Source organism: Triturus cristatus, chromosome 1_2 (assembly GCF_964204655.1).
Source record: "Triturus cristatus chromosome 1_2, aTriCri1.1, whole genome shotgun sequence".
Classification (NCBI taxonomy): domain Eukaryota; kingdom Metazoa; phylum Chordata; class Amphibia; order Caudata; family Salamandridae; genus Triturus; species Triturus cristatus.
In genome coordinates this window covers 283,986,443-284,274,800 of record NC_140580.1, presented here as the reverse complement: position 1 = coordinate 284,274,800, position 288,358 = coordinate 283,986,443, and the positions used below count along the sequence as shown (strand labels likewise).

At 45.2% G+C, this 288,358-nt stretch overlaps 1 long non-coding RNA gene across 1 annotated transcript; it reads left to right on the top strand.

The window, feature by feature from the left end:
- Nucleotides 1–143,316: 143,316 nt before the first annotated feature.
- Nucleotides 143,317–288,066, top strand: LOC146867175 (uncharacterized). Its single transcript, XR_014966071.1, has 3 exons — nt 143,317–143,378; nt 153,980–154,027; nt 287,042–288,066. It is a non-coding gene; the product is annotated as an uncharacterized LOC146867175 (long non-coding RNA).
- Nucleotides 288,067–288,358: the final 292 nt, after the last annotated feature.

The window sequence follows — 288,358 nt, the reverse complement described above, 5'->3', positions numbered from 1 at the left end:
AACGGTGACGGGTCCCCTTTGGAGTGACTCTTGGTCCTTGATTTTGCCAATTTGCACTGCTCAGCTGGGTTGTACTTCTTTGGTTCAGTGTGTTTTGCTAGTACCTGTATGGGGGGCGGGCGGGGACGGGTCCCTTTCCTCCTCCGGGGTCTTTTTGTAGACTGGGGTTAGTTGGGCGACAGGCACACTGCAATTTGGGGGGGTTTTTTGGCCCGCAGGGGTGCAGGGTGGGGGGAGTTGGGTGTTGGGGGGGGTGGGGGGGAAGGAGGGGTTGTGTTGTAGTGTGGGTTTTGTTTGCAGGGCGAGGTATTGATTTTCTGCCACCTTTGGGACTTGTGCTACTTGCGGGGGGACCTCTGATCTATTGGAGGGGATGGGGGGGGACGGGTTGAAGCTGATGTCATGGAACGTCAATGGGTTGGGGGACCGTATCAAACGGGGTGTAGTTCTGCAGTATTTGCGTCGTCTGACTCCTGATGTGGTGTTTATCCAGGAGACGCATTTGGTTGGTAATGTCTGCCATGCAATGAACAGGGGGGGATACCGCCTCGTGGCTCACTCTGGTTTCACAACTGGCTCCAGGGGGGTGGGCATTCTCCTGCGATCCTCACTTCCGTTGGAGATCACGAGGGTGGTCTCAGATGACAGAGGGCGTTATGTTTGTCTGACTGGGAGGTGGGAGGGGCATCCCCTTGCCCTGGTCTCAATTTACGTCCCACCGGGCCTCCAGAACTCCACCTTCGCGGACTTGGGTCGAATGCTGCTTGAACTTCCGGATGGCCTTTTGCTTATGGGCGGGGATTTTAATTCGGTGGTTTCGGGTGACCTGGATCGTCACCCACCCAGGGCCCTCCCCGCTGCCCAGGCTTGGCTAGGTGGTCTGTTGGAGACCTTCGGCCTGGTGGATAGTTGGCGATTAATGCATCCGACCCAATGTCAATACACCTTTCACTCTGGGGCACATGGGAGTCTTTCTAGGTTAGACTATTTCCTTATGCCCGCGGCGCAGACGGATCGAATTCGAGAGGTCAGGCACCTGGCGAGGGGTATCTCCGATCATTCCCCGCTGTGGCTTCTCTTTGACACCGAGTCGCGGTCTGCAGGGCGGATCGCTCCCATTAACCCGTGGTACCTGCGAGACCCTACGACCCGCGAGAGTCTGGTTAAGGCTATGGACCAATACTTTCTTGAAAACGAGGGGTCTGTGTTGTCTGCAATGTCCCTGTGGGAAGCCTTTAAAACCGTAATCCGCGGACACGCCCTCTCCCAGATAGTGGTGGCTAAGAAGCTCAGGGGTGAGGCGGTGGTGAAGCTGGAGACTGACATCTCGGGGCTGGAGTCGGCCTTGGAGGCGGGTGTCACTCCGGACGGGCTCCATGCCCTCAGCCTGAAACAGTTTGAATACAGATCTCTTGTCACCGACGCTGCCAAAACTATGTATAGGGAGCAGCAGGGTCGGTTGTATGATGCCGGGGACAAGGCGGGAAAGCTGATTGCGTGGCTGGACAAGAAGGAGAGAGTGAATCGTGTGGTCCCGGAGTTGCGTGTCTCGGATGGAGTGTGTGTGACTGAGCCTGGTGAGATTGTGGAATGTTTTGCCGACCACCTCCGGACTGTGTACTCCCCGGTGACTGATAGGGATGAGGAAGATTCTCGCCTTCTCCTGAGGGACATTGCTTTGCCTGGCCTTTCTGCCGAGGACCGTGAGCAGCTGGACGCTCCCTTGTCGGTAGATGAAATCGCGACTGCGATTCGGTCCCTTCGCTCGGGCAAGGCCATGGGTCCCAACGGGCTGCCTGTTGAATTATATAAGTTGCGCCCGGATAAACTAGCGCCCTTCCTCCGTCGTATGTTTCAGGAGTCCCTTGAGGCCGGTTCCCTTCCGGTCGACCAGCGACTGGCCACGATAGTCGTGATCCCCAAGGAAGGTAAGCCACGGGACCGCTGTGCCTCTTACAGGCCTATCTCACTGCTAAATGCAGAGCCTAAAATCCTGGCTAAAGTCCTTGCCAATCGTTTGTTGAGCGTCATCTGCGATCTGATTCATCCTGATCAATGCGGCTTCATCCCACATCGCAACACCGCCCTCAACTTGCGGCGTCTCCATGGCGCCCTCGCCAGGGCAGAGTACCTCTCCGAACCGGCTGTGCTGGTTTCTTTAGATGCCACGATGGCCTTTGACACCATCGAGTGGCCATTCCTCTGGGCTGTCTTGACCAAATTCGGCTTTGGGGAGGGATTTCTTGGCTGGGTGAAGCTTCTCTACACGGGACCCATGGCTCAGGTGGTGGTTAATGGGCGGGTCTCTCGGCCCTTCGCTCTCGGTAGGGGTACGAGGCAGGGGTGCCCGTTGTCCCCTCTGCTCTTTGCTCTCGCCCTGGAGCCACTCGCCGCTTGGCTCCGCTGGGAGCCCTCGATCAGGGGGATCCGGTGGGCCCCGGGCTTTGAGGATCGGGTCTCGTTATATGCTGACGATATCCTCCTGTATCTTACCTCGCCGCGGCAGTCGCTTAACGTTCTCTTCGATGTTCTGACTTCCTACGGGAGAAATTCGGGTCTCACGATTAACTGGTCTAAATCCTGTGTCTATCCTATCTCCGGTGGCCCCCCTCTCCTGCCGCCTCGGCTTCCGATCCAAATATCTCTGTCCGGCTTTAAATACCTGGGGATACACATCTCGTTGGACCCGGTAGCTCGCTATGAGCACAATCTCCTGCTTCCACTTCGGCGTTTGAGGGAAGACACGGCTCGGTGGTGTAGGCTGCCCCTGTCCACACTGGGTCGGGCCGCATTGTTTAAAATGATGTCCCTTCCCAGGTTCCTCTATGCACTTCAGAACTCCTTCGACATCATTCCAGTGGCCTACTTTCGGGAAGTAGAGAGCCTGCAGAGGAGACTGGTGTGGGACGGACGGGCGCGTATCGCCCTGGCCAAACTCACTCTCCCCTGGTACGACGGGGGCATCGCGCTTCCCGACATTCGCAGGTATTATTGGGCCTCACAGCTATCAGCCATTAACCATGCCACGTACGCGCCTGGCTTGAACCCGGCGTATGAGATGGATAAATACCTGCTTCCCGGCGGTAACTATAACAGGGCGCTTTACTCCCGCTCGGCTGGACGGACCCTGACGGGCCCCACTAAGATCGCGGTACGGATTTGGAAGGCGGCCAATGTAGCCATGGGCTGGAGTGAGCGACTAACATGCGCTACTCCTTTATTTGCCTCCGACCGACTGGGAAGCCTCTGGACAACGAAGGGGTTTGACCGTTGGGACACGATTGGCATCAGTAGAGTGGCAGACTTATGGATGAAGGGCGCGGTTAAGACCTTCGCGGCGCTCCAGAGCGAATACGAACTCACGGAAAAGGAGTTCTTCCGATACGCCCAGGTTCGGCATGCCCTGCTCTCTGTCTTTGGGGAGGGGACCAAGATCCCGGCCTCTTCGCCCCTCGAGGACCGCATACTTGATGGTCATGTTCCCGACAGTACTATCTCCTTAATCTATAAAAAACTCATTAATAATCGGGCTGACCTATTGGTGCGCCTTCGGGAGACGTGGACGGGGGACGGGGTGGAATTAGACGACGAGGACTGGCAGTCCGCACTATCGTCCCCCAAGGAAGTTGCCATTCCAGCCCGTCTCCGCCTGGTCCAGTTAAAGATTCTCCACCGGGTGTACGTGACGGGCCCCCGTCTGGTCTCGATGGGATTCTCGGAAGATGGGCTCTGCAGGCGGGGGTGTGGGCTCAGTGCCACCTTTCTCCATATCCTTTGGGAGTGCCGGGAGGTGGCGGAATACTGGCGTCGGGTTCATGGGGTCATGGGACAAGTCACCGGGGTGGCGCTGCTGCCGGAGGTGCGTCGCTGTGTCTTGAATGTGTGGGAGCCCAATGATTATAACGCGGCGCAGACTCGGTGGGCGGCCCTGGGCTACATGATTGCTAAGAGGGATATAGCGCAGCTTTGGGGCTCCCAGCGGCCACCCACCGTGTCAGTATGGAAGGAAAACATGGACTGGTGTATGTTCAGGGAGAAGACTGTATATGTGGCCCGCGGTAAACCCGGGGCATGGGGTAGAATTTGGGGGCAATGGAACGTGTATCGTGGGGGTATCTGTACGCCCCCCCTAGTGGACATCGACATTGCCTCGTCCCCCTGACCCTTGATGGTTCCTTGCAACTGATTGTAATAATCGAATATAGATGTTCCTTTCCCGTTACCCCCCCCCCGCTCTTTCAGTACTCCCTCCTGTTGATAGCTAATTGAAGGTTTGGAGTAAAAGTCCCCCGGATGTAGCCTGACCCACGCTTTTTGCCCGTATGCCTCGCCTTTTGTTTTTTGTTGTTATTTATGTTAAATGTATGTCTCCTGCTTCTCTCGAGCTATCCTGAGCCATTTACGGGGCTGGGCCCCAGGTGTCGCCTACTGCTTTAACTAATGTACGATCCTTTCTGAATCTAGCGGCCGGCCCTGGTGGTTGTAGGCCCATGCGTGTAACTGATTTATTGTTTCAATAAAAAAAATTTGAAAAAAAAAAAAAAAAAAAATAATAATAATTCCTTCGGACATTTTTTATTGCGAACCTCAGATTTGGGGTTCTTACATTAACATTCAGTTGAATGCAATTGCAGCAGGTGCCCCTAGACCCAACTCATGGAGAGTGGCGGAAATTATCCCCATTTTTAAAAAGGGCTCAAGGCAAAACCCAGCCGATTATCGCCCCATATGCCTTATTAACAACACACACAAAATTTACAGTAAACAACTTTTGGCAAAACTTTAGGAATGGATTAATAGGGTTCTGTCACACCTCCAGGCAGACTTTATAGCTAACACAAGTACTGTGGCTCAGATCTTCTGTTTTCTGACCATATAATTGAAAACTATTGATATGGATCGGGGGCACAATATGTTGCATTTATTGATCTTTGTGCAGCTTTTGACCTTGTCCCCAGGGCAAAACTGAGAGCTTCTATGGAAAATTGGGGTTCCTATAGGGCTACTGCTGTTGATTAAGAATCTGTGAATAGACAATTTTGCCAGAGTTAGATGGGACCCAGGAGGGGGGGAAGACCACAGCAAATATTCCAATTAGGCATGGGATCCACCAGGGTTGCGTTCTTGCTCCCACTCTATTTTTATTGTTTATCAATGAATGTATCCCTTACTTAGTGGATTCTGTATATGACTCCCCCAAAATTGCCGGGTCTAAAGTGCTGTGTCTGCACTTTGCAGATGATACACTCCTTTTATCAAAAACAGTCCTGGGCCTAAATACTTTCTTGCAGAGGTTTAGCCAATTTTGCCAAGATCATGGCTAAAAAATAAATTACTCTAAAACCAAAAACATGGTATTTAGCCACAAGAAAGACTCTAGAAGGAATGTGGTCTTAAAGCAACTCAAAGGAGCTCTTCAACATCATCCAGCAGTTCACCAAACCCCCCAGCGAAGCAACGGACATCACACCTTCCCAGGACCTCTGCAACAAACTCGGCTCCTACTTCCACCTAAAGATCAAGGCACTCTTCGACAACTTCAGCGAACAGACTCCAGAAACCACCCTCCCCTCCAGCAATGACAGCCAGCCAGCCCACCATCACCACCTGGACACCGGTCACCACTGAAGACACCACCACGACCATGACAAGCACCCACTCAGGAGGCCCCATGGACTCCTGCCCGCCTCACATCTTCCACAGAGCTGCCACCCCCATCGCGCTCGAACTACGCTGCACCATCAATGCCATCTTCTAATCCAGCATTTTCCCCGACCAATGGAAGCGGGCTGAGGTCAAGTCCCATCTCTCTCCTTCCCTTCGCAGCCAAAGCCACTGAGAAATTTGTCAATGCACAACTGACCACCTTCATCGAAGAGAACGCCAGACTCTACTCCTTTCAGTCTGGATTCCGCAGCAACCACAGCACCGAGACCGCCCTCCTCGCCACCACCGATGACTCCCCCATGCTACTCGACCAGGGACACACCGCAGCCCTCATCCTGATAGACCTCGCCACTGCCTTTGACACAATCTCCCACTGCACTCTTGTAGCCAGAATCCATGATGCTGGCATACAAGGACTCTCCCTCAACTGGATCTGACCCTTTCTCACCAGCAGAACCCAACGGATCAGACTCCCACTCTTCCTCTCTGATCCCACAGAGTTCAACTGCGAAGTACCCCAAGGATCATAGCTCATCCCCACGCTCTTCAACATCTACATGGCCCGACTCGCCACCATCGTCAGACAGCATGGACTCAGCATAATATCCTACGCCAACGACACCCAACTCATCCTCTCATGAAGAACCCGAAGACACCAGACTCAGCTTCCAAGAAGGAATGAGAGACGTTGCAGCCTGGATGAGCGACAGCTGCCTAAAACTGAATTCGGAGAAGACAGAGGTCCTCGTCCTTGGACCCTCCCCCACTGCATGGGACAGCTCCTGGTGGCCCTCCGCTCTCGGAAACCCACCCACCCACCCCGACAGACCATGCCTGGAACTTCGGCATCATTCTAAACTCATCCCTCACCATGACTTGCCAGATCAATGGCATCGCCTCCACCTGTTTCAACTCCCTCCGCATCCTCTGCAAGACCTTCAAATCGATCCCACCCGAAGTCAGGAAAACCGTCACTCATGCACTCATTACCTGCAGACTGGACTACAGAAACACCCTCTATGCAGGAATGAACAAATCCCTGCTACAGAAACTCCAGACCATCCAAAACACCGCAGCCAGACTTGTCCTCGGCACCCCACGACATGAGCACATGACTCTACACTGCCGGGACCTCCACTGGCTCCCCGTCGAGAAGAGAGTAACCTTCAAGCTACACACCCACACCTACAAATCCCTCCACAACATCGGACCCAAATACCTCAACGAAAGAATATCTTTCCACTCACCAAAAGAAACCTCCACTCCGCCGACCATGCCCTAGCAACGATCCCGTGCATCCGGAGAACCAGAGCTGGGGGTAGAGCCTTCTCCTACGTCGCAGCCAAAGCCTGGAACGAACTCCCAGTCAACATCAGACGCTCCCCACCCTGCACACCTTCAGGAAGAACCTCAAGCCCTAGCTTTTCGGCTGACCCAGAGCTGCACCCCCGCGCCTTGGGACCCTCACGGGTGAGTATCACACTTTATAAACCCTTGATTGATTGATTGATTGATTGAAAGGGAGTCATCCTAGAAAGAGTCTCAGAATCGAATTACTTAGGAGAGGGACTAAACCATTGCAACAGATAGTCAGCCCAGGTAAAATAACGAGGACACTGATCCTGAAACACAGCACTGGGTCTATTTTTCGATTTACAAATAGAGCTTCCTCAAAACCCATTTCACTGGCATTGGAAATATACAGGGCCAAAGCTTGTGGAGCTGCCCTATATGGAACTAAACTGTGGGGTTATTGTAACCTTGACCCTCAATAGAGGTGAAAACTCTTTCCTTAGATCCTTGGTGAGACTTCCTGAAAGTGCCCCACTACTTCAGTAAAGGTTTAATCTCAATATTAGACAAATTGCAGATATATCCCACTTAAAGCTTATCTTATATTGGTTCAGGCTCTGGACACAGAGCTACTTGCCCCTTATAGAGAGTGCCTTAGGGAACTAGTCGTCCATCATTTGGCATATAGGATCCCATGGGTATCCCATCTCAAAACCTGGCTGGTCAGGCTCGGACTGTCTTACTTTTGGCTACATCCTACTGCAGTGCCAAGCAGCGTGCATGAATCTGTTAAATACTGCTTCTGGAATGTCATTCTCTGCTCCACATTTCTGCTACTTCTTTGGGTAGCCTCACAGATTTATATATGTCTTTTAAATGTAGGCCCCAATTCGAAGAATTCATGAATTGTGTTAATGTCCCATCATCAAGGTCTCTTTTTATTCAAGCGAGAGATACAAACATTAGCATCCTATACTTCCTCATGGAACACCAATGCTAACTTTACTAATCTGTGTCTCATGGGGTGCCAGTCTGTGGAGAACATAGAACATGTATTGTTTTTCTGTGGTGAGTATGCAAAACATTGTGCTCGCTGGATTATTCCTCTTTGTTGCCTTCTCGGGCTTGGTGATAGGCACAAAGCTCTGAGAGTATGTAAGACAGATACCAGGAGCTGCATTGTTTATTCGATTAGAAAGTATCTAAGCTCTATATGGTATATCAGAGAAAGAATTAGTGGGGAAAATGAATACCCAATGACTGTGTCCCTATTGCCTCAACTCCTTTTTCTGCTTATGTATTTTAAATTTAGGTAGGATTGTTGGTGTTCTTAAAGCTACCTTGTAATGCTCCCTGTAAGATAGCCACTAGAAGCTGCATTGTTGTACTCAATTGCAAATTGCCTAAGCTCAACATGGCATACAAGGGCAAGAATAGTGGGGAGAAATGTATATTGTTGGGCTGTTGCACTGTTGTTTTAATTCATATACTGCACTTCGCACTTAAAATTTATCTAGGACATTGTGTGTTCTTGTAATTACTTAATATTGTTCCTTGTGTAGATTTCCCGGCCGGCATAGCAGACGCAATTCAAGCCCATTTTTTAGGATTCCTTCGAGGTTTTTGTCATACTGGGAATTGTCCAAGTAAGAGGGCATTTGGTTGGGCTTAATTTGGCATGGATGCACGATGTCTTATTCTATCTCCAGCTATATGTACTCTGTAATAGATTATTATGGGTGCAGTATGTTTTACTCTATTTTTGTTTAAGTACACTATAATAGATTCTTTTTTAACCCACCATGTTTTATGTATCATGTATGTTTTTATATGTACTTTTATGGGTTTTTTAACAACCGAAATAAAGTTGATGACTATCATATTGCAAACATGGGCATTGCAAAATTAAAAAGTAAATCATTTTTATCAAAAATGGTAACATATGCAAGCAAATATATATTTAACGGTGGGAGCCTCTGTTCTCTTTATAAGAACCTGTCTGACATTTCCTTCATGCTAATACAGTGTAGTTATCACATCAATAAGTACATTTAATATGTTAATTTGTCAGTATAAGTGCATTACTGTCTGTGCAAATGTAGTGGCCATTTCAATAGAAATCATTTAGTAATATATTTGTGGGAATATGTGCCCCAAAATGCACCACCACCAGCGTTCTAGTGCTAAACCCTTGCCCCTTTCCTGCTGAGTGTGTGTAGGCTGTAGGTCATTTACAACACTTCTTTTTTGTGTACCCTTGGATTTTTCAAAAGCCCTGTCATTTCAGTCACACTAGACGCAACATTAATGGCAACACCCCACTCTGAAAGCCTTCAATCATGGCAGACCAGATCGAAAGGCCTTGAGCTGATGCTTGCCCAATTACTTCCATTCTCACCCTCATCCTCATGCCCAGAATCAAGGTTGCACATGTACTGTTCAGTTAAATGGGAGGTTTACATTTTCACTGCTCAGTTCTTCACATACTCCATGTTGTTGCAGCCAGCTACGGTGTACAGCACAAGCATAGTCAACATCTGGCAGCCAGAGGGGTCAGGTTTTACCATTCCTTCAGAAACTTTGAAACAATTTTAGAGCACCTTCTAAAAATAGGATGGTAATTGTAGCACATGCAGTGATTGAGTCACATGTCACTGCAATTTCTAAAGCAAAGGCTTTAGATATTGCAGCGATACATGACACGCAATGCAAACTCTGCAGCTCGCAATGCAAACTCTGCAGCTCATCCCTATGCCACAACAAGTATCTTTCTATTTTTACTTGGGGCTATAATTGGTTTGCAGGTAAGCAGCCCCTTAAACATCTTATATATTATCTGTATAACTTAAAAGTTGTACAAATCATAGGCCATATTTACAAGAGTTAACGCCACCAGGACATCACTTTTTGCGACGTTCTGGTGGTGCAAAGTCCTTTGCCTTATTTACAAAGTGGTTTTAAGCCACTGAACATGGCTCCTTGTAAATAATGCCCCTATTTATGCAGCACTTCGCGTGAAAGGGGCAGGCCATGGGTGTTGCAGTGAGCTTTCCGCCGCAACACTGATTGCTTTATGATGCTGCCCCATATTTACAAGATTTCTCCTTGTGAATTGCATTCTGCAGCGCATATGAATAGAGCAAATCGCCTGTTAAGATTGTTTAAGTGCAGGAAGGTAAAGTGTCCCTTCCTGTGCATAAACAATCCCCCCTGCAGCGCAGGCACCCTAGTAAAATGGTACTAGGGTGCCTGCACTGGCACTAGGCAGCTTCTTTTGCGCTAGTGTTAGGGGAAATGCACGGGGAGAGGATGTGGCCAAACGGCTAGAGCGGTCGACCTCAAAGCTGGGGAAACCGGTTTCGAGTCTTTGCAGGGATGCTCAATATCCCGTGATTCTGGGTAAATCACTTAATCTCCTGGTGCCTAACAAAATGAATGTGTCTGTCTGTAACTCACCTGGTGCTCATGTAAAGAACTTTGATATCTTTCGGTCAAGTGTGCGCTATATAAAACTCCAAAATATAAATGCAGGGGTGCGCTGTACTTTTGAAAATATGACGCAGCCCTGTGTTTTGAAACTGACAGAGCGCGGTGTTACCAATTTTGGCGTAACACCGCACTCTGCCGGTTTCTTGTACATAGGTCCCCATGCTGTAGATCAAGCTGCACAGATCTGCTAACTCCCTGGTCATGAGAGCAGACTAGCATCAAAGGCAAGCCTGGGATTTCTTTTCCCCAAATGTACAATACAGCACGGCAGAACGCAGCCGGAGGCCTTATGTCCTGCCATCTGTTAGCAGGCCCTGTGTTTGTGTTCTGACAAATGGTTTGTATTCATTGCTTGCAATTGGAAGGAGTGGAAGGGCCGGCTTTCTGCAGTGTTATTCAGGCTGAATCTATTTGTCAGGACATAAACACAGTCATGTAAACTGCTTTGGTGAAAGAAAGCCCAGGCCCCCTCCGTTGCCTCTGATGCCACATCACACACACAATCTACCATGGTTAAGCACATACATTGCCACAGTATCAACGGCAACATTGCAAAATGCCACAATATCAACAATAGTGTAATAGACACCTCTGATCTCAGAACAGAACAGAACAAAGCTGTATTTCAATTGTAAAGCAACAATCATAAAAAGCACAGATAAAAAACATGAATGAAGCAATTTAAAATACATCTCACATTCTTATAAGGAGTAATACAAATTAATAATGCATTTAGAAAGGGCGATCATCATAATTCTAAATAACAATACTCTTTTTCTGGTTGAGGATTTTTCAAAAAAACATGGATAACCTCCAGGCAACATGTTCATTTTCTAGAAGCTGGAGCTTCATAAAAGCAGAACGACATTGTCTCAGCCCCCATTTCCGTACAATTGGTAAGATCCAGGCCTTTCTTACCTCCTGATAAAATTTACAGACTAAAACAATGTGTATAGGTGATTGGGGCGACGAGTTGTCACATGGACAAGGTTGTAACTCACTTGCCCAATCGTTCAAAGTAGGGAAAGAGACAAGCCTATGCATTGTCCCCAGTCTGAATCTTATTAATAAAAACATATCGTAGACACCCGGTACAAAAACTAGATATGGCTGCAAGCTAAAAGTTGTAAGAACCATCTGGTGCTGCATCAAGCTGGGCTTAATTATTTCCCTTTATAGTCTTTGGCACTCCAGGTATAAGAGGGCCTCTATTCTAAGATTTTTCCTGGGAACTATAGTGATAGTGCTGGGATTGGTGAAGTATTCCGGTTTGCCCATATCTTTTGTAAAAACTTGAATAAACTTAACCCAAGGTATCCTTTGTGCACCATCCAATCTAAGACTATCCTGTAATAACTCTCTGTTGAGAGTGGTCTCATCACGCGACCAGATCCTGTGCCACAGGAGGATAGGCTCTACTTTGATAAGGTTGGATATGTGTGAGAGACCCAGTTCAGCATGAGAAACATAAGTGGAGGTATTAGAAGAAACTGATAAAACATATTTTAGAAAAGTATTTTCAACTTATTGAATTGAATTTGTGTTCGTAAAACCCCAAATCCCTGCCCCATAAGTAACAGTTGTTACGCATTTTGCTTTATATATTTTTTAAAGTTCTAAAGGTGGTTTGCGTCCCAGTTTTTTTGCAAAGCTGGCTAATGCAGACGTAGTTCTAATTAGTGCCAGGTTTTTAGCTGCAACTGCCTGGGCCCAGGTATCATTATGACTAAATAAGATGCCTAAGTAAGAAAAGCTCTTAGTGGCAGTGATCCGGTTACCCTCCACAAAAATATCCCTACACTTTTGAATCCCATGGCCGTACCTCATTATGAAGGTTTTTGAAATATTGATTCTAAGATCCAAATCCTTCATAAAGTTATAGGAATTATTTATGGTCTTTTGTAAGCCGATCTGGGTACGAGACATGATCACAGCATCATCCGCATATAACAATGCTGGAATAGGGCAATTACCTATTTGCGGGAAGTCATCGACATCTTTGAGGAGTGCCTGTCCTAGCCCATTAATATAGAGGTTAAAGAGGAAGGGGGCTAGTACGCATCCTTGCCTGACCCCCCTTCCAATCAGAAAGGAGGCAGTACGCTCTCCTCCCAATCCAAATCGCACACGTGATTTTGCTCCAATATAAAGGAGACGGATAAAATGCATGATATTTCTATCGACCCCCAGCGATAAAAAGATCTCCCAGAGCTTTGAATGCCTTACGCAGTCAAAAGCTGCTGAGAGATCTACAAAGACTAAGTGCAGGTTTCTGTTTTTAGCCCTAGTGTTATTTCCCATAAAAATAAACTCTGCTCCACAGTCCCTAAACCTCCTCGGAAACCATATTGGATAACTGATAAAATTTGATTTTCCTCAGCCCAAAGCTCTAGGCGTTCTAAAATAATACGTCCCACAACCTTGGCCATGGAGTCCAATAAAGAAATGGGCCTGTAGAAAGTTGAGTCCTGGCGGTCCCCCTTTTTAAATATGGAGACAATAGTGGATTCCACCCAAGTTGATGGAAAAGCAACCTTGCAACTAGCATTAATTATTTTGTGTAATTATTGGAACCCACAAGGTGACATTGGACTTGTACAAGTCCACGGGAATCCCATCTGGTCCAGAGGCCTTCCCGCCTGCACTTGCGGAGAGAGCCCTGCTCACTTCATCAATTCTAAAATCTAGGTTTAATAGCGGATTAATAGGTCCTGGGTTTTCTCTGCCTTGGCCGTTACTGATGCTTGTCCCATTATATATTTTAGAAAAATGTTCGTCCCATTGACCCTCTGAGATAGCTACTTCGATCGTTGGGCCCCCTGCCGGAGTCAAAAACTGTGTTTTAACCGCTTTCCAAAAGGCAGCACTATCTTTTGAGTGTGCAGCCTCTGCCTCTCATGCCTCTTTTCTAAGGGCATTCTTCCTTTCTTGGAGAGCTAATCTATAGTTCTTTCTGGCCTGTCTAATATTGGCAATGTTCCTTGGAGTATTGTGCAGCTCCTGTTTCCGGTGAGAATGTGCACGAGAACAGCTTAAGTCAAACCACCACTGGAGGGCAGACTTTTTGTCCCCTCGTTTGAACATTACATCCCGAACCATAGCTGCTACATTTTGATATGAGGACAGTATACTCTCCGGGGATGCTAATTCGTTCAGGCAGATGTCAATATCCGATCTACACCTCGTGATTAGTGTTTTATTTACTACCTCAGGATCCATCATGTTCCAGCGGAGTGCGTATCCATTTACTTTGGCAAATTTTAAGTTTGCCAGAGCCTCCTCTGTCACCTGTTTCTTTCTCCCCTGACCACTCTCTGCAAGGGTCATCGTAATACATAGAGGAAAGTGATCACTCACTGAATTTGTGTCAACTTTAAAAGTGAGTAATCTAGAGGCAAACATATTCGATAACAAGATATAATCTATTGTGGAGCAGTAGCCTCCACTATTAAAAGTCTGCAGCATCAGAACAGGTCTTGGACATAGATCATTAGCAAAGCCTAGATCTAGGTTAAACACCAGTTCATTAAAAAGTTCCCCTGCACTCTGGTGACAGAAGTGAGTATTATGTATGCCTTCTATCACATTAAAACCACATATCCTATCATCCTCGAAGGGACACAGGGCACAATTAAAGTCCCCACAGACAATAAGCATATGTTCAGAGCCCTTTACATTACACATAGTTCTTAACTCTTTAAAAAGTGTGTTAACCACCTTAGGGGCACTGTCGGGTGGAATATTGTGGAAATATGGATTTTTCTGATCAGTTATGTCCCCTATCTTGGACCCCAACGGTTTCATGTATGAATCACAAGTACATGTATGTTCCCTCCAGTTCCAGTTATGAAGACGCAAACACATGTGCGTCCACCGTCAACATGTCCTCTGTCAGATCCGCCATGAATAGGCCGGATATTCCATTCCTAAGTATGAAAGGCCACCGGCTTTATATGGTTCACTTATGCCATTTTACAGTCCAGGCAAGTAGGCCCTGATTCTGTCATCAAACTCTTCTTGCCTTCTGCCTCTGAAAGCTCCAGTCTGAGCCTGCATCTGTGACCATGAACTTTGTCTCATTCTCTGCGCGGTTCACGAAGCCTGACATCAGCCTATTCTCTGCCAAAAAAAACTGTATTTCACCTTCGAAATTATCTGCTCCGTTCCCTGCCCAATGCATTCCTGTCTAGCAGTTTAAGTAAACATTCTTCCAGCTACCGAGCAAAGGCTCGGCTTCTCTGTCTTTATGCAAGTAATTCATAGCCCTATTGCTATGGAAGATTTCCGCCCTCGCATCTAGTGTAGACACTTAGACGCTTGTACACGCACTAACAGTCAGTATAGTCAGTATAGAATAAGATTCTACTCTAAGAGACCTCTCTTTTGGATAACATAGTTCTTTAAACATAGGATGTTAGATATGATTTGGGATTAGGTTGACTTGACCCTCCAGACTTCTGTCGCCACATGTAGAGCTAAATGTCAAGTCCCCTTCACCCCCTAGTTGCACATCAATTACACATCATGCTGCTGCGCGCGCATTTCTGCTAAGTATTTCTGCTGACATTGCGAAATTCTTTCATAGAACCACCCTATTATGACATCACATCTAATGACGTCCTTTCATCACTCCCAGTTACGCCTATTTTTGCTACGCACGAATATATTATCCATACTATCAATTGTTACGCCTCTTGTATTTGCTTCACTGTAATGCCTATTGTATAAAAGTGATTGATTGTCAATAACGTATGTACTTCACTTCCTGAACCCTCGTGGTGATGGAACTTGGAGCAACCGATTATAATCGACCATTGGAATAAAGCCCATTCCGAACCTCTAATACCACGGATTCTGCCTCTTATTTACTGAGCTATTTTATTAAGTTTCTGTATCAAATTAAGTCCCGGTAATTAAATTATTTACCACATGAATGGCGCCCGAACAGGGACACTTTCTCATCTCACGCGCCGGCGGTGAGTTGCAGGCCCGGTCTCCTGCCACAGCTGGACGGACAACAACGCGTACCAGCAGGATTTCCTGTATCTCCCTCCGGTCAAGCGGGGGCGACTGAGGCTGCGATCAACACCCAGACGAGGCGGTGAGAAGTGCGAAGTATCCCGACCAGAGCCTAGCTGAGAGAGCAAGATCCGAGGTATACAGAGGCCCACCAGTTTCCGAAGTCCCGAGTCGAGTCCAGTTTCCGAGGTGTTCGAGTCGAGTTCAGTCCGGTTCAAGTTCAGTTCAGTTTCCGAGGCCTTCCGTTTCCGAGCTACCCGGTGAGTACCATTACTGGGGAGGCGTTCTGACGTGCACATAGGTTGTGCCGGTCAAGACGGATTTGGGTACACAAATCCGGTCTGCACTGTTTCAGCAGTGTATCTGTACTGTTTAGCAGTATATCTAGTATATCAAGTATATAAATTCAGAATAATTCAGTTAATGTTGAGTATTATGTTTAGTGATTAAGTTTTCCTTAGATCGTCATCATCATTGTTGCTCAGTTAAATGTTAAAAGTTAAATGTTAAATGTTTTACGTACGTTCTGCATATTGTGGTGTGAATGATTGTTCATTATCGTGTTTACTGCATTAAGTTTGTTCAAAATCAAGTATCAGATCAGTTCTCAATATGCCGCTCTTTTCGAAATTAAGACAGATCACAACAAGAAAAGGGGTACTCGAAGAAGCCGTTCCTATTCCTCCCAGGGACACTCCAGGGTACTTCATGTATCATAAACATGGCTTAGACGCTATATTATTTCTTGATTTATGGGTAGACTACACCAAGGAATTACCAGAAAGTCAGAGGTGGCCCGCAGCTGGGACCTGGGATGCAGAGTGCATCATGAAAGTAGAGGAAGAGTTATGGAAAAGGAAAGTCAGACAGTCACAGAAAGACGCCATTGAGTTATGGCGTAAAGAATCTCATAGACGTACAGAAAAAGCACTCCGACAGGAAGAGAAAAATAGAGAGAATTCAAATAAAGTCCGAGAAAATCTATTAATTGAAGAAGGTACCCGAGTGAAATCAGAACAAGTAGACAGACAAAGAAATGCCCTTATGAATGGTATGTATCCCCTTCTGGCCGAAGGATTACCTAAGGCTACTCCGGAGATACCAAAAGACTTGCCACCCCCATTGTTTCCAATAAAAGCACATCCTAAGGGACATCCTAGAACCGCAGAAGACGTTTTTCTTTCCTCATATTTAGACGACGCAGCTCCCGAGTATGCTAATTCCGCCCCACATAGACCGCCTGCCAGGGAGGTTCAACGCCAAGATCCAGTATCTGTACCTCTACAGCAACAAATCCTGACACAAGTTCCGGCAAGCACATCTGTTTCTACATCTGTTCCTACAGCTACGTCTATAGCCGTGTCCACACCTATAGTTGCTGTATCACGTTCAACGAATCCTTTCACGCCCGATACCCCAGACGGGGCTACGGGAGGTGCTACCAACATTTTTTCTACGCCACCCAGAATAAATAAACTTACCTTTCCAGAGTCAGCACATTCACGTACCCCCAAACTCATAAATGCCCGTACGCTTAAGGAACTTCTCATAGATTGTAGATATGACCCTGTGCCCGGCAAAGAGGACGAAATGACCTTGGCATCATTACGTATCAGACGAGCGGCAGTGTATTTAGGGAAGTTACCAGGAATGACTGCGCATCTAGATAATATATACCATTTTGTTCAAACAGGGCGAGATTCAGAATGTATTAACAGAGCTATGGAATACCAGAAAGTGGAGATACAGGGGGAACTGTTACGTTTCCTTATAAATTGTGTGATCAGAAATCAAGACCGACCGGGGGTAGACCCGGAAGCAATGCAAATTCTTACTAGATGGAGCCAGAATATATCAGAAGGGAGACATGATAAGCAAAATTGTATAATAGCCATGTGCCGAAAGATCCGTAAAGAAATAGAACGCCTACACGAAGAAAGATTAGCAGTAGACCAGTTCGAACAAGGCGAGGAGGAAGGATCAGGACTGCCCACAGGACAGTCAGACACCATAGCTTATGTAGGTAGAGGAAGATCTTGTAATAGTAATAGATGTCTTATTGACCCGATACGTCCGATATGTCCAGATAAAAACAGGAATTTCCAAACACCTATAATTAATATAAGGTCTAACGAGCATTCGTTCCAAGCCGCTGACAAATTACTCCGAGAACGGAGGGGTTATCATTTTCTCGATTCTATGGATGAACAAGAATTAGCCAGGTCAGCTGTCCATTGGGTTGACAGTCCCGGAAAGTATAGTGATGATACAGTAGCACGCACATTTTTGAATCTCACCCCAGATGAACAGCGTTTAGCTGGGATTTATATGATTCAACAACTCCTTATACTATATCAGAGTCAGCATTCGGATCCTGGTCCCTTGCCTGATATATTGACTGAATTACTCATGAATAGATGGAGAGGTTCAGGTACTAAATTAATTAAAGAAATACTAGAATCAAGAAAACAGTACATTCTTTTTGTATGCTCAGAACATGTCTCACTGCCCATTAAGGAAAGAACCACGTATTACATGGACAGACAGAATCCCTTACGAGAAGTACACCCAATAAAAGGCGAGGACAATGAGTTTAAACGCGTGTTTGTATATACGCCCATATCGAAAATAGAATTGTTAGAAATGAAGAAAGTGGTACCCAGTCATGACAAAGACCCAGCGGGTTTCCACCGAGAAATTAAAGACATGTTACTCATGGGAGAGTATACCTATCCCGACATTATGACAATATTAAAGGTATTAATGCCTGCTGGCATTTATGAAAAACTCAGGGAAAAAGAGTGGGAGGTAGGAGACCAAAGGATAGAATGGTCAGCATTAGAAGCAGAAGAAAAGGCCCGAACTGCAGGAGCAGGGCTTGGGGATAAAACTAAAGCACTACCAGGTTTACTAGTACAGGTACTGCCACGTTTATTAACTACGAAAAAGGAAGATTGGGGTACAATTTCAGCCTGTAAACAGAAGCAAGATGAAGACACTAGTGATTTCTATGCCCGATTTGAAAAATGTTTTGGTATAAATAGTGGCATAAAAGCAAGTAGCGAATCATACCCACATCTGTTTGTGACAAAATTAGTAGAAAATGCCTTGCCTCAAGTAAAAAACAGAGTATTAAAATTCGAGAGTACCTGGCAAGGTAACACTCCATCACAAATGTTACAAATGTTACAGTACCATCACAATAGAATTAGAGAGGAACAAGAACATGAACAAAGACGCATGAAAGACACGAAAATGAAAATGCTAGTCTCCCAGACAGTTCCAGCTGAAGGACATAAAAAGGGTACGACACATTCCGGTGATTCAACAGGACCTGTAAAAGGGACATGCAACTATTGTAAAAAGCCAGGTCATTACGTACACGATTGTCCAGTTTTGAAACATAATATCGCCATAGGTAATACAAAAGAAAGACCACGGCCACCTAGACAGGATCAGAATGAACAAGGAGCCCCGCAGCATGCACAGTCCATGCCAGCTCCACCACAGTCTATACAGTTTGTGCCTGCTGCACCAGCGCTGCCTGTTGCTGCCACACAAACGACGACAAGACAACTGTACCAGACCGCACAGTACGACTATCCTGATTATCAACGATACGCATGAACAAGCCTAGAGAGGGAAGTTGACTTACCCCTTATCGAGGTCCCTGTAGATCAAGAAGGACCTTATGTACATAGTGAATTATTAGGCCAAGACAGAAAATTTTTACTCGATACAGGGGCAAGTCGAACAACTATAAAACGTAGTGAAGTTCCAGGGGCACCCCTCTCAGGCTCACAGAATATTTCCCTTGGTTTTTCAGGAAAACCTATTGTTAATGAAGTGTCACAGCCTCTTCCACTTACGATAGGACCTTTGACCCGAACTACAGATTTATTGCTTACTAAATCATGTCCAGAAAACTTGTTAGGAATAAAAACACTGAAAGCTCTAGGAGCTATAATATGTTGTTCTCCGGAAGGAGTAAGATTGTTTTTACGTGATTTTAAAGGTCACTATGTGTCTAGAGACATGGATCCCCGACTGCAGACTTTACCTACACATCTATGGGCACAAGGCCCTACTGATGTTGGTTGCATGAATATTACACCATATCGAGTTACACTAAAGGCAGGAGTGGTACTACCACGAATGCGACAATACAAGTTACCACCAGATGCTGTAGTGGCTTTACTGCAAATCATTGACGAGCTCATTGCCCAAGGAGTGGTTGTGGAAACAGACTCCAATGTATGTAATTCACCGATAATTCCGATTCTTAAACGAACAGATCCGAAGGCCCCGCCAGTATATCGATTGGTTATTGATCTGCGCGAATTAAACAAGTGCATTGTGCCACAATTCCCTGTGGTCCCAGATATCTCGTCATTACTGACAGCTATTGATTCCGAAGCAACATTCTTTACTGTAATTGATCTCAAAAATGCCTTTTTCAGCGTCCCAATAGATCCGGAAAGCCAATATTTGTTCGGATTTAGTTTAAATGGACGTAGCTTTAAATTCTCCCGCGCACCTCAAGGATTTACAGAAAGCCCCAGCATCTATAGCCAAGCACTGAAACGAGAACTCGACAGTATCCATAAAGCATCACTGACAGTTTTACAATTTCTAGCCGAAAAGGGGCACAAGGTGTCCCCTTCTAAGCTGCAATTCTGTGTCCAGCGAGTCGTTTATCTTGGACACTCGCTGTCCAAGGAGGGAAGGCAGCTTACACCCGACCGCATTCAGTTAATAGCTAACATGCCAATACCCAAGACACAAAAGGAGGTACGGGCTTTCATAGGCCTCACTTCATATTGTAGGCAGTGGATCCCTCAGTATGCATTTCTAGCAAAACCACTCATTCAGTTGACAACACAGGAGGCAGCCACATCGACTGTTCTCCCTTGGACTCAGGAACATACACAAGCTTTTGAAAGCTTAAAGAAAGCTTTATGTCAAGCACCTGTCTTAGCAACGCCATGTTACAGTAAACAGTTTACACTTTTTGTTACAGAACGCGAAGGTACTGCCTTGTCAGTACTCACACAGGAACAAGCCGGATCACATAAACCATGTGCTTATTTTTCTAGTACATTAGATCCCGTAGCTCAGGCTTTGCCTGCGTGCCTGAAATCAGTGGCAGCAACAGCTTTAGCAATCAGACAAAGCGATGCCATAGTGTTAGGACATCCATTGACAGTTCAAGTACCACATGCAGTAGAGGTTCTTGTAAATAGAACGCAAACACAACACTTGACTATAGCGCGACTTACAGGGTACGAATTAACATTGTTTCAGCCACATATAGAAATCAGACGCTGTAACACATTGAATCCTGCCACACTTTTACCTGTAAACGGAACAGACCCACTAGCCCATGACTGTATTGAAGTTATTACAATAACGACGAAACCCAGACAAGACTTAACCGATGTCCCATTGTCAGACCCAGACCTGACGTTGTATGTAGATGGTTCATGTATGAGAACAAGTACAGGAGACTTAGTGGCCGCTTACGCAGTCACAACAGATACTGAAATCATTGAAACAAATTGTATAAATACCTTGTCAGCCCAAGCCGCAGAGCTCATCGCTCTGACCCAAGCCTGTATTCAAGCCACAAATAAAAAAGTCAACATATACACTGATTCACGTTATGCATACGGAGTTGTACATGACTTCGGCGTGCTGTGGCGAGAGAGAGGTTATTTAACTTCTCACGGTGCCCACATTCAGCACGGACCCCTCATTCATGCCTTATTAGATGCGATACATCTACCCACTGCAATATCAATCATGAAATGTAAAGCTCATACGAAAGTTACTGATATCATTTCTCAAGGCAATGATCTAGCCGACAGAACAGCTAAACAGACTGCTCAAACCCAAACATCCGACATGACAAAGACAATAGTCCAGACGCCAACACATTGTATGACGGTTAAAGATCCTACTCTTGATGTAATTGATATACAGACACATGCTACACCAGACGAAATAAAGAAATGGACTGAATCAGGAGGGATTCAAACGGATCAAGGATGGATGATGAAGGAAAAGTCTGTGTGGTTCCTTCCTGATTCAATGGTCCAAGTTATAATTAACACTGTACATAGTCCAGCACATCTAGGAGAAAAAGCTATGCTAGATAGCATTCAACACATTTGGTTCAATAAACATTTACGAGCAGCAGCTAAACAAAAGGTTCGTACCTGTATGATCTGTTGTCAGTTCAACCCAGGAAAAAGCATTCCCGTAGAACAGGGTGGATTTCAGCCTCCTGATCACCCTTTTGAAGCCCTCCAGATGGATTATATCCAGATGGAACGATGTCGAGGATTCAAATACGTTCTCGTAGTTGTTTGTGCTCTTTCCCGTTGGACGGAGGCATACCCGGTTTGAGATTACACTGCCCCGACTACTGCCAAACAGTTGGTTCGAGAATTCTTCCCACGGTACGGTTTACCACGTGTTGTCTATTCAGATAACGGCCAGCCGTTCTCATCCGAATTAATGAAACACGTTTCACTTTTGTTAGGCTATCAGTGGAAATTCCACTGTGTCCGACACCCCGAGGCAGCAGGTCTCGTAGAAAGACATAATCAGACCCTGAAAATTAGATTGTCCAAAATATGCAGAGAGAAGGGTGTCGACTGGGTAGTAGCATTACCAGTTGCACTCTTTTACACGAGAATGGTAGCACACTCTCGAACAGGGCTATCCCCGTATGAGGTGATCTTCGGCAGACCACCAAATATGTGGGGGACGCCTATACCACGCAAAATAACTGATATTGACTGTAATATGCTGACAGATTACTTGGCTTCCTTGATGTCTGCACTACAATCTTGTCGTTCACAGGTAGCTGCAGCTTTTCCTGACAACACTGAGGTGAAACCCCATGACGTAGTTCCGGGAGACCTGGTCCTGGTGAGGAACTTTGATCGAAAGACTCAGCTGGAACCTAGGTGGAAGTCGCCTCAGCTTGTATTGCTCACCACAAGGACAGCCGTGAAGATCGAAGGCAGAAAAGGCTGGATTCATTCAAGTCATATCAAGAAATTTCATGGACTACAATCAGATGTGAATACCACACCTCGTGTGTCTTCACCCATTGACTCAAAACTTCCTTTTGTTGAAAAGAATAAATCCGAACTTTATAAACTGAAACTCAGGTCCAATCAGTCAAGCAATTTGATTGTTTAAGTCCTCTCCAAGGTGAAGCGGTTGAATTGTCTCTGACATGTATCCCTTGGACCTGAATAGAGAAAACACCCGAAAAATGTTGAAACGACAGGCGTACTGTAAATCACTGCGTAGTCATTGCACAATGACGTTATTAATTTTGTTTTTCTTAAGTCTTTTAATAATTACTGCAAGTATATTGTTGCACATATATTATCCTATTTCTAGACATATTTATAATATTACTGCTGAACATTCTTTTAGTGAATTACCTCCGTTTGAGTTGTCTTATAGATTTGCGCTGCGCAATAACACGTTTATTAGTATGTTACATCATTCCCATCAAGTTAGCAATGCTACAAATTGTTGGATATGTGGTCGACTCCCTCCCTATCAGAATTATAAAGGAATTCTACCTCTCTTTCCATACCCGTTCACACACAACGGCTCCTGTGGAGCATGGTTTAGTTTAATTAATTCTCTAGATTCGAATTCTGCAGTTTATCAAGATAACTGGGTATGGGGAAATTTGAACTTAGTTTTGCTTAAGGTCTGCTACCCTAACAAGGAGGGACTTCCCCAGAGAACAGGAACTGATCTAGAAAATGAAGTGTATGGATTAGGTAATTTTACGCTTAATCTTATGATCCTAAATGTCGAATCAGAAGCTACTCCAATTTTGCCCGCTATGTCAATATTTCCAGTAAAGGGTGAACTATGTGTAAGAAAGAATGGTTCCATACATATGGGCCATAGTAGATGCACCACTGTAGTAGAATTTAGTGATCAAGGCAAGTCTACATTTAGAGCTTCTCGCCATTCCTATTTCATATGTGGTCAGACGGCATATGTACGTTTGCCTCTAGATTGGGATGGTACTTGCTATATTGGATTCCTTTTGCCACCTGTTTTTCTAGCTCCTCCTGATTATCACAGAAACACTCATTTAGTAAATAATAGAGTAAGGAGAGATCTCCCAATAGTCGATTACACTGAAACAGCATGGGAAAAATACACAGATTTCAATAAAGGTCTCTTTCTCTATATAGGTACCGTTACTAATAGTAAGCTGATACGTAGATTAACTAGAACCCTTGAAGCAGTAGTGAACGAAACTATTTCCGCCTTAGGCAATTTAACAGAAGAGCAGTCTGCTATGCGGATTGTTGTGCTTCAAAATCGTCTTGTCCTTGACGTCATCCTAGCCGATAGGGGCGGAGCCTGTAGGGTCATCGGATCAAGCTGTTGCATTTTCATACCAGAAAATTCGCCATCTGTATATAAAGCCATAACTCGCCTTCATAAGATTGTAAGCCAGATACATCAGAACCCAGGCACCTGGACTTGGTCCGGTTGGTTTTGGAGTGTATTGTCTACCTTTGGATGGAAGGTCCTATCTTTCCTAGGTATTGGCCTTCTCATACTATTCAGTTGCTGTCTATGTCTACAATGTGGACCAGCGATCTGTGGTCTGTGTGCCACATCGTGTATTCCACCACCAAGATTTCATTCGTCACGGAAGAAGAAAGAAGAACAAATGATGTTATATGAACAGATCAATGGATTGATGAAGATTGATATCTCTTAACGGGCAAGTAGGGGACAAGGAGGGAATGTGGAAATATGGATTTTTCTGATCAGTTATGTCCCCTATCTTGGACCCCAACGGTTTCATGTATGAATCACAAGTACATGTATGTTCCCTCCAGTTCCAGTTATGAAGACGCAAACACATGTGCGTCCACCGTCAACATGTCCTCTGTCAGATCCGCCATGAATAGGCCGGATATTCCATTCCTAAGTATGAAAGGCCACCGGCTTTATATGGTTCACTTATGCCATTTTACAGTCCAGGCAAGTAGGCCCTGATTCTGTCATCAAACTCTTCTTGCCTTCTGCCTCTGAAAGCTCCAGTCTGAGCCTGCATCTGTGACCATGAACTTTGTCTCATTCTCTGCGCGGCTCACGAAGCCTGACATCAGCCTATTCTCTGCCAAAAAAAACTGTATTTCACCTTCGAAATTATCTGCTCCGTTCCCTGCCCAATGCATTCCTGTCTAGCAGTTTAAGTAAACATTCTTCCAGCTACCGAGCAAAGGCTCGGCTTCTCTGTCTTTATGCAAGTAATTCATAGCCCTATTGCTATGGAAGATTTCCGCCCTCGCATCTAGTGTAGACACTTAGACGCTTGTACACGCACTAACAGTCAGTATAGTCAGTATAGAATAAGATTCTACTCTAAGAGACCTCTCTTTTGGATAACATAGTTCTTTAAACATAGGATGTTAGATATGATTTGGGATTAGGTTGACTTGACCCTCCAGACTTCTGTCGCCACATGTAGAGCTAAATGTCAAGTCCCCTTCACCCCCTAGTTGCACGTCAATTACACATCATGCTGCTGCGCGCGCATTTCTGCTAAGTATTTCTGCTGACATTGCGAAATTCTTTCATAGAACCACCCTATTATGACATCACATCTAATGACGTCCTTTCATCACTCCCAGTTACGCCTATTTTTGCTACGCACGAATATATTATCCATACTATCAATTGTTACGCCTCTTGTATTTGCTTCACTGTAATGCCTATTGTATAAAAGTGATTGATTGTCAATAACGTATGTACTTCACTTCCTGAACCCTCGTGGTGATGGAACTTGGAGCAACCGATTATAATCGACCATTGGAATAAAGCCCATTCCGAACCTCTAATACCACGGATTCTGCCTCTTATTTACTGAGCTATTTTATTAAGTTTCTGTATCAAATTAAGTCCCGGTAATTAAATTATTTACCACAATATTATTATAAAAGTTGGCCAATGTTATTGAATAGGAGGCAGTTGAATAGAGTGTTAAGAGTTGATAGTAGGGGGACACAAGCTATTTTTAGCTCATTAGTTACATATATACAAATCCCACCTTTGGCTCTGCCATGAGAACCCCCTATCGCTTGGGTGTTAAATGTTCTATAACCATTCAGATGAATGGGATCCTTCAACCATGTTTCTTGTAAACAGATAATTTCCTGTTTTAATACATATTGAGACCATAGGGGATTGCTAATCTTGGAGCGTAGACCAGCTATATTCCAAGATACAAGACTACACCCAGACTTCAAGTTATTAGTGGAGGAGCTAGGTACCCCCAAATCAGACGAATTTCCAGCAACATTATTACCCAAATGGACTACTGTAGGCCGTGAATAAAGTGGAGATTGCGGTGATATTTGATCCCAAGGCGGTGAGCCATTTGGAAAACCCTCATCCCCGGTAGTGTGCATAGTTAAAGAACCCAGGGGGAGGGTCAGTGCCGCAAGAGCAAACACATTATCGTGGGGTTCAGCCACTTTACATTGCCCAGGGGATGTAGAATTTTGCACCTCTGCTAAAGTATAAGGCCTATTTTCATAGGTTCTCACCCTGTCTCCCGGCTGCCTTACTTGCCTACCAGTAAAACTATGGTACTTCCTCGCATGTGGTTGTCAATCAATGTCGTCCAACGTGCGAAAAATGTCAAAATGATTACTGGTTGGGACAGTGTATCTGAGATGGTTACCATAGGTGGGCACCTTGTACCTAAAGACATGCCATGAGTTAGTCGATAGGGCATGAGAAAAGGGAGGGTAAAAGTACCCCAGGGTTAATATGGCTGGCTCATCTGATCTAACTGGCCCGTTACCAGCCCTTTCCAGGATTAAATGAACAAAATCCGGGGACCTAAATGATACGACAATACAATCACCTTTAAGTAGCTTCCTAGATTGACCCACCCAACCAATTCTGCGTGCTATCTTATTTTCTGAGTATAAAAGATTTATATTAATCCCAGTCCTGGCACTAAGGAAATGGAGAGATTTATTCCGTAGGGTAGACCAATGCTCACTATTACTAGCTGGCAGTGTAGGAATGTTTGCCAGTACCACAGTGTAGGGCGTTGCTTCTGGAGGTCGATGTAAATGTATAACTGAGTTCATTGTGGCCTCACAAGCGGGGGACTTTCTTCTTATCGGGTTTGAGGACGGGCCACTCCCAGGCTGTATGGGGTTTTCCCTGCTTGTGTTGTTACTTGGATTGTTACTGGATGGTCCCTGTAAGGGTAGAACATGACCTTGTGAAGCGCCACCACTAGAGGTAGAGATCAAGGGCACTACACTTCCACTCTCCTTATTACTAGGGCCTATTTTAGGCGTAACGGAGGCACCTGGGATGGGGTTTGATGGACCCTTATCAAGTAGACCCTTGTCGGGGCCACTACACCCTGGCTGATTACTAACTGCAATGACCTCTCCCCTCCTCCCCTGCATTTGCCAGTAATGATTGCAAGGGAGTTAATAGAATTATTTTCAGATTGGCTATCCTGGCTTCGATATGGGTACATTTTTGGATTATGGGATTGAGAAGAAGAGATAACATTAATTCCATTTTACGAGAAGAATCCTCATTTGATGAATTATTTGAGGGTTCCACAATGGCCCCCTTATTCATGGCCGATGTTTTGCCTTGAGTAAGCTCAATGAGAGACTGGGAGGGTTTCCGACCTGTATGTTTCCGTATGGGTTGATTTGTTTTTTGGCTACCCTGCCCTTTCCTTTTCTTAGATGGAGGCACTAGGATATGACCCTGTGCAGTCTTAGCCTTTTGACCCCTCGTTGTAACTGTCGGCCCAGGGATACTCTCACTAATTGCCGGTGGTATCAGAGCTGCTGACCCCGAACCCGTAGCAACCAGTCCATTTGGGGGGAAGAAATTTCCACGATCTCCTCAATCTCCACCTCACTCGGTGGAGGCAGAGTGAAGGGTAGGACATTGGGGGTCCAAGGATAGCCTCCTTTTAGTGAGTTCAATTTTGTGTGTTAATACAGATTCAGCCCTTTTCAGGAAGGCGTCCAAAGTCCCCACGACACCCTGACACCCTGCCCAGTTGTAAAGACAGGGCAACTTTTCAACAGTACTTTATCGTTCTGTAGTCCCAGCCGTGGATTCTCCAGCTAACCCGGTTAATAATGTAGCCCTGCCCGGCCTCCTTCGGGCTCTGACGGATGCAGACGGGCCCGCCCTTGGCCCGGGCTTTGCCCCGGTGCGGCCCGGCACGCCCGCGTGCGTCCCGCGCTGCGGGAGCTCCGGCCGGCTGTAAAACGCCACCTGGCGTGTCCAGGATCCGTCGGCGGCACTGGGACACCTGGGGAATGTGGTTTCCTTTCCCCGTTTGCTGCAGGCGTTCTCCTCGCTCGATTTCAGGCACAACAAAAGAGCTCCCAAATAAACACTGCGAAGTTAGTGTACGACGTTGTTTTGTTTCTCTGGTTCTGACTTGTGAGTGAGACAGCAGTATGCAGGGCCAGCTGTTAAGTAGAGGGCCTGTGGGCCCTGGAGTTTGATGTTGGCTGCTGCTGAAGCCCACCGAGTGAGCAATGTTCCACAGGAGTAAGAAAGGAGTCTGGCCTGCTTCGCGGCCACAGAACCGGTGCATCGGCAAGAAGAAGCCCTTGACACCTTGGAGCGCAGTGCCTGTGCAGCCCCTTCCAAACCACTACCGTTAGGCAGTCAAGCTGCAGGGACAGGAGAGTGTAACAGAGACCCTTGCAGGCCTTGTTGTGGTGCTTTCCCCCCGTTCCCCACCAACACTTCATGGGTCCCCCACTCCACTCAGCTGAAGGCTATTATCTGTGAGATATGGGACTGAGAGCCTCAGGGGCCCCTCACCGCATTTTGCAGGGGTCCCATCAAGTTGCGACAATGGAAGACAAGGGGTCACGCTTCTTCTTAAGATGCCTGGCTAATAGTTCATGACTGAGTTAAATGCATAGGGAGGGTTCAGATAGGCTTAGCTTAATGTTATGGTAAATTGTAGTGGTGCATCGAAGGATGTCTTTTTCTTCAGCTGTTTTACATGTTATCCTGAGCTGTTTATACTCAATCTGCTAGGACTATTCCCAGCTTTCAGTTCACGCAGCCGGACAGGCTGACTGTGCCTTCATTTTGTAACTAGTGTGAGTGGTGTGATGCAGTAAAGTAATAGGTGTTCTTTTTAGGTCGAGCTTCCATTGACCTGTTATATCTCTTCTGTGGGGTTTGGCAAACCCACGGATTGCCATTGGTTACTCACTTTGGCATTCAGAAATGCTGGCTTCTCATTGATGCATTTGTGTAAATGTCCCTCATTTGGTGCTTAGGTCTGTTCCTGGCGATTTCACTCAGAGAATGATTTCTTTAGCCATCACACTGTACAGAGTGTGATGGCCCCTCCTTCTTGTTTTTGTTCCTCGGCTAGTTTCATTTTGGCAGTGGCTCCAGACCTCTTCTTGTTGCACATCTGCGTGTTTAACAATCCGACCAATACCGCCATCTCAGACATGCTCGTATGAACACAGCCCCACTTGACAAAGTTCATAGCTCCAACCAACATTGTCAGAGATGAGGGAGAAGCACAGACCGATTAGGTTTGTAAAGCCCTGAGGGAGATGTCTGTGCTGCGTGAGCCGCGCCGGTCTGAAGGCAGGGGGTGGGCAACGCCTGCTCAGTGCAGACACTGGAAATTCTTTTATCAATAAAAGCCAAATTCATTAACCCCAGCTCTAACAGCAATCCTTAGATCTGATCTCTTTTCACTCTCGGCACAAACGCTTTGCCCTTAAGGTCCGGCTTCGGCAGCTGAGATCTATGCATCTGGCCTTGAGGAACGGTAAGCCCTAGGTCTCGGCCACAGGAACGGCCACAGCGATCACTCTACTCTTTTTATACACCGCACAAATTCGACACGATTTACATGTTCACCCTGCTAGTTGTATTACACAAGGTCGGATGTGTTTCTTTTTGGGGGGTTGGAGAGGGAGCAGAGGGAAATTAGGTGATCTGCCCATAATCACAGGGTGTTACGCAGGCGCTGGGACTGTGACCTGCTTCTCTGCAGCTCTGGCCTAAAGCCACATTATTTCCTATTTGAATGGGTGTGGTATTTGAACGTGAGATGACCTGCAGATGTCCACATGTGACCCCCTACCCCACCCCCCACCCCCACCCGAGTTTGGCAAAAGTCACACTGCCGTTAACCTGAGCCTGCCTGATAATAAAAACAAGCATTTGCAATGCAATAGGTCTCGCATTTACGCGAGTTTTAGCTATTAACATTGCAAATAACAATGCCTTTTATTTTTGTTTTCGTTTTTAAAACATAAATAAAAGGCATTGTCTTTTACAGTGCCAATAGCTTAAACGTGCGTGAATGTGAGTCCTATTGCATTGTAAATGCTTTTTTTTGTAGACACAGGGCATTAAATGATTTGCCCAGAATCACAGAATGTTTGAGGCTCCCGCCAGACTTGAACTTGATTACCCTACTTTAAAGTCAGCCTTAGACCGCCCCAGCAATCTGCTGCACCCATAAAAGATCCAAGAATCAGCTTTCCTTATGATGGCTGCTTAGCTGGTTTTCCAATGGCATGAACATCATTTTTAACTTGTATCTATACATACTTAAGACAGACAGCCAATGCTAGTGGAAAACTTTAAAGAGTTCTAATGCTGCGTTGTTGATCCATCATTAATAGTTAAAGTAAACCAAGTACGGATGGGAACGCTAGTTTTAACCCGTTAAGCCATGGAAGAAGTGGGAAGAACCTTGCTAAGTGGCACTAATAACTATGGACATAACTTTCAACATTGTTGGTGTGCGGAGGGCAACCAGACATTTTAGAACGAAAGGCCCAGGCAAGGCACTATGCCATCAGCGGCTGGCTTTAACGGGCGAAAGGGGGTTGCCCTACTACCATCGAGAGGAAAGAGGGAATGTACACCATGGAGCAGCTTTAAATAAAGTGCTCACTGCTTCGTGCTAATTGCAACACAGATTCTGTTGTTTTGTAAGGAAAGATTTGAGGAGCGAGAAAAGTCCTCGTGCGCATGTGCTGGTCGGGGCGAGGGCTATCGCTCGCCCATGAGGCACACACAAGGAGAGTGATGTCAGCATGATGGGAGTGTCTGGAGGGAGCAGCAATGGTTAACTTTTAAATGGGGCGCTTATACTGTGGCCCAGGCGTTTTCAGCAGAGCGCCATTGAAATAAATGGTAATGGGCAGGACTGGCCTACATCCACGAAGTGAAGTGGGTGGCAACAACTAAAGGACTCCCTTCATGTTTGTACTGCTGTTTAAGCCTCCTGATTGGATGTTGGAAGCTGGGGGAGTGGGCTGTGGAAGAGTTCGTCTACGCAGCTCCGATTTCATTTTGGGGATAATCAGAATGCAGCAGGTGTGCTGTATTCTACGTGTTCTTGTTGGTTGTTTATTATCCAGGAGGGACACTGGCTCAAAGTATGTACTGCATAGCATTACAGATTGTTGGCAGGCTGGGGTGTAAACACTTGTTTTAAGTAGGTAGTAGTAGGCCTTACATGATGTGAAGAGAAAGTTTTTGGCAGCGACCTCATGCTCAATTACTGTTTAAAAAGCTGATTTAGTGAGCTTTCGAACGACTAAGAGATATCATAGTTGTACTAGGTTGTGCATGTGTTTCCTCACAATATACTGTCTACATTTCAAAATTGGCACTTTTATAGTCAGAATAGATCTGATTGTAGCAGTCGTTGGACTCCTCTTTCCATGGATGTAGCTCTGCTACAGATGCCAATGCAATTCTAGTCTAGAGCAATGTATCAGAACCCTACCACTGTACTGAGGCATAACTATAGTGCTTAAAAACCACTGAGTCAATGCACGAACAGACGTCAAACCAGCTTAGTGCAGACATGTCGTGAACGTGCATGTTCATTCTGTTACCCGCCGCACCTGAACCACAGGACTCATTTGCTCACAGCTCATCACAGCTAATAAAGATGATTTGCACACCACAAAAACTTAACTGTTGAACATATTTAATGCAGAAGGATATGGGGTCTTTTGAAATGTGTTTAACTCTTTCAAGTCTACAGATTCACATTTGCTTTATAAACCACCTTGCTCTCAATTTTGCCTTAAATGCTCCATTTTCCCTTTCTTTTTTTCTCAAAATTATTGCAACTAGCACTTGGCCACGACTTTCACGCCCTACCACTTTCAAATGTCACCAGCCGCCACTGCCTATGCAAGTCAATGAGGAGACCTGAGACCTTTCTGTAGCCAACAAGGAGTCGAGCACTTTCCGTCCAGCGAATGCGCAGGAATTTTACATACGGAAAACCATGTGTTACCAATGGCAGGTTCAGGTATCAGATAAAATAGTTTTAGTGTGGGATACCGTCTAAAAGTGAATTATGACTGCATTTCCCCTGTTAATTACTTTGCCGCCTTCCTGCCCTCTTAGCGACGCAACACGTCTCCATCGATTTGAGTGAGTCTTAAAATAAAAAACACCATCGCATTGCTTAAACGAGGTCATGAAACCAATGCCATGGCGACACTTCAAAACAGAAGGCTTGCTCTGCACTTGCAGCTAAAAACACTTAAAGCCGTACTTTTACAAAATGCCCGTCATGGTCGACAGCAAAGGAAGAGAAAATCTGATAGATTTTAGTTTTCCTTTAGATTTATATAGCATGAACTCGACCCAAAGGTATTGGAGCACTTTACATGGGCACCAGTTACGTTATTCAAGGACACCTTCAGTTTTTTAGACACGGTAAGATTAGGCGATTTGCCTAGAATCACACAATGCTGAACCCACGCTGAGGCTCAAACCTGGTTCCCCAGAGCCAAAGTCGGCAGCTCTGGCCGTGAGGCCGCATCCTCTCCCTGAAGCAGCACGAGGCTACCGCCGTTAAACGTCTCGGACCCAGAGGCAGGCACGGGGTCACCGTAAATGAGTAAAGTGAGAGAAATATAGATTATTCTAAGCAAAAAGAGTATAGAAAAAAAGGGGGAGGGCTAGTTTCGGAAATCAGCGTTCAGTCAGCCCCCATTTTGCTTTGAATGAATTCAATAATCAAAAGCAGTTACCTTATGCATACAGTACTGCAGGACACTGAAAGGTGTTCCTCTGTGCCTCAATTAAAGGTGGGAAAATTTTCTTCGGCAGAGGAGTCCGTTGTTTACGAGTTTAATGTACCTCCAGCCAACAAATCGATGTGAAGGGCATGTTCAAAACAAGTGCCCTAATAAAATGAAAACATATAACCTTCCATTTCGTTAAAAGCATGGGACACATCCTCACGAAATGGGAGGAAATTAGCTGACATAACCACATTTTACCTAACCTGCTGCTGTAACCTTTTTGCTGACAACTGCCCCTCTTCCACGGTGGACTTAATGAACACAATTTACCGCGCTTGACCGCTGTAACATAACAAGCACGAAGCGCTGTCCCGAAAATGAAAGAGGACCGCGCTACAGTCGGAGCATGGGGATCTCTTGTCTTTATGGGGCCATGTGTTTCTAATTAGAAACACATGGCCCCATAAAGATAAGAAAGTGCTTTGCGATAGGAGCAAAGCAGATGACCCAGTCTGGCTCAGAGGCGTAAGGGCATCACCCAAAAACCCTCATTTCCAATGGTACGCCACCGTTTAGCATAAACGGTGATGCCAGCCAATGGAAATGAGGGAAGGGGCTTCAAGGCCTCTACTGAAACTCCTCGTTAACAATAAATCTCGCCGAGGCGAGTAGCGCTTTGCGCTGCAATGCTACACGAGACGTAATGAGGTAGGACAGGGGTTTAGCCTGCTGAGCGCTACGGGGATCCTAATGCTCCTTTTGAGCACAGACTACTAGCACCCGAGGCCAAGCAGCCTTTGTGTGCTGCTTCAGAACACAGTCTCACAGTCACAAGCTAGAAGTAAAGGTGGATTATTGAAAACAACGACCTGAAGTTTGCCAAAGCACCGCTTTTATCATAAATGCACTATAAAAAGGATGACAAAAAATACAAAGCAGTGCTTTAGGCAAACTTCAGAACACTGTTTTCAATGTTCCACCTTTATACCAGTGGCGTAGCAAGGGTATTGTGGGCCCCAGTGCAAGCAAAGAAAACAAGCCATCCATCCAGCAATCTAAAAGAAAATCCAGGCAGAATGTTGGTGCAGCTGGCCCCTAACAGCTTTTGGCCCGGGTGCACAGCACCTGCTGTACAACTGGTGGCTATGCCCCTGCAGTCTCCCACCTCCTATGCTTATTTCTCCTTTCTCACTCTCCCCCCTTCAGACTTTATTTCAACCCCCTTCATTCACCCCGCCTATGTTCTGCCCCTTCTCTTTTCCTGAACCCCCAATACTGTCTCTTTCTCTTTGTAGCACTCTTTCTCATCCTCTCGTTAGAGGGAGCTCATGCAATAAGCCACTTTTTTTTTAAGTGCTGGCACATTTTGCTTTGTAGTACTTGCTAAAAGCGGAATGGGGATGTGGTGGCTTCTTTTGCAGTAAAAGGTAATGTAAGTTTTCTGTTACAGAGATAAAAAGCTGTACATGGGCTCGACCTACAGAAGGCTTTGAACTGAGCGAGCTACGCTCCATCAGCTGCGTATGCATATACTAGTATGATGCTTCATACACATTAATCAGCTGAGAGGCTGCAGCTCCTCAAAAACATTCCAAGTTGTAGACTTTACATTCAGGCCCCTTATATCTTGTGACTCCGGTGCCACTACACTGGCTGCACAATTGAAACAGGCCACTCAGATTTATACCACTTTTTAAGCATGAATGCAGAGTCCCTGGACACCATGTCCATTCAAGGCAGTGTCAACTGCAGCCTGCCTTAGGCCTGAGCATGGAGCATGGAGAGGCGACTGTTCTGAGAAGTACCTGCATTACTCACCAATTCAATCCTCCTGGCAGCAGTCACTGATGAGAGAGCAGGCGAGAGAGGGCAGCCACTTTGTGGGATGGCCTCAGTCTACAATAGTGTGTGATTTTGGTGGTTCCGTGGACTCGATGAAGTATCAGGCAGGCTGTAGGAGGGAGAGCCAAAGACTCAGCAGGGTGCTCCCTGGTCGTGCAGCAAAGAAGATGATAAAGCAGAATTGCTACCCCGGCCTGGTTCCTTCCTCCACATGGACTCAGGATCTGTTCATCTGCTCAGCACAACAGAAAACACAGTCTCACTGTGTGACAATCAAACCACCAGGACAGAAGAAGTGGAATGGTGGGCATACCCCATAATTAAACGCCTCAACATACTACTCCACCACACAAAATGCCATTCCACAGAATTACACTCTACACACATAATTCCAGTACACTCAGTCCCACATAATTACTTTCTACTTGTTTCCATTACATACTATGCCACATAATTCCACTACAAAACTTCATTCCACAATTTCAGCTCATTTTACGTAACATGTGCGTAGGCAGCGCTGCACGCACCCCTCTTATGATTGCCTTCACTGTGATTAATTGACTTTACATTCAGGGCAGGGGGATGACTGAGCTGAGCCCTAAGATCAACTAGCTAAACACACTACACTGGCCACAGGCAGCCACAGCACATAATAGTTGTTAAACACTACTCCACTCTGCAGTTATTTTTACATCCGATCTAAATCTCGACATTTTTGTTTTGTTTTTTTTTTACACTGCTTCCTTTCAGCCGAGACAAACAGTGTAAAACACAGAAATAACACTTGGGGTACTGCTGTGGCTAATGGTATGCGATGAAAAAATACTGTAGGTGTGCGCTGAAGCTCTGGAAGAAAGCAGGACAGAAACATATCCTATCCTTAGCATTTGATTTTTTTAACGATGGCGAGTCTCTGAGGCCCGCTCTGAGATGAAACAGTTGCTTTGATTATCATGACGTGTGAGATGGCAGTGAGCACAGGGCTGGACCGGCGGTGCTGCCAGTTTGGAACATATGAAGCAGTAAGTTAAGTAAGGTATTCATTTATTTTTTTTAAATTAGCAGGCATCGAAAAAGCTTCACGGGTGTCACACAATTCAAGTGAATTAACATAATTTCAGCTGACTGGCCCCACAAACTAATATGTCGCCGCTTGCCTTGCCACAATGCCATAGCTGATTGTTTTTATACGTGGTGCGCAACGCTGCACCTCGCTAGTCTTTCCCAGTGTGACCATGAAATTGCCCTAGGCTTTTAAAAAGGCCTGAGCGCTGAACCCTGCACGTCATGACAGACTGCGACATCGACAGAAACTTATTATGAAACCGCAATTAATTTAGTCAGTCTCTTTCCCATTAGGAAAGGTACATACAGGTTATTATTGTGTTTCACATCGTCGTGACCAAGGCGAGTCTGAAAAACACACGCCTGTGCTTTAGGAACATGCAAAAAAAAATCATCTTTGAAAGATGCACAAACTACCTCAGTCAAGAGTATGTCTTAAATGAATTACCTCTTATATTTTTTTACACACGGTGGGCGTCTCGCCGCCTCAGAGGGCTAGTAAGGATGGAACTTGGCTGGAACCACACCTCGACTCGTCAACACTCCCTCTTGTGCAATGCTGTTAGGCATAGCACGCATCATGGAGGGAGAGAAGAAAGTACGAAAACGAATGGCCAATCACGGCATAGCTTCATAATAAAGCCATGCAGTGATTGGCCAGGTGTTCCAAGGCCCTCAACTTGGCCAGGACCACTGGGAACCAGAGGCCTAACCGCCTGTCCTGGCTAATCCAGACGCTGCTCACTCGCTGAGAGCAGTGCCAAGATTGGATCAGGCAAGTGACACCAACACTCATTATGAGTCCAGAGGGCTACAGCTTGGATCCCCCCACTCACTATGCAGAGGTGGTAAAGGCCTCTATTGTGCATGTCGGACTAGCCACAGAAGGCCAACCTGACATGGGCACTTTGAAGCATGAGTGTATCAATGACCACTCATCATGATGCAGGAACTATCATCATCTAACTTTATCATCGATCACAAAGATTTTAAAAAGTGCATCACAATCAAATACATAGATGCATACATTTACAGCCCCCAGGATGATTATAAAATGATAAAAATACATTTTATATAAAAAAGCACTAAAATACCAAGTCAGAATAAAATCATATAGAAATGTGTTTCGTTAATAAAAAACATATTATTAAATACTACATATTAAGTGTATTACACAGGGCACTTAGATTGTCTAATCCATAAAGCCAACACAAATTTTGCTAGGCTAAAAACTACTACTCTACTAGTATCTGTGCTCAAAATTCGAACCACCTCTAGATAATGTCCAGGTCCAATGAGCCTGCACAACAGAATGATCCACTTAGCCCTCAAGTTCTCATAGTACGGACAAAAAATAGCAAGTGTACTAGGGATTCAGGGCATTCTTTACAAGCTGGACATATAATATCGAAGGGTGCATAACTACTCCACTTACAACAAAACAGTTTGGTGTGGAGAGTCTTATAACTGAATTGAAGGAACAATTTCTGTGCAAGTGGAGGAACTATTTCTTTGATGGTGTCCTCAAAGAGGGGGAAGAGTTTGAAGTCTACAAACTCTCGTGTAGGAACCCATGGGGTTTGACATATCATTCACCACAATAAACTCCCAATACATGGCCTTAACCATACTCTTTGAGATCAAGCATAACTTCTCCGGACTTCTCCAATATTCCTCCATCCCCGTTTTTCACAGTAATTCCCTAAGGGAACAGAACCAGGGAATTTTATTTACCCTGGGCTGTATCATAAGATGTCTAATGGCCACCTGATAGGGAGCAAAGTCCTCAATCGTCCATAGACAGTGCCCTTCTAGTCTATCTTTTGAACAATATTTCTTTGGACCAAGTGTAGAAAAGTGGGAGTCAGTGAGGTGCTAGCTGGTAAATTAAGAAGTGATCTTATGAAACGATGGTCGGACACAGAGAGGCAATCCGTATTCTCACTCCCCCACAATTCGGGACCATACATAGCCGATCTTAGAGCTTTTGAGTTGTATATCTCTAGAGCTGGAGCCACTTTCCTAGACACCGTACTTCTGTGGATCTTGGTTATGTGGGCAGTCTGCTGAATTGAGGACAGGTGCGCTTTCTCTATATGGAAGGTCCATCACAGATTTGGGGTTAAACAAATCCCCAAATAATCAAATGCAGAGACTAGTTCAATAGTGTGCGCCCCTATATACATACGTATCTTGGATGTCTTCGAGTTACCTTTTGAGAACGCCATATACTTTGCTCTTGAATCATTTAGAGAGCAGAGAACAGGTAAGAGAGAGAGGAGAGGAGGAGCTAGGATGAGAAGAATGAAGGAGGAGAGAGAGATGAGGGAGCGATGCAGGAGTCTTGAGGCGCCAGGTCCAAAAAGGGCCTAAGACTGGTCATAATACGAGCCACAGGTAAGTATGTGGGAGTTGGGCTTAGGCACCTGCTCAATGGGATTGTGCACTGGCCACTAATAAGTAGGTCCTGGGAGGGAAAGCAGCTGGGGCCAGTGGGTTGGGCTTGTAAGAAGTGAAAAGAAGAGGTGGGAAGGTGATATGGAAGCAGCAGGTAAAGAGGGGGGTACAAATGCCCTGAAGGGGGTTACAGGGAGCATGACAAAAATGCACAAGAGAGGAAAATGAGCACAAGAGCAAAGGCACGAAGGGGGAAAAAAAGAGAAAATGCACAAAAGAGAAATGGTATAAGAGCAAAGAGTACACAGAAGAGAAAACGGCACAAAGGAGAGAAAGGGACAGAAGTGGAAATTGGACTAGCACGAGAGAGTAGAGAACAAGGACAAAGAGTGTTATGACAGAGAGAGAGAGCTTCTGAGAGAGAGAGGAGTGGAGCAGCTAGGTTGAGAAGGACAAAGGAGGCGAGAGAGAGGAGGGAGTAAGGTGGGAGACTCGAGGCAAGAACCTGTCACAGGTGAGTGGTGGCTGGGCATAGCATAGAGCAGTGCTGTGCAGTACAAGCATGGTTAGTGTATGTACTGAGTTTATGTATGCATGTAAGGAATGCTTTCCATGAGACTTTAGTGCTGTACAGTGCGTGCACAATTAAAGCATGTGCTGGGTGTATGTGTGCTTGCGAGAAGTACTATACAGGAAGGGTGAAGTGTTGTGCAGCGTCCAGAACATGAGTGGGAGTGCTCTGAGTGTGTGCATGTTTGCACACAATTCTGAAAAAAACAGTACTGAGCAATGTGCACAGAGTGATTGTGTGTGCTGGATGTATTTGCACCTGGGTTGGCACAATACACGGAGATTACATTACTGAACAGTATGTGTGCTATGAATGTACACTAAGGGCAAGTGTGCATGCACTGGTATGGGAATCCCAGGCATTCTTGGTGAAGACATGAGGTGTGGAGGAATCCCCCAGACAGATTTGTGTATTGCTGTATTCTTGTGAGCTGGGTAGAACACACTGGAGGAGAGGAGAGAGAGAGACTCTCTCCCTGTACAAAAATAGAGTGCTCTTTTATTCAGTGATAGATCACAAGGAAGGGGCCTGGACACATCTCAGGAAGGAAAGGAAGCTGATAAAGGGATCTTAATGAGAAGGGGTGGGAGCCCAGGATTACCCTTTTGATTCACATATCACAGCGGCTGACATCGAGGTGTGACCCCTAGTTACCCTCATCTGTGTTATGGGACTATCAGCTTCAGATTCTCTCTGACTGTTTCAGGCTGCCTTTCAAGAGGAAGAAGAGAGAGAAAAGTGTACACTTCAAAAGAAGCAGAACCCCAACATAAAACTTTAAAAGACCCAGACTCTAAATAACATTTGGTGTCTGGAAATGGACTCTGAGAAGGGGAGGTTGAGACCCCGAAATTGTCATTTGCCAAGAGTATAGACGAGCTGTTTGAGAAAGGGGAGCCCTGCAAGAACAGGATTGGGGGCCAAGGCCTGCTAATCTCCCTTCCGCCCGGGTAAGGGGACATCACCCAGGTAAACTAAGACCACCGGCCCTGCCTAGAGCAGCAGCAGCTCGCTGCTGGCCAAGACTAGAGTGCCCTGTGAGGAAGAGGAGAGCGCTGGTGGTATCCCTACCAACTGGACTTCCTGTGCAAGGTGTGAGTAGAATGCTGTGCACTGATCGAGTCATTGGCCATGTGCAGGAATGATTCAGTGACCCCCGAAGGCCAGGAGAGGGCTGAGTCAAGCATTGAGAGTTGTCGGCGGAGCGCCAAGCCCATACCAAGCCCATACCACCTCTTTGCGGTGATCCTGTATGCCAGAGGGAGTCACTGTGGAAGTGCCAACAAAGCTTGAAGACTGGTGTGAGCCTTAGAAGCCACCCCCTATGCCAGGGGGCACCTTTGTGGTATCAGTGATTGCACAGGAGAAGTCTACGCCTCGACAGCAAGTAGCGCAGCAACCCTATATGCCAGGAGGGGCTGCCGGTACTGAGCTTTGACAAGTTCGGGCCACCACCCAGGAAAATTGGAGCATCTGCTCCCTCAATGACACCATGGACTCCAGAGGATGGCAAGAGGACTTTGCTACATCGGTGGGATCTGGTCGAGAGCACAAAGATCAACCTCCTCACCTTCATGTGGGTAAAACTGAACTTTCTGTGCCAACAGAAGCTGGGAGCATCTCCGTTCACTGTTGAGGCTGGCAGCACTGCTCAAGAGAGAGCCTGCACTTGCTGGGTGCTGGCGCGTGTAGCTCGAGCAGCCTCACTCTGAACAGAACCAGAGCTTCCAAATGCCCACAGTCGGGGCACTCGCTGAAAACACTGAATGTTTCTGTGCTGCTGGAGGGGGTAAGACTAGAAACGGGCCTGTCAAACCCCGGGGGGCTTACGGTTGAAGGTGCTGTGGCACCATGGACTCTTTTGACTATTTTCTAAGAGTCTAAGGGGACTCTTCGGTAAAACCTATTAGTGAGAATTCCTTCGATGTAGTCACCAGTGAATGGGGAATAACCCCAACAACATTGCAAGGAAGAGGGTGGGACAGGGATTTGCCAGATAAACACTAAAGCCTCAACCTCAAGGGGATTATGTTGTCCCTTATGAATGTAGTTATTTCTTTTAATGTGTAGAGTTAGAAATAAAATACTTCTTTTCATATAAAAACTAGTATTTGACAGAATATTGATTTATTGACATTATTGAGTGCACTTTGAGTTATGAGTCAGGTTCACTAACCTGTATCTACACTTCCCCCCGGAGAAGTCTTTGACTCTTCATGCCCATCTAGCACTGAGAAGTGTAGAAGGGGTACTTGGTCCATTTGCAAAGGATCCATACTAGCTTGGGTCAGAGACATTAGGATTAAAAGGCCTCAACCACCATAGTAAGGCCCAGTAGCCCATGTGTGCCCTCTGGCCTACTCAAAGGGGTTCTGACACAAGCCCAGTACCAATACCAATTAACCAACATACTGAAGCTAAGGTGCAGCCAATAAACATTCAGGCACACATACATTATCTTGCACTACATAGATAAAGTCAGTCAGTACCAAGTAGGCATTTAAAGTGTGTCAAGGGAATGACCAGATGGAAAAAGGATAGACAGATGTCTGTATGCAAGCTTAGGTCTATGTAATCCCATTGCCTTCTGCTGAGAAAATCAGATGTTGAGATAGAAGAAGGATTTATTTTAATGCTTATCAATCATTCCCCCATCCTTAGAGGAATCCCTCCCACTGGTTGAGTGGCTGATGGCATATGCGAATCTCCATGCCCATTCAATATTTCCCACTTTGAAATGATAACTTGTTATAAAATTGTATGTGTGTGTGGGTATTTATACAGTGAAACAGGTGGGAAACAATGGAGAGCCGAATGTAATGGCATGAGCATTGCTGAAAGGATGGACATAAGGCAGAGAGAAGATGGGTAACTATCAGTGAGGTGATAGTGCTCTATGAAGAGATGAGTCTTGACATTCTTTCTGAATTTCAAGGAGGAGTAACTAATGGAAGTTCTGAGAACAGATAAGTGGTTAAGATGCTAATGGGTATGCTTAAGAGGGCTTGACGTCTGTTGTTTTCTGGTTGTTTTTTCCTGCATTTCCTTATTTCAAATTTGGCAATGTCTTTGCTCCTGGTGTGGCATTTTTTCTCAAGATGGCTAGCTTCTCCAATAGATGCTCCAGGTATTTTGTTTCTGGTGGGCTTGAAGATGCTGCACTGAGTCTTGAGGATGATTCAGCTTTCTTGGGCAAGTGTCACTCACTGGCCAGTTCCTTACAGTGGTTGCTGTGGTAACATGAACACTCAAGCATAAAGAGTGCTCAGAGACTTTGACATGTGTTTCACACTCCCTTGTTCATTAAAAATACAAAGTCTTAGGAACGTGATGTAGACCAGGGAAGAGAACAAGTGAAGTTCCTTCAGTATTGAGGTGGTGTGTTTGAATTTAATCCGGCCCCAGTTTGTAGAACGCCTTTTAGGCATGCCATTATGGGGTGGGGGAGAGTTTTGCTATCATCTACGAGGATGAGCTGGTAATGCACTGTCCAATTTCATCATTGATCTCTTTGCTATGACCTTACATATGTAGTACTTGCAGTTCAGTTACTTCATTTTTATACTAACGTATGACACGCAACATTTGCCAGACCTTCTATATCCACCAATCACTGAGGGCTCTTTTCTCAAAATTTCCAAACTGTACTGGTTAGTTAAAACCTATTTCAATCAAGATTTTCATATTTCTGGGATTCACAAATGTGTCTATGAATACTGCAGAAAGCATTCTCTGCGTTTCCACCAATATAATTGTTATAATGTGTACAAGAATGAATGAGAAAAAGTGATGTGATTTGTTTTGGTTTCACGTTTTTGTTGCTACATGAACAATGTTTTTCCCTCATTGAGAAATGTTTTTCATTACGTTCTCTACCATTGTCATTCCCACCCTGGAAACAGAATCAATACTGCACTTGAAAGGATTAAGTCTCCATGCATTTTGAGTTTGGGAACGGATTGCTCATATGTTTGAAAGAGTACAAAATATTTCCAGGGTATTACCACGCTGAAATGACTGCTCATCACCTATTAGAGGATATTACATTAGTTTACAAGACAAGATTCACCTTTTTTGGAATAGAAAAAGTGCATTTGATTTCATAGATCAATTAGGGAGGTGGCACACAATGACTATTTTTAAGTGGAAAAGATACTTAAGTGCATTAGGATACAAGACTTTTAGTATAAGTTCAGTTACTTAAACCCATTTTGGTCACTGCGTCACTTATATTTGTGCAAACATTTGGGTAATAATATGCTGGTGGGAGCACATTTGGGGCTGTTGTGACATATTGTGACATGTGACACCTTTCCTTATAATGTTGCTGTTATCTTCTAAAGAGTATTCCCAGTGATGCTGTGGGCTGGATGACGACTGGAAGTGATTGGTCTATGTGGAGCTTACCAGTAATTATGTTTTTGGACCCAGCAGGAAACTTGCACTCATGTGTATCATTTAAAAATATCATGCATATTAAGCTTTCTACCAAATAAATGTTGAAGCCAACAGAGTTTTCCAGAACTCAGATACCTACCAAAACATTATCAATCAAATTCAGTTTATAATAGTGCCTCTAGTTTAATCAACTATGAATTCGCTGTAAATTCCCAGATGCTCTGTTTGTTAAACATTTTATAAAATAATTCTTGGAGAAGGAAGATAATTATACCATGATCTAACAATGTAAATGAAAATGTATTGATTGCTTCGAACTCATACTGATATTGCAGAATTGTATTTAAAAAAATGTAAGGAGATAGATCTCACTAAAGTTGCATGTTAGAATATCAACAAAAAGATATATTCTCTGACCTAAATATAGTTACCTATAAATCCCTTCCAAATGATGATCTGTTGCAGGTAAATGTTCTATTATTAGGTCTGGAGTTAACCCTCTCCAGCCATGTTTCTGTTGTTGTGTTATTCACATTTTTTTCCTTGCCACTACAGCATACAGCATGGGACAGGCACAGCACAGTTCTGCTGCTAGCTGACTTCACTATGATTGACTTTCACAAGGTGCACAAGAAGAGACGACTAACAACACCAGTCCTATTAGTTTTGCCTGTGCTTGTTAACTCGGTGCATCCTACTTCCAGATCCTGACGTTTCTGAGATAGATCTTCAAATGGCTCCCAAGCAGCACTAGAAAAACTGTCTCTCATACCTTAGTCAGCCACAAGTTAGATTGTAGGTACATCTTCTACGTCAGGGGCACCATGCTACTCACCAGAAGACCACAAAATATCCAGAACTAGGCAGCCAGACTGATCTTCAATCTCCCACACAAAACCCACATGACACCACACCTCAGGGCTACCGAAACGCGTGCTAAATTCAAACTCATCACACACACACCAAAGGCACTACACAACTCAGGCCCCACCTCCCTGAACAGTCCCAACTCTCACTCCACATCAGAGCCTCCTCCTCTCTTCTTGAACCCTGCAAGAACCTAAACACCTGGCTTTCAGTAGCGGCCCTTGCAGGTAAGCACGGTAGGGCGAGGGTGGGGGGGGGAGTGACACGCGAAAGGATAGGGAATGTAAAATGAAAATATAAAACAACTACCTTGCGCTTGCCGCATCGCCGACTCAGCGATGTGGCGAGCGCAAGGTAAGTGGTTTTATTTATTTATTTTACATTCCCTATCCCATCGTTTGGCACTTTCACACCCCCATCCCCATGCTGTCCCGCCCCGCCCCATTGCCTTACTGCACTTACCAGCATGGGCCACTACTGCTGGCTTTTCAATTAGTTAAACCTCTATAGGCAGGGCTAGGCACACAATTCCGCTTAGTGCTAGGATACCCTCACGGGTGTTAGTCATCTTACAAATACACATAGCATAACAATGGTGCTATATAATTTGTAACAAATTTTGCTTAGGCCATATTCTGATATCATACCCTCACTACCTTGTGCACACAGACCATGCTATTGCCTTCATGTAATTTCTGGGATCATGTCCCTAAAACAAATATTCCTGGCTAGGGCCTACTTTTAAGGATGGGTTGTTATTACACTGTGTTAAAGCCTGTAGACAGGTACTTTGTTTCACAGATTACTATAGAAGGGAAAGGTTTTGGTGTTGGTGATCTACTCAAACATAGTGGGTGGATAGATGGTATGTCATTCTTATGACGCTCTTTTAGGCTAGTATTTTGCTTTATAAACCAAAATAATGTGTCACTGTTCCTAATAGAAGAAAGGGGTTGTTGGTCTGAAAAATGGAACAGGAAGTCAAGGTGACTTTTACTTGGTGCCCTTACACATCCCAAGAGATGTCATGCTTCATCATAGGGCGGTGCTCCTCGTCGGGCCGGCACTGCAATGCTCTACGGGTCCCCCAAAGGGTCGCTTTAACGGAGATCTTTTGATTGTACGCCGTATGATGAGTGTGAGGTAGTGCTTGTGAAGTAGTGAGTGAGTTGAAAAATGGCTAGAGGATATCTCTGCTGTATAAATAAAATGAATAGATTTCTCTGTCATGAAAAAAATAAAAACGGTTGTGGCTGTCGAAGGGTTATGATGGCACTAAGTAGCTATGACATACATGTGTGTAAATAAAGTTTTATACTGGTTAGATCTACATGTTTTTCGCCCTTGATGGTCTCCTTAAAATGAAGCAGTGCCACCAGTTGGACCCTTGTAGTGATCCAATCTAGAACGACAAGAGGGAAAGGGAAAAAGGGAGTACAGACAAAACAGTACATAAAAACAGTGTTAATCATGTGTCTGGTGTATTAATCCTCATACAACCAGAATGTCCCTTTTATGTGGACCGCATTTATATTTCTGGCTTCTGAGAGGTAGCCAGACACAGTCTCTGTGTTAGCTGATCAAAATAGCCATGTAGTGGCTGTGCATAATGTTAAAAGCAATGTTAGTAGAGGTAGTAAAAACAGGCATATGGGTATAAACTACCCCAAAACGTTATCAAAATTAAGCACGAGGTAAGTATATCGTAGTGATTAGTATCCATCTCGGCTCTGTAGAAAATCATGCAAAGTCTTTTGCTAGAAACCAGCGTAACGTATAACATATGTCAAGAATGCTCAGAATTTCGCAATAATGGTTAACTCTGGACAAAGGTAGGTGATCAATCGAGCAATATCATAGTGCTTCCCATTAATGGCAAGACCTTTACATAGTGAAGATTCGATCCCTAGGGGAGGGAAGAGGGACCTCTTACCTCAAATAAATAGGAGGTAGTCCCCTTGAGTCAAATGAGAGGGAGCATTTCATCACAATCTGTATCAAGGAACCTAGAGGTTCCAGTTGTGCACAGGTAGGAGCATAAAGGTATTGTGTTTTCAGACCAGGGTAGTATTTGCGGTTTTAGTGAAAGGCACATGTAGCCGCACCTGCCTATCCTCTCGAACGTCCGTTGATATTTGGGGGCAAGGTGTCTTCAAGTTTTATAGTTTGCGGTCAGTACGATCACTGCCGGTGTGGCACCGGAAGAGTGTAAGTGAATTTCTAGTGTGTCAGAGACCACCATCTTAGAGTGGTAAAAATGTATTGTGTGGCTTTTCCCCACCCACCCCTTTTTGCTATGGGAGCCTGTGTACGCGTCGGAACACGGGCTCCCACAGAGTCCGTCAGCATGCGGCTGCATCGTACTCGTTCAGTCGGACTCGCACAGCGCGATTCACTTGGAAAGCCCTTCGGATCAGAGTAGTATGGAGGGATTTCCTAATGAGATCGTAATCTGGCCCTAAATGGGGTAGTTCCTCTTGACGGGACTGATTCAAACCTATATTGTGTGGAATCAATAGTCTGACCCTCAGGATCTGAAGGGATCCGAGTGGTCAGATCATAGAACCCTCACACACCCAATAGGGTGTCATGCTTCATCATAGGGTGCTCCTCGTCAAGCCGACACTGCAATGTCTGACGTGCCTGGGGGCTCTTTATCAGTGATCTTTTGATTTGTAAACGCCGTTAGATAGATGCATGCCAGAGGACTCAAAAAGTAGGGTAGTGAAGAAACGTGTAGGATAAAAGAGTCTAAGGGAACCAAAGAAGTTTTAATGGGGTGGTTGTCCCTTGATACAATAAAAACAACAAGGGTGCTATCTTTTGGTAACTATGGACCATAATAGGTAGTATGTGAGTAATATAGTGGGGTCGACATGTATAATACCCTGTTTGCCTGTAGGGTCCATAGACCTACACTCCTCTGCCAGCCCAGAAACTTCCCTGCAAGGATAACTTTTTCTCGCAGTTTATTCGTGGACCTCTGTCTGACCCAAGGGGTACTTCTATCCTGAATTCCGGGTGGAATCAACCACACTTCATCAACGCAGGTGCAGTATTGTCTACTCTAGTGGCCACAGATGACCTGAGCAAGGGCCCAAACACTACTATGAATAGGGTAGGAGCGATTTCTAGGTCAATTGACCCTCCAGGCAAACAGAGCATGAAACATGTCGAACCCACTATATTACTATATCACAACACAAGAAGAATCCCACATCAATTTAGAAAACCTGAGTAAAGCTGAATAAATTATTTGATACCAAAATGACAAAAAAAGTAAGTATAGTGGCTAAAAGCATAAAGCCCCACTTGTGGTTATCTGGTCGTGCGAGACCAGGTGAAAGTCAAAAGCTCAGCCTGACTGCAATGAAGAAGAGGCCGGGTACAGGGACTAGGTTAATCCCACTGTAATAGTTACCTTTTAAAATCCAGCAAGAAGAGTTCCTTTTGTGGTGTATGAGGCTGCAAGAAGCAGGGAGAGGGTCGCGCGAAGAGCAAGTCAGGCATTGCAGAAGGTCAGTGCTGTAGCGTGAAGATCCTGTCGGGTGTTCCAAATGGTTGTTGCTGGAATTGCACATTGCCGGTCACTGCAGGATGTTGATGCTGTAGCATGAGGTGCAGATCTTGCATTGTTGATTGTTACTTGCAGTTGCTGTAGCATGTATTCGGGTTCACCGAAGCTCTACATTGGTGGTCTGTACGGGTGGCAAGATCTGAGTGTGAACCGGCCTGATCGCAGTCACGCGGAGCTGTAAACTTCAGGATTTCTTTTTTTCACCTAGAAGGAGCTTCATTGATGCCACACAAAGGGTGTAGGAAATGGAAGATACCTGTTAGGGATTAGGAACTCACTCAAGCAAAGGGCAAGACCGGCTCAGGCTGGTCTAGTAGCAAGTCCAGGCAGGTCCAATGCCGTAGATCCAGCTGGGCAGTTGCAGGGAGTCCTCTGGAGCTTGTTGTGTCCCTGTAACTCAGAATAGGAGTTCAGTCAGCTGAACCTTGGAGTAATTCCAGCCTGGAATGACTGGTGCAGGTCCAGCCTTCCTTCCCAGACAGCAGGGCAGGTCTCGAGCAGCAGGATAGACTTCTGGCAGCAGGGCAGTCCTTCTCCTGTAGTATCCGTAGGTCCAGAAGTGTATTGAAGAGTGGGTCTTAGGGCCCCCTTCTTATACCTAATGCCTACTTTAAAGTGGAGGAAACATTTGGTGTTTCTCTCTACAAAAGTGGCTGGAATTTCCTACCTCACCGTCCTGGTCCCAGTCTGTCTAACGGCATAATAAGCTAATATGAAGTCCTTTGTGTGTGAGCTCAGGCAGAGTCTTTGAAGAGTAAGTCTGGCAGGCTCTCCCCCTCATCAAGTGTGGATGCCCTATCCGTCCAACACCCAGACCCTCTATTGTGTGGCCGTCTGGGAGGCCTACACCTGGTAATGTTACCCATGAAACAAGATGCAAGCACCAAATGGTTAGGACAAAAAAATGCCAACTTTCTAAAAGTGGCATTTTCTGAATTGTGACTTGAAATCGGACTATAACATTAAAGAGTATTTTAAGTTACAATTCCTCAGACATCAAACATGATATTTTTACCTGCTCCCAAACAACAATTGTTACTAAAAACTTAAAAATAAATATCTAACTTTTTGAATACACTACACCCTGCCCTGTTTAGGGCCAACCCTAAAGGTGACATATGTTTTAAGAAAGGGAAATTTAGGCCTGGCAGAATGTTTATTTCGCCTGGTCAAAATGGCAGTTTAAAACTGCACACACAGGTCGCAGTGGCAGGTCTGAGACATGTTTAAAAGTGGCAACTTAAGTGAGTGGCATAATAGGTGCTGCAGGACCACAAGTAGCATTTAATTTGCAGGCCCTGGGTACATGTGGTACTACATTACTAGGGACTTATAAGTAAATTAAATGTGCCAATTGGATGCAACCAACTTTGCAATATTAAAGAGTGTTGCTATTGATAAAATCGATGCCAATGCTTATGATGATACACTCGCATACACAAGCAAAATTGTATCAGTATTTTCAAATTCTCCTGTCATGAACTCTCCATCACACCCGACTAAGAATTACATGATCAGGCATGCTCTGCATCCTAGACCTGAAGTTAATGATTGACAGGTCACAGGTGGGGGGGGACATAGCTGGCAGACAAACATGCAAACAGGAAACTCAATTCAAATCAGCTTTATTCGATTCTATGTCATAAAATAATAAAAGCACAATGTTAAAAACAGTTTAAAAAGATACCATTTTCCAGATTCAAATACGATCAACAGAGTAATGAAAAATACAATCCATATAAAAAACAGAAATACATCATAAAATCCATATATATACACAGAGAGATACAAGGACACCAGATATTCACAGTAGCTTCACATAGTGTTCCGGAACCTTATAACGGCCTTTAAGAAAGAAGAGGTGGCCGCAAAGATGTATTCATTTACTAGCATTTGTAGTCTTAGAAAACATATTCTACATTGTTTTAGGCTCCATCTTCTGAGAATGGGCAATAAAAAAAATGTCCTCGGTGCGACATAATATTTACAGAATAAAGTGCAGTGCATTGTGGTCAATCTAGAGATATCATCGAATGGGCATATAGGATGATATTTTGTCCAGTCGTTGATATCAGGAAATGTGACCACCCTGTAAAAATACTCACTACGAAAACGGGCCAGAAGCATACGGGAGAAACTACTCTGTACCAATGTTAAGTAGGGTTGTAGACCTATGCAAGTGGACATCAAATGATTTGCCATGACCGATTTCTTTTCTCTCTCGATGAGCCATCGTTTATTCTCTAGGTGATTGAAACAGTGTATCTTGAGGGATTTTCTGGAAACAGATTCCAAGCTGCTTGGATTATGAAAATATTCTGGGTGGCCTATATCATATGTCATACCTTTTATATAACTAATCCAAGGCAGATTTGCCACCCCATCCAACTTGAGGCAGTCCATAATTACATTCCTATTGAAGCCTGTCTCTGTCGACACCCATACCTTGTGCCATAGAAGGAAGGGGATAATCTTTATAGTATCAGAGATGTGTGCTAGACCAAGTTCCCTGTGGCAACAATAAATGGCAGTCGAACTGGGAACCGCCAATAGATAGAGCAAAAAAGTGTTTTCACAGCGTTGTATTTGGTCCAAGCATTCAATACCCCATATGCCAGCCCCGTATGTCCCTGTTGAGGTACATTTAGATCTATAAATGGCCAGCAGCTCCGGGATGGGTCTTCCACCTAGTTTTTTTGAAAAGTTAGTAACAGCTCCAATGGCTCTTGAGAGGTTCAGCTTTCTGCTGTTCATGGCTGCTTTCCAGGAACCCTTCCTATCAAAGGTTATACCTAGATAAGAGAATTTATCCGTGCTTGCAATTTTCTTGTTGTCAATAAAGATGTCACATGTCTTTCTCAATTTTGTCCCACAGCTCATAGTAAATGTCTTAGCGATATTTACCTTTAAGCCCCGCTCCATCATGTAAGCAACAAAATTTGAGACAGACCTTTGCAAGCCCAGCTGTGCCCGCGACATTATAACAGCATCATCCGCGTATAATAGAATAGGAACAGGGGTACCCCTAATGGTTGGATAATCATGATGGAACTCGCTCAAGTACTACCCCAAGCTGTTTATGTAGAGGGAGAAAAGCAGGGGGGCAAGAATGCACCCCTGCCTCCCCCTCTTTTTATGGGGAACTTGGCTGAGCATTCTCCCTGTTTCCCATACCGTATCCTCGCACCTGCCCCCCTGTATAATTCCTTTATAAACAGCAGCAAGGGTGGATCCAACTCTAGATCTTTAAGAGTGTCCCACAGCAAGACGTGGTTGACACAATCAAAGGCGGAACTTAAGTCCACAAAAGTGAGGAAACATTTGCCCTTCTTAGCTTTTGTGTATTTATCGATAATCAGAGACAAATTAAGCCCCTGTTCAATGGTACCTAAACCTGCTCGAAAACCATATTGTAAGACTGATAAAACTCCTGTCTCTTCGGCCCAAGTCTCAAGATTGTTTAAAATGACCCTTCCAGCTATTTTCATAAAGGCATCCAATAAGGATATTGGGCGATAACACTTAGGTTCATTTCTGTTCCCTTTCTTGAATATAGGTATCACGATAGCATCAGCCCAGGTAGGGATTAACCCGTGACGGATGCAACTAAATAGTACATTAGTTAAAAGAGGGGTCCATAACCCTATGTTAGATTTATAGGCATCCACCGGGATGCCATCCGGCCCTGGCGCTTTCCTTGAGGCACTATCATTGATTGCCTTAGTGACTTCCTCGAGGGTAATATTAATCTTTAGGTGGAACGGTCCACGATCAATATTGTCATCTACTCTCAGTGCAACTGTCTCTGTCACGTTATCATCTATAGTCCCATCCCTATAGAGCCCTGAGAAAAAGCCTACCCACATATCACCACTAATAGCCATGTCTATAATATCTGTCTCTCTGTTATTAAAAAAAGGGGCATTATCCACTCTCCAGAAGCCAGTGTTATCTTTGTTCATGCAAGCCTCATGTAGGGCATTCCACGCTTCCCTTTTTAATGTTGCCCTGCTTTTTTTTTGCGCCTACTGATACAAAGATCTTGCCTGCCTTATTTTATCCCTGCACCTCGGTTCGTTGTGCAGAGCCTTTTTTAAATGAGTATGGGCATTCGTGCATTCTTTATCGAACCGGCCCTGTGAGGGTTGCTGGCCATGTCGTTTTTGTCTTGTTAATAACTTCCTGGCCTCGACTGAGATCTTGAGGAAGGCGTTAAATATTTCTTTGTCCTCCCTATCCTGTGAGAGGCATATCGCTATTTCCTCTGCGCTATTATTAATCAGGCCTAGGAGGAATGCCCCGGGATCCACTTTTGCCCAATTTAGCGTATACCCATTTGTGCCGACAAGATAGATATCGGTATTGTATTGCAAATTCCTGTCGAGTTTTTTCTCCAGCGCTCTTAGAGAGCGATCTAGGCAAATAGGGTAATGATCACTCATTAAGATGTCAAGGGTCTTACAAGAGAGTACATTACGGGAGTATCTGTTGGAAATTAGGACAAAATCAATGGTCGAGTTACATCCCCTTCCATTAAAGGTTGATTGGAACGGAGTGGGAGGCGAACACAGTTCATTCACATAGCCAAGATCAAATTGAAAAACTATGTCATTCAACAGATCTCCCAAAAGTGTATGTGAGAAGTGTGAGGGTGTATCTTCGTTATCATTGCCCAACCCACAGATACCTTGTTCACTGAATTGACACAAAGAGCAGTTGAAATCACCCACCCAGATAATAAACATGTCTCCCATCAATTTTCCTTCAAGATTTTTTAAGGAAGTACCTAGATTAGATAAGAGATTCATTTTCTGGGCTATGGTAATGTTATTATATAGATTTATCAAAACTGGATCCCTTTGCCCATCTAAGTTCATAGTCAGGATCTGATAGTAGTCACTAACCTCTCTAATTTTCACGTGAGTTACCCCTGCCGAATAGGAAACATAGGTACATAGACCTCCTTTGTTACGGCCATATTTACTAGTGCATGCTGTGGTGTTAAATGTTTGAAAGCTGATTATGTGCATCTCTATTGCCCATGTTTCCTGGAGTCAAACTATGTCATAGTCATTGATGTAAGTTAGCCTCTAAGGGTCTTTTACTTTGGCAACTAAACCAGCGATATTCCAGGTTAATGTTTTGCAGGATTTACTAGATTTTGGGATGATCACTTCTCCTTCGTTTATCCTTTGGGTATCTATTATAGTATGTTCGGTTTAACCATTTCTACTTGGACAATTAGCGGGGACTATGCTTCTATCCTCCCCCACCCTGCTGCTGTCTTTGTGAAAGGATTGCTCTAATGCCTTCATATGTTGGATATTAGGTTCTAGTCCCCTTTACTGCGTTTCTCCCTCTTGTCAAAGTTGTGCCCATTTTCCTTCGATTCTCCTCCCTCCCTACGATTGCAATGGGTCAATCTAATTCTTCCATTCCCGTTAGTGGTTCAAAACGATTATAAAGTAGGATGTTCTCGCCTCCTAGGTATCCCTTATGGGGATCCCTTATAGGTTGTCTGACATCAGGGCCTAAAACAGGGTATTTCCCGTTGGGCCTATATGGACCCGGGTGTGGCGGATAGAAAACTCCTAGTGGCAGTACATTGATTGCGTCATTAATAAAGAAAGCGTTTCCTAGCCTGTTTAGGATTGCATGCACTAATCTAGGATCACTAAACGTCAGGACCACACAACCACCCTGTAGCTCTTTTCTTTCTTTGCCCACCCACACAACCCGTCTTGCCATTTTGAAGTGCTTGAATAACATATCCGTAAGGCCACTATGCCTTCCCAACCAGTGGAGAGACTTATTGCGGAGTTCTAGCCACGTTTCTAATTCAGGTGACCTCAGTGCTGGGGCATTAGCCAAGATTACCACATATGGTGTGGCTTCCGGTGGCAAATCAAGGCGAGTATGTATTTGGGGCTCCTGTGTTAGCCTCAAATCCATACCGTTAGGCCCTGGTCTATTATTATATCTGTTCTTCTCCCCCGCCAACTTATTTGTCTCGGTGATAGCGTGTTGATCACTCGTATCTACATTATATCCATGAATTGGGGGTCCAGAGGTGATGCCCATGGTCACTGGGTTAGGGGTAACTGTATGGGTTGTGCTTGTTGGCCCACTTATAGAAGTCTTTTCCTGGACATGTGTTGAACTGCCCTGATTGTTTGAGCAAGTTTTTCCCATTAGGTTCCCGTCCAGGTTTACCACTCTCTCAACCAGTTTCCCCAGTGCGTTCTCTATGTACCTATGCAATTTGTCTATACTTTTTGATATTTTTTCTCTTGCCACAGATTTGCTCACTAACTGGGCATGCGTGGTAGGTTTTCTTGAGCCCGCTATGTTATTACGAGTAAGTTGAGGTTGAGATGGAAGTTTACCCTGGATTTCCCTTTTCTTGCCTTGAGAGCTCTTTTTACACCTCCCCGAGCCTTGCCCTTTGGGTTTTTGTATAAGTATACCCTCTGGGCTTCCAGGATTTTTACTACGCTTCAGGGGTGGTTGGATATCCTCTACCAGGTCACTCAGATCACTCTGAACTATGTGAGCCGAGATATCCTGTATAAAGCCATTTTGCTGACCTAGAACAGAGTTATTCTCACTTGGGGGTAAAGGGTTGTTGGAGCTAAGACCTCACTCCTCCCTTACTGGACCCCGCCTTCCCTTCGATAAGGATTCCTCCACCGTGCTAATTTGCTCCTCAATGGCCCCCATAGCCCATGTGAGATAAGACAATAGTGATGTTTGGCCCACTACCTTTGCCTCTGTATTTGCTGTAATTACTGTATTATTCATCTTCCTTTTTGGCATGATTAGATATTTAACAATGGCAACACAGTAATAAAAATAAAACAAACACTTTAACAAACTTACTTCTATGATTAAAAGTCCTTAGTCCAAAGTCCAAAAGTCCAACAAAGCGCTCGTTTTTGGGGGGTTGGGGAGGTGGCCCAGCCCGGACCCTGACGGGCACAGACGCGCCCGCCCTTTGCCCGGGCACGCCCGCACGCGTCACGTGCTGCGGAGGACCGGCGCGGCTTTAAAGCTCCGCGTTGCCTTCTCCGCGTCACCCAGCGCCCGCTGACCATGGGCCGCTGGGAGATGTGGTTTGATCGTTGGCCGTTCCCCTCACGGCTTAATGACAGGATGCAGGTGCTAAGCGTCGGCCGTTCCCCTCACAGCTTAGTGGCAGTGTGGCAGTGTTGTTAGAATTGTCCGTTCCCCTCACGGCACCAGGATTCAAAGACAAGCGCGTCCCGCGCTGCGGAGGACCGGCGCAGCTTTAAAGCTCCGCTGTCGCCATCTCCGCGTCACCCAGCGCCCGCTGACCAGGGGCCACTGGGAGATGTGGTTTGATCGTTGGCCGTTCCCCTCACGGCTTAATGACAGGATGCAGGTGCTAAGCGTCAACCGTTCCCCTCACGGCTTAGTGGCAGTGTGGCAGTGTTGTTAGAATTGTTCGTTCCCCTCACGGCACCAGGATTCAAAGACAAGCGGGTCCCGCGCTGCGGAGGACCGGTGCGGCTTTAAAGTTCCGCCATCGCCGTCTCCGCGTCACCCAGCGCCCGCTGACAAGGGGCCACTGGGAGATGTGGTTTGATCGTTGGCCGTTCCCCTCACGGCTTAGTGGCAGTGTGGCAGTGTTGTTAGAATTGTCCGTTCCCCTCACGGCACCAAGATTCAAAGACAAGCGCGAAACTCAGATCCATCCCCCAGATAAGCACAGTGATACCGCAATGGTCCAGGGAAATTGGTCCCAATAAAGCACACATGGCCAGAGGGCTGTACACATTCCCAAAACACCATAAAGTCAGATGCCACATGAAGTTAGGAACACATAGCCAATCAGGACACAGCACACACTGTACATGCAGTGATCACACGCCCCTCCGGCCGGACATTTGGAGACGTTACCCATTGGCCCCCAATCTGTCCACATAAGGTCGAGGCCCACCTGCATTTGCTATCAGGGGTGTTATTTATGACTCCACAGACAAGGCCTACATTCTTTTACTGCACAAAGGTCACCAGAAATATTTTTATGATACCCAAATGTATAAAGTTCGCTCAGGTTGATTGTATTTTGAGACAGTCCTCAGACCCATTTCCGTAATTGTGCTCCTCCTAGCTGAAGTGTTTTAATTAAACCAACTGTTCCTGTTTTGCCAAATGCCTCATCTTTTGTTTTTTTAAGGTAAATTCATATTCAAGCAACAAGGGATAGAGCACAAGCACTTTAGCACCAGTTAGCAGTGGTAATGTGTCCCTAGTCCTAAAAGCCAACACAAATAGATTTAGAAAACAGGAGGGGTGAAGACAAAAGGTTTTGGGGTGACCCTGCAGAGAGTCTCAGGTCCAACTCTAAGGCAGAGACCTCTGCAGCCTATCCTTCTGACAGCTCAGTGTGACAATCCTTGACAGACGTGTCTCGTAACAGCCAAGACTGATACTCAGGGTCCCCTCCCTCTGGAGAAGGTATTTGATAATACCACTACAGACTTACCCACCTCCTACACCGCCTACTTCCACAGCACATCTGCCTCAAAATCAGTACACACCTAAAACATACCAGCCCGGAGTATGTTAAGGCAAAATGCCCTGCCTGGTGCACTTTAGGAGTAAAGTGGAAAATCGGACTGTTTGCAGCAGGGTACACAGGAACTGTTGCAAAAACTGATTCAGGTTGCCACTAGAAACTATTACCCCTTTTTGTTTGAGGAGGAGCCAGAATTTACCCCTACTCAGTTGCTAGTGCCAACTCATAATGTGGTACCCCAAGACACCTTCTCAAAACCCTGTTTAGACCTGCAGACTATCAGAAGAGGACTGGACCTGCTGCATGTGACCTGTGAGGAGATCTGAAGGATTGGACTAGCCCTCTCTTATACCCAGAACAAAGAAATGGACTCCAAGGGTCAGTTCCCTGACTTTCGGTGTCGCCACAGGGACACAACAAGCTGCGAGAGGTTGTTAGCATGAAGTGAACAGTTGACCAGTACCGCCTGGACTTGGCTTTGCTAGTAGCCTTTTCTGGAGTGAGTCCTGGTCCCTAAATGTTGACCCTGAGGTCCTGGCAGCCTCAGAAGTGACACAAAGGAGCTGCTCCAAAGACCCTGAAAAGATGGGACTTGACAAAGTTTGGACAATAATACTATCCTAAGCGGTCAGAGGAGCTTTGCAGGAAAGTCGTCCGGTCTTGATGTGCCTTCCTCAGATACACCTGCTTGGTGTACCCAACCCTGCTGCATAGTGGTCCACCTGAAATTGCACCTTAGTTCACCAATTTCTACCAACATATCCAGTATTATTGACTCTGACAACTATACCTTCTACAGTACTATACTATTAAAATGGGAACCATTAAGCTTACCATTCACTTTTTCACAATCCTCCATTTCCCCTTCATTCGTACCCCTACCCCATCACTTCTTTACTTATCCCATAACTTCAACAGACAAAATTGCACCAATATTCCATTTCTCAAGTCCTCCTGCACCCCATACAACCAATTTGACAGTGAAAATCACTATCTCCTTCTTGCACTAACACTGAACCATTAAGCACAACCTTTTAGACAAGTTTCAAAGCAGCACTAGGACCTAACCACCCCCACTTCAAATTCACCCTACTGCTTACCAGAACTCTGATTTTCATCTTTTGCTCTCATTTACTGCCCATTCTCCTACCTTCCTTTCCTCTCTAAAGCCCTTGTGAGACTGGCCTTTAGTCGGGTTGCCCAGTACCTGATTTACAACACCTTTATGATGCCCAAAATAAGTCTAGAAGAAAATTAACTCTATTGATGTTTTCAACTTCATGATCCCTACCTACCATTCTTACACCCCATGTGACCTTATCCTCCTAGGCCAATCAAGAAGATTATTCTATCTTCCATATTTTCTTCTCCACATGTGATATAGTGAACACCATGCTCTTGTGTGTCTTCCAACTGACATGGCTGCATTCAGACTCTGTTTGCACAAGTGCATCTTCACCAACACTCCGTGCTTGCTAGCTCTTTTTTAACAATACACCTCAGCTACGTGGTCTTGTTTCCCAGTTTTTCAAAGCTTCCATTTGCCAACAGCACACACATAACTCTAGACCTAGAGTGACAATGAAAACTGACTCCCATACATGTTACTTGCTGTTCTTGCAATGATTAAGCCATGTACTTCCTGTATTCCATGGATCCCATCAACATCTCCTACCTAATCAACTCTCCCACCCAACACCATCCCCTTCGTTTGCAATAAGGAACCTTAGGTTTCAATTCCAAAGGAGATTTGTCCAGTTCACTTGCTTCATCCAACCTGCTACCATGACCTAATTCCCCCTTTTCAACATACAAGAGATCTAACATATCATGGCCAAACCTCTTAACATTGTTACTATTCCCACTCCAAACAGCACAACAGTAGGGAAAGTGTTGGAGTTTGAAAGGGTTACATTTACTATTCATACTCCAGTCAGCACAGCAGTATGGAAAGCATTGAACTTTGGATGGTTTAGATTTACTATTCCAAACTTTAGTCAGTGCAACAGTATGAACAGTGTTGGACTTCAGAGGGATTATATTTACTATGCATACTCCAGTCTAAGCAACAGTAGGGAAAGTACTTCACCACAAATCCATTACATATATGAATAACCATATTGATGTAGAAAACATATTAAAATATTTATATAAACATTATTGATTAGCAGTAAAAAGAGACAAATAAATATATAAATAAAAAGAAAGAATGAAACAAAAATCAAATTACGTATAATAAATCCAACTTCCCTAAGTACCAAAATAATTAGTAATAGATTTAATTTCAATTGAAACATAAAAAACAATTCAAGTAATAAATATCATATAATAAAATTAATCAAAAATGCTAAAACAATTATAAATTGTAAAGAAATATACATAATTAATTACCAATTCATTTTCTGATTTAAAGACTTTATTTTGATCATAGACCATGAAAGTCACAAGTCAGAAGTGCAGTAGATAAGCCTAATTAAGAGTACTGTTGATAACGAGACACAATTCTTAAAATACAATGTGTGCTCACTTAAGTGACAACATGACAAATGACATAAAACCATAAAACTATGGTGGGAAGAGGTTGCTTCCCCCGAGCCACTTTTCCACTTAGAAGTGAATGAAGTGAAAGGAAGGGTGCCCAATCTAAACCTTATGTAAAGGGCTTTAGTGGAGGGAGGGTCAATCTGGTCCATATAGGCCTCAAAAGCCGGAAAGACCTTGAACCCAATGAAACGATCACTGTAGAACCCAGAGTTTAGCTGATTTATCAGCTTCCACTTCCCATGTTCCAAGAAAGAGACTTTAACGTTTTGGCAGAGGAAGATGTAATAGCTGAAGTAGCCACCCAGAGCTATTGCATCCCAAGGAAATGGAGGGACTGTTTAATGTAACACAGCCATGGTAACAAGGCCCCACTTTTTTGCCTACCCAAGATGTCACTCAAACCCGCCCTGTAATTTGACAGCTCAGGAACAGGCCAGACACATAACCATTACAGTGGGGGTTTAAGCCGCACCAATTAATAAATTACATGTAAATATCAATTATATTTAAAAAATATATATTTTCTCCCGAACCAACTCATCAGAAATTAATAAAACACAACCTTTAAAAATACATGTTATACACATATAAATACTAAAATTCATAGACAAAGACATTAAACAGTAGAACAATTGGACAATTATTAATAGATTAATTATTTTACATAGTTAGTAATCAAATAATATAAAAAGAATTATGTGTAACTTCCCACCCTATGCCCCCACTAACCCGGCCCACACCCAAAATATACCTAAATTGAGTCAGTATCAAACAATTGACATAATTAATAATAATTGAAATAATTAACAATTCATAAATAATTGTAAATTAATTATTACTTAACTAACTTCCAACCCTAAACCCATACAAACCCAGCAGGCAGCACCTACAATATAACTAAAATAAATCAGTAACAAACTGTTTGCATAAATAATATTCAATTAAATTATTAATTAATAATTCATTTTGAAATAATTATTACTGAATTAGCTACCCACCCTGTAACCCTACAAAGCGCAGCCTGCACCTAAAAAATAACTAAAATGAATCAGTATTAAACAATTTACATAAATAATCACCAATCATGTAATTAATTTTCCAATTAATTATGAATTGTTAATTAATTGGTACTTAATTAACTTCCCACCCTATCTCCCTGCAAACAAACCAAACAATCTGCTACAACACTATAAATTCGTATTAACAAGTAAATAGAAAAGGTTTAAATGACTTAATGTTACAAACTATATTTTCAAAAGTTAATAGCAATTATAAAAACAATATTAATAACTAAAACACATAAAAATAATTTTAAAACTATATTTTTTCACAACAAAATTACTGAAAACGATATTAAAAACAACTATATTCATAAAAACGATATTACTTATGCTAGCCTGGAATTTTGTCTTCTCATTTTCGTCGATGGTTCTTTTTAAGCAGCATGAGAGGTCAGGAACTCCCCAACACAAATCACTTCAAGACAGGAATGTTTCAGGAACTCAGGTCCACACCAGATTTATGTTAGTCTGTTTTGAAAGAGATTCAAATATATCAATCTTAGCATGACAGTATGAAAATACAAAGAGAATAGGATGAAGCTAAAGCTCCGGAACCGATTAACCCTTTATATCAAGAAGAAAAAAACATGTAGGTTATTAGAATACAAAAATGTAAATTAGTTTGCATCCAGCTTTCAAAGATGAAATAGTTCTAAATCCCTAACAATCCTTCACTACATACGAGGGAAATCTAGACTAAGTGAGATTTCAAGAGAAGCATTAAAGGTGTCAGTAGTCAGAGCCCTCTTAAGAGAAACTCTAACTGTGGTCACGTAGCCTACTACCACAAACACCAGGAGAGGTCTACACCTCAAAGAGACTGCAAGAAGAGTGTAACTTCATTAGTATAAAACAGCCATCCACTACTGCCACCTCCCAAACTGTGGGGTAACTTTCCATTACTCAACGACCTTTATCGACTCCTTTCTCCATCTCCTGCTTCACACGCTAAAACTTCCCTCACGTCCTTGGTGCCATCTCTGTCCCCCACGAGAATTCATCTCTTCTTCATTATTGCATTCCTTCCCAGGCCTCACTATTAACTGAACAATGGACCCACAATGGGCATAGCAATGTTTTGTCCAGGTGCAGTGGGAACACAAATAGAGTTAGAGAAACAATTTGGGCCTACTGCTTTGGCTAAATTAGCATCACACCAGGGGCGGCGCTAGGCTCATGGTGGCCCTGTGCAGGGAGCGTAGGTAGGGGGCCCCGGCAGGGATTTGGTGGCCTCCGGCTTAGCCGGAGGCCGCCAAATCCCTGCCAGAAGCTGCCACGAATATGTATTGTATCCAATTCCTCGTGGCGGCCCCTGGGGTTTGGCGGCCCTGTGCAGGTGCACAGCTTGCACATGCCTAAGGCCGCCCCTGATCACACAGATATCAATACAGCTTCTCTACGACCCTTAAGACATGTTAATTTATTCTTCTCAATATCATGAATACCGAATTTCTACTACATTATTATGACAATAATAACGTTAGACTATTTCACAAACACATTTAAAGAAGGGATAATACTTGGGAGTCGACATGAAATTCAAAGTTATCAGTTACACTTCTAACACATGTGAAATACTGTAGGACAGCCTAAATTAGTCACACAGAGTATACGAGAGAGCAGACTATTCCTGATTATAATGCAGTCCTAGGGAAACTATTCAAAGACTTAAGAAAAAACATAAAGGGTACAATTACACTTCTCCACTGACCCCAAAAAATGATATTCTTGACAACGATATGTTTGCATTACGATATTTGTGAATCACAATATTTCTTTTTGCCAATGTGTCTGTTTCCCGACATTTTGAACTCAATATTTTGTCTAAATACCATAGAAATGGGGAAATGAGAGCTTTAATGTGGATTTTCAGCTGAGCTTTCACAGCAAAGACTGTGATGCTCGGTGCCCTTCTTCTTCTGTGCTTTCAGTACTCCAGTCCGACTCTATATGTCCCTAATGACAGAGCTTCCTCTTTGGTGTGGCTTTGCTGAGGGTTTTTGCAGCCAAACTGAAGAGGGTTGCTTAAAATTCTGAGGTATAGATATATGTTTCTTCAGGGCTAGCTCCTCTGAATCAATAACCTTTAAGCAGTGTGAGCTGTTTCATTTGGGCTCTCTCTCTTCACAACCCCCTCAGCACCCAGACTGCATACGGCAGGTTATCATAAGACAGTCCCGCATCTTCCAGCAGACAAGTTCTCTCAAGCAGATGAGACAATGTTGCTGTAACTGCAAAGGCAGGAAACAGGTGCTACCAGTGCTGGAAAACAGTGCTGGAAGCAGACGTTCAAGATAAATGTAGAACAACTCCCTCCACTACTCTGGTAGTCAGGGAGTTGTCTTTGCAAGCAAGTAGACATGTCTGTGTTTCCTGCCCCTCCCATTGTTTATCTTTGATGTGGCTCAAAGTGGATTGTTAAGGGATTCGCAAATGTATTGTTAGCATTGATCCTTCAACCAATTTTAATATAGCTCCCATGCATTCCACTCCTCTATGATTTCTTCAACACTCCATGCTTTGAGCATCAAAACTGTCCCAGAGTTCCATGCAGCTACAAAAGATAGCTAGTTTTTTTCTGAGCCATTTAGAGCTCTCCTCTGCCTTTTGATTGTGCCCCTGTCCCTCTAATTCCACCTCTTTAAGTAGAAACACCCATCAAGCCAAGGCAGAGCATTCCACAGCATCATCTGTAAGCCTCAATGATCTACAATCTGAAAGGAGAATGTTATTAAAGTTTCTATTCATGAGTGAAAGTTTCCCTGGCTTGATACGAAATCTGAGGGGGTCTCCAGGGCCTCAGGGATCAGAATTTTAACCCTCCAAAGCTAGGACTAACTTAAATGCACCAACATTGAATCACAAAGCGACTTGGACATCAGCCCTAACACTAGCCCACTGAGCAACACTGAGGACGCAGTGTTTTCTGTCTACTTTTAGTCCTGTTGGATGAGTTCAGAGACACAGTGGCAATCCAAACAAATCTTTTGTTCATGAACAACACACTCAAAGATAGCAACAGGATAATCTAATTTAAAATGTACATTTTAAAATCTTCAGTCTAGTGCATAAAACATGAATGGTAACCACACAGAATGAAAAAATAAAAGCAGTTAGACATTAAATGGAAAGCGAAAAAGTTGAACATTTCTAGGATTTTCAGTTAGTTTCTGACATCCTAAAACTATTTCTTAGTGTTCTGTTAAGTCTTGGGTACAGCACTAGATAGTAAACTTTTTTTTCGAGTTTTAGAGCTTCCTAGGACGAATCTCAACTGATATGTTTAAATATATGACTTCAGTTACTCTTCGTCAGATTTCTGTCAAGGAATAAAAAATGTTTGCTCTCGTGAAGGACATCACCTTCTGTACAGCTTCTGAAACTAACTTTCTGAATGAGAGTGGTCAGCTCAGCCATTTGGTATGGACTCTGGTGATACTTCTGGAGTGAAGACCTCTCCTGTTCAGAGGTCAAATGCTAGGAAGTATATACTGCTTTACCACTGATTTTATCTCATGTTTTCAAACTAAGAAAGCGTTTGGAAAAAGTAAAACTAAACTAATGCAAACCAAACTAACAGAGCACAAAGTATGTGAGCTCTATCCACATATTGACATTAAGCCTCCATCTTTGTAAACAATAAACCTATACTGTAAGGGGCCATATTGCAATGGCTGCCCTGATTAACATAAACAAAAAAACATGTCAAACTACAGAGTGGTTGGCCATGATGATATCAATATGTTTGCATATACTCTAGAAACGTCATACTTTCAAATAGAGATAAAGAAAAGCTGACAGCAGGCACGGAATGAAAGCACACTAACTGTCACAATGTTCATGACAGGCTGATCCCAGACAACTTCTGCCTTCCATTCTGTGCATTGTGCAAGAGCTCCTTTAAAGTGAATGATGGAAAAAAGTGCAATATGACGTTTGACGTTGTTAGGGTCAAGCCTAGTACATCAAAACTACTAGGTCAGATCAGGTTGTTGGTACTTTTATTACAGGGTAATAGCTGTTTTCAGTTCATAGGTTTTAGAGAAAAATAACTGGTCATTAATATGTCATTGTTAATCCACTAGTATTTCTTGGAAGTGGACATCCAATTTCTTCTTTCCATTTCTTCCTTCTAGATTTAATGCCTTGTAACCCGACTTTTGGTATTATGGCCCTTGGAAGAAACAAAAACAAGGGGTAAAGGTAGGTTATTTTCTCCATCACTCTCAGCCTATGCCTCAGATTATTTGGCCACCTGTGTTATCACGCACCTATTTCTTTAGATATATAAGCCCAATACTTGAAATATTGTGGTCTTGGGGAATTCCCAGCTATTACCGGGAAAATTTGTAGTATTAGGGATTCTGATTTTGAGTGGTTGTTTCTTCAATAGTATTTATTTCTTGTTAGGAAAGGACATTTTACTACTTTCTTTGGTTTAAGATTCCCTTCATGGGGTTTGAACCATTGGTCCATTAAGGTGAAGAATTGTACCCCTTTAAAATACCACTCTATATCCTTTATACCAATCCAGGGTCATTCTTGACAGCTTTAATCAGAGCTCAATCGTAAAACTTATTTCAACCATCCCTTATTTATTATTCACAAAACTACTGATCTTCTTTCCGTACAGTTTAAACAAATACACTTTAATTCATCTTGTGAGTCCACTATAACATCTTGGTCTACTAATAAAATAGTAAATAAAATCCTAGACATAAGTTCTTATTTTATGGAATGGGGGATTAAGGTTATGTTATGCTATTAAAATTTATAAAGCGCACGATTACCATTCCGGTGTCCTGGCGCTATGCATTGACTACCTAAGCAGATAACATAACTAAAACTGTGAAAAGAACCATGTCTTGAGGCCCTTCCTGAACACACAAATGTCAGGAAAGTTTCTTAGCGAGAAAGGAAGTTCATTCCAGATTCTGGATGCATTGGTTACAAAGCTTCTGCCTCCCCAATTAACTTTTTTAAAGCAAGGGGTATTCACCAGTTTAGCGCCCATTGATCTAAGGGTTCTGGATGGGATGTAGCAGGAAAACTTGTTTCTTAAAAACTGTGGACCGGTCCCGTTCAAAGCTCTAAACACAATACACAGTGCCTTGAATCTAGATCTCAGATGAGTGGGGAGCCAATGTAACTTTTTAAGTTCTCCTTTAACTGAGACTGACCTAGGGGTCTTGGTTAACAGTCTGGCAGCTGCATTCCGAATAGTTTGGAGCCTATTTTGATGTTGAGCTTGTATATTGACATAAAGACTATTACAATAGTCAAGACGTGACAATATCAATGCAGTCACCACCGTTCTCAGGTTCCCCTCAGAGAGAAAGAACCTGATTTTCCTAATCATTCTCAGTATCAGAGAACATCCAGATATCACCTTGCTGACCTGGTCTCCCATATTGAGTTTTTCGTCTACCACAACGCCCAGGTTTTTGACTTTCCTGCAGGGTGTGGGACAGAGGCCAAGATCCGCAGGCCACCAATCTGGTGTCCACATCAAGGGGTTGTTGCCAAATCTCAGAACCTCAGTTTTAGCTGAATTCAGCTTGAGGCAATTGGCCGACATCCACCTAAAAATGGCGCCCATACAGTCTGAGAAACGTGCTCCAGTTTCTTTTTCAGCTCCCTCCTTCACTGACAGTACAATTTGAGTGTCCTCCGCGTAGGAGGTAAGCTGAAATCCAAAAGCTCTAATAATACCAGCCAGGGGTGCCACGTAGATATTAAAGAGAGTGGGACTAAGAGATGATCCCTGCGGCACCCCACAAGGCAGAGAAAAGGGTTTGGAGGTATTACCGTTGAGTTCGACGGTTTGTAACCTGTCCTTAAGAAAGGAGTTGAGCAGATTCCATGCTTGACCTCTGATTCCGATCTCTGATAGCCGATTAAGTAATACCATGTGATGCACGGTATCAAAGGCCGCAGATAAATCTAAGAGAATCAGCATCGCGTTGCCTCCCTTGTCCATCACCTCTCTGATCTCCTCTGTTGACTTAAGGAGCGCCAGCTCAGTGCTATGGAAAGCTCTGAAACCAAATTGTGAGGGGTCCAACAAGTTGTTGTGCTGGAGGAAGTCACTAAGTTGCCTATTTATGGCCTCTTCCAATATTTTGGCTGGTAATGGGAGTCTAGAGATGGGACGATAGCTTGATGGGTCCTTAGGATCAAGAGACTGTTTTTTCAGTAGCGGAAGCACTGAAGCTTTTTTCCAGGTATTTGGAAAAAAACCTGATTGAATTATGCCAATAAATAGGGGTGTCAAAACCCTGCAAGTGGTATCTGCTAGTTGTTTAATGATCCATGTGGGGCAGGGATCACTCGGGGCACCAGATTTTATACTCTTCATAAGTTTCACGGTGTCCTCAAATTGCAAAGGAGAGAAGCAGTCCAAGGTGCTGGCAGGGAGATGAGAAACTTCCGTTTTGACATCATTTATATCAATCGATTCTGACAAAGAGATAAAGATTGACTCAACTTTAGATTGAAAGAACGCCCAATGATGTTGCAAAAGTCCGGAGCAACAGTGTCATTCGGCATCCTAGGATTTGACAGTTTAATAACCGTTTTAAACAGCTCTTTAGAGTCAGATTTAGCGTTCATGATTTGGGTACAGAAATATTCTTTCTTAGCTGACATCAGAGCTTGTTTATAATTAGAAATGGTTAATTTGTAATCTGATTTATCCGGCATGGCATAGTTCTTCCGCCATATCCTTTCAGCCTGTTTGCATAACAGTTTTTTCTCCCTGAGCTCTCCTGTGTACCACGGGGCAGTGGGAGAGGCCCTTTTCGGTATCCATTTTTTAGGAGGTGCCAATTTAAGACATGCATCCGTTATCCAGCTGTTATAAGTGCACGTGGCCTCTTCAATGTCCAGTGGAGCTGTATACATAGTGTCAGTGAGAGAGGATTCCAGTTTTATGATATCTAATTTGCCCCATGCTCTCGTAATAATTTCCTTTTTTGGTTTGGGGCCAGTAGGATTTCTCGTAGTACATTTTATTTCGAAATTCACTATAAAATGATCTGACCAAGTGATCGGAAGAGTGGAGATATTAGCTAGGTCACTGTTATTTGAGAAAATCCCATCTAAGGTGTGTCCTTTGTTATGAGTCGGGAAAGAGACCAGTTGTTCGAGACCTCCTATGGCCATGATATTATTAAGCCTGACAGTATCTGGATCGTCAGACTTTTCTAGATGAAAATTAAAATCGCCTAGCATTACAAATGATTTTTGGCTCAAACCTTCTTCTAATATCCCGTTTAGGGAATCCATAAATCCCTTCCTCTCTCCTGGTGGACGATAGATTAGGATCCCAGAAAAAGGTTTGTATAGTGCTGAAAAGATTTTAAAAGAGAGTGCTTCGCAACCCTGGACACAAACAGGTGAGAAATGTGGGGTGAGCGATTCATGGTATATTACCGCGAGCCCTCCACCCCTTTTTTGGGTGCGATCCAGAGAATGACAGTAAAAACCCAATGGAATGGCTTTTACCAAATACGGACCCGAAGTGCTATCTAGCCAAATTTCTGTGACAAAAGCCAGCTTGATATTATTGTCCTCCAGAAACAGGGCACATTCCGAAGAGTGTTTCACCAATGACCTAGCGTTCAATAAAGCACATTTCAGTTTGGCGTCTCTTCCCCCATCCAAAACCTGATTGGATAAACTAGGTTTGACAGGTAGGTTAAGTAACTTAGGGAGGGGGGTGAGACACTCCCTACACACTGAGCTCCCTCTAGCTACAACTGCAGCAAGGTGAAGAATTATACCCCTTTAAAATACCCCTCTATTCCAGAGGCCCCAGCCCAAAAGTGGAGAAAGAAAGGTATAAGGTTGAAAGTAAAACGTCCATTCCATTACTCAGAGGTGCGGCTGGCCCATTAAACAAATCACCTTGCAATACAGGTCTGCTAATTGCTAATACACTAAAAGGAGTGCGTACTGGTGAATTGTTACCCAAAAACAAAATGCAACTTGAAGATTGGACATGGCTTCCAGCAACCCCTGCAAATGTGTCTCTAGGAGATGAGAATTGACCTTTGCCTGCTGCATATGGTAAAGATTTACAATGGAGAATTTGTTCTTGGAACATGCATGGGCTGGTCCATTTTCTTGGCCGATCCAGATACTCTCTTATTTTTACATACTTATGAAATTTTAATGTTCCAAGAAACATGGAGAGAACAAGCAACTCCATTGCTTGGGTTCAATTGATTTAATCTCTCTGCTCTACGCTCTAATAAACTAGGCAGTGCAATGTGCGTACTCTAATGTTATATTGCAACTGAACTAAATTTAACAGTAAAAGTAGTTGACTTGCGGTTGAAATGGTTACAATGAGTTCTATTACAGTACAACTGCCATAAGCTGTATATCTCATGGGATATCATAAGCTCATCAACATTTCGCCATCTTGGTGCTGATTTGTTCATTTCTGGTGACTTTAACTTACATCTGGTTGCTTTTAACTCCTTAAATGGAACATGCACCAGCTTGGACTAAGCCTGTTAAAAGAAAACAGTCTAAGCATAGCTCAATTATCAATTACACCTTTATTTCAGAAAACCTGAGCCCAACAATTGTTGAATAGAAGGTGATTCCTCGACTCGAAACTGACAATAACACTCAGATAGTTATATTACAACTGCCAATAAGCTGTAACCCTAGATCTAATGAGCTTCCTAATATTGCCCACTCGTCATCCAACTTGAAAAGACTGGTATGGCATTCGGATTAACAAGAAGAAATAATAAAGGGCCCGATTACGATGGTGGAAGGCCCTCCACCGACAGCCTGTCGGTGGCGGGTCCTCACCATCGTACTGCGGTTTTCCGCCCGCCAGATTACTATGGCGGGCGGAAACGTGGCGGGTGGAAAGACCGACCGCCATGGGGTTCTGACAGGCAGTCGTTTTCCAACCGCCTGTCGAAGCAGCCGCATTGTCCTGTCGGGCACCGCCGTCCGGATTATTACATCCATTTTCCAGCCAGCCGTTTCGTGAAGGTCAACCCACCACAAAACGGCAGATAAAACGGATTTGGGGGCCCGTTGCAGGCTTCCCTTATTCCCTGGGCCAGGGGAAAGATCTCTGGGGGGCACCTACATTTCCCTGCACCATGTGGCAGGCACCGCATGGTGCTAGCCACGTAGTGCAGGGAAATGTTATGGGTGCATTTTTAACATTGCAGCGGGTGCTGCAGCTAGCAGCACCTGCCACAATGTTAAATATGGCAGATGCGACCGCCATGGTGGCGGTCGCATAGTAATTGCATATGTGGGACCGCTGCCTTATAGGTGGGTGGTCCCCATCCCCGGGATGATGGCGGCGGACAGACAGAAGTCCGCCCGCCTTCATAATCACCCACAAAGTTTGCCGAAGCAATAATAAAGGATAGTGACTAGTGCCAGGTGGGGGTAGGTTCAATGCTATATAATTATCGATGAGTAGAAACAAGGAAACCCTATTGGTCAGATGGGACCAAGGGTAGATAATTTTTACAAAGAAAACAAGGTCCCATTCAATACGGACAGGTATAGTGTCACAATTTTTCAATCAAAAATTGGAATATACACGTTATTCAATCGATAAATAAATGTGATTTAATACAAATACGACGAAAAGAAACACAAGTAGTATGTCGTGGAATAAGTGAGCAACCCGTGAAATGGTTAAAAGGAAATCATCCGATTTCCTTACCTCAGGCAAGTGACTTTAAAATGTGACTTTTAGTGTTTGAAAAATAGAGAATATAGAAAGTCACAATTAGTTAGCATCTCATACTCGAATATAAAATACAACGTATAGTAAGGAGTTTAGAGACGTGAGTCGACGACGTTTCGATCCCCATAGAGGTGGTGGGATCTCTTCAGGACCAACCGATGGATAAGATGCCTGGGAAAGTATGCCTGGGTAGGTGTAGGGGAGAGGGAGAAGTGAGAGGGGAAGGATGCGTATAGAGGGTGGAGAGAGAGGGATGGGGAAGAAAGGGGAGACATTTATTAAAATGCATGGAAAATAAATGCATGACAGGATGCAGTTTGCAGATGCAGGATATGGATTAGGGTAGCGCTGAAGAAGGGGGAAGGTTTACACGCTAGGAGTGGGGAGACCATAAGTGGTAAGGGGAAAAGGCGTGATGGAGAATATAGAAATGTGCAGTACAGTCATAGGGTATAGAGTATAGAATAAGGACAGGGGGGTGGGGTGAAGGAGGAGTGAGCAGTGAAAAGAGGAAAGGAGATACGGAGCTGTGATAGTTAAAGGTAGGTAAGAAGGTAGAGCGAGGCAGAGTGAGACAGAGGTGACGAGCCAGGGGTGTCAAGTGTAAGGTGAGAATAGTAAGATGGTGCACTCAGGGGAGCGGAGATAAGGTACTCAAGGACGGTAAGAGAAGGGGAGCAATCATGGGAACTTACTATTCGTGTACAGCGAGGTGAAAGGAGGGGGCGATATAGCGATCCTCGACCCTCAATCCGTTATGGGAAAGCCAATTAAGGAAGCATGTTCCATCGCGACACAATCGAAGAATGGACTCCGGTCGGTCCGGAGGGTGGCGCGTAATAAGGTGCAAATGCAGTCTCCCAGCTTGATTTGGCGGGGGAGAGATGCGTCCTCAGCACGTCAATTTCGGCTTCTGAAGGGCGGGAAGGAAAGGTTAGGCCGGCGAGGGGTACGATGCAGAGAGGAAGGAGTGCCGAAGAATTGAAGGAGAATCAGCCATACCTGAGAAGGTGTATCCGGGTGGGGAAAGGGGTCTGACAGGATCTACGGAGAGACGGCGATGCTCGCGTAGTGTCTCCTGAATCAGAAACGAATGGAGTAGCCGGAAGGGGCGGGCACTATATGTACGATCCACCAGAGAGAATGAGTGGAAAGGGAAGAGGGGTGAGAGGCAGGGGGAGAAGAGTCGCGGCCATATTGGGAGGGAAAGCTGGAGCGAGATTACCTTAGAGTGCAAGAGAGTTACGAGGACGGATTGTGGGGTTAAAAAGTGGAAACGGTAACCCACGGAGATGTGAAGGGGAGGGGAGAAAGGATACGAAAGGGATTTCCACCAGGGAAAGGAGTGAAGAAAAATAGAAAGACATGCATGACAGGCAAATTATGTAGAAATAGTACTGAGAGGGTGAAGAGCACTCGGAAAACGATGGAGAGCGGGGGGGGAAGAAAAAGGGAGGAATAGAAGGGGAGACAGCCGGGAGGTATCAAGAATCAAAGGAATAGGAGGGATAAAAGTATTTAAACAGTGCGAGTGGCAATTGGTCAGATGGGAGAAGAGGGAGTGGAGGAGAGGGAAGGGAGGGCATGGAGAGTATACAATTGTGAGCAATGAGGCTGAGAGAGCTAATCTAAGCAAGAGTGGTCATAATACAAGGTAGGGGAGCAGGGAGGGAAAGGATGAAGAGCACTCGGAGGACGATGGAGAGTAGGGAGAGGAGGGAAGGAAAGGGGAGACATCAAGAGTGAGAGGAATAGGAGGAATGAAAAAAATATAAATAAAAATAAATGTAAATAAAATAAAGATAAAACAGCGCGAGTGGCAAATAGCCAGAGGGGAGTAGACGGAGTGGAGAGGAGGGGACATGGAGAAGGAGAAGCATGGAAAGTATACGATTGTGAACAATGAGGTTGGGGGAGCCAACCTGGGTAACGGTAAACATTCTGCAAGGAGCGACAATATGAGACAGCAATAGCTTAAAGTAGGTTAGACCAGTCCTCCAGGCGGTTCAGCCCGGTAAACATTCTGCAAGGAGCGACAATATGAGACAGCAATAGCTTAAAGTAGGTTAAACCAGTCCTCCAGGCGGTTCAGCCCGGTATGCAAGCTGTCAGTACGGATTATCCATTTCAGTTCTCCTTTGTTAAGGATGGCAGCAATGTTGGGGTTTCTTTGTGGTTGTTGGATCACGTTAATGACTTGCCATCTGATATCATCCTCAGTGTGGTTCAAACTGATGAAGTGTTCCACAAGTGGCGCATTCGGTGTTCTACAGCGTACACTTTTGGGTCGTTTGTCCAACATAAATCAAGTTACAGGGGCAAGTAATTGCATATATAACATTGATGGTGTTACAATTGGAAAAATGGGTGAGAATAATATCTGTGTTAGCATGCACAAACTTTTTCGTGTCTGTTGTTAAGTTACACACACTGTAATTCCCGCACTTGAAGTGGCCTATTAATGGTGGCAAGCCCCAGGCGCCTCTAATGGATTGATCCTTAGTAGTATTAGGGAGGGCTGCCCTTACGAGATGGTCTTTTATGTTTTTGCTCTTTTTGAAAGCAAAAAGAGGCCGTTCAAAGTTTAGGCTGCCAGCGCTAAGTGTTGGCCAATGTTTAAGGATGCATTTCCTCACTATGTTTGAGATGGGTGAGAATGAAGTGACACATACTATTTTGTCGTCACTTTTCTTCTCTTTGGGGCTGAGTAGGGTGTCCCTAGGGCAGTACCATGCTCTTTTAAGGGCTATCCTCACCAGTTTGCGTGGGTACCCTCTGTTGATCAATTTTTTGGAAAGATTTGCAGCTTCCGCAAAGTAATCCTTCTTAAGATAGCAGTTGCGGCGTATCCGGAGGAATTGTGAGTACGGAAGGGAGTCACGAAGGGCTCTGGGGTGATGACTATTGTATGATAATAGGGTGTTCTTTTCTGTGGGTTTACGATAGAGTGTGGTGTAGAGACTGCCATTGTGAGCTATGATGGATAAGTCAAGGAAAGCAATTTCTTTTTTACTGCTATTAGCAGTGAATTTAAGGCCATTACTGTGTGAGTTCAACCAATCTTTGAATTCTGCAAGGTTTTCCTCACCACTGTTCCAGATGAGAAAGATATCATCTATGTACCGCTTCCATTCCAGAATGTGATTTCTGAAGGGGTTCATGGGGGATAGCATTCGGTGTGTCTCCAGCCGATCCATATAGAGTATGGCAAAATTAGGAGCAAAAACTGCACCCATACTGGTGCCCTTGACTTGTTGATAGAAGCTACCATCAAAAAGGAAGAAATTCCTTGTCAGGCAAATTTTGAGAAGGTGGAGAATAAAGGATGTGGGAACAGCGTGGGGTTGGGGTCTGGAGTTAAGGGCCATGCCAATTACATCAATACCTTCATCTTGAGGGATATTTGTGTATAGTGATTCCACATCGAGTGCATAGTAGGCTGTCACAAGGATTAAAGGGGAGTTCTTCTACAAGGTTAACCATGGCCATGGTATCCTTAATGTAGCATAGGGTTTTGGGTACATAATCCCTAATAAAGTAGTCAATATATCTCCCAAGGGGTTCAAGTATAGAGCTACAACCCGAGACGATCGGACGTCCAAGGGGTGTAGTAGCGTTTTTGTGTACCTTAGGTAGGGTGTAGATAACTGGTGTGCGTGGTGACTTAGTATTAAGGTACAGGAATTCCTTTTTGCTAAGGTACCCTTGTGAGAGGCCATCCTCTGTGGCATCAAGGATCAGTTTTTGTATCTCCTTAGTGGGGTCACAGGGAAGTCTTGAATAGTGTTCAGGTCTGGATAGCTGTCTTAGGATTTCTTGTTTGTAAGTGTCTGTGTTTTGGAGAACGATCCCGGCACCCTTGTCAGCTGGTTTGATAATCAAATTGTCCATATGTTTGAGTTATTGCAGAGAAGTTTTCTCAGGGAATGTAAGATTGTACGGAATGTATCTACATATGTGCTCAAGATCTGAAATTTCTTTAAGTATCAGTTTTTCAAAAGTGACTATCTCAGCCGGAATGCTGTGGTGTGGAGGGGAAAAGGTAGATGGGGGGCAAAATGCTGTGAATGCTGGAGGGGGGTGTATGGTGTGTCCTGGAAAAATGCCTGTAGGCGTATCTTTCTAAAGAAACGTAACAACTCGATCTGAAGTTGAAGATAATCAGGTCTAGTGGTGGGGACGAACGAAAGTCCTTTACTAAGTACTGCGATTTCATTCTCTGATAGTTGATGGTTAGAGAGGTTGAAAATCGGGATAGTTTCAGGGTCAGGCATAGTGTTGGTAATTGAAGTGGTGTTTGGGTCAGGTTGGGGTATCTGATGTCTTACCATTGGTAGTATCTCTGGCGTGTTTGTCTGTCCCCTGGTGTGCTGTACCAACGTGGTGGCCGAGACGTGCTGCGGGTTGGTTGGCGGCCCTGTTCCTGTCCTAAAAAATTGTTGTTTCCTTTAGTTCTAGATGTGCTAGCGCCCTCAGTGGAATCTGAATTGTCAGAGGATTCAGCCGAGGTATCGGAGAAGCCGACTACGTTCTGTTGTTTGTTGAATCTACCCCAGGGTCGTTGTGTTCTGGGTCCCAGGTACGCTCTGTTGGTGTAGAAATCTTCAACTAAATAGGGATATGTCCTCTCTACTTTGTAGTTTTTAACGTCACGTTTGGCTTTAGTGATTTTTTTGTTCTGTTCAATTCTATGGAATTCAGACAAGGTTTTCTCGACTTTATCTAGAAGTACTTTTGCGTCTGTAATGCCACTATGTTCTTTAATCTGTTTTTCAATGTCTTTGATTTCTAACTCGAGTTTCTTGGCTTCTTCGTTGGCTATATCTATGCCCAACACCATCCAGTGTCTTGAGCAAGTTGTTCCAATATGGCTAAAGCCTGTCAAGTATTTTTTAATATCAGTGAAAACACCTGGTACGTTGCGGGCTTGTAAACCTGCAGGTATTGTGACTGACTTAAGGTATTCAGTTAGCATCCGAACCATGAGTTGTAACCTTATGAATTTTTTAGTCAATTTTTCTAGCTTGTCAAATACGGTGCTCTCAACTGGAGATGGGGTGAGGGAGGGCGAGGAAAGGAAAAGAGGAAGGGGTTGGGGAAGGGAGAGCCCACTAAAACTAGTTTAGTATGGAGGAATGAGGGGCGAATTCCTTGCAATCCAGCGATTGCGCTTAAGTATGAGTAGAAACAAGGAAACCCTATGGGTCCGATGGGACCAAGGGTAGATAATTTTTACAAAGAAAACAAGGTCCCATTCAATACGGATAGGTATAGTGTCACAATTTTTCAATCAAAAATTGGAATATACACGTTATTCAATCGATAAATAAATGTGATTTAATACAAATCAGACGAAAAGAAACACAAGTAGTATGTCGTGGAATAATTGAGCAACCCGTGAAATGGTTAAAAGGAAATCAGCCGATTTCCTTACCACAGGCAAGTGACTTTAAAATGTGACTTTTAGTGTTTGAAAAATAGAGAATATAGAAAGTCACAATTAGTTAGCATCTCACACTCGAATATAAAATACAACGTATAGTAAGGAGTTTAGAGACATGAGTCGACGACGTTTCGATCCCCATAGAGGTGGTGGGATCTCTTCAGGACTAACCGATGGATAAGATGCCTGGGAAAGTATGCCTGGGTAGGTGTAGGGAAGAGGGAGAAGTAAGAGGGGAAGGATGCGTATAGAGGGGGGAGAGAGAGGGATGGGGAAGAAAGGGAAGACATTTATTAAAATGCATGGAAAATAAATGCATGATAGGATGCAGTGTGCAGATGCAGGATATGGATTAGGGTAGCACTGAAGAAGGGGGAAGGTTTACACGCTAGGAGTGGGGAGACCATAAGTGGTAAGGGGAAAAGGCGTGATGGAGAATATAGAAATGTGCAGTACAGTCATAGGGTATAGAGTATAGAATAAGGACAGGGGGGTGGGGTGAAGGAGGAGTGAGCAGTGAAAAGAGGAAAGGAGATATGGAGCTGTGATAGTTAAAGGTAGGTAAGAAGGTAGAGCGAGGCAGGGTGAGACAGAGGGGACGAGCCTGGGGTATCAAGTGTAAGGTGAGAATAGTAAGATGGTGCACTCAGGGGAGCGGAGATAAGGTACTCAAGGACGGTATGAGAAGGGGAGCAATCATGGTAACTTACTATTCGTGGAGAGCGAGGTGAAAGGAGGGGGCGATATAGCGATCCTCGATTCCCTCAATCTGTTATGGGAAAGCCAATTAAGGAAGCATGTTCCATCGCGACACAATCAAAGAATGGATTCCGGTCGGTCCGGAGGGTGGCGCGTAATAAGGTGCAAATGCAGTCTCCCAGCTTGATTTGGAGGGGGAGAGATGCGTCCTCAGCACGTCAATTTCGGCTTCTGAAGGGCGGAAAGGAAAGGTTAGGCCGGCGAGGGGTACGACGCAGAGAAGAAGGAGTGCCGAAGAATTGAAGGAGAATAAGCCCTACCTGAGATGGTGTATCCGGGTGGTGAAAGGGTCCGACGGGATCTATGGAGAGACGGCGATGCTCGCGTAGTGTCTCCTGAATCGGAAACGAGTGGAGTAGCCGGAAGGGGCTGGCACTATATGTACGATCCACCGAGAGAATGAGTGGAAAGGGAAGAGGGGTGAGAGGCAGGGGGAGAAGAGTCGCGGCCATATTGGGAGGGAGAGCTGGAGCGAGATTACTTTAGAGTGCCAGAGAGTTACGAGGACGGATTGTGGGGTTAAAAAGTGGTAACGGTAACCCACGGATATGTGAAGGGGAGGGGAGAAAGGATACGAAAGGGATTTCCACAAGGGAAAGGAGTGAAGAAAAATAGAAAGACATGCATGATAAAGTGGGGGCAAATTATGTAGAAATAGTACTGAGAGGGTGAAGAGCACGCGGAAAACGATGGAGAGTGGGGGGGAAAGAAAAAGGGAGGAATGGAAGGGGAGACAGCCGGGAGGTATCAAGAATGGAAGGAATAGGAGGGATAAAAGTATTTAAACAGCGCGAGTGGCAATTGGTCAGAAGGGAGTAGAGGGAGTGGAGGAGAGGGAAGGGAGGGCAATGAGGCTGAGAGAGCTAATCTAAGCAAGAGTGGTCATTCTACAAGGTAGGGGAGCAGGGAGGGAAAGGATGAAGAGCACTCGGAGGACGATGGAGAGTAGGGGGTGGAGGGAAGGAAAGGGGAGACATCAAGAGTGAGAGGAATAGGAGGAATGAAAAAAATATCAATAAAAATAAATGTAAATAAAATAAAGATAAAACAGCGCGAGTGGCAAATAGCCAGAGGGGAGTAGAGGGAGTGGAGAGGAGAGGACAGGGAGAAGGAGAGGCATGGAAAGTATACGATTGTGAACAATGAAGTTGGGGGAGCCAACCTGGGTAACGGTAAACATTCTGCAAGGAGCGACAATATGAGACAGCAATAGCTTAAGGTAGGTTAGACCAGTCCTCCAGGCGGTTCAGTCCGGTAAACATTCTGCAAGGAGCGACAATGTGAGACAGTAATTGCTTAAAGTAGGTTAGACCAGTCCTCCAGGCGGTTCAGCCCGGTATGCAAGCTGTCAGTACGGATTATCCATTTCAGTTCTTCTTTGTTAAGGATGGCAGCAATGTTTGTGTTTCTTTGTGGTTGTTGGATCACGTTAATGACTTGCCATCTGCGTTGTACCCCTCGCCGGCCTAACCTTTTCTTCCCGCCCTTCAGAAGCCGAAATTGACGTGCTGAGGACGCATCTCTCCCCCTCCAAATCAAGCTGGGAGACTGCATTTGCACCTTATTACGCGCCACCCACCGGACCGACCGGAGTCCATTCTTCGATTGTGTCGCGATGGAACATGCTTCCTTAATTGGCTTTCCCATAACGTATTGAGGGTCGAGGATCGCTATATCGCCCCCTCCTTTCACCTCGCTGTCCACGAATAGTAAGTTCCCATGATTGCTCCCCTTCTCATACCGTCCTTGAGTACCTTATCTCCGCTCCCCTGAGTGCACCATCTTACTATTCTCACCTTACACTTGACACCCCTGGCTCGTCCCCTCTGTCTCACCCTGCCTCGCTCTACCTTCTTACCTACCTTTAACTATCACAGCTCCGTATCTCCTTTCCTCTTTTCACTGCTCACTCCTCCTTCACCCCACCCCCTGTCCTTTTTCTATACACTATACCCTATGACTGTACTGCACATTTCTATATTCTCCATCACGCTTTTTCCCCTTACCACTTATGGTCTCCCCACTCCTAGCATGTAAACCTTCCCCGTTCTTCAGCGCTACCCTAATCCATATCCTGCATCTGCAAACTGCATCCTGTCATGCATTTATTTTCCATGCATTTTAATAAATGTCTCCCCTTTCTTCCCCATCCCTCTCTCTCCCCCCTCTATACGCATCCTTCCCCTCTCACTTCTCCCTCTCCCCTACACCTACCCAGGCATACTTTCCCAGGCATCTTATCCATCGGTTAGTCCTGAAGAGATCCCACCACCTCTATGGGGATCGAAACGTCGTCGACTCACGTCTCTAAACTCCTTACTATACGTTGTATTTTATATTCGAGTATGAGATGCTAACTATTTGTGACTTTCTATATTCTCTATTTTTCAAACACCAAAAGTCACATTTTAAAGTTACTTGCCTGTGGTAAGGAAATCGGCTGATTTCCTTTAACCATTTCACGGGTTGCTCACTTATTCCACGACATACTACTTGTGTTTCTTTTCGTCGTATTTGTAATAAATCACATTTATTTATCGATTGAATAACGTGTATATTCCAATTTTTGATTGAAAAATCGTGACACTATACCTCTCCGTATTGAATGGGACCTTGTTTTCTTTGTAAAAAAAATATAATTATCGATGTTGAAGTATCGAATTGCATGAATATCAAGTCAGGAATATTGATGGATTTTGTTATTTAAAATATTGTTTTTTATGTAATATAGAAATATTGATTTTGTAAATATCGATTGGAAATATATTGTTGTAAATAATATCGACTGTATATTTTTGTTTATGTTTTTTTTTTAAATTAATTTGGTAGTAGTTATTTTATTTTTTTCACTATTTTCTCATGTGAAAATGTTTGTTTTTATTGTATTTTAATTTATTTTAAGGAGCTGGGGAATGTTGGGTTTATAGGGGATAAGGGTGGAGAGTAATTTAAAAATATTTGTTTAAAATTGGAACTATTTTTCACATTTTTGTAAAATTTTGGGAGCGAGATATTGGGTTCATAGGGGATAAGGGTGGGGAGTACTTTAAAAATGTTGGTTAAAAAAAGTTTTAATAAAAAAATTATTGGAAGATGTAAATAATTTAGATTTTTTTTAAAATTGTTCTTATTGTTCAGAAATTGTAATTTTTTTGGGGGTGCCAATATTTTGATGTAAATTGTGTAAAAGATTTTTGAATTTTTTTATGTTAAAAAAGAATTAAATAAATATATGATCGTTTTATATATTTTTTACTTGTTTTACATCATTTGTTATTGTTTTTGTTTTTTATTTTTTTTGTTTCAATAAAAAAAATTGCATTTGGATAACTTTGAATTTTCAAATGTTTACATTTTAATTGTGATTTAGAATTTAATATTTGTATTTTTTTGTGAGAGAGGGTGTATCCCATTTTTATTAATATATGTTTTAATATTTGTATTTTTTAATTATTTTTTAAAAATAATTATTTAAAAAAAATTGAGACCAATTGAAAACAAATTGTTTCTATTTGCTTACTGTTTGCTGCCATGGAGGAGAGCTGCCTTGCATCGGGACACCGGGAGTACATCTACCAGCACACTTAGCGGCTCGCACAACGGCATTGTGCGCCAGGAAGCGCCTAAAAACACCTGGGGGATCCCGCAGCGCGGGAAGCCCGTTTCTATTTGCTTACTGCTTGTTGCCACGGAGGAGGGCTGCCCTGCATCGGGACACCGGGACCACGTCTACCAGCACACCCAGCGGCTCGCACAACGGCATTGTGCGCCAGGAAGTGCCTTAAAAACACCCGAGGGCTCCCGCAGCGTGAAACGCGCACAGACACGCCGGGGCCACACCCGGGCAAAGCCCGGGCCTAGGGCGGGCCCATCCATGCCCGGAGGAGGCCCCCTCTTGGCGGCGTTATCTGGGCAGTTGGACCTTAAAGGACCCCAGAGGGCATCGCACCCATTGAATAACCCTTGCCGCCATTTACCAGTCTCCAGGGAGCCAGTGGGCAAGGTAAGCCTTATTTGCATCACGTCGAAGATGCTGTATAAGCCCTGCAGGTTCTCACCATCTCCGTTCCTTGATAACCCCCCGTAACTTTCTAGCAAGAGGGGCCGGACTATAGATAGAGACGTAACATCTCTGCCATTTGTCAACTCCTTTTTTGTACAGCTCTGAGTGGGTTAAATGGGTAGACGCAAGATAGCCATTTATTTTATTTATTTAAAATATTTATAGAGCGCGGCTGTCACCTGGCAGGTATCCTGGCGCTGGTAGCTACTCCGGGGGTTTATTGCCGGGGGGGGAAAAATGACTGTGGCTGGCCGGTCTAAAGGGGTGAAGGAAAGAGCCATGTTTTGATTCGTTTCCTGAAGGGGAGGAGATGGGGGATTTGGCGGATATCGACAGGCAGACTGTTCCACAGCTTGGCTGCAGTTACTCTGAACGATCTTCCCCCCGTCCTGGCCTTCTTACATCTGGGCACTCTCACAAGGCAGGCAGTTGTGGACCTGAGTGTTCTGATGGGGGTGTACCAAGAGAACAGACGTTGAAGAGGTCTGGGTCCTGCACCATGTAGTGCCTTAAAGACCAGGCAGAGGGCCTTGAAGGCAACGCGTTGCTTCAAAGGCAGCCAGTGCAGCTCGGCCAGTGCAGCGGTGGCCGAGGATCTCCTGGTCCATCCAAGTGCCAATTTGGCTGCTGCCGACTGAACTCGTTGGAGTCTGTCCAGTAGTGTCGCAGGAGATTCAAGCAGCAGGGCATTACAGTAGTCGAGGCGACTAAGAATAGTACACCTGACTACTAGTGCTCTGGCGGAGGCAGGTAGCAAAGGCAAGACCTTGCGCAGCGAGCGCATAAGGCCAGAGCAGGTAGCGACCGTTCTTGAGACCTGCGTTTCCATGCTCAGTTGGTGATTAAGCATGACGCCCAGGTTGCGAACAGTGGTGACAGGTGACGGGTTGTTGGAGTTTTCCGGGGGCCAGAATTCAGCGGGCAGAGGGCGGGGTATACGACTCGCAGGGCAGAACAGCACCTCGGTTTTCGAGGCGTTGAACTGAAGGGAGTTCTGATGCAACCAGCTCGCAGTGTCTCTTAGACATTCATGGAAGGCTTGCAAGGATATGGAATCTTCGCCTTCCCAAGAGAAGAGGAGCTGGGTATCGTCCGCATAGTTTACTGTGGTCATGTTATGTGATTTAATTAACGTGACCAGTGGTTTCAAGTAAACAATAAAAAGAATCGGACTGATAGAGGAACCCTGGGGACCACCGTGAGGGACAGGGGAAAAAACCGATTGGAAGGGAGGGAGGGATACAGCCTGTTTTCTTTCGCTAAGATAGGAGTGAAACCAGATCAGGGCCGTGCCGTCGATCCCTGCCTCTCTCAAGCGCTCGAGCAGAATCCCATGATTGACAGTATCGAATGCGGCAGACAGGTCTAATAAAATCAGGGCCACGGCTTGGCCCCTGTCTGCGCGCATTCGAAGCTCCTCCATGGCAGTGAGCACAGCAGTTTCAGTGCCATGGGCTGGGCGAAAACCAAATTGGAATTCGTCCAGAATGTGGTGCTGCTCGAGGTGGGCTGAGAGGCATTTACTGACCCAACGTTTGAGCACCTTCACCGGGAAAGGTAGGAGTGATATGGGGCGGAAGTTGGATAAACATTCTGGGTTTAGCGTGGGTTTCTTTAGTAGCGGGGTGATAAGCGCTTGCTTCCAGGGGCGGGGGACGAAACCGCAGCCGAGGGATTGATTACAAATCATCCGGAGAGTGTCAAATAGTTCGTGCCCACATGCTTTCCAGATTTTCGGAGGCAGAGGATCAAGGGGGGATCCCGAGGTGATGCCCTGTGCAACTTTTTCAAACTCGGTTTGAGAAATAAGGGGGAAAGCCAGTAGCCTATTCATAGGAGGGCAGGCAGACCTCAGAGAGTCAGAATTGGTGGGGCTGACTTCGGGAAGGGTGGGATAAGTGTGTGACGGGGGCGTTGCCAGATTGATGATGATGTTCTCAATTTTGTCAGTAAAAAACTGAGCAAGGCTGTCACAAAGGGATTGAGATGGGGGAATGGGGTTCTTAACGCAGTCGGGATGTAAGATGTTGTCCAGGATCTGAAATATACTTTTTGGACTGTTGGCCGCGTTGGCTATGGTAGAGCAGTAGTAATTCGCTTTACTCTCTGCGATGGCGAATTTGTAGTCACGGAGTGACTTTTTCCAGAGGATTTTATTGTTGTTGCAGTATCCGTGTCTCCACTTTCTCTCAGCCTGTTTGCAGGTAGATTTGAGGGTTTTCAGAGAGTCATTGTACCAGGGAGCGGGTGCTCTACCTTTAGGTTTACAGAGTTTAATAGGGGCAACAGAGTCCGCGATGGAAGTGATTCTCGAGCTAAGGGATCTGTAATTGCCTTCCACCGAGCTGGTGGAGGAAAAACTTTCCTTCACCTCGAAGACTTTGGTGGAAATGCTGAGTTTTTCTAAAGCTTTCCAGTTCCGATAAGAGAATTGTGGTGGTGAGTGATTTATGGGCTTACTTGTTGTGGCGTTATTGATGTACAGTTTGATGAGCGAGTGGTCTGTCCAGCTCATGGGTAGAATGTCGCCTACTTGAGTTAGACCCGGGGTCGAGAAGATAAGGTCAAGCCGGTTACCTGCGGAGTGAGTGGGGTCCTTTATCAGTTGGTAAAGCCCCACACTATCACAGGACAGCAGAAGGTTGTCTAGACCTGTGTCTAGGCTGCCGTTTGGCCAAAGATTGAAATCTCCTAGGAGTATAAGTTTATTATGAGAGGTTGCCATGTTGGTGATAGTCGTGAGGAGTGCTTGCTGTTGCGAGAGAGAAAAGGCCCCAGGTGGACGGTAGCAGATAATCACCGTAAAGGTGACTCCTTGGTGGCAGTTTATAGTCAAACCAAAGAGCTCGGTTCCGGGTACGGGATCTATGTCTAAGGTGTTCATTTGCCACGAGGCTCGGAAGATGACGCCCACTCCGCCACCGCGGCCTTTGGGTCTGGGGAGATGAAGAATATTAAAATTTAGCGGGCAAGCAGCTGCTAAATCGATCTCACAGTTTGCATGTGTCCAAGTCTCGGTTAGGAAGAGTATATCCAGATGGTGTGAATCTATAAGGAGATTGATTTCAGTGGCATGCTTCGGTAAGGATCTGACGTTCAAAAGGCCTCCTACAATTAGGTCCTTGTGGGTGAAGTCAGTTACAGGAGAAGCAGTTTCTTCAAAGGCAAGCTTACCTTCGTGCGCATACCCTCGGAGATTAAGCAGTGCATCCCGAGTATAGCAGGGGAAGAGTGGGCTCTGTAGGGCAGGGTTTGTGGCGCTAGGCGCGTCCTCGTCGCGGACGAGCGCAGACGAGCTTGCCTTAAGCGCGCCTTCGGCGCGCAGTCGGTGAGCCCGCTGCGCTCGTCCGCTGCGCTTCCGGTATTGACACATGATTAAATAGTGGTCGCAAGTGACGTAGGAGGGGGCGTGGCCAGCAGGAGGTGGGCGTGGCTATCGTTCTCCCTCGGCGGTCAATGGCGCCAAGAACGAGTGGTTTTCCTTTCCCTAACAGCTAATATTCAGCTGCTGTGGAGATGAGGGCAGTGTGCAAATCAGGTATTTTTAAAAACAATACACAATTACAAGTTTAAAAATCACAGTAAAACGCCTCCCGGCTTTTCGCCTCAGGAGTTAGCCGTGTAATGGAGCCGCGCGAGTCAGCGCGCCCTATTTATCACAACGGAGGGGGCGTGGCCAGCAGGAGGTGGGCGTGGCTATCGTTCTCCCTCGGCGGTCAATGGCGCCAAGAACGAGTGGTTTTCCTTTCCCTAACAGCTAATATTCAGCTGCTGTGGAGATGAGGGCAGTGTGCAAATCAGGTATTTTTAAAACAATACACAATTACAAGTTTAAAAATCACAGTAAAACGCCTCCCGGCTTTTCGCCTCAGGAGTTAGCCGTGTAATGGAGCCGCGCGAGTCAGCGCGCCCTATTTATCACAACGGAGGGGGCGTGGCCAGCAGGAGGTGGGCGTGGCTATCGTTCTCCCTCGGCGGTCAATGGCGCCAAGAACGAGTGGTTTTCCTTTCCCTAACAGCTAATATTCAGCTGCTGTGGAGATGAGGGCAGTGTGCAAATCAGGTATTTTTAAAAACAATACACAATTACAAGTTTAAAAATCACAGTAAAACGCCTCCCGGCTTTTCGCTTCAGGAGTTAGCCGTGTAATGGAGCCGCGCGAGTCAGCGCGCCCTATTTATCACAACGGAGGGGGCGTGGCCAGCAGGAGGTGGGCGTGGCTATCGTTCTCCCTCGGCGGTCAATGGCGCCAAGAACGAGTGGTTTTCCTTTCCCTAACAGCTAATATTCAGCTGCTGTGGAGATGAGGGCAGTGTGCAAATCAGGTATTTTTAAAAACAATACACAATTACAAGTTTAAAAATCACAGTAAAACGCCTCCCGGCTTTTCGCCTCAGGAGTTAGCCATGTAATGGAGCTGCGCGAGTCAGCGCGCCCTATTTATCACAACGGAGGGGGCGTGGCCAGCAGGAGGTGGGCGTGGCTATCGTTCTCCCTCGGCGGTCAATGGCGCCAAGAACGAGTGGTTTTCCTTTCCCTAACAGCTAATATTCAGCTGCTGTGGAGATGAGGGCAGTGTGCAAATCAGGTATTTTTAAAACAATACACAATTACAAGTTTAAAAATCACAGTAAAACGCCTCCCGGCTTTTCGCCTCAGGAGTTAGCCGTGTAATGGAGCCGCGCGAGTCAGCGCGCCCTATTTATCACAACGGAGGGGGCGTGGCCAGCAGGAGGTGGGCGTGGCTATCGTTCTCCCTCGGCGGTCAATGGCGCCAAGAACGAGTGGTTTTCCTTTCCCTAACAGCTAATATTCAGCTGCTGTGGAGATGAGGGCAGTGTGCAAATCAGGTATTTTTAAAAACAATACACAATTACAAGTTTAAAAATCACAGTAAAACGCCTCCCGGCTTTTCGCCTCAGGAGTTAGCCGTGTAATGGCCCAAGATAGCCATGGCCACGGCCCACGCTACGCCAACCACCATCACCATGGACTGTTTCCTAAAAAGAGCCGCGGGTGTTCTTGAAAAAGAAATTGAACTTGTGTCTCATAGGCTTTCCCGGTCCCCAGTGAGTCTCCTCCCATTAGGTGCCTCCAATATGAGGACTATAAGGTTCCATGGAAGGACTTGAATCGGTTAACTCCTAGCCACACCTCACCACCACGGAGACACAAAACGATAGCATCGTCCACGATGAGTCAATGTTGGCACCTGCACTTGTTCAAACCAAAGTCCCTCAAGTAGCCGCCCAGGGGGTGCTGTCTAGTGAAATAGGGGCTAAGCGTAAATATAGCACCACCGGGGCTAAGGCAAAATGCTCTAAAGTCGATACACCCTCGGAAATTGCACAGTGCCCAGCTCTCGTGACAAAAGACTAACTAGCGGCTATGTTGGAAGCTGGTTTTAGCTCCCTCCTTGATGGCATGGATCTTAAGCTGGAACCAATCGTACAAAGCGAGACATTTTAAAACTGGCTCAATCATTTACATCACTGAACTCCACCTCCTGTCTTGGGGGTACGGTGGTTGCATCGGTCGGGCTGGTTCCCGCGTCGGCCCCAACTAACACGCTCAACACCCAACCCCCCCACCTCGTGAGTACCACCTCTCTTCTCGGCCCCCCTGCAAGTACCGGTCATCTGGTACCTTCCACTAGCGGGCCACAGGATAGGTCCTGCCATCAACTATCCTCTAGAGCAGAGGCTAATTCTCAAAGAGAACCAGCCTCACAAGGGAGGGGTGCAGAAGAGGATGCTCCTACTTCCTTCGCTACTAACCAGGACAGAGTACCCCAAGGTCCATCTTCACTCCATTTACCCCCCAAAGCAATGCCGTATGTAGTGGTGCTGGGCAATGTGCCAGTCCTAAAGCCGGCCACCACCAAGGACTTTTTCCAGATAAAGAACAAGGTCCTTCACTGGCTCAACATTAACACCTCCTTGGGCTTCAGAGTGGAAAGGGACATCCTCATGGTCAGGAGGGTGGCCTGGATAGGGGGCCTGGAAAAGAGCTGTGATGGGGACTGTGTAATCATCAACTTCAACAACCCACACCTGGCAGAAAGGATCCTACATTCTGCTAATTATGGCGAGAGAACAGGCTCCCGCTCCTCTATAAAAGCACTTCCACTGGGCTATTTTTATCCCCTGTTAACAATGAAGTCGCTTTTGAGGAGACCTGCAACTTCGACCCTACTGGAGCGCCCTCCACAACCACCTATGGTCCCTTTATATAACTCATTTGAGCCCCTGGGCCAATTGGATCAATGTGATTGACTGGGTGGCCAGGGTTCAAGATCTTCTGATGTGCTCCCTCAAATGGCTCCAAAGAACCAGTTGGATAAAGTGAACCACCACTGCCATACAACAGACAATAACTCTTTTAATATCATCTCCTGGAATATAGCTGGCTTGGCTACCAAGTTTTTGGACTCGGGGTGGTTAACTTTCATTAAAAAATATGATATCATCTGCCTCCAAGAGACATGGTCTGTCGACAACACCTATTTCTTGGAAGGTTACAAGCTTTTTAATATTCCTGCAATCCCGTCAAGGGCGCGACGCGCCAAAGGGGGTCTTGCAGTTTTGGTTTCTCTTGGTTTACGAGGTGACTTTGTGGTATTAAACACGGATAACCCGTGTCTCCAGGCGTTATCTTTTTCATCCAGGTCCTTTAGCCTAATACTTTTGAACTTTTATAACGCTACCTCCCTTCTCCCGGGAGTGTGTAATGTTACCCGTTTAAGAGATTTCGTAACGAACAGTATAGTTTTGTCACATAAACTGGGTAACATAGTCCTGGTAGGGAACTTTAATACTCCTTTATGTGGAGCTTTAAGGAAAAGGGGTCCAGGAGTCAGCGAGGAGCCCTCTTGTCCTCTAGCAGATGGTTTGCATTTTGACCATTGTAGGCAAGGGAAGAAACTAAACGCCTTGGTCTGCGATATGGACCTGCAATTAACCATTGGGAAACTGTCTCCTTCTAGGCGATACCTCATTCCAACCTTTAAGGGCTTGGGACAGGAACCCTCCTATATTGATTTTATCTTAACCTCCACACCCCTTTACCATCTGATCTCGGAGTTCACAATAATAGCCAGTAGTTATAGCGACAGTAACCCCCTATACATTAAAGGCATCTGGCCCTCCTTCGACCTAAAAAGACAGGCCGTCAGAGGTGGAGCCTAACAGGCAACTGACGGTGGGAGACACCTTAAATGGGGTCATATCATTCCAGAAACATTGTGCAGGTCCCTAACGGAGACACGCCAGAAGGAATTCCTGATCTGTCAGAACGCCTGGGCTGAGTCCGATGAGGCTATCATCAGTGCTTTTAATCTAATCTCCAGCTCTGTCGCCTACTTATTGTCTGCTCCTTCACAGAGAACCCGGGGGGGGCCTAAATGGTTTAACACTGACTGTTCTCTTGCAGCCAGGAGGCTGAAATCAGCCCTCCACGCCTCTCTGACGAACGCCGCGCCTGTTAAAATTCGTAGGAAACAGTACAAATCGGCACTTAGCAGGGCGGCCTTGAAGGAAGAAGCTTGGAGCAACCTTATGGAAGCTACAACCTACAAGTCTAGCACCAAGTTCTGGAGCATTATAAATAGCCCCATTCTGGGTGAGGAGGCCGCCACTGTCTTAGAAGCACATATTTCCGAAGATGAGTGGGTCAGTCACTTTGAAGCCATGTTCAAAGGAGACCCGGCCTGTCGCCCGTACCCAAATTTGGGGGTCCTCAAGAAAAACTAGTTGTCCAGGAAGAAGAAGTTAGTCGTGGTATCATAGGCCTGACTCATAACAAGACCCAAGTCCCGACTGTATCCCACCCGACCTTTACTTGTCAGACGGGGCACTCTGGGCTCCAGTACTCAGCTCTGTAATTAATGCAGTTGCTAGGGTCGGTACTCTGCCCTCTTGGGCCACCTCTATCATCGTGCCAGTCTTTGTAAAGGGGGACAGGGATAGCACAGTATGTTACAGACCAATTTCATTAATAGAGTCGGTGGTAAAAGTGGTCGGCAGGATCTTGCTGGACAGGTTAGCGACCTGGGCCACCGACAAAAACATTCTGTTGGATGCCCAATACGGGTTCCGTCCCGGATGTTCTACGATTGAACAATCTTTGAACCTTTTTCTACTCACCAGCAAATACGCAGTAGCTCGCAGTGGCACTATCTTCTTGGCCTTTATGGATCTGTCATTCGCATTTGATTGCGTAAATAGGGCCAAGTTATGGCAGATCCTACTAACCTTAGGGGTAGATAGCGAGCTGGTATCCTTTCTCTATGATCTTCCTCGGGATACCAAAGCGGTAGTGCTATACCAATCCAATCCAAACAAGCTTTATTCTACACATCGTCATAAAAGCACATAAATATTATAATATTTACAATAAAAGTGTCATTCAATTGTATATAAAAGCCTATTTGGACAATGGTTACAGTTTATATGTCCCCAATAGATCATAATTTCCTGAAACAATACTCTAAGTTCGCAGTTTGTCAGACCTGACACAATCATTTCATAGCTTAAAATAATTTATAAACAAAATTCATAAAATTCATAATAAACACTATTAAAAAGGGAATATACTGTTGGGGAACATTTAAATATGTTAATTAGAAAAGTTATCTAAAACCCAATGAATGTAAGAAGCACTGTTTGACAGGACATATTTTTAAACTCATGGGTAATAAAAATATAATAACACAGTTTATCAAGGCACATTTTTAAATAGCGATGGACTTTGCCCTAATTATCCACATCCATCCTAGGTATTTGGCAGCTGCTACTAATATGGGGGATGAGGTATTCGTACGCAATATTCTTTCAGCTGCCAGACTGCATCTTGTCCCCAAAATCTTACATACAGGCCTCAGCCATACTCTACGAGGATTTTCGTAGGCTGGGCAGGCAAATAACATATGGCAACAGATTCATTGGGGGCCGAGCAAAAAGGACACTTACTCTCACTTGTTTCGGTCCACCTCGAGGTAAAAGACCTTAGGGGCAGCGAACCCGCTCTCAACTGAAAATAAAGCTTCCTATGTAAAGGTTTAGTGACAGTATCCCAGTATGGTTCATAGGTCGAGATGGGTTTAAGTTCCAAGAATTTTCCTGTTAAGGAGGATGCTTCACTGGCACTAAAGACACTTAAAATAACCATCTCCCAATATTTCTCTTTTAAAACCTTCTTAGTTGGAAAGCAGGCTATAGTGGGTTCATCCCAGAGTGTTGACATTCCAATTTTAACTAGGATATCTTTCACGCCACACAACCAACTAATTTTATGAAAGGTATCAGCTTTTATAATATCCATGAAACCTTCAGCATATTGTTTCAATTCCGGTGTTGTCCACAATCTACGCCAGTATAACACAGTGCGTAGCTTTGCAAATTCCTGGACAGAGCGGTGTACTTTGTGGGAGATTAGAACTACCTCTCAGGAACTTATTTTCAGATAAACTTAATTTTGACAAGTTCTCTAACCCCCAAATTTCTACGCTATACAGTGCAGAGCTTACCACTTTAGCGTCGTAAACTTGGAGCACTGGTCTAATAGGTTTCGTCAAAGACCTATTGTGCTTTAGGCGTATGGCCCCTGACAGCTGCCAATGTTTCAGGGTGGCCATGTCAATCTGGTGGTTCCATTTTAAATCATTCTGAATATTCACCCCTAAGTATGTAAAGTCCCTGACTTGTTCCAGGGGACGATTGTTCATTAAAATGCCACCTTTAAAAACTTTATGTTGATTAAATGTCATGAGTTTTGTTTTTGACACGTTGACTTCGAACCCCCGAGCGGAGCAGAACTCCTCAAATACTGTCAGAGCTCTTTGGAGCCCACTCGGTGTCTACAAGATTATCAAAGTGTCATCGGCAAACATCAAGATTGGAATTTTAATCCCTGCCAAAACCGGTAGTGCTATACTCTCAGAGCTTGAAGGTATCTCATTCTTTCTCTGTAAAGAGCGGGGTCCGTCAAGGCTGCATAGTGGCCCCTTTTCTTTTAAATCTCTATATTAACAATCTTGAGAAAACACTTTTGGAGACCAAGGCTGATTACCCTCGGACTGGACGGCATGGCCTCCCTGTTCTGCTTTATGCAGATGACGCCGTTTTAACGGATAGGACAGCGAGGGGCTTACTAACTATTCTAGCTTCATTTGACCAGTTCATGGGAGACGTGGATTTAAAAATTAATAACCCCAAGTCATACATTATACAATAAGGGTCTCGCCCCTCAAGATCATATCTTCTTAAGGTAGGATCTACCCCTATTCCCTAAACATCAATCTTTTCCTACCTGGGGGTACTCTTGGACGACAAACTGAATTGGGTTCCACAACTTACCCATAAGAGAAATAATCCCAACATGGAAGTTTCCGCTAGCTTTAACTTTGCAGAAAGACTGGGTAAAAGACCAGTGGGAGACCTCCTGGAGCTTTTTAGGACAAGGTGCCTGTCAAAAGTACTCAATGGCAGTGAAATTTGGGGATATGTCGATGCAAAGAACGTCCAAATCTCCGAAAACAAATTCATGAGAAGACTGCTGTCCATACCCCAGGGTATTCCCTCCTTTATCGCCCATGAAGAGTTGGGAATGCCACAGATCAGATAGCCTTTAGTCTGTTGTCACTCTGGATAAAAATATGGGTCAAGGAGGGTGACTCGTTAAATAAGGCAATCCTTTTGGATTGTTTATCTTTGGATCAGGCGCAAAGGATACCATGGTTGAAATATATCAAAAATAAGCTAGTATGCTTGGGCAGAGGAGACCTTTTTACTAACCCCGAGGGAATTAGCAAAAATTAGATATCCACCTTGAAGAAGGCATTTAGTTCGCGCCGGCTAGCCTTAAGGGCGGAGAGGGAGCTCATGAAGCCAAGTGTCCGTCGCTTCGTTATACTAAGTGAACTCGCACAAGAGATTCCTTTTAACCAGGTTTAGGCTTGACATGTTCCACTTACTTCTTTCATACCCTGGGGTTGTAAGCAGAGGGCAAGTTTTTCCTTCCTGCGTCTGCGATAGTTCATCTCCTCAGGCAATGTTTCATTTTACCATGTTCTGCCCCTTTTATTACACCTGGAGAAAATCTTATTTAACCCCTATCTTGAAACAGGCCAACTTTAAACAAGTTCGGCCCTGTGGTATTGGCATTGTATTTGTAATTGTTTCTTTAACTCTGTTATGTGGAGTGTGGGGTGGAATACTCGCTGTCACCATCACGAGTTGCAAACCAGGGCGTCAGTTACTACTGGTGTCCTGGAGGGGAGATTGTACCGCGTGGCGCTCACCTGTTTCCTCCCTAATAAACCATTTATCCTTCTAGACTACGTTCCCTCATTCTTACAATTGGCGACGAGCGGAGAAAGCATCGGAATCCACGGAGCAGAAAAGAAGAAGAAACATTTTTAATTATTCTATTTCCTTAACGGCAGAGGACTTCGTCGTGCCTGTGGCTGCGGACGAAACCGATCGACTTTGCGAGGTTCCCGACCTTTGGTAACGTAAAAATCACATTAGTGTATACCGGAGCAGGAATTTCAAAAAACAAAGAATAAAAAGTCACCTTTTTAATTGCTGATAGTCGCGTGAGCCAACTGACAGCAGCAGCATCTTTCAAGCTGCAGAAGTGTGGCAGCGCGAGCGGGGATATCGCATGCGCATTCTTCGATCATCAAGAGGCACGTCATCGCGCAAGGTTACGAACGTGACCTTTGCGTGGCGGCCATTTTTAGTATACACAACATCAAAGGGGGATTAAGAGGATATCGGAACGGTCATTTTTGTGCTGATGTCGGATCATTTTTGACGGAAGCAATTATAATCAGCACAGAATAAGGAACACTGCAGGAAACAGGTGAGAGAGTCGGGGGTTTAATTAAAACAATATTTTTGTGGAATTTGAGTCATTTTGAGCTCAGAACCAGCGTACTATCAGACTGTTGGGGATTTTCTAATTTTTTTTTATATAAGAGACCATGCCATAACGAGAGTAAGACATTATGTGATCAACATTAAGGGGCCGATTCCGATCCTGGAAAAATTTCCCCCGTACAAATCGTATCTGGATTTTTTACCGTACGAATCATACAAGTAGCGTACAAACTGCCAAGTACGATTCGCATGGGAAAAAGTCCATAGGAATCGCATTGGGAAAATTTCCCCACACGTCCTCGGGTCGGAAAATGTGTCTGACACATCCCCGGACGATTTACCGTACGAATCGGAAAAATGAAGTCCGACCGCGCAAGTACGATCAGTCCCGTCCTTTCGATTTTACAACCGTATGGAAAAAACACCGTACGGACCAAACTCCTATAGCAACCATGGAGACATGTGCCCGCATACGTGCCGAACACCCCACCCCAGACCCCGTATGCACGCGCAGAACACCCCCCAGCCCTCGTATGTACGCGCCGAACACCCCCCCCAGCCCCCGCATGTACGCGCCAAACGCCCCCCGGCCGTGGATGTACGCGCCGTACCCCCACCAGTGTATGTACGGAGCGTGCCCCCACCCGTGTATGTATGGAGCGTACCAACACCCCACCAGTGTATGTACGGAGCGTACCCCAACCCGTGTATGAATGGAGCGTACCAACACCCCACCAGTGTATGTACGGAGCGAACTCACCCGTGTATGATTGGAGCGTACCCACACCCCACCAGTGTATGTACGGAGCGTACCCCCACCCGTGTATGATTGGAGCGTACCCACACCCCACCAGTGTATGTACGGAGCGTACCCCCACCCGTGTATGTACGCAGCGTACCCCCAACCGTGTATGCATGGAGCGTACCAACTCCCCACCCGTGCATGTATGGAGTGTACCCCCACCCGTGTATGTACGGAGCGTACACCCAGCCCCCCCTGTATGTATGGTGCGAAACACCACCACCGATGGACGGTGCGGACCAACACCCTGCCCGTGTCTGTACGCACCCTACCCCAGGCCCCTACACCAGCACCCTCACCCAACATCGCGCATGTACGAGTCATACTAAGCCATAGCAAAGGACAGCACTGTACAACAACATGGCCCATGTACGCACCGTACAGACACAAAAAACACTCGTACTGAACCAGGACAAACCAAAACAACACAAGGAGAGTCAATTCGATGCACAACAAGCCCAAATACATCCTATACACTGACCTGCAACTGCCAAACAGCTAAACAGAGGCCCAAAACACAGCCACTCCTTATAACACACCCACCCAAAGTTCAAACACAGCCACACCCACAAATGGACCAATAAAAAGGCCCAACACACACAAACCATGATCCTTTGCAACAGATCCACTACTGCCAGACCACAGAGACAACGTACTGCACCATACTACATACATCAATACACCTTACACTTGCACTCCTTCACACAACCACCATCACAAACACCCCCTCATCACATTCACACACACACACACACCTTTACAACCACACTTACACCCCCACAACCATCCACACCCACACCCCCACAACCATCCACACCCACACCCCACACCATGCCCACTAACAAGAATCCAAAGTTCACAAAGGAGGAGCTGGAGGTCCTTGTCGACGAAATCGTCAGAGTCGAGCCACAGCTCTTTGGAACATTGGTCAGACGGACCAGCATATCCGAAAAATCAGCCACGTGGGAGAGGATTGTCAATTCTGTGAATGCTGTTAGGTCCACCAGAAGGACCAGGCATGAGTGCCAAGCCAGGTGGTACGATCTGCGGAGGACGGTCCGCCGCAAAATGATGGACGATCACAACCAGGGGAACATCACTGGAGGAGGGCCGCCCCGCAGACCGGTACACTACCATCCCTGGGAGGAGAAGGTGATGGCCACGCTGCCGCCGGTGGGAGTAGACGGAGTAGAAGGAGTCCGAAAGCCTGGTGAGTACACAAACAACTCACCTCACATGGGGGAACGCCATACACAACCAAAATACCAATCATGCACGCAACCCCCCCAAAGCCAGCACCGGACACAACCACACTCCAAAACATACACATGCCACTAGCGCCTCCATGCCCCATGCCCCAAGCAAGGCCATGCCAAGTCACAGGCCACACAAAACACCAACACAAGACAGGATGTCCCCGATGCCGGGAGGGTGGGCCTCAAAACTAACACAGAGCAACTCTGAAGCACATAACAATGCCCTCAGCCCATATGGCCTAGGGCACAGCCATACAAACAGTGTGTCCCCACACAGTACTGTGTTGCCTGCAAATGGTGGCCGTGTTGCAGGATGACATGGGTATGATGGCACAATTTGCACATAAGAGCAGCTAATGAAGACGCATCACTCTGAAAGAGTGTCAGCACACACCGCCACAGCAGCAGCGCAGACTCAGACACTCCGCCCAATGGGTGCCCGGAGATAAGAAACAAACCCACATGAAAAAGCCAATGGCCTTTGAAAGACCTGAAAACTGTGTGTGCCCAGGAAGCTGGGCTGAGGTGACAGAGGGTGACACACAGAGGGAGGAAGAGGGGGAGAGAGAGGGAGGGAGACAGAGGTGGACACAGGGAGACAGACAGAGGGAGGGAGGAGAGTGACAGAGGGAGGGAGAAGGGGAGACAGAGGGAGACGGACAGAGGGAGGAGGCTGACAGAGGGAGGGAGAAAGGGAGACAGAGGTAGACGGACAGAGGGAGGAGGCTGACAGAGGGAGGGAGAAAGGGAGACAGAGGGAGACGGACAGAGGGAGGAGGCTGACAGAGGGAGGGAGAAAGGGAGACAGAGGGAGACGGACAGAGGGAGGAGGTTGACAGAGGGAGACGGACAGAGGGAGGAGGCTGACAGAGGGAGGGAGAAAGGGAGACAGAGGGAGACGGACAGAGGGAAGAGGCTGACAGAGGGAGGGAGAAAGGGAGACAGAGGGAGACGGACAGAGGGAGGAGGTTGACAGAGGGAGACGGACAGAGGGAGGAGGCTGACAGAGGGAGGGAGAAAGGGAGACAGAGGGAGACGGACAGAGGGAGGAGGCTGACAGAGGGAGGGAGAAAGGGAGACAGAGGGAGACGGACAGAAGGAGGAGGCTGACAGAGGGAGGGAGAAAGGGAGACAGAGGGAGACGGACAGAGGGAGGAGGCTGACAGAGGGAGGGAGAAAGGGAGACAGAGGGAGACGGACAGAGGGAGGAGGTTGACAGAGGGAGACGGACAGAGGGAGGAGGCTGACAGAGGGAGGGAGAAAGGGAGACAGAGGGAGACGGACAGAGGGAGGAGGCTGACAGAGGGAGGGAGAAAGGGAGACAGAGGGAGACCAAATCACCCTTGGGTGGTGTGGCCATGTCCGCACATCAGCAGGTGGACCGTGTGCATGTAGACAATGTTTGGCAGTGCGTGAACCCCCCCTTCAACCTTTGATAAACACTGGGCCATGTGTCAATCTGTGCACGAGTACATCCGTGCTGCAGGCACAAACCTAACCTTACACCCAGTATACCCACCCATTGTGTTTGTCAGAACCCTGTCACAAATGCTTAAGTTACCTACCTGCATTCTCAAATAGCATGAAAAAAACACCATTTGGCCACGTACAGTGCAACACATAAGGCGGCTCTGCATGGCTTGCTACGCCCGCTCACTACACTGCTGACTGCGTTACAAAAAGATGCATCAACTAAGATTGTGTCACACATAGGTAAAGTGTCGAAAGCTGTGGCCAAGGGACATACCCATGCACAAGTGCACTGTGAGAGGAATGCAAGCCAAATCCAACATGGATATCGCATGTAACACAATTAACATTGTCTCTCTCACACACAGGTCAACGTCGTCGATCTCCCCCCAACACTGGGGGGGAAGACTCACAGGACCAGGCTCTGCGTGAAGAGGACCCCACCGGCAGCGACGACTCTCACCACTCCGTGGATGACCCAGACCAACCTGGCCCCTCTGGTGTCCAACCACCTGCAGCACCTGCGTCAGGTACAACTGTGCCAACCACCACCCCCATTCCTGCCACATCCCAGGAGACACCCAGGAGCCCTGCCCGCACACAACAACACAGCCAGTCTGTCCAGGAGGGACAAGGTTCTCCGGGCACCCAGGAGGAGGCAGGCGACACCACAAATGCCATCCCTCAGGGGTCCCGGAGACCCGATGTGCCCACAACGGCAGGCCAGGCGCAAGTGGGCAGGGGTGGTGGGAGTGGAGGACGGCGGAGGCGCGAACCTGACCAGTTGGCTCAGGAACCGGTAACGTCACACGTCAGCAACATCCTGGACACATACCGGCGTGACGCCAGGGGCATGGTCCAGATTGCGTCCACCCTCACAGACATCAAGGGGACCCTCGAGGAGATGAAGACCCTGCAGGCCGAGCAACATGCCTGTCAACAGCGACACCAAGGACGGATGGAGGCAAGACAGGCTGATCTTGTGGCGGTGCAAACGGACATGACATGTGTACTCCGTCGGATTGCCGAAAACATGGGCAACCCTCCCTGTGCCACCAGGCAAAGAACATCACCACCCACAGGGAGGGATCAGGAGGAGGAGGATTCATCCGACGGAGCATCACAAGCATCGTCACGGCCTGCTTCTGAGGGTCCCCGCAGGAAGGTGGGTCGTCCACGCAAAAGACCGTGAGAGTCAGCGGAACATCACCATCTCCCAGGTCACCTGGCCTGGCACCTGGCCCTCTGGCCCAACAGCAGCACATCAGCAAATGACATTCTCTGCCACATGGCCTTGCTGGTCACTGTCTGACCAATGTTGACAAAGACTGTGGCATAGACTCTGATGACTTCCAATGGCAAGGCTACCAACTCCCCCTGTGAACTTTGGATTCTACACTCCCGCCAAGCACCTCTTGTCATCCCCCCAAACACGTACCCCACCACAAATAAAAATCATCACAATCACGAGATGATGCCGTCATTTTGCATTATTCCACTACATGTGTGTGTTGTAAAGTCAAACCATGCCTGATTTCAGAAGTAACTCCAACCATCCATACCCTGGGGTCTGAGTCTGGCACAGGACACACATGGGTCACAATGTATCATCCAATACAGAAATGGAGCACCATACTCACCCGTGATGGGCCCAACCAGCTGAGGGGGTGCCCGCACAACTGTGCCTACAGACCTATTAAGAAGAGCAACAGTCATGCGCAGAGGTCAGGGATCATGTGGAGTGTCCTGGGGTGCTACTGCCAGGTATGTGTAGACACGTGGCAGAACCATGTCCTGAATGCTTGAGTCAGGTGGATGTGGAGAATGGTGGGTCGGACAAGGTTGGTTGCATGGAGATGGCACAATGGGGTCTTGGATCACAGTACCACAAGGTTGTGTTGTGGTTGTGGGCTGCATCCTGAGTGTGTGCGTGGATTGAGAAGGTCATCCTGCAGCTGGCAGTGATCCATTCCCCCATCTCTGTTGGACGTTGATGTGGCCTGGTCGCCGGATGTAGAAGCAGAGCTGTGCAGATGCACCCTGGATGGGGACAAGTATCATGGGAGTTGTAACGCACATGTCCGTAGAGTGCAGGGTAGGATTAGACACGGATGTCGTAGTTGACCTGGGGGATGGTCTCTCTTGCCTTGAGGTGGATGGAACTGGGGATCTTGTGCATAATGCAGAGTGTGCTGCAGCATGAGGCACAGATGCTGCTGATCAGCATAGCACATGTCAGCAAGCAATCCATGATGAACACCAGCTCGTTTGCGTGGACACTGGGTGCCCTTGCTGCAGGGCCTGCAGCAGCATGCGCCATGTCAAGAAAACAATGCCACAAGTAGCACACAAAGACAAGGATGTCAGGAAGGAACTATGCAAAAGGTGTATGTCAAGGAAGGAATGTCTGGTTCAACATGGCACACACACACACAATGGATGCACATGCAGCACAGTGGCCGTCGTGGAGACTGACATGCCACAATACCTACACAGCCATGGACATCATGCACAATACAGATTCTAATCCCTGACAAACAGCTTGCATCTTGCTACTCTACACATAGACTCATATGCACCATCTCTGAGAACTATGCCAGACTTGCCGCATGCACAGTGGCAACAGACCACCATTGACAGAGATGAGGCACCTTGGAGGCAGAGGGACACCTTTTTTAGTCAAGTGTGTCGGAATGCTAATGCAACTCTGTCAACACATACACAGGTCATGTGGATGAACAAGTGGGACCAACACTGGCACCCCCCTTTGCACCACAGATGCTGGAAATCCATAGAACTGGCACACAAGTGACGGGTCACAGCTAAACACCCCCTGATGCTCACGGAGAGGCTGCTATACACCATTGAGCCTCTAATGGGGAATTCACACACCATGTCAACCCGGTGCAACCCGTACGTTTCCGAGGGCAGTGTTACACACATTGATGGCTTCATCACAATCCACAATCCCATTACAGATGACTGTCACCAAGTCTGACCATCAATTCAGGTGAATTCAGCTCCATGGCATGTTCCCCATGGTGATTCTACATGTATGTAAAGTATCCAAACATGCACAGGAGCAGTGCACACACATTCAAAACAAATACCACTCCCAAAAAGGCGTGCTGCATCCCTTACCCTAGGGAGATTTTCAAACTTGTCCGTGCATGTAACGCTGATTCAGCACATGTTGCTGTGTTCATGAGGAATAGCAGGAGCACAACAATGCCACCAGCAGACAACATGCGCAAGTACCTGTGGATGAGAGACACACCAGAAGTCAGCCAAAAGAAGCACATCCGCATGCAAGTACATGTACCCGACACGTATAAGGTTGTCAACATGCTAGGTGACAATGATGACGCTTGAAAAACATTCTTCTATTGCACCATCACTCGAGTGACACATCCAAACACACCTCTGACACACTTGGCAGACATGCAGATGGACACACACATTTCAACACATGCCACACACGGCCCAATGCGTGCACACTCAGACACTGGAACTCACCACTAAGCAAAGAAGTTGCGTATGAGCCGACTCCGGATGTCCTCTACCGCCTCCTTCTCCTCCACATCACTTGCCTCGTGACCAAGCCCTTCATCCTTCACGGGTGGATGGTCCTGCTCATCTGGATCCAGGATGAGTGGCACAGCTTTCTCCACTGCCATGTTGTGCAGCATGCAGCACACGAGGACGATCTTGCAGACCTTCACCGGTGCATATGGGAGTGCGTCACCGGTCTTGTGGAAGCAACGGAATCGGCTCTTCAGGAGGCCAAACGTCCTCTCTATCACTCGCCTGGTCCGCCCATGGGCGTTGTTCTAGCGGTGCTCGGCAGCCGTGCTGGGGTTGCGGAGAGGCGTGATCAGCCATGGCATGTTGGGATAGCCAGTGTCCCCTACATGGAAACATCATGGACAAAAGTGGGTCAGGAGAAGCAGTAAGACAGGAAGATGACGTTAAATACAGGACTGCCAGAGTATACCCACCAACAATACATGCTCATTCGTTGCGCAGCTGCAGCATCATTTCAGGCACCCTGCTACGCCTCATGATGTAGGCATCGTGTGCTGATCCTGGAAAACGAGCACAGACATGTGAAATCACCATGTTGGCAAGACACACCACAAGGGCATTAATGAAGTGGTAATGCTTGCGGTTCCTATACGCTACCTCCTGTGCCTGTGGGGGAACCAAAGCCACATGTGTTCCATCTATGGACCCAATGATATGGGGCATCCCTCCCAGGGCATAGAACTCACGCTTTACACCTGTCAACTGCTCAGGAGTTGGGAATTTAATGAACTCATCCAGGTGACCCAACATGGCCTCTAAAAAAACATGCAGAACACGGCTGAACATGGTTTGGGACATGCCACCAACATGAGCAATGGTATGTTGAAAGGTACCCGTGGCAAAGAAATGTAGGGCTGCCATCACCTTTATCTTGGGTGTCAGTGCAGTAGGATACCTGTGTAGCGGTTGGAGGTGTGGTGCCAGCCGTGTCGTCAAGTCCTCAATCAAACGTTGGGGGAAGCGGTAGCGGCGTATACAGTCATGTTCCCTCAGGTCAGCCAAGTCCGGAATTGGTCGATGGAGAGGCGGAGCCCTGCAGTGAATTTGAAGGGACAACGAAGAGTGAGTACAGTACACCACCAATGTCAATGTACTGAGCACATGTTCAACAGGCAATACACATATGCTACATACAGAGTCAGGTCTGTGCAATATGCCCTGGACACGTATGCCAGGCAGGTGACACTCCTACCAAGAGCCAGCCACAAACGTGGATTCTCAAGCTCAACATGACATGGCCTGAAACTATCGGTGGGCCAGTGTGAGTGAACAGGCAGACGCATCACAGGAGTGCCAGACATCCGCATATGTGCGGAATAAGTATGTTAATCATACAGACAGGTTGCGGAACACTAGAGGCACAGGTCACATGTCATATAAAAAGGACAGACCACACACCTTGCCATGAAGGAGTACATGTCAAGACTGATCACACATACATTGAGAGTATGCAGATATGTCCTTGTTTTGAAACTCCGTGTCGGTGCATACATACACACCTTACGTCGGATTACACATGTGGGCTGGTGTGCGTAACAGTGTGCCATGCCCATTCACACATAGACACATGTTGGTTGCAGCAACTGCAGATGCATTTGACCAAACACCTACAGCAAACCTATGGGAACACATGACACACACATGACATAGTTACAGCATGCAACGCGGGCATTCACATCTCAGGTGTAACATTCCGTGTACCTGGCATCAGGGGACAGTTGCGGGTGTCAGTGACTGTGCCATGCCAGTGACGCATGGTTCAACAAGTCTGTACTACATGCACACATGTCAAAAGAGTGAAGGGGATGTGTGGCACATAGTGCACCATCACACATGACATGTGTACACAGCTCATCATACAGTTATTTGCTTCACACCTCAGAAGTAATGTGCCACATCACAGCCTGACACACCTGTGCCCGACACATGTAGAACTGCACAGACAATGCCTTGATGTCCAGCCTTGGCCAAGCATGACAGCTCTATTCCTGTCTGTGTGCCGCCTGTCACCACTGTCAGGTGTGAAACGCACCTTACATACGCACTGAGGGCGTGTGTACGGTCCCTATCACAATGGGAGTGCTGGCGTATGCGTACGCCATAGTGATATGGACCCTACACACCCGTGTACAGTCCGTTTCACTGCATTTGGGGTGCCCTAGGGCCGTGGAACGCACCGTACCTGTGTGTAAATATTGAAATAACATAGGGGACACATGAGGGACAAGTATAAGGGCCAAAATGCATGCTGGTTGTCATGGAGACCGAGTTTAAAGTTTGCATTTTTGCATCAGGTGGCCAGCAGAATCGGTTGGAAACAATATACTTTGTTGCAAAGTGGTTGTTGACTTTGCATCATGCTCAATTTTTAAACCATGCAAAGCCACTCACTGGGGTAGGTTTAAAGGGATTGGAGGAAACGTAGGATGCTAATGTGACTGACCAATCACTCTGTACTCCTGTAAATGAAACAGGCCAGCAAGGCAGATATAAGGCAGCCAGGTCCCATGAGAGAGCACTTGCCTGCACATCCTTTCATTCCACAACACTGCTGCTGCTCGTGATTCCTCTGGCACCATGTCCAGGTCTGTGGAGAGGGCCCAGTCATTCACCATGGAGGAGAATTTGGCGTTGGTGGATGTGATCCTCCCACAGTGCCCCATGCTGTATGGTCGACCAGGGGAGCAGGTGGGTTCTGACTCCACTAGCTTAGACTGTGCCCCTTTTTTGTGACTGTGACTTCTGGCATTGTGTCCATGTGTGACAGACATGCAATGTTGTTTAGAGTGGGTCCCAGGGTGGGGAATGCCTCATGTCTCCCATGCAGAGCATGCTGTAGTTCCTGTGTGCACTCCTCACTTGCATAGTGCTTACTGTGACAATCAAGGCATGGTGCATGCCACATTCAGCCTGGCTACTCCTCCTGGGAATGTTGTTTCTACAGTCCTGATGTGATTCTGTGGTCCCCCCAGTGTGACAGGTGACAGTACCCATAGATGTGTGTTTGTTTAGTGTACCTGTGCTGAGAGTGTCCAAATGATGTGTTCGTCCCCTGGACATTGGTGTGTGTGTGTGAGTCCCCTGTCATGTAGGTGATTGCATATGTGGAGTGTTGCACGCCAGCTGCATGAGGGATGGATATACCCTGCCCATCTGATGTGAGCAGGGAGCAGTGCTGTGTGACTGCCGTGCAGAGCCAGCCCCAAACCTGTGACACCCCCCAGTCTAGTGGCACATGGGCAGAGTGAGGTTTGTACCCACAGTTGGCAATGGCAGGTGATTGTCCTGTGCCTGTGTGTGTCTGTGTACTCTGCTGAGGTTGCGTCAGTGGGCTGGGGCATGTGACTGCTTTGAGGTGCTGTACATAATCCTGGTGTAGCTTGTGATGCACAGTGTGATCCAGGATCATTTGTTTAGGTGTCTGGGAAATGTTGTGGTGTGCTGCTCATGGGGTGGACACTGGTATCTGTGTGCCATCACAAGGGCTCTGCAAATAATCTTTGGTCATGTGTGTTCTTACTGTATGGTGAAATTGTCCCAAGGTGTGTTCCTTCCTCTGTGGCCCCTGACATCTTCCCTGCAGGGTGTTTCCAATATGTTGTGTTGAGGTGTGTCTACATTTCCTTGGTGTGTGACGGATCCGTTCAACTTTGGCCATGCATGCTGGGCAATGTCTCCCTGCATCATTAGTGGCATCCTTGGTGGTCACTCTACTTGTGTATGGAGTTTATTGACATTACTTCATGTGGACATGTTCTCTTTTACACACTATGCATGTGTGTACTCCCAGCCTCGCACACATGTGTTACGTGTTCTGCAGGGTCTTTGGGCACCGGACTGACATTTGTGGCCATTGTATCTGTGGGTACTCCACCCTTTTCTTTCCATGGGCACTGCTGGGAGGACTCTGCACCCACCCCTCCTGTGTCTGGGCACTGCTGGGAGGACTTTGCACCCACCCCTCCTGTGTCTGGGCACTGCTGGGAGGACTCTGCACCCACCCCTCCTGTGTCTGGGCACTGCTGGGAGGACTCTGCACCCACCCCACCTGTGTCTGGGCACTGCTGGGAGAACTCTGCACCCACCCCTCCTATGTCTGGCCATGTACGCTCGGGACATACACGGGTGGGGGTACGCTCCGTACATACACGGATGGGGTGTGGGTGTTAGACCCGGCCTTGTGGCATGGCCATCCCTGACCCCTAGCCACACCCCCTGACCCGTACACCTCATTCAGTCCCTCAGTACACGGCCTAGTCGGTCCTGCCCACCAGGACCCACACACACCCGACCATGACTTCCCTGTCCATGCCCTCCATCTTCCCAGCACCACAGGGCCCGCGTGCCCACTTCATGCACCTACGATGGCCGCCCGGCTCCAGCGCAACCCAGGCCTAGAGGCGCCATCGGGGCTGGGGAACATCACGCTCCCATGGAGTGAGAGAGGGAGGAGCAGTTTCCATCGCACCTCTGGCCTCCCCTCGGGAGATGGGTTTCGATCGGCCCTCCGGCCTCCCTGAGGGCTGGCTCCACGCCTGCTGGGTGTCTGGGACTCCTCCCGACCCAGCCCTGAAAAGGATCAAAGGACAACATGGCAGGAAACTCCAATGAGCGGCCCCCAGGCGCTAAGACCCCTGCCTACACGGACCCCGGACATCAAAGAGGAGTTGACCTATAACAAGGGGTGCTCTGGGACTATCTGGCAGATTCGACTCTGGAACGACGAGAGCCCTGCTGACGTGGTCGCGGCTCCCTTGCAATCTTGGAACCTCTGAGCCCTGCTGAGTGACTCGCGGCTCCACTGAAGATTGTAAGACCTCCGAACTTGTGCTTGAGCCCTGCTGAGTGACTCGCGGCTCCCCTGAAGATCGTAAGACCTCCGAACTTGTGCTTGAGCCCTGCTGAGTGACTCGCGGCTCCCCTGAAGATCGTAACACCGCCGAACTGGTGCTTGAGCCCTGCTGAGTGACTTGCGGCTCCCCTGAAGATCGTAAGACCTCCGACCTTGTGCTTGAGCCCTGCTGAGTGACTCGCGGCTCCTAAAGACTCCCTCGGTCCGGCTGGACCGCAGCGTATCCCCCGGCTCGAGGATTGTGAGCTGTGCGTTGGGTACGCCCCTACATTTGATCCGGATCCCCAAAGACTGTCCCGCTACCCCCTTTTCCCTACCGAGGCTCTCTGAGCCCGTGCTCTATTTGTACATATCCACCTTGGTGATCATAAAGATCCGACGTAGCTGAGTAGATAAAAGATCTGTTCCCAAGAACCTTCCGTGTGGTGTCTCTTTGTCGTGTGGTGCCGTGTGTGCGATCCTAGATACGAGACTCTTCCCCTGAGGAGTCTCCCGCCAGTGCCCGTCTACGTTACCCCGAGGGTCGGTCTCAGGGTGTTCAGGTAACCTCCCTGTCTCCCCTGGGGCCGCCTTCTAACATTGGTGGCAGCGGTGGGATTCGGGCCCATCATCTAGAGATTGTACCGTAAGCGGCTGACACACTACCGGCAAAAACGGCAGAAGAAAACGCCATGAGTCTCACAGAAACCAACGCGAGTGCTCTGTTCCAGGCGGAACAACTGGAAGAGTACACGCACAAAGAACTGAAGCAATTCTGCAAAGAACTAAAAATCGCTACCACTGGTCTCAACACCAAAGAAGATATGCAGAAGGCACTGAAAGCTTGGGTGGAATCCGGAGCCCCCCGCCCAGAAGGAGCGCTGGAGCTCCACGACGAAGCTGGACTCTCCCCAAGAGAAAGCAGCAGCAACCAGGTACGAAGCTTCGTACCAGACGGGGGTCTATCCCTGGAAGAACTCACAGAAAGAGAGAGAAGTCATAATCACGAACTCGAACTGGCCAAACTGAAAATTGAGGGTGAGTTGAAATTAGCTGAGAAGAAGCTAGCAGTGGAACAGATGGGAGTACAAGGCGAACTGGAAGAGAAGAAACTCCAACGAGAGCACGAAGGACGAAGACTTCAACTGGAGCACGAACGCAGCTTGAAAGAAATCGAGCTCAAGGCAAGGAGCGAAGAAGCTCGACCCCCGGAGAACCGGCGGGCGCCACCACCGGCGGAACAGAAGGTCCACATCCCCAAAGATGTGGTCAAGGAATATTACAAAAACGATGACATCCAACAATGGTTCAAGGCCTATGAGGTCGCCATGACCTCCCAACGAGTCCCGCAGAAAGATTGGGGGGCCGGGTTGTGGGGCCGATTTTTGAGCGAGGGGAGAGACACCCTGCTCGACCTACCATCCTCCATGCAGACCTCCTACAGCCACATGAAGGAGGCCCTCCTCACAAGGTACGGCCTCACCCCGGAGATGTACCGCCAGCGGTTCCGGGACTGCAAGAAGATCCCCGGCACCACGTGGGTGGAGTATTGTGAACTTTTTCAGCCGTGCATTCAACGGGTGGATCAAGGGCAGCAAAGTAACCACCCTGGACGAACTAACCGACCTCATGTTATGGGAACACCTGGCGGCGAACTGCTTTGTGGAGCTACGCCAGCATCTGCTCGACAGCAAGCTCACGGATCCGAGGAAGCTGGCTGTCGAGGCGGATCGCTGGACCAACACCCGGGTCTCCCGGGGCCCTGTAGGCGACTACCCCCGAGCCAGTCAGGGACCACCCCGCCAGAGAGGGGGGGGACCAGGGAGGGCAGAGGGAATCCCAGTCCAGTCCTCCGAAAAGCCCATCTCCGCACTTCCTGGCACCCCCTCCAGCTGTACCCGGTCTACCCGTGAGACGGGGGCACCGGGTGACCATCACTTGTTTCCGTTGCCAGAAGCCCGGGCATTACGCCAATGACCCCGAATGCCCCATGGCCCTGCGCATCCCTACTACAGCCCCCCCAGCCAGACAGATAGCCAATGTAGCCCTAGGGGAGGAGATTGAGGAGACCGTAGAATGGGAACCCGCCACCATGGCCTTGGTATCATTAGGAGACAGAGAAATGGTCCCTGCGAGCCTCCTGCCCTCCAACACGAAGAAATACAGCAGCTAGTGACGATCAATGGCCAACAGGTAGAGGCCCTTCGTGACACCGGGGCGAGCATCACCGGTGTCCTCAGCCACTTAGTCCACGAAGACCAGATCCTCCCCAATCTATTTTGCCCTGTAATTGCAGCTGACAACACTGAGAGTCTCTGTAAGGTAGCCCTGGTGCCTTTTGAATGGGGCGGAGTGGTCGGTAAATTGAAAGTAGCAGTAAGAACCTCCCAGCCGGTCGACTGTCTCCTGGGGAACGACCTGGAAAGTTCCCCCTGGAAGCAAGTCGAGCGCAAGGCCCACCTAGGGATGATGGGTCTCCCCGAGTGGGTGTGCGCCACCACCCGATCTATGGCGGCCCGACTGCCCCTCCTTGGGGAAGTCGAGGACGCACCTGCCAACGGGGACAGGATTGTCCCAGCCGAGGTCCCCCACATCTCCCCACGTGGAGAATCTGTTGCCAGCGACGAACCCCTACCATCCGACCCCGCACAGAACGCAGAGTTAGGCGATCTGCCCGAGTCGGCCCAGTGGTGCCACGAGGGGGGCCCCTCCCGAGAGGAGTTCTGCCAGGAGCAAGCTACCTGTCCCTCCCTGGTCGGACCCCGGCAGCAAGCAGAGGGCCAAGCCACGGGCGACCAATCGGGAACTCACCGGCTATATTGGGAAAATGACCTTTTGTACAGCGAGCAGAAGTCGGTGGAGCTAGGATCAGCCCGGGTGCTGGTGGTACCCCTACGCTTCCGAGACTTCCTCCTGGGCTTGGCCCACGATGTCCCCCTCGCAGGCCACTTGGGCCAAGACAAAACCTACAGTCGCCTAGTGACTCACTTTTACTGGCCTAAAATGAAAGCAGATGTAGAAACCCACTGCAAGTCCTGTCCCACGTGCCAGGCTAGTGGGAAAAGTGGAGGAAAGCGCCAGGCTCCCCTCCAACCCTTCCCTGTTGTCAATACCCCGTTCGAACAGGTCGGGATTGACATCGTGGGGCCCCTGGACCCCCCAACCTCACAAGGTCACCGCTTCATCCTCGTCCTAGTGGACCATGCCACCCGATACCCGGAGGCCATTCCCCTATGCACCATCACCACCCCCGTGGTCGGCCGGGTGTTGATGGGGATCTTTTCCCATGTGGGTTTTCCCCTCGAGGTCGTAAGCGATCGCGAGACAAACTTTATCTCCAAATACATGACGTCCCTGTGGCAACAATGTGGAGTGTCCTATAAGTTCACCACACCATACCACCCTCAAGGAAATGGCCTAGTAGAGCGGTTTAACCGGACTCTGAAGGGGATGATCGCGGGCCTGGAAGAGCCCCTCCGGCGCAAGTGGGACGTCCTGCTCCCATGCCTTTTGTTCGCCTACCGGGAAGTTCCCCAGAAATCCTTGGGGTTCAGCCCCTTTGAGTTACTCTACGGGCACCCCGTCCGGGGGCCCATCAGCCTGGTCAAGGAAGGGAGGGAGGCGGCGCCCCGAGGCCCCCCCCCCCCCGAGATGTGTTCCGATACGTTCTGACCCTCCGAAACCAGACTAGCAAGTTTCGAGAACTGGCCGAGGCCAACCTGGAGGCGAGCCAGGAGGAAATGAAGCGCTGGTACGACCAGAATGCCACTCTGGTCGAGTTCCAGCCGGGCCAGCAGGTATGGGTCATGGCCCCCGTAAAACCTTGCGCCCTCCAGGATAAATTGACCGGGCCCTTCAAAGTCGTTGAGCGGAAGAGCCAGGTCACGTACTTGGTGGACGTCCAGTCACCTCGGGACCCCCTTCGGGTCCTTCACGTGAACAGCCTCAAGCCCCACTTCGTGCGGACGGAGCTGAGTCTGCTGCTGGCCACCGATGACGGGGCCGAGGAGGAGTCAGATCCCCTCCCTGACCTCCTGTGTACCAAGTAGAAGGATGGCTCCGTGGAAGGAGTGAACCTCTCTCCATCCCTCACTTCCCAGCAACGTGAGGACTGCCGCCAGCTCTTAGGGCAGTTCCCCGACTTATTCTCTCTCGTCCCCAAAGTCACCGATTGGTGTGTCCATGACGTGGACACCGGAGACAGCCCGCCGGTGAAGCAACGGGCCTACCGAGTCCCTGATCGAGTCCGGTCCTGCATTCAGGCCGAGGTCTCGAAGATGTTGACCTTGGGGGTGATCGAACCCTCAGAGAGCCCCTGGGCCAGCCTCGTGGTACTGGTCCCGAAAGCAGCGGCCCCCGGTGTCGCCCCAGAACTCCGATTCTGTGTGGACTACCGGGGGCTCAATGAAGTCACCCGAGCCGACGCTCACCCCATTCCCCGAGCAGACGAGCTCATTGACCGTCTCGGGTCGGCTCATTTCCTCAGCACATTCGATCTAACCTGCGGGTACTGGCAAATTGCGCTCACAGAAGGAGCCAAGGAGCGGTCCGCCTTCTCCACCCCGGATGGGCACTATCGCTTTCCCGTGATGCCCTTCGGTATGAAAAATGCCCCGGCCACCTACCAGCGACTGGTAAATAGAGTCCTGGCCGGGCTAGAAAAGTTCAGCGCCGCATATCTAGACGATATCGCGGTTTTCAGTTCCGAATGGAGTGAGCACCTCCAGCACCTCCGGATGATGCTAACGGCCCTGCACCAGGCAGGCCTCACAGTAAAAGCCAGCAAGTGTCAGATTGGGCAAGGTTCGGTGGTCTACCTAGGGCACCGAGTCGGAAGCAGGCAGGTCGCCCCTCTGCAGCCTAAGATTGACGCCATCCTAGCCTGGGAACCACCCACTACCCAAACGGAGGTCCGAGCCTTTCTGGGCCTCACCGGCTACTACCGGAGATTCATCCGGGGGTACGGCAGCCTTGTCGGTCCCCTCACGGAACCCACGTCCAAGAAACAGCCCAAGAAAGTGCAGTGGACCTCTGCCTGCCAGGAGGCGTTCGATGCCCTGAAAGCGGCCATGTGTACGGCCCCCGTGCTCCAGGCCCCCGACTACTCCAAGGAGTTTGTGGTACAAACTGATGCCTCCGAGCAGGGCATTGGGGCAGTCCTGTCATAGGTGAATGACCAAGGACTAGACCAGCCCGTAGCCTTCCTCAGCCAAAGGCTGTTACCCAGAGAACAGAAGTGGAGCACCATTGAGAGCGAGGCGTTCGCCGTAGTCTGGGCCCTCAAGAAATTACGACCCTATCTGTTCGGCACCCATTTCAAAGTCCAAACCGACCATCGCCCCCTGCGATGGCTCATGCAGATGCGAGGGGAAAACCCCAAACTATTGCGGTGGTCAATATCCCTCCAGGGGATGGATTTCACCATAGAGCACCGCCCTGGTACTGACCACGCCTTCGCTGACGGGCTCTCCCGGTTCTTCCGCCTCAGCGAAGAGAACCCCCAAGAGGATGGGTAGTTCTCTCCGGCTTTCAGCTGGGGGGGGACGCGTGTTAGACCCGGCCTTGTGGCATGGCCATCCCTGACCACTAGCCACACCCCCTGACCCGTACACCTCATTCAGTCCCTAAGTACACGGCCTAGCCGGTCTTGCCCGCCAGGACCCACACACACCCGACCCGGACTTCCCTGTCCGTGCCCTCCATCTTCCCAGCACCACAGGGCCCGCGTGCCCACTTCATGCACCTACGATGGCCGCCCGGCTCCAGCGCAACCCATCGATCGGGTTTCGATCGGCCCTCCGGCCTCCCTGAGGGCTGGCTCCACGCCTGCTGGGTGTCTGGGACTCCTCCCGACCCGGCCCTGAAAAGGATCAAAGGACAACATGGCAGGAAACTCCAACGAGCGGCCCCCAGGCGCTAAGACCCCTGCCTACACGGACCCCGGACATCAAAGAGGAGTTGACCTATAACAAGGGGTGCTCTGGGACTATCTGGCAGATTCGACTCTGGAACGACGAGAGCCCTGCTGACGTGGTCGCGGCTCCCTTGAAACCTCGGAACCTCTGAGCCCTGCTGAGTGACTCGCGGCTCCCCTGAAGATCGTAAGACCTCCGAACTTGTGCTTGAGCCCTGCTGAGTGACTCGCGGCTCCCCGAAGATCGTAAGACCTCCGAACTGGTGCTTGAGCCCTGCTGAGTGACTTGCGGCTCCCCTGAAGATCGTAAGACCTCCGACCTTGTGCTTGAGCCCTGCTGAGTGACTCGCGGCTCCTAAAGACTCCCTCGGTCCGGCTGGACCGCAGCGTATCCCCCGGCTCAAGGATTGTGAGCTGTGCGTTGGGTACGCCCCTGCATTTGATCCGGATCCCCAAAGACTGTCCAATACCCCCTTTTCCCTACCGAGACTCTCTGAGCCCGTGCTCTATTTGTACATATCCACCTTGGGGATCATAAAGATCCGACGTAGCTGAGTAGATAAAAGATCTGTTCCCAAGAACCTACCGTGTGGTGTCTCTTTGTCGTGTGGTGCCGTGTGTGCGATCCTAGATACGAGACTCTTCCCCTGAGGAGTCTACCGCCAGTGCCCGGCTACGTTACCCCGAGGGTCGGTCTCAGGGTGTTCAGGTAACCTCCCTGTCTCCCCTGGGGCCGCCTTCTAACAATGGGTATGCTCCATTCATACACGGGTGGGGGTACGCTCCGTACATACACTGGTGGGGTGTGGTTATGCTCCATTCATACACGGGTGGGGGTACGCTCCATTCATACACGGGTGGGGGTATGCTCCGTACATACACTGGTGGGGTGTGGGTACGCTCCATTCATACACGGGTGGGAGTACGCTCCATACATACACAGGTGGGAGTATGCTCCGTACATTCCCGTACCCACGATCTGCAGGCCTGGGTACGGCCCGTACCCATGCCTTTGGAACGTGGGTACGGTGCGTACCACCATTGTTGGGGTGATGTAGGGGTACGCGTGGTACGACCCGTACCCACGCTCTTCAGGCCTGGGTACGGTGCGTACCCCTACGGCACCCCATTGGGGGTCCGCACCGTACCCAGGCCTGAAGAGCGTGGGTACGGGCCGTACCACCATTGTTGGAGTGACGTAGGGGTACGCGTGGTACGACCCGTACCCACGCTCTTTAGGCCTGGGTACGGTGCGGACCCCCAATGGGGTGCCGTAGGGGTACGCACCGTACCCAGGCCTTCAGAGCGTGGGTACGGGTTGTACCACGCGTACCCCTACATCACCCCAACAATGCTGGTACAGCCCGTACCCAGGCCTTTAGAACGTGGGTATGGGCCGTACCGCCATTGTTGGGGTGCCGTAGGGGTGGGCGTGGTACGACCCGTACCCACGCTCTTAAGGCCTGGGTTCGGTACGTACCAGAATTGTTGTGTTGCCGGTTCGCGTCAACATCCACTTCCGTTGTGGCGGACGCTTGCGTTGCTGGACACACCCCCACCCCCTCGAGGTGACCAGGTCCTGCAGGTCAGGTATGTCCAGGGCATGTCTGATTTGGGACTTGGGTGGGGGTTATGTGTCCTGCCCCTGCCCCCCCCCCTTTGCCCCTGGGTGTTGTTCTGACCTTCTGCGGCATCTGCGTCGGTTCCTGTAGAGCAGGTGGACTGCTATGAGGGCTGGGATGACACGTAGGTTCGGGTCCATGGCTGTCCATTGCGTACAGGTGCTCCTTGTGCGCATCGTCCTGATTTCCCGGCAGTTTTTGGCAGCCGGAGAATATAATCCGTGCGGGGTGACGTCGGTGTGGATCGTACTTCCTGGTTCGTGAAACGCAGCCTGAATGCGTCCCGACGTCACGTCAGCGCTTTCCCGGATCACATTTGTATGTATATTTTCGTCTGTCGGGTTTTTTGTACGATTCGCACGGAAATAGTGTTTCCATGCGAATCGTACTTGCATTTTTGTAATGTTTTTTGGCCGGGTACGAGTTGGACGGAGAAAATGCTCCGTCCGACGGTTCGTACCCGGTTTCTCCAGGATCGGAATTGGCCCCTAAATTGTTTTTGGATCAAGGAGACCAAGAAATAGAGGAAAATATGGCACAACAGAATTTCACAATTAGTGATCCACATGCATTTTGGGTGAGTGGTCCTCAGCCTAGCATCAAGTGGGTGGAGTGGAAGGAGTATTTTGTTAAGTACATTGAAGCTATCAATGAAGCAGGGAAAATGAAGCCTGAGCAAAAAAAAGGATTTTGCTTCACTCATTGGGCCCAGTAGGTTTAAAAACATATTCTTGCATGTCAAAAAGTGCAGGAGGAGAAGAGAATGTGTTCGAAGCTGCGTTGAAAGACTTGGACAAATATTTTGCACCTAAGGTGTGTATCGGTGTAGTGAGACACAGATTCTTTCAAAGGAGACAGAATAAGAAGAACTTGTAGATGACTGGCTGGATGACCTTAAAATTGACTGTAAATTCGAAAACTTACATGACGATCTTATCCGTGACCAATTGGTTATGCACAGTAACAATCCATCCATCCAAGATAGATTGTGGGGGAATGGAGACGCACCCTTAGATGATATTTTGGCAATTGTAAGAAAAGCTGAGATGTCTGGGAGGTGTGCCACGGTGGTCAAAGAGTCAGAGAAAGATAGTGGAGGATCCAAGGACAAAACTTGAATGGACAGTGGCGAAACCAATCACATAAGAACGCAGGAGTAGAGAGAAAATGGGAAGAGAGAAGATGCTATTGTTGCGATAGCAGAGAACATCTAGCATTTAGTAAATTTTGTCCTGCTTTAAAAAAAAATGTGGCATATGTGGGCTGTTTGGACATTTCAGTAAGATGTGTCGTAGAAAAAGTAATGTAAAATTTGTAAGTAGCAATGAGGAAGAAACTGAAGGGAATGCTGGAGTTGAAGACAGTTGTGTCAAGAGTTTACAAGCGAATTATCTTTTGAATGTAGTGGATAATTGTGTGAAAGGGAAACCAATATGTGAAGTATCTTTGGGAGGTGTTAAAGTCGATGTGTATGGCGATTCGGGGTCGCCTTACACTATTGTTAATGAAAGTGTATGGAAGAATGAGTTTGAAGGTAAAATTGGAAAACATTTATTCCCTGCAGATGTGAATCCAGTGAGTTTCACAGGAGAAAAAATCGACATGCTTGGTTTCAGGTGGCTCACATTTTTCTTCAAGGGGAGGTCGGCAAGAGGCAAATTATATGTAGCGAAAAATGGTCCGCCAGTACTTGGTTGGTTTCACCAAAAGAATCTACACATCATCCTAGACTCAAACAGTGTGGAAAAAGTACTTATAATGGATGAGACTAGTAAAATGGGGGATGTTCTAGTAAAGAAAATTCCAGAAGTCTTTGGAAAAAGTTTAGGAGCACTTAAAGGTTTTGAACATAAGATCAAATTAAAAGAACAGGCGGAACCTAAGGTTCACAAAGTAAGGCCAATACCTATATTAATAAGAGAAGAAGTCAATAAAGAGCTTGAGGGGTTATTGGCTAAAGGGGTAATTGAAGAAGTGGAGAGTACGGAATGGATTTCTCAGGTCGTAATCGCACGCAAAAGCAATGGTAAAATCTGCCTATGCATCGATTTACGCCATTTGAACAACAATATTGTTATTGAAAGATTTCCCCTTCCAAAAATTAACGAAAAGGTTTCGTCTTTGAGGGGGAAGAGCTGGTTTTCTACCATAGATCTATCAACATCATACCACCAGATTATGCTATCATCTGAATCTAGGAAACTCACGGCATTCATTACACCGTTTGGATGTTACCAATTTAAACGCATGCCGTTTGGTTTAGCCTCAGCCGCGGGTGTTTTTCAGCGGCTGATGTATAAATTGTTTGGAGAGGTGGAAGGGGTAAGTTTCTTTCAGGATGACATTCTGGTTGCTGCAAAGTGTGAGGAGGAACACAGCTCTATCCTCTATAAGGTTTTAGGTATATTACAAAAAGCAGGACTAAGTGTAGAACTCAGCAAGTGTAAGTTTGCTCAAAGGAGTGTATCGTATCTTGGACACGTAAAAAGTGCAGAGGGTGTGAAACCAAAACCATCACTAGTGAATGCTATCATTGATTCACCTGCCCCTAGTAATAAAGACAAAGTCAGATCATTTCTGGGCATGGCAGAATATTGTGCAAAATTTATACCGAACTTTGCGAGCAAAATATTCAACATACGCTCCCTTCTCAAAAAGAATGTAAAATTTGTATGGTCAGTTGAGTGTGGGAAAGAGTTTGAAAGAATTAAAAATGATCTAGGAAGTGTTAATGCCTTAGGGAGTTTTGATCCAAATTTAGAGTGTTTGCTGACCACAGATGCAAGTGACAAGGGATTGGGTGCAATTCTTTCACAGAAAATGGACAATGGGACTGAGAAAATCATTTTATTTGCATCAAGGGCAGTTTCTCCTTCTGAGAGTAAATATCCAATTATTGAGAGGGAAGCCTTGGCCTGTGCTTGGGCTTTAGAACATTTCAGAGCATTTGTCTGGGGGAAGGCAGTCACTATCCGTACAGATCATCAGCCTTTGGTAAGGATTTTAACTAGTGAGGGTAGTGTTGGAGCTTCTGCTATGTTAGCAAGAATTTCCATGAGAATGAAAGAATACATTTATCGGATTGTGTATGTGCCTGGCAAAGATAATGTTGTAGCTGACTGCCTGTCCAGACTGCCCTCACCACTTGAAGAATGCCTAGATGATCCATGGGGTGAATTCAGCATTGCTTTTATTCATGATTCTGGTGCACCGATTATTAACAAAGATGAGTGGATGAATTAACAATCTAATGACGTGTTGTTACAGGCTGTCTCCAATCATATGCGCAAATGATGGCCAAAGAAACACCTCATAAGTGGAGATTTGAAAACCTTTTGGGATGTACGGAATGAATTGTCTTTGGACAGAGATTTACTACTTAGGGGTGAGAGGATAATTCCACCTAAGGCTGTACAGAAGAAAGTATTACAATTGTGTCATGAAGGACATTTTGGCATAGTTAGAAGCAAGTTGTTGGTCAAAGGAAATTTTTGGTGGCCAGGTGTTGACAAGGACGTAGAGAAATGTGTAAGGGAATGTCCAGTCTGTTCTTCTGCAGATAAATCTCTAATGACCTTGAGACCTCCAATGAGTGAAGGCCTCATTCCTGATCTTCCTTGGGAAGTGATAGCAATTGACATCTTTGGACCAGTTGGAGAATCAAAAGAATATATTTTAGTTGTAATTGACTTGTTCACCAAATGGCCTATAGTTAAGATTGTAGAGAAAGTGGACACTAATACTGTTTTGAGGTTTTTAGACAAATTATTTTTATTAGAAGGGCTGCCTGTTTGTTTGTTAAGTGACAATGGAGTACAATTCACATAAAAATTGGCGAAGGATTATTTTCAAAAATGTGGGATCAAACACAAGACTACCTCTCTTTATAACCCGAGTGGGAACAGTACTGTTGAAAGATTCAACAGAGTATTAAAAGGTGTGATTCAGGCTGCAGTGAGTAAAGGGCTAGAGTGGAAAATAGAATTACAGAGAGCTATTTGGGCGTATAGGACAACAATGCATTCTGCAACAAGTTTATCCCCTTTTGTTATGATGAGAGGTAGGACACCGAGATGCAAGTTTAATCCGAGTTGGATCATGGATGGAAAGGTTGAACAATGGTCACCCAGGGTGGTTAGGGAAAATCTGGTTCTTACACACATGAAAAGTAAAGAAGATTATGATGCACGACATGGCACCAAGGATGTTCCTGTTATGGTAGGTGATTGGGTTTGCATAAAAAAAACAATCAAAATCACGAAGGGGGAGAGCATGTATGAGGAACCTCAGCAAGTCGCAGAGGTTCTTCGCAATGCTATAAGACTCAAGGATGGTAGAGTGTGGAACTTGAAAAGGGTTGCTCTAGATCCTAATCAGAAGCATGAGGTGGATACGAGCAATTTTGAGCATTCTAATGTTTTTGAGTGGGTGGAGGATTATTTTGATCTAAGTGCCTTACAATCTGAGTTGGGGCGGACACGTGTGCGACAAGCAAAGGTTTTGTGTGTAATGAACCATCTATGACAAGTCAAACTTCTAAAACTGTTTGTGAAGAAGTCTTTCCTCCTCAAGATTTCTCTTCTTGCTTGAGAGGAGAGAAGGGGTTGGCAAGTACTTCTAATTGTAATAATGAACTTATTCAAGAGGGTGACAAGGTCGTTATGGCTAAGAGGAAAAGAGTTCTTCCAGGGTGGCTGAGTGAATATGTTAGATGATACATTTTTCAATTGTTATTAGTTGTCATTTGGACTAGACATTGTTGTTTACTTTATTTTTCTCTTTTGCCTTTCTCCTTGAAGAGAGGGGGATGTGTGGTATTGCATTGTATTTGTAATTGTTTCTTTAACTCTGTTATGTGGAGCGTGGGGTGGAATACTCGTTGTCACCATCACGAGTTCCAATCCAGGGCGTCAGTTACTACTGGTGTCCTGGAGGGGAGGTTGTACCGCCTGGCGCTTACCTGTTTCCTTCCTAATAAACCATTTATCCTTCTACACTACGTTCCCTCATTCTTACAGGCCCGCATTTATATTTTTACAGATGCTGACGGGCAACACCGTCTTTCATGTTTTAAGTTTTTTTAAATCTGCCATTAAACTTAGAGTGAGCTGCGGTTGGTCAGGTCATTCTCCATAATGACTTTGGTGCCACATGCCCCTGTACAGACAACATCGTATGGACTGAGTCGGTGACTTTTAGGTATTGTTGCACCTCTATTACTGTTTTTACTTTATTATTATTGGTGTAAATATGTATTTTAGATGCAACTTGTATATAATCGATGAGCTATGGAATAGCCTAGGCCTGTTTTTGAGAATGTACATTTTGTACCTAACCATTTTTATTCTGGTTTTTCTTTTTTATATGCTGCTTTTTATGGTTTGCTAAATGTGAAACCAAATAAAATAAGTTTGACTTTGTGTTACATTTTGAATTTTTATAAAAAATTAAATTTCTTTTGAATTTTTGTTATTTCCATAGTTTTGAAATATTTGATATTTTTACATGTATGTAATTTTTAAAATATGGAGCATTTTCCTTTAGTGTTTTTGTTTTGGAGTTAGGAATAGTAATTGTTTTTTGGATTTATTATCAAGCACTTTCTTTGAGTTTAGTTGGTTTTGGAGTTGGAATAGTTATTTTTGGGGTTTATTATCCAGCACTTTCCCTAAGTTTAGTTGGTTTAGGAGTTGGAATAGTAATTTTTTGGGGTTTATTATCCAACACTTTCCCTGAGTTTAGTTGGTTTTGGAGTTGGAATAGTAATTTATTATAGTTTATTATCCAGCACTTTTCCTGAGTTTAGTTGGTTTTGGAGTTGGAATCGTAATTTTTTTTTTTGGGGGGGGGTGGTTATTATCAAGCACTTTCCCTGAGTTTAGTTGGTTTTGGAGTTTTTTTGTTTTCTTCAGAGTTTTATATAGCGCGAACTTGACCCGAATCCAATCAGGTATCAGAGCGCTTTACATAGCATCAGTTATGTTACATGAGGACACACATTCATTTTTGTTAGGCACGGGGAGGTTAAGTGATTTGCCCAGAATCACAGGATGTTCAGCATCATTACCGAGACTCGAACCCAGTTCCGCAGGTCCGAGGTCGAGCGCCCTAGCAGTTAGGCCAACTCCTCTCCTGGAATAGTAATTTATTATGGTTTATTATCCATCACTTTCCCTGAGTTTAGTTGGTTTAGGAGTTGGAATAGAAATTTTTTGGGTTTATTATCCAGCACTTTCACTGAGTTTAGTTGGTTTTAAAGTTGGAATAGTAATTTTATTGGGTTTATTATCCAGCACTTTCCCTTGGTTTAGTTGGTTTTGGAGTTGGAATAGTAATTTATTATGGTTTATTATCCAGCACGTTCCCTGAGATTAGTTGGTTTTGGAGTTGGAATAGTTATTTTTATGAGTTTATTATCCAGCACTTTCCCTGACTTTAGTTGGTTTAGGAGTTGGAATAGTAATTTTTGGGGGTTTATTATCCAGCACTTTCCCTGAGTTTAGTTGATTTTGGAGTTGGAATAGTAATTTTTGGGGATTTGATAGCCAGCACTTTCCCAGAGTTTAGTTGGTTTTGGATTTGGAATAGTAATTTATTATAGTTTATTATCCAGCACTTTTCCTGAGTTTAGTTGGTTTTGGAGTTGGAATAGTATTTTTTTTTTAGTTTATTATCCAGCACTTTCCCTGTGTCTAGTTGGTTTTGGACTTAGGAATGGTAATTTGTTGGGGTTTATTATCCAGCACTTTCCCTGAGTTTAGTTGGTTTTGGAATAGTATTTTGGGGGGGATATTATCAAGCACTTTCCCTGAGTTTAGTTGGCTTTGGAGTTGGAATAGTAATTTATTATGGTTTATTATCCAGCACTTTCCCTGTGTTTAGTTGGTTTTGGAGTTGGAATAGTTATTTTTTGGGTTTAGTATCCAGCACTTCCCCTGAGTTTAGTTGGTTTAGGAGTTGGAATAGTAATTTTTGGGGGTTTACTATCCAGCACTTTCCCTGAGTTTAGTTGGTTTTGGAATTGGAATGGTAATTTTGGGGGGTTTAATATCCAGAACTTTCCCTGAGTTTAGTTGGTTACGGAGTTGGAATAGTAATTTCATGGGTTTATTATCCAGCACTTTCCCTGGGTTTAGTTGGTTTTGGAGTTGGAATAGTAATCTATTATGGTTTATTATCCAGCATGTTCCCTGAGTTTAGTTGGTTTTGGAGTTGGAATAGTACTTTTGGGGGGTTTGTTATCCAGCACTTTCCTTGAGTTTAGTTGGTTTTGGAGTTGGAATAGTAATTTTGGGGGGTTTAATATCCAGCACTTTCCTTTAGTTTAGTTGGTTTTGGAGTTGGAATAGTAATTTATTATAGTTTATTATCCTGCACTTTACCTGTGTTTAGGTGGTTTTGGACTTAGGAATAGTAATCTTTTTGGGTTTATTATCCAGCACTTTCCCTGAATTTAGTTGGTTTTGCAATAGTATTTTTGGGGGTTTATTATCCAGCACTTTCCCTGAGTTTAGTTGGTTTTGGAGTTGGAATAGTAATTTATCATGGTTTATTATCCAGCATTTTCCCTGAGTTTAGTTGGTTTTGGAGTTGGAATAGTAATATATTATCCAATCCAATCCAATCAACTTTATTTCGGTCACAAAGACCATAAAAGCACATATTAAAAAACACTATAAAATATATGCAATTTCTTCATATGTAGTGCACAACCGAGAGAATGTTTCCGCATTGCAATCTAACCAGGTTGCTTTCAAAGGACCCCAGTACCTGTGGTAAAGTGCAACATTAGGTTATTCAATGGCCAAGTCCTTATACGATTTTACAATGCTTTACAGTCATCTTAGGAAGGGGAACGCCCTTGCCACAGCCTACAGGGGTGTTTTGGGGATGGGGGCCAGGACTCTAAGCCCCAGAAGCACTACGGCCGTCCCTTGCTGCCAACGTCATGCCCGCATCAGCGTGAGTGCCAGGAGGCGCGTTTTAAAACTCCTCAGGACTCCTGCTGTGCGGAACGCGCTTGCCACAGCCTACAGTTTTTTTTGTGGACGGGGGCCAGGACTCTAAGCCCCAGCAGCACCACGGCCGTCCCTTGCCGCCAACGTCACGCACGCATCCGCGTGAGCTCCAGGAGGTGGGTTTTAAAACTCCTCAGGGCTCCCCCAATGTGAACCGCCCTTGCCGCAGCCTACAGTGGTGTTTTGAGGATGGGGGCCAGGACTCTAAGCCCCAGCAGCACCGCGGACATCCCTTGCCACCAATGTCACGCCCGCATCAGCGCAAGTGCCAGGAGGCGGGTTTTAAAACTCCTCAGGGCTCCCTTGCCACAGCCTACAGGGGTGTTTTTGTGGACAGGGGCCAGGACTCTAAGTCCCAGCAGCTCCGCCGCCGTCCCTGCTGCCAACGTCACACCATGATCAGCGCGAGCGCCAGGAGGCGCATTTTAAAATATCCTCAGGGCTACCGCAGCGCGGGACGCGTGCCGGCATGCCTGGGCCACACACGGGTGAAGCCCGGGCCATGGGTGGGCACGTCCTGCGCCCGTCAGCGTGTCAGGATCCCTAACGTGAGTTCCAAGACGAAGCGCAAGGGATTAAGTTCAAGAGGCGCTTCGGTGTGGAATAAGCTTCAATGGTCGAGTTCGTGGCATGCCCGCAATTCCAAGATGGCCGATAAGGCGCTGGGGTCTGCGGTCTAGTTGTTAGGTAATTCAGAGAGACTGTGTGACGCGCGCACGCCTGAAGTATTGAGCACTTCACTAAGACATTCCCTCAGAGAAGTCAGGTTCCGCGAGTGTTCCCAGTTTTGAAGTGAATTCTTTTAGAGTAGAAGTTTTCTTAAGAGCAACCCTTGGTGAATCATTCTTAGACAAGAATCCGATACTTACCGAAGAAGAAAGGAAGACGCTTGGAATCCGAGAAGGACTACTTACGGGAGTCTAGTACGGAGTCACCTCGTCTCTTCAGAAACCGAGTGAAGACTTCAGCCGCGCCCTGAAAAAGAACAAGTAGAAAGCTAAGTGAATTATAGGAAGAATTTACAGGCACATTAATGTCAAATAATGTTTAGTGATGAAGAACCGCTAATAATAATTAAAGACTTACTGTCGTGAGCAGCGATAAGCGTTCAGAGTCCTGTAAGAGAAAAAGAGAACATTTATGAATATTGTGAAAAAGGTCTAGAGAGATGAAAAGACAACAAACAGACAAAGAAAAGTAAACTAGAGAAGAAACGAGATAGTCTCACCTGAGTTAACCCAACACAGTGATAACCTGAGGAGAGAAAACACAGGAAGAGATTATCAAAAAGACGACAGCTTAGAATATAAAAGAAAAAGCAGAATAAAGAAAAAACTACGAGAGGAAAGATAAAGCTACCACTAAATTAAAACTACTGGTAGGTTTTTAAAAAGAGAAAGAGTAGAAGCATAACACATAAAATATTGAAAAGGTTGACTAATAGATACATGTTTTACAGATAAGTAGCAACAGCAATAACAAGAAAAGAAGAAGTCAGAGTCTGACAGGAAGAGCAGCACAGAGTTCAGGATTCTGGGTAGGTAGCGAACACACAGAGAAAAGAAAGGAAAAAGATATGATAGAGTAGAGAGGGAGAAATAATAAATTGTTGTGTGTTTAGTTACCTTTAGGAGTCTTCAGTAGCAGACCGAAAGCAGAAGAAGAATTCCAGATAGGAAACCAGAAGGTCCAGAACCAGTCTCTTCTTATTGTTTATTATTTTATCCACTTTCCCCCTTCCCCCTCACTAATCAGTTGGCGCCAAAGCATATCTTGGGGCCGAGTGGTTGGTAGGTGGAGTCGGGAACCTAGCGACTTCTGTGCCTGTGCAAGACAACAGTAATCAGCGGGAAGCTGAAGGTGAGCTCTGACAGAGTGAAGTGCCCACGTCCTAATTCTTGCACCCGAACAGAAAAGAAATGGTTGAAGGAATAAATTTACAGACCTTAGGGTCGGTCCTAGAGGCGATACAAAAGGAACTGGTAGGAGTTAAAGAAGAGAATCAAAGCCTAAGGCAGGAGGTTATGAATTCTAGGAAAGAGACGGCAGAGTTAGCACAGAGAATAAGGCAACCGTATTCAGCCGGAAGGGAGGGTCCCACCACATCTATGGGAGACACAAATAAGCTGGCAACACAAGTAATACATTCCTTATCGCCAGTGATACCGTTGGCAGCGCCTGAGAGATTTAGTGGGGACCCACAAAAGGCGCAGGTGTTTATTACACAGTGCTCACTTAATTTCCTGTGTCGCCCTTCTATTTTTCGTGATGCGCAATCTAAGGTAGCCTTCATTTTGTCATATCTAAGTGGAGACGCCGCGGCATGGTCGATGCCGATAGTTTCGCGAGATGATCCATTATTGCAGAATTTTGATGAGTTCAAGAAAGAATTTCTGAGAATTTTTGACCGAAGACGGATTTCTCAAGCTGTAGATAACGAACTATTGGAGCTGAAGCAGGGAAATAGAGACTTAGTGGCTTATCTTGCTCAGTTCAACAAACTAGTAATGGAAACAGATTGGCCGGAGAACAATAGGACAGCAATATTCTATCGAGGCCTGCGAGATGAACTAAAGGATGGGTTGGCTCAAATACCGAACCGTCCAACTGAAATTTACGCCTTAATAGACCTGGTACTAGAACTGGATTTCCGGCAGGGAGAGCGAAGGGGAGAGAGAAGACGAGAATATAGAAGTACTGTTCCGCGTTTCGACAGAGCGAAAGCTGAAGCAGGAAGGGGCACAGAAGGAATCTCAGGATCTGAACCTATGCAAATAGGAACCATACGGGGGCCGCTTACTAAAGAAGAAAAGGAGAAAAGGCGAGTCAGCAATTTATGTATGTACTGTGGATCTAGTGGGCATTTTGTGCGGAATTGTCCAAAAAAGCCAAAGAGTTCATTTAAGCCGAAGGAAAACTCGCAGCACCACCTGTAGAAGGAGTTGTGCAGGTGGATGCGAATCTAAAATCAACTCCCCAGGAACATCGGTTGGCGAATACTTTACAGTCGTCTTCCCCCCATTTGATTCTATCTGTGACAATCCGGTTCAGACAAGAAACTATGAAAGGAGTAACGGTGATGGTGGACTCAGGAGCCACAGGTAATTTCTGCGATCTGAAATTCGGGGCAAAAATTGGGCTGCAAGCAATCGCCAAGGATAGAAGTGAACCAGTTAGAGCGATTGATGGTACCAATCTATCCTCAGGGCCTATCACAAGTCACATAGAATTAGTGGAGCTGATTCAAGAGAATGGGCATAGAGAAGCTTTACACTTTAATTTAATTGATGCCCCTCAATTTCAACTTATATTGGGGCTTCCATGGCTCACGGAGCACAATCCTTCAATTAATTGGAATGACAGAACAATTGAAATGAACTCAGCATATTGCAGAGAGAACTGTTTTGGAGCTTTCAAGGAAACAAATAAACTGAACCCGGCTCACGCCTTATGCTCAGCAGAAGTTTCTGTGTGCGTAATAAAGACGCAATCAATACCACCAGAATATCAAGATTTCGAGGACGTTTTCAACGAACAGCAAGCGGAGCAACTGCCGCCTCATCGTGTTTATGACTGCAAGATAGACCTAGAGCCAGGGGCGAACTTGCCTTGCAGTCGAGTGTACGCCTTAACCGAACGAGAGAATCATCACCTGAGAGAATACATCGACAAGTACCTGGCCAATGGATTTATACGTCCATCCCAATCTCCAGTGTCCTCGCCACTATTTTTTGTGCCTAAGAAGGAGCAGGGAGAGTTGAGAACGTGTATTGACTATAGAGCCATCAACCGAATAACAAAGAAGAACAGGTATCCTCTTTCTCTGATCTCCGTCTTATTGGACCAGATCAAAGGAGCACAGATATTCACGAAGTTGGATTTAAGAGGAGCGTATCACCTTATTCGAGTTAGAGAGGGAGACGAGTGGAAGACGGCCTTCAGGACTCGCTTGGGGCTATTTGAATACCAGGTTATGCCCTATGGGTTGTGTAATGCACCTGCAGCGTTTCAACACTTTATAAATGATGTACTCAGTGAATTTATTGATCAATGTGTAATTGGGTATATTGACGACATACTGATTTATTCAAAGGATACGCAGGAGCATCAAACACAAGTTCGAGGAGTTTTACAAAAACTGCGAGAGAATAAATTATTTGTCAAGTTGGAGAAATGTGCCTTTGGAGTTCCACAGCTAGAATTTTTGGGCTTCGTGATTTCGCCAACAGGAATTCATATGGACAAACGGAAAATTCAAGCAGTACAAGAATGGAAGTCACCCACTAGTGTCAAGGAAGTCCAAGCGTTTATTGGGTTTGCAAATTTTTATCGGAGATTTATTGGAGAATTCTATCGACGAATACTACCTTTGACTTGACTACTGAAGAAAGGGGCACAATTCGAATGGTCGGGAGAAGCAGAGCAAGCCTTTAAGGATTTGAAGATTGAGTTCACCACGGCACCCATTCTCCTTCATGCCGATCCGATGGAGCCCTTTTATGTTGAGACTGATGCCTCGGACCTAGCGATTGGAGGGGTTCTCTCTCAAAGGAATAAGGAAACTGGCCAATTACACCCGGTGGCTTATCGTTCTAGGAAGTTGACACCAGCTGAAATTAATTATACAATTACAGAAAAAGAGTTGTTGGCAATAAAAGACGCCTTCAAGGAGTGGAGACATTATCTAATGGGAGCCCACCATGTGGTAACAGTTTACACAGATCATCGTAACTTAAAATTCCTGAAGTCAGCCAGAACCTTGACACCTCGCCAACTTCGTTGGTCACTGTATTTTGCTGATTATGATTTCGTGATAACTTATCGGCCGGGTGCACAGAATGGAAAGGCGGATGCCTTGTCCAGGTTGGAATCCGGAGAAGAAAGAAGACCACAAAATGCTCAAGTGATAATTCCGGAAGCTAAGATTGTCGGCGCCGCAGACATACTGAACTTTAAAGAAAAAGTAAAGCAAGCTCTAACCCCAGAAGAAATGCAGAAGTGGGCGCAACTCGAGCCTGGGAGAGAAGTTCGAGATGAATTACCATTTAAAGAAGGTGCTTTGTATTTGCCGACTACTGCGTTGCAGGAACAAGCCCTACAGGAATGTCATGATCACTTGTTGGCTGGGCACAAGGGAGAGTTCAAGACAGCAGATTTAATCAAAAGAAAATATTGGTGGCCACTGATGAGTAAGGACATTGAACAATATGTAAAGACTTGTGAGATATGCGCTCAGGGAAAATCAGAACGGCACGCTCCCCAGGGGCTATTGCAACCTCTGCCCATTCCTCCTCATCCTTGGCATACAATTACCCTAGACTTAATTACAGACTTACCATCCTGTCATGGGACAAATACAATACTAGTAATAGTAGATGCATACATGAAGATGACACATTTCTTGGCCTTAAAAGGAATCCCTACAGCGAAACAGTTAGCAAGTCATTTTAGTACACAGACTGTCAGGTTACACGGAATACCCAAGGTCATAATATCTGACCGGGGAACCCAATTTGTCTCACATTTCTGGAAGGCCTTTATGAAAGGTTTAGGAGTAGAAACCCGTTTCTCCACCAGTTTCCATCCGGAGACGGATGGACAAACAGAAAGAGTGAACCAGGAATTGGAGCAATATTTACGGTTGTTCTCGCTGAAACAGGATGGAGAATGGCCGGACTACTTGTGGACAGCAGAATTCGCTCATAATAACGCGAATAATGTGTCCACTGGGTATTCTCCGTTCTACTTAAACTATGGTAGACATCCAAATTCAGTAGTACAAGATGTGGAGCTCTCAGTCCCAGCAGTCAAGGATTTGGTGACTCATTTAAATTCAGTACATGAATTAGCATCAAGAATCTCGAACAGGCTAAGGAGAAATATAAGAAGTACGCAGATAAGAAAAGAAAGATACCTCCTCCACTAGAAATTGGAGATAAAGTCTGGTTGAATACAAAAAATTTACGACTAAAAGGGAACCGAAAATTCCAGCCACGATTTATTGGTCCTTACCCTGTTGCAGAGCAGATTAATCCAGTGACTTATAAATTGACTCTGCCCTCCAAATTCAAGATACACCCTGTGTTTCATGTTTCCCTTTTGAAGAAGGCAGTTCCTAATTTGAGAAAGGAATTAGTTCCAAAACCAATTCAGCTAGATACAGGAGTGCAGTTCGAGGTAAAAGAAATTCTGGACTCAAAATTAGTTAGAGGAAAACTGTATTATTTGGTAGATTGGAAAGGCTACGGTCCTGAGGAGCGGTCTTGGGAATTAGATTCAGATGTTCATGCTCCTAGACTAATAAGACTTTTCTATCAGCGCAATCCAACCAAGCCCAGAGTGGGAGGACCATCCTTGGTGGGGGGTACTGTCAGGATCCCTAACGTGAGTTCCAAGACGAAGCGCAAGGGATTAAGTTCAAGAGGCGCTTCGGTGTGGAATAAGCTTCAATGGTCGAGTTGGTGGCATGCCCGCAATTCCAAGATGGCCGCTAAGGCGCTGGGGTCTGCGGTCTAGTTGTTAGGAAATTCAGAGAGACTGTGTGACGCGCGCACGCCTGAAGTATTGCGCACTTCACTAAGACATTCCCTCAGAGAAGTCAGGTTCCGCGAGTGTTCCCAGTTTTGAAGTGAATTCTTTTAGAGTAGAAGTTTTCTTGAGAGCAACCCTTGGTGAATCATTCTTAGACAAGAATCTGATACTTACCGAAGAAGAAAGGAAGACGCTTGGAATCCGAGAAGGACTACTTACGGGAGTCGAGTACGGAGTCACCTCGTCTCTTCAGAAAACGAGTGAAGACTTCAGCAGCGCCCTGAAAAAGAACAAGTAGAAAGCTAAGTGAATTATAGGAAGAATTTACAGGCACATTAATGTCAAATAATGTTTAGTGATGAAGAACCGCTAATAATAATTAAAGACTTACTGTCGTGAGCAGCGATAAGCGTTCAGAGTCCTGTAAGAGAAAAAGAGAACATTTATGAATATTGTGAAAAAGGTCTAGAGAGATAAAAAGACAACAAACAGACAAAGAAAAGTAAACTAGAGAACAAACGAGATAGTCTCACCTGAGTTAACCGAACACAGTGATAACCTGAGGAGAGAAAACACAGGAAGAGATTATCAAAAAGACGACAGCTTAGAATATAAAAGAAAAAGCAGAATAAAGAAAAAACTACGAGAGGAAAGAGAAAGCTACCACTAAATTAAAACTACTGGTAGGTTTTTAAAAAGAGAAAGAGTAGAAGCATAACACATAAAAGATTGAAAAGGTTGACTAATAGATACATGGTTTACAGATAAGTAGCAACAGCAATAACAAGAAAAGAAGAAGTCAGAGTCTGACAGGAAGAGCAGCACAGAGTTCAGGATTCTGGGTAGGTAGCGAGTAGAGAGGGAGAAATAATAAATTGTTGTGTGTTTAGTTACCTTTAGGAGTCTACAGTAGCAGACCGAAAGCAGAAGAAGAATTCCAGATAGGAAACCAGAAGATCCAGAACCAGTCTCTTCTTATTGTTTATTATTTTATCCACTTTCCCCCTTCCCCCTCACTAATCAGTTGGCGCCAAAGCATATCTTGGAGCCGAGTGGTTGGTAGGTGGAGTCGGGAAGCTAGCGACTTCTGTTCCTGTGCAAGACAACAGTAATCAGCGAGAAGCTGAAGGTGAGCTCTGACACAGCGACAGGAAGAGGCAGGGCAGGGCCACAACTCTTTGGCCCACCTTGTAACATCTGATTAAGTGGGTAAGACCTTCCGATTCGGTTTTGTATATTGTATTGGCCAAGTGCTCCACCTACCACCAGGTTATTTCTTGTATCCCTAGACCTGGTGTTGAGCTTCCTGAACATTACAGGGGGAAGGAAATAACTAGCCGGAGCGGGACTGCCAGCTTATTTGCCAATACGATTGTTTTTTTGTTTTTTTTACTGTGACACCACATCCCTAAGATACCACTCTAGCCTGGCCTCCCCAAAATTGGTATCCTCGCAGAAGTTGTAAAGACTTGGACACTTAAATGTCTGATGGCCTCCTGAGGCGGAAAGCCGGGAGAACTCTGGCCGATTATTTTTAAAATTGTGATTTTACTCTGTGTTTTAAACAAAGTACTTTGCACTTACTTGCACTCCACGGACCTAGTTGCAGCTGGGATAGCACTAGCGCAGCTGATTCGAGCGTTGTTGGAGGTGGAGAATCGCGCTGCGGCCATCGCGCGCTTGACCCCCCAGACACGCCCATTCTCGAGGCCACGCCTCCCGCCCCTATTTCAATGCGCCTTCCCCGGACGCGCAGCGGGCGAGCGCAGCGGGCGCGCCGGCATCGCGCCGAAGTCGCGCCTAAGTCCAGCCCGTCTGCGCCCGTCCGCGATCGTACACGGTCCAGGGCCTTACCCCATGCCCCTCGGGACAATCACACACGGTGGAGTAAGCAGGAATTACTTGCCTTACGCCGAAATGTGAATGTTTCTTGCAAGCATAAACTTCGAGTAGAAGACAACATAGGCTGCGAACACTGCCACTTCTCCTATGACCTTGGTAGGATTACGAACAGTAAGGACTACATCATGCACTGCGGACTGCTCAATGTACGCTCATTAAGGAAACACAAGTTAGATCTATATGACCTACTTACTGAGAAAAACTGGGACCTTGTATTCCTAACAGAAACGTGGTTAGACAATGAGTCTACATCCGATGCCCTGGAGGCACTTCCAGTAGGATATACAATACACAGACAGGACAGACCCATAGGCAGAGGAGGGGGCATTGCAATTGTAACTCGAGAAAGCTTGCAATGCCAATTGGACAGTTCTCCCACCTTGGATTGTGAGGCAGGGAGTTTCACTATTAAAGTGACTAATAGCCATACGATAAAGGGCATGCTAATCTACAGACCCCCAGGCCCTATAGCCAAGTTTGAGGAAAGTCTGGTTGAAGGCATTATGGAGACTGCTTTACGTAATGACAAATTTGTGGTACTCGGAGACCTTAACTTACACCTCAATAACCCCTTAGATCGCGCCAGTAAGAATTTCAGTCAGGCTTTAGGTGCCCTCCAACTGAATCAAATTGTTAGCGGTCCGACACATCAGTTAGGTCACCTGCTGGATCCCATATTTGTAAACTGGGGGGAAATAGAAGCTATAACCCCTATTCCCATCCCCTGGTCGGATCACTATCTAGTCCCTTTCTCCATTCGTATTCCTGGAAGCACACCCCCGCAGCCAACATTATTGTATCATCTTAGGCGGAATTGGGCTACTTTCTCCCAGCCTAAATTCTGCGAGGCACTGACCAAGGGGGGGAGCCCGGGGGGGGAGGACGCCGACACAGCTAACACTAATCTTTGCAATCGCATCTCTGAGGCACTGGACGTTACAGCTCCTCTTCAAAAAACCAAATCCGGGGGCCGTGTTCAACAAACTGCCCCATGGTTCAACGTGGAACTAAGAACCATGAAAACCACACTGAAAAGAGCCGAAAGAGATTGGCGTAGGACCTTCTCCAAAGAATCTAGAGCCACCTACTTGACTAACAGACGACTTTACCATGGTCAAATCAGAAAATCTAAAGCAGCATACTATGCGTCCAGAATCAGTGAAGCTGGTAACTCAACGAAAGAGCTGTTTTCACTCTATAAAACTCTTTCGAGCGGAAAATCAATCAATACCCCAGTTGATTGTTCCCCCGAATCATGCAATAAAATTGCAGATTTCTTTTCAGAAAAAATAGCCAAAATCTATTCAGCGTTCCCAACGCAGCCTATAACTGGGACAGAATTTGTCGAAAGCCCCAGGGAATGGGGTGATAGACGCAGACTGACCAACTTTTTCGTCCCGCCCCCAGAAGACTTCCTAAAAATTTGTAGATCAGTGAGGTCGGGTTCTCCACGGGATCCTACCACACCTAAACGTCTAGTGGATTGTCTGGTGGTATTAGAACCTTACATCAGACATCTACTAGACGTGTCTTTTAGTACCATGACAGTACCTAAAGACTGGGAAAGGGCGGTGGTCCTACCTTTAAGGAAGAAACCTACCATTAGTTTTGAGAAACTTGAGAACCTGCGGCCAATTTCTCTCCTACCATACTTAGCCAAAGTAGCCGAAAAAACGGTCAATCTACAACTGATGGACTTTGTTGATAAAGCCACCTTATTACACGATACTCAATTCGGTTTTCGTCCCCGTCACTCTACAGAATCTGCATTACTGACGGCGGTGGAATCCCTACGTCAGGGGGCGGATGAGGGTCACACCATGGCCCTCATCCTATTGGACCTGAGTGCAGCATTTGACACTGTTGCTCATGCCAACTTGCTACAGTGTCTGAATAACGGAGGAATATCTGAGGCTGCACTTCAATGGATCCAATCGTTCCTAACTGGGAGAAGCTTCCAAGTCCGCCTGGGTGATCACTACTCTAGAGACATAGGTTTGGGACAGGGCGTTCCCCAGGGATCGTCCCTGAGCCCAACTTTATTTAATCTTTATGTCTCTCCAGTGGCTTCAATTGCCGCGAGTCATGGATTGGAAATCGTGTCATATGCCGATGACACGCAGTTGGTTATCTCCCTCTCTCGAGCGCCCGGACTTGTTATGGACAGCTTCAGAGCTTGCATGCAAGATCTTGCAACCTGGATGTCCACTAATTGCCTGAAATTAAATGGCAACAAGACCGAGGTACTCGTGGTGGGGGGGAGTCCTTCCGTCTGGTCGTCGGCATGGTGGCCCCCATGCCTAGGGCAAGCACCTATGCCCCGTCAGGAAGTAAAAAACCTGGGCGTATGGCTCGATGCTGACCTGTCTTTTGGACCCCAAATAAACCGAGTGGCGGGTGTCTGCTTTAGCGTTTTAAAAATCTTACGCAAGGTCCTTGCTCTCCTTCCTATGTCCGCCCGGAGAACGTTGGTACATGCCCTCGTGACATCGCTCCTAGACTATGGCAACCTTTTGTACTTAGGAGCCACCTGTAAGGCAATAAACCGCCTCCAGGTATTGCAGAACGCGGCAGCCCGACTCATCCTTAAAATTCCTAATAGATCGGATTCGAAAGCTGCCCTTCACACTCTCCACTGGCTGCCAGTGAGAAGCAGAGTGGAATTTAAAGCCCTCTGTACCTGCCATCGCATCCTTGCTCGGAAAGCTCCCAGACCACTCCAGAACCTTGCTATCAGGTATGAACCTTCTCGCGCTCTGCGCTCTTCTCACGGAGGTCTACTTGTGGTCCCTAGGGTCAGAAAGGCTCGTATGGGTGGACGCTCTTTTCGCCATTTGGCAGCGAAGCGCTGGAACGCCCTGCCTCTTAATCTCCGCCTAGACCCCTGGGAATCCAGCTTCCGGAAGAATTTAAAAACTCTCCTCTTTTCAAGATAGTCGTGCCTACTCCTCACTACTGCTCTGAGTCTCTCAGCTGTAGCGCGGGGACACGCTTTCGAGCGTTACCAAGCGCTTTATAAACCTCCCTAATAATAATAATAATAATAATGGCCGTTTAAAACTAAGCTTTTGGTTTGGGTGGTGGTAGTATTATTTTCTTTGTTATAGTATTACTTAAAGCTGAAAGCACTCGCTGTTGAACTGTGAAAGGGTGCTGCTAATTTGTTGGTTAGGTGCTCGAGTTGTACTGGATTGTAAAATGGGGAAACGTTAATTTTATTTTATGAGTTTTATATAGTGCTGGCTAGACCCGAAGGTATCGGAGCGCTTTACAAGAGTATCTACAGAAGTACAATAAATTACACAAAGTTACACAGTAAAAACAGGGGTTAAGGACATGAGAATACTCGAGGATGGCAAACGAAGATGCTAGGTGAGGCAACAAAAAGCAGTGGGATAACAGTAGAAGCGGCAGAAAATAGGAGACAAGAAGGGGCAGGGGAAGGACGAGGAGGAGACAAAAAGAAAGGGAAAGGAAGGCAGATAAGGACAGAAAAGTGAGAGTGAAACAAAACGAGAGAGGGAACCAGATATAGTAAAAGACAGTGGCGGTGCGTCCATTAGGGCGTTGGGGCGTAGCCCCCCCGCCCGCAGCGTCGCCCGCAGCATCGGAATCTTCTTTGAACTTAAGTAAACTGAATCAGTTTACTTAAGTTCAAAGAGGAGAACTGGCAATCATGTCAGTCAGCATGACGTCGCCCGCCCACCCGGGGGTGGGCGGTCCGACGTCACGTTGACTGACATGATTGTCAGACAGACCAGGCAGGGGCAACAGGCAGCAGCACAAGTGCGCATGATTGGGGAAGGTGAGCAAATTTTCGCTCTGTGCCCAGTCATGCGCACTTGTGTCTGCTCTGGCTGGCGCATGCCCATTAGGAGACCGAGGGTTGAGCAAAGGCTCAAACCTCGGTCTCCTAATGGGCAGGCGGGCGAGCCGTAACCGTGCCCTAAGCCAATCCTGGCGCTGCTGGCAGGGGCTGTACCGCTGTATGTGCCAACGGACGGACCCGAGGAGGCGCGGACGTGCTCAGGAGTCAGACCTCAGGTAGGATAAGGATTTTTTTACATTTATTTACACCCCCCCACGTGCGATACCCCCCCCGCGCGACACATACACCACCCCCCCTCCCCCCCGCCGCAAGCCGCAACTGGGTGCACGTAGTGATTGATGGTCGAGAAAACTCAACTCTACTTCTCTGCCTCAATTTAAATGGCTGTGGTACGCAGTTTGAAATGAATGTTAGCGAGTTTTCCTGTATTAAAATAGCGGCACTTTTCTGCTCGTTCACACCTTTGTTTTGCTGAAGATAACAAGACCGAGAGTGGGCGTTAGTGGTCCTGTCCTTCCAAAGTTCAGCCCCTCTCTTGGGAGCGCAGCGCGCTAAAGATAGAAGCCCAGCATGCATGGCTCCATCCAGGAACAATGGGCACCGACACGCACTCCGGCACGCGCGCCTCCCGGCTGGCGCCTGCACGCAGGATGCCCTCGGACGTGGAGAGCGGCTCAGCGGTCAGCATACATCACAGGCACCGTAGGTATCGGTGGAGAGCAGACTGCTGCAGTCTGACACGTTCACTACTGAGGAACACACGACGTAAATTGTGTAGGTAGGGAGGAAATGGGCCTTTTTGGTATGTTTAGCTCCTGAGCCTCTCGGATGTGGCTGAGAGGACTCTGGCAGTTGGCACCGCTCGGTCTGAGCATTATCATTGCTTGCGGTGGGTTACTTGGTGTTTTAATCTCAAGGTTTCAGAGCTGGCCGAAATACAGAGAGCGTGTGTTTATTTATATTGCCCTCCCCCCCTGTCCAGCCACTGATTCCCACTGGTGAGTAAATGTTGGTGGTAACTATATGAAAATCTATACTGATAGCACATATGCGAGAGTATGTTCAGTTAATGGCACACTGCTGTATATAACTGCCAGGTATAAGCAGTTTGTAATAGGCAGCGCAGCCCGATACACAACTCTACACACCATGGAGTGCAGACGGCGCTAGACCTACAATTCTGTGCCTATACTACTTAATAGCCCTTGCTGTATAACGTTCTTCTGGGTACACACAGGTCAGCCCTTTACACGCTGCCGGGGCACAGCGCTGGATACACACACCTGTGGTAACAATTACTAATTAATCAGGATATTAAACATCTCTCCTGCTCAGCGCCTCATACTTTGTTATAAATGACAGGGCTATATCAATAATCAGGAGTGCACGCACCTGGAGAGGCAGATGGACTGCGGTATTGTGTTTAAACAAAGCCTTCTGAGATTTGCTCTGCTTTATTTAATCTTGTTGGTGCTACTGGCGGTGGGCACTTTAAAAGCATAAATAGTTAAGCACTGCACATGGCTGGAAGTCATGAAGCGCTGCAGCTGACTGCTGCCTTAGCTATGATCCAAGCAGGATATCTATATTCGCTTTTATGATGTTGCCCATGTAAATTAATTTTTGTCTGTTTCCTGTTTCACATAAGTTTATTTTTTTAAATAATTATTTTCCATAAAACCAACATTGGAATGACTGAATTTTTGCAGGACCGAATCAGAATGCTATAAGGGTGTTATCATTTCCACTGTTGTTTTAATGCTTTGTCTATATGGCACATTATGGTCACCGTGAGCAATGTAATTGAAGGAATTCTCTGTATATTGTTAAAATTATTTTTTTTTTTTTAAATAGTATCACAAATACCTAGACTGTAATAAATTAAACCTATTGAGTGCAGTGCAGCGAAGGGTGAGTGATGTCTGTGTGAGTGCAGGTTGAGCTGTGTGCCTGTGAGAGTCCAGGGTGAGTGATGTGGATGGGTGAATGCAGGCTTAGTGATGTCGGGGAAGGGTGAGTAATGGGTCAATGAGTGTAGGGTGAGTAGTGTGCCTATGTGAATACAGGGAGAGTGATGTATCTGTGCAAGTGCAAAGAGACTTGTCTGGCTACTCCCAGAGATGTGTTCGCCAAGCCACCTCCTTCTCAAATTTGCTTTAGAATGCAACATTTGCCCCCCACTTTTTTCAATATTTTCTCGGGCGAGACCCCCTGAACCTCACCGTAGGTGGTTCGGGCTCGCTCGCTTGCCACAGTATTTACGCCCCACCACGTTCAAATGTCACCAGCCGCCTCTGGTAAAAGATCAACAATGAGGAGTAGTTCAGAGGCACCGGAGAGACGATAGAAAGGTTGCCCGGCTGGGGACCGGCTGGGACAGAGGAAGAGGTCAGAGATTGCTAACATGGCGGATCAAGTACAAGGGAGTAAAAGAAGCAAGTCACAAAAAGGCGGGGAGCACAAGGGTCCAAATCACAAAGTCAAGGGAACAAATTCCCCAAAACACCAAGAGCAAATTTAGCAGAGGGCAACCAGAGGGGGAAACGAGCCAGAGAGTCAGGAAGGAGGAGGGCAGTCGGCCCCAAAGTCAAAGCCGCACCGTCCATGAGCAAAGGCTCGGGGCAGCGGGGACAGCGGGGGCAGCAGTGCCCAATCCGGTGTCCATGGGTCAGGGAAGAATGACCACAGGTGCCAAAGCAGCAGTCTGCAGAACGGGAAGCAGCACAGTCCAAAACAAAGTCCAGAGAAAACCGGAGGGGGCGCCTCTCCAGCACGGTCGAGGAACGATGGGCTCAGACAGCCACAGAGAGCGGCTCCGGGACCTCTTACGTCCGCCATGCCCCCAAATCGGTCCAGATGTCCTGCGAGGAGGCAAAGCAGGCGGGCTGGCTGTAGGGAAGGGCAGCATCAGTTGGACCCAGAGGCTGGAGGGGGGCCTCCGCCCGGCTCTTCAGCAGCCTTCCGGAGAGATCAAAGAGGCATCGGCAGCATAGCAAAAGGTTCTGTCGAACGTCGTTAACTAGTTAATTAAGAGGAAAAGGCGGGGAAGACGAAGGAAAGCAATGGAGTTAAGAGGGGAGCTATGCCCGATGCCTGGCTGGGTAGGTGTCGGCCGGGGTGAGATACCTGGGCCACACTCCCTTATAGCTGAACTGAGCAGCTCCACTGGACATCGGCCATGCTGGCTCTGGAACTCTGCGAGAGAAAGCCTCAAGCGCAAATTCTGTCGAGAATCTCAAGCTCACAAGCGCAGGAATGGAGCATCGAGGACCGCAGTTGAGGACGGAAACCCAGGTGAGTAGGTTGATCCCCGGAGGATGTGGGAATACAGGGATTTTAGCCAAAAAGGCTATGTCTGGCCGGGAGCCCCCAGCCGGAGCTCCTCACCGGGCGGCCATCTTGTGGAGCTGGCGGTCCACACAATGGACCGTTCATATCTTCCCAAATCAAAAACCACCAGTGCACCAACATTCCCTCCAACCTTGATTGATAATATGCTGCAGAGAGCTATAGGGGTCGTCAATACAGAAATCGAGCTGAGAGAAAGGAGATTGTCACTTACACCTGACCTATGTATCTCACCACCCGATCCACCTGCCTTGCTAATTTCTTCCCAAACTCCTCCAGCAGACTCACCGCCACCACCACCCCGAGACGTCCCAACTAGGAAAGCTGCCCGAAGAGCTAGGAACACTACTAGTATTCCAAAGAATGGGAAACAAAAGCAAATGTCTGAGGCAGGACCAAATAGTGTGAGGATGTTGCAGTCACCATTGAGGAGGGTGAAGGGCAGGAACAAAACCAACACAGTCTTCCATCCCCCAGAGCTGGCTTGAATTCCCCTCCTTGGGCATCAGGCCTGATGGCTGAATTGAAGAATCAGTTAAGAGTGATTGTAAGAGAGGAATTGGCTCCTTTACTCAACCATTTAGACAAACTGATAGCAGTTGGGGAGAATATATCACTTCATTCCAATCTAAATCCCTCCCGTTCAACAGGAAACGAGATAGACATGGGCTGCCAGGCAGACACTCTTGTCCTAACATCTCTAGATGGGTTGGTTGGGCAAGCTCACGCCGGTCTCACCACAACTCAAGAGACAAGGGACTTGAGCGTCAATAACTACCAGGCAAACACGAGTCCCAATTTTGTTACTGGGACACAGACAATATCTCCCCTATAAGGGATAGGGACAAAATCAACGTCCCTTTTTATGTTTTAAGTGGGAACCTGAGCAGGCAGGCACCTACAGATGGGACCAATGTCACGCCCGAAACAGCTAATCTGCCGACTATAAATCTACCTCCTGCCTGTTCCCCGTATGTAGTCATGATGGCAGGAATCCCTGTAATTACATCTAGCAAGAGGGAAACACAACTTGACCTTAGAAATAAATGCCTCTTCTGGCTGGCAAAGCACAGACAGTACGATTATGGTAGGGCGGGGGAAATGCTGATGGTTCGTAGAGTAGGTTGGGTGGGAAACCGACAACAACAAGTTCAAGGGGACTGCGTAGTCATCAATTTTAAAAATCCCAATACTGTGACCAACCTACTTAACCAGACTACATATCCCCAGGACACACCGACAGGAATCAGACTCTACCCTCTGGAGTTCTTCTATAGCCAGCACCAAATGCCATCAAGTGGTTACATCCCTTCCACTATTCCGAGATGGCAAACAAGACCATTAAGGGAGGGTGGATGGAATGTTCCCCCCAGGCCCTTACTATTCAACATCCCAGTTAATAATAGGTATGGAATCCTGGAGGAGGTAGATTGACAAGAGGAAGGTCTAACGAGGGATAGGATTTCTGGTTCGCAGGAGCACGATTCTAGACTGGAGAAGAGCAGTGGGTCGAAGCCAGCTACAATAGCTAACTCTACAGATATAACTCAGATGGCCGATTCAGAAGGTAGTAGGTTACAAATCAAGGGGCCTTCTGTATCTCACTATTTGCCCTGGTGGATACACTATCTAGAGATGGGCATTCTACAGGGACACTAGATAGACACCACTCGATTTTAGCAAGGGATATTGATACTCGTAGTACTAGTGTTCCCAAGGCACTTACGGGTAACAAAGGGCAAGGCAATAGCTTGACGATATTATCCTGGAATTTGGCAGGACTTAAAAATAAATTACCTTGCCCAGACTGGGGGCTGTTTATGGACAAGCAGGATATTTGTATGTTCCAGGAAACCTGGGCCATGGAAGACTTCCAGAGGTTGGGCTTTGCAACTTTCAATATCTTAGCCACTTCAAGAGGTAGAGACAGACCCTCAGGGGGCCTGTCTATCTGGGTGAGATCACATTTGGACTGTAGAGCTGATCAACTCCCAACCCCCTCGAGTGACATACAGTGTCTTGCTTACCTTCTCTTCAAAGATAAAAATTGCCCTTATTAATGTCTACTCCCGACCTGTTCCCACCTGTCAAGAATCTGCCACCATAGACCAACTGGGTCTTTTTTTGCCTACTATTGAACCCGCCACATGGTTGATAGTTGGGGAGGATTTGAATTGCTGATTCGAACCCCTTACTGATTCAAGTAATATCTCCCCTAGTGAAGAAGATCTACAATGGCTAATCCCAGACCCACAAATCCAACCCTTTAAAGCTTGGTCCCCGCTGGCATTACAGAAATAATATATTATGGTTTAAAATCCAGCACTTTCTTTGAGTTTAGTTGGTTTTGGAGTTGGAATAGTAATTTATTATGTTTTATTACATTGAAGTGATTAATTTTGCTCCTTCTGCCATTTTTTTGTCTATCTGTGAATATATGTATATATATTTATTAATTATAAGGTCTTGAATAGAATACATGTTTGCATAATTATTATAATTGAAACTAAACTTACATTTGCATTGCTTTAATTTTCTTGTTGGATATTTTATCGATGATCGTGGTTGATTTACTGGTTTCTTTTTTTCTGTTGGTTTAAAAGCAAAATGTTATTTTCTATTAAAGTGTTATATTTACTTTGATTAGTTCATTTATTTAGTTTCTTTTTTATTTGGTTGAGAAAAAAAATACTTACTATTTTTAGTTGATGACGTTTATTTAATGGATGTTGTTGTATGCTGAAGTTTGTAGAAGCTGTGAAGAGAAAAAGTATTTGTTAATTATATTTTGCTTTTTTTAAATTTAATTTATTGTTTTTTATTAGTTTGCTCTATTTGTTGGTTAATTTATATACTTACTTAGTTTTATATTTTTGTTTTGTTTAATTTTGATTTTGGCCTTGTTTTTTAAGTTATTCCTTGTTTTGTTTAGGTGAAATTTTAGTGAAGTGTAATCTGTGAAACATAAAAGAAAACATTATAGTTTTAGTTAATTTGATTATTTCGATAATTTAGACTCTATTTTTATTTTGTTATAAAAAAATATACTTACTATTTTTAGTTGATGAAGTTTCTTCACTTGAGGTTGTGGTTACGTTGACTTCTAGTAGAAGCTGTTAAATGAAAAGTATTTGTTAGCTATGTTTTGCTTTTTTATTAAATTTATTAGCCTTAAATCCTTTACTTTATATGTTGGTTAAGTCATATACTTACTTTGTTATATATTTTTTGTAATGTTGATTTTATTGTTGTAGAGGAGGTAAATCTTAGCATTAAATTTTCTAGTTGGATTTTTAGTGAAGTTTAATCTGTGATATATAAAGAAAACATGTTATAGTTTTAGCAAAAAGATGTTTAAGCTAATTTTATTTAGTTAGTTACAACGTTTTGTTCTTACCTTTGATGAGAGATTTTCAGAATACTTGTTTGTATAATTTTTATTTTTATTTTTTATTTATAATTTTCACAATGCATCACAATACATATCGACAATAATGCAATATAAGGGCGATGCGGACAATGACAGGCTAGCAAGAAGGGATAACATCCTCAAACATCATAACAGCGAAAGGGAAAAGAGGCCGTATTAAGTACGCATAGCAAGGTAGATTCCACTGGTTGCCACATATATACAATGACAATACAACGTATTCAAAGACAGCATTAGCAGTTATATAACTTCTGTATCAGGGGCATCATGCACAGCAATGGAGCGCAAATAAATTAATAGGGGTTCCCAAATATCAGTTGGTCGAGAGGTCACCGGCAGCTCTTCTGCATACAACACCAGATTCTCCCTGCAATATGCCAAATCTTTAAACCATTGTGCCTCCGAGGGCTTACGTTTGCTATCCCATACCATCGCCACTCATCATTTCGCAATGAGCAATGCCATTCTAGCTAGTCTACCTATAGCACCTTTTAAAAAGGGGAGCAGGCCCAACAAGCATACCTGGGGTGAACAGACCAGGGCAACACCAATGATTCTAGATAATGTGGTGATAACCGCAGTCCAGTACGTCTGTACCGTGTCACATGACCAGGCTAGATGCCAAAAATCTGCCCCAGAAGTACCGCAGCAGGTGCACCTATCTGATTTTCACAGTCCATATCGAAAAAGCCGCTGTGGTGTGTGATAAAGTTGGTGAAAAAACTTGAAATGTATGATGCGAAGGTTCCCGCTAGATGTGAGGGCCCCAGTTAGAGTACAGCAATGTTCCCAATCTTCGCTAGAGAGTGGCGGGTCTAAGTTCTCATTCCATTTATTTAGACTCTTGTCCTCAGGAAATGTTCTATCCGCCCTGGCGGCCCGATAGAGTTTAGTGACAAGTTTGTGCCTGGTGGGGCTAATTAGCAAGGTCTGTAAAGCCATTAATGCTGGAGGTTCCATGGGGAATGTAGGAAAATGGACCCGTGCTGCCCCGCTCAATCTATGAAACGTAAAAGTAAACAACAGGGTTTTATTTTGCATATACTCCGTATCTGCGGAGGTCAAAAACGAGCAATCAGGAAATAGATCCTGGATCTTTTCAATACCCGCCTGAGCCAAAATGCACATAAGTCCTTCCTCATGCGTTACCATGATGTTCGCATGATAAGCAACAGGGAGAAATGGCGAATATAATGGTAATTTGCGGGCCAGACGACCCAGTGCTTGCCATGCCGCGATTGTCGAATTGACAGTATTTATTACGTTGAGGGGGTGAGGCGAGGACTATGAGTAAGGAGAGAGTTCAACGGAATGGGATGTGCATCCCAGTGCTCCACTGCTACATGAGGGATGAAGTCGTGATGCGTGAACCAAAAATGTGCGTAGTGCGCCTGCGCACATAAGTAGTATAAATAGAAATCAGGTGCATTAAAGCCCCCATGTTTATAATCAAGAAGTAGCGTCTGCCAGCTCAATTGCGCTTGCTTCCCACCCCAGACCAAGCGAAGCAACAGCGACCGCAATGTTTTAAAAAAGTGTTGAGCAAGAGGAATAGGTAAGTTATTAAATAAATATAAAAATGTGGACAGTACCACCATTTTTATAAGCGCAAGTCGGTCCACGAGAGAGATTGGAAGACGAATCCATTTGTCTGTCTGGCATTCCAACCACATAATAGCCGTTCCAGAATTCTCCCGGAAGACTATATCTGGATCGTGGTGCACCCAGATTCCCAGATACTTGACCGACTCCAACGCCCACAAAAGAGGGAAGTCCAATTCATGCGGCGCCATACAGGGGGTCAAAGGCAGTACCACCGATTTGTTCCAGTTTATAGACAGCCCCGAGAAACGCGCCAATCGAATATATTCACGTAGCACCGTTGCTAGAGGATTGCGCGGTTCACGGATGAAAAGCAGCATGTCAGCTACATAAAGCGAAATCATAAGAGGCCGATGATGCAAATTTATAGCCGCTTGTTTGTGGCATTGTCGAATAAGACAGGCCAGAGGCTCTTTACTTGTTTGTATAGTTCTTTTTCGTTCTCTTTCTATCTCGTAAAGGTTCGTTCTTCCTCCGGGTATTGAAATGTAATGAAGGTACATCCAACCTGATTGATTGTAAACCATCAATGGAATTTTAATTCATTCCCTTCAAATGATGTCAAATTGATTTTTAATCCGAAACTTGAACTTGAAATTAGCCTTTTTAAACTCACCCGTAATTTACGACTAAGATTTTTTTTTGAAAACGTGGTTACTCAGACATTAACCCCACTGAACCAGACGAATTGAGAGGATTACGATGCAAGAGTACATACATGGTACCTATAAGCCATAAAAGCTTGGATACTTTTGAAACTTTGGTCAAATCCGATATACACAACTTTAACTACAAACAAACTTCAAGACATCGCAATTTTTCTAACAAAGATTTCGCCATATTGAAAAATCTGGCAAACAACCCTGACATCACTTGTCAGATCGCTGACAAGTGTGGATCATTAGTCATTATGGACACCAGTTTTTATCGTGAACAAGTGATACAACACCTTTCGGATCATAACACATATGATATCATCAATTTCAATCCAACAGAGCAATTCGCAGAGATTTTACAGAAGCTGGTCAAGAACATGGTTGACATAGGCACTATCAATGAAAAAAACGCAAAATTCCTCACACAGATCGACCCGAGTACACCTAGCTTGTACATGCTACCTAAAATGCATAAAGATGCTTTACACCCTCCTTTTAGACCTATAGTGTCAACTAAGGGCAGCATACATGAACCCGCTGGTAAATTGATTGACAGATATCTGCAACCCCTAGTGACCAAAATGCATACTTACGTAAAGGATACCACTGACTTTCTTTCCAAAGTCAACAAATTGATGTTTTCTACTAATGATGAGATCTGGTTATGCATCATAGACGTGAAATCTTTGTACACGTCGATCCCGCATGACCTCGGGATGGAGGCCATAGAAAATGCACTACTACAGTCCGGTATTGATCGAGATTTTCAAACTTTCCTCATGGAGCTGATACACTTTACTCTGTATCAGAGTTATTTTAAATGGAAAGACCAATACTATCTTCAAATGTCCGGAACATCGATGGGCAATTGTGCCGCCCCTTCGTATGCGAATATCTTTATGAAGTATTTTGAAGAGAACAACATCTTGAATAATACACATTGGATGAGACATGCCAACACCTTTCTTAGACATTTTTGTCATCTGGAATGGACCCCTTCGGGATCTTGAAGAAGCACTGAATGCATTGAAAAATATAAATGAGAGGATTCAATTTCAGTTATGAATTTGATGCACACTCCATTACGTTTCTGGATGTTCAGATCATCAGATCAGGCAATTGTTTGGAAACTAACTTGTTCAGAAAACCAACCGATCGTAACAACTTACTGCATTATCAAAGCTACCATCAGATTTCTTTGAAGAATCACCTGCCATATTCTCAATTATTGAGAGTCAATAAAATTGTCTCCAATCCTGCCAAATTCGATCAACAGGCGGCAGACATGTTACACAGATTTCAACAAAGATGTTATCCTTTGAACATTTTGAATTCCGCCTTAGAACGTTGCAACAAGATGAGTAGGTTGGATTTATTGGCCCCCAAACCTAAACGCACATTCGAGAGAGCTGTGGTTGTTTCTAAATTCTCAACAGTAAGTGGTCTTTATAAGAAATCCATCAAGAAACATTGGCCCATCATAGTGTTGGAACCTGAGTTCAAAAACATTTTTCAAGAACTTCCCATCTTTGCCTATACCCGTGAAAGAAACATTAAAGAAACGATAACCAACGTTAGTACATCCAGTGAAATACTGATTTTGAAAGGCAATACACCCTGTTACAACTGCAACAATTGTAACAACATCATGAAAGGGCCTACAATCACGCATCCCAGTAAGGGCACCAAGATCAAATTGAACGTCAACGCCAACTGTGACACGAAAAATGTCATTTGCGTCCTCAAATGTCCATGTGGATTGGTCTACATTGGAAAAACTGAGAGACAAATCCAAACTCGGATCAATGAACATAAGAGCTACATCAGGACTGGTAACATGAAATCCACCATAGCAGCCCTTTTTAAAGAATATCGTCACAACATTTGTCAACTGCAGTTTGCGGTTTTAGAAATGGTGGAGAAACGAGAAGGCCGCAACAACAACAACTTTCTCTTGCAACGAGAAAACTATTGGATTAAACATTTGAATTTGATGAAATGATCGGATGGAGTTTTCCAGTTATCTTTAGACACTATGGGCCATATGTAGGTAAATTACATTTACCGATTCTTAAATACCGAATTTTACCGATTCGGTATTTATGAATCGGTAAATGTAATGTAGGTAAAAAAATACCGATTCGGTAAGTGTCGGTATTTTAGAATCGGTATTTACCGATTCGGTAATGGTAACCTGTATCTCATTGATTCCTATGGGCCAGGAGGCCCATAGGAATCAATGGGAAGCCAGTTACCATTACCGAATCGGTAAATACCGATTCGGTAATGGGGGGAGCTCAATCAAGGGTGGCAGGGTGTCACATTGACACCCTGTTGCACCCCTGATTCCTGCATGTGTGCACATGTGGCACACATACATGCCCTGAGGGCATGTGTGTCTGCCACATTGCACACATCTAAGGGCCAAAAAATGCATTAACTGAGTCATTCGTCATTTACCACCAACTTTCAGTTGGTGGTAAATAACGAATCCCCACACCCACCACACACTCCCCCTACATCTCATTTCTGTCTTCGGTATTTACCGAATCGGTAAAATTACCGATTCGGTAATTTTACCGATTCGGTAAATTACCGAATACAGAAATGATCCCCCTACATATCAAAAGCCTAAATACCGGTCGGTAACAGTATATTTATATATATATATATATATATATATATATATCGTCCGTTACCGAGCGGTATTGGGCTACCTACATATGGCCCTATGCCTCTATTTTTGTCTGGTGTTATCTCTCTACATTTCGTTACAACATCAGTATTCTTATTGATATTTTTTTTTATATTTCACCTTTACATGTTCACTAACGTATATGTTTTCTCCTTTCTTTATTTTTCTTTATGTTTTATCTTTCCATATCCTTTATACCTTTTCATGTATACACCTTCACCTTTTTCATTTTATCATCAACCTTTTTTCACTTAAAACATTGTTCACCTCGTCTATATTCTCATTTATACTTCTGTTAAGTGTTTTCATCTTTCTATTTTCTTTCTCACACATTCTGTCCATGATATGTTCAATCTAGTCTTGCACTGGAACCGTTCTTTGCCACAAAACACCCGTGATGGTTTGCACATTTCAAGATGGCGCTTATGGTTTTATTTAGTCCTATCTTTATTGTCACTTACTTCACACTGATACAACTAATCCTCCCGCGTACACTCGGCGTTCACAGCCGACCAGCAGAGTTCCGTGTGAATCTGCCGAATTGCACTCCGAATGTAAGTCTATTTATTTTAGAACACTTGGGCTTCGCTCGCTCAATAGTATTCATAGGTTTCTAATGTAACACTGTTTATGGGTTGGACGCGCATTTTGTTGTTTGGATACACCGGTTTTAATACTTGGGTTAATTCAACGCCTGAACACAGTTTTTCTATTAACCACACATTCCGTCTATCGCATAAAAATCCATACGGTGTTTCACTCACTCCGTATATTCGTTTGCATGATTACTTGCATCCTTATCAGCACTTCTTTGGTTCTCGTTTGTGTTTCATGTGATATAATCCGACCTTCTACGCCAATCAGCACGTCTTTTTCTTTGTGCACACTACACACATTATTAGTGTTTTCCTTCGCTTACCTTGTAGATTCGAGTTTTATTCCGCCACCCCGCTATAACTCATCTTTTGTTTCGGTGATTTGTTGCGCAAATCACGGTACACAGTGATTCTTCCTCACTTTGTATTCTTAATTCATATGTTGTGTTTTCGGTATCAGTAAGGTATCAAACGCTGTTTGTTTTTCAGATAATTTCCCCTGAAGAAGGGCCAAGAGCCCGAAATGCATAGAGAATGCTGAACTTTTGAAAATTTTGGTGGTGCATTTTTTCGGATTAAAATTCAATTTGACATCATTTGAAGGGAATGAATTAAAATGCCATTGATGGTTTACAATCAATCAGGTTGGATGTACCTTCATTACATTTCAAAACATCTCACCTTGGTGAGACCCTAATGTTCTGAATTATATTACCTCATGCTTGGTGGGAAAAGTTCCAGCACGAAAATGAAGAAAAACAAATCCATCAATAATCCCCCTTATAATTGGTATACATTTCAGTTACTTAAATTAGAACGATCCCTCAATAAAGCTGTATGGGAAGTTTTTCCCATAGATTCCGGCAATCTTATTATGCTTTTAAGGATAAAATGACGGCTCTAAGAAGATCATATAGACGATAAGTTTGGTTGGCTAAATCGCGTTCTCAATCAGGGCTATGGCATAGATTACTACATGCCTCTAGACAAAATAATGTAAAAACGTTTTGGGAGCTAATCAACAAACTCGAAAGGGGAGGCAACAGGGCCCACAGTATCAATATTATGGAAGACGAATGGGTAATGTTTATTACCAACCTGTATTTCTTGTGTGATCTAGATGTGAATAAGCAGGACTTGTGCTATAACTGTGATAAAATGAGTAAGCCAAATATAGAGATAGTGAGCAGCTCAAACCTGGGTAATGACTTGGATCATCCAGACAATACCCTGAAATCTAGTGAGTTATATATAGTACAAGTGAGCAACCCTAATTTGAAAAATGATTTGGATTTTATAAGTACTAATGAAATAGCCATTCTCCTACGTCGTCTTCGATCAAATGGGACTCCTGGCCCAAATGGGCTTCCCAATGCCTTATTCGGTGCCCATATTGATATGTGGGCAGAAGTGTTGACCCCAGTGTTCAATGAGGTATTGAATATTGCCACTGTATCTTGGTAAGGTAGCATTGTGCAGGCCATCTATTAAAGTGGCCGAGTTGACAACCCTGCAAATTATCGGTTAATTGCCCTAACTGATTTAGACGCTAAGGTTTTTGCCTAGCGCTTATTGATTAATTTGGAAACCTGGGCTGCACAACAAGGTAGAATCCCAATTAATCAAACAGGTTTTCGGAAGGGCCAATCTACCATTACCAACCTGCTGCCCCTTACTTTATTAGCGGAAAGGGCAGTTTTAAAACAACTAAATCTACATCTCTCTTTTATAGACTTAAAAGCAGATTTTGATTCAGTTTCTCAGGATTTACTATGGAATACACTGGTAGGTTGGGCCATTCCAAACAAATTGCTTGATGCTATGATACTCCTCTGCACCAACACTTGGTTCCAGGTCAAGCTAGTTGACGGTGGTAGTTTATGACAAAAAATTAAAACCTATAATGGTCTTAAGCAAGGTTCCGTCCTTGCACCTTGCCTTTTTAATCTATTTTTGTCAGATCTGTTCCAGCACTTAGAGCCTGTTAAAGTCCAGCCTCCAAGAATTGGTGAGCTGCATCTTAGTTATTTACAATACGCAGACAATACTTTTTTGCTGAGCCAAACCCTGATTGGGCTACAAAGATTGATTAATGCATTTGATGACTATATCTTAATGAATGGACTGCAATTGAATGTGAAAAAAACTAAAATCATGAAAATCGGCCCGCCAAAATCTAAGACTGATTCATGAAGAGCCAATTGAAGTGGTAAAGACATACAAATATCTGGGTATTTTATTTGAGAATAGAGTCTCATTTAAAAGTCATTTTAAAGATCTAAGGGCAAACACTGCAACCTTAATTTATACCTTTAAATGTTTACATAAATCATTAAGATGCCAATCATATGATCACAGCAAACAAATGATGGACAGAATGCTGACAATGCAAAGATTCTCCCCCAGTCAAAATAATGGGTTAAATCCATTGTTCTTTTTACCACTACGCCACCCCAGTTTGGACCCAGCCATATGCAAATCAGTCTTGACCCTGTGCCTCATGGGAACAGTCCAGACCAAACTGCCAGGCCAGGTCCTCCCTGGACCGGAAACTATCATCCTGGGACCAGTTTCAGGGTATGTCACCCTTCTTCAGCCAGGCTAGCTTGAATCCAGTGGCACAGTGAGCAAGGGACCCATGTCTGGGCATACCAATCCCACGTAGGACGAAAAGTGTTACAGCAAACAAATAATGGACGGAATGCTGACAATGCAAACATTCTCCCCCAGTCAAAAGATCTGGGTTAAATTAATCATTCTTTTGCCCATTACGCTGTCCCAGTTTGGACCCAGCCATATGCAAATCCATCTTTACCCTGTGCCTCATGGGAACAGTCCAGACCGAACTGCCAGACCAGGTCCTCCCTGGACCGGAAACAAGCATACTGGGACCAGTTTCAGGGTACGTCACCCTTCACCCAGGCTAGCTTGAGTCCAGTGGCACAGAGAGCAAGGGACCCACGTCTGGGCACACCCATCCTACTTAGGGCGAAAAGTGTTACGGCAAACAAATGATGGATGGAATGCTGACAATGCAAACATTCTCCCCCAGTCAAAAGATCTGGGTTAAATCCATTGTTCTTTTGCCCACTATGCCACCCCAGTTTGGACCCAGCCAAATGCAAATCAGTCTTGATCCTGTGCCTCATGGGAACAGTCCAGACCGAACTGCCAGGCCAGATCCTTCCTGGACCGAAAACATGCATCCTGGAATCGGTTTCAGGGTATGTTACCCTTCTTTAGGCAGGTTAGCTTGAATCCAGTGGCACGGTGAGCAAGGGACCCACATCTGGGCATACCCATTTCACTTAGGGCAAAAAGTGTTACAGCAAACTTATGATGGACGGAATTCTGACAATGCACACATTCTCCCCCAGTCAAAAGATCTGGGTTAAATCCATCGTTCTTTTTCCCACTACGCCACCCCAGTTTGGACCCAGCCATATGCAAATCAGTCTTGACCCTGTGCCTCATGGGAACAGTCCAGACCAAACTGCCAGGCCAGGTCCTCCCTGGACCGGAAACAATCATCCTGGGACCAGTTTCAGGGTATGTCACCCTTCTTCAGCCAGGCTAGCTTGAATCTAGTGGCACAGTGAGCAGGGGACCCATGTCTGGGCATACCCATCCCACGTAGGGCGAAAAGTGTTACAGCAAACAAATAATGAACGGAATGCTGACAGTGCAAACATTCTCCCCCAGTCAAAAGATGTGGGTTAAATTAATCATTCTTTTGCCCAGTACGCCGTCCCAGTTTGGACCCAGCCATATGCAAATCAATCTTTACCCTGTGCCTCATGGGAACAGTCCAGACCAAACTGCCAGGCCAGGTCCTCCCTTGACCGGAAACAATCATCCTGGGACCAGTTTCAGGGTATGTCACCCTTCTTCAGCCAGGCTAGCTTGAATCCAGTGACACAGTGAGCAAGGGACCCATGTCTGGGCATACCCATCCCACGTAGGGCGAAAAGTGTTACAGCAAACAAATAATGGACGGAATGCTGACAATGCAAGCATTCTCCCCCAGTCAAAAGATCTGGGTTAAATCCATTGTTCTTTTGCCCAAAACACCACCACAGTTCGGACCCAGCCATATGCAAATCAGTCTTGACCCTGTGCCGCATGGGAACAATCCAGACGAACTGCCAGGCCAGGTTCTCCCTGGACCGGAAACAAGCATCCTGGGACCGGTTTCAGGGTTTGTCACCCTTCTTCAGCCAGGCTAGTTTGAATCCAGTGGCACAGTGAGCAACGGATCCATGTCTGGGCATACCCATCCCAGCTAAGGCGAAGAGTGTTACAGCAAACAAATGATGGACGGAATGCTGACAATGCAAACATTCTCCCCCAGTCAAAACATCTGGGTTAAATCCATTGTTCTTTTGCCCACTACGCCACCCCAGTTTGGACCCAGCCATATGCAAATCAGTCTTGGTCCTGTGCCTCATATGATCATCTTCTCAAAGTTATGAGAGCAAAGTTACAGCCAAGTATTGCAGGGGAATAGATGAAAAACTACTGGGCCTATTAGAAATTAAGGCCTATAAATCAATCTTTGGGATCCCTAGGTCAATTGGACATGCAGAAATTAGACTGGAGTTTGGCCTCCGAGGACAGTCCATGGTGTCGGAAGGGTAATTTCTGAAATGCATGTATTCTATCTTTTCATCTGACTCTGTTTCTTTAGCGAACATCAGGTTGGCATGAAATAATTAATTCTGCCTATACAGATCCCGGGCGATCTTACATCTCAACATGCCTCCAGAGTTTTGATTTGCAGATAGGGCTGTCTGAACTGATGATTCCCAGTGTTACCCAAATCTTTAAAAAAAAAAAAAAAAAATCAATCAATGCAGATAAAATAGCCTGAGCGGCCAAAACTGATGCATGGTTTGTGATTAATTCACATCAGTCACTGTGAGTCCAGCCTTATCTGAATGCCCATTTTTCGACCCAAATGAAAGAAACATTTCTAAAAATAAGTTTGGACACAAGCTCAACCAAGGAGGGTAGCCCGACCTGGATCCAGCAATGGCCAGGTACCAAATGTAGACTGTGTGGGTGGCCACATGAACCCTAATTGCACATTCTATAAATTGCTTAAAATACGCCACACACTTTTAAAACCTTTATTTCTTAAGGCTGGGGTAAGATCAGCTCGTCAGGCCCTTATCTTATGTCTATCCGTGAGTCGAGTCCATTGCTAAGTCAATTGAGAAAAATGTTAGCTAATGCTGACAAACTATTGGTATCTACTACCTAAGGGTTGTCTTAATGAATTATAATTCATAGTGGTTGTTTTAAGGTTGCTGACATCTTGGATGGTTTAGTGTCTATGGGGCATATGTATCAAATTCTCTATTGCGATTCTCAAATAGCGATTTTTTGAGAATCGCTATTTGGGATTCGCAAACGAGATGTAAGTAAAAATTCGCAAATTGTTAGCGATTCTTTGGCATTCCTTAATTGTGATTAGCAAATTGCGAATCGCTTTTAAGGAATACCTTCCCATTCATTCCTATGGGCCAGGAGGCCTATAAGAATGAATGGGAAGACATTCTCAATTAGCGATTCGCAATTAGAGAATCGCAAATTGAGAATAATTTCAAGGGTGTCATATGGACACCCTGATGCACCCCTGAAATGAGCATGTGTTCGCATGTGGCGCACATACATGCCCTAAGGGCATGTATGTGCGCCACATGGCATTTTGAAAAATGCCAAAAAGTGCATCTTTCAATGAAATCGCAAATTACCACCAATTTGAAGTTGGTGGTAATTTGTGATTTCTTAAGGAGAAATCGCACAACTTGAGTGCTTGTTACATCGCATTTAAGGAATCGCAATTTGCAATTCCTTAAATGCAATCGCAAAATAGAGAATCGCAAATTTGCGATTCTCTAATTTGTGATGCCCCTTTGGGATGATACATCCCAAAAGGCCTTTTCCCGTTCGCAAACGGGCCGATTCTGAGAATCGGCCCGTTTGTGAACTGGAAAAGGGCTTGATACATATGCCCCTATGATACTATGGTAATTAGGCCCTATAGAAAATATAAAAACACTGATGCACTTTCACTGCTCGTTTGCACAATGGAACTTATTGCTTAAAATCTAGCCCTGAGGCAACTTCAGATAACAGGCTTTTAAAACATACAGAGACATTTTATTGCTCGTTTGCACTTTGGTACGTAATTATACAGTTTGTGCACAAAGGCACTTTATAGTATATTTGCACAATGTAATATGTTAACTGTTTTTATTGAATATACCTGGGAATTCAAGACTTCTTCAAGACTTCTCAGTAAACGCCCCGATCATCTGTAGCGCCCTTCCCAGAGACCTGCGCTGCAACCCCTCTCACTACAGCTTTAAAAAAGACCTTAAATCCCACCTTCTCCCTAAATTCTGAGGCCCGTAACCTCGCCTCCGTCCCTTTATGCATTGCCCCTACACCTCCTCGACATTCTTTTCTGTCCGACTCTTCTCCCTCCTTTCTCTCTCTTCTCCCCCTCTCTCTCTCCTCGATTTACTCTCCACTTGAATCCTACCCCCCCAGTTTTGACCTTACCTCTAGCTCTTCTTTAATCTCCCTCCAATCCGTTATTACCGTTCTCCTCATTTTTGTTTCCTCCCACTCTATATCACTCAATTTATCTCCTCCTCACTTAACAGCCCCGAACTCTTCCTCTCCCCCTCTTCCAAATATGAGCCGAACTTCGTGTTTCTGTTAATGTATAAATGAAAGCCCTGTCCCAAGTAAATGTATAATTGACAGCCCTGTCCCTTGTAAATTACCCTTCTTTTGCTCCCTTGCCAGCTTTTACTTTTTCTGTGTTAACTGTCTTTTTCTGTGTTAACTGTTTGTCCTGACATTTCTTTTTTCTCCTCATGGTAATAACTGTTAGCCTATTTGTGTATTTAAGAATTGTTTCTAATTTGCCCTGTCTGAATATTATTACCCCTTTGAATCACCTGTACTGACTGGAATGAATAATACTCATGTAAAGCGCTCTGATACCCCCGGGTCTTGCCAGCGCTATATAAAACTTTTCAAATAAATAAATAATGTAGCCATAATACGTTATCAGTTCTATGATTACACTGCGTTTGTTTTAAAAGATGTTTAATTTTGGTATCAATGTTTTTGTACGGCATGTAACCATAGAAACATTATTTTTGTACAGGTGCATATTGTTTAAAGAAACTGGGAATTGTGTTTCTTATTATATTGTTTTGCTTTGATGTTTTAATTGCAATGATTTTTGTTAATCAATCAATAAAGAATCAATCAACAACAACATGGAACCATTGTCCGGCCGCATCTTTCAGTTAAAAACAAAAACACTTCTGGGGTTGTCCTGAAGCTCCCCTTGCTCTTGCCGGAAATTTAGTCTGTTTGTTTCTTCATCAACCCCTAGACTTTCTCAGATTACCTTTTTACCTTTTTAGGTCTCGCCTGAGCCAGCGCTTTAGCGCTGCTCTGGCGAGAGTTTTAGTAAGCGGGTTTTGGAAATGCTAACTAGTGGCTTTTTTCAGGCCTCCAGCTTGCGTTCGCTATGTCGTGCACGCGCACAACTGGCAGGCTTTTCTCCCCCTCTCTCACCCGCTCCTTCGCATGGCAGGCTTTCCTCCCTCTGTCTCACCCGCTCCTCCCCATTACTAGCTAATCAAACCGCAACAGCGAGACATGCCACTGCGCAAGCGGGGCGCTTCCAAGCCATATGTTTATTTTACTGCAGGCTTTCCTCCTCCTCTCTCACCCTCTCCTCCCCATTACTAGCTAATCAAACCGCAACAGCGAGACATGCCACTGCGCAAGCGGGGCGCTTCCAAGCCATATATTTATTTTACTGGTTTGTTTCTTTTTGCAGACCCTCTCTCCTTCTACGTATCAAGTCTCTGTGTCCTTTCAAACAACCCCCATTATCTCTCGGCTCCTCGTTACCACCGATCCCGTCCAAACGCAACTGCGAGACATGCCACTGCGCAAGCGGGGCGCTTCCAAGCCCTATGTTTATTTTACTGGTTTCTGTTTCTTTTTGCAGACCCTCTCTCCTTCTACGTATCAGGTCTCTGTGTCCTTTCAAACAACCCCCATTATCTCTTGGCCTCTCGCTACCACCGATCCCGTCCAAACTGTCATCTTCTGTTACTAAACACAACGTTGTCCCCTCCCCTGAGTGCAGACAAAAACACTTAAAGGGGAAGGCCGACTCCAGACCTGGTATCAGAATGCTCATCACTCCTCCTTTCCCGCATTGCCGAGCTGCTTTCTGCCCTTCAGGGTCCGTGTGTCTCTGCAGGGCCCCGAATTACTGTGACGTTATCTACACTCGCTCAATCACTCTCATGGCACCGCGCTCACTTACTGATAAGATGGCCATGCTACAGCATTTAGAGAAACAGCCTTCTCCAAACAGAGCCTGCAAGTTCCGTTTCTCTCACAGATAATATCGACTGATCTCGTTATTGATTGAATGCTTTCAGAGGTTTTGTTTCCTGAAGGGCTTGATAAAGGGATAAGAAAGGTGACAAAAGATTGGTACTGGGTCCGGTAGATCTAATGGCCGCCTCGTGCATCAGCGCAGTCTAAGATGAGGCCGAAGTGTTTGGCAAAAACATTAGATTCACCAACGACTTAATTCCTCCCCTATCTCGAATCTGTCTTTAAACTTACCGGGCAATTTAGTCTTCGTGTCACTGATGTTTATCACCCAAATGTGCCCCTATGAGGAACTGCACTCGGAGACATTAATCTGCTTCTGCTTTCGAACAAAAAAAAGCATTGGCATAGCCAATAGGTCTCGCCTTTGGGAACTTATAAGTGTTTAGACATTCAACAGTTGATGTTGTTGCCCCAAGGAGATTGTACTGCATAACTAAATACTTATAAGGTTCCATAGGCGAGATATATTGGCTATGCCAATGCTTGTTAACTTCAGCATACGTGTAGTACTGCCAGCATTAGCAGACTGGTATGCAGCCGGAGTTTCACCTACTAGGAGCCAAATAGTGAGCCTAACCTTCAGAGGGGCAATTACTAGCCCTGGTGGCTTTTTCAAAGTTTATGAGAAAGGCCTCCAGGTCTTCTCTTAAATTTCAGAAGAGTAATGATGGGACCGGGGTACCCTTTACTTGGTTTTGTGTAAAAGCAGTGGATAATTGTACTTGATTGTCTGATAAATGCTGTAATTGGACTCCCTAGATTTTAATAGTTTGCTGCCTGGTTGATCGTTCTTGATCTGAGATTGTAGCTATCTTTTCAAAACTCATTCTTTGTTTTTACTGTCTCTCCATTAACGGCATCCAATTTTACAGTCTTCAAGACTTCTTGATCCTTCTTCTGACACCAAATCTGTTAGGGTCCCGTCTAGTTTAGCATAACTAACATATTAGATACGATTGCTGGTACTTTTACAATGGAGAAAGCAACTGTTTTCATTCTATAGGTTTAAGGAAAATAACTTTGTACCTGATCTAGAGGTTGGCAGATGGGATAATCCATTACAGATGTGGCTGACATTTTGTCTGCCATTTTACAAGTGCCATAGGATATAATGCTCTTGAAATACGGCGGATGGGATATTTGTTAAGTTTGTGACGGAGTATACCATCCCCCAAACTCTAATAATTGTATATATGTTATTCCACTGGCATTTCTTTGCTATTTCCTGGAAGTGATCCCCAAACTTCCCTTTTAATCTTCTTCCTTCAATGATTATGGCCTTGTGTTGTGGCTGACTTTTGGCACTCCCGCCCTCAGATGAAACAAAAACCAGAGCTCAGGTAGGCTTATTAGGTTTTCTCACAGTTATGTGGTTTTCTTTCTCGGCCACTCTCATTATGAATCAGGTTGATTGGCCACGTGTTCTCAAGCACCTATTTCTTTAGATCTACAAACGTGATAAGCAATTTACACATTTTGGACATCGCATATTTTCTTGCTACATCACCATTTATGTCCATTAGCCCTTCATGCTTGGGTTAGCTCTTGGTGCTCTTTAGCTATTGTGGATTGTTAGCCCATTGACACTCATTAGCCCCTTGGTGCTCATCTGGTTAAGTTAATCTTCTTTTACTTGTTTTTTTTTTTACTGTCCTCAGTTTCTCCGAAGTCTTCATTTAATCTTGTATCCCACCTCCTCTTCTCCCAGTTAACTGATGGACCCAATTTGCACATGCTTCACTACCTCTGTGAGCCACACTCCTCCAGGAGTGTTGCAGTAGCCCAACGCTGATCTGGTCGGGACTGGGAGGCACTCAGCTTCAGGGGTATGGCTCTCTGTAGTCACTTTTACGAGGAACCAGTTCCCATCTCTCCTGCGACTTCAGCCACCGCCTTCAGTGTGGGCTGAGGTCCTGGTACAGTGGAAGCTAATACCTCTTCACCTCTTCGGTCGCCCGCATTTGTCCTTCTTTTTTTGACTCTCTCCTCTAGCTGTCAGCAGAATCCTTGGAGAACAGGGAAGGAAGTCTCTCTGTATTATCCTTGTTGTTCCTCTTTTGGTTTGTCGGTCTTCTCTTCCTCAACTTACTCCTTACTTTCTCTTTTCAAAGGTCGTGCAGCGTCCCATGTTCTTAGCTGCAGGAAGATGACGACATCAGGTAAATTCCCCTTTTACTCTCTTTTACAAATGTGTAAATGGTTCCGGAAGAAATGTCTGTCACTAAAATATAATCTAGGTGTGCAGAGGTAGAATACCTCTCATATCATCCAACAGCTATTAGCTTCAGAATTACTAGAGTCTAAATTCACTGAGGATTTTTAAGCCGCCTTTATCAAAATGATGAGAATCACAATTTTCAATGAAATGTTAAACATCAAATGTCACATTATATTTCGTATAGCAGTGGATATATTTTTCTGCAGTGCTAGCGCAATGGCTACTGGGAAATTATAAAGTCTAAAACTGCATGATATGAATAAAGAGGGGCTAGGACAAACCAATTATTTATATCAGTACTGCTTCTCAACTCTACTGTTGGAAGCTGAGCAGGGAATCTGCATGTGGACAGCTTCTTATGTGATCGTCTTTTATAGAAAATACCTGGAGGAGCAAGATGGTGGCAGCTTAGTGTACGCCCCTTCGGTTCCTGCTCTTCGGTGAAAATGAGGAGGAAAGGAAATAAAAACTTAGTTGTCATTTAGTGCGAGCTGTTTGACTTAATTTATTTTTTAATAGAAATGTGCCAACGGTACCTGCGTAGCAGACTGGTTGTGGTACGTCTGTGGGTGAGTGAGACTGTTCGGCGGCTCACAGGTGTAGTCGGTGGCTTGCTTGGTTGTCCTTCTTGCGGATCGCAGGGAGTTTGAGGATTCCGCCGAAGGGAAGCAAGCCAGCGAAGGAGCGGGCCGAGTCTGCGGCGCTAGCTTCAGTGTGGGCTGTCATGCACAGCAGGAAACCAGTGCCCAGATGGAAGACGGAGGAAGCTTCCACACCGGCTGCTGGAAGATCTGATGTCAGTGTGGATGAACCAAAGTGGGAGCCCCAGGGAGTGAGGACAGTACAGACTGCTACCGATGGGCCGAAGGAGAGACAGCCCTCAATCCCGGAAATCTTCGCAGGGAAGGTGCTGGGACAGTCGGCAAGAAACTCTGGTAGGTCTCTTACCTCTACATTTGGTCCTGTGGTGCACGTGAAACAACCTGATGGATACCCCCGGAACTGTTAGCTCTGATACAGCTTCATCCCACAAAAAGAGAGTAATATCGGGAAGATGGGATTGTTGCAGGAAGGATGTGGAGAAACTAGATTGAAGGGGGAGGACATTCGTTTAGTACAGTTGGCAGATGTGGCAGCTCAGGCTGTAAGTCTTCCAAAGGACTTAGGAGCCCGCACCAAACGAAATCAAGGGGCTCTAATACAACAGGGAGGATCTCCTGAAGAAATGGAAATGCTTTTTTCACTTATTAACAAGTCAGATCTTTCCTGTCTAAGTGAGGAGCTGCCAGAAGATGATTCTGCCCAAGATACCTCAGGGGAGGCTTTAATAGTAGTATGACTAAACCTTCTACACAAAAGCCATTGTTCATGCTAAATAGGTGAAAATGAGGAACTGAAAATGAGCGATAAAGGACTGGGATTAGATTCAAATATCACTGTGCAGCTAAATTGGGATTATTCTGCCACATGTCGGATATATAATGAAAATGATGTAGAGAAAATGGATAACCCGCAAGGTGGGGTGCCAGTAGACGCAAATCCAGCAGGCACTCCCACCTTGGACTTAGTTTACTCTACACTGAAACAGATGCAAGCTGAAGCAAGATCTGAGCACAAAAGAGCTCACCTGGCCACAAAAAAATACAGAGAGCAGTTCGTAAAGTGAATAAAATTTGTTCTCAAATGGCGCGACGGATTTCAGCTGTGGAGGAATGGGCAGAGGAAGCAACCGTCAGCATCGCAACAGTGGAGAAAGAGCAGAATAATCAGGAATCTCAGCTGGTAGATATAATGTGGAAGCTGGAGGATTTTGAAAATCACCAACGAAGAAATAATTTACTGTTCCTCGGCTTGGCAGAGAATGTGGAGGGAAATGATATAAGGTCTTTTATGCTGAGCCCAGTGGGAATGGGAGGCAGAGGTACAAAGGGTCCACAGCTTTCCTCTAATGTCTAAGAGTACTCAATCCCGACATGTGGAGAAGCCTACAGCAATTCTGATTTATTTAGCAATTTTTTTTTTATACGACAGGCTATTTTGAATAAAGCAAGGCCAGAGGCAAAGCAGTCTCATGATGGGCATACATTGTTTGTCCGACCTGACTTCTGCCATGTGACAGTTTGCACCCTTTCAGCGACTAGGTTGTGAAGTGTTCTTGATGAATCCGGCCCGCCTAAAGGTTATATTCAAGGAAGGGCATGGACAATTTTGTCAAAAATGAAAGCTCAAGAATTTTGAAAAGAGATTTCAGATGAGGCTTAACCGGACTGATGCTCATGGACGCTTCACGTATTTAAAACCCCTCTTCTTTTTTCTCTCTGTCCTTGAGGTGAAGGTACCGGTATATGTATTTTGAAAGGTGTTATTTTGAGAGGGTTTCTTTTTCTGGTTTCTCTGTAGAAATTAATAGAGGGATTGGTTGGCTGGGTTGGAGCCGCGGAGGTGGGGTGATGGTATGATATTAGGTGGCTGTTAGACTTGGCCCTTTTTGCAGGGTCATCCCAGAACTTTTTACCTTCCTCTGGTATTTTTTCTGACCTGCCATTGGTGGTTTTAGCACTTTATCACTGCTGTTCAGTGTTAAAGTGCATGTGCTCTCTATGGTAAACTTGGTAAGATTGGTCGACACCTGTTTGGCGTATTTAATTTACCTATCAGTCCCTTGTAAAGTGGTATCTCATATACCCAGGGCCAGCAAATTAAATGCTATTGGTGGGCTTGGAGCGCTGCTTGCGCCACCCACCAAAGTAGCCTTTCAAACCTGTCTCAGGCCTCTGCCATTGCAGAGCCTGCGTGCTCAGTTTTACTGCCACTGTGACGTGGTAAATAAAATGGATGCCACGTCCGTGACTCCCCTTTTACTACATATCAGTCACCCCTAAGGTAGGCTCTGGTTAGCCCTATGGGCAGGGTGCGGTGTAGGTAAAAGGTAGGACATGTGCCTCAACTGTGTGGCATGACCTGGTAGTGACAAACAGCCTATTTGGTTTCTCATTAGGGATTCCCTGACATGTGTTTCGGTGGTAATTCCTGATATGAGGGGTGGCGGGATCAAGTTTGGAATAGTGGTGATAAATGCTGGTAATGATGTGCGCAGATTTTTTATCACTAATTTAAAAATGCCACTTTTGGCAGTGGGCATTTCTGAGTGCTATGTGTTTTGGTGCCTACCTGTTGTGCATTGCATGTCTGGCTCTGGATGAGAGGGGCTGGGGAGGTGCAGTGGCTGCTGAGGGCGTGAATAGGCTTGATCTGCATTTGGAGTACTGGGAGGAGTAGCACCTGACCCTGAATAGGACTGTGCCTGCCCCCCACAATTCTAGCTCCACCTCCCTGTCGTGTGTCTGGGGCCTGAGCCTACACTAACAACGGGGAGTGTTGTGCACTTGACAAGTGCCCCCCAGAACTGGTTTGGACTGAGTCCAGGGCCCTTTACCAGGGCAGAACAAAGACGTTGGCAGTATAAGTATTGGGGCTGTGACCCAATGTCTGGTAAACTGGTGCTTACAAGGGACTTGTGGCCGGCGGGCTGTTGGACTGCCAAGAGGAACCGCCATGGGACCCAGTTGCTGTCTGAGGGATTGGTGGGGCTACCCTCTGCTGGAAGGCCCTGCGTGCTGGCCTGCCTGTGCCCAGCTATGCCCTTGTGGAGGTCTGGCAAAGAAGCGCTGCCTGCTCCCTGTTGGTGACTCCGGGTGGGAGACAGGCTGAACGCTTTTATTTTTCTCTTGATCTGCCCTCTAAAACCAGCGCATGGTGAGGGCTCCGGTTCCCGTGACCTGAAGCGCCTGGGAAGGGCATTGTGCCCGTAGTGGTGTGGAGAGCGCTCTAGGATTTCTGTGCCCTGGGGGTTTGGAACTCTGATGTGGGCTTGTGTGGAATAATTGCTTGGCAGGAGCAGAGAGAGAAATCGAGTTATGACCAAGAAGCATACGGAGACCTCCTCCCGTAGTTACCAGAGGGCCAGAAGTCAGGCAGAGGCCCAGCCTGACTGCAGGAGGGGCCCGTCGCAGTAGAAGCTGATGCCACGGGCAGGACGTGCCTGTAACCGGAAGTCAGGTGGCAGTTGTCTGGTTGTGGGCGATGTGTTCAGTGCGCTTTCCATGCGGTTGAAGAGCCGCCGGCGTCTCCACTTGGGGAGTCTGGCCAACGGTGAAGGATCCCGGGCATGCCGCAATGTTGGGGCAGGAGCTTTTTGGTTGCTCCGCACTGGGGGAAGCGAAGCTCCCCCTCGCCCGTAAGGGAAGAAAAAGCAGGTGAGGAGCCGAGTCGGCGTAGCCAGGGCATCAGCTGCCCCGGCTGGTAGTTGGCAGCTGCCGGAGTGACTCTTGGCCCCAAAACCCTACTTTTGGGGCAGAGGCCTTGTTGATGGTCTTGACAATAAGGAGTAACCTCAGCAGAGGCCCCCCCACTCCCTACTAAGGAAGGGGAGTAGCTTAAAAGTCCCAAAATGGGAACGAACTACTCCAGACTACCATGCAGTCCACGTGGTAAGCGCATAGGCGCTGGGACTGCCGATTGGGGGGCCGGTGGGCTCCCAGAGATATTGTTGCACCTGAGCAATTACATTTACACCTGAGAAGGGCTAATGGGATGTTCACCGTGGTAGGTGTTACTGTGGTGCACTGTTGCTAATTAGGATATATGCCTAAAATGCTATACTGTTTGACCTCACGACTTCCGTCTAACGCCTCTTTCTCCCCGCTGCCCTCTGCATGCCCCTCTCTGGATGCTAGCGCCGGGACACCTCCGTTGGAGGTAGCTGTCGCGCTTTACAAATGATTAAATAAATAAATAAAATACTAAGTATAGTCCTACCTGTGGTTACTGGGTGTGGGATAATTGTGATGTTTGTGACTACGATATGTGCGCTGCTACTGATGGTTCATGCATAATGTGTTTGTGCTAAGTGTACCCTTACCAGTGGTTACTCGTTTTCACTAACTGTGAATAATGATGGTAATGACAGTGGTCCGATTGGCCCTGTAGTATTTATAATCCCTGTAAAGTCCTACCGAGTGCCAGGTGACACAGTGTATATATGTGATATGTTCTAATATGTTTTATGGATAATACAAAGGCTATTTTTGTATAACCTTGTGTGGAGTTTCTTTTGTGGTGTGCCGAGTGTGTCGCTGCTGTGTGAGTGTATTGCGCAAATGCTTTACACATTGCCTCTAGGATAAGCCTGACTGCTTTGCCAAGTTACCAAGGGGGTGAGCAAGGGTTATCTTTGGTGTGTAACTCCCTTGCCCTGACTAGAGTGGGGGTTTCTGCCTGGCTTAGGCGTATGCCCTAGCCAACCAGAAATCCCATTTCTAACAGTGGCATCACCAGAGTAATTGTGTACCCATTTCCTTGTGGTGAGAGGGTGGATGGGGAGGGTTGGGGGGAGGGACGGGGTTTGGTTGGGAGGTGTTCTGGGAGGGTGGCAAATGGGGGGTGGGCATCCAAGCAGCTGGAAGGATTTTTCTATCCAGTAAGGTAGAGTGCAGGCCATGTTTTACACAGATAATAGATGAGTAATTTGAGAATAGCCTCAGTTAATATTTGTGGTTTAAATAACCCTCGAAAAAAGCAAGAGGTGAACGTAGATTTACAATATTTAAAAGCAGATACTGTGTGCATGCAGGAAACCCACTTTGAAGGGGTCAGAAGACACATGTTAGAGATTTCCGGTTATCAGGAGATATGTAGTACTTTACAAGAGACTCGCCCATGTGGTGTGGCTATCCTTGCATGAAAGGGAAGGTTTCGATTCTCTAAAGCTAAGGCAGACAGGTATGGTACATGGGCCATCCCAGAATGCTGTTTAACAAGTGTCTCCTTTACATTGTGAATTAACCTAGCTGCACCCCCATGTATGTGGGGTGTGTCCCCCGGGCACTGGCTTGCATTTTCCCAAAGGGTTTCAAAAGTTATTAAAAAAATAAACCAAAGTACTTCAAGTTTTTTTCATCAGAGTTCAATTGCATTGTTATATCACAACACTATTTTTTCATAATCAAACGTTTGAACTACATTTCCCAGAATGCATTGTAAGCGGTTTACATTATTCATATATCCCAATGCATTTCAGCCGGCATGGCCTTCATCCGGGGATAATCTATAAATTCAAATAAACCTATGTTCATCAATAGGAAGAACTACTGGGTTGATATATAATCACAGATAAGGTGTGCGCAAATAAAATGAAATGTGCAAAATGTAAAAGTGTTTCAGAAGGTTAAAACCTGTGGTGAAAAACCGATATTGAACGTACCGGGTGTTATGTGGATTCAACGGTAAAGAAGTCATGGATCGCATGCTGTGAATAGTGATCATATCACGGCGTCAACCATAAGCGGTTAGTTGTCACTCCCAGCTCACAAAGTGATACGCGTGCGCCGCTATGCGCACCCCGAGAATTTAAGTTGCCATTCACATTAAGCGTGTTCTTAAGGTAACTTACTTGTAAACCTGAATGCTTGCAGGTTTCATCCAAAGTCGTGGCGTGTGTGACACGTTTGGTGGTTGATGATCCCGTGGTTACTGCGTGAGTCAATTACGTTTTATGCGGAAGTGAACTTCTACCTACCTGCTGTCATTTGTTGGCTCCTGTCGTTACGGGCTGGGCTTGGCTCCGCCGTTTGTCTTTCCTGGGCTTCCCTTCAGCCGGGCTTCACTCAGTGGACTACATCACCCAGCAGCCCCGCCTTCCCGGGGGACGCCGTAGACGCCGCTTTCGCGCGCCAGGAGGCGCTTAAGGCTGCGAGTGGTGCCGAGGCCCCTGGGAAAAACTTCTACCTACCTGCTGTCATTTGTTGGCTCCTGTCGTTACGGGCTGGACTTGGCTCCGCCGTTTGTCTTTCCTGGGCCTCCCCTCCTGCCGGGCTTCACTCAGCGGACTACATCACCCAGCAGCCCCACCTTCCCGGGGGACGCCGTAGACGCCGCTTTTGCGCGCCAGGAGGCGCTTAAGGCTGTGAGTGGTGCCGAGGCCCCTGGGAAAAACTTCTACCTACCTGCTGTCATTTGTTGGCTCCTGTCATTACGGGCTGGGCTTGGCTCCGCCGTTTGTCTTTCCAGGATTCCCCTCCAGCCGGGCTTCACTCAGCAGACTACATCACCCAGCAGCCCCGCCTTCCCGGGGGATGCCGTAGACGCCGCTTTCGCGCGCCAGGAGGCGCTTAAGGCTGCGAGTGGAACCTCGTCCCGCGGGACGTGCGCGGGATGCGCCGGGAAAAGCCCGGGACAAGGGCGGGACCGTCTGTGGCCGTCCGGGGCCGGAGGAGGCCGGGCTGGGCCAGATCCTTGACATTTGGCATCTGGCCCTGGGACGTATGCTGTGAACTGTGCCATAAGATAAGTTATACGTGACTTTCGAACCTAAACTAAGTGTGACTATAGTGTGGGGGGTGTTTTTTCGACTGTGTATTAGCGTTCTACCAGCGTATGGTGGGGTGCACAAATGTCTAAATCTATGGCTATTCCAAAAGGGGGGCCTGGGACTTTGGATGCTTATCTTAAACGGGCTGAATCTGCTGTTGCAAAGGAGATAGAACTTGTGGAGAGAAGGCTATCTCTTGATCCATCTGGTAACAACAGTAATAATATGAACTATATACCAACAATTGTTTCGACGGGGAGTATTCAGGTCCCCGTCGACTCTGTACAAAGCCCTGATACACTTCCAAACGGTGCTCACACACGGGTGTTAAATACAACAAACACTTTTTGTCCTATTGTACCTAGCCCGCCACCTTCCCCTCCTAACACACTTACTAGGCAGGCATGGGCAGAACTCACTAGCAGAGCCAAAGTTCAGCAGAAGAAGCGGAAGGCAGATAGTGCCAGTAAGGGTAGCAAACCACACGCTAAACAAGTTAAGAAAAATAATTCCACTCTTGGCTTGGGTTGTCTAGTAGAAAGCCAAAAGACACAGGATAATCAATCTAAGTCACATGTAGAGGGTAACTTAACGCCATCTGTATTAGACAAACCCATAGAGGGTGACCAAATGATGAGATTCTTGGGAATCTGGAGGAGCGCCTCAAGGCTCTTATTAATCCAGTCATGGAAAAGCTAGAGCTAATTGACCATAGATTAATGGCCCTGGAAAAACAGGTATCAATCCAACAGGGCTCCCTGATAGAGACTAAATCAATAGTAACACGTCCTGTTAGTGCTCCTACACAATTACCAATAGTCACCAGTTTGAATGTTGGAGCGCTTGAATCTAGTGACCCTGTAGTAGCCCAATCGACTATTATCCCGAATATTCGCGAGGTATCAATTCTGATTGCGGTGGCCCCAGGGGTAGTATAAACCGTACAGATTTTATTCTCCAGAAGCATAAAACACTCCATCTTCCCCCTGAGGCGTGCCCATATTCTATCATCTTGGCTAATGTCCCTAAAACTTCGGATGGTAAAGAGAAACATTGGTCTACAATTAAGAACAAAGTACTCCACTACCTGAATACCAGAACGGTGTTGGGCGAAAACCTTTATAACAACTTTAAGATGGTCAGAAGGGTGGACTGGGTGGGTGAGACAAGGAAGGGTTTGGAGGGAGACTGTGTAGTTGTCAACTTTGCCTCCCCCCAATTAGTAGATCATATCCTAAGACAGGCAGGATCGTTGAGGATACACGAAGATCGTATTAATATCCTGCCCTTGGGGTATTTCTACCCTCCCTGCCCGACTACAAGAAGGAGAGATCAGGTTCCTCGACCAGATCCTCACGCTAGATTTATACCAGTTAGCAATAGATTTGAGGTGTTGAGTTCACTAGATAGCAATGATTGACTTGAACATGGACAGTATTTAGATCCACAAGGAACCCAACCGGTCAACCTCCCTGGAGTGACTGTTTCATTAGAAGGTGGCCCTTATGGTGAAATCCGGCTAGCGCCGATTGTTACAGCCCAGACAAGAGGTTCAGCTAACATTAATAATCTTGTACAAGAGGTCTCTCAACAGGGTGATCAAGTTAATGGAGACTTGCAGGAAGTCTCATTATATGGCTCCCAAGGTAGGGATGATGATAACGTTTCCACATCCTTAGTCTCCTGGAATGTGGCAGGGCTTAGGAATAAAGTAGTGTCATCTGACTGGTCTAAGTTCCTCGACAACAGGGATATTATTCTGTTACAGGAAACTTGGTCGATTGTTTTAGATCATAGACCTGGTTATCTTAGCTTTTATGTTCCAGCTGTCCCTAGCCTCCATGGAAGAGCTAAGGGGGGACTCCTGACATGGATAAAACAAGATAGTAGGTATAATTTAACTCAATTGGATTCTAAAAGCAATGATATCCTACTCATCCACGTTCAGTGTCCGGGATTAAAGGATCTTTTTGTTTTTAATATTTATGCCAGAGGACTGCCGGGGGGTAAATCCTCAAATACGGTGGAGGAGTTAGATCTGCTCCTTGATACATATTGTAAAGATGGTAATGTTATAGTAGTGGGTGATTTTAATTGTTGTTTCGAACCTTTAGAATCAAACCACATTGACCTTACGTTAGAAGAAGATTGTTCCTGGAACATTCCCCATTTGACACTTCCACCAATAAAAAAAAGGACTTTGGCTGCACTTCAGCTAAAGGTACTTTGTATTGGACAAGGGCTACGTGCAATTAATGGTAGATCAGTCTCTGACAAACATGGGACTTTTACGTTTAATAATGGACTTCGAAAAAGCCGCATTGATTATATACTTACTAATAAAGAACATTGGTCTAGTATTAAGGATATCATAGTGGTGGAAAGGGTGGAAAGCGATCATGATCCCCTACTTCTATCATTCAAACTGTTCAAGTTTAAGTGTCAGGATGTTCCTTTTAGGATGACGGAAATTGTCCAATCTAATGATTCCAGGCGTGTCAAATGGGTTAATTGTCTACGGAATGAGAGTCTGATTTTACTTATCAGGAATTTAACTATTAAGGCGACCAATGCCCTACAAAAATGTTCTGCTCAGAAGGAGGACATGGGTAAAGCAAATATAATCCACACTAATTTTTTTTAACCAACTTAGGTTTTTTTTTTACTAAACAGACCCATGTTAAATCCAATAAGCCACCTAGAAAAGAGGATCAATGGTATGGGAAAACATGCAGGACTGCATACTGGGCCTTGTCTGATGCAGTAAAAACAAAAGACATAGCTCGGTTTAGGAGTGCGCGTGCATCTTACAAAAAAGCTCAGTACGATGCTAAACGTGCTTGGGACCAGGATTATTGGAGAGATCTCCACTCTGCTAGCAAAGAACGATCAATGTGCACCTTTTGGGACATGGTCAGGTGGGGTAGGGGGATAAAAAGAGAAGAACCAACCAATTATGTGCCACCTAACCTGTGGGTCTCGCATTATGCATCCCAGTTTGCATCTACTGATGCCCATGAGGGGAGTAGCGTGGATATAACCCCCTTGAAATTCGAGTTAAATGAGGTACGAAAGGTACTGAATTCCATCCCTGGTGGTAGAGCACCAGGTTTAGATTCGGTTCCAGCAGACCTCTTTATGCATGACAAGGAACTTTGGGCACCCTACATTTTATGCCTTGCTAACTGCATTTCCAACGGTCTACCCATACCAAATACCTGGAAGGGCGCCCAGATCATTCCGGTCTATAAAAAGGGAGAGCGCTCTGACCCAGGAAATTATAGGCCTATAAGCCTGATCGATTGTATTCAGAAGGTGGTAGCTAGGCTTGTTTTACTAAGAATTCAGGGATGGATTGAGGAGGGGGAAGTTTTGTCTCCACTCCAGGCAGGCTTTCGTAGCCACACAAGTACTATAGATCAGGTATTTAGGTTCTTGTTAATATACTGGCGGGTGGTTCAGTTTGGTGAGGGTATGTTATTTGCAGCCTTTGTTGACCTTAAATCCGCTTTTGATTTGGTTCCTCGTGCAAAAATGTGGGCAGTTTTTAAAGATCAAGGTATGCCATTAGATATTTTAACTATTTTAATGAAATTACATGAGGACAATTTTGCGCAAGTTAGATGGAATCAATCAGGCAGCGTCACAGATAAGTTTCCAATTGACAGGGGAGTACGCCAAGGGTGCGTTCTAGCTCCGACTCTTTTTTCTTTATACATCAACAGAGTGATCAACTACTTTAAGCAAACTCCTACTGATGCCCCAAAGTTGGATGATAAGTTGATTTCTCTGCTGATGTTTGCAGATGATACCTTATTAATCTCCAAGACACAACAGGGCCTACAAAAAGCCATTGATGTGTTTGAGGTCTTTTGCAAAGATTATGGGCTTATTGTTAATGTAAACAAAACGAAGTTTATGGTTTTACACAAGTCCAAATATGTTAGAGGGAACGTTCTAATGAATGGATCTAAATTAGAGCAGACTAAAGTCTTCTCATATTTGGGTATAACCCTCGCGTCGAAGCTGGAATGGAAACCGCATTTAGCCCAGTCGATAATAAAGCATGCTCAGCTAACTGGTGCATTAATAAAAGAACTCCATTTGTCTCATACTAGACCTATGATACCACCACTTAAAATATATGATGCTAAGATAGGCTCGGCAATTCTTTATGGGGCTGAACTGTGGGGTTATAGTAACCTTACTCAGATGACTAGGGCCCAAAACAAGTTCTTGCGTACAATTACTAGCCTTCCAGCATCCACTCCCCTGATTCCTCTTTATTATGATCTAGGGGTTATGCGCCTAGAGGATATCGCACGATACAGACCTGTGGCCTACTGGAGGCGGCTCTGGGTTACCCCAGAGCTCTCTCAGTACGCCCAGGCTTTTTTGGATGTTAGGGGAGCTGATAAGGCGCAAAAGATTTTATGGATGCGGGAGGTCAAGCTACTCTATTCTGCTATGGGCCTAGCAAGTCTATGGGAAGGTCCTACGGTACATACTTTTCCACCTAGAAAAATCCTAAAAGATTTATATTGGCGGGTGGTGACAGAAAGAAGATTTGGTTCAAGCATTGGCCCATCATCAACTTCGGACTATATGGCACTCAAGGACAGGCCCCTGTTTGAAAATTACTGGGATTATATTACTGTTGTGGAGGATAGAAAGAGATACCATCAATTCAGGGTGGGCACCCTTCCTATCAACACTTTTGTTGCTAAATGGCGAGGAGGCCTTAACCCTGGCTGTCCCTTTTGTCCAACACAGCGGGAAAATATTGCACACATTTTGTTTATTTGCCCAGAGTATAAAACTCCAAGGCGGGTCTGGCTTAAACCTATTTGCCTTCTATTGGGTCTTCAGACAGGTGTTGAGGCTTTGCGGTGTCTCAAAACTAATACTTCTCAATCTGTGATTATTGCTGTTGCAAAATTTCTCCATTGGATTTGGGTAATTCGTGCTCATAAATTACGCTTTACTTGATTTTTTAGCTACTTTTTAACATTTTATGACTTTTAGGAATGAGTCGTTTGTCTGTACCTGTTGGTGCTATATATGCCATCTTTTGTAACCTATGATGAAATTATGGTCTTTTTCCCTCCTTTTTGTATTTTCTTTTTCATTATAGTTTAATATATTAATGTTGTCTTTTATGATGAAAATCGAAATAAAGACTTGAAATTGAATTGAACCGGTGTTTAAAACAATTTGCAAAGGTGCAGGGATCATTCAAAGCAGAAATAAGAATGAGTTAGGCGGCCATATTGGACTAGTGTTACTATGGTTAGTGAAGTGTGACTGGTATGAGGATAAAATCAATATGGTGAAGATCATAGTGATGTGTGAATAATACGAACAGATAATTCTAGATGGCATTGAAAGCATTTGACAATTATGGATAACATAGGAAGTGACATAAAACTATAGATAACATTGAAATTCCATGCGTTCATTCATTCCATTGGGTTTTAACGAGTTCAGATTCTAAATCCAATAGTTCTCTCGTTGTAGTAGATGGTTGTGATTTTCTCTTCCTTCACATCTTTCATTTATTTCCAGGACTCAAAACCTTAATTGACTAACATTGTGGCCAACTTCAATGAAGTATCCAGCTACTGTGTATTTGACGTGTTTGGTTCTAATGTTACTCTTATGTTCGTTTATTCGTATTTTTCTTTTTCTTTCTGTTTGTCCCACATAGGTTTTTCCACAAGGGCACTTGAGAAGATAAACCACGTTAAACGTATTGCATGTTGCATTCACTTTTAATTTGATTTTGTGTCCCTTCATAGGATGTGTGATGTATGATCCCGTTATAACATTATGACAATTATTGCAATTCCAAAAAGGGATGGTTCCTTTATAGGTGGTTTGCGGGAGTTGATTAATGGGAATTTTGATCATTTCACCCACGTTTTTTCCCCTGGTGTGAGCAAAAATTGGTTCCTGATCAAAGAGGTGATTAAAATCCGGTTCTAATGTAAGTATTGGCCAATGTTTTCTGATAATTTTTTGTATGGGCCGCTTATCGTCGAGAATTTGGACACTACTGTCATCCGATTTTTTGTCGGTTTATCTTTGGAACGTAATAATTCCTCTCTTGATTTAAGTTGGCATCGGGCTTTAGCTTGCGTTAATACTTGTTCTGGATATCCTTGTTCTTTGAATCTGTGTAGCATATTATCTATGCATTCCACGCTTTTCTCTGGGTTGGACACTATTCTTTTCACCCTCAAGAGCTGAGTATATGACAAATGGTGTTTTAGTGACTGTTGGTGGAAACTTTCATACGAGAGGGTGTTGTTTCTGTCAGTTTCTTTTCTATATAGGTCTGTTTCAAAACCTGTGGTGGTTTTGGTGATTTTAACATCCAGAAAGGTTATGTTTTTTTCTTGAATATCATGTGTGAATTGAATTCTGTTGTCTACCTGATTGAGTTTAACGATTAGATCATTGAGTTTCGCCTTTCTGCCGTTCCATAGTATGAAAATGTCGTCAATAAATTTTACGAAGATTTGTATATGTGTTTTCCATGTTTGTACTGGCAAAATGTTTTCCTCTTCAAAACGGCTCATAAAGATATTAGCGTACGATGGTGCGGCGCAATTGCCCATCGAAGTTCCAGTCTTTTGTAGAAACCAGTCTTCTTTCCATTTGAAGTAACTGCGGAGTAGAGTAAACTGTAAAAGCTCCATCAGGAATACCTTTAATCCTTCCTCATATTCAGTGTGTAACAGTGTGTGTTCCACTGCCTCTACTCCCAGTTGATATGGAATTGAAGTGTTCAATGATTTTACATCTATAGTACATACTCGTATTGTTTCATCCTCAGTGATGGTGATTTGATTGATTTTATTTAAAAAAATCTGTCGTATCCTTTATGAACGTGCTCATTTTTACAACGCTAGGTTGTAGGTAACGGTCTAGAAACTTGCCTACCGGCTCGTGCAGGCTTCCTCTTGTAGACACTATTGGGCAAAATGGTGGTTTTAATGGGTCTTTGTGTATTTTGGGTACCATATATATATAGTCGGGCTTTTCGGACTCCTTTGTATCAAGAATCTTTTTACTTTCTCATTGATTATTCCTTGGTCATAGGCTTTGTGAACGATTGATTTTAGCACCTCCAGATACTGTTGTGTGAGATTCATTTCAAGTTTTATGTAGGTGTCTTGATCCAATAAATGGGTTTCCACATCAGTGTTGTAGTGACTGGAGTTTAAAACTACTAACACTCCCCCTTTGTCAGCTTTTTGACAAATGATAGTAGATTTCTGTGCTATTGACTTTAAAATTCCAAATTCTTTCTCTGTGAGATTATTCCGTTTAGGTTTTCTCTGAAAGTTTAGTTTTGCGATGTCTTGTTTTACAAGTAATTTAACCCCTTCCATGCGGGGCGGATTCCCCCGCTGTGCTGAGCGCTGCTTGCGCGGGCGTGGTCATGACGGAACGGTTCCGTCATGAGCACAGCTCAACCGACGCTCATGACGGAACCGTTCCGTCATGAGCGCCGAAGGGGTTAAACATGTCCAGGCTTTTGTGGCTTATGAGGGCCATGAAGGTACTTTTCATTTTCAACCCCTTCAGTGGTCTTCTTCAGTGACCGAGCTGTCTGTGACCACATTTTCAAAAAAGTGACGCAATCTCAATTTCCTCATTAGTTTAAAAAAGCTGATGTCTAATTCTAAACCATTGGTGTGAGTGGTAGGTACGAATGACATTCCCTTTTGTAATGTTTTCAATTCTAGATCAGAGAACTGGTAATCTGAGATGTTTATAACTAGATTGTCTATTGTCCTCCTTTCTTTCCCTTGTCTTTCTTCGCCGTGATCGTACATGTTTGCGGTTGTGAACGGCAACTTAAATTGTCGGGGTGCGCATAGCGGCGCACGCGTATCACTTTGTGTGTTGGGAGTGACAACTAACCACTTATGGTTGTCACCATGTTATGATCACTAGTCACAGCATGCGATCCATGATTTCTTTACCACTGAATCCACATAACACCTGGTACATTCAATATCGGTTATTCACCACAGGTTTTAACCTTCCGAAACACTTTTAAATTTTGCACATTTCATTTTATCTGGGCACACCTTATCTGTGATTATATATCAACCTAGTAGTTCTTCCTATTGATTAACATATGTTTATTTGAATTTATAGATCGTCCCCGGATGAAGGCCATGCCAGACGAAATGCATTGGGACATATGAATAATGTAAACCGCTTACAATGCATTCTGGGAAATGCAGTTCAAACGTTTGATTATGAAAAAATAGTGTTGTGATATAACAATGCAATTGAACTCTGATAAAAAAAACTTGAAGTACTTCGGTTTATTTTTTGAATAACTTTTGAAACCCTTTGGGAAAACACAAGCCAGTGCCCGGTGGACACAACCCACACACATGGGGGTGCAGCTAGGTTAATTCATACACACTCTGTTTCTGGGGACTTCAATATAAACATTGAGGGGGCTGGCATAAAAGCAGGTGTTAAAGTCTACCAGTGGCTTAAACCCAAGGTATTTTGGTCTTTGACACAGCTTGCAACGATTCATGGGATGCACGATGTGTGGGCTGAGATCGAGCTAAAGGATCCTGGTTATACTTTTTACTCGGCACCTCATCAAGTACATGTTCATCTAGATTATTTCTTTATATCTAAGGGGTTGTTAAAAGCCTCTCAAATACATAAGTACCCATGGGTAATGTCTGATCATAACCCCTTAATTTTAGAACTAGATATACAATCCCTTCCAAATCTTATCAGGGGTTGGTCTTTTGAGAGGGCCCTGTTGATGAGGATTACATTAATCATTTGAATAAGTTGATCCCATTCTTTATGGCCGAAAATATAGGGAGTGCCCCCACGGGTATATTAGGGATGCTTTTAAAGTGGGGGTGCAATGGGAAACTTCTAGGTGTAGCTGGGTGTGACAGAAAAAGGAGAAGCTACAACTGCAGGAACTCTATCAAGCCTTATCGTTGGCAGAGATAGGGTTGGTAGAGGCTGTATCAAGGGGATTAGGGAGCAAAGAGGCCCAGCTGAACGTTGCACTTACCAAAGCTGCTAAAGTAGACATATCGATAAAGAAAGCAGCGGATAAGTATACAGCTTGGAAAAACAAAATATATGAATATAACCAAAGAGTGGGGCACACATTAGCACTTCGTGCAAGACAGCAGATGATCTACAGCAAGATTAAGGGAATTTCTGATCCAGACAGGACACGGGCAGCATTTCAGAACTTTTACCAGCAGCTATATGCTGAGGAGGCAGTAGAAGCTGGGGAAATATGGGCATACCTGGATCAAGATACCCAGAAAGTCCTAAGTGCAGAGGATCGTGAGTTTTTGGATCCACCCATTCCCATAGAGCATGGGTACTCACAAACTTTCTCTCGAGGGCCAAATTTACAGTGTGGTTTCTGGCCGAGGGCCGCACTGGTGGGGGCTGGGTCATTGGGGGCGGGGTCAGTAGGGGCGGGGTCAGTGGGGCGGGGCTATAGGGGGGGAAAATATCACTGCCGTTTCAAAACATTACTAGACAATGCTGTATTTCCAAAGCAGATGTAACTACATGGAGCACATGTTTATAATGTTTTTTTATTAGCAGACAATAGCAATCTTAAGTGAGATTACATGGCAATTTGCAGTAACCGGATATTCAGCACATGCCCAGTGCAGCACAGGCTTCAGGGTCCCAAAAATAGATATGTTAAAGACAAACACTACAAACTTATTTTACATTTCATGTCACCGATTAGTTTTCTTCCACCCATCCACCCTTTCAGTCATCCATCCATCCTCCCTTTCTCTCTCTATCAACCCTTTCACTTAGCCATCCTTCCTTCCACTCACCCATCTACTCATCCACTCATGAATCCATCCATTGACCCTATCACTCATCCATCCTTTCTCTCATCCATTTATCTTTTCACTCCTTCACTCATCTATTCATCCTTTTGTCCACCTACCCTTTCACTCACTCATCCATCCTTACATCCACCCTTTCACTCATCCGTCCATCCATTCACCCTTGCACTTATCAATTCATCAATCCATCCATCATTTCACTCATCCACCCACTCACTCATCCACCTTTTCACTCATCCATCCTTTCACTCATCCATCCACCCTTTTACCCATCCAGCTACCCTTCCACCCATTCATCCAGCTATTTACCTTTCCTCTCTTCACCCTCGATGCAGGAGCCATTCCAGGACTGGGACAGAAGCCACCCAGGGCGGAGACAGGATCCACAACAGGGGGGACAGGAGCCATCACAGGCGGGGGTGGGGTTACAGGAGCCACCACATGGGGGGGCAGGAGCCATCACTGGGGGGCGGAAGAGCAGGAGCCATCACAGGAGGGGGAACAGGATCCACCAGGGTGGGCATGCAGTATTCTAGTATCTTGGTCTCTTCCAGGGTGGGGTAGGGCTCCTCACCCACTCCTGGACAAAACAACAAGAAGACAGGCTCTCTTTCAAAAATGTTAGTTTTGCCATCCCCCACTGTGATGTACAGTACTTAAAGGAGATACTTCAAGAGAACTGATTTAACTGATTGTCCGCCATACTTTGTTAATCTCTGTGGGTGTGATTGTGCCATTTCTTTTTTAAAATTACATTATAGACTGCATGTTTGAAGAACCGAGGTTTGCTTACAATTTAGTGACAGTAATTAAGCTCTGTGAAGATAAACACGTGCTGCCTCGGGGTAATCCGGGCCTGCTCTAGGATGTTTGGGGCCCTGGGCAGAAAAGGAATGTGTGAGGCCCCTCTAAATTGCAGACACATTACGCATTCAGGGCTGAATAGATGTCCTTGCTCCTGAAGCGTCCGTCCCTCCTGCTCAGTCACCTTCAAGCACCTCTTAACAGCTCATCAAGGGCGGAAGGTGCGAGGGCTGCCATCCCGCAGTGCCTCTCCAATGCTGCTGGGGATCTTAGCTTTGGCACTGCATGGAGTCTGTTACACCTGACCTCAACAGCATTGGAGTCAAGCAGGGAGGTGGGTGGAAGCTGTGCCGGCACGATCGGTGCCCGGTTAAAATTGCGGACAAATGGCGTCTAGTAAAGAATCCTTCAAGGACAACGGACCGCGGGCCACCAACGAAGGCCGGGCGGGCCGCCAGCGGCCCGCGGGCCATACTATGAGTACCCGTGCCATAGAGGAATTCACATCTGCCATATCTAACTTAGGGGCTCATTACGATGGCGGTCGGATTTGATCCGCCCACCACCGTAGCGGTGATTGGGTCTGACCGCCATGCATGCGGCAGTCCCGCCTATACAATTATGATGGGACCGCCTCTGTTGTGGTCGGATTCCGCACCTTTAACATTGCGGCGGAGAGTGCTGACAGCAGCACTGCCGTGATGTTAAAAAGAGCATGTTGTGCATTTCACTGCCCTACATGGCAGGCACTACTCCGTGCCTGCCATAGATCCTTTAATTTGGCGAATTAAAGGTAACTCCTTAATTTCACCAATGCGTACGAAGGGGTGGGAAACTAAGGTTTTAGCATATGCGGATGACCTGGCAATAGTTACCCTGTATCCCGTTAGGTCAGTCAAGGAAATTGAACTAGAGGCCGATCAATTTGGCTGAATTTCTGTGTATAGACTTAATCGGGAGAAAACTCAGATAGTTATTAACGGCAATGTGCAATGTTATGACAGGCGGGTAGAGCTGAATGCAGTATATTTGGGGGTTAAGGTTATGGCAGATACAGATAAAATTGTGGAGATTAATTTAGACCCTCTGATTAGTTAAACTAAGTGGAATTGCGGAGATGAAATAATCTTAGACTTACTTTGATTGGGAAGAGCAATTTAGTTAAAATGATGCTTCTACCCAAAATGTACTTTTTCAGAACCATACCCCTTGAGGTTAATAATTCTTGGTTTAAAGCTTTGGATTGGATGCTTGGAGATTTTTATGGGCCTATGCCAGACCTCAGAGAGCATTGAAGTTTTTGACCCTCCCAAGAGAATGGGGGAGCGTTAGGCAGTCCTGAATTTCCAATTGTATTATTGGGCCCCAGCGTTGCAACAGATGGCTGTTTTGTTTTATGGCAAAAGCAAGGAGCATGTCTCAAGTAATGATTCTCCCACATGTTATGAACTTTGGATAGAGGATGAAGTCAGAGGGTGCCTGCAGCATCAAGTAGATTTTGGATATTTCAAAAGAATGAGGTTCAAGACGCTTCTTTGTGCATATCGAATTTGGTCCACTGTTCGAAAAAAAGTAGGGATTGGCCGCTTAAGCTTTTATACACCCCTCCAAGAAAATTCCCTTTTGCCGGATATATTTCATGGTGCCCATGTTAGATGCTGGAAAGAGCACGGACTGTCCATTGTTGGAGATTTTTTCGGTATGATAATGGTATAACCACCTTTTAAAACTGTTAAAAATTATTTCAATTCAGGGAAATATTAGTTTTTTAAATATCTGCAAATCAAGGACTTTATAGGGAAAAAAGGAGATGGGCAGGGAAGGTTGTCTAGGGTAGATTTGTTAGATGTATTAACTGAGAAAAAGCCATCAATCAGGGTTTTATATAGGGTGTTGGATAATAGGATGGGGGATGATATGGGCAAGCATGTCAATCGTTGGAAGGTAGCATTGCAAATGGTCAATGGGGATAGTGTTACATCATTAGATCTGGCCCACTCAACTTTAATATCAGCCAATCTGCAAGCCCAACAATATAAAACATGGTTCAACCTTTATATTACTCCGGTAAAAATGATTGCCCTCGCTGTCAGTTTTATGGAGCGGACCTAGTCTGCCCGAACTAATACTATTAGGGAAACAAAAGGAAAAGATCCCCCCTCCCCCTTGTTCAATCTTTTACGCTTCTTGCCATGGCGGTATTAAGGTTGTGCTTAGCAAAAATTGGCTTGATCCTCCTCCTCCTCCATCCTGCAACCAATGGTTGGCGCGACTGCTATCTATCTATCATATTGTAATGGCAGTGCATGCTCGGAAAGGTAGACGGGCTAAAAAAAGCGGTCTGGAAGCTTGGGCCCGAATGAGGGAATGGATGGTCGCATACTCGGAGGGTGGATGGTTAAGGACTATGGTTGAAGGTAATGGGGGGGCAGAGCAACCTGTGATATGATATGATAGCAGGTAGTGAGGCACATTGCACCTTTTGGGGAGGGGTATACCCATATAATGTGAGGGGGTGGATAACGGAGCTCATTGAGCTTTATATTTTTCTATGATGAAACATTTAATAATGGCTATAGAATGTTAAGAGTTCCTTTTTCTCTTTAATGTATTGCTTTCTATTTTCTTGCCTGATTTGAATATTTTCTGGCTTGGTTGGGGTGGTTTGGGTGGGGGTTTGCGGTTTGGGTTAAAAAATTATGAATTTTCAATAAAGAATTTTTAAGCAAAAAGAAATATATATAGCAAATACCTATCCTTTTGCTAGACTGACAAACTTAGCTTTAGAAAGTTGGTAATTAACCTGAGATCGATGAACCTGACTAACAAATATAAAAAAAGATTTTTAATTCAATATTTCTAAACTCATCTCAACCACTGCTGGCTACTGTGGGTGGTTCCCCAGAGAAATGCATAATAAGTGCAAATGGCACAACAACAAAAAAGATAAAACCTACGGACACAACACAATTCCACACCTATTTAGAAAAATTCAACTAAAAAACTAATCAGTGAAACAACAAAAACATGATTGAGGTTAAGGTGGGTAAGACTTGCAGGTCTCTCTGGTAAAAAGGTTAATCGACTTTGTTAGGTCTCGCCTGGCGTTAGCAGTGCGCATGCACTGCTCTCGTCATGCCAGGACCTCTTGTAATCAATTCGAAGTTCAGTGTAGGCTCCGCCCCCTGTTTCTATTGGCTTGCGCCATCCTCCATGCTAAACGGTGGCTCACGATTGAAAAGGAGGCTTCTTAGTCCCTCCTTGTTGCCGCTCTGTCCAGCTTTTGGCCCCACCCCCTGGACTGGATCCTTTACTCGCGGCGTGAGACGGTCTTCTTCATTAGAACGCACTTTATTTTTCACAATGGCGACAGCTTGTTCCTACTGCAGGCACGACGTGTTTTCCTCACCATGCCTGCTTTCACTTTCCATCCACTTCACTTTATCTCCTGTGCCTTCCCCCAACAACACTTCATGCCATCGTAAAATAGCCGCAGGCTTGTCCAGCTCTCATCGCCGCACCCTGCGTTGTATTCTTTAAATATAGTGTCCGGTCTTGCTTTTGTTCTGTGCTTTGTGGCTCGCTTTGAAACATACTTTATCTTTCAGCAGTGCGCTCATGAAACAGGCACCACGCTTTATTTGAATTATTACAACGTGGCATGCCAAGGAGTATCTTTAAACAAAGTGGCCGTGCTTTTCTTTTGTTGTGCACGGCGCAATTAAGTTCATACTTTCACTTTCAGTGTGAAGCTCATAAACGTGCGCCATGCTTTAGTTGGTTTCGCCTGGTTTAGAACACTCCTTTTGGATCACTGCTTTTGCCCTCAGCAGTTAAAGGAATCATGATGCTAATTTGAAGTACTGCTTACAAAAATTGCTTGAAGAATGTGCGCTAGACAAATGTAAAGTGCACCATTTTGAGGGTGGAGGTTGGGGAGGCATTGCTTGTGTTTTTTCAAGATCTCATACATTTTCAGCCTAGAAGCCTGTTTGCAAGGGGCGACGGATCCCGGGCTGACACACAGCCGCATTATATCCCCCCTCATTCTGAGCTGTATTTAGAAAGCCCGAGGTGCAAAAGACAGGTGCCTTGAATTCAATGGCCATTAAAATATTCCTCTGTCCTGACCCCGGACCGACGGGGCAGCTGTGGGGGTATTACTGGAATGAAGAGCCGGTTGCAGACTTTCGCAAATGCTCCTCTGTGGCTTTTACCCGTGGCCCGGCTGGAGTGCTGACCGGAGGTTGAGAAGTGTCATGCAGCGAAAGGGGAAGTGCACCAAAACGGATGTATGTGGTCTGAGGTGAAACACAGGCAGCCCGAGGCACCCAAGCACCGGATAAAAATTATACAGAAGCCTATGTGCGTCTATGGTATGCGCGTGCCCGTATATCATGAGAGGGGGAGGGCTTTGCGTGTCTGTATAGGAGGGCGGCGCAGGCCTGTATGCTATGGGACAGTATGTGTGCCTGTATGCTATGGCACTGTGCGCCTGCCCCTATGGTATGGGGACTGTATGTGTGTTTATCATATGGGGACTGCACGTGCTCGTATGGGATACTAAGTGTCTCTGTGGGACTGTGCTCATGCCCGCATTGTAAGGGAACTGTATGTGTATGTTATGGGCAATGTGCACCCTATGGGACTGTGTGGGTGTCCGTATGGTGTGGGGGCTGTACATTTGTTTAGTATGGGGATTTTATGTAGATATGTGTAGTATGGAGACCCTGTGTGACTGTATGATAAGTTAATTTTACGTAGGTATTTCTGAAGTATAGGGGTTACATATGTGTCTGTATGGTATGGGGAACTGTAGGATGGTAGGTCTGTCTCCGAGGTTTGAAGATGAGTATGTCTTGTTGCTTTTCGAATGTATGTAGGTATGTGTGCCTAGATGGTAGCGAAGGAACGGATGCTGTTACTATAATAAGGTGAATAGGGGTTCGGACACACTGGCGGCAGTGGGATGGGGGAGGGTGTTTGATTGTGATGGCTTATTGTAAATTATACAACTTGCATTGGTAATTGAAGGCATTTAAGAATCTAACACTCTGTATTATTATAGCACTCATGAGCCCATTGGGAAGATTATCACGGAGAGGATAATACTGTATTAACGTTGTAAAACGATAGTGGCTTAGTAAGGAAGACCATGATGGTGCTGGGATTGATAATATGATGAGAGTTATGGAAGTTGATCATTGCTGTAAATTTGCCATGTGTTGATTTGTAACTTAATAAAAAAAATAGATAAAAAAAAAAAAAATGTGTGCCTAGACGGTAGGGGGTTGTCTGTATTGTATTTAATAGTACCTATGTTACTATGGCATGGAAATTGTGTGTAGGTATGTGCAAACGTAGATATGTAGTATGGTATGGGAATCTAACTTCGTATGGTATGGAGCTTGTAGGTATGGCGTGTATGTAGGTATACCTGTGGTATACTGGAATGATATGCATGTCTCTGTTGAATGAGCATTGTATGTTGGTATGTGTTGCTTTGAAATGGTAAGTTGTCTGGATAATGTGACAGAGGCATGTAGTTATCATATGGGAATAATATGCATGTGTATGTATGTGTGGAGCTTGTTAAAGAGATCTATATATGTTGTGTCCTGTAAGTAGGTATCAATTAGTCGTGACTTCCTGGATCTACGTATGACATTTGAATTGTGTATTCGGTATTTATATGCGAGGTATGATTTGTATGGATAGCTTGTACTTATGTATGAGATGTGAGTTGTATGTTGTCGTACTTTGGTATTTGGGACCACGTAGAAGACAGGGCCCTACCCCTGTTTATTCATGTCTTAGCAAACCGCGATTGGTCAATGCGGTATTTACAAGCGCTTTGCATAACGTCCCATTGCTAAATGCACTATGTATACGTTATTATACATTGACTCCGTGGGTTCCATCTTGGAGCGGTGGCCATCTTGTCATTGCCCTCACATAGACAAACACATTATAAGCCTTTAGAATACATGTACTTTCTGCTTGACTTCTCCATGACCTGGGCAGCTGGTCTCCGCTGCCCCAGGTCAGTCCGGTCTCACGAGCTCCCCTTCCTCCGGCCACCTGTGATTAGCATCAGGGCTTGACACACCATAAAGTCCTTTCATCGCACACAAGCCTCCGGCTAATCACTTTCGCACCTGCTTGTTCCTGCTTTATGGCCTGTTTCTCAAAACAGGAGATGCTCATGTTTATTGGGGTCAGATGTGGGATCTGAGCCTTGCTCGGTAAATAATTGCGGGCTGGCTGAACTGAAATGTGAGATTGCAATCATGACTCTGCTTGTTCTTTGAAGTAAAATATGTGAATGACCAACTGCAAGAGAAGGGCGGTGTTGCCCAGAGCATAATATGCATTATAAAAGAGAACACTGGTTTTCGTTCTGGAGACTGCCTCATTCAGTTGCTAAGGCTTCTGTGCGACGTAGTCTCACTCATTTAATGTTTAATAAAGATGTCTTTTTCATATTTCAGCTTCTTCTGTCAGTTTCTTTGTTGCATTACCATGAGAGCGTCTTTTATAATACTACAGCAACAGGATAACCCGAAGTCATAGGGTGCTATCCCTGGCACCGCTGGGGTCCTAAAATCCCCGGTACTTCAATTGGCGCCCGACAGCGTGGCATCAATACAAGTGACTATCTGGAGGAGCGATCTTGTCAGAGGACAGAAATCTACTGGGAAGAACAGGACAGAAATCCACTAAGCAGGTACCGAGGTTCTGGGGGATTCTTTGTCTCTGCAGCCCAGTATATCTCTGATCTTTCTGACTTTGACTCTCCAAAAGATGTCACTCCCGATTAGAACCCTTTTGGCGTGAGTATTATAAAAGACGTATGGGCATGTAGAACTTGACAGTTAGAATTTGGATAACCTTTTGATTATTAAGAATAAGAATTAAGTATAAGTGGGTCGCTCCCAGTCCTTTGGTTCTTTGGGTCTTTAATTTGGTTATCGCAATTACCAAAGCCGAGGGGTTGGTTTCTTGGTTTCTGATTTGGTCATTGCAATTACCAAAACCGAGGGTCTCGCATATTTGCGAGTTTATTGGTAGAGATAAGCCCTTGAAGTTTGGAGCTAGATTAGTGAGCTATAAGATGCCTGATCTTAGCAAATTTGGAAATGTAGCTTTTGGTTTGTATAAGTTTGGATATGCGAATTGCAATTTGTGTAGGCAGGTAATGAGGAGATATTTCTCCATTTGGTTTTGATTATAATACTTGCGTTTTCCGCAATATTTTTGGCATGCCTGTTTGTAAGCTCACATGGAAAAATGTGTTGCTTTTTTGGAAGGTACCATAGTTAAAATCGGTTAGATTTAAAAACATATTTCTTCCTTGGTGATTTTGTATCCCCAGGGAATTAAAATATGACATAATATAAAACAAGGATCCTTCGTTCTGCGCAGTTTCACGAATGAAGATATGCACAACGATTTTGTGTGGTGTTCTGCTAGGCAGAGCTAGTGAATTGAGCGCATTCACTACTTCTTGGACATGCATCTGTCTGTGGGGCTGTTTATGCAGCCTTTTGGAACACTATTGAAAAGCGTTGCTTGTAAATATGACCTACAACCAGTATTTGCAAATGGTTTGTTTCAAGTATAGTCTGTGAGCTGTTCTTTCTTTCTGTCATGCGTATTGATTTGTAAGTCAACTGTGTGTTTAAATGTCTGTGGTTTTTTTATCATTAGTGCAACTTCTGTAAGTAAATTGCGACGGCGCTATTTATGAAAAATCGCTAAAGCGCGCTGTATTGTCTGTTTGACCCCTTTCTGTTTGTGTCTGAAATGAGCTCAATATGTGTTTGTGGGTCTTCTGATGTTTCCAGTCTGTTAAGTAAATTGTTGGTTAATTAATATCAAGTACAAACTTAGAAAAGGAATCCAGAAATTAACCATTTGATGTGCTAAAATAGCTATATGGTGCTCTTTAATTTATAGGATGAGCAATTGTGCACATATACAAAACTGCCGTTAAATGCTTAAAGGATAAAATTAGAAACACATTTGATAGATATAAATCAGGCCCCAAAAACGACATTATCTATTTTTGCAAAAGTAAATAAATTTACAGCATTTTCCTTAGATGCATTATATTAGATGTTCACAGGCAAACTTTTCAGCTGCAGTATATTTGATAGAAATGTTCATTCAGCCAGCACCTTCCCAGTTGAACACGGGTGAAATTTGGCAGAACCGTCTTTTTAAATGAAAGTGGCGCAAAGATGTGACGCGTTTCAAATTGGGCTTATGCGCTTAGGCTTGTGAGTTAAATGTGTCCAAAATGATAGGCAAGGGATGCAGCTTGTTTTTTATACATGGAATTATCACAAAAACGAATAATTGGGATTTTTTAAAAAAAAGAAAATTATTAATCATGGGAAAAATTATTTTAAAAAATAAGTGCTTTTCAAAATCGTTTTTTGATATTTATAAAGCTTAATACTCATACTATGACCTCCTAGCATTAAAATTTGATTTAAGTTGTGTTGCATCACTAAAATGACAAGCATTCGTGCGTACAATTTTCCCTTGGCGCAGGCGCAAACAAGCTCATTTTTATACAGTATAAGTTATTATTTCCAATGCCTGACTCATGGGTTATGTAATAGGCATTCTGGTAATGCATATTACGCAAGAAAATTGTAGGATATTCATTTTTTAATGCTTAAAATATCAAAGTCGAATTTGGGTAAAAAAGACTGTTTCAATTGCATTTTCTTTCATTCAGAGTGCTGTTTAAAGTGTCTCAGGCTTCAGTAAATGCATACGTTTAGGTTTTGATATATATTTACAGGTTGTGCCTTCTTATGATTCAATGAGTCAATGTGCCAGTACAAAGGCTTGTTTTAATATCAGGGTTGAAGGTTCTAACTTTAGCTGTGTCTGTCACAATACTACTGAACACGCTATGACAAACAAGACCTTGTTAAAAACTTGGGGAAATTAAATAAAATATGGTGTCGCAACCCGCAACTATTTGATGTTAATACAAAACGGCCTTAATGGAGTTAGCACCCACATAGAGAAAGAGAAATGGAGAAAGATGAGATTGCAGGTTCTAGCAGTAGGGGTGAAAATATTGTGATTACCTGGCGGGAGGCACTGAGTTTCATATGCTAATATAAAAGGGACTAACAGAGCTCGAATAAAGGCAAATGACTAAATGATGAAGAAAATATCAAAACTCATTGTGAATACAATTCACTTAAGGTTGATGAAATGTATACCATTGCATAGGATTACAAGCATTTATTCTAAAAACTGGTGTGTGTGTTATTAAGTCTTGTGAATTTTTCACAGTACATGTAGTTTAACAATCTGGGAATAGGGATAATTTTTTTAGCGCCTAAAAAGAAGAAATTATTTTTCAACATAGAGCGAATTATTGCAAGTCAGGAGGGATTAGGAAGGCCTTCTGGCTTTGACGAATTCAGAGTGTCAGAAGCTGGGGGTTGGGAGCTGCAGAGGCTGGCGCAGTCAGGCTGCTGAGATGCTATCTTTAGTGTAAACAATGAGTAGGCTGCCACGTTGACTTTTATGACCTTTTAAATTAGGGCCTTGCCTCTGTGGAATGCAGAATGACCTTGCTACACGGGCCTCTAAAGGTGGGGTTTCTGGTTTCTCCATAGCATCACTAAAACTAAAGAACTTAATTCCACCGGAAAAAGGGGTTTTCTTTGAAAGTCCAAACATCATGTTAAATGCTTTGCTGATACATTGGTGCTCTAAAAAAAAAGAAAATAGAATGATGCCTGCTATAGTTGCTCTTATTTAACAGAAAACGAAGTGTTGCATTAAGTCTTAGACAAAAAAACAAGATGCAGCCTTTTTCTAAAATTTCTTTAAGGCTACATGCCGACGTGAGAATGCATTGCCAATTAAGACTTCTTTTTCACAGTGGAAATTGTAGGTGCCAAATTACTATGGAGTGTCAGTGTAACGATTTTTTATTTCTAGAAATGTAAAACTTGAGTGGCTGGATGTTGAAGGGACTGACAAGAGGGTAACAGTTAAGTAATGCAATTTATTTTTGTGTATTTGGTTCTATCATGAATTGTTCTTGCTGGTCCTGTATGTTAGAAGAGAAACAGTAGAGTTATGTTTGACAGCAGATTTCCATTGCCTGGTGATCTACTGTCAAAAAGGAGGGTAAGTATTTTAAACCTGACAAATTAAACAGGCCCAAATATTGGGTTTTGGGCTGCAGTTTTACAGTGCATAAAGTACATGACATGGTGTTGTGTGTCACCGCTTTTTACATATGCTATTGTTTTGTCTATGCATTTTGTGCTTGATATACAGCAAGTATATCTGATGGCTTTGATGTTTTGTGCGTTTTTATTATTTTTTGCATGTTTTCGTTGTATGGGGATGGTCATGACGATGCCCATCGCTACGCAACAGTTGGTTGAACTTGTTCTGGTTACTAAATTCCACAGCTAATGATATTTTCATGCTGTGAACATGAGAGGCAGCACTTTACCAGTGCATGTCTAAATTGGCTATAATGATATTACAGAAAACTAAAAGAGATCTACAGGATCAAAGTGTGTCACCTGTCACCTGTGACCTGTCACGTTACTGCCCTTCCCTTAAAGGAACAGGCAGCCCTACATTTATGTATCCTTGATTGGACCTAAGGATGAAATTATAGATCTGTGACTCAAGGTGGCCTAATTTCTATATTACATGAGGTAATGGTGTCCTTTCTCCTAAGTAGCATATGGCCTTTGCTTCTTAAAAGGAAACTAGGTTTTCATTTTTCCCTGCAGAAGGAACTGGAACATTAGCTAAGATTACCGTATATGGTGTAGTCGCCAGCGGTAGAGTTAAAACGTATGTGACTTTGGCCTTTTGTGTATCACCCGTACTCTTGGTGATGTCACATGCCTGACTACCACCCAAGTAAATTCTTGTCCTTCCTATAGATTTTTATTTTTTATTGCTTTTGGTTCTTCCCTGCCCAATGTCGCATTATGCTTAGTGATTGGGGATTTTAGTTGTGTCCTAGTTCCAATTCCCTTTTTCCGTATTCCTTTCACCAGTCAGCCCATTTATTATTGTAGGTGTATTGTTCAGGTACATACTTCCAGACTGCAGTGATGCACCAGGAACCCCCATATTATGTACAATTCCCTTTTGCAGGACCAGACTGGTTTCCAAGAATTTTCCTTAGGCCTGCTGCAATGTTTTTCAGCCTGACTGTCAGGGTAGCGATAGCCTGGCTAACTGACTCAATATTATAGTAAGACAAGTTTTCCATACCAATAGGGGATATCTTGCGTTTACCCTTTTGAACATGACGAATTTTCAATGTCTATTTTTAATGTGGTTTTTACCCTTTTTGTTCCTGCTGCTTTAATTTTTGGTGGGATCAGATGTGTTCTAATCATGCAAATATCAGGACCCTCTAGTTCTTGTCTTTTGTTTTCATATCTGACTATTAGCCTGTGTATTGCCTAGTGCACCTGATATGAAAGGTTTCTACATGCCTATGATAATCTGTACCATGTGATTTCTCTATTGAAATGTCCTAGATAAGGAATTTAGAAACACTTATATGTAATCATTCAGAAAAAAAATGTGTGTTTGCCCTATTAGACAATGCCACCATATGTGAAGACATCCATTTTAGATAGAATTCTCGTGTAGTTATCTACCTTTAGATGATGAAGGCCCTCACACGGAAACCCAATTGAAAAGCTTAGAGGCACTGTTTTGCCTACTGCCCTTTTTTATTTGTATTGCTTCCTAAGAAAGACAGTGTATTCTGGACCAAAATTGTCCCATGGCGTGTGGCCACTCCTTTGAAGGACCGCAGGCCACCTGTTTACAGTCCCCTTGTTATACAACGAACTGGTTAAAGCATCACGCTTGCTTCGTCATAAGGCGTTCAACATCAGAAAAGATGGAGGAGCTGGTTTTGCCACAGAACCGGAATTTCAGTACACAAGAGCGCCTGTCATGTGCTGGTAACCTCTGACAGTGTGCAGTCCCTTGAGCCCCTTGGCCTGAGTTTTTGGCCACACATACCCCCTCTGTTCCTTTGCTTCAATGGAAGTGCAGTGCACCGGCGGATCCAAGATTGACAGAAGGCACTACATTCCAGTGCCCATGAAAGAGCAGCCTGAGCGTCCTCTGACACCGAATGATGAGTGTTGGATCCTGAGAATGGTCCCGGGTCTGCACAAGATGATCTGTGCCCATGACCAATGAAGAGCATATTATTTGTAGTGTCTGCAGCAGAGGAAAGACACAGGTGCACTGCCTTGAAACATTGAGACCGTGAGCTGTGAGTGTTTGCCAGGAGGGCACTCCAACTGAGCAGTACTTTCTTTTTTTTCATGAAAGGCTTGAATGAAGAGGCCCATGCAAAAGAAAACAACAGAAGAAGATTTGATGGACAATAGAAGCCTGCCAGAGAGGCTTTTTGAACGGACTCTGGGCATAGGTGGTTTCACGAGAGGTTTCCGTGTGATTGTATAGACTAGGTGTTAGAAGACTGTTTGTTTTGCTGGCATTGTCTAGTATAAGCAGAATAAAATCCATTTTCTGTGGAAAGGTGCCCCCTTTTCACCTCAGAGCATTGATGAGGGTCACCACTGTTTCCCCTGAACATAAAAATTATGGTTTCATTTGTAATAGTGGTTACTACTTTCTCCCGTTGTCTCTTGTTTCCTAGTGTTTTTTTAAACATGACGTTGTCATTTATGGGTGGGATTGTTTTTCTCTACCCAATTGACTTCTGCACCCGCTTCTCAACCTATGTCTTTTCCCACTACTGTTTCTTTGCACTCTTTTTCACCCTTTTCCTGAACATGAGCAGGTTAAAAGATCAGAATTCGTAAGCAATTCTTCTATACAGCTTCTGCATCGACACTAGTTAGTAGTAAACATCACTAATTGTTGGGGGTGTGATCTTATGCCACCTAGATAGAGGTATTCCTTATTTTGTCCTGCCATATGTGGCCTTTGTGCTACTACATGTGTCCCGTGAGAGTCGCTAAGTAATAGGATGATGCTACAGCAACATCTCCATGACTTCATGTCTGTAGACCTGGACTAAGATCAGTATGAGTATAGTGATTGCCTATGTAAGGGCAAAAGGAGGGTCTGTCGTACTTTGGTATTTGGGACCACGTAGAAGACAGGGCCCTACCCCTGTTTATTCATGTCTTAGCAAACCGCGATTGGTCAATGCGGTATTTACAAGCGCTTTGCATAACGTCCCATTGCTAAATGCACTATGTATACGTTATTATACATTGACTCCGTGGGTTCCATCTTGGAGCGGTGGCCATCTTGTCATTGCCCTCACATAGACAAACACATTATAAGCCTTTAGAATACATGTACTTTCTGCTTGACTTCTCCATGACCTGGGCAGCTGGTCTCCGCTGCCCCAGGTCAGTCCGGTCTCACGAGCTCCCCTTCCTCCGGCCACCTGTGATTAGCATCAGGGCTTGACACACCATAAAGTCCTTTCATCGCACACAAGCCTCCGGCTAATCACTTTCGCACCTGCTTGTTCCTGCTTTATGGCCTGTTTCTCAAAACAGGAGATGCTCATGTTTATTGGGGTCAGATGTGGGATCTGAGCCTTGCTCTGTAAATAATTGCGGGCTGGCTGAACTGAAATGTGAGATTGCAATCATGACTCTGCTTGTTCTTTGAAGTAAAATATGTGAATGACCAACTGCAAGAGAAGGGCGGTGTTGCCCAGAGCATAATATGCATTATAAAAGAGAACACTGGTTTTCGTTCTGGAGACTGCCTCATTCAGTTGCTAAGGCTTCTGTGCGACGTAGTCTCACTCATTTAATGTTTAATAAAGATGTCTTTTTCATATTTCAGCTTCTTCTGTCAGTTTCTTTGTTGCATTACCATGAGAGCGTCTTTTATAATACTACAGCAACAGGATAACCCGAAGTCATAGGGTGCTATCCCTGGCACCGCTGGGGTCCTAAAATCCCCGGTACTTCAATGTACATCATAATGTGTGTGTACAGTATGTATTTATGTTTGAAATTTGAATGGCATGTAGACGAACAAGCAAGCGCAGATTTTTTAAACCTTCTTTTTAGATGGGAGACTCCGTGTATTTTAACCAGAGCGCCCCTCCCCCCCACACACACAAACGTTTTTACAGGGACACCCTATCACCAACAGCATGCAGCACTGACACTGAACCAACAGCATGCAGCGCTTCCACTGAACCAACAGCACGCAGCGCTGCCACAAAACCAACAACACAACACAGCACTGCCACAGAAGCAACATGCATGTAGCGCTGCCACAGAACTAACAGCACACAGTGCTGCCACTGAAACAACATGCACACAGCACTGCCACGGAAGAAATAACACTGCTATGGAGTCAGCAATACACAGCACTTGCACTGAGCCAACAGGACGCGTCGCTGCCACAGAGTCAGCAGCACACAGACACAGCACTGCCATTCAGTCAGTAATACACTTTTTTTGGAAGAACCAATAAAGATCTCTGTGAAAAAGAACTATTATTTCAAACACTGCACAGCGCTACAAGTAAATCTAAAACCGGGAACTTCACTACACACCACATACACTCCATAACACATGGATAAAAGACATTGTCATTTACAACGCCATTTACAACGCCAATAGCTCCAACTTAAGCAAATGCAAGACCGATTGGATTTCCAATGCCCAGCAAGCCTTCCTTGGCGGCGCGCGGACCTTGCAGACATCGTACCTATGCTTTTTTTTTTTTAAGTGTCCGCAAACACCGCCGGTTGCAGCAGCGTGGAGCTATGGGGGCCGGGCGATTCTTTTAAAGACCATTCACTTGTTAATGCGGCTTTGTTGTATTTCACCTCTTCTTAGCACCCCTGCATCTCCCCTCTGATTGAGTGGAGATGCAGGAGCGCTAAGAAGAGGTTGAAATACAACAAAGCCTCATTAACAAGTGAATGGTCTTTTAAGGACCTGTGAAGTACTCGGGTGCAGCTGTGTGTGTGCCCAGGAAGCAGACTCAGCCCGGGGGGACACATGCGGGGTGAGGTGACAGAGGGTGACGAGGACAGCAGGGTGTGAGAGCAGCGGGTGAGGTGACGGAGGGCAGCAGGGAGTGAGAGCAGCAGGTGAGGTGACAGAGGTAGACAGACAGAGGGAGACAGATGGGGACAGAGAGAGGGAGATGGAGGGAGGGAGACAGAGGGAGGGAGAAAGAGACAGACAGAGGGAGGGAGACAGAGAGAGGGGGACAGAGAGAGAGGGAGACAGAGAAAGGGAGACAGAGAGAGGGAGGGAGACAGAGAGAGAGGTAGACCGAAGGAGGGAGACCGAGGGAGGGAGACAGACAGAGGGAGGGAGACAGACAGAGGGAGACAGACAGAGGGAGACAGACAGAGGGAGGGAGACAGATAGAGGGAGACAGACAGAGGGAGGGAGAGAGATAGAGGGAGACGGAGGGAGGCAGACCGAGGGAGACAGAGACAGACGGAGTGAGACAGAGGGAGGGAGACAGACAGAGACAGGCAGAGGGAGGGAGATAGAGGGAGGGATAGGGGGGAGACAGAGAGAGGGAGGGAGACAGAGAGAGAGAGGGAGGGAGACAGAGAGAGAGAGAGACAAGCAGAGTGAGTGAGACAGAGGGAGACAGAGAGAGAGGGAGGGAGAGAGGGAGAGAGAGAGTGATAGAGAGAGGGAGGGAGACGGGGAGAGAGAGGGAGGGAGAGATAGAGAGAGGGAGGGAGGGAGAGAGAGATAGAGATAGAGAGAGGGAGGAGGGTGACTGACAGAGGGAGGGAGACAGACAGAGGGAGCCAAAGGGAGACAGAGGGAGGGAGACAGAGGGAGAGAGAGGGAGGGAGACAGAGAGAGGGAGACAGACAGAGGGAGGGAGACAGACAGCGGGAGACAGAGGGAGGAGGGTGGAAGACAGAGGGAGGGAGACAGAGACAGACAGAGGGAGGGAGACAGAGACAGACAGAGGGAGACAGAGGGAGGGAGAGAGAGGGAGGGATACAGAGAGAGGGAGACAGAGAGAGAGAGAGAGAGAGAGGGAGACAGAGAGAGGGAGGGAGACAGAGAGAAAGAGAGACAAGCAGACTGAGTGAGACAGAGGGAGAGAGAGAGAGGGAGGGAGAGAGGGAGAGAGAGAGAGTGATAGAGAGAGGGAGGGAGAGATAGAGAGAGGGAGAGATAGAGAGAGGGAGGGAGGGAGACAGAGCGAGAGAGAGGGAGGGAGACAGAGAGAGGGAGACAGACAGAGGGAGACAAAGGGAGACAGAGGGAAGGAGACAGAGGGAGAGAGAGGGAGGGAGACAGAGAGAGGGAGACAGACAGAGGGAGGAAGACAGACAGCGGGTGACAGAGGGAGGAGGGTGGGAGACAGAGAGAGGGAGACAGAGACAGACAGAGGGAGGGAGACAGAGGGAGAGAGAGGGAGACAGACAGAGGGAGGGGGGCAGACAGCGGGAGACAGAGGGAGGAGGGTGGGAGACAGAGGGAGGGAGACAGAGACAGACAGAGGGAGGGAGACAGAGACAGACAGAGGGAGACAGAGGGAGAGAGAGGGAGGGATACAGAGAGAGGGAGACAGAGAGAGAGAGGGAGACAGAGAGAGGGAGGGAGGCCGAGAGAAAGAGAGAGAGGGAGACAAGCAGACTGAGTGAGACAGAGGGAGACAGAGAGAGGGAGGGAGAGAGGGAGAGAGAGAGTGATAGAGAGAGGGAGGGAGGGATAGAGAGAGGGAGGGAGAGATAGAGAGAGGGAGGGAGGGAGACAGAGCGAGAGAGCATAGGTTTTTTTTTGCTCTAGCCCCGCCCCACTTCCCCCGCCCCCACCAGTGCGACCCTCGGCCATAAACCACACTGTAAATTTGGCCCCCGAGAGAAAGTTTGTGAGTACCCATGCTTTACATGCATAGCCCCTACCTTTCAGTATAGCAGAAACCACAATCGATAGAGTCACAAAGTGCCTGGAGGTCAGCTCGCGGTGAGCGAAACTGGAAAACGTTAAGTCCCCAGTCCCAGGTTTACTCATTTCCTCATTTATTAACTCTTTCAGTCACAGTGAATCGTTCACCCATTCTCTGAAATGGTCACCGTCAGCCACTCTATTCACGGAATCCCTTTCAGCCGCGCACCATTTATTCAGCCATTCAACTTTTTCGGTAACACACACACACACAGTCACCCTAGACTATTAACACATACCTTCACTCACCCACATTTACTCACTGGGTGTCAGTCACATGTTGTCTCAGCCAGTTATACCCCCACCGGTCTTCTTTATTTGATACTGTGTTATATATATATATTCGTGATGTGAATGGATTTTAAAGTTTATAGCTTGTTCATATGTTTTGATTGCATCTTATTGTAAGGCTTACTCTGTGTTGTGTGTGCTATAGTCACTGGGTCTGAAGCTGACCTTAGGCACACGGAAACAAACTAATGCACATACATGTGCGTGCACACAGGCAACATACATAGGGGCAGATTTATAAGCCCCGTGCGCCACTTTTGCGCCGCCGTTGCGTCACTTTTGTGACGCAGCTGCGGCGCAAAGCAAGCGCCAGGCTGCGGGGTATTTACAACGTGACGCATCTGGGAGATGCGTCACGTTGTAAAGCCCTGCGCCAGAAGTAGGCGTTCCTGCGCAGGGGGGGGTGTTCCGTCGCAGGAACGCCTCCTAAAAGTGGCTGAGTGAAATCTACAAGATTTCACTCAGTCACTTTTGAGCCCATGCTGCGTCAAAACCCTGCGCCTGCTTGAAGCAGGCGTAAGGATTGACGCAGCATTGTAATGATAGGGCACCCCAGAGCCTTGCTGGAGCTGCGTCGCGCTTGCGACACAACTCCAGCAATGCGCCGCCTTTACGGCACAGATGCGTCACGCATCTGCCCATTTTTGCCCCATGGTGCGCCGCATTTACAATGCGGCGCATCCATGGTGGCGGAGCCGTGACGCACAATAACTGGTGCATCCCTGCTGATATGCAGGGATGCGCCAGTTATTGTAAATCTGCCCCATAATATTTATGCACGCATGCATACATGAAATATATACACATATTTATATATATTATATAGGCTCTAACACACATCATACATAGGTACATCCAGAAGCACACACACCTATAGACATGTCTCAGATATGCACACTCACAAGATAAACAAATACACGACTGACATCCCCCCAACCCCGAAGTTATTCCACTAGGCACAGATAGATACAGACGTTCTGTTAAAATATTAGATTTCGTTTTTGATCTAGAGAGAGGTCCACCTGCTTTCCTAAAGCCCGGGTCTCTCTTCGGAGACACAGACCAGCGCTGGGCGTTAGAAGTTTGTAGGTGTTAATTAATGTAGGGCTGCTACCACCTAACAACATGAGGGTGCTGTGCAGCATGAAGGGCACACGTGAGGCAGGCTAAGGTGCATCATCTCGGGGAGGTGCTGGGCTACCCTCCGCACTTGGTTACGGAGACTGAAGTCACCCACAGACCACATGGGTGCAAGCTCTCCGCAACATGAGTCCACATGCATGACTCACGCTCCCAAGCCACCCCACCCACAGTGCCTGTCCCATGCGTCTCATCCCACCTCATCCTTTAAGTGTACCCCTAAACCCACATCTTTCCATACGAGTGCCCCAGCTTCTCACACTCACAACCCCAGTGCGTTTTATATAGACGCGGTCAAGCTCGGATCAATCTCTCAGGCGCGTAGGAGTAATTTACAGAGAACTTTTGCATTGCAGCAGGAGCATCTGAAGCACAGGGGGATGTTTCTAGAACAGCGTGGTGCAAGAGTTCGGTTGTTATCCAGTTTATTTATTAACACTACAAATCATGACCCTTTTCAAAGCACTATGAGGAAGACAAAGGACATTAAGTGTTATGCTATTTAACTGTATATTCCATACTTCAGCCATTGCTATAGCTCCAGAGTGCCCTCAAATTCTGACATCAGTTAATCCTCCCCTAATATCCATCCGCTACTCAAATTATATTTCACATACTATTTCCCAACCTCGATCCTCCCGTTGTTTGTATCTCCCCCCACCCAAAACAAACAAAAAAACTATAGCAACCATTAGAACAAGCAGAAAAAAGTTGCCAGCATTCCCCAAAAAATAAATATAAATAAACACTAAACATTTTTTATATTAATTCTTTTTCTAATAAGGTTGTTCAGTTATGCTTATAACACTTTGTTGTCATAACTTTGCAATATGCTGCACACAAGTCACACTAGTTGACAACATAGCACATTAGCAAGGCCAATAGTTCTAGCTAAAAACGTATAATGTCCCAAAGGCGAGACCTCTTGGCTTTGCCAATGCTTGTTACTTTTTTGGTTCCCAGTTTCCTTCAGCGTGGCAAAGCTGTGAGGTTTATGGCACAGAGAAAACTAGTGGTAGAACAAGTAAACAGCGGAGTCACAAAGAAGGAGTCTTCTACCCTCAGGAACAGACACGTATAGAAGAAGAGAGCCAGTCACAGACCACTAGCGTTACAGCCCTCCAGGCTCTAGGGTCGTCTTCTTACAGTGCCAAATAGGCAGCAGCAGCAAGATAGAACTGACTCTTCACAACATCTCTTGTAGGGTGCTCATTGTAACGGTGTGTCACTATGTGAACCCTTGCTGTTTTTTAATCCTGTCTGATTGCTGTATTCTTTTCTTGCCTTCTGAGAATGTTATGGATGTGTAGATGGTGTGTCCTTCTGACGTCAGAGATATCCATGCACAGTTCATCTGCTTGAACAATGGGGCCAGACAAATGCCAAATCTCAAAGAAATCCTTATTTCTGACATTTACTTGATAAACCATCTCCGTGCAATTAAATTACATATTGATTGCTTTCTTATGTTATGAACTCATAACTCTGCTATAGCTTGTGTACCCAGTATCACCCTGTGTTCCTGCTGTACCAACGATAACACTCAGAGGACAGTGCATTCCTAAAGGCGAAGCCATCTTGTGCTGTGTTTCTCTTTCACTTTAGCCCTATTTCCCCCCTGGTAGGTGACAACCTTTAGTGGATTCAACCTAGTATTCCAGACTTCCAGCTTCCCATAGTCTAGATTGGAGGACTAGCTGCGGAATCTTCACCTCTTACAAACGTCGTGACAGATTGTGCAACCCAACACAAATCATGTCGATACCCAATGTTAAACCTCTCCAGGCAATGGAGCCACCCATTTTGGAAATTCATCTTGAGGTTACACTAGCGGGAAAGTCCATTTTGTTACATAAAATCTCAGAGTTAGCATCACCGAGAGAAAATCGATCTCCATCCACATGTACCATGGTATTCTTGTTTTTACTACATATCGTGGGTTGTCACAGCATAAATTCCTTTATTCGGAAGGGCAAATATGCTTTTGGCTCTTTATCTGCTGCCTATCACTGTCTTTTCCAAATTGCAGCATTGATTGCATCATACAGACAGCTTTTGAAAGAACTGTAAATTAATAGCTTGACCAAAATCCTTCTCTAATGATGCAAAACACATAAGGTTGTAAACACTGCTTTCTTGTCAGGGATGTAGCTGCTCTCAAAAGAAAATTCACTATACATAGTTGTATCTTAACCACATGGTAGAATTCCATGCCGAAAATGGGCAAAATCATTGCAATGTAGGGATTCAAATGGCAAAGAAATTGCTTGGAATAACAATGACCTCAATTCAAGTGCTGTGGTAAGTCTGAAATAATGTGCAAATTGTGTTTGTGCCTTAATGAACACTTATGGGGAGATTTATAACGTTGTCACACAGCACAGCAACCAAATGTGCTGCCCTGCGTTGTGTGAGAGGAAGAGAGCGGGGCAGTGGCTTATCTAATAGGATCTAACGCTCCTGCTCTCTTCCCTAACACTGGTGCACAATCAGACTGTCTAGCGCCATACACTTTTATACTATAGTGCAAAGGTGACTGCATGGTGTCTAGCATATTTTGTACTGGAAGTCTATCCTTCCAGTACAACATTCTATGCCTAGACAAGCCTTAAAACATTCCTACTTTAGATGTGTGCTGTATATTGCAGAACACATGCAAAGGCTTAAAAGTTTGGTGAAAATAAACGTATTATTTTATTTCCAGTCTCAAAGAGGCGTTATTTTTTGGTGCAAAGCCTTGTCTATAAATGTTAGCAGATAGGTCTTAGCATCAAAACCCATGGGTGGTTGTATCAGAATGCCCATGTACCAACCATGGTGCACCCCCTTGATGGAAAACAGTGCAGAGCAGTGCTGGCGCTACTATGCATTACTTTAGGGCTACTTTCCAGCACAAATAGTTTAGCACCAGAAAATCATTTCCAAATACACATTATGAACTGATTTGTGCCATGTTTGTGACACAAAGCCGGCGCAAAATGTTTGTAAATGTGCCCGAGTTCACAACACAATTTTTGTGCATTTTGCTACTATGCCCAAATTTTTACACAAGCAGTTTCCTCCAAACCGTAACTGGATGAAATTGTATGGGCTAAACAAGTATGCAAGTATAGTAATAGACAAAAATTAAGATTTGAAAAAAGTGAAACTGGGACCTATTGCAGAGGTCTTTGCTGGTCCGTTCTTTATAGCTTTGGAGCAGAACAGCTGTGGAAGGAATCCAATAAATTCATAATGTTCTCTCTTACACGTTTTGGACTTTTCTTAGTTCTAAGGATGAATCCTCAAACTAAGTTTATGATTAAACTCAGAGGCTATAATAGTACAATATTTTGTGTTGAGCCAACACCGTGGTGCCAATGTTCCGATTCTGATGTGTTCAGGGGACAGTGTTTTGACTTAAACTTTCAAGAGTCTAGGAGGCCCTCAGCTGATCCTCCCAAGAGACCTCTGGTATTGTCTAGAGAAGTGTATGTCCTCTAATCCTGAGGAACTTAGTAAAACAAGTTTAATGCTCTGATCCTAGGGCTCCCAGGCATAGACGTCATTTAGGGGTCATCGGGGATTGCAGCCGCCACCCCTGGCTTGCCTCTTGCGACCCCTAGCACTGTTTTTGTGACCCTTGGCCTCACAGGGCGCAAAAGTAGTACCAAGCATGGAAGATAAAAAAGTGTTCTAATGAACACTGTTTATTTTCTGCAGATCCCGCTGTGAGATTACACTTTAAGTGGAATGGACACTCTTTATAATATAAAATAAAGGTAAGCAAATTAAAAAATACACATTTTTAAAAATGTGTTGCCACAGTCCATTATTGTGAATATGTGAAAAAATATGTTTGAGGAGAACCGTCACTTCTGTGCTCCACAAGTGAGATAGTTCTTTCCAAGCGATGATGTCAAAACATATTAACAATAAAAGGAGTAAATCAAGCCAACGCCATACTCCATATGCAATTGGTATTAGTACTAATAGGCTTGACCGCTATTTTTTTTTAAATCACTTTTTTTGAGCATCTGCCTCTGATTTAGCTCTATATTTTCTCTTTGAGTTACACACCAGGCTTCAGTGATGTCAAGTATTATGATTTCACCAGGATAAATGTCTTGTGGCATAATTTCTTGGCATTCAGGGTCAAATGTCATATGATGTCACTTCCTGTGATGTCACTGAGAGAGAAAAGAGTGCCTTAAGCCACTTTCGCTACCACTGGCATTTTGGCATCTCGACGTCCGCGCTCCCAGGCTTGAGTGTGCCTGTATCAATATGGTGAAGGAGATCTGCCCAGTTGTCCAAGGGACAGAATCAGAGAAGGGCCTCTTTAGCTCTAGCAATTATCTTAGGCCAGCAGGAACCGAGGGAAGCAAGAACAGATCTTCTGGAATTTGCCAGAAAGATGCTTTATCTATAATCTGTTAGTTTTCCCCACTGCTGAAGGAGCAATTTCCGGAAGAAATCCCATGGGCCTTAAACTGTTAAGGAATTAAATATCAGGGGCAGACAGTGGCAGAAGAGCGCTCCCACGCATCCAATTCACCTAATTATTGCAAGGAGCAGAAGAGAGGAAAAAAACATTGTTTTCATTTAATGTAACAGTAAAACCTGCTTTTAGAATGCATCACAGATTTAAAACATGAATAATATGTCTTATGATACGTTCTAATAGCGCATGGTTTAGGACAGCAGTTCTGACATCGTGTTTCTTATTTGTATTAATAAAGAAATTAATGAACAACGCAGACAAACGTCTTCCACCTTGTTTGTACGCTGTGGGTACACAGCGCGTGACAAGTTGCAGCCTGATCAGGGCATGCCTATTTACCTTGCGAGCAAACATGTCATGTAGCTTTCCCAAGCCCTGCGTGTTCTTTCCCATATTTGATTTTAAAAGCGTCCCTGGTCAGATCCTTCAGTGTTCTGGCCCGAATATTTGACTATTTTAAAAATATGAAATTATTTTATTTAGAAAAATAACAGCAGACGGGAATTTGCAAATGCAGAGGCCAAGTTTTGCTGTCTGTCCTCTTGAAGGTCACATATGCCACATTCATCGTGGGAAGCGATTAATATTTCTGTAACTGGACAATTTCTTGTCCTATTCTACAGGCCACGGTCATGAAGAAGTATTGCCAATTATTATGTATTGAAATAAACTCATGCGAGACTTTCTTTTTTTAACGAGGGGAAGAGCTTTGGTCCTCATAATATTGAGGGCAATAAAAAAAGATAGTATCTAGAGGGGTGTGTGTCACTGCTGAGACAAGAACGGTTCGCACAGTAAAGCAAGACATTATTCATGGCATAATACCCCTATCTCAGAGAGTGAGCTGCAATATAACCACCCCAGCGCTTCATTACGGTACTGGTGCACGGCTTCTGTTTGCGCCAGTGCATACCCTTGGTGGGTGCAACCAATTCCGACCGGCCCATGCACCACATTAAAACAAACGTGCTTTCCTTGAGGCATTTATCCTGAACCCGCAAGCTACCAACTCCCCTGAAACAGCACACGCCAGCCCTCGCTTTAACGACTGCTCCATGTTTCTGTGCTCCTAGCCTGCAACCTTCGAGAAGAATCCAGAAGTGCCCCCGGATGGTGGATGTAGTGAAACACTGCAGCCAACTTGTAAAGGCCTTCGAGGCCCACCCCTCACAGGCTGGCATTCAGAATGTCTCTGCACAGACTTCAGTCAGCTATAGACTGTCAGGGTCCCCTGAGTTTGCCTCTGGAGAGAGTGCGAAAGCCTCCAAAAGGTTACCCTCCATGACACTTCTAAAAGGGTACCGTGGGGGATGCGCTACCTCTTGAACCACATATTGAGTTGGTCCGAGTTAACATGTAGTAATGCATCCTTGCCGAAGGCCATGTGTAGTTGTGACACAGTAAAGGAACCAAAGGTGTTTTTTCCCCTCAGTCTTCATGAGTTATTATCTTGAAATGTTGTGAAGCGTCCTCCGTTGCAGTTACCTCCATGTTCTTCTGTCCTTCCTTTCTACCTTTACCCCTCCAGTCTGACTAGAAGGTCTTTTGTCGGCCCCATAGTAATGTCTTGTGTTTCAGGTGGGGGGGAGGGGGGTTAATGTGCTCTTTTGACATGTCTTGCTTCCGCTCTTTAGCTTTCTGGTGATATCAATGTATATTCCTTGCCTAGAGAATATCCCAAACGTGTCTTTCATATGACAGTGTGCACTTGCTCCACTTCTGGCAAACTACTGATTAATCTATCAGCCTTTTCTCCAAAGTGGGATTCCTAACAGTGGCGTACCACAAAATGCCCCCCCCCCTCAGCCCCGGCAGAATGTGGTGAGTGTCCTATATGTTACAGATATTCATTGGCCTTTGTGTGAATAGGAGACCCCCTGGAGTGCTGGGGAGCTTCTCTGCGCTGCCGGGGCTGTAGGGGCCTGTGTTACGCCCCCCTGGTCCCCAAGCTTGGAGTATCAGTCAGCACTGAGGACCCTAACCCTGTAGTTCACCCAATCGCCCCCTGATTTCCAAGCTTGGAGTATCAGTCAGCACTGCGTACCCTAACCCTGTAGGTCACCCAATCGCCCCCTGATTCCCAAGCTTGGAGTATCAGTCAGCACTGAGGACCCTAATCCTGTAGTTCATCCAATCGCCCCCCTGATTCTCAAGCTTGGAGTATCAGTCAGCACTGCGTACCCTAACCCTGTAGTTCACCCAATCGCCCCCTTGATTCCCAAGCTTGGAGTATCATTCAGCACTGAGGACCCTAACCCTGTAGTTCACCCAATCGCCCCCCTGATTCCCAAGCTTGGAGTATCAGTCAGCACTGCGTACCCTAACCCTGTAGTTCACCCAATCGCCCCCTTGATTCCCAAGCTTGGAGTATCATTCAGCACTGAGGACCCTAACCCTGTAGTTCACCCAATCGCCCCCCTGATTCCCAAGCTTGGAGTATCAGTCAGCACTGAGGACCCTAACCCTGTAGTTCATCCAATCGCCCCCCTGATTCTCAAGCTTGGAGTATCAGTCAGCACTGCGTACCCTAACCCTGTAGTTCACCCAATCGCCCCCTTGATTCCCAAGCTTGGAGTATCAGTCAGCACTGCGGACCGTAACCCTGTAGTTCACCCAATCTCCCCCTGATTCCCAAGCTTGGAGTAGCAGTCAGCACTGAGGACCCTAACCCTGTAGTTCACCCAAGCGCCCCCCTGATTCCCAAGCTTGGAGTATCAGTCAGCACTGCAGACCCTAACTCTGTAGTTCACCCGATCGCCCCCTTGATTCCCAAGCTTGGAGTATCAGTCAGCACTGCGGACCGTAACCCTGTAGTTCACCCAATCTCCCCCTGATTCCCAAGCTTGGAGTAGCAGTCAGCACTGAGGACCCTAACCCTGTAGTTCACCCAAGCGCCCCCCTGATTCCCAAGCTTGGAGTATCAGTCAGCACTGCAGACCCTAACTCTGTAGTTCACCCAATCGCCCCTGATTCCCAAGTTTGGAGTATCAGGTAGTTCACCCAATCACCCCCCTGATTCCCAAGCTTGGAGTATCAGGTAGTTCACCCAATTGCCCCCCTGATTCCCAAGCTTGGAGTATCAGTCAGCCCTGCGGACCCTAATCCTGTAGTTCACCCGATTGCCCCCTGATTCCCAAGCTTGGAGTATCAGTCAGCACTGCGTACCCTAACCCTGTAGTTCACCCGATCGCCCCCCTGATTCCCAAGCTTGGAGTATCAGTCAGCACTGCGTACCCTAACCCTGTAGTTCACCCGATCGCCCCCCTGATTCCCAAGCTTGGAGTATCAGTCAGCACTGCGGACCCTAACCCTGTAGTTCCTGATCAATGCTGCAATTCATTTCGCTTTCATTTGGTCCTTGTTTAATCCTTTTTCACTTCGTGCTACATATTCGTGCTGAGGTACCCCACTATAATTAATTTGTTTTGAACCACTCCAAGCACGGTGATTTTTAGTACACCATTGTTTTACACATTATGTACAGTACGAAGAGATTGTTTTTATATTGTTTACATTCTTTATTATTTTGCCTTATTTCAACAGGTCACAGACCTAAGGACGTGGTATGTAGATTTCACCTCACCACGTAATGTAGACAGTGCTTTTTGATCCTGATGAATTGCCCAGATCCTCCAGACATACACAGCATGAAACATGTTGATCTCCTAGAGTAGAGCTACACGTCTAGACACTTTACTTCTAGTACCTAGCCACTCTACACCATTTTAATAGGGTAGTTTACCTTCTGAATAAAGCATTAATTAGGACTAACTGACCCTTTTTACTTCACTCCCTGCTACTTCTACTTACACTAGGCCCCTCACCCCCATACACCTATCGGTAGGAACAAAAGATCCCCAATAAAGAGCCCCGGTTTCGGGAGCCCATCAAGGATTGCAGCGCCGACTTGACGAGGGGCATTGCTCAAATGATGAAGCGTGACACCTAGCTTGCTGGGTGTGTGAGAGCTCTAGTTCCACCAAGGGAATTTCCCTGGTCTTCCCTTGGTTACCTCTTGGTAACCAGCGGTTGGTTGAGTCCCAACTTCCACCGCCTTCCTTATCTCTTCCCTCCTGTACACGAGGAACTTTGTACCCTTTTCGGTGAATGACTCATCCCCAATCATGTTCCTTTCAGACTATACTAATTTAATTCTGAAACAAAGAAATTCCCTTGGCTAGGTAAAAAAGAACCTGAGTGAGATGCAACTGTAATGCAAGAGTCTATTCCCGGCATGCTCGATTATTGTACACAACTCCAACGGGAGACAGCATTTACAACGCAGTCATCACATCGCTGTTCCTTTACAACACGGTCACTACAACGACCGTGTTGTTAGAACACAATGACTTTACAACGCAAGTCATTAGATCGACTTGCTGTAGGGGCGCTCTAACATACGGAATAGTATAATTTCCTATTCCAACACTTTCCCTACTGTTCTGTAGGCTGCAGTTGGAATAGTAAATTATACTATTCCTAAGTCCAGCACGCCACCTACAGCAAGTCGATCTAATGACTTGCGTTGTACAGGAAAGCGATGTGATAGCATGCGTAGTAACATGCTATATTCAACACCAGCACCTACATTTTCAATACTACCAAAGCTGCATGAGACTTAGAGGAATGGAAAAAACATAGTCAAACAGTTGTAATTTTAATAGGCCATATTGCTGGGGACACCTTGGAGGTGGTACCGCGAGACAAGAAAAAGAAGTAGAGCAAGAAAGTCCTCCCACCCTGGTGGAGATTCTTCAATAGGAGGAGTCTAGGGGATGATGTCGAAGACAGTAACTTGACCTTTGAACGTCTGCAAGACCAGTGAAACACTTGAGATAACAAGCTATTGAGAAGATGTGACAGCCTCCTGCTAGGATGAAATCCATGGTCACATATTGATACACCAATAACTGACCGGCAACAATTTGCTTTTAAAATACAGATACTGTTATAGTCCAATTTAATCACACTTAAATTCTCTTTCGGCAAGGGACTGATTAAACACTACTCATTAATCATGGGGAATGTGAGGGGGCAAAATCTTTCTTACATTGGGGTAATAGGTAGTTAGAAATCCTCAGTATGGAACAGTGGGATTTAGGGGAATTGGGCAAGTTAAGGTTTGTTAACCGGTTCTTCTTTGGTTACTTTGTTTAGTGGTAGATGCACACAATACATGTTGGGGTCAGATTGCTTGGGACATAATGTAGGTAGTGGAGCATCTACTTCTCCCCCTCATTTAGATACAACATCATATAAAGACAGAATACTAGACAAATTGCTAATAGGGCAAATATAAAAATAAATGACCACTTAAAGATCTTGACAAGGACATTCAGTGGCCTGGGAGCTACGATCAGGAGATATGTGGTGTCCCAATGCTTCAAAATGAAAAACATGGACCTGTTCCTCTTTTTTGAGACACAGTACATGTATTCGTATAGAGGGGAATATATGTCACTCTAGGTCATGTTGGAATTAGTGAGTATTTCCATGAGGTGGCCATACTAGGCAAAAATAACCTCCTTTTACAGTCCTCAAGACCTGAGTGGATCAAAGAGAAAATTATACTGGGGGCTTTGGGACCAGGGACAGGAGAACACAACATATTTAACATATACACTCCAACGCACTTAAACAAAAGCACAATAGATGAGTCAAAGGTTTTTAAAACTTTATTTGACCAACCTTGGTGAGTTCTGTTGCATAGCGGGGGCTGGGGGGTGGGGGGGTGGACGAGCCCTACAGAAAAAAAGACATCTGTGTGCAGTACAATCAGCTTCTGTTGTTGCATTACAGACTCTACTTCCAGTGTAGAGATAACTAAAACAAGAAAAACAAACCATCCGCCCTTGAAATGTATTTGCGTCTGTGTCATTACTCTTCAACCCTTCCCTTGTCCCAGTCCTTACATCTCGAGGTGTGTCAGATCTCCCACATACACTACACAATCTTTTAAAGGCAACTTTGATCCCACTTTAGAAGGTTCTTGGGCTTTCCACTTAGCATGTTTAACCTCCAAGGCCCCTCCAGTCTGTCTGCTAAAGAAATCATGTCCTGGTTTCCAGAAAAGAAAGTATGGGCTCTAACAGAACCATGGCCTCGTCTGATTCTCTATGCATGTCTCCTTTTCCAATATGCGCCTGGTTCCTGGCATGCCTTTTCAGAGAACCATTAAAAGTGATCATTGTGGGGGGCGTGGCCAAGATGGCGACCTGAACAGATGTGGAGCTCGGAGGCTCCCCGCCGCACCCCCTCGCCCTGGGTTATTCTGTCCCTGCAGCCCCCCCTAACTTGGCTGTAACCCTCATACCACGGTCCAGGCGCGCGCCTGCCGGCTGTCTCTGGTTACTGGGGGCTGGAATCCGCCTTGGGCAGCAGACCAGAAGAGCCGTGGTCCCTCGCCCTGGGTTATTGTATCCCTGCTGTTCCCCTGAATTGGCAGTAACCCTCATGCCAGGGTCCAGGAACATGGCGACTCTCCGCAGGGTGGACTGAGGTGCCTCAACGAAGGCGGAGTTTGTGGCTCGGGGCCAATGCTGGGAGGAGGCGAGCGCGGCCCCCCTGCTTGCCTTGTGACTGCTGGTAGCGGTGCTGGGTGGCCAGCGCGAGGATTGAGGCCGTACGCCCGCCGGCTGTCTCTGGTTGCCGGGGGCTGGAATCCGCATTGGGCAGCAGAACTTCCCTCAATACAGAGCGAGGGAGCCCCCCTCTATGGTGCGGCTGCCCCGGGCTGTGGAATGCCTGGGGTGACCCTTGTTTACTGACTTGCGGGGGCGGCGGCGCCTGTGGCTTTCCTGGCGGAAGTTTCAACCCCCTGCCTACATCTGAGGGGTGTGTTTGGGAGTTCGGAGGGGGCCTACACCCATCAACTTCACCCGGGGTTTTCTTGCGGAGCGGTTCGGTGCTCCGATGTGATCGCAGTGGGGGTGCTGGCTCTCGGTGTGCCTTCTGGGGCCTAGTGAAGCGGCCCGGAGTCTTGGATCCACAAGCAACCTCCCCTCATTGAAGCACGAGGACTGGAGTTGGCCGGCCTAGCGTTGGGAGAGGGCGGCCGGCCACAGCTCGGACCCCGGGGTGCGACTTCCGGACCTGGGAGCGAGGGGGAGAGCGCGGAGTGGAGGAGCGGTGGCGTTGGCGCCCACTGGGATGGGGATCACGTTCTCCCATTCCCTATTGCAGCTTGGGGGTCGCTTTGGTGAGGACTGCACCGCATCTTCCAGAGTCCGAGGGTGGACCCCACGTTAGGCTTTATTACTACGCCTCCCGAGCAGCCACTTTGTCGTCCCATCAGACGTGTCATCATGGCCAGCGTGAAGAAAAAGGGAGATCGCTCCATGAGAGATATGCTCGCGAAGGGGTCAGCAGCTGGGGATAGGGGGAGCTCCACCCCCCCTCCCCGATGCAGTCCACCCGGCGGGAGGAAGGCGAGGTCCCTATCACCAGGGCATTTCTTGAGTCTCTTTTTAACACCCTACGGGAGGACTTTCAGACACTTAAGCAGGTGGTGATGGGGGAGTTGCGTGAAATCCGTCATGATGTAGATGAGCTGGGAGAGCGTGTAGCAGCTATAGAGAATGAAAAGCACTCTACATCGGCCCACACTGAGGACCTTGAAAATAGATCCCACCGCAACAACATCTGCATGAGGGGGTTTCCTTTACAAGCGGAAGGGGCAAACGTGACTGAATACCTCCAGGGCCTCTTTCGGGACATTCTGGGGGCAGGCCAGGACTTTGAGGTTCGCATCGATCACGCCCACAGGGTGGGCCTGGGACGGAAGGCACCAGCTCCTCCAGCAGACATCTTGGCTTTCTTGCCGGACTTTCCCTTGAAGGAGCGCATTTTAAAGGAGGCTCGCCTAAAACAACCACTTACGTATCAGGGGCACGCCATAGCACTATACCAAGACTTGGCCTCCATCACTCTTCAGAAGCGGAGGGCCTTCAGGGACGCGACCACCGTCCTGAAAGCCAATGGAGTGTCCTACTCGTGGGACCATCCCTTCCGCTTAATCTTCCGGTGGAATGGTAAGCTGCACCAACTCCGCTCGTTTCAGGAGGTATCCGATTTACTTGGCCTTGCTCCACGTAGCCCCAATTCTTCGCCTAAACAGTCACAGCGCTCTTCCAGTGAAGGCTGGCAGCGAAAGGGACGTCGTCGATCACCAGTGACGGCAGTGAAGCCGGACCCCGCCACGATGACCCTCGAACGGGCCTCGGCCCTGGCGGCAGTCACAAGGGACACTTCTAGGCCGGACTCTCCGTAACCTTATCATGGGGGGCCTTCCTTAGCATCACACTTTGACACCCGTGAGGGGGGGTGGCGGGCGGGGAGCCCGGGTCGCCCAGACGCCATGATCACCCAGCTCTTCATTTTCCACTGGTCTTTGGCTTGTGCTGCGGACACTGGACAATTTTTGATGTTTGGAACTGTTTCAGGGGGGATTGAGGGAGGGGGGTAGGGAAGAGACAGGAGTTTTGGAGGGGTGGGGTGCTGGTGGTCGTGGGGGGGTCTGAGGGAGGGGGAGGGGGTAGGGAAGGGAGGGGAGTTTGGGGGGCGAGGGGGTGTACCGGTGTGCGGCCAGGCACAGGCACTGGAAGCAGAGGGCACCCTGGAATGTGCACCCCCTTATCGCGGTGTCACTGAGTCGATGCTTCATAAGCACCACTTGTTGTTAGTCAGCTGATATACAATCCTTGTGGCTCGATGTCTCCCTTGGCAACTCAGGTTCTTACTCTTAATCTGAAGGGGTGAAACAACCCCATCAAGAGACGGGCAGTTCTGAGCTACCTAGAGAACTCTGGGGCTTCGATTTGTCTGTTGTAGGAAACACACCTACTTCCCAAAGACTGGCATCGAATGCGTTCCCGAGCATTTCCCCACCAGTTCTACTCATCTATGCCGGACAAGAAAGGGGGGGTGGCCATATTGTTGGCGCAATATTTTCAGGGCGGGGTTGGGGACAAATTAGCGGAGGTGAAGGGGAGGCTATTGGCTTACAGGTTCTGGGTGGGGGGTTCCCCCATTATTGTCAGCTCCCTCTATGCTCCCAACGCTGGACAAGAGTCGTTTCTCATTGATTCCCTGTCTGACATCCTTCGGCACCACGACCGACAAATTTTAATCGGGGGAGACCTCAATCTCGTCATGGACCCTGGGAGGGATCGATCGGGTGCCCGCCAGGGATGTGCAGGAGCTATCTCGACCACAGGGCGGAATTGGCTGCGGAGTAGGGGTATGATAGATCTTTGGTGTGCGGCCCATCCCCATAACACTCCTTTTATTCCCACGTACACCACACGTATTCCCGGCTGGATCACTTTCTAGGGTCTTCCGACCTCAACGCACTGGTCCAGACCATTGACATAGTCCCTGCGGCTCTTTCTGACCATGCCGCCGTGACCGTCACGCTTGACCTTCGCCCTTTACATCGCCCAGCGGGGAGGTGTCGTCTTCGAGAATCCCTACTACAGCGCCCCGACGTTGTTCAGCAGGTACATCAACGCATCACGGACTATTTGAAGACTAATGACCTCCCTGACGTCTCTTTGACAGCATTATGGGGGACCCTTAAAGCGGTGGTGATAGGGGAATTAATAGCAGGGAGAAGAGAGAAGAGCTGACGGCCAAGGTAGCGGAACTCGAACGAGTTCATAGTCGTGCTGGGGCCTCGAGAATGTGGCGGCATCTGAAATCGGCCAGGGCTCAGCTGGCCAGCCTGGACCTAGCCTGGACCTAGATAGGGCGGAGTACGCCGCCCTAAGACTTAAACACTCCTACTATATCGGGGTGATAAGACGGGGAAGCTCCTGGCGAGTAAACTTCGAGCCAGGGCTCAACGCTCCAAAATAGTGGCCCTCAGCACTTCTTCCGGTGAGCGGGTGGAGGACGATGAGCGGATTGCGGAAGCCCTTCGGGAGTTTTACGCCACTTTGTATAGTAGGGATCCTACGGTCGACAGTTCGGGAGAGGCCTATCTTAGCCAGGCAGCGGTCACAGCCCTAAATGCGTCTGGTGCAGCGGCACTGGACGCTCCCATTCGTGTGGAGGAGGTGGTGGGTGCGATATCCCGCCTCAAGCCTCTAAAGTCTCCGGAACCAGATGGGTGCTCGGCGGGTTTTTATAATGCCTTCTGTCAGCCCCTGGCACCGATTCTAACTCGCTTGTTCAACTCCTTCGAGGGACCGGGCTCCATCCCTGCAGATATGCTGGAAGCCGAGGTGATGGTCATCCCCAAGCCTGGGAAGGATCCCACTCAGTGCGCAGCTTATCGTCCAATCTCTCTTCTCAATCTTGACCTAAAGCTCTTCACGGGTGTCTTGGCTGCCAGACTAGGCCCACGCTTATCGGGTATTATCGAGCCTGATCAATCGGGGTTTATACCCAACAGGCAAAGTAGCGACAACACCAAACGCTTGATGCATTTAATAGACAAGGCCCACTTTATGGACCTGGACGCTGTCCTGCTTTCAGTCGACGCCGAGAAAGCGTTTGACAGGGTTGAGTGGGGCTTTCTGGATAAGACGTTGGCCCATTTTGGCATTGGCACACGTTTTAAGGCCTGGGTCGCGAGCTGCTACGATCAACCCACGGCGACTATTCGGGTCAATGGGGTCCGCTCCCGGCCGTTTGACATCCGGAGGGGCACAAGACAGGGGTGTCCTCTTTCACCCCTGCTCTTTGCGTTATATATTGAACCCCTGGCGCAAAGGATTAGGGACCACCCCGACATCTCTGGGATCCCCTTTGGGGGGAAATGGCACGCGGTTAATTTATACGCAGACGATATGTTGGCGACTCTTGATACTCCCAGCCGCTCTGTCCCAGTGTTCCTACAGGCGCTGACGGACTTTGGTGAAGTTTCGGGCTTTCAGATTAATGTTGGGAAGTCCATGTTGCTGCTGCTAGGCCTTAATGTGACTGCTACTGAGAACATAGTGGTAGGACGTGGGGAATTGCGATCTCAATCTGAAATCCCCTACTTGGGGATAACCTTGACCCCATCCACCAACCAAACTATTACCCGGAATTACTCCGCCCTCCACTCTCAGATTACTTGCGATCTTCGCAAATGGCAGTCTCACCCCCTATGGCAGCTCGGCTGGGTTGCAGCGGTTAAAATGTCTATCTTGCCTAAAATACTTTACATATTTCAGACGATACCAGTGGGGCCCCTATGCGGCACATCCAAGCTTTGCACCTTGAGCTACTCTGTTTCATCTGGGCGGGGAAGCACCCGCGGGTCCGTAGAGACATTGCCTACCGTTCTCCGGCTGAAGGAGTGTTGGGGATCCCTCACTTACTGACGTATTTTAGGGCGGCGCAACTACGCTATCTTGTGGAATGGAGTAGACCTGAGTCAGAGAAGAGATGGCTGTTTCAGGACAGAGCTATGGCAGGTCTCTCCTTGTGGAAGATACCCTTTCTGAACCCTGCAGACAGACCAAGGTACCTCAATCGATCTCCCATTATGCGCTCCGTGGTGCGGACGTGTTATGTGGTGGTGACCCAGCGGCGGCTTATGACCTTCACCTCGCCGTTGACGCCACTGTTCGATAACACGGCCGTCCCCCCGGTACTTGACCCGAGGGCATTCCCGGAATGGCGGGAGTCGGCCTGTAGGTCTGCAGGGCACCTCTTTGACGTTGATGGATTCCTTCCCTACGCAGAGTTGACTCACTGGCACGGCATTCAGCGCCCCAAAAGATTCCAATATTTCCAACTGCGCCATTGGCTACTTCATCCGGACACGCGCCCGTTGGTGAATAGACACCTTACGACCCATGAGAAATGGCTGTTATCGAAGCACTCCGACCGCCATTTGATTTCTGAACTATATCTTATGTTGCGACTGCCGGCCTCTACGGAGCGTTCGGCTGGGCAGCGACGGTGAGAGGTGGAGTTAGGTAGAAGCCTTTCATTGAGGGAGTGGCAACAGATCTACTACAGAGCGAATCATACCGCTAGGAACACGGCCAGCCGAGAAGCAGCGGTTAAGGTTGCCCTGTACTGGCACCTGACTCTGGCCCGACTTCATAAGATCAACCCAGATCGAAGCCCTACCTGTTGGAGGGGCTGTGATGAGGAGGGCACATTGTGACATATCCTTTGGGACTCTAGGGAGGTGACCGGGTTCTGGAAAACAGTCCTTGACGATATAGACACTTACTTTGACACTGAAAATCCCCACCTACCTGCTCATACTCTGCTAGGGTTACCTAATCAACTCACCTTCCCGTTGAAGTCCATTCGGGGAAAACAAATGGGGCTAGCAATGGGCACAGCGGTACATCACATCCTATCACTTTGGGGCACACACACTCATCCGACGCACACCGGGTGGCTACACAAACTGTGGTACATTATTGGGATGGAACACATACACGCTACCCTGACTCACTCATCGGACTCCTTCTGCACTATCTGGTGCCCCATCCTGGCTCTGCTGCCGCACAAATTTAATGAAGTCACATGCCCCAAATACCTCCGCTTACTCCGACTCACTGACGACTCACATTCTCCGGCTACAGACTAGGGGGTACTTTGTCTTTTCATTCATAGGGAATGGTAGCACACCGGTACCGGGGAGGGAGGGGGTTGTTGGGGGGAGTTGGGTTAGGGAGGGGGGGGAGGGGGAAATCGCGGGTGAATTTCGTTGCGGTGTTGGAATAGCCTCGGCCCCCTCAATGTATGTTGTGGTAGCCGGGACCTGTAGGCATATGGTTTGTTGGGTCACGAATGGGCAAGGTTGAGCTTGTTTCAATGTCAATTTGCCTACTTAAACTCATTAAATAAAGTTATTCAAAAAAAAATAAAGTGATCATTGTAGTTCCATTCTGGACTCAAATGGGCTGGCTTCAACTGTTGACTCTAATTACTTTTGGTCCCGAATTGATTCTTTCAATTGGGTCTAGTATATAGAAGATACCTCAGTTATTCCTGCTTGATTCTTCCAATTGAGTCCAGTATATTGAAGAACTCTGTTATTCCTGCTATGTATTGATCCAGCGCAAATCTGGAAATGGGGAATAACATTTACCGATACCCTCCCTGCGTCGCAGACCCGACGTCACACTAACTCATTTACACACGCAGTCATTGGTGGGGCCCATAACCCCAACATTCACACGTCTCTCTCACTAAGTCTGCACACAGGAGGGGTGAGTAATTCAAGCGCTGGACATGTGGGGGGAAATACCTTAAACCCTATAAGGAGAGAAACATTATTTTACAATATATACATTGACATCCTTCGCCTACAGATGCCTAATCTCAAACATCAAGGCACTCCTCCCACTTGGTCGAATAGACCAATTTAGTTGGATTGGTTGATGATGATTTAGAACCAGCTAAAACACATTTTAAGATTCAGAATCCTTATCTTACTTAATGAAAAACCACAAATTCATTAATTCTTATTAATCAATGATGGTTTATCTAAATTTATCATAAGAATTTATATTTGCATTTGTCTTGTCAAAATTTCAGAATTTCTTGATCAATTCAGGTAAATCCGAAAAGCAGGCCAAAGCTCAAAGTTCTCTGCTCAGCACGCTACAGTACCAAATTTATCAAAGGACCAGAAGCCGTGCAAGCATCTATCATAGCCAGTAGAATTTTGGAAAAGTTCGCAGTCATCAAACAATCGAGCAGCATCTAGATCATCAGGTAGGAGTCACAACGAACGTAGCATCCGCTGCTGCTGCTGTAGGTAGGGTTGGAACCACGAACGCAACGAACACCGCCAACTACAACGACCATGCCATCTTTTCCCTATTCCACTAAGCTTTTATAAGAAAACAAAACATAGAAGATACAAATTTAAACTTTAGAGCGGTCGTGATTGGCTGGTTGAGATCGTACGACCCCTGTCCCAGGATTTTCAGTACAGTTTGAGGGGTGAGGTCACCGGTTAAAGAAGTATCGGCTTGTTCCGGTTTACTGTAAGGATGATTGTTCCCCTTTCTTGGCGAAAGTCCAATGTGCCATCCTTGACCAGGGACAGTCTGTGCAGAGGTCACTGCGAGGATTAGGAAATTTCTTGTGCATGCACAGCTCACTCCGCGCCACATGAGAAAATGGCCACTTCGTTGTGTGGTGACAGCAGCCATCTTTGATTTAGGCCCAAACGCCAACTTAAGCGCAACAAACACAAAAGAATAATTAATTCATGGAATTGGTGATCCTAGGTGCCGATTCCGATCCTGTAAAACCCGGGTACGAACCGTCGTACGGAGCGTTTTCTCCGTCCGACTCGTACCCGGGAAAACCACCTTACAAACCCGCAAGTACGATTCGTACAGAAATACCATTTCCGTACGAATCGTACAAAACACCGACCGGCTAAAATATACCCACAATTCCGATCCGGACACCGCGTACGTGACGTCCGGACGGAGCCAGGTAGCGTTTTACGAACCAGCAAATACAATTCGTGCCTACGTCACTCTGCACGTAGCCTTTTTTACGGGAGCCAAAAACTGCCGTGAAATTGAGGAGGACACGAGGAAGGAGCACCTGTACGCGACGGACAGCCATGGACCCCATCCTACGTGTCATCCCGGCCCTCATAGCCTACGACCTGGTGCACAGGACCCAACGCAGACGCCGCAGAAGGTCAGAACAACACCCAGGGGCAAAGGTGGGGGGCAGGGGCAGGAAACATAACCCCCACCCAAGGATAAATGTATACATGCCCTGTACATACCGTACCTCCAGGGACTGGTCACTCGGGGGGAAGGCCTGTCCACCAAGGCCTGCCTCCCGCCACAACGGAAGTGGACGTGGATGCGTCCCGTCACCACAACAATTGTGGTACACACCGTACCCACGCCTTAAGAGCGTGGGTACGGGTCGTACCCCTACGTCACCAAAACAATGGTGGTACGGCCCGTACCCAGGCCTGAAGAGCGTGGGTACAGGCCGTACCACCATTGTTGGGGTGAGGTAGGGGTAGGCGTGGTACGGCCCGTTCCCACGCTCTTCAGGCCTGGGTACGGGCCGTACCCCAAATGTTGGGGTGCCGTAGGGGTACAGCCCGTACCCAGGCCTGAAGAGCGTGGGTACGGGCCGTACCACCATTGTTGGGGTGAAGTTGGGGTAGGCGTGGTACGCCCCGTCCCCATGCTCTTAAGGCCTGGGTACGGGCCATACCCCTACGTCCCCCCAACAATGGTGGTACGGCCCGTACCCAGGCCTGAAGAGCGTGGGTACGGGCCGTACCACCATTGTTGGGGTGACGTAGGGGTAGGCGTGGTACAGCCCGCACCCACACTCTTCAGGCCTGGGTACGGGCCGTACCCCAAATGTTGGGGTGACATAGGGGTACGGCCCGTACCCAGGCCTGAAGAGTGTGGGTACGGGCCGTACCACCATTGTTGGGGTGACGTAGGGTTAGGCATGGTACGCCCCGTCCCCACGCTCTTAAGGCATGGGTACCGGCCTTACCCCTACGTCACCCCAACAATGGTGGTACGGCCCGGACCCAGGCCTGAAGAGCGTGGGTACGGGCAGTACCACCATTGTTGGGGTGACGTAGGGGTAGGCGTGGTACTGCCCGTACCCACGCTCTTCAGGCCTGGGTACGGGCCGCACCACCATTGTTGGGGTGACATAGGGGTACGGCCCCCCACTGCATGACACACCACATGTGGGTGTGATGACAAATTACACATGCATACCCACCCCTGGCGGTGGCAGCACAATACACACACTGAGATCATGCAACAAGACCCTACTAAACTAAGAGAGCCTAAGGGAACACACACTGTCACACACATTCCAGGACTGATAGGAATGTACAGGTGCTGGGGCAGCCAACAAGTTGTTGCCTCCCATGGAAGGAAAATGGTGGAGTACCCACAGATACAATGCCCACAATTGTCAGTCAGGTGCCCAAATACCCTGTAGAACAAGTAACACATGTGTGCTAGGCTGGGAGTACACACATGCATAGTGCGGAAAAGGGACCATGTCCACATGAAGCCATGGCAACATACTCCATACACAAGTACAGTGACTACCAAGGATGGCACAGACGATGCAGGCGGAGACATTGCTCAGCAGACATGGCCAAAGTTGAAGGGATCCCTCACACACCAAGGAAATGTAGACACAGGTCAGCACAACAATTGGGAAACACCCTGCAGGGAAGATGTCAGGTGCCACAGAGGAATGAACACTCCTTGGGACAATGTCACCATAGAGTAAGAGCTTACATGACCAAAGATGATTTGCAGAGACCTTGTGATGGCACGCAGATACCAGGGTCCACCCCATGACCAGCACACTACAACATTTTCCAGACACCTAACACATTATCACCACCCCAACTCATGGAGCAGCAGCACCAAGAGCAACACCAGAAAAACATTAGTGTGCAATGAAAAACAAAATGCTTTATTCAGCATAAAAATCATATTTGAATTGAAATGTACACTATATACAAGGCCCAGAGGCCAGTCCATATGCGAACTCGTGGGGGGGGACACATTGGGACGCGTCTCCCCTAGCTTGCCTGCACAGTTCAGAGTTCCTTTTCATCCACGGGGGGGGGCATCATGTGGGGGGGAAGGACCAGGCACTGCAGGGACAGGAGGGGCAAGGGTAGGTGTTGTGGGTGCAGGGACGGACGACTCCACCACAGGGGGAGGGGCAGCGCCAAAGGTGGTGGTTAGGATGGCGCTGCACACGGTCGCAAGGTCTTCCAGCGTCTCCCTGCACCCAAAGGAACCACAGGCCCCAAGGAGGGGGGGGGGGTCGGAGGGATGGGTTGCAGCGCTACTGTGGGAGGGTGTGGACAGGGGGGGGGACTCAACTTCCCTGCCCGGGGACTTCCTCGACCGATTGTGGGGTGGTGTCACACTGGGGCTGAGGGGCTGACTGGCCATGAAGGACTCTTTGTCTGACTGTTGGGCAGGGGAGCTAAGGGGAGTGGTTTTGGAGGAAGTGGGTTGTGAGGACTGCGGACTCCCACTGTGGCTGCGTGTCTGCCGTTTCCCCCCGACCCAGTGGGTGTGCCTACTTCACCCTGTGTGTGCGTGATAATAGGTGTGCGCTTGGCCTTCCCTGTTGGTGTGCTGCCTGTGTCTGGTGGGGTGCATGCATGGGGATGTCTGGGTGTGCTTGGGACAGGCATGGGAGTGGGAAGTGTGGATTGTGCAGGGGTAGGGGGGCGGAGCGCTGCAGGAGACCCACTGCTGCCATCAGTGACGAGTCCATGGACCTCAGCAACATCCGTTGGTCAGACATCGCTGCTGACATGCCCTCTATGTACGACACCATCTGTGTCAGCAGTCTGGTGTGGCCATGGAGGACATTAAGCTGCGATGTCTGACCAACCTGCAACTGCCGCAGGATGTCCACAGACTTGGCATTGACGGCAGCAGGGGAGACAGGGGCAGGGGGTGCGGTGCCTGGCACGAAGGAGACATGGGGTCGCCTAGCACGGACAGAAGGGACCCGAGCAAGTGGGAGGGCGGTGATGGGAATGGAGGGGGCGTCGAGAGATGTACTGCTGCTTTCAGCTGTGGGAGCAGCCTCCGCCCCCTCTGGGAGCTCAGCCTCGGACCCGTCAGCGTCATAGTCGGTGTTGGGACTGGACAGGTCCTCCGCCTGACTCCCCTCGCCCTCCGTGCCACTTTCTGCGCCAGACTCCCCAGCACTGGTGGCACCGGTGCTGGATCCCTCCTCCACGTCCGTGCCGGTGTCTCCCTCGGTGTCCCCCGATGATGCTGTGGGCAAGGTGAAGAGACAGGAAATAATCAGACACCTGTATACATATGACACATGAGTCCAAGCTACATAGGTCACAGTGCATAGCATGAAAAGCATCATGAGTAACATCTACAAAACTAAGCACATATGTAGGCCCTGCACTACACAGTTGGTTGACCCACCATGCCACTTTACAATGGAGAGCATGACACAACAGCAAAGAACTTGATATCGAATTATACAGAGAAGCTAGTGTCTGTGGACAGTCGAGCACAGCATCTGGACCACACACCAATGCCAACAAGCATTGGCATAGCCAATAGGTCTCGCCTTTGGGACCTTATAAGTGTTTAGTTATCCAGCACAATATCCTTGGTGCAACAACATCAACTGTTGCATGGCTAAACACTTATAAGGTCCCAGAGGCGAGACCTATTGGCTATGCCAATGCTTGTGTTTTAATGCTTCAGATACAAACTCCTATGATGTCGTGGCCTGACGTCATTCTTTCCTGGATACTATGGACTAAACATTTAAGACTTTCAATTAATATCACGCACAGCCGTGCCATGTGCCACGCATTTCAGTACTTGTGCCCACAGCTCCAAAATGAAATTCATTTGTCATGCAATTATAAGGCCTATGTGCCATAACAGCTTTATTACCAGCACAAGCAGAGCCTGAAGGCGATTAGGGGAGAGGTTTTCATGCACACACCTGTGATGTGGTGAAATTACATGGATGTGCTTCTTCCTGCAAACCGTTGACTGGCAATGCGGCATAAGTGCTGTTAACTGCCTATCCTGCTGCATAATTGATGAATGTCCACGTGTAGTTTAACCCATAGAACCCCATTACGGCATCAACACACCAAGAAACACGTGAAAGTCTCATTGAGGGTACGTGCTGCCAACACTGCTGGTTGGACACTGCATGGAGACCAGTTGGACTGCCACCAAGATTCCAAGCCACCCTAGACTACCTCCCCTAGTAACCAAAACCCTTCCTCACAGTGCACAAAAACAAGACGCACCCGGGTGTTCTGTGCCACAATAAACCGTGGCATTTATCAAACAAGTAGAAGTGACTTCAGCAACAAAAGTTGACGAAATTCCGCACGAAAATTAAAAGCCAAGTTTGGCCAAAATATTCTTGTTCAAAAGCAGTAACGTTCTTGGTCAGTGCAGTGGTTTATTCTTTGTTTCATTTTTTTAGACGAGTAAAGAATACTAAATGTTTCTATGTCTGAAGCATTCTTTTTGCAGATTCATAATATTATTGGGCCAAATGAGTTATGTTTGAGACTAAATGAACTCAAATAAATACTTGAAATCTGTAATTTTGTCTAATGGGAGTTTACTGTTGTCATGTGATGTTGGCAGCCACTGATGAGGGAGAAGGGATGCAAGAAAGGGGGACAGCAAGTGGGGAGGAGAGTGGTGACACAGGAGAGAGGAAAAAGGATAGGCATTGTGGGGCAAACGAGATGGGGAGAGAAGAGAGGGAGGAACAGATGAGAGAGGCCCGAGAAAGATTCCAGCGAGGGCAAAGGGAGGGGACAGAAAATGAGAAGAATGCAATTCAAGAAGCTAGAAAAACAAGAGCTGCAAGACAAGCGTGGCCCGCGTCTGCAAAAGTTAAAGTCCATCTACAGCGTTTACCTTACGGGATCGAGCAGCGGCGGGCGTGATAATTGCAAACAGATGGCGCCGCTGCTCGCTCCCGCAAGGTAAACGCCACACATGTACGAGGGCTCACTGGAAACAGTGCAGTACATGCACAAGTTTCCAAAAAAGTACGGAGTGATTCCAAAAGGTCACTCCAAAGTAACTCTTGCGTGCAGCGTAGGCAAGACCTAAAAATGATCCAGGGTCAGGGGAAAACAATCAATTGAATAACAAGCAGAGAATTGAGATATACAAGATTGCCAAGCAATGGCCTGACCCAAAATCGAGGCTATGTATCGTAATGTACACAACAGGCCTTCGACAATATCAGAAAACATAACCGGCCTCTGAACTAGACACCAGCAGAACAGCATGCAACCTCACCTCCCCATGCAATAACTCCCCCTGATGTTCTTTTCTGAAGCATCTGCTTACTCTCAGCCTGTAATCTGAGGTAGAAATACAAACATATAGAATAGTTCCTAAAATTGCCAGTATATTCACTTATTATACCCTAAGTTTTAAATAAAAAATAAAAAAAAACTCGGGGGACAAGTAACTGTTATTTTCTGCAATGTAGATTTGGTCCGTCCCAAGTCATACAAGTGTCAGTAAACGTATAATAAGAATAATAATAAAGAAAAGATAAGAAAAAAAGGGGGAGATACTTTTCAACAAGGTATTTTAACAGAGTGTTCACTATATTTTCCCTTCAGTCCTCTCGATAGTCAGTAAGGGGTTAAGTAAAATCAGAACAACTCCAATAGATGTGCATTAGGAAAAGGAGAAAGCCGGTCATAAAACGCAGACTTCACCTAAGAACTGTGAAGCTACCCTAAACAAATGACAACCAATCTATATCCCGAGTCAGTCAGATTTTAAAGCACAGAACCACCATATAAAACAATCTTTAAAATAAAAACTAGCATATGGTCAGCCAGTCATACACAAAAACATAAAAGTGGAAACGTGCCAACTAAAATATTCAACTAGGAAGATACTGTAGGAACGACAACAAATGGCCTGTAAATAATCCCGAGATGGCAACAAGAGAAAACTCCAAGGCTACTGTAGTCGATTTTCCAGTGTTGAATTCTATGTAGTCCTGCAAGTTGCTCATGCATTCCCTTGGAGTCAGGCAGGGAAAGCAGAGCCACACCAAAGTATCAAATTCATTGAGGAGTCCATCCTTTTCTGTAATAAGAGCTACTTATGTTCAGTGAAAATCCACCCATGCTACTAATATTAGAGATGTAATAGTAATCACATTAGACCAGGTTACATTAGTGGCCACAACATGCAAGATTGCAAGCAGTGATCACCCCGGTGCATCAGGCCTGGTTGGCAGCAGGAATGAAACAAATGCTTTGTCAATGTGGAATGCCTCTACGTGGGCAACACAGAACAGCCATAGGTGCAATGTCCCTAGCACCGAGCAAGTTAATAATATTAATAATAATAATAATAATAATAATAAGTGCTCGCCAACACAGTTTGATTTTTACCACTCAAATGTCAGCTCTAAATATATAATGGGAATTCAACCATTTCCCCCCAAATATCAACTTACTGAAAATACACACATTTTCATCTCTAATACACGTTTTTCAGTAGTAGTATGCATATATTAATTCAACAAAGCAAAAGCTTCTAATTTAGTTCACAAGGCAGCACACAGGAGAGCTACTTACAGGTAGCTGGTGGGCTACCACTAGCCACTTGCTGGAGAAGCCTGCATTAGCCATTCATGAGAAATAATGGCAAAAGGAGGGGCCTGTTGTAAAAAGGCCAATCAAAACAATTCAGGGGGAAAACGTGGCATTTAAAAAACATAGTAGATTAACACACACATAAAAAAATTATATATATATATATATACATACACACACACACACACACATACACACACATATATATACACACACATACATATATTAGCTTTGAAGGGACTTAACACTAATTTAAATGCGAGCTTTTGAGCATGGGATAAATGTTTTCATTTGACCTAATTAGAGTAATCCTCTTATCAGCCCGATTGCGATGAGAAACTGTTTGAGGGCCGTCCTTCATCGAGCAGCACCACAGTCAGTGTGGTGGAAAGAATGAAGCTAAAAATGAAGGGGATCATATATAAAAGAGGCAAGAAATATATATCTCTACAAAACGGATAACCAGATGTTAGGAGCAGTGGTGATGCACTGGAATGCCTGGGTGCACGATTGGGTTGAACAATGGTTATACAGAGGACTTTTCTGATATAATTACAAACTAGTGGTCCCGGTGTATCCATTAAAATACAATTACATTTGAGAGACACCGAGATAAAAGGGGAGTGTTTCAAAGGGTCCTCAATATATTTACAGACTCCTTATCAGAAGGGAACGCTAGGGAAACAGGTTCTGGAGATAGTTCTTCCCAATATTTCGAGACATATGGTTAAAGCTCGTTGGCTGGCCCCTTTAACTGCAGCTCATTGGCTCTTGTAACCCAGATATGTAAATACCTAGCACGAGTTATTCCTTTAAACAACTGAATGCACGCCAGTTAATTTTATTTATTTATTAGGACAGCGTTACATTGGCCTGCAAATACACCCAGCGGACCTTGAAATCACTGCATGCGATAAGTTGTTTTTTTTCCAGGTGTGTTTAGAGTGCACGTTATGCCGATAATAATCGAGACAGTCGGGTTTAAACGTGTACTGTCATATCACTATGCATAACGGCTCACTGTTTACTATGTGTACTAGCAGGTAACACACTAAAACAAGCATCGGCCGCGCGGCCCTAAAAGTAACGGCCGCGCGGCCGCGAAAGCGAAAGTAATAGCGATCGCGATTAAAGCGAAGGTGATCGCGATCGCTAGGACGGGACGCGCTGTGTGGCAAGCACGCGAGTGGTGCGCACGCAGAAGTGATTGGCGGCTGCGCGCGTGCACTCAAGCTTTAGGCCACAGGCAGCACTTTAAAAATCCCAAATACAAAATGTCGCTGCGAGCCAGCGCAAGGACTGGGGCTCAGCGAGACCTAAAAATGGATGAGCCGGAACCATGTCTTTTAACTTTTGACACATGCTGCAAAGCACACACATTAAACCCTGCACAACATGACTGGGTCAATTCTTGTTGAGCACTATGGTAGTGTTGCCGTAGGCGTATGCCATAGTGCTACGGGCCGTACATACGCGGGTATGGCCCGTATCTCTATGGTGTACACCTACGCCAACACTACCCTAGTGCTACGGTCCGTACCCGCGTGTGTAGGGCCCGTAGCACTATGGTAGTGTTGCCGTAGGCGTACGCCATAATGCTACGGGCCGTACATACGCGGGTACGGCCCGTATCTCTATGGCGTACGCCTATGCCAACACTACCCTAGTGCTACGGGCCGTACCCGCGTGTGTAGGGCCCATAGCACTATGGTAGTGTTGCCGTAGGCGTACGTCATAGTGCTACGGGCCGTACATACGCGGGTACGTCCCGTATCTCTATGGTGTACGCCTACCCCAACACTACCATAGTGCTACGGGCCCTACACACGCGGGTACGGACCATAGCACTAGGGTAGTGTTGGCGTAGGCGTACGCCATAGAGATACGGGCCGTAGCCGCGTATGTACGGCCCGTAGCACTATGGCGTACGCCTACGGCAACACTACCATAGTGCTATGGGCCGTACCCGTGTGTGTAGGGCCCGTAGCACTATGGTAGTGTTGCCGTAGGCGTACGCCATAGTGCTACGGGCGGTACATACGCGGGTACGGACCGTATCTCTATGGCGTACGACTACGCCAACACTGCCATGGGGATAGGACCAGTGTGTACACGTACGTGTGTACAATCCGTGCACACACGCGTACTCCTACCCAAGCCCCATATAGTGATACGACCGTACACACGCCCTCAGAGCGTGTGTACGGTGCGTTTCACAGCTTAGACTGGTGATAGGAGGCACACAGGAAAGGAATGGAGGTGTATGACTCACACAAGGATGGACATCAAGTCATTTTCAGTGCAGTGCATCATGTGTAGGGCCTAGGTGTATCAGGCAGTGAGCTGGCACATGTCTCCTCATGTTTTAACCCAATAGTTGTGTGCTGACCTGTGTACACATGTCACGTGTGATGGGGCACCATGTGGCGCACTTCCCCTTCACACCTTTTACATGTGTGCATGTAGTTCTAACTTGTCAAGCACTGCATCACTGGCATGGCACAGTCCCCAACACCCGCAACAGTCCCCTGATGCCAGGTACACGGATGATGACACCTGACATCTCACCACCAGCGTGCCACGATGTGACTATGTCATGTGTGTGTCATGTGCTCCCATGATCTTGCTGTTAGTGTTCCGTCAACGGCATCTGCTGTAGCTGCATCCAACATGTGTCTGTGTGTAGATGCCCATGTCACACTATTACACACACCAGGACACATGTGGAATAACATGTGACGTGTGTCTGTATGCATCTAACAGGGACTTGCGAGCTTAGGACATATCTGCGTAGTCTCAATGTCTGTGTGATCATATTTGACATGTACCCCTTCATGGCAAGGTGTGTGGTCTGTCCTTTTTCCATGAAATGTGACCTGTGCGTCTAGCTTGCCGGCAGCTGTCTGTATGCGATGACATCCTTCAAATGCACATATGTGGAAGTATGTCACTCCTGTAATGTGTCTGGCTGTTCACTCACACTGGCCCACAGCTACTTTCATGGCATGTCATGTAGACCTTGACTATCCATGTTTGTAGCTGGCTCTTGGTAGCAGTATCACCTGGCTGCCATACGTGTGCAGGATGTAGTGCACAGACCAGACTCTGTATGTGGCATATGTGTATTAGCTGTTGACCATGTGCTCAGTTCATTGACATTGGTGTAGTAATGTACTCAATCTTCGTTATTCCTTCCAATTTTCTGCAGGGCACCGCCTCTCCCTCGACCAATGCCAGACTTGGCTGCCATGAGGGAACGTGACTGCATACGCCGCTACAGATTCCCCCAACGGTTAATTGTGCACCTGACAAACAGGCTGGCACCACACCTCCAACCGCGACACAGTTATCCGACTGCGCTGACCCCCAAGATGAAGGTGATGGAAGCCCTACATTTCTTTGCCACCGGTACGTTTCAATTGACCATAGCTGATGTGGGTGGCATGTCTCAGACCATGTTCAGCCATGTCCTGCATGATGTTTTGGAAGCCATGTTGGAGCACCTGGATGAATTCATCCATTTTCCAACTCGTGAGCAGTTGGATGCCCCATGTAATTGGGTCCATTGATGGGACACATGTGACTTTGGTACCACCACAGGCACAGGAGGTAGCCTTCCGTAATCGTAAACATTACCACTCCATTAATGCCCTTGTGATGTGTCTTGCTAACATGGTGATTTCCCATGTCTGTGCACGTTTTCCAGGGTCAGCACACGATGCCTACATCATGAGGCGTAGCAGGGTGCCAGAAATGATGCTGCAGCTGCACAACTAACGAGCATGTCTTGTTGGTGAGTAGACTCTGTTTGTCCAGTATTCAGCGGTATCATAGTATGTGACGGCATCTCCTGACCCACTTCTTTACATGATATTTCCATGTAGGGGACTCTAGCTATCCCAACATGCCATGGCTGGTGACGCCTCTCCGCAACCCGAGAACAGCTGCAGATCACCGTTACAACCACGCCCATGGGCAGACCAGGCGAGTGATTGAGAGGAAGTTTGGCCTCCTGAAGAGCCGATTCCAGTGCCTCCACAAGACCGGCGGGTCTCTCCCATATGCACCGGTGAATGTCTGCAAAATCTTCCTCGTGTGCTGCATGCTGCACAACATGGCAGTGGAGAAAGCTGTGCCACTCATCCTGGATCCAGATGAGCAGGAACATCCACCCGTGGAGGATGACGGCCTTGGTCACGAGGCAAGTGAGGAGGAGGAGGAGGAGGAGGAGGACATCCGGAGTCAGCTCATACGCAACTTCTTCTCATAATGGTGAGTCCCTGTGTCTGAGTGTGCACGCTTGGAGCCTTGTGTGGCATGTGTTGCAATGTGTGTGTCCAGCTGACTGTATGTTAAGTGACTTTGAGGTGTGTGCTGATGTGTCACTCGAGTGCTGATGTCATTCCACACATTTTAGCTGACACACTCAATTGACAACTAGCATGGTGTCAACCTTATTCATGTAGAGTACATGACCATGCATGCGGATGACTATGTTTATCCTGACTTCTTGTGTGTCTCTCATCCCCAGGTAGTTGCGCATGCTGTCTGCTCGTGGCATCGTTGTGCTCCTGCTATTCCTCATGAGTAATGCAACGTGTGCTGAATCAGCGTTACATGCACGGACATGGTGAAAATTCTCCTTTGGGTATGGATTCCAGCAAGGCTTTTTGGGTGTGGTAGTTGTTTGTAATGTGTGGGCACTGCTCCTGCGCAGGTTTTGTAACTATGCACACATGTCGACTCACCATGGGGCACAGGACATGTGGCATGACTCACATGAATTGATAGTCACACTTCGTGACAGTCATCTGTTATGGGATTGTGGTTTGTGATGAAGGCATCAATGTGTTTACAACTTCCCTCGGAAACATACGGGAGGCTACGGGTGGACATATTGCGGGACATCCCCATATGATGCTCAATGGAGGAATTGCAGCCTCTCCATGTGCAGCGCAGGGGATGTTTGGCTCAACCCCTTCACTTGTGTGCCAGTACAATGGATTTACAGCATCTGTGGTGCAAAGGGGGTGTCCGGTGTAGGTCCCACATGTTAATCCAATAGACCTGTGAGTCTGTTAATGTTGATGCTTTTGCATAGGTGTGAGCCTGAGTAATAAAGGTGTTCCTCAGCCTCCAAGGTGCCTCATCTCTGTCAATGCAGGTCTCTTGCCATTGTGCATGCGGCATCTCTGGCATGGTTGTCAAGGATTGTGCATATGAGTCTATGTGTAGATTAGCAACCTGCATGCTGTTCTTCATGTATTTGATTATCTATTGCGCATGATGGCCATGGCTGTGTATGTGTTTTGGCATGTTAGTCCCCCCCACGGGCCGTCGATGCCTTCTGGGGTGTGTTTCCAGTGCGCAGCTCAGCCTTCAGTTTCATGATCCGGTGTCAGTCATCTTTGGTGAATGTGCATCCTTTGTCTCTGGGTGTGCCATTGCAAACCGGTAACTCCTTCCTTGACATACACCTGTTGCAGTAGTCCTTTCTGACATCCTAGTCTTTGTGTGGATATTGTGGCATAGTTCCCAGGACATGCCGCCTGCTGTTGCAGCCACTGCAGCAAGGGCACACGTAGTTTCCAGATTTGGCAACACACACACATCAAAGGTGCTCCTCGCTTCCTCCCTCAACACATTCATTTGGTTGTCTTCAGCTTGTCTGTGCCACAGTTGCGGCCACGCGGTACCAAAGGCTGGACCGTCTGCACATGCAACGTGCACATTGCACAACCCTCAGGTCCTTGCATGACCCACATCACACTACAGTCTGATGTTACAGCCACCCTCCAAGCAAGGTCCATCCACACATCTCCCGCCTGCTCTCAGGCATGCACTGAGTGCACACACAACACCTTTGCATGATGAGTGTGCAACTCCGACTGCCTACACAGCGCTGCCTCACCTTCCAGGACCTGTCACACCCACCAGATCATGTCCCTCCTACTCCCCACCGGCTCTGTACCCCTGCAAGGCCATGGGAGTGGGACTCAAGGCTTCGGCATGTAGTATGCTTTTGTCGTGAGGCACATGGCACAGGTATCATCTCTCAGCGTGTCAATCTACAATGTGTCCAGGACCCCCCTATCCACCATCACATGCGCACACGACCACATCATCAACTCGTATGCCATTGACAGCCAGGCGCTCCTCACCCTCACCAAGGACGCAGACATTTCCAGTTCCAATATTCAAGATTGCATGGGATCCATAGATGAATGGCAGAACAGTAGCCACCTGAGGCTGGACTTGTACAGGACTGAAGTCAACATCTGAGGATTGTCCCCTTACAGCTGGGTCAACTGCTTGTGTCCCACCCACAGTAGCCCCGTACAGGCACCCACCAGTGTCCACGCACACAAGATGTTGTGCATCATGGTTTGCTTGCTCAAATTTGAAATGGTAATCACCAGCATCTGTACCTCACACTGCAACACCCTCAGCATTATGCACATGATCCCCAGATAGATCCACTCCAAGGTAAGACGGACCATCCCCCAGGTCCACGACAACATCCGTGTCAAATACTGCCCTGCCCTCTACGGAGCAGCCACATCCAAAATCCAGGGACACTTGTCCACATCCAGGCTGCATCTGCACACCTCAGCGTCAACATCCCGCGCCCCAGCCACATCACCGTCCAGCAGAGTTAGCTGCAATGGCTCACTGTGTGCTGCAGGATGACCTTCAGACTCCTCACCCACACTCAGGAGGCAGGCCACAACCCTGACCCAAAACCAACCTTGTACCACTGTCATCCGAGACCCCGTAGTGCTATCTCCTTGCATCCAACCTTGACCTGGCCACCATTCTTCTGATCCACTGTACTCCTGCATGCAGGACATAGTTCTCCCACCTGTGAACAAATACCTGGGACTCCCTCCCCGGGAAACTCCAAATGAGGCATGACCTCTATGCCTTAATGTTACTCTTCCAAATAGGTGTGTCCTCACAGTTTCCCTAGCACCCCCTCAGCAGCTTGAGGCCATCACAGGTGAGTATTGTGCTCCATGTCTGCATTGACTGATAACTTGTGACCCATGTGTGTCCTGTACCAGACTCAGATTCCAGGGTATGGATGGGTGGAGTTGGTTCAACACTCAGGCATAATTAGACATTTACACACACATATGTTGTGGACTAATGCCAAATGACAGCAACATCTCATGAGAATAAAAAAAGAATTTATTTTTGGTGGGGTGAGTCTTTTGGTAGATGTGCGAAGGTGCTCTACCGGGTGCATAGAATCCAAAGTTCACAGGGGGAGATGGCATCCTTGTCAGTTGGAGTCATCAGAGTCCAGACCACAGTGTTGGTCATCATTGGCCAGACTGTGACCAGCAAGTCCATGTGGCAGAGAATGTCATTGGGTGAGGTGCTGCTGTTGCGCCAGAGGTCCAGGTGCCAGGCCAGGTGACCTGGGAGATGTTGATGGTCCGCTGACTCTCACAGTCTTTTCCGTGGACGACCCACCTTCCTCGCGGGACCCTCAGATGCAGGCCTTGACGATGCTTGTGATGCTCCGTCGGACGAATCCTCCTCCTCCTCCCTCCCTGTGGCTGGTGGTGGTCTTCGCTTGGTGGCACAGGGAGGGTTGCCCATGTTGTCGGCGATCCAACGGAGTGAACGGCTCATGTCCGTTTGCACCGCCAGGAGCTCAGCCAGTCTTGCCTCCATCCGTCCTTGGTGTTGTTGCTGACTGGCATGTTGCTCGGCCTGCAGGTTCTTCATCTCGTCGAGGGTCCCCTTGATGTCTGTGAGGCTCGACACAACCTGGCTGATGCCCCTGGTGTCACGCCGGTATGTGTCCAGGATGTGGCGCATGTGTGCCATACCGGTTCCCTCAGCTGGCTGGTCAGGTTCTCGCCTCCGCCTGCCTCCACTCCCACCACCCCTGCCCACACGAGCCTGGCCTGCCGTTGTGGGCACATCAGGTCCACGGGACCCCTGAGGGATGGCATTAGCGTGGTTGTCTGCCTCCTCCTGGGTGCCCGGAGAACCTTGTCCCTCCTGGTCAGACTGGCTGTGTTGTTCAGTGCGAGCAGGGCTCCTGGGTGTCTCCTGGGATGTGGCAGGAATGGGGGTGGTGGTTGGCACAGATGTACCTGACACAGGTGCTGCAGGGGCTTGGGCACCAGAGGGGCCAGGTTGGTCGGGGTCATCCACGGAGTGGTGGGAGTCGTCGCTGCCGGTGGGATCATCTTCACGCTGAGCCTGGGACTGTGATTGTTCCCCCCTATTGTTGGGGAAGGTCGATGACGTTGCCCTGTGTGTGAGAGAGAGACAATGTTAATGCTGTTTCATGCCACATCCATGTTTCATACATATTCAAGTAGTCACTGTTCCTCCCGGTGGATGGATGAGCCTAGCATTCCTCTCAATGTACACTTGGGGATGGGTATGTTGCGGCGTACAGATTGGTATGTGCTCTTGAGTGTTTGCCAGTAGATTTTTGGCTGGGATGCTTATTTGGCTATGGATTGGTCTTGTTGTGTCACATGTCCATTGTGTGAGTGGGTAAATCCGTTGCCTGCCCCGGGGGTGTGTGCTTGTGTGAGGGCGGGGTGTGACCGGGCCTGCTGTTGGGTGTAGTGTGATTTCTCATTGGGTCTCCCAGGTGATGTGTCTGTCCCCTCATGGTGCATGCTGGCATGACAGTGTGTGTGAGTTCCTGTGCTGGGTATGTGAGCTAGTGGAGTTGTTGTTTGAGTGTACAGTGGTCACAGGAGGGCCTTGTGCTGCCTACAGCAGGGCCAAGTGTCAGCTACCTTGTCAGTACTTTGCCAGTCCCTGTGCATTGGGCATGGTGCATGGGTATGTACCTAGGCCATATGGGCTGTGGGCATTAGTGTCTGGTTCTGAGTTGCACAATGTGTTGTGTGAGCCCCACCCTCCCAGCATCCCGGACATCCAGTCTTGGGTTTGTGGTTGGTGTGGCCTGGGACATGGCATTGCCTTAATTTGTGAATGGGGCATGGAGACGTTAGTGGCATGAGGGGGGCTGTACGACTCGTATTCGGGCACAAGTTTACCCGTGTACATGTGTGCTACAGCGTTCGCTCCGTAGGGGGCCTTTTACATGCGGTTGTGTATTCGGACGGGCGGTACGGATCGTACTTGCGCGCTCGGACTTGTGTTTTACGATTTGCACGTAAAAATGTCCGGCTCCCTATAGGACACTTTTCCCTACGCCATTCGTATGTATTTTTCACGTACGAATCGTACTTTGCCGTTTGTACGGTACTTGTACGATTCGTATGTAAAAAAATACGAATACGAGTTGGATGGTAAATTTTTTTAACGGATCGGAATCGGCGCCCTAATGTTAACCCCTTGCTAATCCCTCTATGTGCTTGTATTTATCTAGCATATAGCGACATTTAAAGCAATTATATTCACCTTTTCGATCCTCCTCGAGGGGGCAACATATATAGCATGTAGTATTCTATTACCACATATACTATTGTTAATATGCGTACAGAATTTAGTTATAAGAATTATATAGCCATGCAATTAGCAAATCCCATGTGTAATTTTTTATATTAATAATGTTGATTAGTGTACATGCAACACTTGTTTAATAATATTACAATTAGTAGATTATTTAAATAATTTCTTCATGCAAAAAATAGAGGAGGTATACAAAATGTTGCACTACCTGCTCCATCAATCCCCCCTTTGGTGATTTTATCACCACAATACCTAAAATTTTGTATATCTATTATGCGAAGAAAAATGAATTCATAATTTTTTTAAGTTCACATTTCTGTCTCCCCAATTTCTTCTTCTCTCGCTTTTCTATATATACTATCCTTCATTTCTTCTAATTGTACTTATTCAAATTCTCTTTCTTGTCTTTTATTCTCTTTCTTTTTCAAAGTTTCTCTTTTTAAGTTTTTCTTTATTTTCTTTCTTTTGCAACATAAACATCCTAGTCTCAAAACTAATACTAGAAAAATTACACATGTTAATGGAAATAAGATTTTACCTATAAATGTACTACCTAACTTTAATGAGAACTCTTTAATGGAAGATAATTTCTTTCCAATCTTTTCCCAGACACCTTCAACCTCCAGTGGTGCAATTTCCTCATGCAAATCAGTAATATTTTTAATGTAAGACTTTAAATCTTGACTTTTGTCTGGAATGTAAGTACAACAATGTTGAACTTTCAGCATTCCACAGAATCCACCCTCTTTTGCCAAAATTATACCATGGGCAAGTCGATTTTGCATTATCATGGCACGCATGGCAGCCATTTCTGTATTCCCCAATAAAAATCGTCCAGCGATGCTTGTTGACAAGCGATCCACTACTGTTGATAATTTTCAAATTTTATGTGCATTCAGAGATATTCCCACTGCTAGTATCAATGCTCCAAAAATGTCTCCTACAATTTCCGCCCAATATTCTCTTTTTCTACATGTTATTTGTCTACCTAGCTCATGTACACCATCTCTTCCTCTTCCCACATGGAATATCTTTGGGAAGACCAGGCCCACATAACATGTGCCAAACCAATGATCGGGTAATTGATAATATGCTTTGTTCCCGCAGATAAAATATAATCCAGGAAAAACTGGATCATTTCCTCCTTTAAATCCCCATCCACCCATGATTCGATATGTATCATGGCAATCACTGTTACCTACAAAATAATTATCATATGCAGTTTGATCCTTCTAATACACAATTTTCCTTTCTGAGGCAAATCTAAAGCCATTGTTGGACTAGTTTATCCTTTTAAATGCTTTTCCTTTTCAACATCCCAGACTGTTTTTTCCTCTCTTCCCTCAGCTACTTTCTTTTGCATTTTTAATCTCCTTTATTCAACCATATCCAAGAACACGTTCTCCTCCTTCTTTAAACTACAAGTTAGATTATTTCTAAATATGGATGCTAATGTTAATTCTTTAGTTTCTAAGAAAAATTCACCTAATACTTTTGCAGGTTTTACTTTATTCATTTTGTTAATTACAGGTACTTGTGAAAATATATTATCTACATCTGAAAAGTAATATTCTAATTTCCCTATTTTGTAAAACAAACTTGCTATTACACTACATGTTATTCGATACGTTACTGGGAGGTGATGATAGGTCACTCCCTCGGATACTGATGCAGGTAACTGCATGCAGACGTAGCAATCTCTTACATCCATTGTCTTTACATATTCATATAGTAGTTTTGAAAATACATTGTTAGAAAAATCATTTATAGACCTATCTTTATGTAAATAATTTCTATCTATTTTAGTTTGATAAACTTTCTGAAACTTTTCTACATTAGTTTTATTCTCACTATGTCCTTCTATTGTATCTAGTGTAACTTTAAATGAAATCATCAAAGCTAAAACACTCCATAGAAGCATTAGTAATCCTGTACAACAACAACACGTTTTTAACCACCTTCTAAGAAAACTACATTTAGTTTTTCTATTCTCCATGTTTGCCATTTCAAAAAATGAACAGTGTCTTTTGACTTAGCCTCTTCTACTTCACAACTAGTTTTGTCTTACCCAAGGCTCTAAGCGCCTACTTGGCTCTATCAGTTATGTCTCTTCCTGTAATTTATTGCCTTTCCATTGGTATCGCTTTTTGGTCTTTTCAGTTTGGCATTGGATCGTCTTTCACTTTCCTTTCACAATCTTGATACAGAATTTCCTGAACATCCGTCTCTTCTCCAATGTCGGACAAGATAACTCTCAGGATTTCTGATTCTTCGTCTTCCTCAACCACTGCTGGTACAGTCACCTCTGGATTTCCTTGGCTATCCGCCTCTTCTTTTATTTCAGGCAGCGCCACATATGACCATTCCAGCGACTTATACTTCTGGTTAGGTTTTCTTGTTCTCTTATTTTCTTCTGTTGTTGTTTTTCCCTTGTCTTTCAACTTTTCTTAACTAGATACTTCATTTACTTGTTCAGCTCTAGATGAATTCACTCGTGTCAATCGGTATCTCAATCTTTTTATTTTGTTTGGCCAAATTTAATTGTTTTGCTGGTCTTTTCCATTTCTTTCCTTTATCATTCTTCTCAGCTCTCCATGCTCTTTTCCTCAGAACTCGACCCTCAGGTACCTCTTCATCACTGTCTTCTGTTTCTGTTTCAACTTGACTTTTACCTTCAACCATTTTCTTTTCTACCACCTTTTCGATTCTCCCTACTTCTGTCCCTCCTCGTGTTTCTTGCACACAATCTTCCTGCTGACTGACTGTCCCTTCTCCTAACTGGATGTTTGAATTCCCTACAACTCCTTGGGGTCTTCCGCAAAAATCTTTCCCTCACTCTGTATATCTGGCACCTGACCATCTGTTTCTGTTACTTCAGGTGGAATTTCTCTCAACTTTCCATCAGGAATTTCTTTATCAAGAATCTCTTTTATTGTCTCTTCACTGTTTTTCTCTTGCCCAGTACGTATTTGTGCTTGTTCTGTTTCTGAGTCTGAGCTGGTGTCTGATATCTGCAACTTTCTTCTCAAGGGAATATTTTCTGGGGCAACTGTCAAATTTGGTTCTGACTCCCCCCTTTCAAAGTTTGGTCCTGTTCTATTGTCTTCAGTATCAGATTCAGAGCTGGATTCTGATTCTTCAAAATATTCTCCTTCTTTGTTATCTACTTGATTTGGAATTCGCAGGGTATGACTAGCATGGATCCAGTTCTTTATTCCAGCACACTTTACAGCTGTTGTTGTAGTTAAAATCACTTGTCGTGGTTTCCCCAACGTGGGACCAAACAGTTCCTTCTTCTGTGCACTTTAATTCTCACCCAGTCACCTGGGCTCAGATCATGAGCTGGCTTCTTTTCAAGGGTGGTGGCATCCGATCCAACCTGATTAAACACAGAATGTACGGCGTCAGCCAGCCCCTTACAGTAATCCAACACCAAGTCATCAGAGATAGGCAATAACTTGTTGACTGGAATGAACACATGCCTCATTGCTCTCCCCATTACAATTTTGTGGGGACTCAAACCTGTGTTTCTATCTGAAGTTGATCTAATAGTCATGAGTACCAGAGGCAAGACATCAGGCCATTTCAGTCCTGTTGCTAAACACATCTTTCCTAATCTGTTTTTGATAGTACCGTTTACCTGTTCTACCACACCAGAAGCCTCTGGCCGATAGGAACAATGCAGTTTTTGTTGTACATTCAATGCCTCACAAATTAGCTTCATGATTTCATTATGAAAATGCTTTCCTCTGTCTGACTCAATTGTGACTGGAAATCCGAATCTTGGGATGAACTCCCTCAAAAGCAGTTTTGCTACTGTTATTTCATCACTTCTTCTTGTGGGATATGCCTCTACCCATCTAGAAAATAGGCAGACCATCACAAAAACATTCCTCAACCTGTTACAGAGCGGCATCTCAATGAAATCAATTTGCATTCTGGTGAAAGGTCCTTCTTCTCGACCTATCGTTCCTAGACTTACCACTGTTTTTCTTCCAGGATTGAACTGCTGACATATTAGGCATCGTTGACAAAGACTCTCAGCTACAAGTCTGAATTTTGCATTATACCATGTCTGCCTAAATAATCTAAGCATGGCATCTCTCCCTACATGTGCTTGTCCATGAGACATCCGGGTCATGGCTGACATCATGCTATCAGGCATAACTGGTCTTCCATCCCGATATACCCATACATGATCTGTTTCCTTTGGTGCACATCCTGCCTTGACCCACTGTCTCATTTCCTCATCTCCTGCTTCTTCTTGTAACTACCTCACCTCTTCCCAGGTATTCACAATGTTAATAAACAACAAAGGCTATGAATTCATTTCCTTCTCTTTTGCCCTGTTAACCGAATTCTGGTTCTGCGCACAATATTGAGCCATATCATTTGCATACTTGTTCCCCACTGCCACATAATCTCCAGTATTGGAGTGTGCAGCACACTTCACAACAGCCAATTGCTTAGGCAGCTGTATCGCCTCGAGCAATTTTCCAACCACTTCAGCATTCTTTATAGGGGTTCCACACGAAGTAAAAAATCCTCTCTGTGACCAAATTTGGCCAAAGTCATGCACGACACCAAAGCCATACTGACTATCGGTTATCACAGTCACTCTTACATTCTTTCCCAATTTACATGCTCTTGTCAATGCAAAGAGTTCAGCTACTTGGGCTAATTTTACTCCTTTTAGGTAAGATACTTCCATTACTGCTGCAACTGTACATACTGCATACGCTGCACTCCGATTTCCTTCGTCTGTTCTCAAGCATGACCCATCCAAAAACATCACATAATCACTTTCTGACAAAGGTTAATCTTTTATATCAGGACGTTGTTTGGTACAGAAATCAAGCACATCCAAACAGTCATGATCAACGTCGTCTCTGACTTCCACATTCTCAGCATCCGGCAATAACGTTGAATGATTCACATTCAGACATCTTGCAATGCTCACATTCGTTGCACCTAATATGACTTTTTCATATTTAGTCAGCCGACTGTGTGTCATGAACTGAGTACGGCTCCTTGTTAGAAGGATTGCCACATCATGAGGTACAAACACTCACACAGGATATCCCATCACAATTCCTTCACTCTGTTCCAGACTCTTACAAGTGGCAGCCACTGCTTTCAAACAACCAGGCAACGCTACAGCCACTGGGTCAAGCATAGCTGAGAAATATGCAATTGGTCTTCTCAGTTTCCCATGTTTCTGTATTAACACAGAAAGTGCACATCCATTCCTCTCACTGCAGTACAATTCAAACTCCTTCTCATAATCAGTCATACCCAATGCTGCTGCCTCACACAAACTATCTCTCAATTGTTTAAAGGCTGCTATCTCTTCTTTATTCAATTCAATGGGATCTTTTACATCACTTATTTTCAGGCATACCAAAGGTTTTGCAATTAGGGAAAAGTTACTTATCCACTGTCGACAATATCCTACCATTCCAAGGAACATTCTCACTTCTTTTTGCGTCATTGGTGCTCTCATTCTTTTTATTATTTTGATTTTTTCTATTGTTATTTTTCTCAGTCCTTTTTCAATTTTATGGCCTAAATATTGTACTTCTTTCTGGCAGAATTGCAATTTCGATGGGGATACTTTAAGTCCTCCATCTGCTAGATGATTTAGCAATGCTATGGTATACTCTACACAAGCTTCTCGTGTTTTTGACGCCACAAGCAGGTCGTCAATATACTGGACTAGTACTGAGCTTTCGGACATCTCTAGATCTTCTAAGGACCTTTTCAATATCTGGTTAAATGTTAAGGGGCTCTCTGTATACCCCTGTGGGATTCGGCAACATGCCAAAATACGGTCGCCAAAACGGAATGCAAAAATCTGCTGATGCAATGGGATGGAAAAGAAAGCATGACACAGGTCAATCACTGTGTACCATTCTGCATCATGTGGAATCTGATACAAAATTACTGATGGATTTGGTACAATAGGACAACATGACACAACTATTTTGTTTATTTTTCTCAAATCTTGCACTATTCTGAGCGTTCCATTAGGCTTTTTCAGTCCCATAATTGGTGAATTACATGGACTACTCATTATTTCTCTCAAAATACCTTGTTTGATCATTTTCTCTATTATAGGAGAATTCCCTTCAATTATTTCGGGTGTCAATTTATACTGAGGAATATTTGGATAACTTATTTCCTCTTTCACTGTCACTTTTACAGGGTCTACATTTTTCATTAATCCTTCATCTTCTCCTGTGAAATCCCAGACTTCTGCCTTTACTGTCTTTTTCAATTCTTTCGGTAGCTCTTCAGGGTTAAATACAGCAAATGCCTCAGTAATTTCGGTGTCCATATTAGCCATAGTCGTTTTATACAATACATCTTCGTCAGGGGTCTCGAATGCTATACCATCGGGAGGGCAAAATATGGTGCAATTCATTTTGCACAACAAATCTCTTCCTAACAAATTTACAGGGCTTGAATCACACACGACAACGCGGTGCATTTCAGAAAATGTCCCTATGTTAACCTTTACTGGTTCCGTAAGATACGTTTTGATCTGTCTGTTGGATACTCCAACTACTTGGATTGTTTCGTCCGAGAGAGGAAGGTTTTTAACATCAGCTGACCTGACTGTGGAACGAGTAGCACCAGTATCTACTAGGAAAGTAATATTTTCATCATTTACCTTTCCATCCACAAAAGGACTTGTCTGGTCCACTTCTAGAGTTGCGCCAAGTACGCACTCTTCTTCCTCCCCTCGGCACCGTCTATAACTTTCTTCTGATTCACTCTCATCGCGTTGTAGCCAATACTGCGAAACAGCACTAGCGCGCAGCAGCTTATTTACCTGTTCTTCGTTTTAGAATCCTGTCTCATTACTGTATTTCTGAGGATTTACGCTCTGTGGAAAAGGCGTTTAGGCGCCTGATTCTGTTGGGCAACAGCCTGCTGCTGTCGCTGTGGTGGACAACTCACCTCTTTCTGCACCTGCGAATTCAATGAGGCATTATCACCATTAGTACTTGGGGGAAATTTACACTCGGATTTCCAATGCCATATTCTTCCGCAATTATGACATGGTCACTTCTTTTTGGCTTCTTCTATATTAAATTGTCCTTTTCCTTTTCCATTATTAAATTTTGGTTTCATACCTGCACCATTTGCCTGTTCAATCAATTGAGCTGCCTGTCTTTCTGCCACTTGTGCCCACATAGCCTTTTCTTTTAACTTACGCTGTTTGGCTTCAATTTTGTCACTAAAATATTTTGCATGTCTCAGTACTTCATCTATTTTCTTATTTTGCCAGTCCACTGTATGCTGTTTAATCATTTCACTTATTTCTGGACGCAGCCCATACACAAATCGGTATACAAAGTGACTTAAATCCTTTTCACTCAAATTCTCATCACCACTAAACTGCTTAAAGGCGAGGATCAACCTCTCATAATAAGCTAATAACTAGCTTCCTGATGAGTCCTGTCAATTTTTACCCCATCAGTCTCCTTGAGAGGTACTTTATTTTTCAAAAAAGGTAATTACTTGTTCATATTTTTTCATCATTTCAGGGTCAGGGGCACCCGTTTTTGGGTCCCTAGGGTATTCTTGTGTAGGTCAATTTATCATGATTTTTCACTCTGTCCATAAATCTGCTAGCACTATTATGTCAAAAAGACTGTTTAAATCAATCCATAAAACTTTTGATAGCTTTACGAACCTATCCACTTTCCTATACCACTCGACTGGCTTTTCACGTAATCGAGGAAAATCATTGGTAAATTACAAAATATCTTGTCTAGTCCAAGGAACATGTACATATCCTCCTCCCGGAATTTCTCTCATGGGACATTCTGTTACTACCTTTTCCTTTTCTCTTACAGGGAAAGCTGCAAACGTTTTGTCCGAGGCATCATCTCGTTTTTGAAACCACCTACTCCTACATTTATCTACATCTCCCCATTTTCTTAACAGAATGATTATGTCTTTCATCTGGGTTGTTCTTCCTGCAGTATTCAGATTTTCAATATCCTTTTCAGAAAAATCTATTCTATATGGTTTTTGTAAAGCTTTTACTTTTTCGAAGTCTATACCCATTTCATTTGCCACCTCTTCCAGTCTTTCATGTAGGTTTCTTGCTCTCCAGGTTATACTTTTACATAAAAATAGTAATTCTTCGTCTTGATAGGCTTTTTACTTTTCCGTGGGGATTGTCCCTACTATTAATTCTTCCAAAACAATCTTCAGCTTAGCCACATCTATAGATTGGGATTCCTTATCTTTTTGTTGCAAACTCCTTTACCATTCACTTAATTCTTCTGAAGTAGGCCCTACACTATCTTTCTCAGTATTTTGTTGTGCTAATCTCTCTGGTGTTCCTGGAACTGATTATGTCGTCATTATTATCCTATCCATTAAACTTTGATTTACTGTCAAATTTTTAGGCGTACTCTGTTCTGAAATTCTTGTTGTTTGTCTCCATGGGTTCTCGTCTATATTATTTTCTGGCCTCTCTGTTTGTTTATTACTGTTATAAGGAATCGTCAGACAGTGCTCACTATCCTTCTGCTTATCAAAAATAGGCATTACAGGTCCTATGGTTACAGGAACAGTTACGGCTTCCAAATTTTTTGTTAATTCCCTAATCTTTTCAGTTAGTTCTAAAGTGGTTTTCGCTAGTTCAGCTGAATTTTTACTACCCACTTTGCCATGTTGTGTCTGCTCTAATTCTTTAAAAGGATTGTTTCTTCCTGTCTCTTGTAATACTGATTCAAATTTTATATTCTGTGGAGTCTCTCTCATTGGGGCACTTGGCGTCAATATGGTGGAATCTGACTGATAAGGGGGTGGATTTGTATAAAACATGTCGTCAAGAACATCATCCTCCGATTCATGCACACCATATCCTTTTGACTCGATATTATTTCTCTTTTCCACACATTTTCTACTGCTAACTTCTTCAGTATGTCTCACAGGGAACAAACCATCAGCCATATTTGCACTTCGCCATCTCCTCATTCTATCATCATGATTCTCCTGTCCATATGATCTACCAAACATGTACCTATACCTTCCGCCACTTCTCTGTCTTTCTCTGTCATGCATTTCATCTTCCCACTCCGTCAATGCTTCAAACTGTGTTGGTCTAGGTCTGGTTCTAGATTCATCATTCTCTCTCTCAAATTTCTCAAAACCGCTAAGTTAAATGAACCATGTTCCGGAAATGCCAAAACTCCATCATCTTTTGTATACTTTGCCCAATTATCCAACCAAATACAAGTATGATATCCATATTTCGCAATCATAAATGATGCGGGCGATTTTGGTGGAGGAAGCAACTGTCCCTCTCTAGTCACAATCGGTTTGTCCTTTTTAAATAGACTCTTGATCTTTCCAAACCAGGACTTTTTCTCCTTTTCTGGTGGATCGTAATACATCATTTTGTCTTCCGTGTATCGCTAGATTTTCCCTACGTCTATTCTGTTGTTTTAACCAAACCCAGTGCGACTCACACTAACGCACCTATCCAGAGAGTTTATGTCACTTCTGTAATTTTCCAATCCCAGCGCGACTCACACTAACGCACCAATCAGGAGCGTCTACATCACCCTATACTTTTCCACTCTCAGCGCGGCTTACACTAGCGCACGAATCAGGAGCGTCTATGTTTCTTACTGACTGGCCAATCCCCGTGCGGTCTTTCTGACGTCAGCTTTTCTCGCTACTCCTGCTTCTGCTGACCCCTCCTGTACAAAATTTATCGGCAAACTTTTCTTACGTTCTTTCTAACTCTCAAATCAGTTAGTAACGACATAAAAACGCCACCATTATCTGTTTCGCTAACAAAGAATAGTTAATGATCTTTCTTACAAGAATTCTGTCTTTCCCGAGAGCAGCGCTTACCTCTGCCCTACTAAGGAATCGTTACTTCCGTTGATAAAGTAGCACATCCCTCTACCTTACCCTTCTAGCAAGCATTAGCTAACCGTTTCTCTAGAATTAAGACACCTAGTTGGAGACGCTCTGCTCCTGAGAAATAAAACCAGAGTTTCATAATTAACCAGAATGCTATTTCATTCACGCACTTTCATACGGAAAATGTAGTTCATTCACACAGAATTCTGTCTTTCCCGAGAACAGCGAACAGTCTGTTCTACTACAGAATTATGACACACGTTAATAAAGTAGCACTTCCCTCTACTTTATCCTTCTAGCAAGCTTAGGGAACACCTATTACCTTTCCAGTGATAAGCGTAATCAAAGTGTCTTTTGGACTCCTGTTACCTAAGACCAAAATTTCACAGGTGACCTTTGCTACCATACACTTCTTTTATATAGAAAATGTCTCTAATGGCAACACATGACGATGTTGCTGAATCGAACCCAGACAATGCGTTGTGCAACTCCAATCGTCACACGTTTTCCCCATGTACCTACAGGGCAACAACAATTCCGTCTTTCCAGAGAGCAGCGCTTACCTCTGCTCTACTACGGAACCGTTACAAACTTCCGACTTCCTACATCCCAGAAGCCGTCAAACAACATAGAACTCGATGCGACTCAACATAGAGTGTTAATACATAAACCAATACTCTCCCACAATCAATATTCAATAAGCAATTTACAAGCAATAATCACCAAACCAAAACAATAAAAACCATAACTCTGCTACCAGAAAAACTGATCCAGCGCAAATCTGGAAATGGGAAATAACATTTACCGATACCATCTCCGCGTCGCAGACCCGACGTCACACTAACTCATTTACACACGCAGTCATTGGTGGGGCCCTTAACACCAACATTCACACTTCTCTCTCACTATGTCTGCAACAGGAGGGGTGAGTAATTCAAGCGCTGGACATGTGGGGGAAATACCTTAAACCCTATAAGGAGAGAAACATTATTTTACAATATATACATTGACATCCTTCGCCTACAGGTCCCTAATCTCAAACATCAAGGCACTCCTCCCACTTGGTCGAATGGATCAATTTAGTTGGATTGGTTGATGGTGATTTAGAACCAGCTAAAACACATTTTAAGATTCAGAATCCTTATCTTACTTAATGAAAAACCACAAACTCATTAATTCTTTTTAATCAATAATGGTTTATCTAAATTTATCATAAGAATTTATATTTGCATTTGTCTCATCAAAATTTTAGAATTTCTTGATTAATTCAGGTAAATCGCAGAACATCATATTTACCTAATCTGTCTATCTGAAGTCCTCTAATTCATTGGCTCTGCATATCCAAATTTTGTCGTAAATTGTCCGTAAAGCAGGCCAAAGCTCAAAGTTCTCTGCTCAGTACGCTACAGTACCAAATTTATCAAAGGACCAGAAGCCGTGCAAGCATCTATCATAGCCAGTAGAATTTTGGAAAAGTTCGCAGTCCTCAAACAATCGAGCAGCATCTGGATCATCAGGTAGGCGTCACAACGAACGTAGCATCCGCTGCTGCTGCTGTAGATAGGGTTGGAACCACGAACGCAACGAACACCGCCAACTACAACGGCCATGCCATCTTTTCCCTATTCCACTAAGCTTTTATAATAAAACAAAACATAGAAGATACAAATTTAAACTTTAGAGCTGTCGTGATTGGTTGGTTGAGATCGTACGACCCCTGTCCCAGGATTTTCAGTACAGTTCGAGGGGTGAGGTCACCGGTTAAAGAAGTATCGGCTTGTTCCGGTTTACTGTAAGGATGATTGTTCCCCTTTCTTGGCGAAAGTCCAATTTGCCATCCTTGACCAAGGACAGTCTGTGCAGAGGTCACTGCGAGGATTAGGAAATTTCCTGTGCATGCGCAGCTCACTCCGCGCCACATGAGAAAATGGCCACTTCGTCGTGTGGTGACAGCAGCCATCTTTGATTTAGGCCCAAACGCCAACTTAAGCGAAACAAACACAAAAGAATAATTAATTCATGGAATTGGTGATCCTAATGTTAACCCCTTGCTAATCCCTCTATGTGCTTGTACTTATCTAGCATATAGCGACATTTAAAGCAATTTTATTCACCTTTTCGATCCTCCTCGAGGGGGCAACATCACAAAGCAACATATATATCATGTAGTATTCTATTACCACATATACTATTGTTAATATGCGTACAGAATTTAGTTATAAGAATTATATAGCCATGCAATTAGCAAATCCCATGTGTAATTTTTAATATTAATAATGTTGATTAGTATACATGCAACACTTGTTTAATAATATTACAATTAGTAGATTATTTAATTAATTTCTTCATGAAAAAAATAGAGGAGGTATACAAAATTTTGCACTACCTGCTACATCAGTATGAAGATATTTCCTCTCTCAGCATGGAGGTTGAGAGAAGAGGGTAATGGAGGTTTAGGTCTCTATGGGTCCTTGGCATTATCAATACTAGAATCCTGAAGGATTTGTACTCCCTAAATGGGTGTTACAATTCTTACATGATGATTTTGATTTAGGACTAGCAGTTGCTACTCTTGCAGTGAAAAGGTCAACAATTAAAACCATTTGCTCTCCTTGGGAAGGTTTGGAGGAAATTGAGCATGTGAGAGCTTTAAAGGATTTCCTTTTGGGAGATCTTCTTTCAAGACTTCAGTTCCTCTCTGGGATTTAGCTTTAGTCAGGCCTTACAAGCCGCTGAACCATTAAAACAGGTAGATTTTCAATGCTTTTCTCCCAAACAAGTTTTCTTAGTGGCAATATGTTCTTCTAAAAGATTTGGTAAATTAGAAGCCCTGCCTGTTATACTTTCTATTTACAAATTTTCGAAGATAGGATTGGTTTACCACTATGGACTAGTTTCTATCCTATGATAACCTCGTCATTTCATTTGGAACATAAAATTATTTTACCTTCATTTGTTTCTAATCCTTCTCCTGAAAAAGAGAACATCTTGCATTAATGGGACGTATTCAGAGTGGTTATAATCTCTATCGCTTGATAAGCAAACTATAGCTATAGTGGCAGTCAATTTGTAAACGTTAGTGAATTTCAAAAAGGTCAAGCAGCTTCCTCATATAGTCAATGAATAAAAAAAACGATTTCTATTGCCCACCAGGGGCATCTTAAGGATTTTGGTAGCCCTGGGCCATAAGTATTTTGGAGGCCCCTGTTCAGAACAGCTTTAAATTTATGATCCAATTTCAGCTCTTTCAAGCCCTCTGTGGACAGGTCACTGACAGTGCACAGGCACACTCATCCAAATTCTAAAGTGTTCTCATCTAATGGATGGAGATAGTGACGTGTTTTCAGTATTGTCACACAGCAGCAGCTCACTAACATTACTACAAATAATCTCTGTGACACCCGGCCATTTCTCATATGTGAGGTTCCGTTTTGATCTAAAAGAAACTTTTTTTTATGGATGTTGTATGAAACATAAACAACATTTCTCTGCAAAATGTCTGTAATAACCTCTCACACATCACCCAAATTGAAAATAATTAAAGGAAAACAGTATTTAAAACAATTGTTTAAGAATTATTCAAGGTCGTCAGGCAAATATTCTCTACAGAACAGAACTAGCTCTATCAAGGGGCCCCCTTAAAAGTTGGGGTCCTGGACCAGAGCCCACTTTGCCCATGCCTCCAGAGGCTTTTCTTCCAGGTTCTATTAATAGTTGCTTGACTCATGGAATGGCAGTTTCATGGGCCGAGGAAACAAAGGTTTCTGTTGAAAAAAATTCAGGACATCTACATGGGCTACACACTGGATATTCCTCCATCACTTTAGGCATGATGTGGGGAATAAAAGTCTAGAATGTGGAACCAGTATATCAGCTGTGGCTGGTTCATTCTAAAATTTTGAAATATTTAATTTGCTACTTGTTGAATTAACTTATGATCTCAAGCAATACACTGGGAGAGCTAGTTCTGGATTTTGGGATTTAAATTGTGATTTACTGCTTTGGTATATCCTGAAAATGCAAGGACTGAGACAAGGGTTGAGGAGGTAATAGTGCTCCAATTTCGAATCAGTAATTGTATTACTCTGAATACCCTTCCTTGCCCCAGTACTTACATGACTCTGTCACAGCTTTGATCCCTAAATGATTGGGGATGACAGACAGATGGAAGGGGCTTCGTAGGTTAAACATGTCAAGTGTGAAGTTCCAAAGGACCTCCTAAGGTGTAATCAAAGTTACTTTAAAAAGGTCAAGTGGTATCTGTGGGAGGAGTGACAAACCTCAGAATGTAAGTATGTAGACATGGAAGGGAATTGAGAGTAATGAAGATTACTGGTTCTTCATTCACAAGGGTCAGCAGTGTCAGCAGTGCATCAGGGATACAAAGATGCATGTGAGAGGAGGGTGGATGGGGGTGGATGGGAACACAAGACTCCCTCACCCAGTTCACTTAGCAGAGTAGTTTTGCTTTAAGTCCAATTGCTGTCTCGAACCAGCATGTCAAACGTCTCTTAAAATGTGGTGTAGACTGTTACAAACCCAAAAAAGGATAGACGAAGTCAATGTCTGGCATTTTTTTAGGTTTGTCATGTTTGTTGCAATGACAGGTTCAATACTTTATCAAACTTAGGGTGCATGCGTAATACAAGGGCCATCGATGAAGCATAAGGATCTTCAGAAAGTAGATGTCAGCATAAGGTAAGTGTAATCAGCATACAATAATAATGATCATTGAATGCAGCAGAAGTACAGAGGCACAGGACCGAAACCATGCCTCAGTTATCAAAGTGTCGACCAAAGAATGACAGAGGAACAACCCAAAGGAATTTTCTAGTTACAGGCAGCTAACGTAAACGTTGTATAGAGTCCACAATTGTGCAGCTGAGCCACCTACAGGAGTGCATTTGTTGCTGACAGGTAGTATAAAACTCTATGGAGATTTCACCTGGGAGTGTCATACAACCACCCAGAAGTGATAGAGGAGCAACCCATAGAAATGAGCTGCTTATGGGCAGTCAGAGCAGATGCTTTATAAAGTCCCCTGAGGAACAAGAGTTAACCACAAAGTAGAGACTGAGGCTCAATCTACAAGAATGTACTCATCATGGACAACCACAGTAAACTCTCTAAAGCAATGGCTCTTAACCTTTTTACTTCTGTGGTCATCCACCTTTTCATTACTGGAATCCAGGGACCCCCACCAAATCAATATTGGAATTTGAGGACCCCACTGGGTCATTTTTGAAATCCAGAGACCTTGCCTAACCAATTTAATCATTCATATTGCAAAACAATACACACATTGAGGAAGCAAGCATTCATCAATCAGATCCACAAATGCTGAAATATTTTTATTTAATTAACAATCATGAAAAAAATCAAAAGCATGTTGAGAAGGTTGGAGCTTTTATAAATTCAATTGAGGCCACCTGTTGTCCATATTATATTCTGTTTGATGAACTTGCATTGCTCCCACAAATCAATCCAGGACTATCACCCTACATTTTTAACCTTAATTTTTGAATTCTTTCACATATACAGAACGTTTACAATTTTTAAATGTTACTTCTTTATGTATGCTTTATCAATCAGTTAATATTATGTTATTGTCTAATGAGCTGCGGACCCCCTGCGTAGGGGTTGGGGACCTCCAGTGTTACCCAGACCACAGGTTAACCTCTTCAATGCCCATGACGAGCTGGTCTCGTCATGGGCCGCGGTTGCGCTGTGCCCATGACGAGACCAGCTCGTCATAAACCCCGCCCGCTAATGCAGCGGCCGGCACAGGGCGGGGAAAGGGGCGGGCACTGAAGGGGTTAAGAAATGCTGCTGTATATGGCTCTTATAAGAGCAACAGATGAGGGACCATCATGAATGCACTGGTTACAGAAAGCCAGGGTGTTTGTTCTAAAGTAGGCATCAGAAGTGTCAGAAGGTTAACTCACAAAAATGGCTTGGCAACCATGGTAAAGAATCTGTAGAGTCTACTCAGCAGCGGAATGGGGACAACACACAGGAACACTTTGATTGCAGGCAGCGATTTCATAGGCTCTGACAAAACAGGATTTGACAGAAATGTATTGGTTACAGGAAGCCCGGAAATATGCTTTAAGAAATTCATCTAGGGGTGACAGAGTTCCACCGAGGAGCAACCTACAAGAATGCGCTAGTCACAGGCAGTCAGAGTAAATGCTTTATGGAATCCGCCCAGGAGTGACGGGTATCCACCCAGGACAGACATAGGATCAGTCCACAAGAACAGATTTGATACAGGCAGTTTGGGTAAACCCTCGACAGAGTTCACATAGGAGTGACTCATGACCAACAATCAGGAAACCAACCACCTGTAAACAGGAAACCAGGGCATATGCCTGAAGGCTTCCAACAAATTGTTTTAGAGCAACAACCTAGAGGAACGTCCTGGTTACAGGAGCCGAGGTAAACACTCTATAGGGTCTACTCAGGAGCATCAGAGGAGCAAGCCTCAGGAATACATGAGCCAAGTGTAGACTGCGTAAAAAAGCTCTATGGAGATCACCCAAGAAGGACAGAGAAAAATGCCTCAGCAATGCATTTGTTATAGACAGCCAGTTTATATGTTCCCTGGAGTCTATACAGGAGCGGCAGAGGACCAATGCACAGAATAGGACCAACTACAGACAGGCCAGAGATTTATTATGTGGATGTAGGAGAGTAGGATCTGCACCTTATGTTGCCCCCACTTTTTTTCTGATGTTTACACTGGTTTCTGGCTATAGTCTGGCTGGCTGGGACCCTGCTCTCAGCATGGAGGTTGAGAGAAGAGGGTAATGGAGGTTTAGGTCTCTATGGGTCCTTGGCATTATCAATACTAGAAAGCTGAAGGATTTGTACTCCCTAAATGGGTGTTACAATTCTTACATGATGATTTTGATTTAGGACTAGCAGTTGCTACTCTTGCAGTAAAAAGGTCAACAATTAAAACCATTTGCTCTCCTTGGGAAGGTTTGGAGGAAATTGAGCATGTGAGAGCTTTAAAGGATTTCCTTTTGGGAGATCTTCTTTCAAGACTTCAGTTCCTCTCTGGGATTTAGCTTTAGTCAGGCCTTACAAGCCGCTGAACCATTAAAACAGGTAGATTTTCAATGCTTTTCTCCCAAACAAGTTTTCTTAGTGGCAATATGTTCTTCTAAAAGATTTGGTAAATTAGAAGCTCTGCCTGTTATACTTTCTATTTACAAATTTTCGAAGATAGGATTGGTTTACCACTATGGACTAGTTTCTATCCTATGATAACCTCGTCAATTCATTTGGAACATAAAATTATGTTACCTTCATTTGTTTCTAATCCTTCTCCTGAAAAAGAGAACATCTTGCATTAATGGGACGTATTCAGAGTGGTTATAATCTCTATCGCTTGATAAGCAAACTATAGCTATAGTGGCAGTCAATTTGTAAACGTTGGTGAATTTCAAAAAGGTCAAGCAGCTTCCTCATATAGTCAATGAATAAAAAAACCGATTTCTATTGCCCACCAGGGGCATCTTAAGGATTTTGGTAGCCCTGGGCCATAAGTATTTTGGAGGCCCCTGTTCAGAACAGCTTTAAATTTATGATCCAATTTCAGCTCTTTCAAGCCCTCTGTGGCCAGGTCACTGACAGTGCACAGACACACTCATCCAAATTCTAAAGTGTTCTCCTCTAATGGATGGAGATAGTGACGTGTTTTCAGTATTGTCACACAGCAGCAGCTCACTAACATTACTACAAATAATCTCTGTGACACCCGCCCATTTCTCATATGTGAGGTTCCGTTTTGATCTAAAAGAAACTTTTTTTTATGGATGTTGTATGAAACATAAACAACATTTCTCTGCAAAATGTCTGTTATAACCTCTCACACATCACCCAAATTGAAAATAATTAAAGGAAAACAGTATTTAAAACAATTGTTTAAGAATTATTCAAGGTCATCAGGCAAATATTCTCTACAGAACAGAACTAGCTCTATCAAGGGGCCCCCTTAAAAGTTGGGGTCCTGGACCAGAGCCCACTTTGCCCATGCCTCCAGAGGCTTTTCTTCCAGGTTCTATTAATAGTTGCTTGACTCATGGAATGGCAGATTCATGGGCCGAGGAAACAAAGGTTTCTGTTGAAAAAAATTCAGGACATCTACATGGGCTACACACTGGATATTCCTCCATCACTTTAGGCATGATGTGGGGAATAAAAGTCTAGAATGTGGAACCAGTATATCAGCTGTGGCTGGTTCATTCTAAAATTTTGAAATATTTAATTTGCTACTTGTTGAATTAACTTATGATCTCAAGCAATACACTGGGAGAGCTAGTTCTGGATTTTGGGATTTAAATTGTGATTTACTGCTTTGGTATATCCTGAAAATGCAAGGACTGAGACAAGGGTTGAGGAGGTAATAGTGCTCCAATTTCGAATCAGTAATTGTATTACTCTGACTACCCTTCCTTGCCCCAGTACTTACATGACTCTGTCACAGCTTTGATCCCTAAATGATTGGGGATGACAGACAGAGGGAAGGGGCTTCGTAGGTTAAACATGTCAAGTGTGAAGTTCCAAAGGACCTCCTAAAGTGTAATCAAAGTTACTTTAAAAAGGTCAAGTGGTATCTGTGGGAGGAGTGACAAACCTCAGAATGTAAGTATGTAGACATGGAAGGGAATTGAGAGTAATGAAGATTACTGGTTCTTCATTCACAAGGGTCAGCATTGTCAGCAGTGCATCAGGGATACAAAGATGCATGTGAGAGGAGGGTGGATGGGGTGGATGGGAACACAAGACTCCCTCACCCAGTTTACTTAGCAGAGTAGTTTTGCTTTAAGTCCAATTGCTGTCTCGAACCAGCATGTCAAACGTCTCTTAAAATGTGGTGTAGACTGTTACAAACCCAAAAAAGGATAGACGAAGTCAATGTCTGGCATTTTTTTAGGTTTGTCATGTTTGTTGCAATGACAGGTTCAATACTTTATCAAACTTAGGGTGCATGCGTAATACAAGGGCCATCGATGAAGCATAAGGATCTTCAGAAAGTAGATGTCAGCATAAGGTAAGTGTAATCAGCATACAATAATAATGATCATTGAATGCAGCAGAAGTACAGAGGCACAGGACCGAAACCATGCCTCAGTTATCAAAGTGTCGACCAAAGAATGACAGAGGAACAACCCAAAGGAATTTTCTAGTTACAGGCAGCTAACGTAAACGTTGTATAGAGTCCACAATTGTGCAGCTGATCCACCTACAGGAGTGCATTTGTTGCTGACAGGTAGTAAATACTCTATGGAGATTTCACCTGGGAGTGTCATACAACCACCCAGAAGTGATAGAGGAGCAACCCATAGAAATGAGCTGCTTATGGGCAGTCAGAGCAGATGCTTTATAAAGTCCCCTGAGGAACAAGAGTTATCCACAAAGTAGAGACTGAGGCTCAATCTACAAGAATGTACTCATCATGGACAACCACAGTAAACTCTCTAAAGCAATGGCTCTTAACCTTTTTACTTCTGTGGTCATCCACCTTTTCATTACTGGAATCCAGGGACCCCCACCAAATCAATATTGGAATTTGAGGACCCCACTGGGTCATTTTTGAAATCCAGAGACCTTGCCTAACCAATTTAATCATTAAAATTGCAAAACAATACACACATTAAGGAAGCAAGCATTCATCAATCAGATCCACAAATGCTGAAATATTTTTATTTAATTAACAATCATGAAAAAAATCAAAAGCATGTTGAGAAGGTTGGAGCTTTTATAAATTCAATTGAGGCCACCTGTTGTCCATATTATATTCTGTTTGATGAACTTGCATTGCTCCCACAAATCAATCCAGGACTATCACCCTACATTTTTAACCTTAATTTTCGAATTCTTTCACATATACAGAACTTTAAAAAATTTTAAATGTTACTTCTTTATGTATGCTTTATCAATCAGTTAATATTATGTTATTGTCTAATGAGCTGCGGACCCCCTGCGTAGGGGTTGGGGACCTCCAGTGTTACCCAGACCACAGGTTAAGAAATGCTGCTGTATATGGCTCTTATAAGAGCAACAGATGAGGGACCATCATGAATGCACTGGTTACAGAAAGCCAGGGTGTTTGTTCTAAAGTAGGCATCAGGAGTGTCAGAAGGTTAACTCACAAAAATGGCTTGGCAACCATGGTAAAGAATCTGTAGAGTCTACTCAACAGCGGAATGGGGACAACACACAGGAACACTTTGATTGCAGGCAGCGATTTCATAGGCTCTGACAAAACAGGATTTGACAGAAATGTATTGGTTACAGGAAGCCCGGAAATATGCTTTAAGAAATTCATCTAGGGGTGACAGAGTTCCACCGAGGAGCAACCTACAAGAATGCGCTAGTCACAGGCAGTCAGAGTAAATGCTTTATGGAATCCGCCCAGGAGTGACGGGTATCCACCCAGGACAGACATAGGATCAGTCCACAAGAACATATTTGATACAGGCAGTTTGGGTAAACCCTCGACAGAGTTCACATAGGAGTGACTCATGACCAACAATCAGGAAACCAACCACCTGTAAACAGGAAACCAGGGCATATGCCTGAAGGCTTCCAACAAATTGTTTTAGAGCAACAACCTAGAGGAACGTCCTAGTTACAGGAGCCGAGGTAAACACTCTATAGGGTCTACTCAGGAGCATCAGAGGAGCAAGCCTCAGGAATACATGAGCCAAGTGTAGACTGCGTAAAAAAGCTCTATAGAGATCACCCAAGAAGGACAGAGAAAAATGCCTCAGCAATGCATTTGTTATAGACAGCCAGTTTATATGTTCCCTGGAGTCTATACAGGAGCGGCAGAGGACCAATGCACAGAATAGGACCAACTACAGACAGGCCATAGATTTATTATGTGGATGTAGGAGAGTAGGATCTGCACCTTATGTTGCCCCCACTTTTTTTCTGATGTTTGCACTGGTTTCTGGCTATAGTCTGGCTGGGACCCTGCTAATCAGGGCCCCAGCCTCTCTGTTCTCTCTAAACAACTTGGAGTGCATATTAGGTGCACTAGTGATTGGATACTGTGGTACCTTATGAGCCCCTAGTATATGGTACCCTAGGTACCAAGGGCATAGGTACTTCACAGGCCTACCAGGGGCTGAAGCATGTATTATGCCACCCCTGGGAAGCAGACTAAATCTGACACCACAGGCCTGCTACTGCAGCCTGGGTGAGGTAGTGCTAGCACTCCTCACTGAGATATAGGTTCACTATATCTCACTCTGCACACACATTTAAACCTATCGGTCACCCCTAAGGCAGGCCCTATCAATCCTGAGGGCAGGGTGCTTGGTTTCCATGTGAGGGGTGCCTCTGCCTGAGCAGGGCCCCTCTGCAGCTCTCAGAGTCTTTTTTCTGGGGCTGTTTGTGGATGTGGTTAAACCATATACTCTTAAGTGCATTATAACCTTGCGGTTATTGCTAATTTTGGGATGGCTGCATCAAAACATGTCGTGTTTGGTGTCAAACGCTTTGAAATCATACCCCCAAACCAGTAACTGGTGTGGGAGTATGATCCCACCCTTCTAAAGGTACATAGACATGTACCTACTGTGGAAATGCGGTAGAATCCTGAAGAGCCCTGGCATCACAAAATGGATGCCACCAGTCACAGACACTGGGCTGCCCTCCTGCTGATGACTGAAACTCGTAGTGGAGGAGGCCCAACAATAGGTATCCTGTCACAGGGAGGTGTGACCACCTCCCAGACAGGGTTTAGTGTATTGGGGCTGGGTGGGTGCACTCCTAGAGTGCTTTGAAGTCCTGCACTGGGGGAGCAGTAGGCTCCTCTGTTCATATGCCAGCTCAAACCGGTTCAGGAGCTACCTGCCCCTGCTCTGGCGCGAAACTGGACAAAGGGAAGTGGGTGTAACCACCCACTCCCCTGACCCTCCCATAGGAGGGGTCATAGAGCTAGTCCCTCCCTTTCTTTCAGTATAAGTTAGGGAACCCTTGCCATTGCAAACTAGATTACCCTGGATGATGCTCTGAAGAAGAATCCTGGACCTTCGATGTTCCACTACCTCTGGAAGACGGAAGAATCTCCCTTGGAGTCAAGGAGTGACTTCCCTGCTTGGCAGGCACCAAAACCTTGCATCAACGGTCGCAAACTTTCCCGCTCCTGCCAGCGTCCGAAGTCCCTGCAGCCCAGGAAGAGGATTTCCTGACTTCTCCAAGGCCATCGTGAGTCCCCAGTGAAGCTGAGGCAAGTGGACCCCACGAGTGATGAGGAACCACAATCCCTGGGTACCATCCACTATTTTCGAGTGCAACCCCTTCACGACGTTCACGAACTTGTGCATTGGACCACGTGTGGTCCAAGCCTCCAGCAAGATTTCCACCAAAGATCAGAGGCCTACCCTGTCCCGAGTGACCGTGGGCCCCTGTTGAGTGAATCCTCCTGAGGCGTCTTTGCGATCCCTTGCCAGTTGGCTTGTGGGTCCCCTGAAGCCTTTTCTACAAATCCAAAGGGCTCCCCTGGTTGCTCCAGCCCTGCCTTGACTTACCCTCGCTGGGTGAGACCCTCAGACCTTGATGGTCTGCACCGCTGACTTTTTACACTTTCCACGAGACTTGCTGTTACCAAGGCTTGTTGGATCCAATCTGGTCACCGACACTGCAGTAAGCTGCAGACTTTGTGGGACATGCCGAATCCAGCTCCTGGTTGTCGTCGACACCTCCTGGACCTCGTGGCTGAAGAGTCAAGACACCCATGATCACCTGAAATCATCCAACGACTGTGGGCATCCAGCTTCCTTGCCCCGGGTCACTGCCAAGTGACTTTGAACACTGTCCCTTCTGCTTTCAGGTCTTCCTTCTTCTGAATCCAGCCTTGGATTCCATCGGACACTTCTCCTGTCTTCACAAGCAGCACGTTTTCTTTGGCTCCCATTGAAAACGACGCCGCGACCCGACACCAAAAGACACCTATGCACCCGTCTTCCCTGGGTGAGGTAACTCCAGCACTATGGTGCTCCTGTAAGTGACTTTCTTGTAGACTCTCCTGAAGTATCTTAAAACTTTAAAATTCCAACCGCGACTTGCTCCATTGAAGTCTATTGGGATCCGCGGCTGTGTTCTCACACTGCATGCGTCTCCCGTGGGTCCTTTACTTACCTGCCTTGGGTGGATTAGTGAGGCCCCAGCGCTTCTGAAGGCCCTGGGCCTTGTCCCCTCGCTAGTCGATATTCCTAAGTCTCTTTTTTAGTATATGGTCTGGTACGCCACTAGGGCCCCAGCCATATTTGTGCTTTATTTATTGTGAAACGTTGATTTGTGCATATGTCCCTGACTTCTAATCTCATAAAGAGATTAGTAGAGTGTGTCTAGTAATAAATACATATATATTTGATATATATAGCTGTGTGGTGTCCTTTCATTTAGTAATTCAAGAGATTATAAGGTAAAACAAGCTGCTTTACATTCCTCTAAAGACTTAGCCTGAAGGCTGCTCTCTACAGCTACCACTAGGATAGCTTTCTTTAAAAAATTGTCTTAAACCTATCTACCATAAGAGTCGAATTGTACTGGTGCAAGTTGTCCACTTTAACTAGTGAACAGCATATACCAGGCCAACTTCTCACAGTGGAGTTCCCATTTGTGCAGAGGAACATCATGCTAGGATGCATTGGTTACAAGCAGCCCCATATCCCTTTTGCTAATACTGGAAAATACTGAAAATCATGTAGCTAAACAATTACATACACACGTTATTTAATAATCTATTAGGATCAGGTGTTTTTCCATCCTGCTCACAGCAGAAAATTATAGTTATTGGCCACTGTTGATGACCTCAGATTGAAGGTGGACAGCAGGAAAATAAATATGCTGTCGCTGTTAGATCTATTGGCACGTCAATAGTACTGTACTTAGTCTTCTGAATGCATCAGGACTAGCTAGCAACCCCCTCACCAGGTTCACTTCATTCCTGTAAAATCGTCCTAAAATTATAAGTCTGCCCAATGTAAAGCAACAAGAGGCAACTGAACTATGGCATACCACAGGGATCAGATCTATCACCTCAAATTCTTACCATCTATTTATTTTCTCCAGTGAGACTACTCCACTCAAAAGGTGTGACACATAGTTACTTGCCCTGTTGGATGGTGTAGCGTCTTCCCAGTCTGGGTACCAGCCAATAACGATGCCACACACGGAGCGTAGTTATATACGTCTTTATTCGTCTTTTTGCGAACTCAACATTCTAAAGCAGACTTCACTGCAATACACTCTGTTCATTGGTTCATAGCTTTACGCAATTCATCAGGAGCCAAAAGGGTTCTATCATTGCTAATTCGCAAGACACTACATCTCCCCAGTATTAAATAAAAACTTGCCACTTTGGCTAAAAGATACACACATATATACATTTAAATTCTTGAATTAATCTTTTTCGGACTGCAATGGTTTGATCTGGTCATGTGAATTGAAACTGGCCACCATCATGATCCAAGATCTGGTGGGATGGTGAAAAGGCAGCATTACTCACTGGTGTTTCAGAATCAGTCTCTCCTTCACTATGGAGATCTGATGAACTATGAATCAAACACCAAAAGTGAGAAGAGTCAGTAGTAATAGACTTCCCAGGGCGCTGGGCAGTCACCATGGGTCCTTTGGTCGACACTACTTGAAAAAGTTCTGCATCAAAGGGAGCATCAGATTTTCTTTTCCACATCTAATGGGCAAGAACTCTGTCTCCTCTCTGGAAGACAATGTTTTTCGAATGTCGTCTTGAGTCAGCATATGTTTTCATCTTTTGTTTCTGGCCCAAGTCCCTCGTATGAGTAGCATTCTCAGCACTTTCTCTCTGATTGGTCCACTGGGGTATCTTGGTTATCATTGCTCGTCTGAACATCAATGTTGCCGGACTTTTACCGGTGGTCGAGTGAGGTGTTGAACGGTAAGCTCATAATGTAGAGTTTAATTGTAATTGGATTTGCATTTATATAGCGCTTACTTCCCCTGACGAGGTGTTGAAGCTCTTTTCTGCAAGTAGCACACTACTCCGGAACCCAAAAGGATTAGTGGCGAGTTAGGAAAAGGAAAAATTTAATTTCTTTGAGTCTGTTATTTGGGTTGAAAAGGATAGTGGAGAGATAGAAGAGGGAGAGGTTTGCATTTATGTAGCGCTTGGTACCCCTGATGAGGCATTAAATTGATTTTTGATTAGTAGCACGCTACTCGAGAACCAAACAGGATTAGTCGTGAATTAGTATAGGGAAACATGAAATTACTTTGAACGGTGGACATGTGAGCCTGTTAGTTGGATTGAAAAGGATAGTGAAGGGATAGACGAAGGAAGGGTCTAGAAAGTGCTTATTTGTAGATCATAGCAGTAGGAGCAGGTTTGGGATGAGTAGAGGGGAGAGTCAGAGGGAAGGGTTTAGGAAGGCTTGTCGGGGAGATCTGAATAGTAAAAGAGGTTTGAGATGATGCAAGGGAGAGATAGAGGAGGGAAGAGTATAGAGAGAGTTACTTTGGGGATCATAGTAAGTGTAGAGTAGGGAAGAATCTAGAAAAGGTTATTTTTGGGATCACAGTAGTCAGAGAGTGGAGGTAGAGGATATATTGAGAGAGGTATAAGGTAAGAAATAGGTTAGTGCATTGGAGAGAGTAGTAGATTTAGGTTTGGGATGAGTCAGTGAGTTTAGGTAGAGGATATATTGAGAGACGTATAGGGTGAGATATAGGGTAGTGCATTAGGGATGCTGAATTAGGAGTAAAGTAATAAATATAAAGATACATATATACATCGAAGGTATGTATGTATAAATAAGGAGACATATCTATATTTAAGTTGTATTAAATAAACTCAGACTCATGCGTTTAACACAGGTTGTAAATTGAGCTTGCAAGTGTAGCGTGCTGCACAGCTTTCTTTAGCGTACTCATAGACCTCTCGACCAGTCCATTGGCCTGCAGCAACAGAGGGGTGCTTTTTGATACTTTATACTCAGATGCTGTAAAAAGTCTTTGAACTCCTGACTATTAAAAGGCAGGCCACTGTCAGATTTTAGTATGGCTGAAACACCTCATGTAGCAAAGATGCCATCCAGTATTTCAATGACTCATTCTTGAGTGGTAGATGAGAGATCATCAATTAATGGAAATCAAGAGTATTTGTCCACAATTACCATCAGGTGATGTCCGTTGTCGAGTGGACCAAAAAAGTAAATGGCTATTTTCTCCCAGGCATGCTTCTGGAGTTCTGACATGTTTAGGGTGTGTTGAGTAACTTTTGTAGATAGGCAGTTGCTCGTCGAGATATGAAAACCAGACTCGGTCTCCGAGAGCTTGTTTCATGGCAAAGATTCCCATATGTCTCTCGTGGACCACTTCAATCATTTTCTGCTGCAGACTCTTTGGAATCAAGATTCTCGACCCTTGCAATATAACTCCTTCTTTATGCATGGACAATATCTCTTTGACATTTCTGTATTTTTGATATTCACTCTCACTGGTGAGAGGTTCAGTGTGCTTGTTCCACGACTGATGTATAATTATATCTTTCAACTTCAGCATGTCACTATCTTGGCTCATGGCAGTGATAATCTGAGCTAACAAAATGGCAGCCGGTGTGTTTGATTTTACTATGAAGTTGATATATGGAAAAGTAGTCAGCAGGGTTCTGATAATTTACTGGGTGATGCTAAATGTTATGATTGTACCCTTGTAGCCGTAATCCCCAGTGTTTAATGCAAGAAGGCACCTTGGCCTTTGGATTGCCAAATATTAGTAAAGCTTGATGATCTGTCACCAGCGTAAAAGGGTTTCCATACAGGATTACATTGGAATGTTCACATGCCACACCATGGCTAAACTGTATTTCTCAGGTTGTGAGTAAGCATGTTCTGGTTGGGACAAACTACTACTTGCATACACCACAATATGCCTTCGAGCATTCGTGTGTCCACTGAAGGATAGCACCTAACCCAACTGGGCTAGCCTCAACGACAACCTTTATATGAAGTTTTGGATTGCAATACGCCATTTCATTAATATTCTCAATGGCTTGTTTGATTTTCCTAAAACTGTTCTCATTTATGTGACCACTGAAATAAAACATTCTTTTTTGTCAACTCTCTCAATGAAGCACTTCCAGTGGCAACATGTCTTATATCTCTAGAAGAGTAGCTGGCCATGCCAAGAAATAAATGCACCATAGAAACAGCTTGTGGTGATCAGCATTTGACAGCACTTGTACTTTAGCAGGACCTGGGGTCGTACCCCCATCAGAAAAGATATGGCCAAAGATTTTTATCGATGTCTTATGGAACTCACATTTGTCTACATCCAATGTCAAACCTGCTTTGGCAAGTTAACAACATACTTGTGTAACAGGTTTATCATGTCCATTTTGGGCAACTTCGAAAACCAATATTTCATTGCTGCCATTGAACGCATTCATGACAGGCTGTGTGATATGTCAAATGGTGTCCTTAAACAGTTTTGCAGCAGATGACATACGAAATCTATTTTTTGTATCAAAACAGGCCAACATGTGTAGAAAAGGTTGTAATGTACCTACAATCTTCTTCAAGTTCCAACTGATGATAACTTTTATTTAAAGCAAGGCAAGAGCAGACCTTTGCAACATTCAGTTGCGTTATCATGTCAGCAATGTGTGGACCTGGATGTCGGTCTCATTCAATTGCCTTGTTTGTCTGACTCATGTCAATGCACAATGGGAGAAATCCATGGTGTTGGACCAGCCAAACCTCAATGATATCATGCTTAAGTAAAAATTCAAGTTCTTTTTCAACAGCATCTTGTAAATGAAAAGCAATTTGCCTATGTCTCTGAGCAACAGGATGGACATCCTCATTAATATGCAACTTTACTTTCATAGCCTTAAGCTTTCCCAAACCATGAAACAATGAAGGGAATTGACTTACTATTCCATGGTGAACATTCATGTAGTTCACGGAAATCAGTCCCATATCAGCAGCTGTGTTGAAGCTGAGTAGACAGGCACTTGACACTGTCCCTTGAAGCACATGGATGGGTGCTTGCACCTTCACTTTTTTGTGTTTTCATCGTCCTTACAAATGAACCTTGACTTTTTAAGCGTGTCAACGCAGCCCAGGTATAAACTTTGGTTTTTGATGGCATATGTGGTAGTTAGGGATGCAATTCATTATATTTCTCTTCAGGCTTAATGTTTTTCAATGCACCTCTGTCGATAATGAAAGATATCAAACAATCATTTACTTTCAGTGCAATTTTAGGTCAATGTTTGAATGACTTTGGTGCTTTGTCATGTTGACTGTTCTTTGACTAACATTTTTCTTCACATGGGGCAAAATGGAAATGCGTATGCTTTTCTGAAGCAAATATCGACATGGCACGACCATCTTCTTCACTTTCAGTTGTTACTGATATTGATGGACTGGTTGACGATGACTTTGATGACAATCAACTTCATTTAGATTTACTGTACTTGAAGCCTCCGCTGGGCCTTCTGGGTGCACGTTGAACATTACTTCTGGAATGTTCCGGTGGCCATTTTGTCTTCATGCCGTGACGCACTTGTTTTCCCCTTTAGTTTACACATTGTCATAAAATAGTTCTCCTTCCCACAGCCCTTATATATCTGCCTAATGGCGAGACATTTGTCTTCGTGTGGATACGAAAATCCACATCTAAAACATAACTTTTATGTGTAGACATCACCTTGTAATGTGCTTGCCTCTGGGTCGTCATGAACAGTCGGTGGAATGGTGACCTCTCTCTTGGATTCCATTGGAGACATGCCCTTTCTCGGAGCCGCCACCCAGCACCTTTGGTGGTGTGTCACTACAGGTATTGGATGGCTCAGTAAGCACAACCCCAGTGCTTCTTCTTGGGTCTCTTCACCTGCCATTGAGGTCGTAAGGCTCTGCTACGTACATTGATGGTATGTGATTTTCAGCTTCCAACCATAACGTTCTATTGCACTTGTCTGTCGCTTTTTACTTTTCTTGACACCTGGTTGATCTCTACCTAGCAATACTTGTAATCGCAGTGTTATGTTGCGCTTTGTCGTTGCATTGTACTTTTGACACCAGGTTGATCTCTGCATGGCAGCACTTGTAATCGCAGTGTTATCACTCCATACTATGCATAGCTCTATGTTGTATGTAGCACAGTCCTTTATGTATGGCCCGAGCAACAGACGTGTAGATTCTCTGTAAACAAATTTTTAACTGCTTCAAAGTGGCTGTAACTGTGCTTTGACTCCACATGCATTAAACGTCGATTCTGTACTTCGACGACGGCACACGTGGTACGCAGGAGCAGTTTTCTTGGACTACGGCAAACTCTCAAGGAGAGCACTGTCAACAATCAGGTTACTTAGCCCCTATCTCATCGCCATTTGTAGCATCTTCCCAGCCAGGGTACCAGCCAATAAATATGTCACACATGGTGCTTAGTAATATAGGTCTTTATTCATATCCGTGTAGCACAAACTCAACATTCTAAAGCAGCCTTCACTGCAATACATTCTATTCATTGGATCATAGCTCTACAGAGTTCATCAGGAGCCAAATGAGTTTTTGTCATAGTCAATTCTCAAGACACTACAGATGATGTCTTAACATCTAGCCTACATCCGCGTAGGAGTGGACGGGCAGTAACAATCACAAGCTTACTGCAGAAAAACAGAGGTGATTATTGTTAATGGATGATCAAACCTCTGGCTTGACTCCTATTGGCCCCTTGAGATAGATGCCCTTTCAGTTCCTGTAAACATTAAAAAGAGCCTGGGATTCAAGACTGAAAGTTAGTGCGCCCTTGCTAACCAGAAATCATCAATGATGCTCTATTGCTTCTCCTACCTTAAATTGCCTTAGTAAGAACAGGAGAAGACAAGGTTTTTCGCTGACTACTGTTTCAAGACTTGACTAAGGGCCTGATTTAGAGTTTACCAGATGGGTTACTCCATCGCAAACATGACGGATAAGCCGTCTGCCATATTACAAGTGGCGTATTCACTGCAGATAAGGTCCTTAGGTCTGCTGACTCGGCCAGTACTTCTATGCTACCTGCGTCTCAGCTAGAAAGCAGGTAATGTCCGCACGGAGGCATACTGTAATGTTTCACAATAAAAAATGTGGTTGCTTGTTCTGTAATGCAACAGAAGGCAGCACTGGGGGGTGTCATCTCTGCAGCTCTGCAGCTGCGTTATTTTCCGGGATAGCAGGATATCATAAATCACATAGCTATATTTCAATATATTAATATATCAAAACACCTCCAGTGCATGCACACGTCTCTTTCTATAAACTGCCAATGAAGTGCTATTTGGGCGGACTAACATGACTGCTGGCCAAACAAACAAAGTGCTGCTGTAAAGAGGCTCATCAACAAAGAGGTTGACCCAAAGTCTTTGTATGTAGACGGCTTTTTTCTTTTTGTGTAGTGTCATGAGCTCTGGCAGACCCTAAAGCTGTCTCTATCAAAACCCAACAAATGGCAAATGTGCAACTGTCTATGTCTGATAAATACCTCCCATTTTCATGCTCTAAAATATACCCTTTACTTTGTTAATTTCAAATTAGAGCCCTGCCTGTTGTCTAGACACCAATACAGCTAACAGGTCTTTAATCTGAACAGCATCTGAATAGCACTGGAGGCTTCTATTGGGGCTGGACTGTTCCCAGCATGGTTTTGTGAGGATGAACATCTGCCCTGCATTACCCCAATGCAGCTCTCTGCTGTGTTTTTTATTTTAGGGGCCTAACCGCATGTGACCATAACGTCTCCTTTAGGATCACTTGGCATAACTCGTATGTGAGCCACAGTGAGTGTCTCTTTGGGTTACAGTGGTGCTACCAGCATACCTTTCTTATCAAGAGGGACTACTTTCCCTTGTCAGCTGACTTAAGCCTGGCAGTACAGGCCGTGTCTGTGTTTTTAGGTCCACCTAGGCAGCGCTTGCGCTAGCTCTTCGAGACATGCTATATTCAGGTATAGACTTGAAGCTCTGCCTACTTTCCGCCCATCTTTTTAATTGCCTCCTGTGACTGTCTGTTGTAAACTGTGGCTTTTCATTGGTCAATAAGCTTAAGTAGTACTTGTCTCATCTTGTAACATCCCATTAGGACACTCCCTGTTGCATGGGTTGTTACTCAGTAGGCTTCAATTACAGCCTCCAAGCACTATTTGGTTAAATGGCTTTGTCCTGCCTGCTGTTGCAGGCAGGACACGTGCTCTCGCAAGGCTTTCTTTTTGGTTTTTCATAGCACTGCATGCCTTGTCTGAGATAATGGCGGCCATGCCTTCAGTTTGCTGTTTGCGGCTCAGAACGCAGCCGCATGTTTTTTTTCTTTCTATTTATTAACTTTTTCATTTTAAAGCGCCCCATTCCATGCTTTCATTTTAGACCCGGCTTGTCTAAAGAAATATACGCCGCCACTATTGAAGTGAAAGTGCGGAATGGCATTTGTTTGTCAATATGACAAACAATTTTTTTTTTCTAAAAGGGCCCCATACTGTGCTTATACTTTATTGGCAGCCGCGCACCTTTCTTTAGATGAGCCATATCTAAAGATGGGCACAGCATGGGGCCCTTTTACAAAAAAAATTGTGTTTGTCAACTTGACAAAGAAATGCTTTTTTTTAGTAAAAGCAGCCCATACCGCGTTTTCACTTTAATAGCAGCCGCGCACCTTTCTTTAGATGCGGTTCATGTAAAGAAAGGGGAGAGGCCGCAATTAAAGTGAAAGCGAGGCATGGGGTGCTTGTACAAACAAGCATTTGCAATGCAATAGGTCTCGCATTTGCAAGAGTTTAAGCTATTGGCATTGCAAATGACAGTCCCTTTTATTTACCTGTTTTAAAAACCAACATATAAATAAAAGGCATTGTCAGGTACAATACCAATAGCTCAAACTCTTGCAAATGCGAGACCTATTGGATTGCAAATGCTTGTTAATTGAAGTTGAAGAGCACACACATCTTTTTTCCTGCACTGGGTGAATGGCCTGCCGTCCTTGCCTCCTCTGAGGCTCTGCCTAAGTCTTATGTGGCCAGATCCCTTGCTTCATCCTTTATGTCAGGTTAGTTCAGGTGTATGGTACATTTAGGTGGTAGAGGTGTGCGGAATTCGGCTAGTTTCCTTTAGCGAATTTACACAAAAGTTTAGAAAAGTTACTGGGCTGATGGCTTCTTTGGTACTTTGTTTGACAAATAGTCAATGTAAGTCTACATGAACTCATAAAAGTCTCACTGAATTGTCTGCCAGCCTAATGGTCATTTTTACTTTTTACTCAAAGCGCCTTGCAATGTGCAGATGTATATGAAATGCCCACAAATTCAACTTTAAAACTGCCCAACTCTCCTTGAAATTAATAACATTAGTAGCTAACAAAACCTCCACACGCTTGTGCACTCAATGCAAATCTCACACCACAAACTGAATTGCTTTTGCCAACAATGACATTTGTGTATCAATGTATGAAATATGACATTTTAATTAGCCCTCCAAGGCTAGCAGGGCACGGGAAGATCCTTACAGCAGGCACATCATTCACTGTACTATTTTCTAGGATTGGAACTTGTGACCCACAGTTTATGTAAGGAACTCTCCGACAACTGCTCAAACCCAATGAGCTATGTTTCTAGGATTTCAACCTATGATTAAAACTGCTATAACCTAGAAGAATGTGGAAACAAGTTTCTTCAAAAACATTAAGAAGTGTGTGACTGGCTCTGGGGTCACTGGTAGATGTCTGGAAGGCTCTTGGGCCAGGCGTAAACATGAGTGTCACTTAGGACTCCACTGTGTGTCTGAAGTCTAGCACTGGACCTTGGTATATAGTTGAGGGACAGCATCAATGGTTTGAGGGCTGGATGAGGTGTACTTCGAGGCTGGGTGATAGGCTCTAACAGCAAGTTGAGAAGGCCACAAGACAATGGGGCAAGCAGGGTGGGAGTGAGGTTATATGAGGGCCAGCTGGATGCCTGTCAAGGCTGACTGAGGTCTTGTGAGGGCCAGCTAGGGGCTTTTCACGGTTAGCTAAAGGCGAGACCTCTTGTATTCTCCGAGAGCCAGCAGAGAGTAATTTGTCGTTTAGGTAACGGGGAGATTAAGAGTGTTTGTGAAAAGATAGAGTTCCAGACTCCGAGCGCAAGAGGGGGGTTTCTAAGCACGATCATTGGTGGACTACTGGTCATCTATTTAGTTTACTAGAATATTCTGGGCTTGGTTAAGGATCTATGGGAGCTTTCCTGAGATCCTGTGATGCAAGATGAGGAGCTCCAAGTGCTGGGTGAGGTCATGTGAAATCCAATGAGAACGCAAGAGCCAATGAGGGCAAGCTGACAGTCTGAGATGGCAAGATGAGGGTCCTTTTAATAGCTGAGTCGGTATGAATGGGTGCAGACTGAGGCAAAATAGAAGTCTAACATGAGCATTTAGGCTTTGGTGAAGTGGGAGCATCTGCTGGCATATTTTTCAAATAAAGCACTGAAAACAATTGCCCTCAGCTTGAAGATCTGATCAGTTAGGACCAGCCCCTCTGACACTGTCTTAAATGAAAGGATGAAATAGGGGGCGAGGTGTAATATAGTGCTCAATTTATTATACTCATTTGCTCTTATGTTTTCCAGTGTATGTTCTATGTTTGGTTGTATTTTCCTTTGATTAGCACCATGGAGATGGAATCTTACATGTTTGTGATAAGTCAGTTGCACCTGACTCCTGCTGGTTGATGGATGGGACTTTTCATTCTCTGGATTAAACTTACGTCTTTTTACAATGACTTCCTCAATGATTTGAATTACTTAATTTTACACAAGGTAGTTACTCTTTCCTTTCAAAGGCAGTGGAAGATGACACTTGTCATGAAGTAAGGCCAAGGATACACAGGTGGGATCAAAGTGGGAATAGAACAGGTAATGAGGGAAAGTAGTGGAGACTTTTGGTCATGTAACATAGAAACATCTAGCCAATGGATCTATCATTTCCGGTGAACTTTTCAAAGAATTCACTGCAGATAAGGTCCTTAGGTCTGCTGACTCGGTCAGTACTTCTATGCTACCTGCGTCTCAGCTAGAAAGCAGGTAATGTCCGCACGGAGGCATACTGTAATGTTTCACAATAAAAAATGTGGTTGCTTGTTCTGTAATGCAACAGAAGGCAGCACTGGGGGGTGTCATCTCTGCAGCTCTGCAGCTGCGTTATTTTCCGGGATAGCAGGATATGATAAATCAACATAGCTATATTTCAATATATTAATATATCAAAACACCTCCAGTGCATGCACACGTCTCTTTCTATAAACTGCCAATGAAGTGCTATTTGGGCGGACTAACATGACTGCTGGCCAAACAAACAAAGTGCTCTGTAAAGAGGCTCATCAACAAAGAGGTTGACCCAAAGTCTTTGTATGTAGACGGCTTTTTTCTTTTTGTGTAGTGTCATGAGCTCTGGCAGACCCTAAAGCTGTCTCTATCAAAACCCAACAAATGGCAAATGTGCAACTGTCTATGTCTGATAAATACCTCCCATTTTCATGCTCTAAAATATACCCTTTACTTTGTTAATTTCAAATTAGAGCCCTGCCTGTTGTCTAGACACCAATACAGCTAACAGGTCTTTAATCTGAACAGCATCTGAATAGCACTGGAGGCTTCTATTGGGGCTGGACTGTTCCCAGCATGGTTTTGCGAGCATGAACATCTGCCCTGCATTACCCCAATGCAGCTCTCTGCTGTGTTTTTTATTTTAGGGGCCTAACCGCATGTGACCATAACGTATCCTTTAGGATCACTTGGCATAACTCGTATGTGAGCCACAGTGAGTGTCTCTTTGGGTTACAGTGGTGCTACCAGCATACCTTTCTTATCAAGAGGGACTACTTTCCCTTGTCAGCTGACCTAAGCCTGGCAGTACAGGCCGTGTCTGTGTTTTTAGGTCCACCTGGGCAGCGCTTGCGCTAGCTCTTCGAGACATGCTATATTCAGGTATAGACTTGAAGCTCTGCCTACTTTCCGCCCATCTTTTTAATTGCCTCCTGTGACTGTCTGTTGTAAACTGTGGCTTTTCATTGGTCAATAAGCTTAAGTAGTACTTGTCTCATCTTGTAACATCCCATTAGGACACTCCCTGTTGCATGGGTTGTTACTCAGTAGTTTTCAATTACAGCCTCCAAGCACTATTTGGTTAAATGGCTTTGTCCTGCCTGCTGTTGCAGGCAGGACACGTGCTCTCGCAAGGCTTTCTTTTTGGTTTTTCATAGCACTGCATGCCTTGTCTGAGATAATGGCGGCCATGCCTTCAGTTTGCTGTTTGCGGCTCAGAACGCAGCCGCATGCTTTTTTTCTTTCTATTTATTAACTTTTTCATTTTAAAGCGCCCCATTCCATGCTTTCATTTTAGACCCGGCTTGTCTAAAGAAATATGCGCCGCCACTATTGAAGTGAAAGTGCGGAATGGCATTTGTTTGTCAATATGACAAACAATTTTTTTTTTTCTAAAAGGGCCCCATACTGTGCTTATACTTTATTGGCAGCCGCGCACCTTTCTTTAGATGAGCCATATCTAAAGATGGGCACAGCATGGGGCCCTTTTACAAAAAAAATTGTGTTTGTCAACTTGACAAAGAAATGCTTTTTTTTAGTAAAAGCAGCCCATACCGCGTTTTCACTTTAATAGCAGCCGCGCACCTTTCTTTAGATGCGGTTCATGTAAAGAAAGGGGAGAGGCCGCAATTAAAGTGAAAGCGAGGCATGGGGTGCTTGTACAAACAAGCATTTGCAATGCAATAGGTCTCGCATTTGCAAGAGTTTAAGCTATTGGCATTGCAAATGACAGTCCCTTTTATTTACCTGTTTTAAAAACCAACATATAAATAAAAGGCATTGTCAGGTACAATACCAATAGCTCAAACTCTTGCAAATGCGAGACCTATTGGATTGCAAATGCTTGTTAATTGAAGTTGAAGAGCACACACATCTTTTTTCCTGCACTGGGTGAATGGCCTGCCGTCCTTGCCTCCTCTGAGGCTCTGCCTAAGTCTTATGTGGCCAGATCCCTTGCTTCATCCTTTATGTCAGGTTAGTTCAGGTGTATGGTACATTTAGGTGGTAGAGGTGTGCGGAATTCGGCTAGTTTCCTTTAGCGAATTTACACAAAAGTTTAGAAAAGTTACTGGGCCGATGGCTTCTTTGGTACTTTGTTTGACAAATAGTCAATGTAAGTCTACATGAACTCATAAAAGTCTCACTGAATTGTCTGCCAGCCTAATGGTCATTTTTACTTTTTACTCAAAGCGCCTTGCAATGTGCAGATGTATATGAAATGCCCACAAATTCAACTTTAAAACTGCCCAACTCTCCTTGAAATTAATAACATTAGTAGCTAACAAAACCTCCACACGCTTGTGCACTCAATGCAAATCTCACACCACAAACTGAATTGCTTTTGCCAACAATGACATTTGTGTATCAATGTATGAAATATGACATTTTAATTAGCCCTCCAAGGCTAGCAGGGCACGGGAAGATCCTTACAGCAGGCACATCATTCACTGTACTATTTTCTAGGATTGGAACTTGTGACCCACAGTTTATGTAAGGAACTCTCCGACAACTGCTCAAACCCAATGAGCTATGTTTCTAGGATTTCAACCTATGATTAAAACTGCTATAACCTAGAAGAATGTGGAAACAAGTTTCTTCAAAAACATTAAGAAGTGTGTGACTGGCTCTGGGGTCACTGGTAGATGTCTGGAAGGCTCTTGGGCCAGGCGTAAACATGAGTGTCACTTAGGACTCCACTGTGTGTCTGAAGTCTAGCACTGGACCTTGGTATATAGTTGAGGGACAGCAGCAATGGTTTGAGGGCTGGATGAGGTGTACTTCGAGGCTGGGTGATAGGCTCTAACAGCAAGTTGAGAAGGCCACAAGACAATGGGGCAAGCAGGGTGGGAGTGAGGTTATATGAGGGCCAGCTGGATGCCTGTCAAGGCTGACTGAGGTCTTGTGAGGGCCAGCTAGGGGCTTTTCACGGTTAGCTAAAGGCGAGACCTCTTGTATTCTCCGAGAGCCAGCAGAGAGTAATTTGTCGTTTAGGTAACGGGGAGATTAAGAGTGTTTGTGAAAAGATAGAGTTCCAGACTCCGAGCGCAAGAGGGGGGTTTCTAAGCACGATCATTGGTGGACTACTGGTCATCTATTTAGTTTACTAGAATATTCTGGGCTTGGTTAAGGATCTATGGGAGCTTTCCTGAGATCCTGTGATGCAAGATGAGGAGCTCCAAGTGCTGGGTGAGGTCATGTGAAATCCAATGAGAACGCAAGAGCCAATGAGGGCAAGCTGACAGTCTGAGATGGCAAGATGAGGGTCCTTTTAATAGCTGAGTCGGTATGAATGGGTGCAGACTGAGGCAAAATAGAAGTCTAACATGAGCATTTAGGCTTTGGTGAAGTGGGAGCATCTGCTGGCATATTTTTCAAATAAAGCACTGAAAACAATTGCCCTCAGCTTGAAGATCTGATCAGTTAGGACCAGCCCCTCTGACACTGTCTTAAATGAAAGGATGAAATAGGGGGCGAGGTGTAATATAGTGCTCAATTTATTATACTCATTTGCTCTTATGTTTTCCAGTGTATGTTCTATGTTTGGTTGTATTTTCCTTTGATTAGCACCATGGAGATGGAATCTTACATGTTTGTGATAAGTCAGTTGCACCTGACTCCTGCTGGTTGATGGATGGGACTTTTCATTCTCTGGATTAAACTTACGTCTTTTTACAATGACTTCCTCAATGATTTGAATTACTTAATTTTACACAAGGTAGTTACTCTTTCCTTTCAAAGGCAGTGGAAGATGACACTTGTCATGAAGTAAGGCCAAGGATACACAGGTGGGATCAAAGTGGGAATAGAACAGGTAATGAGGGAAAGTAGTGGAGACTTTTGGTCATGTAACATAGAAACATCTAGCCAATGGATCTATCATTTCCGGTGAACTTTTCAAAGAATTCACTGCAGATAAGGTCCTTAGGTCTGCTGACTCGGTCAGTACTTCTATGCTACCTGCGTCTCAGCTAGAAAGCAGGTAATGTCCGCACGGAGGCATACTGTAATGTTTCACAATAAAAAATGTGGTTGCTTGTTCTGTAATGCAACAGAAGGCAGCACTGGGGGGTGTCATCTCTGCAGCTCTGCAGCTGCGTTATTTTCCGGGATAGCAGGATATGATAAATCAACATAGCTATATTTCAATATATTAATATATCAAAACACCTCCAGTGCATGCACACGTCTCTTTCTATAAACTGCCAATGAAGTGCTATTTGGGCGGACTAACATGACTGCTGGCCAAACAAACAAAGTGCTCTGTAAAGAGGCTCATCAACAAAGAGGTTGACCCAAAGTCTTTGTATGTAGACGGCTTTTTTCTTTTTGTGTAGTGTCATGAGCTCTGGCAGACCCTAAAGCTGTCTCTATCAAAACCCAACAAATGGCAAATGTGCAACTGTCTATGTCTGATAAATACCTCCCATTTTCATGCTCTAAAATATACCCTTTACTTTGTTAATTTCAAATTAGAGCCCTGCCTGTTGTCTAGACACCAATACAGCTAACAGGTCTTTAATCTGAACAGCATCTGAATAGCACTGGAGGCTTCTATTGGGGCTGGACTGTTCCCAGCATGGTTTTGCGAGCATGAACATCTGCCCTGCATTACCCCAATGCAGCTCTCTGCTGTGTTTTTTATTTTAGGGGCCTAACCGCATGTGACCATAACGTATCCTTTAGGATCACTTGGCATAACTCGTATGTGAGCCACAGTGAGTGTCTCTTTGGGTTACAGTGGTGCTACCAGCATACCTTTCTTATCAAGAGGGACTACTTTCCCTTGTCAGCTGACCTAAGCCTGGCAGTACAGGCCGTGTCTGTGTTTTTAGGTCCACCTGGGCAGCGCTTGCGCTAGCTCTTCGAGACATGCTATATTCAGGTATAGACTTGAAGCTCTGCCTACTTTCCGCCCATCTTTTTAATTGCCTCCTGTGACTGTCTGTTGTAAACTGTGGCTTTTCATTGGTCAATAAGCTTAAGTAGTACTTGTCTCATCTTGTAACATCCCATTAGGACACTCCCTGTTGCATGGGTTGTTACTCAGTAGTTTTCAATTACAGCCTCCAAGCACTATTTGGTTAAATGGCTTTGTCCTGCCTGCTGTTGCAGGCAGGACACGTGCTCTCGCAAGGCTTTCTTTTTGGTTTTTCATAGCACTGCATGCCTTGTCTGAGATAATGGCGGCCATGCCTTCAGTTTGCTGTTTGCGGCTCAGAACGCAGCCGCATGCTTTTTTTCTTTCTATTTATTAACTTTTTCATTTTAAAGCGCCCCATTCCATGCTTTCATTTTAGACCCGGCTTGTCTAAAGAAATATGCGCCGCCACTATTGAAGTGAAAGTGCGGAATGGCATTTGTTTGTCAATATGACAAACAATTTTTTTTTTTCTAAAAGGGCCCCATACTGTGCTTATACTTTATTGGCAGCCGCGCACCTTTCTTTAGATGAGCCATATCTAAAGATGGGCACAGCATGGGGCCCTTTTACAAAAAAAATTGTGTTTGTCAACTTGACAAAGAAATGCTTTTTTTTAGTAAAAGCAGCCCATACCGCGTTTTCACTTTAATAGCAGCCGCGCACCTTTCTTTAGATGCGGTTCATGTAAAGAAAGGGGAGAGGCCGCAATTAAAGTGAAAGCGAGGCATGGGGTGCTTGTACAAACAAGCATTTGCAATGCAATAGGTCTCGCATTTGCAAGAGTTTAAGCTATTGGCATTGCAAATGACAGTCCCTTTTATTTACCTGTTTTAAAAACCAACATATAAATAAAAGGCATTGTCAGGTACAATACCAATAGCTCAAACTCTTGCAAATGCGAGACCTATTGGATTGCAAATGCTTGTTAATTGAAGTTGAAGAGCACACACATCTTTTTTCCTGCACTGGGTGAATGGCCTGCCGTCCTTGCCTCCTCTGAGGCTCTGCCTAAGTCTTATGTGGCCAGATCCCTTGCTTCATCCTTTATGTCAGGTTAGTTCAGGTGTATGGTACATTTAGGTGGTAGAGGTGTGCGGAATTCGGCTAGTTTCCTTTAGCGAATTTACACAAAAGTTTAGAAAAGTTACTGGGCCGATGGCTTCTTTGGTACTTTGTTTGACAAATAGTCAATGTAAGTCTACATGAACTCATAAAAGTCTCACTGAATTGTCTGCCAGCCTAATGGTCATTTTTACTTTTTACTCAAAGCGCCTTGCAATGTGCAGATGTATATGAAATGCCCACAAATTCAACTTTAAAACTGCCCAACTCTCCTTGAAATTAATAACATTAGTAGCTAACAAAACCTCCACACGCTTGTGCACTCAATGCAAATCTCACACCACAAACTGAATTGCTTTTGCCAACAATGACATTTGTGTATCAATGTATGAAATATGACATTTTAATTAGCCCTCCAAGGCTAGCAGGGCACGGGAAGATCCTTACAGCAGGCACATCATTCACTGTACTATTTTCTAGGATTGGAACTTGTGACCCACAGTTTATGTAAGGAACTCTCCGACAACTGCTCAAACCCAATGAGCTATGTTTCTAGGATTTCAACCTATGATTAAAACTGCTATAACCTAGAAGAATGTGGAAACAAGTTTCTTCAAAAACATTAAGAAGTGTGTGACTGGCTCTGGGGTCACTGGTAGATGTCTGGAAGGCTCTTGGGCCAGGCGTAAACATGAGTGTCACTTAGGACTCCACTGTGTGTCTGAAGTCTAGCACTGGACCTTGGTATATAGTTGAGGGACAGCAGCAATGGTTTGAGGGCTGGATGAGGTGTACTTCGAGGCTGGGTGATAGGCTCTAACAGCAAGTTGAGAAGGCCACAAGACAATGGGGCAAGCAGGGTGGGAGTGAGGTTATATGAGGGCCAGCTGGATGCCTGTCAAGGCTGACTGAGGTCTTGTGAGGGCCAGCTAGGGGCTTTTCACGGTTAGCTAAAGGCGAGACCTCTTGTATTCTCCGAGAGCCAGCAGAGAGTAATTTGTCGTTTAGGTAACGGGGAGATTAAGAGTGTTTGTGAAAAGATAGAGTTCCAGACTCCGAGCGCAAGAGGGGGGTTTCTAAGCACGATCATTGGTGGACTACTGGTCATCTATTTAGTTTACTAGAATATTCTGGGCTTGGTTAAGGATCTATGGGAGCTTTCCTGAGATCCTGTGATGCAAGATGAGGAGCTCCAAGTGCTGGGTGAGGTCATGTGAAATCCAATGAGAACGCAAGAGCCAATGAGGGCAAGCTGACAGTCTGAGATGGCAAGATGAGGGTCCTTTTAATAGCTGAGTCGGTATGAATGGGTGCAGACTGAGGCAAAATAGAAGTCTAACATGAGCATTTAGGCTTTGGTGAAGTGGGAGCATCTGCTTGCATATTTTTCAAATAAAGCACTGAAAACAATTGCCCTCAGCTTGAAGATCTGATCAGTTAGGACCAGCCCCTCTGACACTGTCTTAAATGAAAGGATGAAATAGGGGGCGAGGTGTAATATAGTGCTCAATTTATTATACTCATTTGCTCTTATGTTTTCCAGTGTATGTTCTATGTTTGGTTGTATTTTCCTTTGATTAGCACCATGGAGATGGAATCTTACATGTTTGTGATAAGTCAGTTGCACCTGACTCCTGCTGGTTGATGGATGGGACTTTTCATTCTCTGGATTAAACTTACGTCTTTTTACAATGACTTCCTCAATGATTTGAATTACTTAATTTTACACAAGGTAGTTACTCTTTCCTTTCAAAGGCAGTGGAAGATGACACTTGTCATGAAGTAAGGCCAAGGATACACAGGTGGGATCAAAGTGGGAATAGAACAGGTAATGAGGGAAAGTAGTGGAGACTTTTGGTCATGTAACATAGAAACATCTAGCCAATGGATCTATCATTTCCGGTGAACTTTTCAAAGAATTCACTGCAGATAAGGTCCTTAGGTCTGCTGACTCGGTCAGTACTTCTATGCTACCTGCGTCTCAGCTAGAAAGCAGGTAATGTCCGCACGGAGGCATACTGTAATGTTTCACAATAAAAAATGTGGTTGCTTGTTCTGTAATGCAACAGAAGGCAGCACTGGGGGGTGTCATCTCTGCAGCTCTGCAGCTGCGTTATTTTCCGGGATAGCAGGATATGATAAATCAACATAGCTATATTTCAATATATTAATATATCAAAACACCTCCAGTGCATGCACACGTCTCTTTCTATAAACTGCCAATGAAGTGCTATTTGGGCGGACTAACATGACTGCTGGCCAAACAAACAAAGTGCTCTGTAAAGAGGCTCATCAACAAAGAGGTTGACCCAAAGTCTTTGTATGTAGACGGCTTTTTTCTTTTTGTGTAGTGTCATGAGCTCTGGCAGACCCTAAAGCTGTCTCTATCAAAACCCAACAAATGGCAAATGTGCAACTGTCTATGTCTGATAAATACCTCCCATTTTCATGCTCTAAAATATACCCTTTACTTTGTTAATTTCAAATTAGAGCCCTGCCTGTTGTCTAGACACCAATACAGCTAACAGGTCTTTAATCTGAACAGCATCTGAATAGCACTGGAGGCTTCTATTGGGGCTGGACTGTTCCCAGCATGGTTTTGCGAGCATGAACATCTGCCCTGCATTACCCCAATGCAGCTCTCTGCTGTGTTTTTTATTTTAGGGGCCTAACCGCATGTGACCATAACGTATCCTTTAGGATCACTTGGCATAACTCGTATGTGAGCCACAGTGAGTGTCTCTTTGGGTTACAGTGGTGCTACCAGCATACCTTTCTTATCAAGAGGAACTACTTTCCCTTGTCAGCTGACCTAAGCCTGGCAGTACAGGCCGTGTCTGTGTTTTTAGGTCCACCTGGGCAGCGCTTGCGCTAGCTCTTCGAGACATGCTATATTCAGGTATAGACTTGAAGCTCTGCCTACTTTCCGCCCATCTTTTTAATTGCCTCCTGTGACTGTCTGTTGTAAACTGTGGCTTTTCATTGGTCAATAAGCTTAAGTAGTACTTGTCTCATCTTGTAACATCCCATTAGGACACTCCCTGTTGCATGGGTTGTTACTCAGTAGGCTTCAATTACAGCCTCCAAGCACTATTTGGTTAAATGGCTTTGTCCTGCCTGCTGTTGCAGGCAGGACACGTGCTCTCGCAAGGCTTTCTTTTTGGTTTTTCATAGCACTGCATGCCTTGTCTGAGATAATGGCGGCCATGCCTTCAGTTTGCTGTTTGCGGCTCAGAACGCAGCCGCATGTTTTTTTTCTTTCTATTTATTAACTTTTTCATTTTAGTGCGCCCAATTCCATGCTTTCATTTGAGACCCGGCTTGTCTAAAGAAATATACGCCGCCACTATTGAAGTGAAAGTGCGGAATGGCATTTGTTTGTCAATATGACAAACAATTTTTTTTTTTCTAAAAGGGCCCCATACTGTGCTTACACTTTATTGGCAGCCGCGCACCTTTCTTTATATGAGCCATATCTAAAGATGGGCACAGCATGGGGCCCTTTTACAAAAAAAATTGTGTTTGTCAACTTGACAAAGAAATGCTTTTTTTCAGTAAAAGCAGCCCATACCGCGTTTTCACTTTAATAGCAGCCGCGCACCTTTCTTTAGATGCGGTTCATCTAAAGAAAGGGGAGAGGCCGCAATTAAAGTGAAAGCGAGGCATGGGGTGCTTGTACAAACAAGCATTTGCAATGCAATAGGTCTCGCATTTGCAAGAGTTTAAGCTATTGGCATTGCAAATGACAGTCCCTTTTATTTACCTGTTTTAAAAACCAACATATAAATAAAAGGCATTGTCAGGTACAATGCCAATAGCTCAAACTCTTGCAAATGCGAGACCTATTGGATTGCAAATGCTTGTTAATTGAAGTTGAAGAGCACACACATCTTTTTTCCTGCACTGGGTGAATGGCCTGCCGTCCTTGCCTCCTCTGAGGCTCTGCCTAAGTCTTATGTGGCCAGATCCCTTGCTTCATCCTTTATGTCAGGTTAGTTCAGGTGTATGGTACATTTAGGTGGTAGAGGTGTGCGGAATTCGGCTAGTTTCCTTTAGCGAATTTACACAAAAGTTTAGAAAAGTTACTGGGCCGATGGCTTCTTTGGTACTTTGTTTGACAAATAGTCAATGTAAGTCTACATGAATTCATAAAAGTCTCACTGAATTGTCTGCCAGCCTAATGGTCATTTTTACTTTTTACTCAAAGCGCCTTGCAATGTGCAGATGTATATGAAATGCCCACAAATTCAACTTTAAAACTGCCCAACTCTCCTTGAAATTAATAACATTAGTAGCTAACAAAACCTCCACACGCTTGTGCACTCAATGCAAATCTCACACCACAAACTGAATTGCTTCTGCCAACAATGACATTTGTGTATCAATGTATGAAATATGACATTTTAATTAGCCCTCCAAGGCTAGCAGGTCACGGGAAGATCCTTACAGCAGGCACATCATTCACTGTACTATTTTCTAGGATTGGAACTTGTGACCCACAGTTTATGTAAGGAACTCTCCGACAACTGCTCAAACCCAATGAGCTATGTTTCTAGGATTTCAACCTATGATTAAAACTGCTATAACCTAGAAGAATGTGGAAACAAGTTTCTTCAAAAACATTAAGAAGTGTGTGACTGGCTCTGGGGTCACTGGTAGATGTCTGGAAGGCTCTTGGGCCAGGCGTAAACATGAGTGTCACTTAGGACTCCACTGTGTGTCTGAAGTCTAGCACTGGACCTTGGAATATAGTTGAGGGACAGCAGCAATGGTTTGAGGGCTGGATGAGGTGTACTTCGAGGCTGGGTGATAGGCTCTAACAGCAAGTTGAGAAGGCCACAAGACAATGGGGCAAGCAGGGTGGGAGTGAGGTTATATGAGGGCCAGCTGGATGCCTGTCAAGGCTGACTGAGGTCTTGTGAGGGCCAGCTAGGGGCTTTTCCCGGTTAGCTAAAGGCGAGACCTCTTGTATTCTCCGAGAGCCAGCAGAGAGTAATTTGTCGTTTAGGTAACGGGGAGATTAAGAGTGTTTGTGAAAAGATAGAGTTCCAGACTCCGAGCGCAAGAGGGGGGTTTCTAAGCACGATCATTGGTGGACTACTGGTCATCTATTTAGTTTACTAGAATATTCTGGGCTTGGTTAAGGATCTATGGGAGCTTTCCTGAGGTCCTGTGATGCAAGATGAGGAGCTCCAAGTGCTGGGTGAGGTCATGTGAAATCCAATGAGAACGCAAGAGCCAATGAGGGCAAGCTGACAGTCTGAGATGGCAAGATGAGGGTCCTTTTAATAGCTGAGTCGGTATGAATGGGTGCAGACTGAGGCAAAATAGAAGTCTAACATGAGCATTTAGGCTTTGGTGAAGTGGGAGCATCTGCTGGCATATTTTTCAAATAAAGCACTGAAAACAATTGCCCTCAGCTTGAAGATCTGATCAGTTAGGACCAGCCCCTCTGACACTGTCTTAAATGAAAGGATGAAATAGGGGGCGAGGTGTAATATAGTGCTCAATTTATTATACTCATTTGCTCTTATGTTTTCCAGTGTATGTTCTATGTTTGGTTGTATTTTCCTTTAATAAGCACCATGGAGATGGAATCTTACATGTTTGTGATAAGTCAGTTGCACCTGACTCCTGCTGGTTGATGGATGGGACTTTTCATTCTCTGGATTAAACTTACTTCTTTTTACAATGACTTCCTCAATGATTTGAATTACTTAATTTTACACAAGGTAGTTACTCTTTCCTTTCAAAGGCACTGGAAGATGACACTTGGCATGAAGTAAGGCCAAGGATACACAGGTGGGATCAAAGTGGGAATAGAACAGGTAATGAGGGAAAGTAGTGGAGACTTTTGGCCATGTAACATAGAAACATCTAGCCAATGGATCTATCATTTCCGGTGAACTTTTCAAAGAATTCACTGCAGATAAGGTCCTTAGGTCTGCTGACTCGGTCAGTACTTCTATGCTACCTGCGTCTCAGCTAGAAAGCAGGTAATGTCCGCACGGAGGCATACTGTAATGTTTCACAATAAAAAATGTGGTTGCTTGTTCTGTAATGCAACAGAAGGCAGCACTGGAGGGTGTCATCTCTGCAGCTCTGCAGCTGCGTTATTTTCCGGGATAGCAGGATATGATAAATCAACATAGCTATATTTCAATATATTAATATATCAAAACACCTCCAGTGCATGCACACGTCTGTTTCTATAAACTGCCAATGAAGTGCTATTTGGGCGGACTAACATGACTGCTGGCCAAACAAACAAAGAGCTGCTGTAAAGAGGCTCATCAACAAAGAGGTTGACCCAAAGTCTTTGTATGTAGACGGCTTTTTTCTTTTTGTGTAGTGTCATGCGCTCTGGCAGACCCTAAAGCTGTCTCTATCAAAACCCAACAAATGGCAAATGTGCAACTGTCTATGTCTGATAAATACCTCCCATTTTCATGCTCTAAAATATACCCTTTACTTTGTTAATTTCAAATTAGAGCCCTGCCTGTTGTCTAGACACCAATACAGCTAACAGGTCTTTAATCTGAACAGCATCTGAATAGCACTGGAGGCTTTCTATTGGGGCTGGACTGTTCCCAGCATGGTTTTGCGAGCATGAACATCTGCCCTGCATTACCCCAATGCAGCTCTCTGCTGTGTTTTTTATTTTAGGGGCCTAACCGCATGTGACCATAACGTATCCTTTAGGATCACTTGGCATAACTCGTATGTGAGCCACAGTGAGTGTCTCTTTGGGTTACAGTGGTGCTACCAGCATTCCTTTCTTATCAAGAGGGACTACTTTCCCTTGTCAGCTGACTTAAGCCTGGCAGTACAGGCCGTGTCTGTGTTTTTAGGTCCACCTAGGCAGCGCTTGCGCTAGCTCTTCGAGACATGCTATATTCAGGTATAGACTTGAAGCTCTGCCTACTTTCCGCCCATCTTTTTAATTGCCTCCTGTGACTGTCTGTTGTAAACTGTGGCTTTTCATTGGTCAATAAGCTTAAGTAGTACTTGTCTCATCTTGTAACATCCCATTAGGACACTCCCTGTTGCATGGGTTGTTAATCAGTAGTTTTCAATTACAGCCTCCAAGCACTATTTGGTTAAATGGCTTTGTCCTGCCTGCTGTTGCAGGCAGGACACGTGCTCTCGCAAGGCTTTCTTTTTGGTTTTTCATAGCACTGCATGCCTTGTCTGAGATAATGGCGGCCATGCCTTCAGTTTGCTGTTTGCGGCTCAGAACGCAGCCGCATGCTTTTTTTCTTTCTATTTATTAACTTTTTCATTTTAAAGCGCCCCATTCCATGCTTTCATTTTAGACCCGGCTTGTCTAAAGAAATATACGCCGCCACTATTGAAGTGAAAGTGCGGAATGGCATTTGTTTGTCAATATGACAAACAATTTTTTTTTTCTAAAAGGGCCCCATACTGTGCTTACACTTTATTGGCAGCCGCGCACCTTTCTTTAGATGAGCCATATCTAAAGATGGGCACAGCATGGGGCCGTTTTACAAAAAAAATTGTGTTTGTCAACTTGACAAAGAAATGCTTTTTTTTTAGTAAAAGCAGCCCATACCGCGTTTTCACTTTAATAGCAGCCGCGCACCTTTCTTTAGATGCGGTTCATCTAAAGAAAGGGGAGAGGCCGCAATTAAAGTGAAAGCGAGGCATGGGGTGCTTGTACAAACAAGCATTTGCAATGCAATAGGTCTCGCATTTGCAAGAGTTTAAGCTATTGGCATTGCAAATGACAGTCCCTTTTATTTACCTGTTTTAAAAACCAACATATAAATAAAAGGCATTGTCAGGTACAATGCCAATAGCTCAAACTCTTGCAAATGCGAGACCTATTGGATTGCAAATGCTTGTTAATGGAAGTTGAAGAGCACACACATCTTTTTTCCTGCACTGGGTGAATGGCCTGCCGTCCTTGCCTCCTCTGAGGCTCTGCCTAAGTCTTATGTTGCCAGATCCCTTGCTTCATCGTTTATGTCAGGTTATTTCAGGTGTATGGTACATTTAGGTGGTAGAGGTGTGCGGAATTCGGCTAGTTTCCTTTAGCGAATTTACACAAAAGTTTAGAAAAGTTACTGGGCCGATGGCTTCTTTGGTACTTTGTTTGACAAATAGTCAATGTAAGTCTACATGAACTCATAAAAGTCTCACTGAATTGTCTGCCAGCTTAATGGTCATTTTTACTTTTTACTCAAAGCGCCTTGCAATGTGCAGATGTATATGAAATGCCCACAAATTCAACTTTAAAACTGCCCAACTCTCCTTGAAATTAATAAAATTAGTAGCTAACAAAACCTCCACACGCTTGTGCACTCAATGCAAATCTCACACCACAAACTGAATTGCTTTTGCCAACAATGACATTTGTGTATCAATGTATGAAATATGACATTTTAATTAGCCCTCCAAGGCTAGCAGGTCACGGGAAGATCCTTACAGCAGGCACATCATTCACTGTACTATTTTCTAGGATTGGAACTTGTGACCCACAGTTTATGTAAGGAACTCTCCGACAACTGCTCAAACCCAATGAGCTATGTTTCTAGGATTTCAACCTATGATTAAAACTGCTATAACCTAGAAGAATGTGGAAACAAGTTTCTTCAAAAACATTAAGAAGTGTGTGACTGGCTCTGGGGTCACTGGTAGATGTCTGGAAGGCTCTTGGGCCAGGTGTAAACATGAGTGTCACTTAGGACTCCACTGTGTGTCTGAAGTCTAGCACTGGACCTTGGAATATAGTTGAGGGACAGCAGCAATGGTTTGAGGGCTGGATGAGGTGTACTTCGAGGCTGGGTGATAGGCTCTAACAGCAAGTTGAGAAGGCCACAAGACAATGGGGCAAGCAGGGTGGGAGTGAGGTTATATGAGGGCCAGCTGGATGCCTGTCAAGGCTGACTGAGGTCTTGTGAGGGCCAGCTAGGGGCTTTTCACGGTTAGCTAAAGGCGAGACCTCTTGTATTCTCCGAGAGCCAGCAGAGAGTAATTTGTCGTTTAGGTAACGGGTAGATTAAGAGTGTTTGTGAAAAGGTAGAGTTCCAGACTCCGAGCGCAAGAGGGGGGTTTCTAAGCACGATCATTGGTGGACTACTGGTCATCTATTTAGTTTACTAGAATATTCTGGGCTTGGTTAAGGATCTATGGGAGCTTTCCTGAGGTCCTGTGATGCAAGATGAGGAGCTCCAAGTGCTGGGTGAGGTCATGTGAAATCCAATGAGAACGCAAGAGCCAATGAGGGCAAGCTGACAGTCTGAGATGGCAAGATGAGGGTCCTTTTAATAGCTGAGTCGGTATGAATGGGTGCAGACTGAGGCAAAATAGAAGTCTAACATGAGCATTTAGGCTTTGGTGAAGTGGGAGCATCTGCTGGCATATTTTTCAAATAAAGCACTGAAAACAATTGGCCTCAGCTTGAAGATCTGATCAGTTAGGACCAGCCCCTCTGACACTGTCTTAAATGAAAGGATGAAATAGGGGGCGAGGTGTAATATAGTGCTCAATTTATTATACTCATTTGCTCTTATGTTTTCCAGTGTATGTTCTATGTTTGGTTGTATTTTCCTTTGATTAGCACCATGGAGATGGAATCCTACATGTTTGTGATAAGTCAGTTGCACCTGACTCCTGCTGGTTGATGGATGGGACTTTTCATTCTCTGGATTAAACTTACTTCTTTTTACAATGACTTCCTCAATGATTTGAATTACTTAATTTTACACAAGGTAGTTACTCTTTCCTTTCAAAGGCACTGGAAGATGACACTTGGCATGAAGCAAGGCCAAGGATACACAGGTGGGATCAAAGTGGGAATAGAACAGGTAATGAGGGAAAGTAGTGGAGACTTTTGGCCATGTAACATAGAAACATCTAGCCAATGGATCTATCATTTCCGGTGAACTTTTCAAAGAATTCACTGCAGATAAGGTCCTTAGGTCTGCTGACTCGGTCAGTACTTCTATGCTACCTGCGTCTCAGCTAGAAAGCAGGTAATGTCCGCACGGAGGCATACTGTAATGTTTCACAATAAAAAATGTGGTTGCTTGTTCTGTAATGCAACAGAAGGCAGCACTGGGGGGTGTCATCTCTGCAGCTGCGTTATTTTCCGGGATAGCAGGATATGATAAATCAACATAGCTATATTTCAATATATTAATATATCAAAACACCTCCAGTGCATGCACACGTCTCTTTCTATAAACTGCCAATGAAGTGCTATATGGGCGGACTAACATGACTGCTGGCCAAACAAACAAAGTGCTCTGTAAAGAGGCTCATCAACAAAGAGGTTGACCCAAAGTCTTTGTATGTAGACGGCTTTTTTCGTTTTGTGTAGTGTCATGAGCTCTGGCAGACCCTAAAGCTGTCTCTATCAAAACCCAACAAATGGCAAATGTGCAACTGTCTATGTCTGATAAATACCTTCCCATTTTCATGCTCTAAAATATACCCTTTACTTTGTTAATTTCAAATTAGAGCCCTGCCTGTTGTCTAGACGCCAATACAGCTAACAGGTCTTTAATCTGAACAGCATCTGAATAGCACTGGAGGCTTCTATTGGGGCTGGACTGTTCCCAGCATGGTTTTGCGAGCATGAACATCTGCCCTGCATTACCCCAATGCAGCTCTCTGCTGTGTTTTTTATTTTAGGGGCCTAAGCGCATGTGACCATAAAGTATACTTTAGGATCACTTGGCATAACTCGTATATGAGCGACAGTGAGTGTCTCTTTGGGTTACAGTGGTGCTACCAGCATACCTTTCTTATCAAGAGGGACTACTTTCCCTTGTCAGCTGACTTAAGCCTGGCAGTACAGGCCGTGTCTGTGTTTTTAGGTCCACCTAGGCAGTGCTTGCGCTAGCTCTTTGAGACATGCTATATTCAGGTATAGACTTGAAGCTCGGCCTACTTTCCGCCCATCTTTTTAATTGCCTCCTGTGACTGTCTGTTGTAAACTGTGGCTTTTCATTGGTCAATAAGCTTAAGTAGTACTTGTCTCATCTTGTAACATCCCATTAGGACACTCCCTGTTGCATGGGTTGTTACTCAGTAGGCTTCAATTACAGCCTCCAAGCACTATTCGGTTAAATGGCTTTGTCCTGCCTGCTGTTGCAGGCAGGACACGTGCTCTCGCAAGGCTTTCTTTTTGGTTTTTCATAGTACTGCATGCCTTGTCTGAGATAATGGCGGCCATGCCTTCAGTTTACTGTTTGCGGCTCAGAACGCAGCCGCATGTTTTTTTTCTTTCTATTTATTAACTTTTTCATTTTAAAGCGCCCCATTCCATGCTTTCATTTTAGACCCGGCTTGTCTAAAGAAATATACGCCACCACTATTGAAGTGAAAGTGCGGAATGGCATTTGTTTGTCAATATGACAAACAATTTTTTTTTTTCTAAAAGGGCCCCATACTGTGCTTACACTTTATTGGCAGCCGCGCACCTTTCTTTAGATGAGCCATATCTAAAGATGGGCACAGCATGGGGCCCTTTTACAAAAAAAATTGTGTTTGTCAACTTGACAAAGAAATGCTTTTTTTTAGTAAAAGCAGCCCATACCACGTTTTCACTTTAATAGCAGCCGCGCACCTTTCTTTAGATGCGGTTCATCTAAAGAAAGGGGAGAGGCCGCAATTAAAGTGAAAGCGAGGCATGGGGTGCTTGTACAAACAAGCATTTGCAATGCCATAGGTCTCGCATTTGTAAGAGTTTAAGCTATTGGCATTGCAAATGACAGTCCCTTTTATTTACCTGTTTTAAAAACCAACATATAAATAAAAGGCATTGTCAGGTACAATGCCAATAGCTCAAACTCTTGCAAATGCGAGACCTATTGGATTGCAAATGCTTGTTAATTGAAGTTGAAGAGCACACACATCTTTTTTCTGGCACTGGGTGAATGGCCTGCCGTCCTTGCCTCCTCTGAGGCTCTGCCTAAGTCTTATGTGGCCAGATCCCTTGCTTCATCCTTTATGTCAGGTTAGTTCAGGTGTATGGTACATTTAGGTGGTAGAGGTGTGCGGAATTCGGCTAGTTTCCTTTAGTGAATTTACACAAAAGTTTAGAAAAGTTACTGGGCCGATGGCTTCTTTGGTACTTTGTTTGACAAATAATCAATGTAAGTCTACATGAACTCATAAAAGTCTCACTGAATTGTCTGCCAGCCTAATGGTCATTTTTACTTTTTACTCAAAGCGCCTTGCAATGTGCAGATGTATATGAAATGCCCACAAATTCAACTTTAAAACTGCCCAACTCTCCTTGAAATTAATAACATTAGTAGCTAACAAAACCTCCACACGCTTGTGCACTCAATGCAAATCTCACACCACAAACTGAATTGCTTTTGCCAACAATGACATTTGTGTATCAATGTATGAAATATGACATTTTAATTAGCCCTCCAAGGCTAACAGGTCACGGGAAGATCCTTACAGCAGGCACATCATTCACTGTACTATTTTCTAGGATTGGAACTTGTGACCCACAGTTTATGTAAGGAACTCTCCGACAATTGCTCAAACCCAATGAGCTATGTTTCTAGGATTTCAACCTATGATTAAAACTGCTATAACCTAGAAGAATGTGGAAACAAGTTTCTTCAAAAACATTAAGAAGTGTGTGACTGGCTCTGGGGTCACTGGTAGATGTCTGGAAGGCTCTTGGGCCAGGCGTAAACATGAGTGTCACTTAGGACTCCACTGTGTGTCTGAAGTCTAGCACTGGACCTTGGAATATAGTTGAGGGACAGCAGCAATGGTTTGAGGGCTGGATGAGGTGTACTTCGAGGCTGGGTGATAGGCTCTAACAGCAAGTTGAGAAGGCCACAAGACAATGGGGCAAGCAGGGTGGGAGTGAGGTTATATGAGGGCCAGCTGGATGCCTGTCAAGGCTGACTGAGGTCTTGTGAGGGCCAGCTAGGGGCTTTTCACGGTTAGCTAAAGGCGAGACCTCTTGTATTCTCCGAGAGCCAGCAGAGAGTAATTTGTCGTTTAGGTAACGGGGAGATTAAGAGTGTTTGTGAAAAGATAGAGTTCCAGACTCCGAGCGCAAGAGGGGGGTTTCTAAGCACGATCATTGGTGGACTACTGGTCATCTATTTAGTTTACTAGAATATTCTGGGCTTGGTTAAGGATCTATGGGAGCTTCCTGAGGTCCTGTGATGCAAGATGAGGGGCTCCAAGTACTGGGTGAGGTCATGTGAAATCCAATGAGAACGCAAGAGCCAATGAGGGCAAGCTGACAGTCTGAGATGGCAAGATGAGGGTCCTTTTAATAGCTGAGTCGGTATGAATGGGTGCAGACTGAGGCAAAATAGAAGTCTAACATGAGCATTTAGGCTTTGGTGAAGTGGGAGCATCTGCTCCAGCTCTGCAAAACTCCTGGTTATTCCACCTCATTTGGAGTTGCAGGAACCGCCAGCCTTCTGACAGTGAAGACTCAGTTAGCTTCACCGCAGTACCTATGGCATGGTGGGCCATTTCTGACATGGCCGCCAGATCATTGCTTTAAAATGGCAGCTGGTCAACACTGCTGGCTTCAGGGCTCCTGTTTCATCACTTATTAATTGCACAGGTTTTTGCAAGCAAAGCAAGTAAATACAGGTGAAGCGCAGAAGCATACCTTGCTAGACTATAACTTGTGATGTGTAGAGCTACTGTTTGTATTTCAAATATGCCCTCTGCAGATAACCCAAGCATGAATATGTGCAGAGCAAATAAGACGCACAGAACTGGCAGTGGCCTTTTTTGTGACGTAAGGTGGTGCAATGCTGAATGTAACCGTGGAACTCTTCCAACACAATGTGTTACAAATAAGGACTGTTCTACTGGGGGTTATACACTGAAATGGGAGAATAAATATGCTATTCAGTGATGCATGCCCCTATTTTCCCTTCTAACCGTCCCATGTAAATTGTATCAGAAAGTGTTTATACCACACGTAGCAGCAGAACAAGGTTCCTTCACACACGAAGAGCAGCTACAGCGCAGGTAGCGACAATACAAATGTTCCTTTAAACACAGAACAAATACAAGAGGTAACAGCAATTCAAGCTTCCTTCATACAGAAAACAAGGACTTTGCAAGCAGCAGCAATTTTGGCTTACACAGACAGAATAGGCATAGAATGGGAAGCAGAAGGCCAAATGTGAGAATAGGGGTTTACTTACTCTGACTGTTTTTTCACCTCAACAATGAATTCCGGCAGTCTGACTGTCTCTTCACCCCCAAAAATTGAATGCTGATCAGTGTTGGGCCAGTTTTCAATCCCTGACAATTATATCATGTTAGAGTGTGTGGTACTAGGAGTCTATTGTCTGATATTTTTGGGAGGATGAAGGTGGGGCAAAGCCATTTTCAGAAAGTTAGATCAAACGGGTGGGCTGTTAGAAACAGATGAATCCTCAGTCATTCCTCAGAGCCTCTCCATTGACTGTTAAGCCTAGTACTTGATTTACAGATTGATGAATGGCCCCTAGCCCTACATTATGGCAAAGGCAGCAGAGGCCCGCTCACCACATTTGAAGATCTCTGCATGCTTAGCCCAGACCTTTTTCGCAAAAATGGCTTTCACTGATGTGGCAGGAACACTTTCAGCAAAACAACAATGCTGCTATGTCATCCCCTTCCAAAGCAATGATCTTGTGGCCGTGAGACATATGGCCCACCAGGCACAAAAACCGAACTTTCATAATTTTAGCGGAACAAAAAGAGTGAGGTTGTCGTGTTTACTCTGTCTCCTCACTGATGCCTAGATTGTAGGTAAAAGTGTTTGTAATTTGCTACACTATTGAAGCTGGTTTTAAACTTGAATGCCACTACATGGTCCTGAAAAGTAAGACTGATTCGAGTTCCTATGTGAATTGCTCTGCTATATAGTGAAATGGGGTTTATGGGTCAAACCTGTTTCAAAGTGAATATTCAGGGGGCGTGGATTAACCGCCCACAAGATGGCCGCCTTTGCTGAAGCTCTGCAGTCAGATAGAGACCGGAACACTTCTGTGGCAGCAGTTCGCTTCTGTTCGCATAATGAAGCGGATTATTTAGTGTGCTAATTTCCCACCCCATCCCTGTACCTTTAAATCCCCCATCATTTCACAATCTATAAAGGTTATTTATCCGGTCCTCACCAAATCTCTCTCACCTTTGCAGATGTTTCTTGGCTCTTCTATTTGACCTAATTGATCCATAAATCTCTCTAATCTTACCATTTTGTGAAAGGACTGGGTCAACAAGGGGATAGTTCAAGTGAAACATTTGTGTCATGGAATGCACCCTCTCTCCTCCAGTGACCTTCCGTCTCAGTATGGATTGTCCGCCACTTTCCTCCTTAAATACAACTCTTTGAAATCGATCCTTACTCATCAGGTTTCCCTTCTTTCTAGTTCATCTTCTCCTCTATCAATTTCCTTAATAGAGCCGCTGCCTATCTCTTTCTCTCTTCGGGCTTCCCACATTTACAAATACCTTCACTATTCCCTCCCTAATCATCCTAAGAGTAAGGTTGAACTTTTATGGGAGTCGGATTTGCAACAAACTTTCTCCATACACACTTGGAACTGTATTTGGTCCTGATTACATCGCACTTCTTGTAACGCCAGCACCACTCAGACTTTATATTACTTTTATAATAGGTTGTATTTAACTCCAGCATCTATTTCTAAATACACGCACGCTTCATTGCTTGCTTGTTGGACCTGCTCAACTACTCCTTGCATATATCTACATTCCTTTTTTCTATATCCAAACATTACCTCTTTCTGGATACAAATTTGTAAAACTATCTCCTCTATATGTTTTATTAGTTTTACATTTGAAATCAATTCTATATTTTTAGAAAGTATTTCTCCAGTTTGGTTTGGTGCTCGTAAATTTGGATTGTTTGTGGATTTGTTATTGGCCATTGACTTTAAAGTTATTACTTCTAACTGGAACGATGCCACTAAGGTCACTTTTAATGGTTGGTGGAACCTTCTCTGTCATCATCGGAGGTTGAACAGAGCATTTGTCACCTCATCTCACCAGTTTCCCAGAAAAGAGGCCTTTTGGTCCCCACTTACCAATTATTATCCTCTTGCTCAATACAGTTCCAGGACAGTTCTTCTGTTTTTCAACAACCATGAGCACTTCAGTTTTATTTCTCTTAATTTGTACATATTAGGTTATTTCATTGTTATCATTGCTTTGTCTGTACTTTTATTGTGAAACTATTGGAATTCAATGTTGATTAATATTGTTTTAATTCTGAACTTTCTTTCTTCTGTTCTTCCCTTTCTCCCTTCTTTCTTTTTCTTTTTACTTTTAATATAGAAAACTAAAATGCTATTTTATTAAGGTATTTTTTTGAATATTGTTACTTCCTACCTGTACCTAACAATACTATTGTATCATTGCATACCCATTTGTTTTTTATTTCCTACATTATGCATTATGTTTCATTTTTATTTTTAACTTCTGTTGTAAGGTGTACCTTTGTTCTTCTCATACTTCAATAAAGCTCTCTTAAACTTTAAAAAAAAGTGAATATTCAAGTCAGTGTTCCAAGAAGGATACTGACTTTTTAATAACCTTAGCGACATAGAGCCAATATGGAGCAATATTCATATATATGAGACACAATATGATGTATGCACCTGATGGAATTAGAAAGAAATGTTTGCCTGTTACGTGCTCCAAAGTTTGTCAATTAGACGAAATGTACCAATTCAGCGAGTTATCTTAAATCCAAAGGCAGGAACACTGTAATTTAATTTCAAACTTTTATAATTGGCAAGCGTATAAAGTATTTTATGCTTCACTGCCATATTTCAATGCTGCATAAACTAGTGTTAGGAGATGGTGCATAAGTTGCAAGACTTGAGTTTTTGGTCAATGGATGGTCGGCTTCCTGTACTCTTCATGGATGTGCAGGGAGCTGCTAGGTAGGCTACTGATACTATTAGACTGTTTTCCAAGGCTTTTATTTTGTGCACTAATAATGATGATTAATATTTTCTTTTTACACAGGAATATATAGACCGAATTGACATAATTGCATTTGAAAAGAATTTCATCTGATGTATAGGTACATGTTTATTAATGTGTTTTAGCTAAGCCACATTTTCAAGTAAAACACCACTTTAGACAAGATGGATGCCATCTCATGCTTCTTCCCTGCACAGATCTATTCCCCAGAAGCTTCACAGAGCACAGTCAAGCAGACGTGTAGTAGTTTAATTTCACTATTACGATTACATTTCTTTCAATCAACTTTACTTGTAACGTTTGTCAAGGTGTCTTCAGATGCCTTCCACTGTGATCACTAGTCTATTCTTTTGCTGAATGTTTTTATAGTTCAATGTTTCATATTAGTTAGAACATCTCCTGATGACAGTAGCATAGCCGGTGTTAAATACTTGGGATGGTGTTTATGTGTTATGGTAAAAAGGTGAATTATTTGTGCATTCTGATTTGCTGAAGAAATAATATTTTTGCTCACACCATAATAATTTTTTTGTCTCTCTAATTTGCTATGCAAGAAATGTGTATAAAAACACCTTGATTTGAGGATTTTGAGAGGCCTTTTCTATGCTTCTAGGGATACTGGTACACACCAAAGAGGAGTAGAGGAAGTAAAAAAAGGAAATGGTCTCAGTGGTGGCACGTGCACAGTGTGAAAATTCGGCCCTCACTCATTCTGCCCTGACATGCTTCATCATCGGGCTTTGCTGCAGTACACCCCCGCGCAGACCAATCCCTGGGGTGGAGCAAAAGTGAGGGGAAGACAATACAAACATGTAAAATATACAAATACTTAATTCCAAATTATAATGGGATCACCAAAAGAAAAGTGCAGTGGAAGTTAAAACTAGCTCGGAGGTATCACTACTCTACTATCCCTACCGCTCGTAGAGAAATTATCAGTTTACCTTCAGGACACACGGGATGTCCTGAATCTGATAAAAGAGACTGAGTTTGATACGAATGGCAAATTTCTACTGGCCTGGACATTGAGGCCCTCTATACGAACATACTGCATAGAGAAACCCTGCAGGTCCTGGAAGACATCCTATTTATAGCGGAATGGCCATATCAGACCCCAAGAGCTTCATCCTCAATCTGGCTGAGATTGCATTAACTAGGACATTTTTCCAGTTTGAAGGAACGCTGTACCTGAAAACCCACAAGACTTCCATGGGGAGTACGTTTGCCCCCAGTCTAGCGGGACTGTATGTTGGCTCTTTCGAGAAAACAATGATCTTCAATTAAGGAAACCCATGGACAGACAACATCAGACTATGGCAACGGTTTATAGATGACATCCTGGTGATATGGAGGGGGGATGAACATTCAGTCACCTCATTCCTGGGATGGCTTAACAACAGAAATCCCCTGTTACATTTCACCTCCACAGTTACTACAACTAAGGGGCCGATTACTATGGCGGACGGACTGGAGTCCGCCCGCCATGGTGGTGTCAACCGGGACCGTCCGCAATACATGCGGTGATTACGCACACCGAATTAGGATGCGACCGCCACAATGGCGGTCGCACCTTACACTTTTAACATTGCAGTGGGTGCTGCTGACAGCAGCACGACCGCGTTGCTAAAAATACATGTTGTGCATTTCACTGCACTACGTGGCAGGCACCACACTGTACCTGCCACTTGGTGCAGTGAAATGTAGGGGGGTACCATGGGTACCCCCCAGTGAACAGACATCCCCCCTAACACATTGGGGACCCGCAATGGGCCCCCAAAACCAATCTCCACCAGCCTTTCAATTGGTGGTTTACCCACCACAGAAAGGCTGGCAGAAGACCGCATCGTAATTTGGAGGATGGTGCCTGCTAGGCACCGCCACCATTTTATGGATGCAGACCGCTCCGCCAGGCAATCGTAACGATTGCCTGTGGCGCTTCCGTGGCGGATGGTCTTTGCGTCCCTGGATCCCACCGCCATCGTAATCTGGCGGTGGTAAAATCGTGGTCCGATGTGGAACAGACCGCCCCCGCACGGCTGGCGGTGACGGTCCTTCCGCCATCGTAATCAGCCCCTAAGTTACCATTTCTGGATCTGGTCATAGAACCCAAGAATGGAAAGCTCTCAACCAGGGTCTACCACAAACCAACAGATAAGAACTCACTGTTGGCCTATGATACCTTCCACCCGAAAGCCCCAGGAAAAATCTTCCAGTAGGGCAGTTCTTCAGACTCAGACGTAACTGCACAGACAGGAGGCGGGCCTTTTAACGAAGAAACTACACAAGAGATGATACCCAGAATGGGTAATCGGAAAGGCCAGGATAAGCGCAGCCAATACTAATAGGGATAACCTCCTTGAAAAGGTGGAAAAACCTACTTCGAATAAGCCAGTATGTGTCACAACCTTCAATACTGCCTTCCACCATATCAAACAACTTACATTGAAAAAGTGGCACATACTTACTTCTAATGAACTGGATGTGGAGAAGCCCCTATTCTCCTTCAGAAGAAGTGCGAACCTGAGAGACATTCTGGCTCATACTAGACCAAGGACCCACGTGCCTGGAACCTCGACTTTATCAAGTACCTTACCTCCACTTCAGGGACATTCGAGATGTGGTTCGTGCAATGTATGTCATCTTACAAAGAACACAAAAACAATTGACGTGGGTCTAGGATACCCATGGGAGAAAGAACGCATACTAAGTGCAACTCTGAATGCGTCATTTACCTGATCACGTGCCCATGCAACAAACAATATATAAGCATGACCATCAGAAAGGTCAAGACACGTATAATGGAACATAGAAGCACTATTAGGTGCTAAAAGTCAAACACAAAATTGACAGCAGACTACTTGGAGAAACATCACACAACAGACGACATAGCAAACCAAGGCTTAATCCAAATACACTGTTGTTAAGGGAGCAGAGGTGGGTCTATAGACTCAGAAGCCACATGGTGGGACTAAATGATGTTATACCCTGGAACGCCCTAAACTGCTGATAATCTTACCATTATGATGTCACCCTTAGTGGGCATGTGGGGGATATCTTGCAGATAAAGGGAGGTGGGGTTTTTAATCATAGTCCATTGCCCACACCTTTGGGAGCTGTATTGCCGTGTTTCCTCTAGATATGCATTATGGCTAGAGGATCACCAAAAGACATGCTAACAGCAGAATTGTGTATCTCCTTTTAGTATCCTCTACACATGCACTTCCCCATACACCGGAGGATATCGTAACCCGATGCTTAAAATGCGCTAGGGATACTCCCCTTAGTGATTAGCACCCTTTGCTGAGTATACACCAGTTGTGTATCATTAGTGAACACACAATCACTATCAGAACAAGGGTCCAGGCATTACCCGCATTGTGAGTGGGTGAAGGTTATTTAACACTGATGATAAGTTTTCCAGCACTGCCCACAATGGACATGAACTGAGAGCATCGTGTTTTTGTGGGATTACAGCAGTAAGGTCGGCAAAACACACCTGAGGTAATGAGCAGGATTTAAACTCCTTTTTTGTTAATACTTTAATAGACACAACATTAAACCCTGACGTTTCACAAGCGGAATTTAAAGGTCAGCTTTTTTTGTAAAAGACATCAATAATTTGGTACCCTAGGCTACGAACGGATGCCGGTGCGCCCATGCGCGCAAAGCATGCAACTAGCCACACCCCTCACACGTGACGGGAAGAGCAGGCAAAAAGAAGCTCGACCACTATCGCCGTTCACCTACACGGCAGAATCGGGGAACTATTGAGCAGAGCACCCACCTTGACGAAGTAAGGAGCAGGGGGGAGGGGGCCATGAACATCGGAGGGACGCCTGGGTCAGGTAGGCTTTTGCACGCATCCAACCATTTTGTCATGCTAAAGGTACCGTACAGCATAGCATGTTGACATTTGCGACGGGGGTTGCGACATACAATCACAACAACCCTAGTGGCAAGGGAAGCGACCAGATTGCCTACTTTACTAAAGGTATTATGAAGAGATATGTCTTGAGAAATCGATGTTACTGTCTGGGCACTTTGCGACCAATGCAGTCACTCCAAAGGGGTCCCATTCACGATCTGATCACCACGAACCGATCGGATCCATTTCACAAATGTATTTTAATGAACTACGGTTTGACCATGGGATCTCTTGTTTTTTACCTGCCTTCCTCAGTGTGTGACTACAGGGGGGCTCTCCCTCATTCTTGCCAGCTTTGGCGCAATTATTTGTGAAATTCGGTGAGTTGAGCTTTCTATCTTAGATTGTGTATGAGTGGAGCTGATGTGAGAAGGACACAAGTCCAGCGATGTATAAATACAAAGGTATGATTGATTTGTCTGTGTGTGGGCAAGAATTGAGTGTATAGAGATATTATTGACATACATATTGTATCCGGTGGTACGAGCTAATACATGCACAGTGTGAATAAATGGTTCCACGCGCGAGTAATAAGTCTCTTGCTTGTTTTCATTCCCTACAGTACAGCGAGAGCAAGTTACATAGGGGCACCCTCGTCTTGGGAACACCTGGTTCGTAGGAATACCATATCCTGGTACAGAGGGCCTCATAACACCAGTGGGATCAAGAAAGGTCCTGACGAATGCTGATGTGACCTATAGCTGCGGGCACAAATATGGCAGAAACATGTTGACGAACTGACAGTAAGGAGGGGTGTAGGAATTCCTTACTTTTTCCTGCCACTACCATCCTTCACGTTTTTAGCCCTGGCCGGAGGATCCAGGAATAAAGTTTTGAGCAGTGATACCTCTGAGCTAGTTTTAACTTCCACTGCACCTTTCTTTCGGTGATCCCATTATAATTTGGTATTAAGTATTTGTATATTTTACATGTTTGTATTGTCTTTCCCTCCCTTTTGCCCCACCCCAGGCATTGGTCTGCATGGGGGTGTACTGCCGCAAAGCCCGATAATGAAGCATTTCACAACTTTGTGAGTGAGGGCAGTATTTTCACACTGTGCACGTGCCACCACCGAGACCATTTCCTTTTTTACATCCTCTACTCCTCTGTGATGAGTACAAGTTTGTGTTTAGGTGGGTCCGAGTAGAGTTATCAGACCCTCTCCTCTTCTCTATGTGTGATAAGTCTAGGGATACTGCCCAATTTTCTTATGATATTTGTGCTCATTGCGCTTTTCTGATTTTTACATACTCTGTATAAGTTTGCATCTAGGAGTCTTCATGGCAATTAACTCTGTGCCGCTTATTTTGTAATTTTGTAGTAAAACCCTTAAACGTTTCCCTTGATCTACTCTCAATTATTGAGTGGGCCTTATTACTTAACTGAACAGTTTCTATTCTGCTAATTAATGTCTCTGGAAGTTGGCTTGATGCACAATTTAATCTGTGGGAAACCATATGAGTCAAATTTCGGGGTATTCCAATTTCAGGGTTTCTAATTTTTGTGGTACGGTTTTGCTCCTAGATTACTGACAGAGTTTACCAATGAGCTATTTGTACCCACCCAACTCCAGTGGAACAACCTTGTAATCACTTCCTCTAAAATGAGTATCCTGGTGCATCATCTCACCTCCTTGCTAAGTCAGTTCTCTACCATACTCGGCTGGTGGACAACAGCACCCATATCAGTACCTCTTCTCAGCTCTCTGACTGATTCCAGCACATTCTTACACAAAAAATGGAATGGCATCCCTCGCTGCTGGTGCTTGTTTTCTTCAAATTCGGTACACAGTGCTCACAGACTTACAGATTTCAGTTGAGGCTTTTGCAACTGTTTTTGCAATTTTCATTGCCCTGTTCTGCCAAGAACAAAAAGAGCT